This window comes from Rhinatrema bivittatum, chromosome 3 (assembly GCF_901001135.1).
Source record: "Rhinatrema bivittatum chromosome 3, aRhiBiv1.1, whole genome shotgun sequence".
NCBI classification, from domain to species: Eukaryota; Metazoa; Chordata; class Amphibia; order Gymnophiona; family Rhinatrematidae; genus Rhinatrema; species Rhinatrema bivittatum.
In genome coordinates, this window is record NC_042617.1 from 244600183 (window position 1) to 244823593 (window position 223411).

Here is a 223411-nt window from a genome sequence, read left to right on the forward strand (position 1 = left end):
CACCGCATGGATAACTTAGAAGACAATAAAACCTATTTTGTGCCTAAATGTAAACTGTTGTGATGGTGCATTATAAACGACGGTATAGAAAAGTTTTTAAATAAAATAAATAGTATAATGGATTGATTAATGTGAAACTCCAATACTACCTTAGGTAAGAACTTAGGGTGAGTGCGGAGTACGGGCCGGTCCTGCAGAAGTTTAGTGTAAGGTGGATAGGTAACTAGGGCCTGTAACTCACTAACTCTGCGAGCAGATGTTATTGCCAATAGGAATATCACTTTCCGTGTGAGAAAGTGAAGATCACAGGATTGGAGAGGCTCGAATGGTGGTTTCATGAGCCGACCTAAGACCAAATTAAGGTCCCAAGAAGGGGCCGGAGGATGCAGTGGAGGCTTGAGGTGAAGCAAGCCTTTCAGAAAACATGTTACGAGGGGTTTTACCGAAATAGGAATGTCCCCGACACCTTTATGGAAGGCAGCTACCGCACTGACATGCATTCTAATGGAGGAAGTTTTTAGACCTGACTCTGACATGTGCCAGAGATAGTCTAGAAACTTCGAGGTGGAACAGGTAAAGGGATCAAGGGATTGAGAAGAACACCATGACTTAAACCTGTTCCATTTATAGAGGTAAGACTTTCTTGTGGAAGGCTTCCGTGAAGCAATCAGGACATGGGAAACTGGCTCCGAAAGGTTAAGTGGCTGAAGAATTAACCTTTCAACATCCAGGCCGCCAGGGACAAAGCTTGAAGATTGGGGTGGCGTAGGCACTGTTGTTCTGAGTGATCAGAACAACAGTGCCTACGCCACCCCTGCGAATGGAGAGAGCCTGAAGTATTGGATACGCCAGCGAGGTGCTATCTGGATCATATATACCTACTTCCGCTCTGCCAACTCCTCTCTAACCTTGCCCTCTCCCACTATTTCTATGCGGATGACGTACAGATACTTATCCCCATCACAGATTTTCTAGCCTCCACCCTTAAAAGAAGGGAAAATGCACTTGCATCGATAAACAGCCTCCTCACCAGCCTTAACCTAGTCCTCAGTTCCTCCAAAACGGAACTCCTCATAATCTCACCACAACATTAGTAACCCCCCCCCCCCCCGAAATCACTCCTTCTCACAGCATGTATGAGACCTAGGTGTCATAATCGATAATCGCCTCAACCTCCAAAAATTTATCAGCTCAACTATGAAAGATTATTACTTTAAACTTAACACCTTAAAAAAGCTCAGACCTCTACTCCACCTTTGTGACTTCTGGACAGTACTACAAGCAACTATTCTTTCCAAAATAGACTATTGTAATTCTCTCCTACTTGGTTTACCCAAAGCCTCTATTAAACATCTACAACTTCTTCAAAACACAACAGCCAGAATACTTACCAACTCACACAAATTCGACCACATCACCCCCAATCTCAAAGACCTACATTGGCTCCCATCCACCACCGTATAACATACAAAGCACTCACCATCATACATAAAACACTCCACAACCAGAACATGCCCTGGATGAAAGACTGTATATACTTCCACACATTTAATAGACCTACCAGATCATCATATAAAAGTACCCTCCACACCCCCTCTCCAAAACAACTGCACCTCCTCTCCACCAAAGACCGTGCCATATCCATCGCTGGTCCTTGCGCCTGGAACTCCATGCCACCCGAACTCAGACTTGAGCAATGCGCACAGCAATTTAAAAAAAACCTCAAAACATGGCTATTCAAGAAAGCCTACCCTTAAACTTTTGCATCTCATCCCCCGCATCCCATTCCCTCTTCGACTATCACCAGCTAATACTTCCTGCCTACCCTTTTTTCCATCCACCTACCTCAGCTAATTGGCACAAAACTATCGAACGCCCTCTTCACCCAGACGCCGCAGCTATACGTTACGAAAGACACTGACGCATTACTTGTAAATAGTTTTCTTATGTTACATTGTTATATTCTCTGTTTTAATTTTATAACTTCTTACTTATGCCGCTTTGCTTTTACGCATACTACTTCCTCATCTCCCAGTTTTTCTGCTCCTTGTTTATTGTAACTGCTTTCACCATTTGGTCTGTCCCTTGTTTGATGTAAACCGGCATGATGTCCCTGATGAATGTCGGTAAAGAAAAGCCTTAAATAAATAAATAAATCATGCATCCCTTGTCCTGACGTAATTTCACGAGAATCTTCGAGAGAAGTGGAAGTGGAGGGAATGCATATAGGAGACCGGTTGCCCATGACAGGGAGAACGCATCTCTTGGCTGAGAGTGTTGGCTGCGAGTGAGAGAGCAAAAGTTCTCTACTTTGCGGTTTTGAGGTGACACAAAGAGGCCTATGCGAGGATGACCCCAATGTTTGAATATTGAGTCCGCTACTGTGGGGTTGAGGGACCACTCGTGCGGATGGAAAGCACAATTTAGGTTGTCCGCCAACACATTGTTCACTCCCGGCAAATAGGTGGCCCTGAGGTACATCGAGTGGGAAAGGGCCTCTGCCCCTATCTGCACAGCTTCCTGACACAGAAGGTAGGAGCCCGTCCCTCCCTGTTTGTTGATGTACCACATGGCCACCTGGTTGTCCATCTGAATCAGGATGACCTGATTGGTAAGGCGATCCTGAAACACCCTGAGAGCATATCTGATTGCTTGCAGCTCGAGAAAATTGATTTGGTGTTTGGCTTCCTCTGGAGACCAAGTTCCTTGTGTTTGTAAATCGGCCACATGGGCTCCCCAGCGGAGGTTGGAAGCATCGGTGGTGAGAATTATTTGAGGGTCTGGAGTCTGGAAGGGCAGGCCATGGAGGAGATTGATCTGATTTTTCCACCAGGCTAGAGACTGATGGAGTGAGTTGGTGATGTGGACAGTGGTTGATAGAGGTTGGACGGACTGAGTCCATTGTGACCTTAGAGTCCACTGCATGACTCTCATGGCCAAGCGGACCATTGGGGTAACCTGTACTGAGGACGCCATATGTCCCAGTAGGATGAGGAAGTGGTGTGCAGTTGTGCAGTGCTGAGACTGTAGCTGGTGTGCGAGGGAGATGAGTGAGAGCTCGCTGTCGAGGCAGAAATGTCTTTGCCTGCAAGGTGTCCAAGTCTGCCTCATGAATGATAAAGTTTGAGATGGGACTAAGCAGGATTTTGCGTAGTTGACTAGAAATCCTAGCGAAATCAGATTGTGTAAAGCAGGGGTCAGGAACCTATGGCTCAGGAGCCAGATATGGCTCTTTTGATGGCTGCATCTGGCTCGCAGACAAATCTTTAATAAAAAAGTAAAAATCTAACAAAATCCTCCACCCTCTTGATGCCTCCCAAGACCTGCCAAAAGTCCCTGGTGGTCCAGCGGGGGTCCAGGAGCAGTCCGGGAGCGATCTCCTGGACTTGGGCTGTCGGCTGCCAGTAGTCAAAATGGCACCGACGGCCCTTTGCCCTCACTATGTCACTGGGGTCGACCAATGGCGGCGGTAGCCCCTGTGACATAGTAAGGGCAAAGGGCCGTTGGCTGCCAGTAATCAAAATGGCGTCGACGGCCCTTTGCCCTTACTATGTCACAGGGGCTACCGCCGCCATTGGTCAACCCCAGTGACATAGTGAGGGCAAAGGGCCGTCGGTGCCATTTTGGCTACTGGCAGCCGACAGCCCAAGTCCAGGAGATCGCTCCCGGACCCCCGCTGGACCACCAGGGACTTTTGGCAGGTCTTGGGGGGGGGGGGGGGGGAGGTCAGGAGGGTGGGGCTTGTAGTAAATTAATTTTGGAGGTCTTGGGGGGCATCAGGAGGGTGGGGGGGTTTGTTAGATTTTTACTTTTTTATTAAAGATTTGTCTGCGAGCCCTGGACCTCCGCTGGATCACCAGGGACTTTTGGCAGGTCTTGTGGGGGGGGGGGTTAGGAGGATGGGGGGTTGCAGTAAATTAATTTGGCAGGTCTTGGGGGCGTCAGGAGAGTAGGGGGTTGTAGTAAATGAATTTGGTAGGTCTTGGGGGAGTCAGGAGGGTGGGGGGGTTGTAGGTAGTATGGCTCTCACAGAATTACATTTTAAAATATGTGGCGTTCATGGCTCTCAGCCAAAAAGGTTCCTGACCCCTGGTGTAAAGTAAGACGTAAGGACGACAGAGCAGCTTGCTGATCAACCAATCATCTAGATAGGGGTAGACGTGAACACCTTGAGTCCTGAGGAAGGCTGCTACTACTACGAGGCACTTGGTGAAGACTCATGGTGCAGATGCCAGGCCGAATGGGAGCACTTGGTATTGATAGTGCTTGGGGCCTACTAGAAATCTCAGGAACCTGCGATGAGATGGATTTATCTGCAATGCATGTGTATGCATCTTGGAGATCGAGAGAGCAGAGCAAGTCTCCTCTTTGCAGAAGAGGAAGGAGGTAACCCAAGGTTACCATCTTGAACTTTTCTCGTTGGAGGTACTTGTTGAGGGCACCTAGGTCCAGAATTGGACGAACGCCTCCCGATTTTTTGGGGATTAGAAAGTCCCGGAAATAGAATCCTAGGCCTTGTTGAGAGTAAGGTACTGGTTCTATTGCTCTGGACTGGAGGAGGAGGGAAACCTCCTGCTCCAGGAGTAGTGAGTGGTCTGATGTTGCCCACGCCTGTAGAGGTGGGGAGGCCGGTGGAATGGAGAGAAAGTTCAGGTGATAACCTTGAGAGATTATGGTGAGGACCCACTGGTCCGAGGTGATTGTGTGCCACCTGTTGTTGAAATGGCTACTCGACCTCCCACTAGTATTTGAGGCAGTGGAAACTGGCTGCTGCTCTCTATGCAGGAGTCAAAAACCAGAAGCAGGGCCTGGCTGAGGAGCTGCTTGCGGCTTTTGTTTACGAGGTTGACGAGACAGGGCTTTTTGGAAAGGTCTCATGGAATGAGTCCTAGATTGTGGTGGATAGGACTTCTTTGGACAGAAGAATGACTTTTTAGTATCCTTCCTGAAAGGCTGTTTGCAGGAATACTCAGAGGGCATCAGAGAGAGCTGGCGAAGGGTCTCATGATGGTCCATGAGGTCCGCCACCGTCCGCTGAATCTGTTCCCCAAACAGATTGTCTCCTATGCAGGGCAGATCAGATAATCTTCAGGGTGCAAGTCCGAAGACTTAAGCCAGGCCCATCTTCATGCCGAAATAGTAGTTGCAGATACTCTGGAAGTGGTGTCACAGATATCATAAGAAGATCTTATTTCATGCTTCCCTGCCTCAAAATCCTTGTGTACTAGGGTTAGAAGTTGTTCTTGGAATTGTTGAGGCAGGGACTCTGCAAAGTCCTGTATCTGCTTGAATAAGACCCTGTTGTACTGGGTCATATGCAGCTGGTAGGAGGCGATCCGAGAGATAAGCATCGATCCCAGGAAGACACGCAGGCCAATGGCATCCAGGAATTTCTGTTCCTTACCTGGGGGAAAGGAAGAGTGGGGTTTTGATCTTTTTGCCCTTTTTTGGGCAGATTCTACAACCACCGATTGGTGATCTAGCTGAGGTTTCTGGAAATTTGGGGCTGACTGGACCAAATAAGTGGTATCAGCTTTTCTGTTGACTGGAGCAACAGAACCAGGGTGTTCCCAGCTCTTTTTGAGGAGATCCAAAAGAACCTGGTGAATAGGGATGGAGGTTATTTCTTTGGGAGCATCCAGGAATTGTAACAGCTCCATCATTTGATGTCTCATCTTGTTCAGTCTGCAATTGGAAGGGAACCAATTCAGACATTTCCTTCACAAAATTTATGAAGGAAAGGTCCTCTGGAGGAGAACGCTTCCTGCTTTCAGTAGGAGAAGGTGGCCATCAGAAGTCATCGGTGTCTTGAGAAGAATCATCGATCCAGGTGTCATAGGGATCAGGACCTGCCCTTCTAGGAGTCTGAGGAGGACGGGACGATGGTATTCCTGAAGGTCCCGGTCTAGGTTCCGAAGGCATCGAGGGAAGTACTGGAGGCACCAATGAAGGTATTGAGGGCACCAGTGCAGGCGAGGGCATCGATGGATGGATCGGTGGCGCTGATGGGCGCATCGGCATAGATGGTTGAGGCATCGGAAGAGCTCCCAATGGAGGAATGCAGAATGGTGTTTCCCCTCCCAATGACAGAGTAAGCGGGGAGTGCACCGGAGCCATCAGTGACCCAGGATTCATTGGTGGAAAAGCGGCTATAAGCACTTCCATCTTCAAGAGCAGCGGTGCCAGTGCTGCCGGAATCGGATCGGTGGTCGGTTCCACAATCGGCACCAGTTTCGGTGTCGAAGGAACTTGGAGTCTGTGCATTGCCTTATCAATGGTCTCCTGAACCATCCGGTCCAGTTCTTCAAGGAGACCTGGAGCAAGCAGCCCCGGCTCCGGAAGGGAAGAAGGAGGCAGAGGCATAGCCGGAGGGACCACTGTTAAAGGCGGAGTCGTGGCTCACGATACCCATCTGGGTGAGGGTTGCCTCGGTGACCCGGTCGCAGAAAGGGTCAATGCCTTTTCTGGATGGGGCTTTTTTCGATGGCGGCTCGGACGATGGCAAGGTCGAAGATTTTCCTTCCTCGATGGTCCAAGACTTGCGGTGTCAATGCTGATGTTTCTCTCTACGCTCCCCTCGGTCCTGAGGGGGAGTAGAGGTAGTTGAAGGCCGAGAAGTCATTAATGCTGGACGGTCACCGGCCAGTGGCCGATACTGGCACAAAGTGGACGGTGCCGGTTCAGACAACGTCAATGCAATAGACAGCATCGGAGTTTGAGAACGGAAGAGAAGTTCCATTATCTCCATTCTGGACTTGCGACCTTTTGGTGTCATTAAGGCACATTTGGTGCAAGTCAGGACATCATGCTCGCACCCGAGACACATTACGCAGACTTTATGCGGATCTGTAATGGACATAGTGCGAATACAGTCTGGGCATCGACGGAACCCTGACGCCATGGCCTTTGAAAAATGTAACAATGGTATGGTCGATGGCCAGTAGGTTGCAAGGGCCAAACTTGAAGGGAATCGATCAAAACCGGGTAAAAAACTTACCGGAGTACTGCGGAGTCAAAAATTCGAAGGAGGGACCCCTGTGGGGAATGAAAGTTTTTAGTAATTCCATGAGGAAAATTCCTATCATGAATCTCTGTGGAGCTTCTTAACCCGCATGGCTACTGCTGCGTGGAAAAAAGAAGACTGAAGAGGGACCCCTGCTGGCTGCAGGTTTAGTGCCATGCTGGGCATGCCCAGTAGGTGCCAGTCAAAGTTCTATAAACTTTGAAAAAAAGTGTTCTGTGATTGGGCTCCATCCTGTGATGTCACCCATATGTGAGGACTACCATCTGCTTGTCCTGTAAGAAACAGGCCTATCATTTGACCTCCTTCCTTTGACAGATCCTTCCCTTCAGGGACAGAATTGAGGAAGATCAAATGTTGGAGGGGGAGGGGTTTGTTTACATGGGAACAATTGTGGGATGGCCAGAAATATTCTCCTTTGACACATTGCGACAACAGTATTAGGTCTCCAAACTTGATCTTTTTGCTTTTAATCAGATCCTTCATTTCTTCTCCTTCTCAAAAGTTGGACATGAGTTCAAAAAGGGCAGATCTCTTTTTGAAAATTGCTGTATGCAAGCTGATAAGCTTACTAAACCTATTTCCAAGATCCTCACCCTATTAAGTAAGAAACCCCAGGTGAAGATGGCATACCAAATCACTTAGGAATGGGATTCGGGGGGGGGGGTCCTCTTGGGACCAATGCTTTTTTGCAGTATCATCTACAATAAAACAAAATGGGTATAAAGTACTTTATAAGTGGTACTTTAAGGTTTTTCTATACCGACATTCGTTGTTGGACATCATATCGGTTTATAGGCAACATGGAGTCAGCAACAGAGCTTTACAGTGTAACCAATATAAAACAGCTTTTACAGAGTAACTATAATAACAGTTTAACAGTTTAATAGAAACAGCTAAGCAGATTATATTTGTTTAGTGCAGCAGTAACAGGTTTATAATGGGACAAGTAGGGGTTGCTAAATAATACAATAATGTACATATATATCTAAATTGACTAGTATAATTAATGTCATAATATAATTGGGTGTGTGGACTGGACAGTTCGGGTAAGGTGAAGTTTAGTATTTTCCGTGAGGAGAGCTACTGTGTGGTGAGGTGTTAAGGTAAGTGAGGGGGGCATAGAATATTGAGAGGGCAGGGAGTAGGGGTGGTATAGGATGCAGTATAGTGTCCTTGAGATCATGAGTATGCTTGTGTGAAGAGCCAAGTTTTTAGTTTTTGTTTAAATTTGTGCAGGCAGTGTTCTTGGCGTTTGTCAGCGGGCATAGAATTCCAGAGTATGGGGCTGGCAATGGATAGGGTGTGTTCCCTGGTGGCATTGTAGTGGGTGAGTCTGGGTGTGGGAATGTTTAAGGTTGCTAGGTAGCGTGAATGGGTGGGTCTGTTTGTGTTGCAGAAGGAGAAGTGCTATGGGGCCAGTTCATATCTAGGTTGTGTAAGGATTTGTGTATTATTGTGAGGGTTTTGTACTGTATGTGCTGTTGGATAGGTAACCAGTGTAGTTCTTTGAGGATTGGGGTTATGTGTTCGTTTCTGCAAGTGTTGGTGAGGATGCGTGCAACTGTGTTCTGCAGCAATTGGAGGAGGGAGATGGTGTTTTTGGAAGACCAAGGAGTAGCGAGTTGCAGAAGTCTATTTTTGTGAATATTGTGGACTGAAGTATTGTCCAGAAATCATTGAAATGTTAGAGTGGTTTCAGTTTTTTTTAGGGTTTGCAGCTTGAAGTAGCATTCCTTGAGGGTGTTAATTAATTTTTTGTGGTTCAGTTGATTGTCTATGATGACTCCTAGATTCCTTGCGTGTTCGGATGTAAGAATTGAATTTAGGGGAGGTTAAGATGTAAGAATTGAATTTAGGGGTGTGTTGTGTTGATTAGGGATGAGATGGTTGTGTGGAGGAGTTATTATTAAGGCTTCTGTTTTTGAGGTGTTGAGTGCAAGGTTGAGACTAGAGAGGAAGTTGCTGATGGCTGCAAGTGAGGCTTCCCATGTTTTGATGGCTTTAGGTAGTGAGTCTGTGATTGGGATGATTATTTGTATGTCATCTGCGTATATGTAGTGTTTGAGGCCAAGATCTGAGAGGAGGTTGCAGAGGGGCAGAAGGTAAATGTTGAACAGGGTTGAGGAAAGAGAGGAGCCTTGGGGAGGGGGGGGGGGGGGCTCCTTGTAGTAGGTTGAAAGCCTTGGATTCTTGGTTACCTATTCTGACTTTGTATTGTCTGTTTTTTTAGGTAAGAGGTGAACCAGCGGAGGGGGTTCCTGTGATACCGATTTCAGATAGCCGATCGAGTAGTACGTTGTGATTTATGGTGTCGAAGGCCGCGGATATGTCTAGAAGTGCGAGTATGAATGAGTGGCCTTTATCTAATCCTTTGAGTAGGTGGTCGGATAGTGATAAGAGGAGGGTTTCAGTGTTGAAGAATTTACGGAAACCATATTGTGAATTGGTTAGGATATTGTTGCTTTCTAGGTATTCCGTAAGCTGGAGGTTAACTATTTTTTCCATAACTTTTGATATGAAAAGTAGGTTGGAGACTGGGTGGTAGTTTGTAGGTTCATTTGGGTTTAGAATGGGTTTCTTAAGAATGGGTTTGATCACTGCTTGCTTTAAAGCCGAGGGGACTTGACCCTGGGTGAGAGATCTATTTATAATTTGGGCCAATGGATGGGATATAGTGCTGGGGATAGCGAGGAGTTTAGTGGGTATAATGTTGTATGGGTGTGAGGATGGCCTCATTTTGCTTAGACATGATTCAATTTCAGAGAGGGTGGTGTTCTCAAAGGAGTTCATGGTTGTTTGTGGTGCTAAAGTGTGGGTCTTGGGTGTGGTTGGTGATGATGAAGATGGGGTTGTGTTAAATTGTGTCATGATTTTTGCTATTTTATCATGGAAGAATTGGGCTTAACTCCAAGTACTTAACTCCTGCTAGACTCAGTAATATGTTTGTGGGATCAGATGACCAATGTTGGAAGGGCTGTGGTGCTAGGGGTACTTTCCTGCACTTATGGTGGGAATGCCCGGCAGTTGGGAATTTATGGGAAACTGTGCTGGACTTTATTTTTTCATTAGCTGGTAATCAGGTTCCTAAAGACCCCAGAAAATGTTTATTATCTATTCCAACAGCTGTAGGGTCTGTGTCCCTTCAGAGATGAGTGCAGCAAGTTGTCACAGCCATCAGATGCTAAATTGCCTTTTGGTGGCATAGGCCCACTGCCCCGTCTTTAATTGATGTGCAGTCTCTATTGGATTGGGGAAATTAATAGCCATACGTAATGACAGGGTGGCCAGCTTTGAGCAAATTTGAAAACCTTATGTACAATGGAAGTTTAAGTCACACATATGGATACCCAATCTGGGGGCAGCTTTTGAAATGGGGTAATTATGAACTGTCTCCTTCTAAAGTTCCCTGACTTATGTTTAGCTTCTGGGTCTCATCATTAGAATTTTGGCTACATGCAATTGCTGTGGTTTCTCTGGTTATATATACTGTAAATCACTTATTGAGGAATTTGTATCCTCCTTGTGATTTGCAATTATTGGCACCATCTTCTTTGGTACCTGTTTAGATATATTTTTATCTATACCTTCATTTTCCACCAAGTGTAGGGTTTAAGGGGGGAGAAGGGTCAGGGTTGGGACAAAAGGAAAAGTCAACACCAGTTAAGTTATGCTTCATTTTATTGCTGTACTTTATTGATCACCTTGTATAGTACTATTGCATTGCGATTGTATACATGATTATGTATTATGGTTTTTTTCTGTTGACCAATAAACCTTTAATTACCAAAAACAAAACTCACCAGCAGGGAATCTATAATCTGGGCTTTACCACTTGTTTCCAGTATGAGTAATAAGCATCTGAATGTCTGCCATAAACAAAATCAGTTTGATCTTGAAAAATCAACTGAGACATAAGCAACTGTAATCTATTCGCTACAACTTTTGCATAGATTTTAAAATCTTGGTTTAAAAGGGAAATTGATCTGTAGGAACCAGGGTCAGTTGGGTCCCTGCCAGGCTTGGGCAAGACCACTATCGCCGCCACCTTCATGGTGTCAGGTAATGTTTGAGTTTGCAATATAGAGTTGAACAGATCTGCCAAAGAAGGGACCACTAAATTTTGAAGAGTTCTATTAAAAAAAAAAAAAAAGAAGAGGTTAAATCATTCAGACACGGTGATTTATGGAGTTTCAACTCTTTAATGACTCGGAGTATTTCCTATTCTGAAAATGGACCACTCAACCTATCCAACTGAGACTGAGTAAGCTGAGGTAATGTCAAGTTGGTTAAACAACAGGAATTCCTTACTAAGTCAGTATGTCTGCACTATAGAGCTGTTGGTAAAAGCCCAGAAAATCTACCCAATTTGCGCAGTAGCTGTGGTGTTAAGAGCCACGTTTACCTCTGATATTACTAATGAACTTAGAATGAAATTGAGCTATTTCTATATTGAAATAATTTGTGCTTAAATGCAAACTTTTCCCCAGCAGCTCTCTGATATAAAAAGATCATTCAGAATACACTGAGCATTCTGAAACCTGATGTTCCAGGCTTCTGAATTTTCCCTATTCCATTGTGCTTTATAATACGCCATCCTCTTTTCAAGTTCCAAGACAGAGGCATATTAACTGGGGCTACAAATCCAAGTGGATCCTATACTCTGTTCAATGTCAATAGTATCCTGTGTCGGGTATATGGTTTTCCTGGATTGACACTTAAAAGGTGAATGTGTTAGAGTATGAGCTGCACTTGCAAGGATTCTTTAATGCAGGAATCAAAGCCAAACAAAACATATTTCCTCACTTATGACTGCAGGAGCAAATAACCAAAATAACCAAAGTACAAATTCCTTCCCCAGAGGCAGAGAGAGGGAGAGACCCAAAACAGCTAGCAGTCCTTTTGGTGCCTCATTAACTCAAGAGTCCACTTCAGATCCTCAAGAGACGATGTCTCAGCAACAGTACTTGCCTGCAGACTACTATTTAAGTACAGCTGTGTAACTGGGGTAGGTTTACTTAGCCGATAGGAATCTGACAGCCTAGCTCTGCCCACAGTACCTGGGAAGCTACTAAACCCTCATTTCCCCAATTCTTCAAAAGCCAGCAGAGCTCCCAACCTGTATCACACACAAGGCCAGAGATATCCCAGAATTCCACCCCCCACCCCCCCCAGTAGGGGCCTCCCAGGACCCCTTAAGGGCTACCTTCACTTTCCACCCATGGCCAGTAATTCTTTCCATCCTCTCAGCCCTCCTTTGATAAGGGGAATACAATATTTATAAACTTTAGGCAGGAAGAAAAAGAAAATAAAAACAAAGTTTAGATCACAAAGTCTCATTCCTCTTCCACCAACACCCTACATGGGTGCAAAGGTGGTCCCATTGTCCATCTAGCGCAGTTGACGCTGAGGGAGGAGGGCAGAGGGAATGTAATCTGCTAATCCTTCAGAGTCCATCTCGATGTTATTTAGCTTTACTTCACTACCATATTGGATGGATGGGTCCCGCAATGACACCATGCTGGAAGTCCATTTTGGTGTCTTTTCTTCCAGTATGGCTGGCCCCTTGTTGACAAACCTTTTTTTTTTTTACTCTCATAAAGGCTCCTCCTGCAAGGGATATATTCACAAAATCTCCTGTAATAGCCTCTTCAGGCTCCAACAGCAGTCCTTCTTGCTGGCCCTGGGATACCTCCCACAGATCTTTCTGGATGTAATGGACTATTTTGTCCAGATTAGATACGGCAAGCAGAACTGCTAGATCCAGCTTATCCATCCAGGATATTAGTGGCTTCACTATTGCTTCTACTTCTTCAATACAGGCTTTTCAAATGTGCTCCATCTGTTCCATACGCTCTCATTGTCAAACTTGGGGCACCTGTGATTGTACTGTAGAAGCAATCCTTTCCACCCCATCTCTGCCTCCACTGTTTCAAGAACAGGTCCTATCCTGTAAGTCCCCAGATATTTGAGGACTCTCACCCTCCCCAGCTGCAGCCCATCATATTGTAATCCCAATTCAGTGGCTCAACCCCCAGCATACTTTACCACTCCTCCCTACAGATTGGCTGCTCACAACCACAAACAAAAACAAAAGAAACCCTAGCTCTGCCAAGCTCTAATTGACTGAAATTTTTTTCTCTGAACTGCTAGTATCTAAAAACCCCCCCAAAAAAACAAACTCACTCTAAAAGCTGTGGGTCTCTCAAAAAGGGGCTGGCACAATCTGTCAGGGAAAAAAAGAACCACCCAGTAGCTGTACTTGCATTAATTCTTTAATGCAGGAAACCAAAGCAAAATTAAACAGATATTTCTTGGCTTATAATCAAAATAGACAAGGTATAAATTCCCTTACCCAGAAGTGGAAGGAGACACCCAAAACAGCCAGCAGTCTTTCTGGTGCTACATTAACTCAAAGTCCACTGCAAATCCTCAGGAGACATTGTGCCAGCAAAGGTACTTCCTTGCAGGCTACTATTTAAGCTATGTAACCGGGGTGGGTTAACTCATAGCCAATGGGAATCTGGCTGGGACTAGTCCTGCCCACAGTATCCGGGAAGCTACTACACCCTTGCTTCCCCCAATTCCTCATAAGTCAGCAGGGCTCCCGACACAAGGCCAAGAGTTCGAATCCCTGTAGTTCCTTACGAGATCCCAGATGAAGTTTATGCATAAAAAATTTGCATGCATTGCCACCATAGCATGCAAATTTATGCATGAAATAAATTTGCATGCACTGCCTCCATAGCATGCATATTCATTGTAGATATCTTGAAAACCTGACTGGCTGGGGTTCCCCAGGACAGGTTTGGGAACCTCTGATCTATATGCTGTATACTATCCACAAAAGAGAAACCAAGCAATGTGCTTTGTGTATACTGAACCATCAATTTCATGTGACACAAAATAGTAAAAGTTGTATCAGTCCTAGGGAAAAGAAGATTCATTGCAGGTTGTAATACCAATATAAGAATTATCCAAAAACAATGTAGTACATAAGCTTTGGAGGTCACACCACTCCCTGTCTTCAGATTCAAAGTGCAATAAACCTCCTGTTCAGGCATTGATGAAAGGATTTTTCAGATTACTTGGGGGTTCTTTTCCATACCACCTGTGTCAGAGGTTGTTCTATGGACCTCAAGTAGATTTATAGAACATAGGCCCCTAGGTCTTGTCAAGCCACAGAAAACTTGAAGCAAGTTGTGTGGTTATACTCCTCTCCTGGTTGCAGAAGGGCACTGGGAAAGTGTGGCTGTTGAAAAGACAAAAAAATAAAATTATATCTGCTTTCATCCATCTCCAAGTAAACAAGTTCATAACAGAAGTGGACAGAGCAGGAACAAAGTGTGTTTTTGAAGAAGTTTTCAAACAGCAAAAATGTAAAATGAGTGCAATTTTCTCAGAGAAAGCAGAGTTTACAATCATTAGCATTTTGCAAGATTTTTCAGCTGCCTGGGCTGTACACTATGTTCTGAGGGCTGTCATCCCATACTTGGTGGCTTGAAATCCTACAGAGCAAGGGGGGAAAACTGTATTTTTGTTGTTTGGGTTTTTTTTTTTTTTTTTTTTTAAGAGGAAGGGCCTCATTAGTGTGAAGTGTAGAAAAGAGGAGCTTGTAAATTTATTAGGAAGAAACTGAATTTAGGCCTTCTTATGTTGGTATATGAGCAACAAAGACTAATTGTTAGGATACTGTTTTGTATTTTATACATTTATCAAAAACAGTAAAATACATCACTTTCAGGTGTTTTTAGACTGAAGTGAGGTATAAATCTGAGAAATAAATAACTAAAATAGTAACCATGAGGCCTCTGAAGAGCCGCATTAGCAGACACTTTCATGAGCTGAGGGTAGGGAAGTGATAACATGAAAGGCATGATTTCACAGGGCCCAATCGGGGTTAAAAGTGGCATCCCCAAAATTATTTCTTCCTGACTCCCATAAAAAAACAAAACCCAACCTCTTGTCCTGCACTAGTATTCCCCCTCTGTCCACCCAGCACCATTCCCTCTCTGCCTCACCCCCATCCTCTTTTGCTCCTGGCATCTATTGTGGCCAGTAGCTTCTCTCTTCTTTAACATTTAAGTCCAGCCTCTCTTTACCGTCTGCGGCTTTAGCTGTAGGAGGGATAGGGGGGCTCCCGAGACCACCAGCGGCTCCAGTAACAGTGGCAGTTTCTCAAAGTCAGGATCAGTAGCAGCCGCAAAGCTCCCAGAGCTTTCTCCTACCTTTGCCAATTGACTGCTACTGCAGTGACAGTAGGGGTTCCTGACCATCAGGATCAGAGGCACTGGTGTGGTTCCCAAGTATACAGAGCCTGTAGCTGCCACAGCAATGACTCCTGGCTGTCAGGATCAGAGGCATTTCGTAATTGGTTGCTGGTTGCAGGCAGGGGAAGGGAGTGCTTGCATGGATAAGAACACAAGCTATGCCATACTAGGTCAGACCAAGGGTCCATCAAGCCCAGTATCCTGTCTCCAACAGAGGCCAGTCCAAGTCACAAGTACCTGGCAAGCACCCAAACATTATATATGTCTTACTGTAGGCTGGATGAAAGAGATCCATAGGCCAGAAGTTCTCCACCCCTGCTATAAAGCAAGTGCTCAAGGAGCCCCACTGACTTGGACTAACATAAAAATCACTGACCAATACAGTCTAAAATAAAGTCAATAACCAGAAAAAGAGAGACAAAGCAGCAAGATCCACAAATTAATTGGTGAAACACACAAGCAAAATGCATGATTTTTAACAGCCGCAGATCTCTTTAGTAATATTCAATTATAATAAAGATTGAATGCAATAATGGAACCCTGTAAAGAGCTTGCAGGGCTTCAAATCATGAATTTTCTTTCCATTGAAAAAGGTCTACGTCTTGTGCATTAATATTTTTTAGGTATTTAAATGTATTTATCAATACCTCTGTCTCCTTTCCTGTAGGGCAGGGGTAGGCAACTCTTGTCCTTGAGTGCCAGAAGCTGGTCAGGTTGTCAAGATATCCACACTGATATTCATGAGATGCATTTGCATGCAGTAAAATCTCATGCATATTCATTGTGGATATTCTGAAAACCAGACTGGTTTGCATCTCTCAAGGACCAGGGTTGCTTATCCCTGCTCTAGGGTATATACATTTAGATTCTTAAGTTGTTTCATATAGCTTTTGGTGCAGACTCTGCATCACTTTGGTTGCCTCCCTCTGAATTGCCTCTGTCCTAGCTATACCCTCTCAGAGGTATAACCTCAAGAACTGAATACAATAGTCTAGATTAAATCTCATCCATGACCTGAATAGAAGCATCACCTCTTATTTCTGTTAATTATGCCTCTCTCTATGCACGGGAGGGGGAGAAAGGAATGGAGATAAGCAGGGAGAGGAGGTGGGTCAGTAACAGAGGTCCAGGGGAAGAAACCGGAGGGCTGGGGATCAACACTGTGTTGAGAGGGAGAGAGAAGATGCCACTAACCTGCCTACTGGCAGCTGAAAGCTACATTTGGCACTAGATACATAGCTAGATATTTCAGGATTGTAAGTGTGCACCATTTTCTGGCTCTGATGCTGGGGATTGCTGCTATAAGAGCAGTAGATGGAGGTGGGGTAGTTAAGCAAGAGCCCAACATAATATAGCCAAAGAAAAGGCCAGTAATAGAAGGTAGAGATAAATTCTAGTACTGTATTGTGCAGTAGGAATGAGCTTTTGTTTGAAACTAAACAGGAAATGTCAACATTTCCTATTTTATTTCATAATGTTTACAAAACAAAACAGAAGAAAAACCAATGAAATTTTGTTGATTTACTTCAGTTTCATTTTGAAAAAGAAAAGAAAAATGTAAAAGCCCTTCAGGGAAGGCTAGAGGCTTCCTTGAGGCCTCCCAGGGCTCACCAATCAGACCCCTCCTATTCCCCCCTGCCCAAAACGTACTGGGAGCCAGGAACCACCCAAGCCCTACTTAACCCGTCTGCAGGGGTCCAAGGTCATCCACATGAAAAAGGCTCCGGGCAGGTCAGCCTTAAGACCAGTGCCATAGTGTGACATTGAAATGGTGCTGGCTGGCCTGGCACCATAGTGCAACATCCAAATGGCACTCTCTCAGGGCCAGCCGATACCATTTTCTTATATGCCTGTATATTTGTACAGCCAGAAAATGGCACCACCCAGCCCTGAGAAGACACCATTTTGATGTTTCTATGATGCTGGGCAGCCGCTGCCATTTTAACATCACATAATGGGTCTTAGGGGTGACCAGCCCAGAGCCTTTTTTGATGCAGATGATCTCACTGCAGTAGGCTCAATGGGCATCCCTCCTGTCCTCCTGGACCCTCGTGGATGGAGTAAGTGGGGGTTGGGGGTGGCACATAGGAGCTTGGGGAGGCCCAGTTTCATTTTATTTTTAAATGTTTATTTTATTTTTGCAAAGAAACAAATTAAACAAACATTAAACAAAATGATACTCGGGGAGGGACACACCTCAAAAACAAAACCAAAAACCAACCATAAAACAAAGTTTTTGAGGCTGCACACCACTACTGCTCAAGCTCTGCACAGATCCTCCTTAAAATGTAAACAGATCCTAGAATTTGAAGGTAAGCAAGGTCTCTTCTGTAAAGTTCCCAATGGAACGCTCACATACTGTCCTCCTAACTTCTCAGATATATATCATATGTTTGACTGTAGGTGCTTAGATGTCTCAGAACTACAAATGGTTACCTTGCCAGGGATAAAGAGGCCCTTGGTGTGCCTCTTTTCTGCTTTTAACAGAGATCAGAGTAACAGATAAGACAGATTACGCTGGGAGTGTGTCTCTCTTCATAAGGCTCCCTACAGTTTACTTATCCACGTAGAGCGCGGGAAGCCTACATTGCATGGGACCATCTCAGTGAAGTGGCCTGCTCCTAAGGATTTATGTCCAGTGGCGTTTGCTCAGGAAACATGCCCAAAAAGTAGCTTAGAGAGGAAAGTGATCATACATCTTCATGCTAGTAGTAAATACATAACTCAGCAATTTAAGTGACTTCTTATCAGTTTTATTTAATAGAAAAGCCTTCCAGTTCTTTGGTAAACTAAGGCACAACCTGTGGCCAACAGATAACTGTACCAAAACTTTGCCTCAGACCCTTCAGATAAGAAAAACTTACAGCTAAAGAGTTTGGCCTTCTCCTGGTTTTAACATGCTATCCCATCTAAAGCTGTAACACAATGTCAAGGGAAAAGGTTAAGACATACATTGGTAACATGCAAATCTCTTTACTCTTAAGATAAAACAACTGTAGAATTAAATTACCTTGTTGACAGCATCTGGCCAACTCTGTGTTTCAAGGCAAAAGGCAGAGTGCTTGGGGTACACAACACCCCCTTTCCCCTTGAGACCCCCATCCAGAAAGTTTGCTGTATAAAACTGGAGCCCAGGCTGTGTAGTACTTAATTCCAGCACCCGGCCACTGGGAGGATGCCAAACCCTGCAATGACAAATACCCAAATCATTAGAATTTCTGGCATAGGGGGTGGGAAGGATGTCCTGTGTTGATCAAGTATCTGGTAGACCGCTTATATTGCACTAAAATCCTGCAGTTTGCTATGATCCAGCTGCTCCTAATCTCTTTTAAATGATTTTGCTGTTTATTCAACTGATGGTGATGAGAATGGAGCTCAAACTGCTAAGAGCTCCTTGATGACTGTTCCTACTGCAAAATCTTCTCAGAAGAAATCTATGGCAGAATTTACTGCTGTTAAACATGGCACCAGTTCTGTTTCTACCTCACCTTGATCCTCACACACGCTCTCTCCTATCTCAGAATCACAACAAACCGTGGCTGTACCAGTGATTCTCTCTGCAATAAATGCAAGTAATAATTTGCTTAGCTCTCAGTTGCTTAAAATTCAGGCTGACTTGGTTGCAGTTAGAAAAGATCTCCATGGCACAGTTAATAGAACTGAAACTGCAGAGAACAGAGTTACCTTTAATAAGGCTGATCTAACTGATCTTAAAGAAAAGACTGATAGGCATTATAAAGATATACAGTGACTTATGACTAAAAATGAATGGAGGATTGCTCAAGGATAAACAATTTTCAATTTGTGGGCGTTGCAGAAGGCTCAGACTGGTATATGGAGGTCGCTGTGGAACCTGTTTGGAATTGGGGCTATTACTGAGAATTTTGTTACAGAAATTGCTCACCATTCCCCTGGTTTTCTTACTATACCAGGAAACGGGACTCATGCCATTCTCATGAAAATGTTAAATCTTACAACTTGCCATGAAGGCTAAAAATTCGATGTACAAAAATGAAAGTGTGTATTTTTTTTTTCTGGATTACAGTGTTGAGTTGGAAAATCTCTGGCAACAATTCTTCAATGTTAAAAGGAGGCTTCACTCTTGCTATGTTATACCCTGTAAGACTTTGTATCAAATGGAAGGGGAAATAATTTTCTTTTCTGAGTTGCCAATCTATATGTTCCCAATAAAAAAATTGCAATTTATTTCTGCTAATCTAATTTAGGTTTTCAAACTTTTGCTCTTAACATTTCATTGTTGGAGGTGACTAATTGCTTAGTTAATTATTCCATTGCCTGAAATACTTTTGACAGCATGGTTAAAGTTGTGTACTGTTTCAGGATATTCTCATCTGGAGAATCATCTGGAGACCATTGCATATTTATATGAAAGATTATACCCCTTACTCCCACATAGGCAACTTTTATACTCATTGGTCTGTTTTTGGCAAGTAGATTTTGGGATTGCAGCTACTTCCCTGTGACACTGCTCCAAATTATGTGGTCAGATACCACCCCACTGCATTTCGTCCTTATAGGGCTTCTTAAAGTGCATCAGAATTTAAGAAAATGGTCTCTAAATAATTCTCTTCTTCAGAAAGAAGAGTTTGTAAAGAAATTGAGACTGTTTTTTCAGACTGTTTGGAGTTAAATGATAATGAAATAGTTTCTTATGTTCTTATGTTCTTTCCAAACTCTATGGCAGGGGTGGCCAGCTCTGGTCCTCGAGAGCCACAAACAGGCCAGGTTTTCAGAATAACCACAATGAATATTCATGAAAGAGATTTGCAGGCACTGCCTCCACTGTGGATATCCTGAAAACCTGACCTATCTGTGGCTCTTGAGGACTTGTGTTGGCCATCCCTGCTCTATGGAATGCAATGAAGACTGCATTTTATAGAAAAATAATTGAAATTGGGCAAAGGCCAAGAAAGAAAAAGTCAGGCTCTTGTTCTAGTTTTGAACAGAATTGATCTCTCTTGAGCATCAACAAAGTACAAACTGAAGAAACTATTCACAAGCTGATTGTCATTTGGCATAAGATTAATTCATTATTGGTTGAGGAAACTAAAAATATAATTAAAAAATCTGATCAAGCATTTTATTCCATGGGAGATAAAATTGATAAAATGTTATTGCAAGACAGCAACATCAGTGGAGGAAACTAAATATCATACTTGAAATTAAGGATAGGGAGGAAAATTTGCATAGATCCAGAGAGAGTGAATCTCAATGGTTTTAATGATTATAAAGCCTTATAATCCTCAGAGATTGGTTATTCAGAGGAACTTTGGACCATTTTAGATGGTTTTCAGATGGAAAACGTTGATAAGGACAAGGTTGGCATAGATGCTCCAATTTCTTGTCTAGAAATGCAGTGGGCCATTAATAACTTGCCTAAGGGTAAACTGGTTGACCCTGATGGCTTTTCTATTGAGCTTTAACAAATTTGCTTCATAACTTGTTCCATTACTTACTAACATATTGAATGATGCACTGCTGCTTAGGAAATACCACACTTTTGTACAAGCCAATGTTACGATTTCACACTGGGGGGAAATATCCGTTTTGTAGATCTCATAGACCAATCTCCCCAATTAATACTGATTCTAAAATATTGCAAAGTGGCTGGAAACTATTATTTTGGGCTTGATTCATATGTATCAAACTGGGTTTCTCAAAGGTAATGGGCGGTGTGTATAGAACTTCACTCTCCTCTCTGAAATCCTTCTCCTACTTCCTTTCTTTAGACACTGAACAGGCCTTTAAATAGGGTTGAATGGGCTTATCTTTTTAGGATTTTGGAGAACTTCAATTTTGTGCTTGGTGTTTTGCAGATGATCAAACCATGGTCATCCTTAAAATCAATGCAGCGTTTTTCCATTTGTCTTTGTATTGGGTAGAGGATCCACTTTCTCTATTGAAATTTGCATTGTCCTTGGAACTTCTGGCTCAGGCAATTCAGATTAATAAAGATATTGTAGGCATACAGATTGGTGATGGTGGTGCACTTTATGCAATGATGCCTTGCTATTTGTGAGGTGGCCTTCGCTATTCTTTGTTTGTTAAGCCTTTGTAGAGAGTTTGTGCCAGGTATAAACTCAATGATTCAAAATCTGTCGATTTCCTTCAATATGCCAGATGAGTTGGTGATGGACCTACACTCTACTTTTCCTCTCAAATAATGCTGGGATAATTTTCAGTATCTGGGAGTTCATATACCTACTCAGTTAAATGCTTTGTATCAATTGAATTTCCCAGCTTTGCTGGCTCAGTTGAAAATGGACTTGACAAGGTCATAACTTGCAGGATCTCTAGAAACTATGATTAATGTTATTCAAATGAATATTGCTCCTAGACACACAAACATATTATATATTTATTTATTTATAATTTTTATATACATATATATATACATACATACACACACACATATATATATACACATACAAACTTTTTTTTTTTTAAACTATGCTTCCTTGTACAATACTAGGCTGTATGTTCGCTGATTTAAATGGGGTCCTCTCTATTTATGTCTTAAGTGGTAAAAGAGCTAGAATTGCCCTTATATTATTGGGCTGCTCATCTGAGAATGGCTATTTCTTGGTTTTCCCCATCTGTTGACCAACATTTTTTTTTTTTTTTTTTTTTTTAAAGAGGGGAAGAACCGCTTTCAAGAGATTTTGTTAGGGCCAGGACGGATTTGGTGTCTATTCCTATGTTCTCTTTCATTCAAACTGAACATTTCCTTAGTACTTATAAAGCTGAGTTTCTCAGACCACTTAAAGACTTGGAAAAATTATTCAACAAAAGATATGCAAAAAGGTTTAATATCTAAGCTGTAGTTGATTCTGTTTTCTTTAGAAGACAGCCTCATGTATAAATTTAAAGGAGGATTTTAAAAGCCTGGCACATGCACAAGTCAGGCTTACATGCCCCCACCAATTTTAACGCTTCCCAGATGCATGCGTATCAACCCTCTGTGTGCGCATCTCACTCATTTTCAAAAAGGGACATGGTAAGGCATGGGCATTTCGGGGCATGGTCTAGAGATGTTCACATAAATACTTATGCTCCCCGGCGCGCGCCCAGGTTCACTGCTACGTAAGTTTACTTCTGCTATGAAAGAGGTGTAAGTTGAAAAATAAATAAATAAATAACCCCCCCCCCCCCCAAACAAACAAAAAAAAGCCTCAGCTGTTTTGGAGGGATTTAAAGGGTCTGCAGTAACTGGGGGGAGTGCAGGCTATTAAACCAGGGGGATTGGAGGACCTAGCTTAACACCGGGCAAACTGGTGGATGAACTGGTGAAACTGGTCATGGCATGGATGCGTGCTGGTTTTAAAATACCCTGATTTATGCAGTACAAATGGGATTTATACGCCTAGGTGCATGTGCCCACTTAAAATTAGGCACCTCTGCACCCGCTCAGGCTATTTTATAAAATGCTTGCATGTGTGTGCACAAGTTCTAAAATCGCTGTGTCCCTGGGTATGTGCTCGCATGCCGCTTTGAAAATTACCATCCCTAATTGCAAGCCACCTGGGATAGGGAAATACCTATGTTATCCACTTTGATGCGGCTGGCCAGTCATGAAAGGTAGAATATACATAAAAAATGTATTTAAGAAAAAAAACACTTACATCAATATTAATAGGACTTAGATCTGGGAATGTCCCTTATAAGTGGATTCAGGTATGGAAAAATAGTTATGTCGTCTCAATTTGCACCACACACTTGGACACACAATAGAAAATTCTTTATCAATCATACCTCCTCCTGCAATATGGAATCATACACTCAGCATATGGAAAGAGACTGCAGATACTTGCTGGAGGGGATGCATGCTGAAAGTTACTTTAAATATAGGTGATAGCAGTGTTTTTCCTCCTAGAAAAAAAGGTACTGGTTCTAAAATGCAAGGCCAGCCTTGTATGGAGAATAGGATGTGACTCAAGCTAATCATGTAGGGCTCCACCCCTGCAACAGAGCCTGTGAAAAGTCAACACTGCAGATATTAACTGTTCTCAGGAACACCAATACACCTCCTACTGGACAAACAAAAGAACTGGACTGCTAAGAATCCCTACATAACTACATGCAAATGGATCATCTCACCTTACCCACACACACAGACCCTCACCAAAAACAGAATGTAGCCCCTGCCCTGATCCAGTCCAAGAGAGGGTCATGGCCAAGAGTAGGCCCCAGGAATTCATGGGGTTCCCACACAAGGTGGAATGTGCGTCTCTTTTTCAAAGCCCTTAGGTTTCTTCTCTCTGCTCATCAGCTCAGTAAAAACACATCAAAATTCCATATTGATTCCAAACTTGTAGTTCAAAATAAAAGTTCTTTACTAGCATCAATGGCAAGTAAAACAAAGTAAAAAAGTAGTGATACACCAATAACTAGTGCACCAGACAGCAAAACAAAGTCCAAAAGCACAAAATCAATTCTCAGTCTCTTAATATAAGAAATGCCATTCTGGGTCAAGAGTGTTACATGTGTGGATTTGTTACTAACATTCTCTTCTGCACAGGCTGAGGCAAATAATTCATTCAGTTTTTCTGCTTTTTTTTGTCTTCCCTGTGCACTCCTTTTATCCCTCAGTCATCTAGTGGGCCAACTGACTCCTCCACAGGTTTTTTGTTTCAAATGTACTTTCAAAAATTTTTATTATGAGTTTTTGCTTCTCTGGCAACCTTCTTCTCAAATTCTCTCTTGGTCTGTTTTACATCTAACTATACTCTTTGTCCATCTTCATTTGGGTCTGTGTTCCATTTTTTGAAAGATGCTCTTTTGGATTTAACTGCCTCTTTCACCTCACTATTAAACCATTCTAGCAGTCATTTGGTCTTCCTTCAACCTTTTTTAATGCATGTAATACCATTTTGGAAGCCAAGATAAATGTATTTTTAAACAATGTACATATCTCATGCAAACTTGTAACTTTTTTAACTGGTCTTTTTAGCTTTTTTTTCCTAACTAATGTCTCACTTTTAAAGTTATATACTACTGCAGTAGTTTAATTTATCCCTCCAGTGTTTGTCAAATTTACATTATGATTGCTATTGCTTAGTCACCCTACCACAGTAACCCCTTTCACTAGGTTGTGCATTCCATGGAGAACTAGATCTAGCTGCCGCTCTAGTGTATTCTAGGAACAAAATACTGTACACCCTGGCAGGCAAGCTCTCTGAGGCAGGAACCCTTCTCTCTTAACCCTCCCTAAGAACCTATTCAAGATGAACTTTTCCCTGGAACTCTGGAACTTCTCTCCTTTTTACACTTGGATGAGTCTCCGGCCGATTCCTTTTTCTGTTAGCAACTCTGTAGGACCATCTTCTGGAAGGCAATATATCTCTTGAACTCCTCAAAGGACATCCTGCTCACAGCACTCAGTTTCTGAATAAATCCCTTTCCTTTGAACCTTCAGACTGTTAACACTTCTCTGGAATACTCTCAGGGGTCCCCTCCAAGACCCCAAGACACTTCTTCCTTCCTTGAGAACCTGTGAACCCCAACCTTCAGTTCCATCACCTTCCCTGGACAGAAACCCCTTGTGGAGAGAAAGCCCCACTCCTGATACTTTCTATGTGGGGGGAAGGCCCCCTATCAGCACCTCCCTGCTGGAAGAGGCACTGACCACTAGCACCTTCCTGTTGAAAAGGCACACTTAACTTCCCCCTTGTATAAAATGGGTGCAAGAGTTTTATCAAACATGTGGTACCTCCCAATGGGGTATACAAAACCTTCCTACACACACATATATTTACACTTATATCACTACACAGGAGCAGGGAATCTGAAATCACTGATCCTATACTATAAAACTCCTACACTAGTAAAGAGCAGAATTTGGAGGTTCCCTCACACAGAATAAGTGACACAAATTAGAAATAGAAATATGCACTCAAAAACTAAATTGAAAATCCAAAGATGATGTAGCTTGTTACTAATTTTGGTCAGAATAATTTGGCATTGGTCAGGGGGTGGGGGGAGGAGGTAAGAGTTTCATAAAATTTCTAGTTTGGGCTGGTAGACTCATCAATGAATCTAAATGGAAACATTCACCCATCAAGCCTTGCTGTACAGGAGAGGGGTGGCCAAGAGCTACAACGAGGCCTGGTTCTCAGGATATCCACCATGAATGTACATGAGGAAGATTGAATTTATTCAAAATTTATAACCTGCATGCTGTACTAAGTTGTTCAAGGTGGGTAACAAAGTTTAAAAAATAAAATTTAGAAATTAAGACATATGATACAAGATAAAACATACCACAAGGTCATATCACAACTGTCATAGCTCATAGCGTTAGGATACTAGCTAATGATATGTGTGCCTGAGTCTGAAACCAACATGGGGACTATGACTCACCCAGAATCCTCTGCTGCCTTGGCCTGCTTGCAGTTCTGGCCATGGGAACCTTAAATGCCCTATTGACTAAGTTGGAGAAACTACAGGAGACATCTGGACAGCAGCAGGAGATGTCAAAAACTTATGATGGAACGTCATGGGGTCACCGAAAAGCAGAAGGAAAAGGTTAAAATCCTACAGGCTAATGTTTCAACTAAAGTGGCACCAGGGAAACCAGAGTCTTGGAAACCTCCCTGAGGGTGAAAACCTGACAGGACAAAGGACTAACAGAAGATTGATGTGAACATCAGGCAAGTGGGCCTCAATTTGGGAGGGGGATCAGGGTAACTTAGGTTTAATTCATCTTGTTTTGACATAAGAAACTTTGTACATGATACTCCCATGGATTCGAGCAATTTGGGGATTGAGATTGTCTGTGTTATCTATAAAAAGAAGACTTTACGAATGTACGGAGAGAAACAAAGGGTAGAACTTCTCCTGAGCTCTGGCCGGAAAGGTCCTGTCCCTCTGTTTCTCCCAAAGGTGCCTGCATTGCTTATTGATATGCAATAATAAATTTAAATTTGTTTCTACTAAATTTGGTATGGTACCTTTATGCCTGCAATAAGCACCTTAAGCATGATTTAGCACTTAACACTAATTAGACATCTTTAAAAGCAATGTTGAATGGATATGTCTTTAATGCTTTTATAAAGGATTTATCACAGGATATCACCCAGATCTGATTAGGCAACAAGCTCCAAAAAAAATAGGTCATGTGGTTGAGAAAGCACCGTCTCTTGTCATGTTCAAATGTGCCAACTTTATTGATAGATCAAAGAGATTCTTGCCTTCAGATCTCAGGGATAAAGTAGGCTTATATACTCTAAGAATTAAATTAACCAAGCAATCTGAGTTGCCATCTGTAATTTTTTGAACAGAAGCCAATTTATACAAGATTTGCCATTTCAAGGGAAGCCAGTGTAAATTAAACAAAATAGGTGTTATATGGTCACTCATTTTAGCGCCTGTTAGAATGTGTACTGCAGCATACTATGCCAGTTGAAGTGGGTTTACTGTGATACTTGGCAGGCCTGCATATATGGAACTACAATAATCCAGCCCATTTAAAATTAACACTTGAAGGTCCAAAAGTTTTGAGATTTTAATAACTGGTGTAATTTATTTTAGCATACACAGCTTTAAAAAATGAGGATTTGACTACTGCTTTTATCTGTAGTTCCAGTAAAAGACCTGATTCAACAATTATCCCTAAGTTGCACAACTATTGGCTCACCAGGATGCTGTAATCATTATATTGAAAGAAAAGAGTGTTTATCAGTGGGAATCTACTTAAAATTATTTCAGTTTTTGCAATATTTAATGATAGCTTATTGAATAAGCCAACAGTTGACGCACTGTAGACAAAGTGTTAAGTATTTGAAAGTATCTACCCAAGAGGATTAATAAGGCATAAAAAAAAAAAATTATTGGTATAGACTCTGTAGTTGATGCCGTGATGACAACATTTTGTAAATGGGGTAAGACAGATGTTAAACAGAGTTGCTGAATGGGCAGACCCCTACGATATCCCTGTGGTTACAGCATTCCAAGGTGAGCATAGGTTTCCCTAGTTGGACTTGTTGGGCCCTATCAGACAGAAATGAGGTAAACCAGCGATATACTGTCCTGGAAATCCCAGTGAGCTCAAATCTTTGCAACAAGATATTGTGGTTAACTGTGTCAAAAGTGGCAGATATGTCCAGTACAATTAGAACATATTCTGAATTGCCATCAAAATCTCTGATGATTGTGTCTAGACTGGATAACAGCAAAGTTTCAGGACTATTCATTTTTTTTGAACCGAAACTGAAATCTATCAATCACTGTATGTTGGTCTATGAATTCTGTTAACAGAGTATGGACAACAGTTTCTATTTATTATCTTTGCCAAATATGGTAGCAAAGAGATATGCCTATAATTGTGAAAAGAAGAATCAGCTGGTTTTTTTTGAGAAGTGGATGAAGAGAAGCTTGTTTCAGCTGATGAGAACGATAAAGTTAGATTTATGATGCCAGCAATGAGCTCGCTGATGTCTAGTATACATTTAATTAATGTTGTGGGATAAGGATTTAAGGGGCATGAAGAAGAATTCATCCTAGCCAGGATATGGATAGTCTCTTTATTAGAAGTTGGATCAAAGGTTTCCCATGTTGCATCAGATTGAATATCAATGGTAGGCACAGATGCCGTATTTGGGCCAAAAGTGCAGCAAACATCAGAAATTTAATTTTTGAAAAAGTTGCAAACTCATCACAATGAGAATGTTTTTAATGCCTGAACTAGGATTTGACCACATTTAACAATTCAGAAGAATTATTACCAACTGAATAAATTTTTGAGAATAGAACTGTTTCTTGGTGATATTAATCTTATTCAGATATGCTGATAATTTTTGATGATAGACTTTTTGTGGCTATAGATGGATTCTTACACCGGCGTCACAGACAATGTCGCAGTTGTTTTAGTAATCTTAAATGAGAAGTATACCAGGGTGCAAATTTAAATTGTCTAACATAGAAAACTTTTTTGGGGGTAACCTTCTCTGAAGCATCAATAACAGTAGAATTCCAAAACTTAACTGTAATCAGCATTTTTTGGTAAAGTGTACAAATTAAGCAAAAAGGCATCCTTGAATGCCTCAGTATTGATATTTTATTTATTTAAAATCTTTTGTACACCGCTTATACAAAATAGAGATCTAAGCGGTGACGTTCAGTGATCTGGCGGTTCAAACAAGGGCTGGTTGATTTTTCTGCATTAAGAAACAAACTAGGTCCAAAAGATAATGATCTGACCATGAAACCTTCTATGACCTAATTTGCACCAAGTCCTGAATAAAATAGTTGAGGTTAAAAAAATTAAATCAAGAATGTGTTCAAAATAGTGTGTGGGGATGTTAATATATTGCTCCAATCCTAGGCCAGACATTGGGAATAGAAAAGTTTTGGTTGTAGATGACATTGGAGCTTGGTGGACATGGGTGTTAAAGTCTCCAAGGATAATTGTCTGTGTTAAATCTACCTTTAATGATGTCAACAATTCTACTAACATGGAGACATTGTGATTTAAAAAGCCAGGAGGGGGCAGTAAATTAAATGAGAAATTACAACTTACCTGATAATTTCCTTTTCTTTAGGGCAGACAGATGAATCCAGAACCAGTAGGTTATGTACTTCTACCAGCAGACAGAGTCAGAGTAAGGTTGACATCACAGTATATATACCCCTGCAGTGACATCAGCCCGCCAGTATTCTCTGCAAAAGCCAACTGTGGACAGACTAACAGAAACTTGATTTATAACAGACAACCATTCCAGGACTCAGCCAACAGGAAACACTCTCAGACAAAGAATGTGTTAACACTAGTCTAGGGACTGGATTAACACTTACCAGTAATCCCTGGAACACATAGCCATGCCGGAGGACCATAGCACAATCATTCGGCAGCCAAGGGAGAGAAACTGGATTCATTTGTCTGTCCTAAAGAAAAGGAAATTATCAGGTAAGTAGTAATTTCTCATTTCTTAGTGTCTAAGACAGATGAATCCAGAACCAGTGGGATGTACCCAAGCTACTCCCAAATAGGGCGGGAGGCTGCCCACAGTCCATTCAAAACTACACATGCAAAGGCTGCATCCTCCAGGGCCTGCACATCCAAATGATAACATTTGGAAAAGGTGGGTAAGAAGGACCATGTCACAGCTTAATATACGTAGACAGGAAACAACAATCTAACTTTCACCCATGACACTGCCTGAGCCCTAGTGGAATGAGCCCTAACCTGACTAGGCAATAGCTGTTCAGCATCCACGTACGCAGCCCTGACTACCTCCTTAATTCAGCACCCATTGTAGCCTGTGAAGCCGGCTTGCCCTGTTTACTTCCACTGTGGAGGACAAACAGGCGATCCTGAGAGGTCTAGAAACTTCCAGATACCAAACAATATATCTCAACATTCAGGGTCGCAACAGGCGATACTCCTCCTCCACATCTCTCTCCTTATCCAAAGATGGCAGGGATATGGACTGATTCAAGTGAAAATCAGAGACTACTTTTGGCAAAAAGGAAGGAACAGTACGCAGCTGTATTGCCCCTGGAGTCACTAAAAGGAACAGCTCCTGGCACGACAAGGCCAACGGTTCGGATATTCTACACGCAGAACAAATCACCACAAGAAACACTGTTTTTGAGTTCAGTAACTGCAAGGAAGGTTATGCATCGGTCGAAACATAGGGCCCACTAAGAAATCCAAAACCAGATCAAGATTCTACAGGGGCACTGGTAACAGTAAGGGAAGACTAAGATGATTCATTCCTTTCAAGAAACGGGCCACATCTGGATGAGTCGACAAGGGACCACCATTCACATAACCACTGAAAAAGGCAATAACCACTACCTGTACCTTTAAGGAATTAAGGGTCAACACTTTATTCAATCCATCCTGCAAAAATTCCAAAATGTGCTGGATCTTAACCAAACGAGGAAGAACCACTCGATCTTCACATCAAGCCTCAACACTTGCCAAACCTGCAGATAGGCTAAGGAAGTGAAGAACTTTCTCACTCATAGCAAGGTGGCAATCACCGCAGTAGAATATCCACACTTCAGCAAGCAAGCCCTCTCTCAAAGGCCATAACATAAGACAAAATGGAGTCAGATCTTCACCTTGCTGCAAGAGATCCCTGTGTGCTGTAAACTGGAGGGGGAATCTACCAGGAGCCTTCGCAGAGTCGAATACCATGGTCTCCTGGGCCAATCTGGTGCCACCAGAAGCACTATCCCTCCGAACTTCTCTGCTCAATATGGGCCAAGGGGGAAAAGCATACAGTAGCTTGTCCTCCAGTCTATTCTGCACAGATTGAGATCGAATGTCGGTATATAAAAATAATAAATAAATAAATAAAATAAATAAGAGCATTGATGCCCAATGGCTTTGGATCTTTCCTGTGACTGAAGAATCAAGGAACCTTCGCTCCATGAAAAGATGTCAACAGGTCCAGAAACGGAAAGCCCCAGTGATACACTATTAGCTGAAATGCCTCATCTGACAATACCCATTCTCCTGGGTCCAGTCTCTGACTGTTGAGAAAGTCTGCTCTTACATAGCCTTGCACATTGCAGGAAAATACAGAGATCTCCTGAAGATGCACTTCTGCCCATTCCATATGTTTGTCTATTTCCTGCGACACTTGCTGGCTCTTGGTTCCTTCCTGCCGACTGACGTAGGCCACTGTTGTTGCATTGTCCGACATTATCTGGACTGCTCAACCCTACAACCTGTTGCCAAACTGCAAGCATGCCAACTGATGTTCCAGAGAGATTTCTGCACTTCAGCACCCTTGCGCCGTCAGTTCCCGACAGTGAGCTCTCTAATCCTGGAGGCTCGCATCTATCGTGAGTACTAGCCTGTCTAGTGATTTTAGGGAAACCCCCTTTCTTAGATGATCCGCTGTAGTTGAGAGCAGACCTCCATCGGTAGGTAGAGCCGAATCGAATAGTCCTAAGACTGTGGACTCCAATGAGTCAGCAGGAAGTGCTAAAGAGGACACACATGCACTACTTCTAGGGTTGTCGCCATCAATCCAAGCACCTGTAAATAGGACCACACTGTTGGGCATAGTGTGTTCATCAACCAATGCACCTGCGCCAACAACTTCTGAATACGACTCTCGGGCAGGAAAACCCTGCCCTGCTTCGTGTTGAACCAAACACCGAGGTACTCTAGTAACTGAGATGGCTGAAGAATGATCTTGGCCAGCTCCACCACCCAACTGAGCTCCTGCAGCAAGGAGATTACCTTGCCTGACACCAGGAGGCTCTCTTGGCCCAAATCAACCAGTCGTCCAAGTATGGATGTACCAGAATCCCATCCTCTCTCAACTCTGCCACCACCACCAACATAACCCTTGGAAAAAGTTCTGGGTGCAGTAGCTAGACTAAAAGGAAGCACTCAAAACTGATAATGATGTCCCAAAACCGCGAATCACAGAAAATGCTGGTGCTCTAGCCAGATCGGAATATGCAAGTTCACTGACAGATCCAAGGAGGTCTGAAACTCCCCCGACTGCATGGCCAGTATCACTGAGCACAAGGTTTCCATGCAAAAATGAGTCACCTGCAAATAACGGTTCACCTCTTTGAGATCCAGGATGGAACTAAAAGAGCCCTCCTTCTTGGGCACAACGAAATAAATGGAATATCGGTCCATATTTTCTTGAGACATGGCCACTAGAACCACAGCCCTCAGACTGAGGAGCCTTGACAATGTACATTAAACCACCTGCCTCTTCTGTGGGGAGTGTCAAGGAGACACTATGAACACATCCTGAGGAACACTGTGAAACTCCAGTGCATATCCATCTCATATCCCCTCCAAGACCCACTGGTCTGAGGTGATTTTGACCCACCTCTGATAAAAGAGAGAGAGGTAAGCCCCTATCTCCTGTTCCTGGGGGTGGGTCAGCACACCTTTATTGGGAGGCACGGGGTGCTCCACTATCTGAGCTTGCACCCCCATCTGGGCTACCTGGGATGAAAGATAGAGTCCTCTGAAAGGCCACTCCTTTGTAGGGTCGAAAATGCTTGGATTCCCTAGCATGACCTCTCATGCTAAAGGAGCATGGTGTCTGCTTCTTATTCTCTGGCAACTGAGGAACAGGGGACTAGCCCCACTTATTGACCATTTTTTCCAACTTGCTCCCAAACAAGAGCAAGGCTTTAAAGGGTAATTTCGTAAGGTTACCCTTGGAGGTCGCATCAGCTGACCAATTTCTCAGCCATAACTGATGCCCGGCCGCCTGGGCTGAGGTGCAGACTGGGCTGAGGTGCAGACCAAATTGCAGTTCACCTCTGCCATTACTGCCCTGGAATTTACACCAGATTCATTGAAGTCCTGAGAGAGAAATGAACAGGAGCAAGCCACCAGGGAACTAGAAGCTATCTGCAACATCATTGCTTCTGCTTCAAATGCTTGCTTAAGGATGGCCTCAATCCTTTTATTGTGCGCATCCTTCAAGGACGCTCATCCTTCCACGGGAATATTCCACTTGGAGACTGCACACACAAGCGCGTCCACTTTCAGAAAACACAACCACTCTTTCGCCACTGGATCCAGGGGATACAGGCCTTCCAAGACTTGTCCTTCTACAAAAGTAAAAAGTGTGCAAGAGGCGTGGTCACTGTTAAAAAATACCATCCTAGAAGCACAATCCAGATGTATTCCACACATTAAGAAAGGTGGAAAGCAGGCAAAACGATTACCGGCATGGTTAAAAGGGGAGGTGAAAGAAGCTATTTTAGCCAAAAGATCTTCATTCAAAAATTGGAAGAAGGATCCAACAGAAGAATGTTGAGATTACTTACCTGGTAATCTTGTTTTCCTTAGTGTAGACAGATGGACTCAGGACAAATGGGATAGTATCCGCGTGCTAGCAGTTGGAGACGGATCTGACGTCAGCACGGGGGCGTGTATATATCCCCACAGGAAGCGCAGCTGTTCAGTAATCTTCCTTGCAAAAGCTGTTATGGATGTGTGTACTGACGCTCAATGAAAAGTAAAGAAAAAAGTGAAAACAGGCCTCCCCTGACCGATTGACAGTGGCTGGAGACCGCCAGCCTTCCCAACCGGAAGGCGTGGATATAGGCAGAGTGTACGCTCTTAGGAAAACAAAAGTCAAAGGCTTACCTGGAATCAGTGAAAACCCATGTACACAGGCAGCTGGGCGGGATGCTGAGTCCATCTGTCTACACTAAGGAAAACAAGATTACCAGGTAAGTAATCTCAACATTTCCTGGCGTGTAGCCAGATGGACTCAGGACAAATGGGATGTACCAAAGCTTTACACCCCGCCTGGGCGGAAGGCTGCCTGAGGACCATGCAGTACCGCCCTCGCAAAAGCCGAGTCCTCCCTGGCCTGGACATCCAGACGGTAGAACCGAGAAAAGGTATGGAGGGAGGACCATGTCGCCGCTTTACAGATGTCCGCCGGTGACAGCATCCGGGATTCAGCCCAAGACGCCGCTTGGGCTCTGGTAGAATGAGCCTTAACCTGTAGAGGCGGAGCCTTCCCAGCCGCCACGTAGGCGGCTCTGACCACGTCTTTAATCCAGCGGGCAATGGTGGGCCGAGAGGCCGCTTCACCTTGCTTCTTCCCGCTGTGTAGGACGAACAGATGGTCTGTCTTCCGCAGGTCTTGAGTCATTGTCAGATACCTGGGCAGCAATCTGCCGATGTCGAGATGGCGTAATAAACGGCCTTCTTCAGATTTCTTCAAACCTACCGTGGTAGGCAAGGATATGGTTTGGTTAAGATGAAATTGTGAAACCACTTTAGGGAGAAAGGAGGGAACCGTCCGAAGATGGATAGACTCCGAAGTGATACGTAGAAAGGGATCACGGCAGGACAGCGCTTGTAGTTCAGAGACGCGGCGTGCGGAGCATACGGCCAGCAGGAATACCAACTTCAGGGTTAGAGACCGTAGAGACAAGCCCCGAAGGGGTCGGAAGGTGGATCCCGCAAGGAAATCCAGAACCAGATTAAGGTTCCATAAGGGTATAGGCCACTTTAGTGGCGGACGAATATGCTTGACGCCTTGCAGGAAACGAGAAACATCAGGGTGCTTGGTGATAGTCTTGCCACCTCTCCTGGGCCCATAGCACGATAGTGCCGCTACCTGAACCTTGATGGAGCTGAGGGAGAGACCCTTCTGAAGCCCATCCTGCAGGAAATCCAACACAATAGGAATAGTGGCGGCATGTGGACTGGTGCCATGAGAGTCGCACCATGCTTCAAAGATTCTCCAGATCCGTACGTAGGTGAGGGATGTGGAAAACTTGCGAGCCCGGAGGAGTGTATTAATCACAGGCCCCGAGTAACCCTTTTTCTTCAGTCGAGCCCTCTCAATGGCCAGACCGTAAGAGAGAACTGAGCCGGATCCTCGTGCAGAATGGGACCTTGACGTAGAAGGTCCCGGAGAGGAGGCAGGGGGAGAGGCTCCCCTGCCAGCAGGCGTCTGAGGTCCGCGTACCAGGGTCTTCTTGGCCAGTCTGGGGCCACCAGAAGAACTAGGCCCTGGTGTGACCGAATCCTGTGGATGAGGGCACCCAGTAGAGGCCACGGGGGAAAGGCATATAGAAGAGTCCCCGGAGGCCACGGCTGGACCAGAGCATCGATGCCGTGCGAGCACGGGTCGCATCTGCGGCTGAAGTATCTGGGTACCTGAGCATTGGACTTGTCTGCCAGTAAATCCATGGCCGGGATCCCCCAGTGATCGACAATCATCTGGAAAGCTGTGGGGGACAGCTGCCACTCGCCTGGATTCAGGCTTCCCCTGCTGAGGAAGTCTGCTGTGGTATTGTCCTTCCCGGCAATGTGGACGGCGGAGATGTCCCGCAGATTCGCCTCTGCCCAAACCATGAGTGGGGCGATTTCTAGAGATACCTGTCTGCTTCTGGTTCCGCCCTGACGGTTGATGTAGGCCACCGTGGTGGCGTAGAATCTAGAAGAGAAGAAAACAAAAATGAAAGTAGTCTTGGAAAGCACGCTGAACCAGCGTGCAGGCACTCCAAACTGCTTTGGAGACGGAAATTACTGAACAGCTGCGCTTCCTGTGGGGATATATACACGCCCCCGTGCTGACGTCAGATCCGTCTCCAACTGCTAGCACGCGGATACTATCCCATTTGTCCTGAGTCCATCTGGCTACACGCCAGGAAAAATAGGATAATGCATAAACGTTGGCAAGTTAAATGTAAGACATTGATAAGACAGGCTAAGAGAGAATTTGAAAAAAAGTTGGCAGTAGAGGCAAAAACTCACAGTAAAAACTTTTTAAAATATATCCGAAGCAGAAAGCCTGTGAGGGAGTCAGTTGGACCGTTAGATTATCGAGGTGTTAAAGGGGCACTTCGAGAAGATAAGGCCATCGCAGAAAGATTAAATGATTTCTTTTCTTCAGTGTTTACTGAAAAGGATGTTGGGGAGGTACCTGTACTAGAGAAAGTGTTCATGGGTAATGATTCAGATGGACTGAACCAAATCACGGTGAACCTAGAAGATGTGGTAGACCTGATTGATAAACTGAAGAGTAGTAAATCACCTGGACCAGATGGTATACACCCCAGAGTTCTGAAGGAACTAAAAAATGAAATTTCAGACCTATAGGTAAAAATTTGTAACCTATCATTAAAATCATCCATTGTACCTGAAGACTGGAGGATACCTAATGTAACCCCCATATTTAAAAAGGGCTCCAGGGGAGATCCGGGAAATTACAGACCGGTTAGCCTGACTTCAGTGCCAGGAAAAATAATGGAAAGTGTTCTAAACATCAAAATGTAAATATTGCTCTGTTCTTTCTCTCCCCTCTTCCAGTTCCAAGTTAATTTTTCCCTGTTTTATTGTAACTTTCTCACATCCTTTCTCTGATTCCCTGTATTTAAAAGTTCAAGGTTCTTATTGAGAATATTGTTTATTACGCTACGTTATGCTTTTCACACTTTGTTAATTGTAAACCGGGTTGATGTGATGCCTGTCATGAAACTCGGTATAACAAAAACAATAAATAAATAAATAAATAAAATCACAGAACATATAGAAAGACATGGTTTAATGGAACAAAGTCAGCATGGCTTTACCCAAGGCACGTCTTGCCTCACAAATCTGCTTCACTTTTTTGAAGGCGTTAATAAACATGTGGATAAAGGTGAACCGGTAGATGTAGTGTACTTGGATTTTCAGAAGGCATTTGACAAAGTTTCTCATGAGAGGCTTCCAGGAAAAGTAAAACGTCATGGGATAGGTGGCGATGTCCTTTCGTGGATTACAAACTGGCTAAAAGACAGGAAACAGAGAGTAGGATTAAATGGACAATTTTCTCAGTGGAAGGGAGTGGGCAGTGGAGTGCTTCAGGGATCTGTACTGGGACCCTTACTTTTTAATATATTTATACATGATCTGGAAAGAAATACTATGAGTGAGGTAATAAAATCTGCAGATGATACAAAATTGTTCAGAGTAGTTAAATCACAAGCAGATTGTGATAAATTGCAGGAAGACCTTGTGAGACTGGAAAATTGGGCATCCAAATGGCAGATGAAATTTAATGTGGATAAGTGCAAGGTGATGCATATAGGGAAAAATAACCCATGCTATAGTTACACAATGTTAGGTTCCATATTAGGTGCTACCACCCAAGAAAGAGATCTAGGCGTCATAGTGGATAACACATTGAAATCGTCGGTTCAGTGTGCTGCGGCAGTCAAAAAAGCAAACAGAATGTTGGGAACTATTAGAAAGGGAATGGTGAATAAAACGGAAAATGTCATAATGCCTCTGTATCGCTCCATGGTGAGACTGCACCTTGAATACTGTGTACAATTCTGGTAGCCACATCTCAAAAAAGATATAATTGCGATGGAGAAGGTACAGAGGAGGGCTACCAAAATGATAAAGGGAATGGAGCAGTTCCCCTATGAGGAAAGACTAAAGAGGTTAGGACTTTTCAGCTTGGAGAAGAGACGGCTGAGGAGGGATATGATAGAGGTGTTTAAAATCATGAGAGGTCTAGAACGGGTAGATGTGAATTGTTTTTTTACTCTTTCGGATAATAGAAAGACTAGGGGGCATTCCATGAAGTTAGCATGTGGCACATTTAAAACTAATTGGAGAAAGTTCTTTTTCACTCAACGCACAATTAAACTCTGGAATTTGTTGCCAGAGGATGAAGTTAGTGCAGTTACTATAGCTGTGTTTAAAAAAGGATTGGATAAGTTCTTGGACGAGAAGTCCATTACCTGCTATTAATTAAGTTGACTTATATAATAACCACCGCTATTACTAGCAATGGTAACATGGAATAGACTTAGTTTTTGGGTACTTGCCAGGTTCTTATGGCCTGGATTGGCCACTGTTGGAAACAGGATGCTGGGCTTGATGGATCCTTGGTCTGACCCAGTATGGCATATTCTTATGTTCTCTTTGAAATTAGCCTCCAGGGCGCCCCACTCAAGATCAATCAATTCTTGAATGGCCTGCATAGCAAGGGGGAAAAAAAAAGGCTTTTCGCAAAGAAATTAAAATAGGATTTAGCCCCAGGAACTCCCAGTATCTTTAATGTTTGGGAAATCAGAGCCGGTAACTCATCTCTATGAAAGAACCACAACATAGCCCTATATGAACATAATAACATAAGAAAATGCCATACTGGGTCAGACCAAGGGTCCATCAAGCCCAGCATCCTGTTTCCAACAGTGGCCAATCCAGGCCATAAGAACCTGGCAAGTACCCAAAAACTAAGTCTATTCCATGTAACCATTGCTAATGGCAGTGGCTATTCTCTAAGTGAACTTAATAGCAGGTAATGGACTTCTCCTACAAGAACTTATCCAATCCTTTTTTAAACACAGCTATACTAACTGCACGAACCACATTCTCTGGCAACAAATTCCAGAGTTTAATTGTGCGTTGAGTAAAAAAGAACTTTCTCCGATTAGTTTTAAATGTGCCCCATGCTAACTTCATGGAGTGTCCCCTAGTCCTTCTACTATCCGAAAGAGTAAATAACCGATTCACATCTACCCGTTCTAGACCTCTCATGATTTTAAACACCTCTATCATATCCCCCCTCAGTCGTCTCTTCTCCAAGCTGAAAAGTCCTAACCTCTTTAGTCTTTCCTCATAGGGGAGTTGTTCCATTCCCCTTATCATTTTGGTAGCCCTTCTCTGTACCTTCTCCATCGCAATTATATCTTTTTTGAGATGCGGCGACCAGAATTGTACACAGTATTCAAGGTGCGGTCTCACCATGGAGCGATACAGAGGCATTATGACATTTTCCGTTTTATTAATCATTCCTTTTCTAATAATTCCCAACATTCTGTTTGCTTTTTTGACTGCCGCAGCACACTGAACCGACGATTTCAATGTGTTATCCACTATGACACCTAGATCTCTTTCTTGGGTTGTAGCACCTAATATGGAACCCAACATCGTGTAATTATAGCATGGGTTATTTTTCCCTATATGCATCACCTTGCACTTATCCACATTAAATTTCATCTGCCATTTGGATGCCCAATTTTCCAGTCTCACAAGGTCTTCCTGCAATTTACCACAATCTGCTTGTGATTTAACTACTCTGCACAATTTTGTGTCATCTGCAAATTTGATTATCTCACTCGTCGTATTTCTTTCCAGATCATTTATAAATATATTGAACAGTAAGGGTCCCAATACAGATCCCTGAGGCACTCCACTGTCCACTCCCTTCCACTGAGAAAATTGCCCATTTAATCCTACTCTCTGTTTCCTGTCTTTTAGCCAGTTTGCAATCCACGAAAGAACATCGCCACCTATCCCATGACTTTTTACTTTCCTAGAAGCCTCTCATGAGGAACTTTGTCAAACGCCTTCTGAAAATCCAAGTATACTATATCTACCGGTTCACCTTTATCCACATGTTTATTAACTCCTTCAAAAAGTGAAGCAGATTTGTGAGGCAAGACTTGCCCTGGGTAAAGCCATGCTGAATTTGTTCCATTAAACCATGTCTTTCTATATGTTCTGTGATTTTGATGTTTAGAACACTTTCCACTATTTTTCCTGGCACTGAAGTCAGGCTAACCGGTCTGTAGTTTCCCGGATCGCCCCTGGAGCCCTTTTTAAATATTGGGGTTACATTTGCTATCCTCCAGTCTTCAGGTACAATGGATGATTTTAATGATAAGTTACAAATTTTTACTAATAGGTCTGAAATTTCATTTTTTAGTTCCTTCAGAACTCTGGGGTGTATACCATCCGGTCCAGGTGATTTACTACTCTTCAGTTTGTCAATCAGGCCTACCACATCTTCTAGGTTCACCGTGATTTGAATCAGTCCATCTGAATCATTACCCATGAAAACCTTCTCCATTACGGGTAGCTCCCCAACATCCTCTTCAGTAAACACCGAAGCAAAGAAATCATTTAATCTTTCCGCGATGGCCTTATCTTCTCTAAGTGCCCCTTTAACCCCTCGATCATCTAACGGTCCAACTGACTCCCTCACAGGCTTTCTGCTTTGGATATATTTAAAAAAGTTTTTACTGTGAGTTTTTGCCTCTACAGCCAACTTCTTTTCAAATTCTCTCTTAGCCTGTCTTATCAATGTCTTACATTTAACTTGCCAATGTTTATGCTTTATCCTATTTTCTTCTGTTGGATCCTTCTTCCAATTTTTGAATGAAGATCTTTTGGCTAAAATAGCTTCTTTCACCTCCCCTTTTAACCATGCCGGTAATCGTTTTGCCTTCTTTCCACCTTTCTTAATGTGTGGAATACATCTGGACTGTGCTTCTAGAATGGTATTTTTTAACAATGACCACGCCTCTTGGACATTTTTTACTTTTGTAGCTGCTCCTTTCAGTTTTTTTCTAACAATTTTTCTCATTTTATCAAAGTTTCCCTTTTGAAAGTTTAGCACGAGAGCCTTGGATTTGCACACTGTTCCTTTTCCAGTCATTAAATCAAATTTGATCATATTATGATCACTATTGCCAAGTGGCCCCACCACCGTTACCTCTCTCACCAAGTCCTGTGCTCCACTGAGAATTAGATCTAAAATTGCTCCCTCTCTCGTCGGTTCCTGAACCAATTGCTCCATAAAGCTATCATTTATTCCATCCAGGAACGTTATCTCTCTAGCGTGACCCGATGATACATTTACCCAGTCTATATTGGGGTAATTGAAGTCTCCCATTATTACTGCACTACCAATTTGGTTAGCTTCCCTAATTTCTCTTAGCATTTCACTGTCCATCTCACCATCTTGACCAGGTGGACGGTAGTATACCCCTATCACTGTAGTCTTCCCTGATACACAAGGGATTTCTACCCATAAAGATTCAATTTTGTATTTAGTCTCATGCAGGATGTTTATCCTGTTGGACTCTATGCCATCCCGGACATAAAGCGCCACACCTCCTCCCGACTGCTCCTCTCTGTCATTGCGATATAATTTGTACCCCGGTATAGCACTGTCCCATTGGTTATCCTCTTTCCACCATGTCTCTGAGATGCCAATTAAGTCTATGTCATCATTTACTGCTATACATTCTAATTCTCCCATCTTACTTCTTAGACTTCTGGCATTAGCATACAAACATTTCAAAGTTTGTTTTTGATTGTATTTTTATTCTGCTTTTTAATTGATAGGGATAAGTTAGAATTTTTTAGCTCAGGTGAGTTTTTAGTTACAGGCACTTGGACTACTTTTCTAATTATTGGAACCTCACTGTCGGGATGCCCTAATTCTAATGCATCATTAGTATCCTTTAAAGATACATCTCTCCGAACCATGCACTGCTGAGCGACTGTCGGCTTTCCCCTTTGTTCTAGTTTAAAAGCTGCTCTATCTCCTTTTTAAAGGTTAGTGCCAGCAGTCTGGTTCCACCCTGGTTAAGGTGGAGTCCATCCCTTCGGAAGAGACTCCCCCTTCCCCAAAAGGTTCCCCAGTTCCTTTTGGAGGAATTTCCCCATCCTCCAGGGAATAAGGATCAGCTTCATCATCCATGCCATCCGGGTCCCTATTGGGAAGACCGGCTGCCGATCTAGGTGTACTTCGGTACTTAACCACAGTGCCAGACGTGCGGGAGGTCACCATCTGCAACTCTGACCTGGCAAGATTGGTCGGGGCCGAGGATTGCGCCTGAAGTAAGGATTGCAAACCTTGAAAAAATTCCACCCAAGAAAAGGCAGAAGGATCCATGCCAAAACCAGGAGGCTCCTATCCTGTGCCCACAGAACTACCTTCCCCTGCTGATGAACAACTTAAGAGTTCCAAAGTCAAGCGCCCCTTCTGACACATCTTTACCCAGGCTCTCATCAGGCTGGGAACAACTGGGCTTAGTAAAATCATATGAAGGCAATTCTCTCTGCGCCTACAAGCAGAGCTGGCACAAGTTAGAGGGAACGCAAGCCTGAGATGCCTGAATATGACAAGCAGCACAGACAGTAAGGTGCTTAGTTTCTTAGCTATGGCACCATCAGTTTGTCAGTATGCTTAACAGGTGACTGAAAGGTGTGTCCCCAGCTGAATTTGCGCTGTGAAAAATAGGCATCCAAAATTAGTTTTGATGAGCGCCCAAAATCGGAGCACCCTCAATGTCTCCCAGATTGTGCGTACAGGAAAGCACGTGCCTAAATTAGATGCCACTACCAACTGGACACCCAAATAGGCCTCCAACTAAGTGTCCAAAAACTTGGCACACAATTGGACACACAGCCGGATGCACTCTCACGAACAGTCCTGAAGAGGGCAGTCTAACGCGCAGGAAAACGCACAAATAAGCCACTGCGACCTACCACGCGGTGCAGAGAGAAAAGCCTATGAGCGGGGCCTAGCCCAAAAGGGCTGCTCAACCTGCCAGGCTGCCCATGTCCCTTAAACTCCCTCAGAGGCGGGAACAAACATCAGATTGGCATGCCGAGCACAGAGACCGGAAGTAGGAGGAAGCCCTACAAAAAAACCCTCCTTCTCTATTCTCTGTTTTTATTTATTTTTTTAAGCTTTACCTGAGTACAGCCTGTCCTGGCTAAGTACAGAGTTGGTCTCCGGCTGTGTGGGGAGAGGACATATACAGTCACTGCCTTGCTTGGCTTCCTCCACCCGCTGCCTTTCAGCTGTTTCTACAGCTAAGTCCATGCCGGCTGAAAAACCAGCTACTGGACCAAGGCACGCATCTGAGGGACCACGGAAATCACCTCAGGAATTCTCAACTGGGGGAGGGACCATATGGTATCACTGCAGGAGAATGGGATGAATTAAAATTTCATTTTTTCTTTCTCCTTCTTCAACTAGAAGCAATCCCCAATAGGGAGTTGCACGACCACCATCTGCTGGAGATGGAAAATACTGGCAGGCTGATGTCACTGCAGGGGAATATATACTGTGATGTCAGCTTTGCTCAGTCTCCATCTGCTGATAGAGGTGCATAACCCATTGGTTCTGGATTCATCTGTCCGGATGCTAAGAAACAAAGGTTTACAAGAGTAGATGATACTAGCATATCCTCAATAGGGAAGATAGGCTCGAGATAAATTAGTACCAGCTTGAAACATCCCTTAATGATCACTAACAGTCCACCACTATGCCAAGTGGGGCATGGCAATGACAATGCCACGTAACCTGGGGAACATATTTAATAGTACAAAATCAGTGTCCAACAACCAAGTTTCTGTTAAGGACAAACAGTTTGGGGACATAGAAAGAAATCATGTATGACAGGTATCTATTGTTTCGCACACTGCACATTTAGTAATATTAGTGATAATATTCTCTTCTCCTCATACCTACCCCTTCCTCCTTCCTTTACCTACCCCATCCCCCCCTCATTTCCTTCTTTTCCCATTCAGACTTTCTTGTATTCAGAGCACGAGTTTGTATATACCTTCCTCGTTTTTCGTTTCTATTTTCATTTTCGTTATTTGAATTAAATTATTTTTAGTTATTTCCTGTTACATCCTTCTCCATATGCTAGTTGCATATACTTTTGTTTCTCAAATTGTTCTATGTATCATTGTTTCGTTCCAATGTAAACCGGGGTGAAGGCATGTGCTAAACCTCGGTATATAAAAGCTTCAAATAAATAAATAAAATAAATAAATAAAGATTTTTGATTAAATGGAACTCACAGTAATCAATGTAGAGCGGTTCCTTGAGACAGTCTTCCTACGACAGCCAACCAGGTCACCGTAGCATCCATGCCCAGTAACAATAGTTATAGGACTTACTTCAGAGGTAAAAATATCAATAAAGTTCATCTTAATACTGAATTACCAAAAGGGAAATAAAGAAACAAAAAATAAAAAAAAAGAGGAAGACAGATGTGAGACATGAATAACTAGAACTGTGAAAGAACAGGGCACAACAACAGAGCTGGTACACTCAGTGCTCATGAAGGGGGTGCACGAAGGGGTATGCTCTTTTGTGTGCGCAGCACCTCCCAGCATCACCGGGGTTCCCTATAAGGTCCCACGCAGATGATGTCAGTGGGCGGGGCCTAGAAGATCTAGACCATGGCATGGAAACAGGCTGGGCACTGAAGCACAGATGGGGCTTGAACGGAGTCCTGGGCCAATCACCAGATGGTTGCATAGGCGAGGAAGATGGGCAAGGCAGAGACTTGCAATCACTGCCTCCATTTTATGCAAATCTCTCTCATGTATATTTTATTTATTTAAAGTTTTTCTTTACCGACATTCGTCAGGGACATCATGCCAGTTTACATGGAACAAGGGTAACAAGTTAATAATCAGTTACAAAAAACAAGGGCACAGTAAACTGGGAATTGTGACAAAGTATATAACTATAGATAGGACGAATTGAATTGGAACGGTAAAGATAAATTGGAACAGTAAAGATAACTGATGATGGATATATTAGCGGGAAAATAAATACGTAAAATTATGTACATGATATGTTTCTAAATCTAAGGTAGAAAAGAGACAGGGGCTTATCAAAGTACAAGTTTTCTACAACAAAGAGCAAGTTTCCTAGGGGTTAGGAAGGGAAGATAAAGGCAAGAAGGAAAATTGGGGAGATAGAGGAGGGTGCTAGGTGAAAAACGGTAGGAGATCCTTGGGGGTTAATGTGTATAGAGGTTAGGGTAGGCTTGCTTAAATAGCCATGTTTTGAGTTTTATTTTAAATTTTTGTGCGCACTGCTCTAGTCTGAGTTTGGCTGGCATGGTGTTCCAAGCATAAGGGCCAGCAATGGATATGGCATGCTTTTTTGTGGAGGTGAGGTGTATATGTTTCGGAGAGGGAGTGTGGAGAGTGCCTTTGTATGATGATCTGGTGGGTCTACTGGATGTGTGGAAGTGTTTCGAGTCGTTCAACCATTGCATATTCTGGTTGTGGAGGGCTTTGTGTATGAGGGTGAGTGTTTTATAGGTTATACGGTGGTGGATAGGGAGCCAATGCAGATCTTTGAGTATGGGGGGTGATGTGGTCAAATTTGCGTGAATTAGTGAGTATTCTGGCCACAGCATTCTGAAGCAGTTGAAGTGGTTTAATCGTGGCCTTGGGTAAACCAAGTAGGAGGGAGTTGCAATAGCCAATAGTCAATTTTGGACAGGATAGTGGCTTGCAAGACTGTACAGAAGTCACCAAGGTGGAGGAGCGGTCTGAGTTTTTTTTTAAAGTATTGAGTTTGTAATAGCAGTCTTTCATAGTTGAGGAAATGAATTTTTGGAAGTTGAGACAATTATCTATTATGACGCCTAGATTGTTTGGAGTGAGAAGGAGATGTTTTGGGTGGATGTAATGATGGAGTGATGAGGGGGTGCAATTATGAGAAGTGCCATTTTGGAGGATTTAAGGGCTAGGTTTAGGGAGTTGAAGAGGCTGTTTCAATGGTGGTGGTGAGTCAGTAATGGGGATGAGTATCTGAACATCATCCGCATAAATGAAGTGGAGGTCAAGGTCAGCGAGGAGTTTGCAGAGGAGAAGAAGATATATATTGAAAAGAGTGGAGGACAGTGATGATCCTTGGGGAACACCTCTGTGGTGGTGAATGGGTTTAGATTCGTGGTCATAGATTTTGACTTTATAGAGTCTATTGGAGAGGTACGATCTGAACCATAGTAAGGGGGTGCCGGAAATACCAATTTCACAGAGAAGTGTTAGGAGTATGTTGTGGTTTACCGTGTCAAAGGCAGCAGAGATGTCGAGAAGAGCCAGCAGGAATGAGTGACCAGGCCTGTTTGTGACTCTTGAGGACTAGAGCTGGTCATCCCTGCTGTATGGCCTATTAAGATCTGATGAATCCTTGAAGTGGAACACCTAACCTCTAATTAAAAATGATTTGCCTTCCTTTGATTCAATCTGGTCCCCTTTTATATGTTAGGTTGAATGGAATGATCTGACACCTGCTTCCTATGACAATGTTTAGTGATTATTGTAATTTTTCATGAAATAGGACTCATGTATTTTTCTTCTATTTTTCTATGATTATTTTCCATTTTTTAAATCACAGCTGTTCTGAATTTTTGTATATGATTTTGATATGTCAGCTGTACAATGCTCAGATTATTAAAATTTTTTTTTTTTTTTTTGGGAGAGGATTCAAGATGGCTCCCTGACCAGACGCATACTCTGACGCTCCTGCTTTTCGTCTTACCTTAATTGAATTTCTTCTTTCAAATGCCTCACAAAAGAAAGGGGAAGGTGAGGGTTTATCCACGCAGGTCAGCGTGTTATTTTGGAATATGCGTCCCCCATACCATATGAAGCAACGAGCCCCGTTAGCAGATCGGGAGGAGTCGTCCCTTCTCCGCTTGGGGAGATATCGTTGACCCCCCGGAGCCACGATTACCGCCGAATGCTATCTCATCGAGTGCAGCCGGGCAAGTCGAGTCGCCGGTGAGATGCGTCACAGGAGCGACTCCTGTGGGTGGACTGCCGGGAGGCACTGCGAGTGTGGGGGGGTCACCCGATGCCTCGAACCCCCTCGAAGCTGCAGCATGGAGTGAGTACAGAAACGAGGAGATGTTGCAGAGATCGGGAACAGCAGCGGGTGGAAGAGAGGTACCGAGTGGCCTTGTAAGAGGTCCCATAGAGATTAAAAGACCGGCGGAAATCACAATGGAGTCCCTTTGGGACTTGGTTGCGGGGCTAACACTGGCATTTAATGAGCAAACCCTAAAAACGGAGGAAATCTCCCACAAAATGGACTCTATTGAAAAACAGTTACATCTGAAGGGAACAGAACAATTACAAGAATTACAGCAAGTTAAAACAGATTTAAAACAAGTGTCTGATATCAACGCCGTATGTGTGAAGGATCAGGCGATTTTAACCCGACGGTTGGAATCAGTGGAAAACTACCTCAGGCAGTTAAACCTTAGGGTTTTGAACTTCCCTAAAGTGGTGGGGGAGATACCACTACTAACTTTTAAAAGATATATGAAACAAATCTTACAGATTCCGGAGGAGCAAATTCCAGCTGTTAAAAAGATTTTGTTTCTAAGACAAGGACAGATTGGAAATTTCAATAATTTATCTGAGTACTTGGAAAGCTCTGGATTTGAGATTGCTGAAAGAACTGTACTCTTTGTTTCTCTGTTTTCAGAGTTCGATAGAGCCCTAATTATGAAACACTACTTTAAGGATATTAATACTACATATCTGGGTGGATTAATCCGTATTTTTCCTGATCTCTCCAGGGTTACACAACTACGCAGGAAATCCTTTTTAATAATGCACCCTGAAGTTATATCTTTAGGGGCAAATTTTCTTTTGCGCTATCCTGCTAGATGCGTAGTAAAGCACTCGGGGAATACTTACATATTTTATAATCCAGAGCAATTAAGGGGCTTCATAGATGCCAGGAAGGAAACCCCTATAACCTAAGAAGATCTGGTTCTAGAATTTATAAAGGAATGGGATGTTAAGGGAGTCTTGTTTAATTATTTTCTTTTTTGTACTCCTCTTTTTCCTATTTCCTCTCCCCCAATATTGCCTAGAACAAAGGGGATAAATGGATATGTTTATAAGTAGTTGTGTTATTACAATTAACAAGGTATAATAATTTTCTTTCTTGTTTATTTCTCCTGATTGAAAGCAAAGGATTCTTTGTTTATAATATGTAAAAGTGATAAATAAAAATTTAAAAAAAAAAAAAATGTTTTAATTCAAAACAAAGTTCAAACACATTTCTAGCAAAGATGGAAACTGTTCTCTCCCAAAGGAGGGAATGTTTTATGAAAAGTGAGCTTTTAATAAAAAAGGATTTCAGTAAATCTAAGTGGCTTCCTGTGGATGCTATCCTGAGCGTGAGAATGTAAAAAGAATGCTGGTACAGATCTCATCATAAGAGAAACTGTACTAGTCTAGCACTGGGTGAAACTGGAATTTCCCAGTATATGCTGGAAAGTGAATATTTAATGTGCTATCACGACAAAGCTACTGAAAAAAAAACCCATTAGAACTGAGGGTGGGGATAGATGGAAACATGTACAGCCACTTCTAAATTTTTTTTACATGTTTTTAACCTTTTTAAAATTAAGCTAAAGATAATAATGAAAATGTAAAAGTTTAAGGGCTGAACTAATGCAGAAATCCTTGGATACCAGCTGTGGCAAAGCAAGGGGTTTTATCTGTTCATGTGACTATTTGTCTGCCTTGTGAAATTTCTTTATTTTAAGAACTCCTTTTTCCCCTAATAATTTTTAGTTAACCAGCAGGTGGTATCACAACAGTACAACATTCCACAGTCATTGCAGCCTGTGCTGATAGGGAGATATCTCCTGCACCAGTACTGCTGCCTCGAGTGATCTTACACTGAAAGGCAGCTGGTACTGTGGCAGTGGGGGAATTACTGTTTCAGTGGGAAGATTCAGCTGTGTGCTGACAAGAAAATTTTATACAACACCCTTCGATTTGACTGAGAAAGGCACAGTGTTAAACTCTCTAACTAAATTAAGTGTATTAGTTAGTGTTACTCTGAAAGTTATCATTTTTCCCTGTTGTATTGCAGATATTCTAAAAAGCAAGTTTGCTTACTGTAAACGGTGTTTTCCGTGGATAGCAGGCTGAATTATTAGCCATGACAACTGGGGATGTCCCTCCAGTCCTTTAGGTGGCAGAGCTCCAAAGAGCACTGTGTGCCTGCCTCCGCATATCACCACGTGGTTCCCAGCTTGCCTCAGTCTGTTATCCAAGCTTGCAGTTTCACTGTCTGGAGACTGTCCAGGGAGGTGGGCGGGTTAGCATGGCTAATTCACCCTGCTATCCACGGAAAACACCGTTTACGGTAAGCAAACCTGCTTTTTTCCCCCGCAGATAAGCAGATTAAATTAGCCATGACAACTGGGGAGTTCCAAGCTAGGCAATTGAGCACCACATGGCGATGGAGGTGACCTGTGGTCCGATCTGGGTCAGATGGTGTGTGCTCAACCTAGCTTCCCCTTGCGGGCAGTCTCTTTTGTTGTACGCGCCTGTAGGATAGCTCATCCCGCCACCGCATCTTCAGCTGGTTCAGATAGTAGTGTAATGTGAAGGTGTGCAGAGACAACAACGTGGCAGGTGTGCCATTGAAGCTGCCATTGCTCTGACCTGGTGAGCCTTTGGTGTGACAGATAAGGTTTCCGCTCTCCTCTTGTAACGAAAACTCAATGCATTGAGAGATCCAAGATGACAGTGTTCTTTTCGTGACAGGGCGTCCTGGAGCATTCGGGTTGGAGAACAACATTTGTGAAGATCTGGAATTTGATTGGGTACGACGCTTGTAGTATGCTAGGGCACATATACAATCCAATGTATGAAATCACTTCTTTGACTCCGACTGATGTGGTTTCGGGAAAAAGATCGGCAACATGATTGTCTGATTAAGATGAAAAGCAAATACCACCATAGGAAGGAATGATGGGTGGGTCCTCAGTGTCATTTTGTCATGATAAAACTCCATGTATGGTGAATAGTGAACCAATGCCTGGGAGTTCACTGACTCTCCTTGCTGAGGAGTGCGCCACTAGAAAAAGGATCTTCCATGAGAGGTATCTGATGTGACTGCTGTCAATGGGTTCGCAGGGTGGAAGCATCAAATGCTCCAAGACCAGATTTAGATCCCACGGCACTGGCGGCTTCTTTACTAGCAGGCACAGCTGGAGAATGCCCTTCATAAATCTGGATACCAGCGGGTGACAACACTGGAGCGCCATCCTGCGGAAGGTGGTAGGCTGCGATAGCACTTACATGCACTCTAACTGATGCTGTTGCCAGTCCCACTTGATACAAGGAGTGGAGATAGTGGAGCAGACGTTCTGGGGGGGGGGGGGGCACGAGAAAGGATCCAATCCCTGCTCTGTGCACCACTTCGAGTACTTGGCACATTTAGCTTGATAGTTCATCCTGGTAGAGGGTTTCCTGAATGAGACTAGCACATCCTGAAATGGCCACGGCAGGTCCAAATATTCTCTCTACCTCCATGACTGTGCTGCCCTGGCTCTGTCCAGGGCAACTAACTAGGATTCGGCTGCTTTTGTCTCCCTCCCGGCTATGGGCGCTGCTGCTAAGTTCCATCAGTAGTGGAGGCTGCCTACGTGGGTCATCCCACGTGGGTGACCCCAGCCAGCCGTCGCTCGATGACAGATTTCTGAGACAGCCTCGTCATGGGCGGGGAACATTCTGCACTGAAAGCCATGTTCCTTGAGCTGGTAGTAGTGGAATTACCCACTGATGTGTTGGTTGTAGACCTTCTACTCCCGGGAAGTGCCACCTTCCCCCAATCTCCCAGAAGAGGTGAGCATGGGAACCTGCATCTTTGGCCCCACCGGAAGGCCTACCAATGGAAATTGTTCTAGCAGGACCGTCTGTGGATCTTCCCTGCTTGGACCGTTAACTCCCCCCTCATGTTGGTAAACCTGGGGTATTGCCCCCGACTTCGGCATTAGGGCTAGGGCTCCTAGGGCCCGCTGTTGTCTCAGGTTTCATTGCCGGGCGCGGTTCTGGGGCTGCTGTTGCTGCTCCCTGGATGGCTGATACGACTGCAGGTGAAAGGGAGGATAAGACTTGTCCCTGCGGCTTTGGGCTTGCATCTTCTGAGAAGTCTGGTAGAATCTTCTTCCAAGCTGTTGTTCTCCCCAAGACGTCAACAACTGTACTGTTACACACTGTTCCTTCAGCTGTGTCATGGTCTCTCACAGCTTGTCCCCGGACAGACTGCCCAGGAAACAGGGCAGGTCGGCCAGCTTCTCATGAACGTCCTCCCTGATGGCACTTGCCCGTAATCAGGCAATGTGTCTGGCCGCGATAGCTCCCGAGGAAATCCTCGCTGAGGTGTCAAAGGCTTCATAAACTGTACAGAGCAGGTGACGTAACCCCTCCTCCATCTCATGCAGCTGGGACGGAGGACTGCCGTCTGGTTCAGCAGCCATCACTACAGGTTTTAACAATTTCAGGCACTCATACAAATACTGAGTGATATAAAATTCATGCTGCTGGATCTTTGCATTCAGCATTGTGGCTTAGAACATACACTTGCCGAAGCTATCTGGGTACTTTCTGTCCTTTCCTGGGGGAGTGTTCGCGTGTAGCCGGGGCCTTCTGGCTCTCTTCATGGCAAACTCCACCATAATGGAGGTGTGAGGCAACTGCACCATGCTGTAGAAAGGAAAGTCGGGTATTCTGAACTTAAGATCCGTCTTGAGCGAGGTTGAGGCTCCTGAAAACGGAAGCTGCCACTTTCTGGTCATCAACTCATCCAAGACCGCATGGGATGGTAGTGCGGTCAACTCTGCTGGTGCCTCAAAGATCTTAAGAATTCTCAGGACCTCTGCTCTCGGGTCTGGTACCTTCCTGGTCTCCACCTTAAGGGTGCTTCCCACCTTTTCGACAAACTTGGAGTAAAACAAGTCCTCTGGTGGGGAAATGGGTCGAGGTTGTTCCTCCAGACAGTCTGATGGGTAACCTGTCGAGAAGTCTGGTGACGAGACCGGCAAGTCATATGGGGATGGCTCCTGAAGCTGGTCCAGAGGGGGGGAATGCACCCCTTCGGTCCATGTCGAAGGGGTGCATTCCCCCCCTCTGGACCAGCTTCCCACGGGCCGACACTCTGGAACACAATGCCAGTCGAGCTACGGCAAGAAGAATGTCTAAAAACCTTCAAATGGAAGCTTAAGACCTGGCTTTTCACTAAAGCATACACCTAAGCCCTCCATGTCCTCTGCCCAGTTGCTCTACCCTCCTCTCCTTCTGCCCCTCTCTATCTCATATCAAATACTGCCCAATATACCTTGTATTCTGCTCATAATGTATATATTTGTATATATTTTTCTTAATCGTTCTTAATATATTTGCTCTTAATATATTTGTACACATTGTTCTTAACCGTTCAGCTCTATATTCAAATCTCCCCTATACTTCCCCCTCCCTTAATTACTATCTTGTTGCCATGTTATAACTGAATACTGTTTGATGTAAAAAACGCTGCCCCTGGCGTTTGTTGTTGTTACACTGTGAACCGATGTGATATCTTTGATGAATGTCGGTATATAAAAAACTTTAAATAAATAAATAAATGTCTTCTCTGCTTGGTGGCGGTGCTATATGTGGGGCACGTGCCTCTTGACCACAGCGTTGCTCCAATGACAAAAGAAAGAGCGTTAACACCTGGGATATCTGAGACATCGCTTGGGCTGCCAGGGACCCCTGCTCCCCCGAGGCAGGTTCCCTTGGGCCCCTTCTGGGAGGTACTGCTGCCAGCAGTATGTCCAAATCCGGCCCCCTTGGGCATACTGGTTCTTGATCCACATGCGGGCGCCATTTATCTCTCTTCTCCAGAGGTTCCTGCAGCTGTGAGCCTTCTTGTCTCTGCCTTGACGCCCCTGACCGGTCCGAGAATATCTTGGACGACTAGGAGGACCCCAACGAGCCCTAAGCTGACACCAGCTCCACGGACATCCCTTCCCTTTCTGGGACAGGGGCTCCATCTCCGGATGGTGGCTGGGCTGTGGGTGACTAGCCCATTTCCGCCGCATGTGGGACCCGATAATCCGCTGGCCTCCCTGGTCTCAGAGACTTTGCACGGTGTCTTCGGTGGATGGACACCTCCACATACTCTCTTTGGCGCTTCGATTTTCCATCATAGTGGGTATGCTTCGACCCCGTGCATCATTCCGGTGTTTCTCTTTGCGTTGATGCATCGGGGCTTCGTGTCCATGCTTCGATGCGTCGAGTCTGTGAATCTGTGCACATTGAGGCGATGCATCGACCGTGACTTGCCTGGACATGGTGCCGCTTTTCCTCTGGTGCTCCCTGCATCGAGGTGGCTAGGGCGCACTTCTGCGGAGCCCTTTCATTGCCTGAGGGGCCGACTGAGCTGACTCTCTTTCTCCTTACTCTCAGGGGTTTCCTGCTGGGCCCTGGAGAGGACTGAGTGGATCCTTGAGCAGATTGGAAAGTCTGAGGTTCTGCCACTGCTGTTTCCTTAAGCCTCTGGATCTTCGCTGCTCTCTGCCCCTCTCAGGGACATGCAGCCGCAGTCCCTGCAGTTGGCCTGGTCATGGTCTGGCCCCAGGCAAACATAGCAGAGGGTATATCCATCAGTCTTTGACAATCTTGCCACAGCGGCAAACGTTTGAAACCAGAGGGTCTTGGCATCTTCACTTCTTATTTGAATCCCAGAAAGAGTTAACCAGAACATTCCAAACAATGTTGCACTGAGAGATACAGAGCTCTGCCCGCTACCTGCACGGTGGAAGAACAAGACTGAGGCAAACTGGGAACCATGTGGTGATATGCACAAGCAGGCACACAGAGCTCAACTCTGTGTGCTCTTTGGAGCTCCGCCACCTAGAGGACCAGAGGGATGTCCCCAGTTGTCATGGCTAATTCAACCTGCTTATCTGTGGGAAAACATTTTTTCTTCACTGAACATCCTGGTTAGTAATGAACTTTTTAATTTATTAGCTCAGCGTTTGTGACTGATTAGTAACCCAGTTAAGTGAATTGCTTTATGGTCAAGGTTTTTACTAAGTGGTGTGTGAATGTCTTTCTGTGAACTCTGCTATCTTAGGTTGTTGTGAGGTGGCAGTGTCCTCAGAAACCATCAGAGAATACCTTTTGGACAGGATACTTGCCCAGAGGCAAGTAGAAATCCAGTTAATGGTGTGAGGGTTAGCACAGAGTCAGGATTGACATAAGCATTAGCATGTGGCCTAGTCAGTGAGGCTTAGTCCATTAGGATAAGGATTGTCTGCTTATTCTCTGTTTTCAGCCAGTATGTAGTAAAGACTTCTGGATGATATCATGAAACAGTTATAACTTCCTACAGAAGAAAGACATTATACGCAACAGCTTCAAGGACATTTGACATGGATCATGGAGATTTAATAACCTCCTACAAAAAGATATATCCTCCAACATGCAAATGAGCTACATGACTAACTCAAGGACAATGTATTCCTGAGCAAGAGAGGTGGTCTCCCACAGACCATGACCAGGCCCCTGCCACCCCCCCTCCCTTTCACTGCCATCAATGGTCTGGTACCTACCAGCCCATCTGTACATATATTGTCTATTGCTAATTTATATTCTTCAAATGTTTCTATCAAATTTCTCCCTTTCCTTATCTTTCCTTCTGCTGTCCTCTCTCCTCCTTCATTGCTGCTCCCCCCTTCCCCATCCTGGTTTTTTGTATTTCTCTCTCTTGTTAATTTGTTACAATGTAAACCGGCATGATGTTCCGACAAATGTCTGTATATAAAAATCAACAAATAAATACATAAATAAATAAATAAAATAAATATGCCTGTTAAGACATCTCTCCCCTATTTTCTAAAGGTGATAACCAGCTATTGAAAAAACTCAGCCAAGCATGGATCAAAGAATTTACATTGCTAATTGGAAAAATAAGAGGAAACTCCAGCCTTGGACACAGCACAGCCTGTGAAAGTAACACATAGTTCAAAAGCATCAGAGAATGCAGCAGCAGCAACCAACTACTGACTGGACACCAGCATCCCGATTCCTTCACTTCTGACCATTTAGGTAGCTAGACATGGAAAGATGTTTCTATGTGGAGCTGGCTTACTGTAGATTCTAATTTTGTGCTTTGTTATATGCCAGAGTTATAATAAATATTATAGTACCACTGGCTGGTCTTTCCTGTGTCCATCTCACACATACTGCCTGCTAGTCATGTTAGTGGCTGTAATAGGTGGGAATTTCAGGACAGGGGCAGGCAAATCCTGTACAATGCTTGTTGAGACCCACTGGTGAGTGTTAGGAACAGCATGGAATTCTTATATTACAATAACATACAGCAGACTAAGTCACATATGATCTATGAGTTTCAGCTTAGCCAAACTTTAAATAATAATGGAGTAACCACTTTAATATTTAAAAACCAAAACATTTCTGCACCACATAATTTAGGCAGTTGGTAGTAAGGATGGCATGCATTGTTGATCGTTCTTTGATTTTAAAGCTTTTGAACAAAATAAGTATGGGAAGCAGGCAGGCCAACATGGTCAGTTCTTTGCAGGGTTTGTTTTCTTGCAGGAATATGGAGCTAGCGAGCCTGGCAAAGGCCTGTGCCGAGGATATTTTCATATACATGTACTATGCCCAGTAAACTCCTGACTGCCAGCAAGTGACAAACACCCAAGACATACACACTTGGAAACTTGTGAGCAGCTCCCTTGTTTTTAGCTTGTCCCTGCAGAATTCCCTGGAGTGCCTAGTGGTTAGAACAGCAGGCTGAGAACCAGGGAAGCCAGAGTTTGAATCCTACTTCTCTCATCGATGCTCTTTGTGACCTTGGGCAAGCCATATCACCCTCCATTACCTCAGGTATAATTCAGATTGTAAGTCCCCTTGGGCAGGGAAATAACTACAGTACCTGCATTCTATTTAGTCTTGAGCTTGGATTTGGAATTAAACCTAAAATCCTCCCTTCTATATTGGTTGTCAGACTTTAAAATGCCACCAGCCATCCTTTTGACTTCATTACCAATGACACACTATATTCACAGGTGGCATTAGAAACTACCTGAAGAAAAGCGGTATCTATCCTCTTAAGAGCTGCAAACATGCCACCTCAACCTTATGCCCAGCTTCCAACTTCCACCTAGTCTGATCATCTTAAATCTAATATGTGCTTTTGGTGGTCTCTTATCTTATAATGAAATTACCACTCAAAGCATCCACAAATTTTTCCTAACAATGGGTACAAATTAATCAGGAAATAATTGGACATGTCCAGCTTCGTAGTCTCCTTTGGCAACCCAGGGGAGCCTGGCTTGTAGAGCTAGGGTCCAAACCTCCTCCATCTATTCTAATTCTCTAAAATTGTGGCACCAACATGGGACTCTACTCCTGGGACAGAGGGAATATCATGCTAGCACTAGTCTTTATGTAAATAAGGCATTTCGGCCTGGCTATGAGAACCCAGCTTTTCAAATTTGGAGGCACCTGGGAATTCGGGTATGGAGACCACAGGGATTACGCTCCTTCTCGGACTTACAAGAACAGTTTGCATTACCTGCTTCGGCATCTTTTCCTTATGCACACAATTAGCCCATTTTGCCCACGCTATAATGATTGATACTCATTTGAAATTAGGCATGTTTGACTTTGAAAAGCTATGCAGGAAAGCAGATGTATCCAAGCAGGCACTCTCTGTGATATACCATCTGCTAGAGCCGCCTGTTGTGTCTAAATCAGCCTTTCAGAAAGCGATCTTCAATTAGAATGGTCACCCCGGGAAGGGAAGAGTATCTTTCAGAATTTAGGAAAAGGATACATTGCCACATCCCTGATAGAAAACTCCTATAAACTGTTATACCGATGGTATATGTACCCTCAAAAATTACATAAAATTATGCCACGAATATCAGATAAATGTTGGCGGGCTTGTGAGGTGGCAGGCACATTCTTTCATATGTGGTGGGATTGCCCCATAATACAAGAGATGTGGCAGGGGATGTTTCAGTGGCTGGGGGATATGATCCCAGGTTTAGCCACTCTTACACCGGGCCAGGCGTTATTAGTTGTAAAAATCCCAGGAATCTCGGAAGAACATAACAGATTAGTTCATTATATTTTGACGGCCATTCGTTGTAAAATAGCAAAAAACTATGGAAATCTCCTGGGGCACCAACAAAAGCAGCCATACAACTTAAGGTGGACAAAATATATTTATTGTCTAAAATCACAGCCTATCAGCACAAATGTACCCTTAAATTTGATAAGACATGGCAAGTTTAATCTTCACAGGACTCATGCTCTCCATTATTGCCAATTGTTTACACTAACCCTTAGTGATACCTTAAACTACAGATGTATAGAGATGTGAACAGGTTAATGGTTTCTCTCCATATTTTCCGACTTTACTGTTTCTAATTCAAACTATGTTGCATGAATAGGAGGTGGGGGGGGGGGGGGGCGGGCCCTAGGGATAGAAAAGTTACGGGTGATAAGGTGCTGACGAGTGACTCACCCGATCAATCCCTTTTCTGATATATTTTTTTCTTTTCTGGGGTATTCCGTTATCTTAGCTCAGATATCTGCCTTGGTATTCTGACACTGTATTATACCCTCTTTTGTCTCTTCAATACCTGTGATGTGTGTCATTCACTGTCTAATATATTCTGGTTAATAAAATCTTTATATATCAAAGCATCCACAAAGTTTAAAAAACTGTAGCTATTTTATAATAAATTTAGGATTATTTCATTTTAAAAATTGCTACAGGAATATTAAACAGCAAATGTTGATACTGTTTGAGATACAGAAGCAGACAGGCCAATGCAATATCAGTGCGCGTTAAAGGGGCACTCATGATTGAGCACCCGCCCCCTTAACGTGCGCTGATCCACCTCTCCGGGGCACCCAATGCAAATTGCAAATGGGCTGCACAGTAAAAAGGAAATGCTAGGGGAAATTGCGCGTCCCTAGCACCTCCTCGGTAATAGGTGCCCAGGAGAAGTAGCTGTCAGCCCCTTAGGAAAACAGACGCTCAATTTTAGAGCATCGATTTTCCTAACCTGTGCCGCCGACCAATTACATAGCCACAGAAGTCTTCGCACAGCTACAGAGGACACCCTATTTCTAGTCGAAGCGCGAAGCACATCATAGAGGACATAGGCCACCCCCACTTCCAACCAAGTATCCTGGCCAGGCTCCGGAGAGGTTTCCGCTGCCTTCACCTGCACGTTCTGCACCCAGCACAAACAGGCCCTCTGCATTAGACTAGTGCAGTCTTCAGTCGCTGCAGGAGACTTATACCAGGCATTACTGTTTGGATGTCAGGGCTCCAGAGGAGGGCTCCTTTGGCGAGAGTGTACTGCGTGCAGGTCTTTCAGGATCCCATCCAGGTTAGAGGGGCTTGGGTATATCCCACTTGTCTGGTCTGATCTATGGTATGAACAGGAAATGAAAATTGGTTCTTACCTGCTAATTTTTGTTCCTGGAATACCACAGATCAGTCCAGAATCCCGGCCCATTATAATGCTTTTCGAAAGACCTCTCCTGATTCTGGAGGCTCCTGGTGATGCAGACTTGAGTTGTGTGCTGCAGAATAATATTACATATAGTTCTCACTTGTTTGAGACTTAAAATTCTTTTTCTTGCCCCTACCTTCAGAGGTCAGTTTGGTTGGGAGTTTGCAACTTGTACCCCAGCTTTTTTTTTTTTTTTAAAAGAGGAAGAGACCCTGGAAGTTGGGATTAGACATCTTGACTTGGGTACAGGTCAATACTGAGGGACTGCAGGTGGCACTCTCGGATATGTTGCAGTGCCTCAAAGATTTATTCTCTGCCTCCATCTATTGGTAAGGATGCATAAACCCACTTGTCTGGACAGATCTGTGATATTCCAGGAATAAAAATGCAGGTAAGAACCAAATTTAGAATCATAAGAAAAATCCTATATTGAGAAAACTGTATGCAGTCTCAAAACATACTTTCATACGTGCACATGGAAAAGAGGATATGACTGGGGGAGAGGATTTTGCAATGTTGTACAACTAGAAGCAACAGAGCTGTGCTCCTCTTCTGGGCTCTTGTGACAACAGAGAGGGAATTATGGCATTGCTTTATTATTGTAACTATTTCCTTTGCTCTGTATGTGTGCAATACCTTTGCTTTCTCCTGGGTACATAATAAAACACTGCTATTCTGGAATCTACTGCAAGCTGACTCAGAGTGCCAGTATGAGTGTGTGCTCTGGCATAGCAGGACCTGTCCAGGACAGGGAAGAGCCTGGGGATACTTCTTTGTATCTTGGAGTGGTGCATCTCACCAGAGTAGCTGCCCAGGGGATACCAGTCTTGTGTCTAGGAGGGATGGATCTCACTAAGTGTCCTGGGAGATACTGAGCTTGGTCTCTTGCTGCAAGCACACAGTGAACCTGTAAAACAATGCCTCTAAGAGCTTGAAATCAAAGTGATTACAGGATGGTAAAACAACTTGCTCTAGGTTAGAGCATGTGTGCTGGATATGGGATCAAATCACAGCACATTGCTGCCAGCTTACCAGTATACTTGGTGGGACAATGTATATTAGCAGCATATATTTTTGGAGTCCCCCTGAAGTCTACCCAAGCATTGAAGAATCTCTAGCAAGAATATAAAGTCCATTCCTCATTTACCCAGCAGCCAACAAGGGTACAATTTCTCCCTCTCTCCTTCTGCCAAGGCAATCTGACATGTTAACTAAAAAAAAAAAAAAAAGAGAGACTACAAAGCATAACAGGCTGACAGGAAAAGCAGTCTACTTTCAGCTTTCACAGTTCGCAAACAAATCATCAAATGAAGTTTCTACCTTGCGCAGTTGCACTTTTCCTTGCAGAGATCCAAACAAAAGTTGTGGTCATAGCCGCCCAACTTCTCCATTTGTATTTCAAGTTTCACCGGATTTCTCAAGTCAAAGCATGTGTCTTGCACAAAGGCAATTTCTCCTGCAGCCAGAAATATACAGACAGCACTAACTTCCTTCTCATACAAATTAACTACTGCCTTTTCACTAATCCTACAAAAATATGGCATGCTATTCCCACAAAATGATAGCTATTACTATAGCCTCCAGTTTCCTCCAGCAGACCGGGGGTAGATTCTGTGAGAAGAATTAGATCATTCTGCAGCAGCATTTCTAAAATTCTGTGATAATTATGTGGCACATTTGCATACATTTTAATTATTCTGTATATAAAATAATGTAAATGTGTCTTGCACAATAAAAATAAAGTGGTTTTCCAACTTGCTCTGTGTCTGAATAATTAATTTTATTTTTTTAGTAGTTTTGTGTGTGTGCAGGAGGCGAGGAAGAAGAGTATCTCAGAATTGGGGGGGGGGGGGGGGGAGGAGAAGTGGAGGAGAGGAAAGTTCTGGGGTGGATACAGAGGAGTGAGAGAGAAGTGTTCCTTTCCTGATTCCAATTTATTTAAATTTGATTTATTGCCCTATCCTTTTGGCCCCAAGCAAGTTACAGTAACAGAAATATGTCAAATATGTTCACAAATATAAATAAAATCATTAAACTAGCAATCCATCACTAAACTTCCACCCACTTCCTCCCCACCCCAAAGCCATCCGCCTCCAACCTTATTGTCCCAAACCCACTGCTCAACCCCATCCATCCTACCTCCAATCCCCCCTCCCACCACCTACTCTAAAATTAGGTGGCACTTCAAGATTAATTTTAAACTGAATACTCAAATCTATACCCATGCAGCATGACTCCCTAAAAACCTGAAATGATCAGTCTCCAAAAGTTTCCACAAAAAGTCATGTGTGGTGAAACAGGAGTTTTGTATGCTGTGTGATTTTTTTTTTCTCTGTGACTGTTTTCCCCAGAGAGCTCCTTTCCTCTGTGCTAGCCTGCAGGTGGTTTTGATCTCTGCACTGTAGTTCAAACCAAAGCTTGTATGCTAATGTTGTACAACAGGGCTTCCCAAACTGTGGGTCAGTACCCCAGATGGGGTCCCAAGTGCCTCAAACAGCAACACTCTTCAGGAGTCAGCAGAAGCATTAGTACTAAAAGTCAGCGTGGGTCCCTGGAGTTAGCACACTCAGGCTCTGCAACGACACTCTTAATAGCCCTCTCTCCTCATGCCGGGCTCCTGTTAACATAGAAACCTATGCAAGGGCAGTGTCGTTGCAGAGCCTGAGTGTGCTAACTCCAAGAAACCATGCTGACTTTTAGTACTAGTGCTTCTGCCGACTCCTGAAGAGTGTTGCTATTTGAGGTACTTGTGTCCCCAACTGAAGGTTTTATGACCCATCTGGAGTCCCAATCCATTGTTTGGGAAGCCCTGTAGTACAAAGTTAACATGCAAGCTTTGGTTTGCACTGGCTCACAGCCCCCACTATGCTGACTCATTACTGATGCTGCTGCTGCTTGCAGATCACTACTGGGCTAGGGACCAGCCATGAGGGGAGGGGAGAAGAGGGATCAGTATGCATGGATTTATGGAGATTACCACTGTTCCTTTCTCCTCACCCACCACTGAACCTATCCAAGAGAAAAATGTTGCCCCTGTCAGCCTGCCCTCTTTTCCCACCTGTTGCCATCCACCTTTGGCCCAGGGCCACAGAAAAATGTTGTCGCTGACCCTGGCCAGGGAAATGTTTGGAGGAGGGGCGATTTGAAGAGAGGAATCAGATGGAGAGGGATTAGCTGTGGAGGGTGAGAAAGTGAATGAAAGAAGATTGACTGGGGATGAGAGAAGGTGTAAGGGAGACGAGGTGAGGGGAGGTGAGGTTGAGTGAGAGGGGGGATGACAGAGTATCAGTTGGGTGTTATAAGAAGGGCTTGGGGGGGGGCAGAGGATATGCTGGTGAGGTGTGAAAAGGACTGGAGGAGGTAAGAGGGCAAATAGACTGGGGAGGTAAGAGAAGTGGGGAAGGCAAGGGGATCAGCTGGAGAGGCAGAGATTGGGAGATGGGGTCCGCTGGTTAAGAAAGGAGGTCCTCTGGAGGTGGTGGAGGTTGAGAGAAAAAAATCAACTGGAGATGGTGGAGGTTGATAGGGTATCAGCAAGAGTGCAGGAGGGAATAAGTGTACTGATTGTTGGAGGGTAACCACGTCCCTGTTAATTTGTTTTGCTCATCTTCTGGGGTCATGTAAACTTTCAAGTGCTAAAATGGGGTCAACATTGACTAAATGTTTGGGAAGCTCTGCTCTAGCCCCACTATCACACAAACCCATTCCCTCTCTTCCAAACTCCCATCCCCAAGCTCCTCTATTCAAGACTCCTGTTAAAACAATCTCACCCCCATTACCCTGGATCCAGCAGTAGGATGAAGAGGGAAGCAGCTAGCAGCATGTTAGGCCATGTCCTCCAACTCTGCTGCCTGGGGCAAGACCAAAACTCCGAACTACAGCTGTGATCCCTGTGTGGTTCAAAGCTACAGTTGAGTCCCAGATGGCAGAGGATGAGAACACTGCTCTCTTTCTCTTCTTCATGCTGGATGAGCACATAGGGTGGTGGGGGGAGGGGGGGGGAGAGAAGAACGCACAACGCATTGCCAACAAGTTTTTACCTCCACCACCTGACTCAGCCCCTGGTCTTCCATGGAGATTCTGCAGTGTGTCAAATTCCACATGAAGTGGCAGATGATGCAGTCCTTCCCGCGGCTGCAGAATCGTAGGAGACTGGGGACCCTGGCTATTATTGTAATGCACAATGGCTAATTCGTTTGACCCTCACAAAACCTGATGAATATGAGAAATGGTTCATCACTCAAGAGAATGAGATGATGATCTTACTAACAGCCTTTTAATTTTTGTCCAACTTGAGCAATTCCCACAAATAATCTGTGAACCATATTAGAATTTGATGGAAACCTCGCCCTCCTACCAAATGCCAATATATAATCCTTTTAAATGGCAGATGAATTTTAATGTGGACAAATGTAAAGTAATGCATATAACCCCAACTATATGTACGCAATGTTGGGTTCCACATCTAGGAGCTACCACTCAGGAAAAGGACTTTAGAGTCATTGTGGACAATACTTTGAAATCCTCAGCATTGTGTGCAACAATGGGAAAAGCGAAAAGGCAAACCAAAGAATTATTTGGAAAGAGAGAATAAAATGGAGATCATCCTAATGCCTCCATATGGATCCATAGCAAGACTCACACTTTTGAGTACTGTGTGATAGTCTGTTCACTCCATCTCAAAAAAAGATATAGCAGAGCTAGAAAAGCTAGACAAGAGCAACAGAAATGATAAAAGGGCTAAAAGGCCTCTCTTATAAAGAATGGCTTACCAGGTTAAGGCTCTTCAGCTTGGAGAAGAGATGACAGAGAGGATATGATAGAAATGTATCCAAAGTCATGAGCGGTATGGAACAAGTAAATCAAGAATAGTCATTTATTCCTTCAAATACTAGGACTAGGGAACATTTTATTAAACTAACTGATAGCAGATCTAGAACAAATTTAAGAAAGTCTTTTTTTAGTCAACACGCAAGCTGTGGAATTTGTTGCCAGAAGATATGGTCAGGGCCAGTAATATAGCTGGGTTAAAAAACAATTGGGCATGTTTCTGGAGGAGAAGACCATTAATTATTAGCTAGGTAGGCTTGGGGGAACATGATCTTTTACTGCAGGGAGCTAGGAATGAACAGAAAGGAATGGATCCCCCCCATTAGGATCTGTTGGATACTTCTTCCATGCAACCTGGATTAACCACTGTCAGAGATGGAGGATGCAGAGCTTAATGGACCATTGGCTGACTCAGTGTGGCAGTTATATTCTCTTTTTATTTCCCTTTATCTACTTTTGATTACCATGGGTGGCCAACTGAAAGTGAAATATGGGCCAAGTCTACGCTGTTCCACCTCCATCTCCACCCCCTTTTCTTTTCCATCTCCCCTTCCCTCCCCCGGCTCCCCCCCCCCCCTCCAGTTAGCCCCCCCCCCTACCCCCCAGACCTTACATGCTTCACGATTATAGTTAAGTCCTTAAGTTAAGTTATGTTTATTAATTTCTATGCCTTTTTAATTTAATTGCTTTCTTGAAATTATCTGCTTACTAAGTTATCCTGCATTCATCTCCCTGTTTTTTTTTTTGAAAATATGTTTATTAGTTTTTAAAGTCATACAACCAAACAATAAGTGTTAGACATAATTCGTAACCTTTGTTTTCCCTTCCCCCCCACCATTCCCATCCTCCCTCCCTTCCCCTCCCTCCCTTATAGACCCAAGATACATGATCATCAGTTACGAAAGTCAGGTAAAAATAGTATAGTCCATGAGATGTCCAGCAAAAAGGAAGAAAAGAAATCAAAACTTCTGGTGATTGCTTCCTGGTGTGTTGGTATTGCAGAATCCTCTCAACCCGGTAGCCAAGGGGTCCCTAGCGACACCTATAACAGGAGCTAAATGAGCGGTGAAGCCGGACCAGATTAATGAGATATTTACAAACCTCTTTGGCATAGTATGGGATATAATCGCATGTTCCATGGAACATAAGCGTAGAATCTTCAAGAACCAGTGTTCATAACTGAGGGTTCCTGAATTTAACCAATTTGCCAAGATGATCTGTTTCCCCACCAAACCGGCTTTTTTCAAGAATAACCCCTCGGAGGGGATTAAATGCAATTGGGCCGTAGTATCCAAACCAAACAGCCATAAATTGGGGTCTAATGGTAAAGTCTTCTTTAAGAAATGAGTGCAAGCAGTGCGTACCTGACCCCAAAAACGGGCAAGTACCACGCAGTCCCAAAAGCAATGATTGTAATTACTATTTTCGTTGGCACATTTAGGGCATTGCTTGGACGAAGTAATCTGTAGTCTGGAAGCCTGGAGAGGGGTAATATAGACTTGTCAAAGAAATTTATAATGAGTCTCACGCAGTAAAACATTCTCTGAGAGTGCTGGTAATTCCATAAAGCATTTTTTTAAATCTTGAAAGGTAAGAGCAAATAGGGGCCATTCTTTCCATTTAGTATAAATACGGTCTAAATATCGGTAGTCCCCCAAACTCATGACTTCTTTATAATAATGGGATATGGTGGATTTTCTTTTCCCCACCTGTACTACATCTCTAAGCTTCTGACTCTCAGGGGTCTCTGCCAGTTGAGGTTGCAGGGCTCTGATAAAATGAGACACTTGAAGGTATACAAAGTAATCCGTGCTTAATAATGCAAAACGTTGTTGAAGGGTCGTAAATGGGAGTATGGTCCCAGAAATCTGGTCATAAAGATCATATATAAAGGTAAGTCCTTGAGCAGCCCAGCGGTGGAAGACACCCTTCCCTTTCCCAGGGGGAAATAAGTCATGTCCCGTAATGGTGATAAGGGAGGTTAGTCGACAGGGGATCCTTCCCGACTTACAAAACATTAACCAGGCCCTTCGACACGTACGTAAAAGGTCCTGCGTTTTGATATGTTGTGGGAGTAGATTAGCATCCAATTGGAGCAGAGGATTAAGGGAGGGTACCCCATACCATTCGAGAAGGTACTCATACGGTGTAAACATAGACTTAGAGAAGAACCAGTCCCTCACATGTCGAAGGCCACATGCCAAGTTATACACAACTAAATCCGGGCAGCCCAGTTCACCCCTTTCTAGTGGTTTAGTAATGAGGTCCATGGGTAGTCTAGCCCGCTTCCCCCGCCACAAAAATGCACGCAAAGCCTGGTGGAGCTTATGGAGATCTCGTTTAGTGAGCCAGACAGGCACCAATTGTAACATGTACAGCCGTTTAGGGAGCAAAATCATCTTGAAGAGTTGTATACGTCCAATTAAAGATAAGGATAGTGGTGTCCACCTGTGCAATGTAGTCAGGGAGTGAGTGAGCAAGGGATGAACATTAATCTTATACAAATCTTCCATTTTAACAGGGACTCTAATACCAAGGTATTTGAGGTGATCTGTTACCCAGCACAGGGGAAACATGCCCTGCTATGCAGTGTGAATATACCCTGTTACATCTATGGCCTCCGACTTATCTCGGTTGATCTGAAGGCCGGCGAATTGTCCAAATTGTCCCAGTAGGTCTAAGACCACTGGAAGAGATTTAAGGGGTTGTGTAACCAATACTAAAAGATCGTCGGCAAAGGCAGCAATTTTAAAAATGTGGTTTGGGCCACCAAAACCTTTCACCGCACGTTATAAAAGATTTGTGTCATCGTGGTTTTGTGAGGTTTGCTAATAATCTACCTGGTTTATTACCAAATTTGAATAAATGTTGTTCCCCTTTGTGTAAATAGCGTTGGGCTCTGGTGTCTAAGAGGGTATTCAAACGACCTAACACACTGTAAAACTCCTTTTGGTTGCAATCAGAATTGTTCTGGATCAGGTTATCTTTCGCTTTGTGAAGCTTTTGCTCTAGGTGAAGAATGCTCTTATTTAGTTGTTTATTACAAAAATGTACATAAGCTATAATCTCTCCTCAGAGCACAGCTTTCCCAGATTCCCAAAATAGCTGGGGTGTCGCTATGTGTTGATGGTTGTTCTTAGCAAAGTCATTCCATTTCTCTCGAAGGAAAGCTTGGAAATGAGCATCATCCTTGAGGAAACTTGGAAATCTCCAAATTCGTGATTTTTGTGTAGGTGTGGTAGGGGCTAATGTCAAGGATATCAGGGCTAGATCTGAAATAGCTTGAGCTTCGATAGTCTCCTCAGCTATTCCAAAGAATTTATCTTTAGAAACTAGGATATAGTCGATCCGAGACATCGTGCTATGTGACCTTGAAATGTGAGTATAGTCCCTTTCATTTGGATGCAGGGTGCGCCACACATCTAGAAAGCCTAGTTGGTGGTTGAGATATATGATTCCTTTCTTCTTCTTCCCTAAACGATGTAGTTGAGAGGATTTTTGTCAAGTGACGGATCGTGTACACAATTGAGATCTTCTAGTAGGTAAACAGTGCCTTGACCATGTATGTGTATTAAGTTACTCAAATGGACAAAAAACTCATGTAAATATTCATTGGGTGCGTAGGCATTGCAGATGGTGATGGGTGTATTATTCCATACTCCAATTAGTAAAATATAATGGTCAGTGGGGTCGGATACACTATGTGAAACTTGAAAGTTGGTAGATTTATTAATTAAGATTGCTACTCCCGCTTTCCTTTGCACCGCTGCCGCTTATACACAGGTACCCACCCATTCCCTACGAAGCTTTTTGCTCTCTATGTCTGTAAGGTGGGTTTCTTGAATGCATGCTACCTCAGCTTTTAAATGTTTTAGGTGGGCAATACGTTTTTCCGCTTTATCGGGGTTCCTAGGCCATTTACATTCCAGGATATTATTTTAGACATTGAATGGTATCAAAAAGGAAATGCATAAAGCAGATAACCTCTCTTATGGAGAGAGAAGCCCCCAGCCTGACTTCTCTCTGTATTTGCATCTTTCCAAAACAAGCAAACCACCAATCAAAGAACCATATAAGCGAATTGTCAAACGTAGAACTGTGCCAACAACAATACAGACATCTCTTAACTGAGATCATAGAATATGTGCATTTAGTATGTCCATTTTCCCCTCCCCCCCACCACCCACCCACCCCCACTCTATCTATTATCCCTGATCCCCCACAGTCTCGAAGTACAACCACCATAGGGGTAAGAGGTCACATGTTCAGTGCCCGGGCGCCCTGCTTCCACTGATGCCTAGTTGCGTCATCTTTGTATTGAGTGAGGAGAAGCACACACATAGGAACAGGTAAAAAAGTTCTATACTCATCCTTCTGAAGAGCCACAGCAGCGGGCTGATTGACTATAATCCCAAAGTCTTGTTCTCATTAACGAAAAAACTCAAACCATTCTCTTCACAGTCTGTTAATTCTTCATCTCTCACTGCTGACTCTTTTTTTTTAATATCATTTAATCTCAAACTACACAAACTTTGTATTTCCTTTACTTCTGTGCCTTGTTGGTATACCAATCCTGAACCACACACTTTATCCCTGTGGGAAAATGTTGAGTGTGTATCTTCCTCCGAAGTTGAATCACTTATTTCTAAAACAAATACCACCATCTGTCCCAGCTCTGGGTTGTCTTGCTTTTCTTTTCAAAGCCTCCTGGAACATTCTCGCCCCTGTTCTGTCCAAATTCATAAATCTTTCATTAACCAAAGGTACGGTCCCGGATTCTCTCAAACAAGCGTTATTTCTCCCATTGCTCAAAAAACAAAATCTTGATCCTACCGAACCAGCCAACTACAGACCTATCTCTAATCTGACTTTTTTCTCAAAAATCTTAGAATCTGCCATACTTTCTCAACTTACTGAACATCTTGATAAAAACCAACTATGAGATCCACATCAATATGGGTTTCGACGTTCACTCAATACTGAAATTCTCCTCTCTCTCACAGATATTCTTAGGCATGGTATAGATTCTGGACAGCAATTTCTTCTCATTTCATTAGATATCTCTTCTGCTTTCAATATGGTTGATCATGACATTTTGCTCTATAGCCTTCAAGAATTTGGCATTAAAGGTACTGTTCTCAATTAGTTTCGATCCTACCTTCTGCATCATATACAGATCATCAAATTCAATAATCAACTTTCCACTCTCTCCCTTGTCAAACTGGTGTCCCCCAGGGTTCAGCTCTGTCTTCTGTTCTATTTAACATCTATTTATCTCCCATCTGCAAAATTCTCTCCTTGTCTTTCTGTTACAAACTGTATGCTGATGACAGTTTGTTCTTCAAATTAAACCCTCCTGGACAGATACTCTACACCACGTTCAAATCTGTTTCTCTGCAATCACCTCATGACTCAAGCACAATAAATTATCTTTGAACATGTCTAAAACAGAATTCTTAGTTGTCCTTAGCCCTTATTCCTCCTTTGACAAAAAATCACTGCTCCTAAATGGTCAGTCTTTCCCTATTCAATCACATATTAAAAGTCGGTGTTATTCTAGATTTCACACTCATTTCATCCGCAACTCAAACATGTAATTTCAAAAGGTTTCTATGGACTATGCGTGCTCTCAGGTCTCAAAAAACTACTACATCCTCCAGAATTTCGAACTGTCCTTCAAGCCTCCATCTTTCCCATCCTCGACATAGGCATCCCTCAAACCTATTTTTGCTCTCTTCAGCTTTTGCTGAATGCAGTCGCACGACTCCTTGGTAATGTAAAACATTTTGTACATATTATTCCAATTTTAATTGAACTGCATTGGCTTTCTATAAATGATCGCGTTAGATACAAACTTGGCATGCTTGTACACAAACTCCTCAATGATCATAACTGTCACTGGGCCAATGCAATTCTAAAATTTTATCAAACCATTAGGCTTCTACGTTCCTCTAAGCGAGGCCTCAGAGATTCCAATCGCCCAAACATGCGAGACTTCACATTATTCATGAATGTGCCTTTTCCGTCGCAGCACCTACTTTATGGAATTCTCCACCAATAGACATCAGATTGTGTGATTCACTTAAGATGTTTCGAAAGCTGATTAAAACATTCGCATTTAATTTATTTCATTCTTATTCTTTTATTTTTTACATTTTCAGCTTTTTATTTCATTTCAACTTTATTTTTTCCATCTTATAAGTTTATTTTAGCCTAGTTTTTTATTTCTCTATTGAACCCAATTTGATAGTCTGTTTCTTTTATCAATTACCAACATGTTTTATTACTTATGTGCCAGTTTGTTTTATTATATTTTGACAGCTCATTTTAGTCTATTATTCCTTATGTTTTATAATGTTTTATTATGTTTTAGTATTTAGTTTACATTTGTTTGTCTTATCACTTTATGTATGTAACATTTTTTGTTCTCTGCCTAGGTCATTGTGTTAGGTGGGCTATAAATCCAAATAAATGTAAATGTAACATGGCATTTCAGGTTCAGAGTAAAGAATTAATATAATTACCATGTTAGCTTCCAATTATTATAGTCTTCTCAACCTGTTAGATGGCATAAAAAGGTGTTCATCAAAAACCTTACTTTGCCGTTGATTCTGCAATAAACCCAGATTGCTTAATGCTTAGCTCAGCATGTCAGATTGACCAACACCAGCCTTAAACATTCGTAAAAATGATTACTTGGATAAACCATTTCAGAGATATTTCTGCTTTCACATAATCTTTAAAAAGTAGAATCTCAAAATTGTCTTTTGCAGCATGAGGTAATTCAGCGTGATCAATTAGATTGTTTAAAAGATGTGGCCAGACCTACAGGCTGATGCAATATCGAGCACTAAGTTCAACATGCTGCTGAACGCGTGGTTGGATGCATGTTTTGGATGCATTAGACTTATGCCCAATGTAATTCCGGGATTAGCACATCCAAAACGCGCATCCAAACCAGCACATAGCTAATAGCGCTCATCACATGTAAATGCATGTTGATGAGGTTATTAGCTAGTACACCTGATGTAAAAAGTTACTGCTTGCTGGACGTGCATGTTTTTATGCTCAAAAATTAACGCCAGCCCCGGCTTTAGAAGGAACCACAGAAGCAGCATAAAAAAAAAAAAAGGTCTTTAAAGTGGTCAAGTTAACAAGAGAGATGCTCAATTTAAAAGTGTCCGTTTTCTTAACCTGAGCACAGCCAGTTTAGACATGTTTTTAGTGCATCAGTATTGCATCGGCTTATCAGTGTCAACTGATCTATACCTTGTTATAACTAAACAGTGAAACCCCAACCAGGGAATGGCGCTAACAGTGTTTAACATTTCTTGATGGTAACATGGTGGTTACTGCTCAAAAACTGGTTTTGCTCTGGTGACACCTCTGGAACAAACTCCCCTCTGACTAGCTCAAATAGTAAAAAATCTAACAATTTCTTCTCTTGCTTCATACATAAGCTATTTCTTATCTAGCTATAAATCTGTGAAATTTCAGGGGCTGGCCTTGTGGCTCTGTGGAAGACCTGAGCTTCAGTTTCTGAGCCCCATTTCTATCCCTGGGTATGGAGATGCTGAGGTGGCAGCATTCATAGCCCATAGGGGAAGGGAGTTATACCTAAAGCACAGAGACAGCCGGTATGAAGTGGTGATGGTGCCATTGCACCCCCAAAAACCCCTCTGTGTGAGGACAGGTTTGTGCAACATGAGCTTTCTTTCAGGCTGCCTTGCTGTAGGGCAATATGAAGAAATTCTTGCTGCGCATTTCACCAAGACTTTACTGTGCTAAATCACATGGACGTAGGATACCAATAAAAAATGTCCAACAATAGGACATGGGGAAGACCAGAGGGTAAGAGGGGAGAGAAGGGGGGCATGTGGAGGCTATGAGGTAAAGAAAGAGAGGGAAAAAAGTAGAGGGATAAAGAGGGATTAAGGCAGAATGGAGGACAGGAAAGCTGGGTGGGGGGCCAAGGTACAATGCAAGAGAGCGTGTGGCAACACCTATCAGCAACTACTGCAGGGGTAGGCAGCTCTGGTCCTGGAGTGCAACAACCAGGTCTGGTTTTCAGGACACCCAGAATGAATATGTATGAGGTATATTTGCATACATACAATGGAGGCAATGCATGGAAATATATCTCATGCTTATTCATTGTGGATGTCCTGAAAATCAGACCTGGTTGTTGCACTCCAGAACCAGAGTGGTCATACTAGGATGCACATGCACTGCAAGAAGTCACAGTCAGTGGCTCTTGACCAAGCACCGTCACAGCTATAGCTGGGCTAGATAGGAGAGGAGAGGGTTTACAGTGGCTTGTTAGAAGTGTTCACATCCTTGTACACTTTTCACATTCTGCTGTCTAAACAAAATGCATCCAAATAGGAGTTTGTTTCACTGAGCTACACAACATACTCTACACTTTCATTGTGATTATGAAAATGTTCCCAAAGTAATTACTGTAAGAAAAAAAAAAAAAAGTCTTCACGCTTTGTTACAGCAAACCTAAATTAGCTCTTGTTAAAAAAAACTGCCATAACAAGGCCCATAATTACCGTATTTGCTGGTGTATAGGATCACTTTTTTCCCTTCAAAATAGGGTAAAAATAAGGCGTGCATCTTATGCGTCGGTAATCGTCCGGTGGGGGGGGGGGGGGGGGGGGGGGGAGTGATGCGGTGGCGTCGGGGAGTGAGGGTGCCCTGCCCGATTGGCTGGTGCTGGGCAATCGGGGAGCGCTACCGGCGCATAGGACCTGCAGAATCGCTCCCCAATTATTTTTTTCCTTAAAAATATGTATAAAAAAGGGGGTGCTTCTTATACGTCACTGCGTTCTATGCACCAGCAAATACGGTAAATTAAATAGAGCCCACCCATGTTCAATTAGAGCAGCTGAGCTGACCTGAATGCTCCTGGAAGAAGAATCAAGCTGTTTGTTGTGTGAAGTGAATCTGAAGCAAAGGTCAAAATTTACCAAACAAGGACTGCTGAAACAACTGTGCAATAACATTATTCAAATGTGTATATTGGGGAAAGGATATAAGAAAATTTCAGTGTGTTTTAAAATTCCTTGGGGCACTGTCAGATCCATCATTGCAAAGTGGAAACAGTTTGGTACCACTAAGACACTGTGATGATCGGGCAGTCCCTCCAAAGTCAGTAGCTGTGGGTTAAGCAAACTGCTGTAAAAGGTCACCATGAGGCCTAAGATTACTTTAAAACAACTACAGAGGTCTCTGGCTGAGACTGGGGAAAATGCTGACTGTTCAACAATGTCAAGATTACTCCAGAAAGATACCATAGTCCAATATAGGTGCCCGTAACAGTCACAAAAAGGAACTGAATTAGCACAAAGTTTGAAACTTGTGAGCACGAGGTTGAGTCGTCAAGGTTTCAATACTGGCTACTGTCCATTCATAAATTTATTTATTTATTTATTTATTATTTTTATATACCGACATTCATCTCAATTGAGATATCACACCGGTTTACATTCAGGTACTGTAGGTATTTCTCTATCCCCAGAGGGCTTACAATCTAAGTTTTTGTACCTGAGGCAATGTAGGGTAAAGTGACTTGCCCAAGGTCACAAGGAGTGACAGCGGGACTTGAACCTTGGTCTCCTAGTTCATAGTCCACTGCTCTAACCACTAGGCTATTCCTCCTCCCCTCATACATCCTCATACATCTTCCTCCTCCCCTCATACATCCCCTCATCCCCTCATACATCCTCATACATCTTTTGCATACATTCCTAACTGAATTTTCTTATAAAATTTTCTGTATAAATTGGAGCGTATCTCACATTTACTTCGTGCTTAAATCCAAAATAGCTGAACAGCATTTAGACTATAACTCTTAAGGAGTTGCCTTGGGAAACTGAAATATCAACATGCAAACAGTTTGTGGGTGGATGCGATTACCCAAGGAAAGGTAGGGGAGGGCTGGGGGAGAAGAACATGCCTTTTAAAAAGTACCTGAGATGCAGTTTTGGGCCATGAAACTAAAATCACAAAAAATATAGCAAAGGGGCGGCAAGGAAGCCATATGATGTGCACACATGTGGGAGAAGGTTTTGTGGTTCGATGAGACCAAAGTGACATTTTTTTGTCTCAATTCTAAGCAATATGTATGGCATAAAAACAGCCAGCACATCATTCTGATAACACAATCCCCAGGTGGAAGAATTATGTTGGGGGGATGCTTTGCAGCATCAGGGTCAGGGAGGCTTGTGAAGATCAAGGGAAAGAGGAATGGTGAAAAGTGCAGGCAGATGCTGAAGGAAAACCTGTTCCAGTCTGCCACAGACCTAGGACTCAGGAAAAGATTCACCTTTCAGCAGGACAATGATCCTAAGTATAAAGAAAAAGCAACAGAGTGGCTCAACAAGAAGTGAATGTCCGTGAATAGCCCAAAGCCCAGACCTGAATGCATTCAAAAAATCTGCGGAAAGACTTGGAAGACTGCAGTCCATGGACAATTTCAAGTCAACTTGAAAGAACTTGAGCTCTTCTGTCCAGAAGAATAGGAAAAAACTGCTCCATTTTGCTATGCAAATTTGGTGGAAACTTATCCTACTCATGGCTGTTACTGATAGAAAAGGAATTTCTACCAAATACTTAGTTAAGGTGGGTGAAGACTTATGCAATCATGATGTTTGTTTTCTTATTCTTAATTACTTTTGGAATATTTCTATGATAGTTCTTTCACGAAGAAAGTGTGGCAAATATTCTGTATGTGACCAACCCTTCGGTTTGCCACGAGATGGCCTTAGGTCCCTTACCATCTGGACTAGGAACAGCATGGGATTTTCCATTCTCTTTCAGTCTCTCCACCGAGCTGACCATGACTGGATATTCCAGGGGCATCAGCGGAGCTAGAGGTAGAGTGTGGAGTTCAGTTTTGAGTTAGGTTTTGAGGAATAAGGAGTGTTTTTTCTTTTTCCCCAGCTGAGTTGGGCCCACTAACCCAGCTTGGTGATTTTTCTTGCGTTCAGAGGAGATCCCTTCTCAGTACAGTCCCTGACAGGGTCTGTCACCTTTTTTGTAGAGTGGTAAGGGTTTTGTAGAGTTTGCTCTAGTTTTTGATAAGCTTTTCTTATTCTGGGGAACACCCTAAGCTTTGGAAAGGAGCAAACCATCCCAATCCTAAGAGCAGGGACTGGAGACTTGTGAACAACCCCTCTACTCCCTAGAGAAAGCAAGATCAGTGACAGTGTGAGATATTTGGGATTTTTCCCCTTTTTGTTCATGTGGAGGTTTTCCCCCCCACCCCTCTGCACAATCTGGTGAAGGAGATAGAGAGCTGTGAGCTGAACTGGAACATCTGGCCCCTCTCTCCAAGAGGTCCATCAAGTTTGGGATATCAAGTCTTGGGAGATTCCCAATCGGATCTTCACGCCAAAGGGAACAGGACATAGGCTATGGGTTTCAGATGGACCTTTGGACTCAAGTAAAATCTGTTTGTGGCATGGGACCCCCATCACTAGGATTCTCCCTCTACTGGGCTACTGCAAAGATGAGTAGGCAGTGGCAAACTCCCTCCCAGGAGCTGGAGAGATGGACACCAGCACCCCAGCAGGCACCCCGTGTAAACAGTTCATCTATACAGTTTCATTTGTTGAATGTCTGTGGGACAGTGATTGACTTTTTGGAAATGATCAGTAAATATGATTTGAATACCCAGTCTGAATCCAGCCTGTCTGTTCAGGAGAAAATCACCACACCAGAAAAATACACAAAACATATAAGGGACTTGCCATCACCTGGGTCACAGAGGTTTTCCTCTTTCCCCACAGAAAGAGCCTCACTCCCTGTGGGAAGTACAGGAAGGAGGGGAAGGATGGCAAGAGCAGTCCCTACTTATAAATACTTTTACGGCTCTAGGGGAACCAACAAAACCCCAGCAAAGGGTTACATGTAGATCAGTGAAAAAAGTACTTTAATGCATTCTGATTTGTATTTTTTAGACATCAGAATGTGAACAATGTACAAGGGTGTGAAGATTTTTACAGGGCACTGTATATAAAAAGGGGGGGTGTAAATCCCATGTAGTTATGATTGAAGTCACATGGCAGCTCAATAGAGCTGTAAGCCCAAAGGAAAAGATGAAAACTCTTAAAAAAAAAAAAAAAAAAAGGATCTCTTTAAAATAGTTTCCCATTTCCTCAAAAAGCATTACAATATTATAAAGTCATTTTGATCTGAACATCTCATTCACACAAACTCCTATAAGTCACAGATGTAGGACAGGAAACCAGGCAGCCTCGAGCCAGTAGCTTTAGAAGAGCTGCAATATATTTTCCATGCATTCTTTTCTTGGTGCTTTTCGATTATCTGCAGCAGCAAACACCTGCTCGGCAACCACACTGGAAAACATGCAAGCATGCAGAAACAAGCTTCCTTGCAAAAAAAAAAAAAAAAAAAAATTATATAAAAGCTTGCAAAGTACCAAGCTGCCTGCTTTAGCAACCTTTGTCCTTTCTGTTTCCAGGAGACAAGCTAGTTGCTGAGAAAACCAAGGCACTTTCCCCTTCATGCCAAATAAGCCCCTGTGCAAATCAGTAGAACAGCAATTTGTTTCTAAATGGTTTCTCAGTATAACATACAAAACCTAGTCAATATGTATTGCTCTTTTACCTCATCAGTATCTCTGTGTATAATACACTTACAAGTAAATTTTCAAAGGCCTGCGCACTGTCCCAGCCCGCTGCCCAGACCCTGCCCCTTTGGAGAGACCCGGCACTTGTGCGCGTACTGAGGTTCACGAACATAGCCGGGCCTTACGTGTGCCGAGTGCATTTTATAATGGGCCTGGCCACGCGTGTAAACGCCGGTACATGCACAAGCCAGGACTCTCCAAAGGGGTGGGGTCTGGGCGGGGAGGCAGGCTGGGACAGCGCCATTTGACGCTGTCCTGGGAAAGTGCGCACTGGCAGCCGGCCAGCGCACGGAGATTTCTGCTGCTCCAGAGAAGCAGTAGGTAGGAAAATAAAAAATTTTAGAAAACTTAGGGTAGGTTTAGGTGGTGGGGAGGAACTTTAGATAGGGAGGTAAGGAAGTTCCTTCCCAGTACGCTCCTTAATTGGAGTGGACAGGGAGGAAATTGGGGGAAGCCTGATTGCGTCTCTGCAAGTATTTAGCGAAAATTTGCCCACATGCGTGAGCGGATTTTAAAATCTGGTGCACATGTACACTTAGCCATCAGATTTTATAACATGAGTGTGCTGGCGGGTGCATGTTCTAAAATTGGTGCATCCATGTGCGCGAGCCGGGAACCGTGCACATATGGACGGGCGTACACTGCTTTAAAATTCGATCCCTTAGGTGCAGTGGCACATGTTTCTGTGACTAATGGGGTACAAAAGCACGTAAGCTTCCCTCCCCCTGCTTGCCCACATGGGTGTGGCAGCAAAGGGGGCTGGAAGGTGACAGTGTGGCCTCCAGCCCACATGGCAGGAAGACACCAGATGAAACAAACAGTTGGATCCCTCAATTGGCCCAGGTGGGTCAGCAGAGGAAGACTGGGGCAGTGGTAGGACAGTGGGCACAGGATAGTAGGCTGAGTGAGCAAGTGCTGGGGTTGGATTGGAGGGGCAGGGGCATACAGACATTAATTTCTCTGTAAACATTTTATGGATGGTTTGCTAGATGATCAAATCATTTTTTTTTTTTTTTACATCAATACCAAAACTGAGTGGCATCCCAAAAAAGTAGCAAGATGGGCTATGGGCAAGACTGCAATTCAGAAACCAGTCAAAAAAAAAAAATTACCTGCCTCAAATAACTTCTCACCTCCCGTAACTAGTTCCTATTATTCTGAAATGATTACAGAATGGTGGTTTAAGATGTCACAATCACATGTATCATTTAAGAAAACGGAACTTTGTGAAACAAATGGCCGATTTTGGAGTATTTTCAGATTTGGGAGTGTAGCAAGAGGATAGTGGTGGCAGGAGGAAGTTTAGGAGAAGCAGAACTGCAAAGACACTCTTTCTGCCCACTAATATAGATGCTCTGTCTAAAGTGGGGGCTCTCTTACCTATAACCTAATGGAAATTATTATCTGAACAATTTTCTAAGCGCGGCAATTTTACTACTGCATTTTAGTTATGTGGCCCAGACTCTTGTGATGACTAGAAACTCGACAGTTTCCATGAATGCAACAAAGTCGATTATTGCACCAAGGCTGAGCATGTGACTTTTCATCCTCTTAATGAATTTATTTTATTTATTTAAAGGTTTTTTTATATACCGGGGCACGTTCCAAACATCACCTCGGTTTACAATGAACCATAATTTAGCAACAGGCTTTACAATCAATTTAGAAAGAACAAGCATATATCAAATGAGGTCAATGAACATAGCAATAAATCAACATATAGTACAATTGAATCCAGCCTAATCTCCTGGGAGAAACTATGTATAATTAGGTACATTCAAGCAAATGCAGTAAGAGGAGAAAGGATTGGGATGTATTTGGTGTGGGGTAAGAAAATGTATGAGAGTACATTATGTATTCAAATGATTTTTACCAGAGAGAGGTGACCTTAGAGTTAAAGTGTGTGAAGGAGAGGGGAAGGAGAGGATAGCAGTTTTGAAGATGGGAGGTCATTATGTACAGGCTTGTCTGAAAAGCCAAGTTTTTAAGATTTGTTTGAATTTCTTAGGACAGGGCTCCAGGCGCAGGTCTGTGGGCATTTTATTCCAAAAGTTGGTTCCTGCTATGGTAAATGAACGTTCTCTTATGGAAACATGTTTAATTTGTTTGAGAGCAGGAGTCTTGAGTTTGGCTTGGTGTATTGTTCTTGTAGGTCTATTTGATTTGTGGAATGTAAAATGGTCAGAGAACCATTGCATATCTTGGTTGTAGATGGATTTGTGTATGAGGGTAAGGACTTTGTATGTAATCCTGGATGCTACTGGTAGCCAGTGAAGGTATTGGAGTACAGGCGTAATGTGTTCATGGTGGTGTGCATTGGTGAGTATTCGGGCGGCTGCGTTTTGTAGCATCTGTAAAGGTTGTAGCGAATTTTTTGGCAGTCCTAGCAGGATAGAATTACAGTAGTCCAGTTTTGACAATATTGTAGCTTGTAGGACTGTTCGGAAGTCGTGTGGGTGTAGGAGAGATTTGATTCTTTTTAGAGTATGGAGTTTAAAGAAGCCGTTTTTGACAGTGGCCGCGATGAATTTTTTTTAATGAGAAATGGTTGTCTATGATAATACAGAGGCTGCGGACCTGCTGTAAGGCGAGAGGGCCAGCTTGTGGATAATTGGTAGGGTTGAGGGTGATGTTGCTTTGTGGGGAAATGATGAGTAGCTCTGTTTTGCTGGTATTTATTGCTAGAAATGCTAGGGGATTCTTTATTTCTGCAAGGGCGGTATCCCAGATTTTCAGAGGGTTGGGTAGAGAGTCCTTAATGGGGATGAGGATCTGCACATCATCTGCGTATATGAAGTGCGGGAATCAGAGTTTCATCAAGAGTCGACATAGGGGGATAAGGTAGATATTAAACAGTGTTGATGAGAGAGAGGATCCTTGAGGTACTCCTTGTAGCAGTTTTCTAGGTTTGGATTCGTGGCAGCCAATTTTTACACTGTATTTTCTCTCATTGAGATAGGATTGGAGCCAGCATAGGGCAGAGCCAGAGATCCCAATTTGAGATAGGCGGGTGATAAGGGTATTGTGGTTGACAGTGTCGAATGCAGATGATATGTCAAGCAGAGCAAGAATGTAAGAGTGTCCCGTGTCTAGGTTTATAGTATTAATTCTGAAAGTGACAAGAGCGGGGTTTCGGTACTATGGTTCTTGCGGAAACCATACTGGGATGGTAGAAGTAGTTGATGTTCATTTAGAAATTCTGTGAGTTGCTTGTTTATGATTTTCTCCATTATTTTGGACAGGAAAGGAAGGTTCGAAACTGGGCAATAGTTAGATGGTTCAGTAGGGTCCAAATCCACTTTTTTGAGGGTCGGTTTTTATTATGGCATGCTTGAGTTGAGTGGGAACCAGTCCAGAAGTGATAGATTTGTTGAGAATCTCGGAAATGGGTTTGGCAATCCTTGCAGGAAAAAAGAGAGGAGTATTTTAGTGGGCATGATATCAAAGGGGTGCATAGCTGGTTTAATCTTTTTGAGGATAGCTTCTATTTCTAGAGCAGTAGTGGTTTCAAAGTTTGTAAGGGTGGCAGAATATGGTATGTTTTGATTTGGATTGTGTATGTGAGAGCTGTGAGTGGGTGTGGTGATGTGTATGTTGGCAGTAGGTGAATTGACAGGAAGGGGGGAGGTAGTAAATCGTGCCATGAGATTATCGATTTTGTCGTGAAAGTAAGAAGCTAGTTTCTCACATTTGTTTTCGTCCTCATTATCTGAGTTAAGGTTTGTTGGCGGCGTAATAATGCTAGATACATATTGGAAGAGAGCACGTGGGTTGAATTGGTATTGATGAATCCTTGATGCGTAATAGTCTTTCTTGGCTTTGTCTGTATTTTTACGGTATTCATGTAGAAGAGAGCGGAACTTTAAAAGTAGCGCTGGGGCTTGGTTTCTACGCCATTTCTTTCCATTTTACGGAGTTCCGTTTTCATAATTCTCAGATCGGGGGTGTACCACGGTCTTTTGTCTTTCTTCTCCGTGTTGAATAGTAACATAATGGTTCAAGTATGCTACAGACCCCACGAAAGTTAAGTTATCTTGAAGCATTTCCATTGAAACCCCAATTGGGTGGGAGAGGAACAGGTTAGGTAGCTTAGTTGTCTAAGAGAATATCTTAAGGAAAAGGAGGTACTCTTGTATTGTTTTAAGCATCATTATTAAGCATCAGTTCTATGTAGGACTGTGATCAACAGAAGGCCAGACCTAGTAAGCTTCACTTAAATGTAGCTTCCACTTTGTCTCCCTCACTGAGGTGGAAGATAATATGCTTCACATTGTCTACCATAGCATAGTCAAAGTGATAATTTGTCTAACTATGGTTGTTTGTTCAATTTTCCTGGAATTTACAATGTAGAGATTTCTGGTTTCTGTTTCAAAATGGAACTGCTTCTCTGCAGTGCTTTCTTGCAGGCTGATGCACATCCTTTTTATTGACCGTTTAGAGCATAGATGTGCCAATGATTCTGTATTCAAGCAATAAGTGTAAGGTAGATTGCACAGGTCATAATGTGCACTTGGGTGACTTGTCCAGAGATATGATAACAGCGAGACATGCTGCAATTACCCATGCTGGAGATTCTATTGTTTACCAGCCTTATGGCAGGACAATGGGTCTTTTCCCTCAGTAGCATCTTTGCATATTCAGTATGTAGCTCTTTCTAGGCTTACTTTCTGGATCTGTGCTCTTTCAAGTAGTAATTGCCACTTTGCAGCAATCAAAATAATATTTTTGCTTTTAGAATTAAAGTTCTTTAAAGCAGCTTCTCTGAGAATAGTGTCACAATTCCATCACAGAATGTATTCTATTTGGCTTATGGTGTGTACCAATAGGAACCAATTAGATCCTAGGTAGGAGATGGGTATGCAAGATACACTGAAACATGTTTATTTCAAGGAGGAGGGGGGTAAAAAAAAAACAAACCTGCAGTGGAGCAGCATAAAATGTTTTCAGATATGAAAGTAACATTTTATTTGCTAGGTGGTGCACATTTTAAAAACTGCACAATGTGTGGTACAATTCTTTTGCACCTCTCAAATCTATTCTGGGGCAACTGCCAACCAACCTATGCATGGAACTTACTTTTCTTCAAGCATATAAACTTAAGCAAAAATGCCAGAGACAGAGAGAACGGGAAAAAAGGTAAAAAAAAAAAAAAAAAAAGTTATAGACTTCACAGTCTAGCGATTCCTTCTAGCTAATTGAGGAAAGGGGGCATAAGCTTAAAGTGGGGGGGAAAGTCCAATGATTAAGAATAACGGTTTTATAGTGTCCCACTTTGCCACCTTCTTCAGTTAATTAGATCTTTAAAAAAATTACATAAGCTTAATAAAAAGTACAGATGGAAAGAAAGAATCTCTCAACAGAAAATTAGTTTCACGTTGAATTGATCTCTAACCCATCACTTTTTGAACAGTTTAATAGTTTGACATTATGCCAGCTAAGCAATGACAAACTAGCAGTCTGCTCAGAGAACAAAGATGCATTGATTAGATTTCAAAGATCATTGTTACTATTCACATCTTTAATTATATAGATGTTTATGTATAAGAAAAAAGAATTGAAAAAATAGACTCTTTCAACGTGCAAAAGATGTAGAGGTCCGGGAGGCCCAAATACACAAGGGTGCGCCGTCAGGCTTGCTGATGCGTGCTCATAATAAGATATTTATTACTTGGAGGAGTAGGACCTTGCAAATTCAAAACCTGATAGTTGTAGGAACTGCCCGTTATTTGTGTCATTTTTAGTGGGAATTCTTGGCTCTCACATTGTTTTGTACTTTTAAAGATATTAAACTACCATTTCTATAGCGCCATGACCATCAAGGGGTTTTCTGAGATCAGTAAGTGTCCCCTCCAGGCATTCTATCCCAGAGTTAGAGGCGGGAAATGAGTTGGTACCACAGTCTGACAGTAGTCTGTTTCAGATTACAGTTAGGCAGGCAGGAACATACAATCAGCATTCCATAGCCTGGCACTGCCCTCATTCCACCTTGCAATGAAAGAAAAAAAAGTCAGGATGGCCCTATTTTCCCCTTTGGCTTACACAAACCTAACAGACCAGTTTCTTACTGCTGGTGTTCTGGTATCAGAAGCCAGATCTTTTGGGTCAGGAAAAATGCATTAGGATTAATATTTATTTATGCAATTTTTATATACCGTAACCCAGAACACAAGGTTCTATCTTTACGTTTTACATAATACAAAATTTTAGATAAGCAGTTAGAAAGCAGAAATAAATACAATAAAAAAATAATAAGATAGTTAAAAAATTACTTTAAAAACTAGCAAAGTATAGTTAAGAAATTAAAAGATAAAAATTGTCTGGGAAAAAGCTGTAGACTTATATAACATCCTGAGTATTAGTTCTGTATGCTTGCAAAAAACACCATGTGTTTAGATCTTTCTTGAATTTCTTGAGGTTGTCCTGCATTCTTAGTTCCAGTGGCAAACTGTTCCAAAGTTTCAGTCCTGCAACTGAAATGGCCCTCTCTTACTTCGCTCAGATGTGCCGATCTGACAGTAGGTACCGATAATAAGCCTTTATTAGATGATCTTAGGTCTCGTTGAGGTACATGCAATTTAATAGTTGTATTCAGCCAGTCTGTTTTGTCCCCATGTATGATCTTAATCATACAGAGAGTTTTAAGTTTAATTCTATATTCCAAAGGCAGCCAGTGTAGTGATTTTAAAACTGGAGTAATGTGATCACTTTTCTTGGTATTTGTCAATATCCTAGCCGCTACATTCTGAATTACCTGAAGGGGTCGTATAGTAGATTTAGGAAGTCCCAACATTGTAGAGTTGCAGTAATCAAGTCCTGAAAAAACTAACATCTGTAAAACATACCTAAAATTATACGGAGAAAGCATGGGTTTCAAACGTTTTAAAAGCCTCAATTTACTAAAACCATCTTTAACTTTTTGGGATATGTGAGCCTTAAAATTTAATTCATAATCAGGCCAAGATTTCTGGTAGTGTCTGTTAAATTAAAACAGGTTTGGTCGTCCAAGGTAATTATCTTTTTTCTTGACTAAAATTTTTCCTATTTATCAAAATTTAAAACCAGTTTCATTTGCACAAGAAGTTGACCAATAATTTTCAAATACATGTTTACCATTTCAAAGGTTGACTCAATATTACTTTCTATTGGAAATAATAACTGGATATCATCAGCATAAATATAGTAAATCAAACCTAAACCTGTTAACAAATGACAAAGAGGTAATAAATACACATTAAATAAGGTGGCTGATAAGGCCGAACCTTGTGGGACGCCTGTTAATCATATCTGATGTAGCATCTTTAATCTTAATAGTAAATGTTCTATTTTCTAAAAAAGATTTGAACCATTTTAAAGTAGTGTCTTCTAAACCAATATCATAACGTCTCTGAAGGAGGATGTTGTGATCGACTGTGTCGAAAGCTGCCAAAAGATCTAACAGTACAAGTACAAAGCTTTGACCTCTATCAAAGCCTCTAAGGACCAAGTCTGTCAAAGATAATAATAATGTCTCAGTACTGAATAATTTGCAGAATCCATGCTGAGTTGAGTACAGAATCTCATTGTTTTCCAGATGCTCACTTAATTGTCTATTTACCACTTTCTCAATTAGTTTCAATAAAAAAGATAAATTAGAAATAGGTCTATAGTTGTTTAAAACAGAAGGATCTAAATCTGATTTTTTTTAAATTGGTTTTACAACTGCATTTTTTAAAGAGGTAGGCATAATTCCTTCAGCGAGGGATTGGTTAACAATGTCCAATAAGATTGAACTAATTGCTTCAATACATTGTTTGAGTGTTATTGTATTTATTGTATCCAAGGGGTGATTGGCAGGATTCATATTTTTTAACAAATTATCAATTTCAATTTTTGTTGTCTGTTCAAAATGTGACCAATGTGCTAATTCCCTTTTTGGCATATTAATATTTTGGGTAGGAGTCTGATCTAAGGTCTTAATCAAATTATCAACTTTAGTTTTGAAGAATAAAGCTACTTCATCACAACGTGATTCTGGTAAAGCTTCACATCTAAAAGGGTCATTTGTGAGTTTAGATAAGATATCAAAAAGAGTTTTAGGATTATTGGCGAATCTTTGAATTTTGGCATTATAGTATTGTTTTTTAGTATTATTTATCATTTTTTTTATAATAAGCCAAATAGACTCGATAATTAGTTAAGTCTAATATAGATTGGAGTTATAAATTGGTCCAGGTTTTCTAAGGTTAATCAAGACTGGGATCTTTTTTATTTGATAAGTTTGATCTGATTCGGAGCTGGTATCCATTTCGTGATTTTGTATCCTTGGGGCTGCACGAAGGGGCTCACAAAGGGGCATGCCCCTTTGTCGCGCCCCTTCGGCACACGATGCCTGGGGTTCCCTGCGCCGCTCAAATAACCCCCTCGACGCCCTTTTGATGATGTTGGTGGGCGGAGTCCTTTCTCGCGGGGGGGAAACCGAGCGGCGCGATGTACCTAGGAACCGGAGGGGCAGCTGGAGTAGTAGGCAATCAGACGGTAAGGAGCCTCGATGTTACAGAGGCAGGCTGGCAGAGGAAACACCAGGAGAGAAGTCTCTCTTCCGTTCCCTGCGCCGCTCAAATAACCCCCTCGACGCCCTTTTGAAGACGTTGGTGGGTGGAGTCCTTTCTCGTGGGGGGAAACCGAGCGGCGCGATGTACCTGGGAACCGGAGGGGCAGCTATCATTAGACCAGCACCTGCAGGTAGCAAAAGTCTAACAGAACAGACAGCATCTCAGTTCTATAATTTACCCTGACAGTACCTCCTCCTCTCCCACACTAGTATCAATTGAGGGGCATACTAGTCAGAAATGAATTATACAAAACACAGGCTGTCAAGAAAGAAAACATTTGCTATGCTATTGTGCTGTAAATAAATATACATGACTACCCAAAGATTTAAAGTTACCTACCAGTAGGAATCATAGTGTCATTTACAGGTAAATAGGCCTCAGCTAAAATGGAAACTTCATGATCATAAATGTCCTTTGAGCCCTGCCAAAAACAACAAAAGATATTAAGATATTTAAAATAAGTTGCAATTCATATACCTATAACTCAGAAAACCTTTCCGGTTCCATCATATATTCCATCAAATGATTGGAAATTCACTTTTCCATATAAGTACAAATACAGATAGTATAAAAAACCCCCCAAAAAACAAATACCGTACTTTATTACCCAAGAATGAAGTTGCTCATTGAATTCTGCTTTTAACTTTACACAGATTCTCACACAACCCACACACTGTGAAAGTGGATGGTGTTCAAGGATTAGCTAAACACTAGATTTACTCTACAAAAGCAATATTTATGATTAATATTTGCTGTGTTTAGCAAAATGATAAAGGGGATGGAACAGCTCCCCTATGAGGAAAGGCTGAAGAGGTTAGGGCTGTTCAGCTTGGAGAAAAGATGGAGCTGGGTTCAAAAAAGGTTTGGATAGAGGAGGAAGTGACGTCACGCTCCATGCACGCAGCCTAAACCTTAGGCTCCGTGCCCCGCGGTCCCTGCAAAGCCGGCGAATAGCGATGGGAGCCTCGAAAAAATCAAAATAATTAGCTTACCGGCAATCGGAAGTTGTGCTGCAGCTTATTATAATGACGGCCAAGAAAAAAATACCGGACCTGCGGCGCTTCTCATATCTGCAGGAGCCGGAGGAGGAAGCTACCAAAATGGCATCTGCGGTGGAGGTAGAGGAAACGGAGGGGGCTGTGCACGCGGCGCGGGAACGGGACTGTGACTGCCCTTCTAGGGCTGAGATGCGCGGGTGGTTTGTGGAACTGCGGCAAGACTTAAAAAATTACAAAATGGAGGTCACTGAGATGATTGCAGATCTCAGAGAGGAGACTGCAGAGCAGGGAGGCGCCTGGAAGAGCTGGATGTGCGTTTGGATACACAGGGGGAGAGCTGGCTGCAACTCAAGAAAGATCAGGAAAATTTACAGCTACAATCCCAAGCCCTGGTGGACAAACTAGAGGACATAGAAAATAGAAGTCGACGCTCGAACATCCGCATACGGGGAGTGCCGGAGACGGAGGATTATAGTGACTGCATGGCTGTTGTGGAGCGGCTCTCCAATTTCTTTTTGGATCAGGATGCCACGACCAGCAAGGAAGAAAGACCTACGGTGCAGATAGACAGAGCGCATAGATCGCTGGGGCCTAAGCTGGCTAACAGACCTCGGGATATAGTGGTCTGCTATCATCAATTTGCACAGAAGGATCGAATCTTCATGATTGCCAGGAAGCAGCGCTCGTGGCAATGGGAGGACCACGAGATCGGGGTCTTTGCGGATTTGGCGGCACTGACGCTGAAGAAGAGACAGGAGTTTCGCTTGCGTCACTACTAAGCTTATAGCAGCTAATGTACGGTTATCGCTGGCTTTTTCCTGGGGGCATTTCCTTTCAACTACAGGAGGTTGACCCATAGAGCTCTTACTGTCTCTGAAGCGGCAGGGATCCTGAGAGGACAACGGCATGCCGGTAGATTTGCCAGCTACGGAGGTTCGTACAGCGCATCCTGTGAAGCCAGCTACCTACCTGCCTACCCGGTGGCAGAGGGTCCAGAACGGGAAGAGGATGGGTTGCAGCGAAGCTCCGCGGGACGAGATCGGATAGAGCCGCCAGCTGAAGCTTCTCCGGAGTGAAGAAGGATTGCAGTTGGACACTTCAAGATCGGTTTTGTTATGAACTGTCGTTGGATTTCTACAATGAAACTTTCTTGTTATAAAGGTTCCCGGTTCCGTTCTAAAGTTCAGGGTTGGAACTGCTAGCTGGCATTTAATGTGACATTTTGATATTCGACCGCAGGGGTGGAGGTGGGGGTGACTATGCTTCCTCCTGATTTAATTCTGGGATGAGGGCTTTATCCCTGGCAACTGGAGATGGGGGGGGGGGGGGGGGGGGGGGGAGGGGAAAATGTCTTTACACACATTGCTTCTTTGTTGTGGGGGGCAGGGGGGCTTGCAGGGGCCTGTGTTCTAGCAGCACAGCACACTGTCGCAGGATCTACGTCTTTGGAGGCTTGATTTTTGGGGCTTTAAAGTGGTATCCTATCTTCATGAATGGCTCGAAAGGTTGGAGAGGGCGATCAGAGCCACTTGGACTGTGCAGTCCGGGTATGGGACGGAGAGGTGGGTGTATAGATGGCGACGCTTAAGTTTCTATCCCTGAATGTAAAGGGACTTAACACACCCCGCAAGAGACAGCTCCTATTTAAGGAATTAGGGCGCCTCCACACAGATGTGATATTCTTACAGGAGACACATCTGAGAAAACACCATCAGCGATTGCTAAAGTCCAACAAATATCCACATCAATATTGGGCGGCGGCTACCCCCACTCTGAAATACACAGGGGTAGGAATCCTGTTACACAAGGACGTGCCTTTCGAATTTCTCCTATCTAGGTCGGACCCAGAGGGGAGATACGTTGTGGTTAAGGTACGAGTGGGTGAGGAAATATTTTCCTTAGTTTCGATTTATGGACCCACGGTGCATAAAGATACCTTTTATACTGACCTGAATGAAACCCTATCCGCTGTTTTGGAAGGCCAGACGGTGATAGGAGGGGATTTTAATATCACGGTGAATCCTAGATTGGACACGTCTAAGGGCCAGAGTACAGATCCCAAATCGGCTAGAATAGCATTGAAAACCTTCATTAAGGATCAGGGGCTGGTGGATATATGGAGGCATAGAAATCCAACTGATAGAAACTACACCTTTTATTCGGCACCTCACGAGAGCTACTCCAGATTGGATATGATTCTGAGTTCTAGAGCCACCTATAATAGGGTGGATGGGGCAGACATAGAACCTATAGTGTGGTCGGATCATGCCCCCATCTGGGTATCCATCCGCCTATGCGATGAGGATAAGAGTCATAGATTCTGGAGGTTTAACGATTCCATCCTTCATGATGAGCAGTTTGTTTCCCAAATCCAAGATGAGATAGGGGATTACTTAACTATTAATGACAATGGGGAGGTGAATGCGATCACTGTCTGGGAATGCTTGAAGGCGGTCCTTAGGGGGTGTTTTATAGCACGGGCGGCTTTCCTCAAGAAAAAGAGGGAACAAACACGTGCTACACTCATTCTCCAACTTAAAGGGATGGAACGACTCCATAAGGGTCCGGGTCCTCGACGGGTGTCTTATTCACAGATTGCCACCCTTAAGAGTCAAATAGCAGCTATCGACAATGCGACCCTGGCTCATCAATTGGAGCTTCTGCAACAAAAATATTTTGAAGGGGGAAATAAGGCGGGGAGGCTGTTAGCTCATGCACTCAAGAAGAGACAGGCTCAATCGATCATAACTAAGGTCAAGATGGAGAATGGTTCCATGGTAGGGGACAACAAAGCTATTCGACAACGGTTTTTACAATTCTATGCTGAACTCTATGCACAGGATGATACTATCAATTCAGAGGGCATTTTGGGGTATCTGGCCTCGGTTCCTTTACCGGAATTAACGGCTGCACAACAATTTATACTGGATAAGGAGGTCTCCGAGATTGAAATTTTAGCCGCTATTAAAGCTTTAAAATTAGGGAAATCACCGGGACTTGACGGTTATTCGGGGTGCTTTTATAAGGTTTTCGCACAACAATTGGCGCCAATCTTGGTCAATTATTACAAGGCGTTGCGGCATGAGGGGGTTCTTTCCTCGGCAGCTAACACTGCGGGGATTACAGTGCTACTTAAGCCAGGGCGAGATCCCACACTTTGTAGTTCCTACCGCCCAATTTCTTTAATTAATTTGGATCTCAAAATATTGGCTAAAATCCTGGCCATCAGACTGAACGGTTTTATAGCAGACTTGATCCATCCCGATCAGGCGGGATTTATCCCAGGGAGGCAGACCAGTGATAATATCCAAAAGATCATGGATGCTATATGGTGGGTGAAAAAGCAGGGCTCTGCAGCTCTGGCGTTATCTGTCGACGCAGAGAAAGCTTTTGACAGGGTCCACTGGCCCTATCTTTTTTCTGTACTGCGGAAAATGAAATTTGGGGAACCTTTTCTGCGGTGGATAGAGCAATTTTATACGCAGCCTTGTGCTCGTATTAAAGTTAATGGCGGCTATACGGCTGCTTTCTCAGTAAGGAGAGGTACGCGACAGGGCTGTCCGCTGTCCCCCCTATTATTTGCTATTTTCCTTGAACCGTTGGCTATTAAGATACGGGGTACCGCTCATATTAAAGGGGTAGATGTGGGCCAGCTATCAGCCAAAATGTCTCTCTATGCTGACTATATTCTGTTCACTATCACCGACCCGGAGTCATCACTACCTCCTTTGATTGATGAGATGGAAGCCTTTGGACGGGTATCAGGTTTTCGGATGAATTGGGACAAATCCGAGATTCTGAATATTAATGTTGAGCCCTCATTAGCGACCAAGCTCCGCAGACAGTATAAATTCAAGTGGGCACAACAAAAAATAAAATACTTGGGTATATATTTAAGTGTAGACATGAATATGTTTCAATTAAATTATGAGGCGTTATGGGCTCGAATATCTCTTGATCTGGAGGAGTGGAACAGATATCGGATTTCATGGCTGGGACGCATTGCGGCAGTCAAGATGATGGCGTTACCTAGGCTATTGTACTTATTCCAATCTCTACCTATTCCAGTACCGAAACAGTTTCTCCTTAAATGGTAAAATCGGATCTTGAAATATATATGGGGAGGTCGGAGACCGAGGGTTGCAAGGTCAACCCTATATCGGTTTAGGGGACAAGGAGGGTTGGGAGTTCCCCATCTGGAACGATATTATTAGCGGCTAAGTTTAAACTGATTGTAGACTGGCATAGAACACAAGAAATAAAACCTTGGATACAACTTAGTCAGCAACTCTTAGCTGATATTCCCCTTACTAGCTTTATATGGCAACCATCCACCACATGGCGGCTGCGCCCGGGAGAGGTGTTACCGCCCTCCATGAGACTTCAATTGCAGGTATGGGAAGCTAATCGACACTTATTAGTGGGTACCAAGGCTTATCACCAGAGAACCTATTTATATGCCCATAGTACATTCCCAGCTGGATTTACCAATCCAGCATTTAGGGAGTGGAGACAGAAGGGAATACTTACTTGGAGTTCCTTATGGGGTGGAAGGGCTTTTTTATCCTTCTCAGAGTTGCAGACTAACTTTGGTTTACCATCGGAGGGTATCTTTCCATACCTACAATTGCGCCACTTCGCACTAACTCATATGTTACAGGCTGTGTTTCTCCAAGGTAAATCAGCTTTTGAAGAATTGTGTGTACAAGCGGACAACGCTCCGCATTTGATGTCTCAGATTTATTCCTTATTGGGTACTCAGCCGTTCAGCAAAACAAAACAAATGCTGGCTTGGGAAACTGATCTCCAATACCCACTTACGCAGAAGGAATGGGAAGGGATTTTTGGGAGATTAGGTAAGGGGTTAATAGCGGCCTCCATGAGGGAAAATGCTGTTAAGTTATTATATCGCTGGCACTATTGTCCGGTACAATTACATAAGATGAAACGTCTAACCTCTGATATATGTTGGAGAGGGTGCCAGCAGAGGGGTGATTACTTGCACATGTGGTGGACCTGTCCGAGGATTGTCGATTACTGGCGAGAAGTTGAGGAGTGGCTAGGGAAGATTTTCTCGGTGCCGATACGATTGACCCCGGGCCAAGCGCTTTTGGGGCAGGAGGCGTGGATACTGGGTGGTTATGACAATCGCCTGCTCTCCTTCATTTTAACTGCAGCTAGATTACATCTTGCACAATTGTGGAGGGCGGAGCACCTTCCCACGCTTCGGGGTGTACAAGACAAACTACAAAAAATATATACCCTAGCTGAAATTACGGCGTTTATACACAAAACATATGGGACATTCTTACGAATATGGCGTAACTACAGGCAGTGGCAATTATCTACCTAGAATACCCTAGTACGGGTGGCTATCTAGACATTGGCTCAACAGAGAACTTTATGGGTCACAACGACGGAGTGGTGTGGGGATAGGGGGGATTTCATAGTAAGGGGGGGGGGCACGGAGGTGGGGGGAGGGGAGGGAACAGATCAGTAAAGAGAAGCATAGCTGGTGTTAAAAAGTTTTATTGATTGTTTACTTTAGCGTACAACTTACAAAAGTCTGAATTGTATGTATGATTACACCTACTGTTGTCATTTTCAAAGTATTGCTCTGTTAATACATCATATATACAATAAAAATTTAAATTAAAAAAAAAAAAAAGGTTTGGATAAGTTCTAGGAGGAGAAGTCCATTAACTGCTATTAATCAAGTTAACTTAGGGAATAGCCACTGCTATTAATTGCATCAGTAGCATGGGATCTTCTTAGTGTTTGGGTAATTGCCAGGTTCTTGTGGCCTGGTTTGGCCTCTGTTGGAAACAGGATGCTGGGCTTGATGGACTCTTGTTCTGACCCAGCATGGCAATTTCTTATGTTCTTCAATTGCTCTCATCAAGTCTGGCTAAGTACCTTTACATGGTTACCTCACTGTTTAACATCCATACCAAATCTCAGCAAAGCGACCACTATTATTGACACACAAAAGGAAGGAAAAGAAAAAAAAAAATCACACTGGCAGCACATTGCTCAAGATAAATTGCTCACCCTTAGCTTCAGCTCTAGGGCTAATGATAGTGGTAACGATAGTGCAGACCCTTCAAATGAAGACAATACCCCTGGTATACCTAAGTCACACTGATACTTTTACACATTTTTCTTAGAATAAAATCCAAGAAAAAGCTGCAAAAACCAATTGACCAAAATTTAAAGTTTTTTTTAACAACAAAAATTACAAATAAAATAGATGCAAATAACATTTTATAAAATTAAAGACTGATTCAGAAAAAGAAAGACAGAGGAAATTTGGAGAGAAGCACTCTGTGACCAGCTCTACAATCTGTGGGATTTATCTCACTGAGTTATCAGGGCTTCTACCCATGCATGCCCCCACACAGGAGATTTCTCCCCTGCCTTTGTGCTGGGTCACCTGTCATTGATGTGGCTATGCCCCGCCCCACCCCCCACTGATGTCACCAGCGTGGGGTTGAAGAGCCAGCACCCAACTGCTGCCTGGATCCATCTGTGATCAGCTCTACTTCTTAGGGACTTAGCCTGCTGGGTCATCGGGACTTTAACCCATGCTTGTCCCCTCCAATGCAAGAGATTCCTTCTCTGCCGGCTTCCCTGTCATCAATGTGGCTATGCCTTGCCGCCTGCTGGGCAAGAGAAGAGCCGGCACCCAACACTGGAGGCATCATGCGCAAGAAGCAGCACAAAAACCTATCATGTAACTACTGTATGGGTTATTTTTCCCTATATGCCACACCTTGCACTTGTCCACATTAAATTTCATCTGCCATTTGGATGCCAAATCTTTCAGTCTCGCAAGGTCCTCCTGCAATTTATCACAATCCGCTTGTGATTTAACTACTCTGAATAATTTTGTATCATCTGCAAATTTGATTACCTCACTTGTCGTATTCCTTTCCAGATCATTTATAAATATATTGAAAAGCACGGGTCCCAGTACAGATCCCTGAGGCGTTCCACTGCCCACCCCCCTCCAATAAGAAAATTGACCATTTAATTCTACTCTCTGTTTGTCTTTTAACCAGTTTGTAATCCACGAAAAGGCATTGCCACCTATCCCATGACTTTTTACTTCTTCTAGAAGAAGCCTCTCATGAGGAACTTTGTCAAATGCCTTCTAAAAATCCAAATACACCACATCTACCGGTTCACCTTTAACTACATGTTTATTAACCCTTCAAAAAAGTGAAGCAGATTTGTGAGGCAAGACTTGCCTTGGGTAAAGCCATGATGACTTTGTTCCATTAAACCATGTCTTTCTATATGTTCTGTGATTTTGATCTTATGACACTTTCCACTATTTTTCCTGGCACTGAAGTCAGGCTAACTGGTCTGCAGTTTCCTGGATCGCCTCTGGAGCCCTTTTTAAATATTGGGGTTACATTAGCCACCCTCCAGTCTTCAGGTATAATGGATGATTTTAATGATAGGTTACACATTTTTACTAATAGATCTGAAATTTCATTTTTTCTTCCCTTCAGATCCCTGGGGTGTATACCATCCTGTCCAGGTGATTTACTACTCTTCAGTTTGTCAATCAGGCCTACCACATCTTCTAGGTTCACCGTAATTTGGTTCAGTCCATCTGAATCATTACCCATGAAAACCTTCTCCGGAATGGGTATCTCCCCGACATCCTCTTCAGTCAACACCGAAGCAAAGAAATAGTTTAATCTTTCCACGATGGCCTTATCTTCTCTAAGTGTCCCTTTAACCCCTCGATCATCTAATGGTCCAACTGACTCCCTCACAGGCTTTCTGCTTCGGATATATTTTTAAAAGTTTTTACTGTGAGTTTTTGCCTCTGTGACCAACTTCTTTTCAAATTCTCTCTTAGCCTGTTTTATCAATGTCTTGCCAATGCTTCTATTCTATTTTCTTCTGATGGTTCCTTCTTCCAATTTTTGATTGAAGATCTTTTGGCTAAAATAGCCTCTTTCACCTCACTTTTTAGCCATGCTGGCAATCGTTTGACCTTCCTTCCACCTTTTTTTTTTTTTTTTTAAACAAGGTCCACACCTATTGCACACTCAACCTTTTTGTCTGTACCTTTCAGTTTTTTTTGTTTTGTTTTTTTTGTTGTTTTTTTTAAACTATTTTTCTCATTTATCAAAGTTTCCCTTTTGAAAGTTTAGTGCTAGAGCTTTGGATTTACTTATTGTCCCCTTTCCAGTCATTAATTCAAATTTGAACATATTATGATCATTATTGCCAAGCAACTGCACCACGTTTACCTCTCTCACCAAATCCTGCGCTCCACTGAGAATTATATCTAAAATTGCTCTCTCTCTCATTGGTTCCTAAACCAACTGCTCCATAAAACTGTCATTTATCCCATCCAGAAAATGTATCTCTCTAGCATGTTTTGATGTTTCACTTACTCAGTCAATATTGGGTTATTTGAAATATCCCATTATTACTGCACTACCTATTTGGTCAGCTTCCCTAATTTCTCTTAGTATTTCACTGTCTGTCTCACCCTCTTGGCCAGGTGGATGGTAGTATAGTCTTATCACTAAACTCTTCCCCAACACATAATGGATTTCTACCCATAAAGATTTGATTGAGCATTTAGTCTCATGGACTCTATACCATCCCAGACATAAAGCGCCACCCCACCACTAAGATGCTCCTCTCTGTCATTGCGATATAATTTGTTCCCTGGCATAGCATTATACCATTGGTTATCCTCTTTCCACCATGTCTCTAAGATGCCAATTAAGTCCATGTAATCATTCACTGCTATACACTCTAATTCTTCCATCTTACTTCTTATCCATCTGGAATTAGCATACAATCATTTCAAAGTGCATTTTTTGTTTGAATTAACATTCTGCTTTTCAGTTGACAGGGATAAATTGGAAGGTGAGTTTTTAATTATAGGCACTTGGACTACTTTTCTTATTATTGGACCCTCTCTGTAGGGATGCCCTAACTCTAATGCTTCATTAGTATCCTTCGAAGATACCTCCCTCCGAACCATGCACTGCTGAACCACTGTCAGCTTTCCCCTTTGATTTAATTTAAAAGCTGCTCTATCTCCTTTTTAAAGGTTAGTGCCAGCAGCCTTGTTCCACTCTGCTTAAGGTGGAGTCTATCCCTTTAGAAAAAAACTCCCCTTTCCCCAAAAGGTTCCTTCCTTGCACCATCCACACACAGACTCCAGAGCTCTGCCTGCCTCTGGGGACCTGCGCGTGGAACAGGGAGCATTTCAGAGGATGCTACCCTGGATATTCTGGATTCCAGCTTTCTAAGAGCCTAAATTTGCCATTTCAGATCATTTTCTGCTGTACCAGGTTGATGCTCTCCAATCATGAGACCTTCCTCCTCCTCCAAGGGAAACTAGAGTTGGGACTTGGCTACTATGTCCCGGAAGGCCTCATCTATATATGTCTGCCTCAGCTCCTCCAGTTCTGCCACTCTAGCTTCCAGAGATTGGACTCGTTCTCTGAGAGACAGAAGCTCTTTGCACCAGGTGTACACGTACAGCAAAGTTGCTTACCTGTAACAGGTGTTCTCCTAGGACAGCAGGATGTTAGTCCTCACTTATGGATGACATCATCAGATGGAGCCTGGCATGGAAAACTTCTGTCAAAGTTTCTAGAAACGTTGACTGGCACACTGAGCATACCCAGCATGCCACTATCCACATGGGGGTCTATCTTCAGACTCGAAAGTAGATTACAAAAAAATAAAACAAACTAGGAGAACCCAACTCCATGGAGTGGTGGGCAGGTTTCCTGAGCACTATCATCCTGCTGTCCTAGGAGAACACCTGTTATAGGTAATCAATTTCACTTTTTCCTAGGACAAGCAGGATGGTAGTCCGCACATATGGGTGAATCCCTACCTACACACTGGCCCCAAAAACCAATGAGACCAACAGACTCCAAACGATGGTGCAGAAAAGAGGGATTCAGTTTTGTAAGGAACCTTTTGGGGAAGGGGGAGACTTTTCAAAAAAATATGGGTTCCACCTTAACCAGAGTGGAACCAGGCTGCTGGCACCAACTTTTAAAAAAAAGATAGAGCAGCTTTTAACCTACAACAAGGGGGAAAGCCAACAGTCACTCAGCAGTGCATGGTTTGGAGGAATGTATCCTTGAAGGATACTAATGAAACAGGAGAATTGGAACCTCTCTGTTGGGATGCCCTATTAAAAGCAAACATAGTCCATGTGCCTATATGTAAAAAAAAAAAAAATTACCTGAGCTAAAGATTTCCAAATTATCCCTAACAACTGAAAAGCAGGTTGTTAATACAAACAAAAAGCAAACTTTGAAATGTCTGTATGCCAATGCCAGAAGTCAAAGAAGTAAATGAGATTGACATAATTGGCATCTCAGAGACCTGATGGAAGGAGGATAACCAATGGGACAATGCTATATCACGGTATAAATTATATCACAATGATAGGGAGGATAAACTTGGTGGGGATGTGGCACTTTATGTTCGGGAGGTTATAGTGTCCAACAGGATAAAGATCATACAAGAGACTAAATGCTCAGTAGAATCTATATGGGTAGAAATCCCATATGTGTTGGGTAAGAATATAGTGGTAGCAGTATACTACCGTCCACCTAGACAAAATGGTCAGATGGATTATGAAATGCTAAGATAAATCAGGGAAGCTAACCAATTTGGCAGTCCAATAATAATGGGAGACTTCAATTACCCAAATATTGACTGGGTAAATGTAACATCAGGACATGCTAGAGATATAAAGTTCCTGGATGAAATAAACGACTGCTTCATGGTGCAATTGGTTCAGAACCAAACGAGAGAGGGAGCTACCGTATTTTTCACTCCATAAGACGCACTTTTTGTGCGTCTTATGGAGTGCGTCTTATGAAGAAATTTTCTTTCTTCTTTTCTCCTTCTGAAAGCTAAGCAATTCCCAGTAGGGAGATGCATGACCACTATCTACTGGAGATGGAGAATACTGGCGGACCAATGTCACTGCAGGAGTATATATACTGTGATGTCAGCTTTACTCCATCTCCATCTGCTGGTAGAAGTGCATAACCCACTTGTTCCGGATCCACCTGTCTAAATGCTAAGAAAGCCAATATTCAAGAGCTATCTGGCTAACTTGGCCGCGATATTCAGTGGTATAGCCATGCTGCTGAATATGATCTGCTATCTTATAGTTAAGCTAGCTAAGTTTACCTAACTAACTATAGAACAGCCAAATAGCTATCCTCGACAAGGCTGAATATCAGCATTTATCCAGTTAGCCGGATAAGTAGCTCTGCCCCGGAACACCCCTCTATCACCCCCTTAGTTATCTGACTTTCTGGAAAAACAGATGACTAAGTGGCAGCTGCTGGAGCGTGGTGGAATATTCAGACAGAGCCATCGAGCTAGCTAAGATAGAACATAACTTGCTAAGTAGTGCTAAAATATCAGCCTCTTAAACTCTTACCTAAGTTTTTGTGCAGGAAGGTTGCACATTGACAGGAAGAAAATGGAACAGAGCTGATGTTTGCATTTACAGCTCTGTTTGGACCACTATGCTGTATCTTTAAGCAAAAAAAAAAAAAAAAAAAGTGTTTTTAACCAAAATAAATAACCCTCCAAAAGCAATGAATGACTGAATGAGATGAGATGAAAGCATTTAACAATCTTACCTGGCCTGCCAGATTGAAATAAGAATGATTTGTCAGATTGATGGGTGTCGTCTTATCAGTTTGTGCCCTGTAGTTTATGCTCAGCACCCCCTCATCCAGCGAATATGTCACCCAAACTTTCAGCTTGCCGGGGTATCCTTCCTCACCATCTGGGCTTATCCTAAAGAACCGCACGCCGTTTGGCAGCACCTCAGGATTCCAAAGCACCTGCAACACAATTCTGTTGAAAACTGGTCATTTCTACCCACCTTCCATATCCCTTTGAAAAACATGCAAAAAATCAATGATCAAAACACAGCTGCCAAAAAAAAAAGTCCCAACTAGTGTGATTGGCTGAAGTACAGGTGTGCTGTGAATAAAGCCAGATAAGAACAGCTGAGGCACAACTGCAGTCATTTTCTTTATTTCTCCTGGCCTGCAAAATATTCTCCTACAATTGGGGAGGGGGTGGGGAAGGGGAAAAGGGGAAGAGGGAATATGGGAACAGCATTTATGTGCTACTGCTTCCTCTTCTGCTGTTTTTCCTATTCAATTAAAACCCCTATAGTCTTGTGAGACCTCCTGGCCCTGTGCAATGTCCAAGGAGACAGAAGCCCAGAGGCCACAAGGCAAGTTGAGGCCTGAGTAGGCCACAAGACAAGGAGCAAGATAACAGAAGGCCCAAAGGCCACAAGGCATGGAGCAAGGTAAGTGTGGCCAGGTCAAAGAGCCAAAGGTGACTCCATGAAGAGGCATCTAGGTTCTGGCAAGGCAGGGTTAAATGGGGCTGGAGCTTGGGTATGGTGCAAGCAGCAAGGAGGAGCTTGGCAAGGCTGGAGAGGGGAGGCTTGCTGAGGGACCTTGGTGAAAAGGAGGCTGCACCACAAGCTGAGTCAGGTGGCCAGTGAGGAGGTGGCTCTGGTAGCTACCGTGTTTCCCCGAATATAAGACAGCGTCTTACTTTCTTTTTACCCCCAAAAGTCCCACTATGTCTTACTTTCAGGGTATGTCTTATATTGGAAAAAAAACCTGAGTGTTCAAAAAAAAATTATTTTTAAATACCTGTCGGAGGGCCGCGTGGGTCCAGGCGGCTGGCGGCGGGAGCCGGGTGGTCGCGTGTTAAATCTAGGCCGCGGGCGGGTGGGCGCTTGTTCCAGGCGGCGGCGGCGGGTGGACGCGCGTTAGTTCGAGATGGCCGGCGGGTGGTCGCGTGTTAAATCTAGGCCGGGTCGCACAGGCGCGCATTCATTCACTGCCGGTGGGGGCTGCCGAGGCAGCCCCCACCGGCAGTGAATGAATGCGCGCACAGGCCCACAGCGCCTGTGCGACCCCTGCAATTCGACGCTGGGGGCTGCCGGTGGGGGCTGCGGCAGTGAATGAATTCATTCATCCAGGCGGAGGAGCCGGCTGCTTTCGCCTGCCGCTGCCGGCTGCTTTCGGCGCTCAAGGCAGTCACATGCCGTGACACGGCATGTGACACGGCATGTGACTGCCTTGAGCGCCGAAAGCAGCCGGCAGCGGCAGCCGAAAGCAGCCGGCAGCGGCGAAAGCAGCCGGCTCCTCCGCCTGGATGAATGAATTCATTCACTGCCGCAGCCCCCACCGGCAGCCCCCAGCGCCGAATCGCAGGGGTCGCACAGGCGCTGTGGGCCTGTGCGTGCATTCATTCACTGCCGGTGGGGGCTGCCGAGGCAGCCCCCATCGGCAGTGAATGAATGCGCGCCTGTGCGACCCGGCCTAGATTTAACACGCGACCACCCGCCGGCCGTCTCGAACTAACGCGCGTCCACCCGCCGCCGCCGCCTGGAACAAGCGCCCACCCGCCCGCGGCCTAGATTTAACACGCGACCACCCGGCTCCCGCCGCCAGCCGCCTGGACCCACGCGGCCCTCCGACAGGTATTTAAAAATAATTTTTTTTTGAAATGACAGGTACGTCTTACTTTCGGGGGATGTGTTACATTAGCCGACCCCCCTAAAATTCCCACTACGTCTTACTATCAGGGGTGTCTTACTATCGGGGAAACACGGTAGTAACAGAGCTCACTGGAGGCCTCTGCTGATGGGGAGGTATCATAGCAGACAGGATCAGGGTCACGGTGAGCCTGCACGGCAGGTGAAACCGTGACAAAGCAAGAGCGTTTTAGGGTCCTTGACAGCTATGGCTCTTGAAATCTCAAAGAACTTACTGAATCACAGCATCCCACATTTTACCCACTTCTGGTTATTCCCACCAGATGTGATAGAAAGAGCCCTCATCACCACACCCCCACCAGTGGGTAAATTCTATGCAGTCATGCTGATGTCAGGTACCACCTATACAACACCTTATATCCTTTCTCCACTATCTGCGAAGATATTTAATTTTTTATTTTTTTTTTGGCGAGGAAGCATTGTTCCAATTCACCTACTCCAATGGCTCACCCAAATTTCTCTCCCAAGCCCCATATAAGCTGGCTTAAATTTTAAGTCTGCATTCAGCAGGGCATACATTTTTGAGATGGACCTCATAAGCTTATCTACATGATCACAAAAACCTTCAAACTTGTCTGGCCTTTCTGAGTTCCACCCCTATTCTATTCTGACTGAAATAATGTACCAGTTGGACGTAAGGGAACCGATCTGAATATTATACCCTGGAGGATGAAAATGTATACCCTGGAAGAGAGGAAGAGCAGGGGTGATATGATACAGACCTTCAGATACTTGAAAGGTTTTAATGATCCATGGTCATCAACAAACCTTTTCCATTGGAAACAATTTAATAGAACTAGGGGTCACGATTTGAAACTCCAGGGAGGAAGACTTAGAACCAATGTCAGTGTCACGCTTCCTCTCGTGAGGATACACCCAGGTTCGCTTTTGTAGGGTCCCGTCTCAAAGGCGATTGTTTCCTAAGCACTTGAAAACTCAATGGAAACATTTATAGATTTCTTTTTACAAGTCCCAGGCGGGATATGAACTGGTTCCCATCTGCTTGGAAGGCCAATGCCTTCCCCACTGAACCACTTTATACTGCTGGGCTAGTCAATGATTGGACATATCATGAATTTTTTTCATGATTTGAAGCTACCAGAACTGAGCATGCATGCACGGGAGCTGTAAGAAACGCCTATCCAAGAAGCAGAGCTACAGGGGCTATTTGGAAACAAACTATTAAAAGCCCCTGGCCCTATTACTATTGGGATACCTCACCCTTGCTCCATTAAAGGACATGTTTAATGCTGCTCGACAAAGGGGACACTTTGATGGAGGCTATAATCTCGCCACCATAATTTTGTTCCCCAAGCCAGGGAAAGACTCCACCTTAACCTGTTATCAGCATATTTCTCTCCTTAATCAAGACATTAAATTGTTGGTGGCAGTTTTGGCCCAAAGGGTAAACTCAGTAATAGCAGAGGTGGTAGCCCCAGAAAAAACAGGCTTTATTAAGGGACGGCTTTCTAACTCCAATCTTTTAAAATCTCTGATGGTATCACTTACTTCATCATTGGGTAACCCTAATGACCTTCTCATCAGCCTTGATGCTGAAAAGCCTTCAATCGTGTGGAGTGGCCGTATCTGTTTAGGATACTTGAACATTTTAATTTGAGGAGGTTATGCAATCTTGGGTTAAACTGTTATGCCAGTCACCCCAGGCCCATTACTGGTGAACAGGATGCTATTGGAGACTTTTATTTGGGGTGGGGCACTAGACAAAGCTACTCCTTATCCCCCCTTACTATTTGTTCTTGCACTAAAACCTTTAGCGAATAAACTGCGGGCCCTTGGTACTTTTCAGGGATTAAGGATTAAAACCAAAATAGTCAAGGTCAGTCTCTTTTGTGGATGTTATGCTTCTTTATGTGGGAAATCCAACTGAAAGTTTAGGAATATTATCAATGCTGTTGATCCATATAGGTTATTTTGCGGGATTCAGATTAATTATGGAAAACCAGTGGCATTTCCGCTATCTTCCACTTTGCAATCTTGCCGGAAAGGCCCTTTTCCGTTCATGTGGGTGGTCCTATTTCAGATATTTGGGGATTCAGGTGGTGCATACAGTAGAGGAGCTTTATGCTCTGAATACTGAGTCTACTCTATGGAATGTTCAAGCCTTATTGGCATGTTGGAAAGCCCTTCCACTTTCCATACTCCGTAGATGTGCCCTGATTAAGAAAGTAGTTCTCCCTAAGTTTCCTTTATCCCATTCTATTATTTCTCAGATAACAGAAGGACCAGGGGGCACTCCATGAAGTTAGCAAGTAGCTCATTTAAAACAAATTGAAGAAAATTATTTTTCACTCAGCGCATAGTTAAGGTCTGGAATTCATTGCCGGAGGATATGGTTACAAATGTAACAAGTGTAACTGGGTTTAAAAAAGGTTTGGATAAGTTCCTAGAGGATAAATCCATAAACTATAAGGGTAATTAATAAGCATTAGTAGCTTGTGCTCTATCTAATGTTTGGGTGCTTGCGAGGTACTTGTGACTTGGAAACAGGATACTGGGCTTGATGGACCCTTGGTCTGACCAAGTATGGCATATTTTATGTTCCTTGTAAATGCTCCCATTGTGGCTTAAAGCTTTGACTATTCAGCTATACTGCTTTATGGTGAGCTCTTTTATATGGCATAATAGAAGAGCGCAGTTGGGCTTTGACGTACTACAATTAGATTGGAAGTTTGGTGGGGTTGCTCTCCCAGATTTACGGCTTTATAATGCTGCCTGTTTCCTCTGCCATTTGCAGGAATGTGTATTCCAGCGACCTAAATTCAATGTGGAGGGCTTAATGACCGATTGGGCTGCCCCCTATTCTTTAATAAATCTAGTCCATTTAAGCCCTGGTAAATTAGCTTCTTTAAATGTTTCAGCCTTTTGGCTCAAAGCCTGGTTCTGGTGGCGGGGATGATGGCTCGCAGTGTATCTCTCACCCTTTTTGATATTGACTGGTAACCAGATTTTTTATCCAGCCTAAGTGGCCCTATCTTTTAGGGATGGGTTTCAAGGGGGATTCGTAATCCGGTCCATTTGGTTGACTCTGATTCTCCCTCTTTGCACTCCTTTGAACAGTTGCGGGAGGATCAAGATATACTGAATTAACACGTTTTTGCTTATCTACAAGCTCGGCATTATTGTCCTGGTATCTCTAAGAACAATATCTCCTCTATTCAATCCACGAATGATGAAGAGAGTTTTTTTGGAGACTCTGCCCAAAGTTAACAAAATAGCTATATGGTCGAGACACCTCACCTCAGTTCTACCTACTCTCTATATGATCCGCTTAGCTAAAAAATGGAGTGTGGATTTGGGTGTTAACGTTTCCTTGGATTTCTTATCCCATGCTTTTCTCGTGATTTCTAGACACTTGCTGCCACTATGAGGGAAATCCAGCTTAAATTCTTCATAGAACATATATTACCCGGGTATGGGGTGTCCTGATGAAATTATGGGATTCTGACAAATGTTTGAAGCATAAAAGGCCCCAGGAGTCTTCTGTCATATGTTCACGGGTTGCTGTAAACTCCAGCCTTTTTTGGGGCCAGATTGTGGATTACCTAGATAAGCTGTTGGGATGTTTCAATCACTTGGTCAGGGCTTTGTCTATTTCTGTTTTTTAGATAAAGGATGCCCGATACCTCAAGGGGGGAGGAAATTTCCTGCTGTCGCCACTCTTTTTGCAAAAAAGGCTATCTTAATATGTTGGAAAATGGAGGTGGCACCCTCATTTGCTCAGTGGAAAGAATTGTTGCTTCAAATGACAGCTGGAATCATTACGAAAAGGGATGTAGCTGACCAGAGGTCATTTATTTTCTTGAGGGGATATTTTCCCCCTCTGGAATAAAGTGCTTCTGGCTCAATGATTTTACATCTGGGCTTGGGTAAATTTTAGTGCTCTATCATATTGTGAGCTGTACTCGGTGGGAATGTAATTGTATGGTCTTATGACTGAGTGTGTTTGTGTGAGTGAGGGTGATTGCAGAGATAGTCCACTTATGATGGACTGGGGATAATGTTGAAAAGTTGGGTCATATTGTTTGCATTGTTTACTTGATGGATTGTCATACTTGTTTCTTTTTCTACTATTGAATCTGATCTTGCATTCAATGACCTAATAAAGATGAATTTAAAATTTTTTTTATCGGTTTTTATTATGGATACACAAATTATACCATGTCCTGAACTGTGGAAGGGCAGGTTATACATTTTTAAAATAAAATAAAAAAAAGAACAAACTAAAAATTAAGACCCAAATAGGATACAATAGAACCAAGGAAAAAACAGACAAGTTGATATTTTGAAGAATCTTAGCACATCTAATTGATTAAAATAAAAGAAACATGACCCTTCAAAAAAAGTGCATTTTCCCATGCTTCCATTTACCTTATCAAACCCGTTTATTCCTCCATGTATGCTATTGGGGCCATTGTTAATTGCCAATTGATATTCTTTTCCTTCCACGATAAATTTCCCTTTGGCAATTCTGTTAGCAACTCGCCCAATTAAAGCTCCAAAATAGGATGTTTGTTGAGATAACCTGCCAAAATCAATAATACTAATTCAAAATTTAAAGTGCTATATTTTGACCTGTAAGTAAATAAGACTTGTTACAGTAATGCAGTTCAGATAGTCATTGTAGGCTCTAAAACCTGTTAACTGGACAGAAAGTTTAACAAGATAAACAATCCTTTTCAATGCTGCCATCCAATCAAATGCACTTCATTTTCCTTTTAATTAAAGTGGCAACAAATATTCTGAAAGCTGAAATAAGGTTAAAATTGTTCTTATCTGTTAATATGCTTTCCTTGAGTCCTGCTAGACCAATCATTATACTTGGGATTATCCCATACCTCAACTGCCGGAGACAGAGAGAATCCACCCCTTTTTCTATGACCTCATTCAGGCCCTTGCCAGTAGTTGCCTGCCAAAATAGATGGCCAAGGACCCCCATTTCTTTTTGCCCTCTATTACTTTTTTTCTCTTAATTATCCTTGAAGTCATTCTCTTTCTCAGAAAGGAAGGAGAAGGAAGAGCACAGAGGGAGGGAGGGGGTGAGATACTTTGGGTGTCTGTTTATGGCCTCTGTATTCCTGGGTGAGGCCTGGACTGCTCTTAGCAGGACTCAAAGAAAGAAAATTATCAAGTAAGAAAAATTCTACCTTCTTTTTCACCTGCTAAACCAGTTCATTTTACTTGGGAGATACAAACGCTTACACCCCCCCCCCCAAGGGTGGGTGAAAAACAGGGTTGCCTTAAGAACCCTGGACCCAAAGGCTGTACCTTCCTTCGCCTGTATGTCTAGACTATAGTGTTTGGAAAATGAGAGCAGGGTTGACCATGTGACAACCCTGCAGATTTCTCCTGGGGAAAACAATGCTGCTTCAGCCCAGGAAGACACCTGCGCTCTCGTAAAGACAACCTGAAGCACTCCTGTCGCTTGTCTGCCTTTGAGTATATATGCCAAAGAAGTAGCCTCTTGATCCATCTCATTTCGTGGTGTTGGAAATGGCTTCTCCTTTCATGATCCACCAAACTGCACAAATAATAAATCTTTTCTGGTACACATCAAGTAGGTGAAGGCTGTCACTTTTCCCCCATGTTCCTTCCTCTTGAATGCTGGCAGACACACCACCTGATTCAGATGGAATGGAGATACTACTTTTGGAAGGAATGAGGGTAATGGTTTGAAAGTGACCGAGTGAGGCAAGATCACCAAGTAGGCTTCTGTGAGACTGAGTGGTGATCCCTCAGGCCTGGAGAGACAAATGCAGTCTGACTCCAGCCATTATTAAACGCACATATCTTTATTAAGACTTCACAATCACACAACAGTAGACTGTCTTCCCTTCAGAACAGTGTACTCAATACTCACAGTTCAGTACTGCTTCCCTCATTACTCACAGTTCAGCTTCAGCACAGCTCAGTGTTTGCACAGTTTTACTTACAGGAGCTGCCTTCCTCCTGGAGACCAGGGCCTGGTTTAACTATCCCACCTGGATCCCAGCTCTTATGTTTCCCCTGCTGGGACCCACCCATACAGCTCTCTCTCTCTCAAGGAGAATTAAAACTGGACTAGGCATCCTGGCTCTTCTGCACCAGCCTTAAGGGGAAAAATAGGGGTACTGCCTCACATATCCCTTTCCCCTCAGCTTGGAACCCATCAGTCTGAGCATCTTTACTCCCCCTGGATTCCATCTAGTGAGTGCCTCATCTCCCCAGTCCCTCTTCTCTGGCTACCCACCAGTTAGGCTTGTGGTTAACGTTCTGGAGTTATGGTCATAGGGTCATGCTCAACCCCATCTCCCAGGATAACACCTTAGACTGCCCTATCACCACCTAATGTACCGCCTGCACCCCCAGTCCTTTACTGGCTCTGTGTTCAAACCCATCCCCGAAAAATCTTTTGGATTCGCTATGGGGTTTCCATCGGTGATTACTCTGGTATCCCCTCAATGCTCGATGGCCACTCGCCCACACCGGTCATTGGCTCCTCTGCAGCGCCTCTCACTTGGCACTTCATCTCTTGCTTGCCTTTCTGTGCCCTCACTGGGCTTCTCATGGAAGCTGTTTCTAGATGACCAGTAGTGTTTGGGCACTCTACAGGGTCTTCGTCAGGACTTCCTGTAGCATCGACTTCCAACTTCTCAATACTGCCCCCCTCCTGGGGGGTCTGTGTCACTCTCTCCAGGACTCTCTGTGACCCCTCTCTCAAGGTTCTTCACTGCCCCCTTCTCTGAGCTTCTCACAGGAGTAGTCTCTGGACTCTTGATAGTGTTTGGGCACCCTACAGGGTCTCTCAGGACCACCTGTAGCACCAAACTCAGTCTGTTGCCACCACATAGTCAGTTCGCTGGACCCCTCTGCCAGCGCCACTCATCCAGTTCCTCCATGAGCTGTTGATACTCCTTGTCCAGCCAGTCTAGGCATTCACTCTCTTGCCTGGCCTGGACTCTTGGGAGTGGATTCCATATTCGATTACCCTGGCTGGCCTTTCCAGCTACCCAATTCTTCAAGCCTCAGTCCTCCCTCTGACCCGGCTCTTGGAACTGCGGAATTCCTACTACACAGAAATACATGCTGTTCTTTCCTTCCAACCCTCTGGCTGCTGCAGTATCCTGACTGCTCCTCTCCAGGTTTTCTTGTGACTGCACACCTCAAACTGCAGAGTGTCTTGCTTGCTGGAAAATGGCCCTGCCCTGTTCCTATTCACTGCACTCACAGCTCACTCTGGCAGCTTTACCAGGATCACACCCTGCTCAGCACAGCCTTGCTGCAGCAGTGTTCCTTCCTCTTTTCTTTTCCAAAGCAAATAAAAGGTAAAAAATAATAATAATAATAAAGCCTGCATAAATAGCAATAACTTAATCACTTTTAAATCCCTATCTACCTCCCAGCAGAGCTTCTCTCTTTAGCTAGTTCAAACCTATTGCTTTCTGGCTGTCCCTGCAACCAGGCCCACTTACAGTTTCCTCTCTACCTGAAACCTTTTTTTCCCTTCAGTGCAGCTTCTTAACCACCACGCTCTGGGTCCCCCTGTGCTCTGTACTTTGTTTTATAGCCACAGGCACGCTGTGTTCAGTACTTCGTTTAGAATCACAGGTCATCTTCACAACTCTGTACTCCAAACAGACACTTTGCTTCTCTCTTCTGCAAAATGTTTGACCTCCAAATGGCTTCTGGCAGGCCACAAATACAGCACACTTTCTTTGGAGGCTGGGTTTTCCTTTGTAAGTTTAGAGAAAAGATTCCATGCATGACACCCACAATGTGGGCCGCGAATGGTGATCCCCCAGGCCTGCAGACACAAATACAGTCTGACTCTAGCTTTTCTTAAACACTTATCTTTATTACAGTTTCACAATCACACAACAGTAGATTGTCTTCTCTTCCGAACAGTGTACTCAATTACTCACAGTTTAATACTGCTTCCCTCAGTACTCACAGTTCAGCTTTTCCACAGCTCAGTGTTTGGACAGTTTTACTTTACAGGAGCTGCCTTCCTCCTGGAGATCCAGGCCTGATCTGAATATCACTCACCTGGATCCCAGCTCTTATTCTTCCCCTGTGGGCCCACCCATAGAGCTCTTTCTCTCAAGGGGAATTAAGATGGACCAGGAATTCTGCTGGTCTCACATCGGTTTAAGGGGGAAAATAGGGGCACTGCTTCACAGGTTCCTACATGCGAGGGCCTGCAACACCCAAAATATACCTTGCAGGAATAGATTGCTTACAAAAAGTAGCTTTTAACATAAGATCCTTGATGGATGCTTGCCTCAAGAGTTCGAAGGATGCTCCCACTAAGGCTTTGAAGACAGGTTAAGATTCCACTGAGGAAAATTGGGTGAAGGGTGACTGGATTCACTTCACCCTATTGCAGAAAATGCATCACATCTAGGTGTGTGGCTACTTGTGCCCCTTTAATACAGCCCCACAGTGGGATATGGATGCTACCTGCACCCTCAATAAATTGAGTACTAAAGCCTATATCTATACCTTTGTGTCCTCCTTCCATGGAGAAATTCCATTCTTCCTGCCATAAGCCTCCAATAACCTCCAGACTCTGATTTAGGTTAGCGAGGTTGAGTTTTTCCCCAAACTCTCAGCATGGTTGCCACTACAGCTTGAGTACCCCCGACTTCACAACCATGCCCTTTCAAAAGCCAGGATCTAAGACAGAATGGAGATGGGTCTTCCGTTTTAGATTGGATCCTGCTGAAGCAGATCCTGATATTTGAGAACTGCAGTAGGACACCCAACAGGAGCCTTATCAGGTCTGCATACCATGGCCTCCTTGGCCAATCCAGAGTTACCAATATCACCTCTGAGGGACGAGCATCTATTCTCTTTATAACCTTGCCTATCAGGGGGCAAGGTGGGAATGTATACAAGAGCCTGCTCTTCAGCCAAAGCTGGATTAGGGCATCTATTCCCGCTGAAGCCTGCCTCTTTCACTGCATAAAAATCCTGTCCACCTGATGATGGCTTGGATCACCATTAAGTCCACTTTGGGTGACCCCCATCACTCACTACTCTCTGTAATACTTCCTGGTTGAGCTCCCATTTTCCTGGGACCAGCTTGATCCTGCTGAGATAGTCTGTTTGTGCATTTTTCTGTTCCTGCAATGTGAGATGCTGACAAATAGAGCAGGTTCTCCTTTGCCCCACTGTATATCCTGCTACTTCCTCCATAAGCCTAGGCTGCACATGCCCTCTTGCTTTTTATTTATTTTAATTTTTTTTATGTTCGCCAATGTCATGGCACTGTCCAAAAGCAGGCCCAAATTTAGGCGTAGCCAACTGCATCTGGTGTCAAATTTTAAGAGACACCAGAGTATTGCCTTGCTCCCAGCTTCTATCCGGATCTGCATCTGAGCTGTTGAGTAGCAACATTTAAAAAAAATAGAAATGTAGCACAAAGCCTCAAATCTCGTTCATGCTCTTAAGGCTTTGTGGTGCCCTGCCCCTTACATGGGTTTCCATAGTAAACAAAGTCTATGTGGGTAGAGGGGGCCCTGCATTATCTCTCTTTTTTAAAGTATTGCTGCTACATCTGGAGCTGGCATGGAGGAGTGCCGTGGTTCAGAGGTAAGGGGGAGAACCAGAAAGGAGAGGAAATAGGGGCATTTTGGGATCCCTTGCCCTCTCTCCTTCGCATCCCATGTACGTCTATCTAATGACTTTGCTGTGGTGTGAGACTGGCGTCAATAACCCCTGTCCCTTGCTTATGTGCATCAAATATATAAATTCGGCCCTGTCCAAAAAGGACTCTTACTGCCTTCACCCCTATCTTTAGTATGAAGGCATGGCATGCCCATCTTATGGCTCTTAGCTCTAATCTGTTTATTGGCCAAACAGCTTCCTCCCTTGGGCCAGATGGCTCTGACAATATGCTTCCCAAACAACTATGCTGGCATCTGTGATTTAGCATTATCCAGTCACGGGTTTCCTTTGTTGAGACTGATGGGATTCAGCCATTAGTCCAGATTCTCTTCTGCTGCCCGGTGCTGTAGGCGCCAGTTGTAGTTCTGACAGGCTGGCAACCAGCGAGCCAATTGTGACTGTTTTAGCGGGTGCATAAACAGTCCCCTGGGCCAGGGCACATCTATGGTGTCCGTCATTAGCCCCAGCAGTTGGAAGTAGTCCAATATCCTGGGTGAATTTAGGATGCATAACACCCTTACCTGCTCTATAATCTTGGCAACCCTATTGAGGGAAGGGAGTGTGTCCCTGCCACCTGTGTCTAACAGAGTGCCTAGGAACTAACAATTGAGAAGGTTCCAAATTGATTTTTGTACTATTCAGCACCAAGTCCAATCTCTCTAGACGCCGGGCCACCGTGGCTGAAGCCTGCTTGTTCTCCTGGGTGAATTGAGCTCAGATGAGAATCGTCAAGCAGGGAGGAACACATATTCCTTGCTTAGGCAAGGCTGCCGCAACAACCACTATGACCTGGTAAAGATCATGCGGACTGTTGCAAGCCCAAAGGGTAAGGCATGAAACTGAATATGGTGGCCTAAAACACAAAAACAAAGGAGCCTTTAAAAGAAAGGTCTAATGGGAATGGGAAGGTGGGCCTCTGCCAAGTCCAATGACACTAGAATTCTCCTTTCCTTACAGCTTCCATGACAGAGCGGAGGGGCTCCATTCTGAAATGTGATACTCTCATGTACTTTATTTGTGCTTGTGACCCTTTTAAATCTAGGATGGGCCAGAAGATACTGTCCCTTCTTTGGAATTACAAAATAAAAGGATAAGGCCCTTTGGCTCCTTTCCTGGGGCAGGACTGGAACTGTTGTGTCGCCCTAGACCAACATCTAAATTTCAAACCCCACATCAACACTCTCCTAAAGGGGGGTTTCTTTAAACTCAACATTCTTAAAAAGCTTAAACCCCTCCTGCATACTCAAGACTTCCGCCTAGTACTCCAGACCACCCTCCTATCTAAACTGGATTACTGTAACTCCCTTCTCCTGGGCCTTCCCGCATCCACCATAATACCCCTACAAATCCTGCAGAACGCCATGGCCAGAATTTTAACCAACACACATAAAAGGGACCATATCACCCCTGTGCTAAAGGACCTGCACTGGCTGCCCATACACTTCCGTATTCAATACAAAACCCTCACCATTCTACACAACATGCTGTACAAACACAATCACAACTGGCTTGAGGAAATGCTGCGTTTCCGCACTTCCAGCCGCCCATCCAGAACCTCCCTAGCAGGTACCCTTCATTGCCCAACACTCAAAACCGCACACCATACCATCACAAGGCAAAGGGCATTCTCCATCGCTGGCCCTACCCTCTGGAATTCTCTACCCACCAATCTACGTCTAGAGCCTTCCCTCCGTAATTTCAAAAAAGGAATCAAAACATGGCTTTTCAAACAGGCCTACCCTGATTCGAATCAAACCTAGTCTAACCCTTACCTTCCTCACTCCCTCAGTCAATCATCCGCCCCTCCTTACACGTTATCCCTCCTCAGCCCCCGGCCTTCCTTCCCGCCTAGTATTCGAACACCACGTCCACATAAGACAGTATATAGTGTATGATTGCTTTTACTTATCCATGGCTACTTTGTAATATTAAGATTGTATATATTGTAATTTTGTTTATACTCATTTCTGGTCTTTTGTAATCACTTATAGCAGCTATGTTCCCCACTTCTTATCATATAATTGTTCCTCTAATTTCCATCGCCAGCTCTTTTTCCCTCTTTACTTTCCCTCTCTCCCTTTCTAGCCTTCTCCCCCTCCCTGTTCATTGTAATTTCTCCAACTTTATTGTTACTTGTAAACCGGCATGATGTTCCACACGAATGTTGGTGTATAAAACCTTATAAATAAAATAAATAATAAATTAAAAATAATTGCTTCCAAATTCCACAATTTTTGAAGGGTCGCCTTTACTAACATTTTTTTTGACTTGCGACATGTAGACAGAAATCATAAATACACTTTGCACTGAGGCAGCACACTCTAGTGTGTACTCCCTCGAAATTATGTCCTGGATCCCTTGGTCCTGAATTATCTGGGCCCACTCCCCATAATACTGCACCAGATGAACCCTTACTGGTATTACCAGTGGAAGGGCTCGAATGATATTTTGGGGAGCATCCGCTACCTACAACTGCGTCTAGGCCTCTTGAAAGGACTCAGATTTGCTTCTTGCGGAGTATGCGGTTGCTAAACCTGATATCTTCCCTTTGTGTTGGTACCTGAAATGTTCCACCTAGGACTCTGCGTGCTTGAGTAGCCTTTGCCCTCTGGAAGGCTTTGGGATTTGGTTTCGCCCAAGTCCCGTACCAATTTTTTCCAAATCTTCCCCAAACACGAGTCCGCTTTTAAAGGGGAGCTTGCATATATTTGCGAAGCTAAGTCCACCACCCAGCTGCTCAGCCAAAGCAATCACCTAGATACCATCCTGGAGGCAACTGATCTAGAGGTTAATCTAGCCTAATCATGCCTTACATTGCAACTGCTGACTCTAGACATGCAGTTTCCTGACACTCTGGCACCTGGAATCCAGCATAAAACTATTTGAGCCACATAGCTCCTGCAGATTGAGACCTGGACTGCCAAGGCCCCTGCAGAGATGAACTGCTATCTTCCTGCCCTGAGGGTCTTTTAGCGCTATACATCCCTCTACAAGGATGATAGTTCTCCGGGCCACTGCTGACACCTGTGTGTCCATCTCAGAGATTTGCAATAATCTACTCTTCTCCTCCATAGGAAGGGGATATAGTTTCCCCATAACCCTCCCTCCTTTAAAGTGCTCCCTGAGCGGACTCCCATTCCACCAGTACCATCTGCCTTAGGCCTTTGTTGAAGGAAAAGATCCTTGACTGTTTCCTTATACTCTGTAGCATGAGGTTACCATCTGCCATATCGTCCACCTTGGTGCTTGAGATTCTCAAGGCCTTCTGGATACTGGCGATGGGGTATACAAGCTCCTCATTTTGAAACTGCTTCACTATTGAAGCAATTTCTTCCTCTGACAAGCACTTCCCTTCCTCCTGTAAGCTCAGGGGTGCTCTCGGTCCTGATTCGTCCACCAAACATCTTTCTTCCCTAGAATCCAGGGTGGAAATTATGACCGGAGAGGCTTTCAATCTTTTTTTATTTTTAACTTTATATTTATTGAATTTAAAAATATTATCAGACAATCTTGTAATAGAAAAAGCCAAGCTCTCTCAACTACAATAAAAGAAAAAGAAAAAAAATAGCATCAAGAAATATATAAATAAATCAGTCCACAATATATCTATCTCCTTTAAGAAAAAACTTAAAACTTGGTTATTCAAGCTTGCCTTTCCAGAACCATCTTGTTAGCTTAAAGCCTTCTCTACATCTCTTACTACAATTCTCTGTTTATTTCTCTCCCTTATATGGTTTGATCTGTTATTAATCTTAGTCTTTTTCATTTATTCTGGTTCCCTCTGAAGAGACCCTTAGTCACTCTTTTGACTTTCCCTTTTATTTTATTTATTTATTTATTTTTATTATTTTATTTTATTTATTTTATGTTATTATTTTATTCTATTTCATTCCATTTATGTCTTCCGCTTTTCCCCACTCCTTTTTATACATACCTGCTCCCTAACTAAGCCTAGTACAAGAACAACAAATTTTGAATTATACATTTACTGGACTTTTATCACTTATGACCTTCATTACTATGTAATCCAATCCAATTCTTATCTACCTTGATTACTATGTAATTTAAATTGTATATTTAGTTTTTCTTCTCATTGACTATTACTTAAAGTTGCTTAATGTTCATTGTTCCATGTAAGGCCATCTGGCAAGATTTTGTTCTTTGTAAACCGGTTTTGATTTGCATCTAATGTAGGAAGATCGGTATAAAAAAACAAAAAATAAATAAATAAAGGGAGGAGAAAAAAATGGGAGAAAAAAGAAAACAAACCAAAAAAGGGCAACAGTTTGGACATTACATAAAATCCTTCACAACCAGAATATGCGCTGGTTAAAATGACTCTATACTTTTTCACACGGCTAACAGACCTACTAGATCCTCTTATAAAGACACCCTATACACTCCCTCAACTAAGCACCACAAAAGATCATGCCATCTCCACTGCAGGCCCTTAAATCTGGAACTCCATGCCTCCCGACCTCCAACAAGAACAATGCATACAGAAATTTAAGAAAAAACTTAAAACTTGGTTATTTAAACAAGCCTACCCTTAATCCTCCTATCACACCCACATCTCTTATTTCGCACTCCCCTCATGCTAGCCCTATCCAATTAACTTCCCCCCCCTCCACTGCTCTTCCTCAATCCATTGTTTCTCATCCTTTCCAACTGGTCATTTAATCATCTCTTTGGTCTAATTAAGATATTGAAATACCTTTAATGCCTCAAATACCTTTCTCCAATATCCTTGATTTATGTAACTCATCTTATCCTTTGATCACTATCCCACGTTTATTCCTATGTATTATGATTTCATATGTTCTGCTTTAAATTGCTCTAGGCAATATTTTATAATTTGTTTCAGCTTTTCCTAATGTTCAATTTAGTTTTTAATTACCCTTATTGACTTAGGCCCTTGTTTCAAATTCCCTTGTTCTATGTAATTTTTGTTTTTGTTAATACTGTTCGATGTAAACCGGCATGATGTACCTATGAATGTCGGTAGATAAAAAACCTTAAATCAATAAATGACTCTCAACCATTGCCATCCTTTGCCGTAGAACCTAAACCAAGTTTCTTCATGTCTAGAAAGGTATACAATTGTTCAGAGGCAAAGAAAACAAAATTAACATGAGCATATATAACAAAACATTTATAGGAGTAGTGCAAAAGAAAAGATGCTCCTAGAGACCTAGTCTCCTGCCTCAGAAAAACTTCTTCCTTCTCTCCTGAATAGATTTAACCAGGTGTCACTATTCTGCCTGCTACACAGCCCCCCACCCCCCACCCCACCTGCCAGCAGAGGTCATAAGCGAGCCTTGCTCACAGCTGCTCCCTTGCTGATCACATGATGTGGCAGTCCCAGACCTATTTAGCCTAGCCTTTCCATGCACTCCTTGCCTCTTCACCTCAATTCCTTGACCTGGCCATCCTTGTTTTCTTACTCTGCCTTGCCCTGTGGCCTCTCGAGCTTTCCTGTTCCACTTTGCAGCCTTTGAGCCTTCTAGGTTCACCTAGACCAGCCTTGTGCCCTGTTTAGTTCTTATTTACTGTTGCTTGTTCTAGTCCTTGCTCCTGCCCAGTCCTTACCCTTGTCCAATCCCTGTCTTCAGCCCAGGCTTGGTCTTGTATCGTCCAGCCTGTGTCTCCAGCCCTGCTTGTATCCAGCACTTGCCTGCCTCCTTGAACTGGCCTTGTCTCCAGCCCTAACCTGGTCCTTGGTTCCAGCTCCCAGCCCTACTTCTAGACCTAGCTTGTCCGATTCCAGACAAGTTCTGCCAGCCACCAGAACCCAAAAGCTCAACCCAAAAGGGAGTGGCTGGTACAGGCAGAAAATGCAGTCTGGCCTTGCTTCAGAGTCTGGCCCTGATCCTGTAGGGGCAAAATCCCTGATCCCAGCCTGCCTGACCATAAATTTCTCAGTAGCTTTCTGAAAATATAAACTAAAATATTGTCCAAATATTGCCTAAACACAAAAGAAACAAGCAAAGTGACTCTGTTGGACTCCATGTGAACAATATTCTCCAAACATTCATTCAATCACATTCAAGGCATCCCTAGCTGGAACTTCCTGTAAATCTCCACTAATGTTGAGATTACTTACCTGATAATCTTGTTTTCCTTAGTGTAGACAGATGGACTCAGAACAAGTGGGTACAGTGTGCTCGTGCTAGCAGTTGGAGACGGATCTGACGTCAGCACGGGTACATATACCCCCACAGGAAGTGAAGCACTTCAGTAATCTTCCTTGCAAAAGCTGTTATGGATATATGTGTACTGACGATCAATGAAATAGTGAAACAGGATTCCCCTGACCGATTGATATTAGCTGGAGACCGCCAGCATTCCCAACCGGCAGGCGTCAACACCTGGCAAAGGGGACGCTCTTATGTAAGCAAAGGACATGGCCTACCTTGAATCGGTGAAACCCATGTATACTGGCAGCTGGGCGGGATGCTGAGTCCATCTGTCTACACTAAGGAAAACGAGATTATCAGGTAAGTAATCTCAACATTTCCTAGCGTGTAGCCAGATGGACTCAGAACAAGTGGGATGTACAAAAGCTTCACTCCCGGACTGGGCGGGAGGCTGCCTGAGGACTGCGTAAGACCACCCTCGCAAATGCTGTGTCCTCCCTGGCCTGGACATCCAGATGGTAGAACCTGGAGAAGGTATGGAGGGAGGACCATGTCGCCGCTTTACATATTTCTGCAGGCGACAGCATCCTAGATTCAGCCCAAGATGCTGCTTGGGCTCTGGTCGAATGAGCCTTGACTTGTAGAGGTGGTGCCTTCCCGGCCTCTACGTAGGCCGCTCTGATAACTTCTTTAATCCAGCGGGCGATGGTGGGCCGAGAGGCCGCTTCTCCTTGTTTCTTCCTGCTGTGAAGGACGAACAGATGGTCCGTCTTTCGTAGGGCTTCTGTCATTTCCAGATATCTGGGCAGTAATCTGCCGATGTCGAGATGGCGTAGAGTAAACGCCCTTCTTCTGATGTCTTCAAACCTGCCGTGGTTGGCAAGGCTATGGTTTGGTTGAGGTGAAATTGTGAGACTACCTTCGGCAAGAAGGATGGAACCGTGCGAAGATGGATAGCCTCTGGAGTGATCCTAAGGAAGGGCTCACGGCAGGACAGTGCTTGTAGCTCTGAAATACAGCGTGCTGAACATACGGCCAGCAAGAACACCATCTTCAAAGTTAGTGAACGGAGAGACAGGCCCCGAAGGGGTCTGAAGGTGGATCCCGCGAAGAAATCCAAAACTATGTTGAGGTTCCACAGAGGCACTGGCCACTTCAGTGGTGGACGAGTATGCTTGACTCCTCTCAGGAAGCGAGAAACATCTGGGAGCGTGGCAATGGTCTTGCCATCCCTCCTGGGACCGTAGCAAGTCAGCGCAGCCACCTGAACCTTGATGGAGCTGAGGGAGAGACCCTTCTGAAGACCATCCTGCAGGAAATCCAAAACGATAGGGATTGTGGTCGTATGTGGATTGGTGCCATGAGTATCGCACCAGGCTTCAAATACTCTCCAGATCCTTACGTAGGTGAGGGATGTGGAAAACTTGCGAGCTCGGAGGAGTGTATCTATCACCGGCTCCGAGTAACCTCTTTTCTTCAGCCTAGCCCTCTCAATGGCCAGACCGTAAGAGAGAATTGAGCTGGATCCTCGTGGAGGATGGGACCTTGACGTAGGTGGTCCCGGAGAGGAGGCAGGGGAAGAGGCTCCCCTGCCAGCAGTCTTCTCATGTCCGCGTACCAGGGTCTTCTTGGCCAATCTGGTGCCACTAGAAGAACTAGGCCCCGGTGCTTCTGAATCTTGTGGATAAGGGTGCCCAGCAGGGGCCATGGAGGAAAGGCGTATAGCAGGGCCCCTGGAGGCCATGGCTGAACTAGGGCGTCGATCCCGTGAGAGAACGGATCTCGCTTGCGGCTGAAGTATCTGGGTACTTGAGCATTGGACCTCTCCGCTAGTAGGTCCATGTCCGGAATCCCCCAGTGATCCACAATCATCTGGAAGGCTGTGGGTGACAGCTGCCATTCCCCCGGATTTAGGCTTTCTCTGCTGAGGAAGTCTGCCGCGGTGTTGTCCCTTCCGGCAATGTGGACGGTGGAGATGTCCTGAAGATTCGCCTCTGCCCAAGCCATCAGCGGGGCTATCTCTAGGGACACCTGTCTGCTTCTGGTTCCGCCCTGACGGTTGATGTATGCCACCGTGGTGGCATTGTCGGACATCACTCTGACTGCCCTGTTCCGCAGTCTGTGAGCAAATTGCAGGCAGGCTAACCGGACTGCCCGTGCCTCTAGGCGGTTGATGTTCCACCCTGCTTCTTCTCTGTTCCATCGCCCTTGGGCGGTGAGTTCTTCGCAGTGTGCTCCCCATCCGCTCAGGCTGGCATCTGTGGTGAGCAGAATCCACGTGGGGGAGGACATCTTCGACCCCCTGCTCGTGTGGTTGGACTGCAACCACCACCGTAACTGGGTCCGCACTCTGGCTGGTAGAGGTAGATGCACGGAGTAATTCCGGAAGCGGGGGCTCCAGCGAGAGAGCAGGGAGCTTTGTAGAGGTCTCATATGGGCCCTTGCCCAGGGTACCACTTCCAGGGTGGATGCCATGAGGCCGAGAACCTGCAGATAATCCCAAGCTATGGGCCGGTTGGCTCCCATCAAGGACCGGAGACGCGTCTGAAGTATTAACCTTCTCTTGGTGGTGAGACTGACTTTGTCTGCCTGGGTGTCGAACTGGACTCCCAGGTATTCCAGTGATTGGGAAGGCTGTAGGCAACTCTTGTTTAGGTTGACTACCCATCCCAGGCTTTCCAGAAGGGCGATCACTCTGTTGGTTGCCCGATGGCTCTCCTCTCGTGATTTCGCCCTGATCAGCCAATCGTCTAGGTAGGGATGGACCAGGATTCCTTCCCGTCTGAGCGCCGCTGCTACCACTACGATCACCTTGGTGAAGGTCCGCAGCGCCATGGCTAGCCCAAAGGGCAAAGCCCGGAATTGGAAGTGGCGTCCCAGAACCTTGAAGCGTAGGTAGCGCTGATGATCCGAATGGATCGGGATATGCAGGTAGGCTTCTGACAAGTCTAAGGCCATGAGGAATTCTCCTGGCTGTACTGCGGTCTTGACCGAGCGCAGAGTTTCCATGCGAAACCTCGGGACCCTTAAGTATCGGTTGACTGACTTGAGGTCCAGTACGGGCCGGAAAGTGCCCTCTTTCTTGGGTACCATGAAATAAATGGAATAATGTCCAGAATCCATTTCCCATGCAGGTACTGGGATTATGGCTTTCAAGGACAGGAGCCTCGCCAGGGTAGCTTCCAATGCTGCCTTCTTGTGGATTGGACATGGAGATTCCACAAACCTGTCCGGAGGAAGATGATGGAAGTCCAGATAATACCCCTCTCGGATAATGGCGAGGACCCACTGGTCCGACATAATCTCAACCCATCTGGGGTAGAAGAGGGTTAACCTGCCCCCTATGGCTCCATCCCCCAGATGGATCGGCTGATTCTCATTGGGAGGCGCGGCCGGGCCCTGAACCCGAGCCGGCTCCCCTCTTATGCTGCTTGGTCCGAAAGGACTGGTTCCTGGCCTGAGGACGAGGCGCCTGGTAGCGACCCCTATAGAGAATGAAGTGTTGAGAGCTTCTGCCTCTGGAAGGCCTCGGAAAGGCACGCTGGTTCCTCTTGAACCTATCTTCCGGCAGGCGAGGTATTGGAGAGGCACCCCATGTGCTGGCCAATTTATCAAGGTCGCTGCCAAACAGGAAAGAACCCCTAAAGGGCATTCTGGTGAGGCGTGTCTTCAAAGGAGCATTGGCTGACCAATTCCGTATCTAGAGCTGCCTCCTGGCAGCTACAGAAGATGAGATCCCCCTTGGCTGTTGTACAGACTAGGTCGGATGCCGCATCCGTGAGGAACGAGAGAGCGGACTCCATGTCCGCTGCTGGAGCATTGTTCCTGACCTGTGACAAACAGGAACGCGTCACCACTGTGCAGCAGGTTGCGATTCGTAAAGACAGAGCTGCCACCTCAAAGGTCTGTTTCAGGATGGCGTCCAGTCGCCGGTCATGAGGTTCCTTGAGGGCCGCCCCCCCCCCCTCAACTGGAATGGTAGTGCGCTTGACCACCGCGCTAACCAAGGCGTCCACCTGAGGGCATGCCAGCATCTCCTTGATTGCCGGATCCAGGGGGTACATGCCCAGCAGGGTCCGACCCCCTTTGAATGAGGCCGCTGGTGCAGCCCATTCGAGATCTATCAGTTGCTGTGCGGCTTGCAAGAAGGGAAAATGGCGGGTTGTAGGACGAAGACCTTCCAGCAGAGGGTTCTGTGTAGATGGCACCGTAGTGCTGGGGCCTGTAATAGCCAACTCCGCCAGGCACTGAGATACCAGGTCGGAGAGATCTTCCTTGGGAAAGAACCGCCTCATGGTTCGATATGGCTCAATCCCCGTGGGAAGTTCCCCCTCCTCGGAGGGTTCAGACTCGTCCTCCGAAACATCAGGGTCCGCCCGAACCGGACTGCCCGGAGGCGGGTGTTCTTACCCACGATAAGGGCGCGAAGGTCCAGGGGCAGGATCCGCTGGAGCAGCAACAGCAGCAGCAGGGCCTGGATGGGAAGCTGATTGCATCTGTACAAAGGCATGGATCCCCTTAAAGAGATCCACCCAGGAAATGGAAGCGGTCTCTAGTCGTCGGGGTACCAGGTCCCCCGGGATCCCAGGTTGTTCGAGACTGCCCGCTAGATCCGGGGTGGCCCCTGGGGAACTGTCAGCAAACCTCGGTTGAGACTGGTCCTGGCCCAAGGCTCCCACTGCCTCCTCACATTGGGCACAAAGGGAGTCTGGCTCCTCGCTGTGTGTGGCCCTAAGCTGGCATGCGGATCAGAGGCCAAGAGCTTTCACGCCGGAAACAGGAGGCGCCGCCGCCGGGGACGCCGGGGCGTTTGAATGTTCCATTGCGCGCTGAAGAATATGCGCTCAATACAATATGCGCTCAATACAATATGCGGTCAGCAATATACGCTCAATACAATAGGCGCTCAATAATATGCGGTCAACAATATACGCTTAATACAATATGCGCTCGACAATATGCGGTCAACAATATACGCTTAATACAATATGCGCTCGACAATATGCGGTCAGTAATATACGCTCAATAATATGCGGTCAGTAATATACGCTAAATGATATACAATATACGCTCAATAAGAAGCGGTCAGCAAATATGCGCTCAATACGATAAAGGCGCCTATCATGGGCGCTCAATACCTTAACAAGGCCGACAAAATGGCGACCTCCGCGGCGTGCCGCATACAGGCAACACTGCCGATCCTCGTACCTCGGAGACCAAAAGTAAGAGATGTACGCCTTACCTGGATCCTTGGCGCTTCCCGGCTGGAACCCGGGCGGTCTCCGGCTGCGGGGGGAGAGGGGAAATACCTTCACCGCCGCGCTTGAGGAAATGCACCCGCTGCCTCTAGGTCCACGCCGGGACCGAGGCGCCTCTCAGCCTGCCCAAGCCTCGCTCGGGGGCTGAGTCCCTGCTGCGATTCGGCCACCGGACCGAGGCCGAAACCTCCGAGGGATCGCGGAAATCACCCCGGGAAACTCAACTGGGGGTGGGACCCGAGGGTATCACCGCAGGAGTGCGGGGCTCGTTGTTCAGTAGAAGTTTAGCAAGTAGAAAGTAGACTGGAAACACGCTCAGCGAGTGTGCAGGCTCTCCAAACTGCTTTGGAGACGGAAATTACTGAAGAGCTTCACTTCCTGTGGGGGTATATGTACCCGTGCTGACGTCAGATCCGTCTCCAACTGCTAGCACGAGCACACTATACCCACTTGTTCTGAGTCCATCTGGCTACACGCTAGGAAAATGATGAATGCCTCTTCACTGGAAGATAATATATTCTATTTAGAGGAGGAATATCATCTGCAGGCACTGACTGAATGTACATTAAATATCTTTCAAGGATTTTGAAAGAGAAAGAGCAGCAGGCTTAGGAAAGTAGATTTAGTTGCCAAGCCTGATTCTCAATCTGCTCCATATGCCTATGAAATGCCATCTTTTCTCTAAGCACGGTAGAGTTCAACGGTTTGATCTCTAACTTCTTTATCAAGCTCATTTATTCTCTCTCATTTCCTTAATATTTGCTTTTTGTTTCCCAGCCAGAGCCCAGAGCTTTAATAGAATCATGCAAACAATATCCTTAAAAGCATTTATAGGAGGTGTCCAACTTAGCCAATACAGTTCAGAGTCTAAGTTACTATGAGGGGGCTTCAGAAAAGGAGGAAGAGACTTGTATACTGGAACTCTCCTGGTGACCCATAGCTACAATATCCACAAAATGATCTTCCCTCTGCAACTCCACATTTGCAAAACTGCACTGATACCAAGAAAGCAACGTTCTCCAACTGCATCCTCTTAACTCCCCACTGCTTAGCTTTCAGTGTCATCAGAATGCAACAATGAAGCTGTGGGATCTGAATGCTGAACTCTCAAAAACGGTGGCAGAGAATCTAGAGAAGAGTGTGAAACCTCTTCTGCCAAGGAAAGCTCTCCCATGCTAGTCTTAGCAATGGATTCTCCACCACAAAGCCCAAAGCTACTTCCAGGAAAAAAAAAACCCCCCACAAACATTCAACTTCTGCTACACAAGTGGCATCAAAGTCACATCAGAATATACACACAGACCTTCCTTTTTTTTGTTTTGGAGGCATCATTAAAATAAATAAAAAAAAAATAAAAAAAAATCAGGAAACGCAACACTATGGAAGGTAAGAAATTTACAAGGAAAATAGCAGGATAGGGGGGGGTCTACCCAGAATCACACCACCATCTTGACTCCTTTGAAGCTTTCAACCTTAAATGCTTCCCATAAATGGTTTTTGGGTCCTACTTGTGCCCTCCAAAGACCCAAGATCTCCGGGTCTGAGATCTGCCATGAGGCCAGGTCTCTGTATAGCGTTGAAGGCTTGGCACATTATTAGTACAAACTCTGGAGTATAAACATCTGATGGGCTTCTAGCAGGGTCTGGCCCAAGGCCCTGTTCCAGGTCCATTGTTCTGTTGCCTAGGCCTTCCTCAGGGTTCCCTTCCAATAGGTAACCCCTTGGACTTGGCTGTCCTGAGGGCAGCACTTCCTCCTCCCCTAAGCCTCCCAGCCTCGGGTAGGGGTTCCCGCTGATGCTTTCCAAGGAAAATAGGTTTGGGTCATCACAGGTTAGATAGAAGAAGCCAGGTACATTGTCTACCTTCTTGACACCACATGAATACCTGCATCCTCTGAGCATTACTGCCCCAAAGCCGTTCTCTTTTCCCCATGTTTTTGAGGGGTTTTTTGCAGCATGCTGCAGCACCCACACAGTTCTGCAGGCCTGCTCCTTTCCTGCCAGGGTGGCTCACAACTACTGTGGCTTCCTCTCTCTCCCGATTTCCCTTCTTTAATTACTCATCACCTTTGGTTAATTGACACAGGGGCTGTGGATCGCGGCTGCAGTGCTTGTGATGACCTCACTGTCTGCCACAATTCACTGCTTTGATCTCTCCCCCATGCTGGTTTTCTATTTTTTTTTTTTGAAAGAAAAAGAATCTTTAGTCAGTGGTACAGCAGCCAAATGCCAAAGTGTCTGCAGTGGGAGCTGGACAAAGAGAGTGCTAAAGAGAGGGAGAGGAGAGAGAAGAACATCAAGCCCTAGAAAAAAAAAAAGCAACTTTTTTTTATTTGTTTAGGCCCAGGTCCATCTGTTTCATCTACTTCTGAGGGAATGGGGTCCTCCTAGGGGGGAAATCCTCAGTCCCACAGGAGCAGGGATCCACTCCTAGGTGCCTGCAACTAGGGGGAGACCACCTGGAAGGAAGCTGCAATGGTGAAAATTTCCTCTCAGAGTATTTGCCCCAGATGTCTTATGGACTCTTCCAGACCAGGGACACACCCAAACTCCAGGAGAACTCTAAACAGTCAATCTACACTTGTCTGCAGGTGTAGTAAACAGACATCTGGCAAGGGCTTATGACTACTCCCCCTTTATGGCCAGAGTGCGGTCATGCAAAAAGGGATGGGCTTTCTGTCTCTAGCAGCTGAGGAACAGGATAATCCCAAGTATAATGGACTGGTCTAGCAGGTGAAAAGGAATGCAGTATATCTTTCCACATTGCACTTATAAAAAGAGCAATTCAATAAAGCTTCCTCTATTTTCTCCAAGGCAAAACTGCTTACTTTGATTCAATTTGTATTTTACATTAAATCTCTCTATAATGAAAAACAGAATTGCAAATACACAACAAATCAATGGCAGTGGTGTAGCAAGGGGAGGGGGCTAAGGCCTCTGGGCGCAAAGCTGTAGGGGGGCAAAGGATCCCATGCCAGCAAAGAAGAAAAGACTCTACGGCCTCCAGGTGGGGGGTGCCTATGCCGCCCAGCGTCAAAGGAGGCCTGCAACCACCTGGGGAGTCCATCCCGCCCAGCAACAGGAGGCGGCCCGCGGCTGCCAGGGGTGCCTATCCAGCCCAGTGGCAGCCCGCGACCTAACTGAAGTTGAGGAAGAGGGAAGGGAGCCAGCCTGTGTGTGTGGAAGACAGGGATAGAGCCAGTGTGCGTGTGCCTAAGAGAGAGTGAGCCAGTGTGTGTGTGTGAGCCGAAGAGAGAGTGAGCCAGTGTGTGTGTGTGAACCTGAGAGAGAGGGAGCCAGCCAGCTTTTGTGTGTCTGTGAGCATAGGTGAATTTTGAAAGACTGTTTGTGTGTGTCAGAGTGAGCATGAGGATGAATGTGGGCGTATATGAGGTAGGAGAAAGTTTGTGCACATCCCTTTCCCGCCCACTACTCTGACAATCTCAGCTTGATCGGAAGTCAAATGTTCCCAGGTATGGAGAGTGAGTGATTTTTTTTTTAATCACTATTGATTTTAATCAATCAGGTGTTATTTGATGTGTGTGCGGTTTTGAAATACTGTATTAGTATTTGGGAAATTTAAAGAAATATGTAAGTTTTTAATTATTGGATGTTATTCTGTTCATCTGCTGTTTGGAAATATTAATTCTTATTAGTATGGTTTCACTATGATGATTGATGATTTATATTTCTTGATTTTATTGTTTGATGTTTTCTGAGGAAGGATAATGCTTTAGTTTTTCCATACATGCACTACATACGAAGTCTGACTTGTTGCAGTTTCCAATTCAGCTTATATCTGTACTTTTCCATTTATATTTTATGGTCACTTTATTCTATATTTGGCAAGGGTTTGTCTGTGCTCTGCATTTGTGATTAAGGTTATGTATTCTGCTAAATGTGCCATTTCTACGTAGGGATCTTTAGAAGCTTGGTTTGTTCTGTTTTCCTGATAGAAGGGATATTGGTGTTTTAGGGCCTGGTGTAATGTTTGCAGGGTCACCTTTTCATAGGGTGGTAATCAAGTGCTGGCAGTTCATGCTGTTTTGGAATGGGGGGTTTATTATATTGTAATTTAGCTTGCTCATAGCTTTCTGAGGACCAAGCCCACACCCAAAATGCATTAACAATAAGGGTCTTTTTAGCTTTTATAGAGGGTTTTCTGGTTGACACCACAGCAGTAAATATAATATACCTGCTGTTGTGATATTTTTATTTCAAAAGACTGTACTTTCAGTGTCCTCTCTCATGTAAACTCTTGTTATAAATGCATAATTTGAAATTGTGTGTGTAGAGAGCCATGGAGAGAAGAAGGCTGGGCAGAAAGCTATAAGATTCACTTAAGGTGCCTAATACCATTGCACTGGCCCCGATTAGAAAAAGAATACAAATAAAATGTAAAAAAAACCCCACAAAAACAGAATGAGAAAGGGTCAGCAATGTACTTGTTCGCCCAGGGCTGCAAAAAAGTTAGCACCATGTGGTGACGTGCTAGCTGGGTTCCCAACCTTCCCCAGTGAAAAGAGATCCCACACAGTTGTGCTATGCGGTGATGTGATGGTGGGGAAGAAAGGGGGGGGGTGCATGGGAGACAACACAAATCCATTGTCCCCCCCCAGGCACCGGAGACCCTTGCTATGCCTCTGAGCAATGTGATGGAGGGTAATCCTGAAGCCACTCCAGAAAAGGGACTCTCATCAGAATTCTGACAGCTGACGCACAGCAATCTTATACTATGGAGTCTTATTTATATTCCTATTAAGAAAGGGGCACTATTCAGAGAATAAATGTTCATTTTAAAACATATAATACAAAAACTGTACATACTCTGTTGAATTAATCTATATATTAAAGCACAACATTTTTATAACTTTCCAAACACCACAAGCATGCACCCTGAAGATTTTTTATTTTATTTTATTTATTTTTTACATCTCAGCTGTATAGGAAACCCCAATGCAACAGCTGGACTCAGGATGCCGAGCATACTGGAGAGTCCAGCAAAATAATGAACACTGGGAGGACATGTAACAATAAAGCATAAATTTGAAAACAATACACTTTCTAGATACCAAACTAAAACCACTTTCGATACTGGAATCCTTTGCTTATAAAAGTATTTCTTAATTCTATAGCCATCTTGAATGTGGCAGATATTTTCTTTAGTTTATGGTAGAGGAATTTAGGACAATTAGCTTGTATAACCTATAAGAAAACTGTAGCTCTACTCTTGTAAAAAGAGTAAGAGGAGCTTTGCCTTCCAAAAGGTGACTGGAGCTCAATTTTAGCACTTTACTTTAAATACCACACCTTCATAACGAAAGGGTCTGTTATCATATCGTTGGGGCATCATGTTAATCCTAGGTTACATTCATTATTACTTCCATAAGCATCTACGGATCCTTGATGATCTACCACTCAAGTACTAACTAGGCCCAGTTCTGCTCCGCTCTTATACGTTCACAACCCAAATAGAAAGACAACATGAATACCTGCCTTAATCAGTGAGCAAGAAACCACCTTTGAGAGAACCAAGATTGTCGCAGGGTCCAGTTTCATTTGGACGAGGCTGTCCCTTCCCCTGATTAATAGCTCAGACGGCTATGTTAGAGTTTTCAGGATGTTTTAAGGGACTCTGCTGATCTTGCTGGAGATTCAGACACATTAGATGGGATCGCAAATGCTGAAAATATTAGATAATATGGCCAAAAACTGAATGCAGTCACATCAGCTTCAGGCATAATGCATCTGATAGGCAGATGCAATAAGGTACGTCCAGCCAAGCAAACGATTTTACTCATGGTTGAGCATGTGTTACACCCACCGGCTGCGGCAACCCACAGCCGGCACAACTCACCCCATGCCTCACTCTTCTCCCAGCTCCCGGTACACTCGCAGCCACAAATAGCCGCTGCGCTCCACCACAGCCCTGGGACTTCACATGGCGGCCGGGACGCTGCCGACCTGCGTTCCGACTTGGGCCCGCCCTAGGCGTGTGCATGTGCCACCAGACCTCCTTTTAAAGGGCCAATGGCGGGAACTCCAGGGCCGTCCTCAGGTAATGACATCAGACCCTTGGGCTATTTAAGAACAGCCTCTCTCCCCTACTAACTGACTTGGCAACAAGTTCCCTAATTCCTGCTTCGGTGATTCCTGCCTTAGCGTTCTGACTTGCTGTTCCTGCTCCACGGGGCCCTGCTTCAGCACTCTTGCCCCCACAAGATCCTGCTTCAGCCCTCCCGCTCCACGGGATCCTGCTTCAGCGCTGAAATCTGTTCTAGCATACCAGCCTACACTCGTCTCTTGGCCTCCGGACTACAGCCCGCAACATTGCGACCCCGGATCTGGCCCTCTTGAGCTTCTGGGCCTTAAACCGAACTGTACTCCTTCCTCTGGGTCACCTAGACCTCGGACCGGAATTGACCACCACTTCTTGCCGCCTGCCCTCAACCTTGGACCGGACCTGACCTCCATTGTTCCATCTGCCTCTTCTGGCTGTTCCCCAGGACCAGCCACAAAGAGGCCCGCCTAAGACCAGCCAGCCTGGCACCCAAGGGCTCAACCTGCGGGGAACGTGGGCTAATACTGGTGAAGTTCCTGGCCGGCCTCGCCTCCTGACGGTGGGGACCCCTACAGGTGGCTCCAACAGCACCTCGGGCCAAGGGTCCACATTCCCTAACAGATTGCCAAGTCCATGGACCCGGCGGAGGCTTCCACATTACAGGCCATTCTGGGCCTGGCCCAAAATATCCTGAACAGAAGGTACTGGAAACCCTTGCAACGGCAGTGGAAAACCTCAGCACTCGCCTCGATTCCACCGTTGCAGTAAGTCAGCCACCCTCAACTCCTTTATTTATCTAATTTAGTTGTTAATTATTTTTATTTTTCTCTAATTTTTTATGTTTAGTTTTGTAAACTGTTTTGGTGAGCGATTTCGCTTTTGAAAGACGGTATAGAAATGTTTTTAAATAAAATAAATTTAAAAAACCTCCTAGCTTCTCGGTTCCCATGCCAACGTCGCGGACAACTGTCCCGCTTCCGGAGCTCCCACGCTTTTCTGGAAATCCTCAAATATGGCGAGGCTTTTTAAACCAATGCAACATGCACTTCTGCCTCCAGCCAGCCTTCTTCCCAGACGAGATGAAGACCACTTACATCCTTTCCCTCCTGGATGGGAAGGCCCTGGCCTGAGCCTCACCCCTGTGGGAGCACACGGACCCCATCTTTCGGGACCTGCCCGGCTTCCTGGCCCTCTTCCACTCCGTCTTTGATGACCCGAGCCGGCAGTCAGCTTCAGGATCCGCGCTTCTTCACCTACGTCAGGGCTCCCAATCCCTTGTGGACTACGTCATTGAATTCCGGACCCCGGCCTCTGAACTGCACTGGGGTCCAGACTGTTCCGATCCATCTTCCTCGAGGGCTTGGGTGCCCAGATAAAATATGAACTCGCGACCCGCAAATTGCCCACCTCGCTGGACTCACTCATCAATCTCGCCAGGTGCATCGACTGGCAGCTTCAGGAGCGTTCCCGTGAGTTGCAGTCTTCAAAGAAACCAGCCATGGCCTCCCAATGCTTCCAACGCTCCCCCTCACCCAAGTTGGACCAGGTCTCACCAGCCACGACCGGAGAAAAACCCATGCAAATGGGCCGGAGCAAGGTTACTCCTGAAGAATGCCTCCGACGCTGGCAGTCCAGCCTCTGTCTATACTGTGGCAGGTCGGGCCATGCCCTGGCAGCCTGTCCTGTGCGTCTGGTAAACTCCCGGGCCTAGGTTCGGTGGGAGGGCTGCTCCTAGGCCTGACTTCTCCAACTCCTCCACTAACCCTTCTGGTGAAGGTCACTGTGGGAGCTCGGGAGTTACACACCCTGGCCCTTGTAGATTCAGGAGCCAGGGGCAACTTCATCTTAAGGCAACTGACAGAACATCTCCGGATTCCCACCATCTGCTCCCAAGTGCCTCTGCTCCTCTCGTCTATCCAGGGTGAACCCCTGCTGAGAAGGGTCTCCCACACCATGGCTCCACTCCACCTTCGCACGGGGTCTCTGCAGGTGGAGTCGATCACTTTCCATGTCTTTGACAAGGCTATACACCCGGTAGTCCTAGACCTGCCCTGGCTGCAATGGCATTCTCCCCAGTTCGACTGGGTCACTCTGCAACTCTCATGATGGGGACCCTCCTGCCACTTCACCTGCCTGGAGGTCATCACGCCTCAACCCTGCCTCACTACCTCCTCCTGGGTCTACCACCACAGTATGCCGCCTTTGCAGACATGTTTTCTAAAAAGGCCGCAGATACCCTGCCGCCTCATCACTCCTAGGACTGCGCCATCAACCTCCTACCTAACACCAAGCCCCCCCAAGGCAAAATCTATCTGCTGTCGCTCGCGGAGACCCAGGCGATGACTGGATACATCTGCGAGAACCTGGCCAAGGGCTTCATCCATCCCTCCACCTCCTCTGCCGGACGGGGTTTTTCTTCATGGGAAAGAAGGACGGGATGTTTCACCCCTGCATTGACTATTGCGGTCTGAACGCTATCACCCAGAAGGACCATTACCCCCTGCCACTCATCGCGGAGCTCTTTGACTGGCTCCAAGGAGCCTAAATATTTTCCAAGTTGGATTTCAGAAGAGCATATAACCTGGTCCACATCCGAGAGGGTGATGAACGGAAGACAGCTTTTAATACCAGGGACGGAAGGCCTCTAATGCCTCAGCTGTCTTCCACAACTTAATGAACGAGGTGTTCCGGGACATGTTATACCAATGTATGCAGTGTATCTCGATGACATCTTGGTATTCTCTAAGGATCTTCAAACCCATCGCCGTGATGTCTCCCGCGTCCTCCAGCGTCTCCGAGAGAACCAGCTGTTCGCTACGTTAGAGAAATGTTCCTTTGAGAAGGAGCCGACCCTTTCCTGGACTACCTCGTGTACAGCTAGGGCTTCCGGATGGACCTGGAGAAACTTAAAAGCATTCAGGACTGGCCTCAACCTACTGGCCTTCGGCTCCCTGCAAAGATTTCTCAGCTTTGCTAATTACTATGGATCCTTATCTATCACTATTCCACCCTGGCAGCCCCCATCACGGCCCTAACCTGCAAGGGGACGAACCCTTCACAGTGGCTGCCTGAGGCCGTCACCGTGTTCCAGAACCTCAAGGCTGCCTTCCTCTGCATACCCTGTCTCCGGCATCCTGATCCTCAGTGCCCATTCATAGTGAAAGTGGATGCTTTCGCCAAGGGAGATGGAGTAGTCTTGAGCCAGTACTCCGCCAATAACACTCTCCATCCTTGCTCCTTCTCCAGATGATTTTCCCCAGCAGAGCGGAACTACGCCATAAGTGATAAAGAACTTCTAGCCATCAAGCTGGTGTTTGAGGAGTGGTGTCCTTGGCTAGAAGGGGCCCAGCATCAAACCACCGTGCACACTGACCACAAGAACCTTGAGTATCTGCATCGGGCCCAACGCCTCAACCACTGCCAGGCTCACTGGGCCCTTTTCTTCACGCAGTTTGACTTCATCCTGCGCTACCGGCCCACCAACAAGAATCTCTGGGCAGACGCCCTTTCTAGATCCTTTAACCCGGATGAAGCACCGGACCCGCAGTGACATCATCGACCATGCCAGGGTCTTGCTGGTCACCACCTTCCTGGTCCCTCCAGGGAAGACAGTGATCCCGCACAGACTGTACAAGAAGGTTCTGTTTTGGGACCACGACTCCCTTGTTGCGGGTCACCCTGGACAGTCTCGGACCCTTGCCACCTCCAGCGTTTTTACTGGTGGCCCAATATGAAGAGAGACATGTAGGCCTACGTAGAGTCCTGCCCTACCTGCACCTGCCACAAACCTCTGGTTGGACGCCCCTGGGGATTGTTGCAACCTCTACCAATCTCTAGCGAGCCTTGGACCCACATCGCAACAGACTTCATTGTCAACCTCCCGCCTTCTGGCGGTAACACCACCATCTGGGTAATAGTGGATCAGTTCTCAAAAATGGCCCACTTTGTCGCTCTACCTGGCCTCCCATCGGCCCCTCAACTAGCCCAGCTCTGTCCGCCATGTTTTTCAGCTCCATGGGCTGCCTAAGCACATTCTGTCTGACTGAGGAGTCCAGTTCACCACCCAGTACTGGAGGTCTCTCTGCAAAAAATTTAACATCGCCCTGGACTTTACCTCCGCTTACTGTCCCCAGGCCAATGGGCAGGCAGAGAGGACCACCTGGACCCGCAAGCAATTCCTCCACGTCTACGTGAACAACAGGCAAAATGACTGGGTAGAATTGCTCCCCTGGGCGGAATTCACCCTTAACTCACACATCTGTCGTCAGCCACCAGCTCCTCACCCTTTCAAGTGGTCTACGGGCGACATCCACTTCCTCTGCTACCACTATCCCTGTCGGTGATATCACCAGCGGCACAACTGACCGCCCAAGAACTACACTGGCTCTGGGATCTCACGCAGCAACTGCTACATAAGGCAGCACGATGACCTAAAAAAATTCTCTGACGCCCATCACTGAGCAAGCCCACAGTTCGAACCTGGCGACAAGGTTTGGCTCAGCACATGGTATATCTGCCAAAAACTACTCTTGGCGCACTTCGCACCGCGGTACATCGGGCCCTTCCTGGTGCTCTGCCGCCTGGGGCCAGTCAACTTACAAGCTCCGCTTACCGCCCTCATTAAGGATCCACAACTCCTTCCACATTTCCCTGTTGAAAGCCCTGGTATTGTCCTGGCCTTAAAGGAAACCACCTGAGCCACAAACACTCTCAACAGAAGCAAACGTCAAATATCAAGTACACAACATTTGGATGTGTGAAAACGTGGGTGAAGATGGGAATATCTGCTCCCGAGAGGGCTTCAGTCCGGAGGAAAATAGCTGGGAGCCAACTTCCAATATTTTGGACAAGAACCTCATCGCACAATTCCATGCCGCCCATCCTCAAAACCCAAAACCCCCTGGGAGGGGGCCTAGAAGGGGAGGGGGGAGTTACTGTTACATCCACCGGCTGCGGCAACCCGCAGCCAGCACAACTCACCCCATGCCTCACTCTTCTTCAAGCTCCTGGTACTCTCGCGGCTGAAGCTAGCCGCTGCGCTCCACTGCAGCCCCAGGACTCCACGTGGAGGCTGGAATGCCACCAACCTGCGCTCTGACTTGGCCCCTCCCTAGGCACACGTGCCGCCAGTCCTCCTTTTAAAGGGCCAATGGCAGGAAATCCAGGGCCGTCCACAGGTGATGACATCAGACCCCCGAGCTATTTAAGGACGGCCTCTCTCCCCTACTAACAAACTTGGCAACGAGTTCCCTGGTTCCTGCTTCAGTGATTCCTGCCTTAGTGTTCCTGACTTGCTGTTCCTGCTCCACGGGATCCTGCTTCAGCGCTCTTGCCTCCACAGGGCCCTGCTTCAGCACTCCTGCCCCAGGGCTCCCGCTCCACGGGGTCCTGCTTCAGGGCTCCCGCTCCACGGGGTCCTGCTTCAGGGCTCCCGCTCCACGGGGTCCTGCTTCAGGGCTCCTTCTGCGCTGAACTCTGTTCCAGCACACCAGCCTACGCTCGTCTTTCGCCCTCCAGACTACAGCCCGCAAACTGCGGCCCCAGATCTGGCCCTCTTGGGCGCTTGGGCCTTGAACCGAACTATACTCCTTCCTCTGGGTCACCTAGACTTCGGACCAGAATGGACCACCACCTTCTTGCTGCCTGCCCTTGACTTCGGACTGGACCTGGCCTCCATTTGTTCCACCTGCCTCTTCTGGCCGCTCCACTGGAACCAGCCACGCAGAGGCCCGCCTATGACCAGCCGGCCCAGGCACCCAAGGGCTCAACCTGCAGGGAACATGGACTGGTACTGGTGAAGTTCCTGTTGGCTTCTGCTTCCAGGCCGGCCTCACCTCCCCTCCCGACAGTGGGGACCTGTGGGGCTCACTCCCTACAGGTGGCGCCAACACCACCTTGGGCCAGGGGTCCACATTCCCTGTGTACCATGCACTTAATAGCTGCCTATACAGCAAGGAGATTAATGTGCCTAAAATGCAAATTCTAACAAGCACGTACTAGATAGCACCTGTGCATGTAAATTCCATGTAAAAACATTAGGTATTACTGTCCAATAGAGGAAAGTGCATCCAAACGCTGGGCGCCCAATGAACATTTTTTTTTACACAGGGAATTTAACTCCAGCTCTGAAGGTGGAGTAAAGTTAACTCACAGTCAAGGGCTCATAAAACATGCAAAATTTGGCCCTTTCTGTTGCGATAAATGTGTCCTCATCCTTAGTATTAACCTGACTGAATTTACCATTTCTCCGGTTTCCCTAATCAAGTCAATATATATACTTTACAGAAAAGAATGTTTTTCCCCCCTTGTTTTCTTGTAACTAAATTTAATAAGTGCTGGTTTAAAAATGTTTTAAAAAATGAAGGACATTTATAGCATGAGGAACAAGTAGCCACAGACTAAGGGCCTGATCTACTAACGCTTTGTCTCACAGCACAGCCTGCAGGCTCCCAACATCACATGGAGGTGAAAACATAGTTTTAAAAATGATTTTCCATCATTAAAATTAGCAAACCTATAAACTTCAGCATTATAACCTAAAACAAGTGCACTTATTATGAACGCACAATTTAGACGCCCGTTAAAATAAAGCGCCAGATGCAATAAACGCCTTTGATCGTCAGAAATGTACATTTCTCCCTCAGCAGGCCCTTTTTTTTTTTTTTTTTTAAATGCCACTCTGATTTCATTCTCATTTGAATATTGCACTTGGCACAGAGGGGATGTGGCTGATTGCGTATTAGTAAAACGAGTGCTCAATATGAGTGCCTGTTTTTTTTTCGCACATCTTATTGCATCAGCCTGTCTATTAGGAGTGCTTCAGTCAAACATCCACCTACCTTCTTAAAACAAATGGTGTTAGGAAAAGTCCCAATTCAATTTGGAGCAGGAGTGGTGGTAGACAACTTAGAGGATAAACAGACAAATGGAAACAAAAATAGGGAGGGAGGACATTGGTCCTTCATTGGTCACACTGGGTAATGAGGCAATTAAAGTTAAGAAAGTCGCCCGTAATTTGGGAATTCAAATGGACACAAATTTATCCTTATCACATCATGTCTCAAATCTGGTAAAAAATTCATTTTTCAAGCTGCACACCTTAAAAAGATTAAAACCCTTACTTTTTAAAAACGATTTTCAAACTGTGCTTCAGTCTCTTCTGTTTTCTGGTTTAGACTATTGTAACAGTTTGTTCCTGGGTCTTCCAGACTCTGCGATCAAACCATTGCAGCAAATACAGAACTCAGCGGCCCGTCTTTTAGTAGGACTACCTCTGAGACATCACATCTCTCCTATTCTGTATAAGCTCCATTGGCTCCCGATTAAATTCCGAGTAAAATATAAGGTTCTTTCTATAATTCATTCATTAATTTATGATCAATATTCTACATGGCTTTGTACATCTTTACGATTGTACAAACCAATGAGACATCTCAGATCATTATCGCAACATTTGCTTGATGTCCCCACAGTCAGATTAGCAAGACTTAATATGACTAGGGAAAGGGCCTTTTCAGTGGCAGGGCCGCTGTTGTGGAATTCTCTCCCTAACATCATAAGGCAAATCTCCAGTCATAATGAATTTAAGAAGGCAGTAAAAACTTATCTATTTAAGATTGCATATGGTCACCTTGAAAATTGAATATCCCACCTTACAAGCCATGTACTCTGCAGTTATTGACTGTTTGATTATACACTTATTAGGAACCTGGATTGTATAAATTAAAGTTTTAGGCTCACTTATTTCCTTTCTCTCTTTATCTGTTTTTGTAAAAAATTAGTATATTTATTTTATGAGTAGGGATTTTGATGGTTTATTGTATTTTTTCTTTCTGTGCTTCTCTTTAACTTTTTGCTGATTAGATTGATTTTATTTTTTTAATTTTTATTTAATTTTATTTAAATTATCTTTTTGTTAATTTGATCTATATAATTGATACTTGTAAACCGCCTTGATCAAACTTGTTTGAATAGACGGTATAGAAATATTTTTAAATAAATAAATAAATAAATAAACAACTTACAAGAAACTAAGCAGGGCAGCTAGAAATCTAGAACGTGATTCTCAATTCAAGTTCCTGCTTGAGGTGGAGGGAGATGGGGCTCAGCTGAACCAAGGGCAAGGAAAGAAGGAAGGGTGGACATGTTAGATGCAATACCTTCTAATCACCTTTGAATTTATTAATATTTGTCTGCTCGTCACAAAAGTTCAATGTGGATTACAAAAAGCAAGTTTGCTTACTGTAAACGGTGTTTTCCATAGATAGCATGGCTAATTCATCCTGCGATCTGGGTAACGTCACTGACTGTGCCCTCTTGCGGATATTGTCTTCTCTAAGTCAAAGTTTTGATTTATTGTGCCTGTGCGGCACTTCCCGCACGAAGCGCAAGACTGGTCTCTTCAGTTAGTGATAAAGCTAGAAGGCAGCGCTCTAATTAGAAAAAGGTGTAGATAGAGAAACATGTCCAGAGAGGGGGAAGGTATGCATGGCTAATTCATCCTGCTATCTACGGAAAACACCGTTTATGGTAAGCAAACTTGTTTTTTCTGTTGTTAAGCAGGCTGAATTAGCCATGCTATCTAGGAGTCCCAAGCTTAAGGGAAAAAATGTTATCGTATGAAACAGAGGAGACAACCCCATTGTTCTTATGTTAACAGAACTAGTTTAGTTTACTCTATTATTTTTTCCTACTCCCACATGAACATGGTTTTCTGATTAAGCTCACTAGATAATACTGCTTGTCTCAAAAAACTATCTACAGCTATTAGTTGGTCCAGACAGTAATATGCAGTGAAGGTGTGGACTGATAACCAAGTAGTGGCTTTACAGATGTCCTCTATAAGTACATTTTGTAGATGTGCAATGGAGGAAGCTGTGGCTCGCAGTTCATGAGCAGAAACTGTACTTGATACCTGTTCTGAACTGTGACAGAATTAAATAAAATTTGTTATTCAGTTTGACATTGTTCTTTTGGAGACTGCTACTCCTAGTGAGTTGGGGTTGAAAGAGACGAATAATTGCGAGGATTGCCGATGAGGCCGAGTCCTTTGTTTATAATAAGCTAAAGCTAGTTTACAATCCAAGGAATGGAGTAGAGATTCCCTTTTACTTTTGTGTGGTTTGGAAAAGAAGATGGGTAGTGAAATGTCCTGATTGATGTGAAAGGCTGAAACCACTTTAGGGAAGAATCTGGGATGAGTTCTGAGTACTACCTTGTCGTGATAAAACTTCAAGTAGGGAGAGAAGTGAACTAACTTCTCTCCCTACTCCCCACTCACTCATTGGGCCAAGGTAATTGCTATGAGAAAGACCACTTTCCAAGTGAGATATTTCAAAAGGTACAGATTGCAGAGGTTCGAAGGGAGTCTTCCTTAGAGCTGATAAGACCACGTTCAAATCCCAGGGCACCGGAGGTTTGCAGATTGGAGGACAAAGATTAAAAAGAGTCCTCTCATGAAATGAGAAACCAAGAGGTGAGAAGCCACTGAAGAGTTTCTCTCTCTTGTGATAAGCAGCTATAGCACTTAGGTGGAATCAGATGATGAGGTCGCTAAGCCCGACTTGGAAAGATGGAGCAAGAAATTGAGGATATCTTTGGGTGCTGAAGAGAAGGGGCTGTCTCGAACTTGACACCACTCAGCATATCTCTTCCATTTGAAGGAATAGTTATGTCTGATCAATGGATTTTTCACTGCTATGATAATTCTCTGAATATCTATTGAAAGAATTAAACCTTGTAAGATCTCGTATTCAACATCTAGGCCAGGGGTCAGGAACCTTTTTGACTGAGAGAGCCATAAACGCCACATATTTTAAAATGTAATTCCATGAGAGCCATACAATATGTTTAAAACTAAATACAAGTAAATGTGTGCATTTTATGTAAGATCACACTTTTAAAGTACAATAAGTCTCTGAAAATATTACACCAGGCCTTAAGACACCAATACATCTCCTATTAGGAAAACGGACCAAGTCAGACTGCTGTAGAGTCCTACACAGAAACTACACGCCAGCAGAAAACCTCACCTGAATCACGTGCTGTCCCTCACCTAACATAGAATAAAGAGACCAAAACGCATAACAAGAAGCATGCAGAAAAAACTAAATTGGAAACTGCAACAAGCCAGAGTCTCTGTATGCAGTGTAACAAAGGAAAAAAGAAACATCACCCATCCTTATAAAACAAATCAAGAAATATAAAATCAGCAGTAAAACTGTACTAACAAAAAGAACATATTTCGAAACAGCTGATGAGTGGAATATCCAATAATTAAAAACTCATATAAAACATTTCCAGATACCAACAAAATATTTCAAAATAGCAGACACAAAGACCCAGTAATGAAAAATAATAAGGATACAAAAATTGTTTTGCTCTGCATACCTGGGAACGTTTGATATCCAGGTGTCCTGAGATTGTTCTGAATTAGCAGGAGGTGGGGTGGTTTGCTCGCTCATTCACTCTCTCTCACCCCCACCCCGGGAACTCGCGGCAGCAGCAGCCTCCTCCCAACGCTAACCTCTTCATTTTCAGCCCTCGCGGAGGCGGAGTCCCATCGGCAGCCCAACGCTAACCTCTTCATTTTCAGCCCTCGCGGAGGCGGAGTCCCATCGGCCGCGGTTGAAGCTCTTCATTTTCCTCCGAGCTGCGCTGCAGTCTTCTTTTCTTCGGGCCGATGCCGAGCGCACTAGCGTGGCCTCTTCTTGCCGCGCAGGCACCCGATACTCTCCACTTCCTCTTCCGGGCCGCGGGGGGGGGGGGGGGGGGGGCGGGAAGAAGAGAGCAAGCTGGTGCCGCTGACTCCAGCTGTCCTGCTGCGTTCCGCCCGGGCTGACAGCATTTTAAGCCCGGGCGGAGGAGGACCGGGGAGCAGCTGGGTCAGCGGGAAAGTGTGGCGACTGTCTGCGAGCCAGATGCAGCCCTGAAAAGAGCCATATCTGGCTCGCGAGCCATGGGTTCCTGACCCCTGATCTAGGCCATCAGATGGAAGGAAGAGTGTAGTGGCTGAAGAAGGGAGCCCTCCTCCTGGGTCAAGGGATCTAGGTCTTGACTGAGATCTAATGGATCACTTTTGGAGTATTGTACCAGATAAGCAAACCAGGTTGTCTTGGCCATGCAGGAGCTATGAGAATCATGTGAGCTTTGTCCCGTATCATCTTCTGAACTGTTCGTGAGATAAGAGGAATTGGAGGAAATGCATACAGGAGACCCCGTGTCCACAACATTAGGAAGGCATCTTGTGTCCTTATGAATGGGCATAGATGAACAGAGCAGAACTGAGGTACTTTTCAATTTTGTTCTGTGGCAAAGAGATCTATACAAGGTCGACCTCACCACAGAAATATCATATTTGCTGTAGAAGGGTTGAGCGACCATTCGAGAGGATGAAATACTCTGCTTAGATGGTTGGCTAGTGTATTCGCTATCCCTGGTAAGTATGTGGCTCTCAAGGTTATCGTGTTGTTGAGGGCCCATCCCAAATCCAAACTGCCTCCCTGCAAAGGATCCAGGATCTGGATCCACCTTGCTTGTTCACATAAAACATGGCTACTTGATTGTCCATATGAATCATGAGGGCTTGACCTCATAGCAGAAGTGTAAAAACCATTATCGTATATCTCAAGGCTCTGAGTTCTAGGAGGTTTATCTGGTAAGCTAGCTCATTTTGTGACCACTGACCTTGAGATTTGTAATGGAGTAGATGCGCTCCCCAACCTTGCGTGGAAGTGAGGACTAGGGTGGGTCTCTAAGAGGTGCCCCCAGGTCCAGTACTTCCGGATCCAACCACCAACACATGCTGCATGGAGCTTGATAAAGTTTCTATGGTGGCCACTGGTTGACGATACTGTGTCCATTGTGACTTCAAATCCCACTGAAGGCATGGCATGTGTAGGCAAGCGTGAGATACTACATGGATGGTTGCCACCATGTGTCCCAATAGTGCCAGTATTTCGCGGGCAGTGACTCTTGATCTGAGGAGTACATCTGTACATAAATGATGAATTTGCTCGATCCTCTCCTGGGGAAGGAAGGCTCGAGATTGGATAGAGTCTATTCTGGCCCCTATGAACTGCAGTATCTGAGTCAGTTTGAGTACCGACTTCTCGTAGTTGATGAGGAATCCTACAGACTCCAGACACGAGATTGTAGATGCTGATGTAGAGATATTTGGGTTGGTGGAAACTATCAGCCAATCATCCAGATAAGGAAACAAGCGGGTCCCCCTGATGCGAGCCACAGCACAGCCAGTCATTTGGTAAACACTCTGGGAGCCAAGGATGGACCAAAGGTTAGAACCCTGTATTGGTAGTGCTTGGAATTCACTTGGAAGACAGGAACCACCAACAGGAGGGGTGTAGGCATCTTTGAGGCCCAATGAACACATCCAATTGTTCTCTTGAATGAACAGGAGTACTAGCTTGAGGGAGGTCATCTTGAATTTCTCTTTCCAAAAAATATTTGTTTAGGGAGCATAAATCCAGAATAGGACGGAAACCCCCTGAGCGTTTGGGGATGAGGAAGTATTGGGAGTAGTATTCCATGCTGATCTGGTGCACCAATTGAATGGCCTGTTGATGGAGAAGGGCATGGATCTCCTGTTCCAGAAGAAGTCACTGAGAAGCATCTTTCAATTGGGCTGTATGATGTGGAAGAGGAGGTTGAGAGAGGAAATTTAAATGATAACCCTTGCTGACAATTCAAAGAACCCACTGATCTAAAGTGATGTGGTTCCACTGTGAGGCAAAGGCTGTTATCCTTCCCTCTACTGGAAGATGAGGTTGTGGATGGGCATCTCACAAAAAATGGTGGGAGTTTTTGGGGAGAAGACTGGGAGGGATTTTGTTGTTTCTTGTCCCTTGGACGTCTCCTAGGTGAAGCTGGTTGAGTTTGTGAATATGGCTGCTGAAAAGACTGAAACTGCTGTAATCTGTAAAGTGGAAATATTTGTATGGTTTTCGCTGGTTGTAATACGATTTTCTATATTGCTGAAAGAAACATCTCGTTGTCGCCTGGGAATCTGAAAATGCCAACAGAAATTGTACTGCCACATTCTGTTCTTTCAACTGGGCCACCTTATCCTTAAAGTTTTTCACCGAACAAGTTATCACCCAAACAGGGAAGATTGGCTAGCTTGTCATGCACGTCCTCCCTGATATAACTAGAATGGAGCCAGGCTGTCCACTGAGCAGCTATAGCAGTTGTTGAAGTCTGGAAAGATGTTTCAAAGGACTCATACAACGCCCTCAGCAAATGGCATAGACCCTCCTGCATATCGTAGAATGGTTGAGGAGTAATTTGCTGGCCTGATTTGGTACACAGAAACAGCTTTACTAATTACAAGGTTTCATACAGATACTGCAACATGTAAAATTGGTGCTGATGTATTCTTGAAGTCAACATGGGACTCTGGAAAGTTTTCTTGGCATATTCATCTAGAATTCTATACTCTTTCACAAGAGGAATAGATGCATGGAGTCTAGACTTCTTTGCCCATGTCATCCCTGACTCAACTACTACTGATGTATGAGGTAGTTGAACAACGCCTTATGTGGCTGACTTTTGTAGTCTGAATTTTAAATCCAGTTTTCTGGAAACAGGAAACATAAAAATATAGAAATGACGACAGAAAGTGACCAATCGGCCCATCCAGTCTGCCCAGCAAGCTCCCACACTTATTTTCCCATACTTATCCGTTTCACCGACCACCAAGTTCAGGGCCCTTGTTGGTAACTGTTTGATTCAAATTTCCTGCCAGCCCCTGCCATTGATGCAGAGAGTAATTTTGAAGTTGCATCAAAGGTGAGCATAAGGCTTAATAGTTAAGGGTAGTAACCGCTGCATCAAGCAAGTTACCACGATGCTTGTTTACCCAGACTGCACACATCAATGCCTTGTTGGATGTTGTCTGAATGTAAATCCTCTTTTCCACAATAAGAATTGAGTGAGGGGACTCCCACATCTTAGTTAATACTGTATGCAGCAACGTATGTGATGGCAGAGCCGTTGGTTCAGCTGGAACATCCAGAATTTTTAGTATGCCAAACACTTTCTCTCGAGGGTCAGGAATTTTATGGACTTCTACTTCTAGTACGTGGCCCAACTTTTCCACGAATCTTGAATGAGATCCTCAGGAGGAGAGATCTGGAGGTTCCTCTGGCATGTCGGATAGAATCCTCATTGAGCTGTCCAGGGAAAGGTCCGGCGGAGAGACATGGTGATTGGCTAAAGGGGAATGATGCCCTATATCAGGCTGTTCCCTCTGGAGGTGGTAATGGTTGCTCTCTCGGAGAGGAAGGAGAACATGATGGATCTGCATCTCCCCCCTGAACCTGGGGGATGCAGAGGAGAAGACTGTGGTTGTAAAGATGAAAACAGGTTTTTAATGATGGAGGAGATCTAGTCCATGGCTTGCTGTGAGCAAATGGCCTGTGGATCTGTAGTAGGTTTTGCATGGTGCCCCTCCTGAGGGGAACAGGAACGCCTTTTCCGAGGTTGTACCTTTGCAGGTAAAATGTCTGTGGGTGGTTGAAGTTGCCAGGATCCACATTCCAGATCAGGAGGTCTAACTCTAGGCAAGAGCTCCCTTTAAAGTATGAAATGCTGTAGGTGTGAGCAGGAAGATAAGTCAGAGTACACCGAACGGTTGTCCTGTGATGAGGCTGATCAGGAACTAATCGAAACAGGGTTGGGAAGCGATACCCAAGGGGGTTGTGATAATATATTCTGAAAGGGGTCCACAGGCTGGGATGGAGATCTGTGCTTATGTCAATGTGAACTTAGAACTGGTGTAGTTTCGGCTCTTTCCACTGCATCCTTCATTTTTTTTTTTTTTTTTAATCAACACCTGTGTCGATGACAGCTTCGCATGCGTCAAAGCTGAACTGTGTTTAGGATGATGCGTCTGTGTCGATGCGCAGTCAGACGCGGCACAGTATGCTCCGATGCTTCATCCCTCGACTTGTGCGCCATGGCCCGCGCCGATGTGTTGTGCATCGAGACCAGAGTCGATGAGTCATGCCGAAGCGTCATGCATCAAGGCCATAATGGCGTGCTTCTTCTCAGCTGCCTTTTCAGACACCTTCGATGTATCTTTGCGTCGATCTTCTGACGGTGCCAATGCATCCGCTTCGAGTCGTTTTGTGGGCCAGTGCCCTGGTCCGGATTTGGGTTTCTTAGGTGCCTCAGCGACCTGAGGCCTTGAAGACGCTGGGTGTTTCTTTCCCTTAGGTTCAGCAGAGAAGGCCCTCCTGGAATGTGACATTCCAGTGGAAACACAGAGGAGAGGATCACCTTGCTGGTGGCTGAAAGGAATCAGTAAATTTTTGCTTGGGACATTGTCTTTTTTAAAAAGTATTGGGGCAAAGTTAACTATTTGGGAATATTATTTAGTGTGTTTGTGCCTTTAATAGTCAGAAAGGCAGTGAATAAACAAGTTAGACTGTTTGTATTTTTAGTCAGTCAATAAGGTAGCAGTAGGTAGTGTGTTTATTTTTAAAAGTCTGCAGAACTGAGTGTTCTCCAGACTTTTACAGAGCTGAGTGTTTTTATTTAATACTGAGTACTTGTATTGAAAAAAAAAAAAAAACCAACAAAAAAAAACCCCACAAAAAGTAGCCAGCAGCTAGAAATAAGCTAGGAGCAGTATATACCAAAGTAAAAAAGTTGAATAGCTCAGCTCAGTTACTCACCTTGGAAAGGTGTTGAGGTAGTGCGATTGGGTTTGAATAGGGAACAACATTTGTTAATCAAGGGAGCAGTGAGTCACTCAGGCTGACTAACTGAAGTTAGACTGTTTGTATTTCCCAACCCTCCCACCCCTCGCCCATCCCTTAATTTATAGGCAGGTACCACTCTCACAAAAAAAAAATCAACAAAAACTTTGAGAATTCGATCAGACCCCGGTAGGCCACTACCAGACACATAGTGAATTCACTAATACATTTAAAGGAAGTTAGACACATTCCTACTCCCATAGCAACCTAAAACTTAACTAGGAACTGATCAAAATTGAGATGAAGGCAGCAGTCCAGCAGCAAGAGGGGGGCTTCCCAGTCTTTTGCATCGAGTGTCACATGTACGGTTTTTTACCCACCGGTGAGAAGTTGTACATGTGCACGCGATGCAAAGAGCTCCTGGCTCTCAGAGAACGAGTCCGATCTCTGGAGGCTAGAGTGGCAGACCTGGAGGAGCTGAGGCAGACAGAGAGGTATATAGATGAGACCTTCAGGGACATAGTAGTCAAGTCCCAACTTCAGACTGGCAGCCCTGGTGCTGCCTTGGAGGAAGAAGGTCTCATGATGGGAGAGCACCAACCAGGTGTAGCAGGAAAGGATCCTGTAGCAAGGACCTGCTCTCTAGCTGATGCATTATCCTTTCGCACTGAGGATATCTCCCCAAGGCCTACTGCCCAGGAGGGAAGGGTTAGGTCGGCCGTCATAGTTGGTGATTCGATTATTAGGAATGTAGATAGCTGGGTGGCTGGTGGGCGTGAGGATCGCCTGGTAACATGCCTACCTGGTGCGAAGGTGACGGACCTCATGCGTCACCTAGATAGGATTTTAGACAGTGCTGGGGAGGAGCCGGCTGTCGTGGTACATGTTGGCACCAACGACATAGGAAAATGTGGGAGGGAAGTTCTGGAAGCCAAATTTAGGCTCTTAGGTAGAAAGATTAAATCCAGAACCTCCAGGGTAGCATTCTCTGAAATGCTCCCTGTTCCACATGCAGGTCACCAGAGGCAGGCAGAGCTCTGGAGTCTCAATGCGTGGATGAGACGATGGTGCAAGGAAGAGGGATTCAGTTTTGTTAGGAACTGGGGAACCTTTTGGGGAAGGGGGAGTCTCTTCCGAAGGGATGGGCTCCACCTTAACCAGGGTGGAACCAGACTGCTGGCGCTAACCTTTAAAAAGGAGATAGAACAGCTTTTAAACTAGAACAAAGGGGAAAGCCGGCAGTCGCTCAGCAGCGCATGGTTTGGAGAGAGGTATCTTTAAAGGATACTAATGATGCATTAGAATTAGGGCATCCCGACAGTGAGGTTCCAATAATTAGAAGAGTAGTCCAAGTGCCTGTAACTAAAAACTCACCTGAGCTAAAAAATTCTAACTTATCCCTATCAATTAAAAAGCAGAATGAAAATACAAACAAAAAACAAACTTTGAAATGTTTGTATGCTAATGCCAGAAGTCTAAGAAGTAAGATGGGAGAATTAGAATGTATAGCAGTAAATGATGACATAGACTTAATTGGCATCTCAGAGACATGGTGGAAAGAGGATAACCAATGGGACAGTGCTATACCGGGGTACAAATTATATCGCAATGACAGAGAGGAGCACTCGGGAGGAGGTGTGGCACTTTATGTCCGGGATGGCATAGAGTCCAACAGGATAAACATCCTGCATGAGACTAAATACAAAATTGAATCTTTATGGGTAGAAATCCCTTGTGTGTCGGGGAAGACTATAGTGATAGGGGTATACTACCGTCCACCTGGTCAAGATGGAGAGATGGACAGTGAAATGCTAAGAGAAATTAGGGAAGCTAACCAAATTGGTAGTGCAGTAATAATGGGAGACTTCAATTACCCCAATATAGATTGGGTAAATGTATCATCTGGTCACGCTAGAGAGATAACGTTCCTGGATGGAATAAATGATAGTTTTATGGAACAATTGGTTCAGGAACTGACGAGAGAGGGAGCAATTTTAGATCTAATTCTCAGTGGAGCACAGGACTTGGTGAGAGAGGTAACGGTGGTGGGGCCGCTTGGCAATAGTGATCATAATATGATCAAATTTGATTTAATGACTGGAAAAGGAACAGTGTGCAAATCCAAGGCTCTCGTGCTAAACTTTCAAAAGGGAAACTTTGATAAAATGAGAAAAATTAGAAAAAAACTGAAAGGAGCAGCTCAAAAGTAAAAAATGTCCAAGAGGCGTGGTCAGTTAAAAAATACCATTCTAGAAGCACAGTCCAGATGTATTCCACACATTAAGAAAGGTGGAAAGAAGGCAAAACGATTACCAGCATGGTTAAAAGGGGAGGTGAAAGAAGCTATTTTAGCCAAAAGATCTTCATTCAAAACTTGGAAGAAGGATCCAACAGAAGAAAATAGGGTAAAGCATAAACATTGGCAAGTTAAATGTAAGACATTGATAAGACAGGCTAAGAGAGAATTTGAAAAGAAGTTGGCTGTAGAGGCAAAAACTCACAGCAAAAACTTTTTAAAATATATCCGAAGCAGAAAGCCTGTGAGGGAGTCAGTTGGACCGTTAGATGATCGAGGGGACCGTTAGATGATCGAGGGGTTAAAGGGGCACTTAGAGAAGATAAGGCCATTGCGGAAAGATTAAATGATTTCTTTGCTTCGGTGTTTACTGAAGAGGATGTTGGGGAGGTACCCGTAATGGAGAAGGTTTTCATGGGTAATGATTCAGATGGACTGAATCAAATCACGGTGAACCTAGAAGATGTGGTAGGCCTGATTGACAAACTGAAGAGTAGTAAATCACCTGGACCGGATGGTATACACCCCAGAGTTCTGAAGGAACTAAAAAATGAAATTTCAGACCTATTAGTAAAAATTTGTAACTTATCATTAAAATCATCCATTGCACCTGAAGACTGGAGGAGAGCAAATGTAACCCCAATATTTAAAAAGGGCTCCAGGGGCGATCCGGGAAACTACAGACCGGTTAGCCTGACTTCAGTGCCAGGAAAAATAGTGGAAAGTGTTCTAAACATCAAAATCACAGAACATATAGAAAGACATGGTTTAATGGAACAAAGTCAGCATGGCTTTACCCAGGGCAAGTCTTGACTCACAAATCTGCTTCACTTTTTTGAAGGAGTTAATAAACATGTGGATAAAGGTGAACCGGTAGATATAGTATACTTGGATTTTCAGAAGGCGTTTGACAAAGTTCCTCATGAGAGGCTTGTAGGAAAAGTAAAAAGTCATGGGATAGGTGGCGATGTCCTTTCGTGGATTGCAAACTGGCTAAAAGACAGGAAACAGAGAGTAGGATTGAATGGGCAATTTTCTCAGTGGAAGGGAGTGGACAGTGGAGTGCCTCAGGGATCTGTATTAGGACCCTTACTTTTCAATATATTTATAAATGATCTGGAAAGAAATACGACGAGTGAGATAATCAAATTTGCAGATGACACAAAATTGTTCAGAGTAGTTAAATCACAAGCAGATTGTGATAAATTGCAGGAAGACCTTGTGAGACTGGAAATTGGGCATCCAAATGGCAGATGAAATTTAATGTGGATAAGTGCAAGGTGATGCATATAGGGAAAAATAACCCATGCTATAATTACACAATGTTGGGTTCCATATTAGGTGCTACAACCCAAGAAAGAGATCTAGGTGTCATAGTGGATAACACATTGAAATCGTCGGTACAGTGTGCTGCGGCAGTCAAAAAAGCAAACAGAATGTTGGGAATTATTAGAAAGGGAATGGTGAATAAAACAGAAAATGTCATAATGCCTCTGTATTGCTCCATGGTGAGACCACACCTTGAATACTGTGTACAATTCTGGTCGCCGCATCTCAAAAAAGATATAATTGCGATGGAGAAGGTACAGAGAAGGGCTACCAAAATGATAAGGGGAATGGAACAACTCTCCTATGAGGAAAGACTAAAGAGGTTAGGACTTTTCAGCTTGGAGAAGAGACGACTGAGGGGGGATATGATAGAGGTGTTTAAAATCATGAGAGGTCTAGAACGGGTAGATGTGAATCTGTTATTTACTCTTTTGGATAGTAGAAAGACTAGGGGGCACTCCATGAAGTTAGCATGGGGCACATTTAAAACTAATCTGAGAAAGTTCTTTTTTACTCAACGCACAATTAGACTCTGGAATTTGTTGCCAGAGAATGTGGTTCGTGCAGTTAATATAGCTGTGTTTAAAAAAGGATTGGATAAGTTCTTGGAGGAGAAGTCCATTACCTGCTATTAAGTTCACTTAGAGAATAGCCACTGCCATTAGCAATGGTTACATGGAATAGACTTAGTTTTTGGGTGCTTGCCAGGTTCTTATGGCCTGGATTGGCCACTGTTGGGAACTGGATGCTGAGCTTGATGGACCCTTGGTCTGACCCAATATGGCATTTTCTTATGTTCTTATGGTCACCTCATGGGAAGCAGATTTTGGCCCTGGGGACGAATGCACAGAGCTCCTGGATGAGGGGGCATAACCACCTAAGCCCACAAGGTGCCTTTTTGGTCCCGAAGACTGGCAATCTTCGCTGCTCTCTGTCTCCTGTGGCCGCTGCTAGCGAGGAGGAACCAGAAGCTGGAGTCCTTGTAAGAAGGTGAGGGGGCTGTGCTGCGGGTCTGCCGCGGACGGCACACGTAACATTTTAAAGGCTTTTATGTTTGTAATAAGTTGAATTGCATTTGGCAATGAGTTTCACAATATGGGAACTGCCACGGAAAAGGCACGTGTACAGGTTAGGTCTAGCCTTGCTGTTTTGATGTTTGATACCTGTAGATAGTTTTTATCAAGAGAGCGTAAGTGGCACAGAGGCTGGTAAAGATGCAAGGAGGAACAAAAACCACACAGTTGATGTATTATGAATCAGATTGTGAATGATGGATAAAATTTTATAATGAACATGTTGATGTATTGGTAACCAGTGGAGGTGTTTAAGACCAGAGTAATATGATCTTTTCAGCTTGTGTTGGATAATAAGCAAGCTGCAGTGTTCTGAACCAGTTGGAGAGGATGTAATGTGTTGTCAGGGAGACCTAAATAAGTGAGTTGCAGTAGTCTAAACCGGTCAGTATTAAAGCTTGTAGAACAGAACAGAAGTCGTTTGGATACAAGGGTTTTAATTTTTTTTTTAACAGATGTATTTTATAAAAATAATTTTTTGTTACTGATGAAATATTGGTAGTCATGGATAGGTTGGAATCTAGAATAACACAGATTACGTGCCTGTCTGGTAATTGGGATGGTGATTTTGTCAAATGTAAATTCTGAAGGGGGAGAATGTGATGAATTGGGAATAGTGGATAAGTATATAATTTCAGGTTTTGCAGAACTGAGAGAGAGTCAATTGCGTGACAATCACGTTTTTATTGATTTTAGGTAAAGGTTAAGTAGATATATTTTGAATATTATACCGAGACCAGAGAGGAGATGACAGAGGTAACAGATAAATGTTAAATAAAATAGCAGAGAAAGCTGACCTAGAGGAACACAGTGTTATTGATCATGCTGCCAGGGGGGGCAGAGTTAGCAATCTGTTATTGATCACCTCCTCCAGAGGGGAGGAGTAAGTAATCTGATCAATGCTGCTCCCTCAAGGGGAGGAGCTAGGAATCTGTAATACTTCGTAGGCAGGGCCAATGATCTGTTGTGGGTTGGCTCCCACAGTGTAGCAGTCTGTATGATACTGCTCTAGTAGTGTAAGGAATAAACACTTAGTGGAAATTGGTGAATCCTTGGGCCGATGGCAGATGACAGCACCCCCAGGAGGATATCCTGAGAGGGACCACCGGCTAGGCTGGAGTATGGAGACAATCACACATAGTTCTTTATTAGACAGGAAGTAGAACCACCAGAGGTGGCAGTAGTGAGTTGATATGCCCGGCAGGGCTGAAGTCCCTCAGATACTGGAACTGTGATCTCTGGGTTGCTGAGCTGTAGAGAGAGACTATAGGTAGCGAGTAGACAGGGTATGCTGGATACATAACCAGTAGTAGATGATACACTCACAATTGTAGATATCTGAATTGGCTTCTATGCAACAGAGTCTTCAGTATATTCAGGAACAGGAGCTGTAGGTGAGTACTGGTTCCTATATGCAGTCTGGAATAATATCTATGTATGAGATGGCTTCTGGAATAGAAGAAAGTCTTTGGAGAGTTTTAGGAACATAGGCCCTCATGGAGCGAGTACCGGTTCCTATCTGTAATCTATAATAGTAAGGTACCAGATATAGGTATGCCATAGATAGAAGAGAGTCTATGAAAGGTTTTAGGAACATGGGCCCTCGTGGAGTGCGTACCGGTTCCTATCTGCAATAGTAACTCACGATCTCTGTACCTGCGATAACATCTTAGACAGAAGGGAGTCTTCAGAGATTAGGAACATAGGCCCTCGTGGAGTGAGTACAGATTCCTATCTGTAATAGAACTCACAGTGTTCACGTCTGCGATCGCTTCCAGGCAGTAAGGAGTCTTCTGAGCATTCAGGGACATAGGCCCTCGAGGAGCAAGTACCGGATCCCATCTAGCAGTCTGAAATCAAGAAGAGCGAGCAGGGCCGCCGAGGAGTGGGTACCCTTTGGTAAGTTTGTGGAGGCAGAGCAGCAGAGAAGTTTCCTCCTTGCTAACTCGATTCGAAGTAGCAAACAAAGACCTGTTAAGTTGGAAGCGGATGACGTCACAATGGGGGGACGCCCCCGAGGTTCGCGCCCTTGCTGGTACAAACTCTGGAGCGCGCGTGCCTTTACGTCATCAGGAACATGGCGGATCCGCAGCGTCAGGCCAGCCCGGGGAATCCGGGGAGAAGCGGTGAGGAGAAGCCACGGCAGCATCTGTCCGTCAGAGCTGAAGGGAGTCGCCACAAAGGTAGAGAGGGTGGAGCGAGGGCGAGAACAGGCAGGAACGCAACACCGAGACAGTATAATACCAGTTGGAATGCTAGTGTCCAAGATTAACTTGTGATCTCTGAATTAAAAATGAATGTATGCAGTGCAATGATGGAAAAATAGAACCATCATTCCTCATAAAACATCAAACAATAAAATCAAGAAACAAATCAATAGTAGTAAAGCTATACTAATAAAGAGAATAAGTATTTCAAAACAGCTGACAAAGAATATCCAGTAATTAACAATTCATATAAAAAAATTTCCCAACCACCAATAAAATATTTCAAAAGACATCAAATAACACCCAATAATTAAAACTAAGGTTTAAAATTTTTTTTTAAAAAAAGTCCCTGCTCTCCATACTTGGAACCTTTGATTTCCAGATGCCCCGAGATGGTGAAGGTGGAGAAAAAGAAGAAGATTGTTGCTCACAAACACTCTCCTCTCTCTCACTCACACACACATGCTTCTCCCGCTACTTGCTAATCTTTATCTACAATTGCATTCTAATTAGTCAGTACTCTAAAGATGCTGAATTAATTTCTTTTGATTTTAATCTGATAGCTAAATTATTTTGATAGTTGCTGGGTTAAGAATGATTAAAACAATCTGCATAGCTTATCAGTAAAAGTTAATCTGGCAAGGAATAAGATCTACCCAGCTGTGCCTGACAACATCCTGTGTGTATAATTATTTCACAACAGAGCCCTCTACAATAGCTTATTAAAGTAACAGTATCTCCTCCTACCCATGGCAAATCTCAAACCTAACGCATGAAGGAGGCTAGGAGGTGACAGCATATAATTTATATATACATACACACACATAAAAAGAAAAAAAAGACCTGATAAATGTGTATAAGTAGAGTTATGGGTAAGGAATTAACTAAGCTATGAAAAAAATGGCAGAGCGAGAAATGAGCATCACATGCTTCCTCTCAGTAACTTCTGTGACTATTACTGAGGTGCTGAGCCACAGCCTGGCTGCAGCTGCAAAAAATCCTAACTTATAAATAGAAAAAGGTTCATATACACAGCTGCAATCTATACCCAGAACAGAAGATTTTAAAAGAATCATTTCAACATAGCCCATGAAAGTGTCCTATTATGCTGAAATACATAAGCAACTCTATAGTCCTGACAGTACATGATCTTTGAGTCATATTAGGGGCCTCTGCTCTGTGAGATTCATCCCATAGAAGCTAACTGGGTCTTAGAAGTAACTTTTTCATTTCATCCACAGCATCTACAATATATGAAATCTATAGCAGCACTATACACCCATGGCTGACACTTCACTGGCTAGGAGGAAATTCTGCTTTACTTAAGCACATAAGACATACCATACTGGGTCAGACCAAGGGTCCATCAAGCCCAGCATCCTGTTACCAATAGTGGCCATCCAAGTCACAAGTACTTGGCAAGTACCTAAACATAAAATAGATCCCAAGCTTCTTTTCTTTATTGATTAATAGCAGTTTATGGACTTCTCCTCTAGGAACGTATCCAAACCTTTTTTAAACACAATTACACTAACTGCCATAACCACATCCTCTGGCAATGAATTCCAGAGCTTAATTATGCGTCGAGTGAAAAAGAATTTTCTCAAATTTGTTTTAAATGAGCTACTTGCTAACTTCATGGAGTGCCCTCTAGTCCTTTTATTGTCTGAGAGAGTAAATAACCGATTTACATTTACCTGTTCAAGTCCTTTCATGATTTTGTAGACCTCTATAATATCCCCCCTCAGTCATCTCTTCTCTAAGATGAACAGACCTAATCTGTTTAGCCTTTCCTCAGAGGAGCCGTTCCATCCCCTTTATCCAGTGCAACTATCATTTTTGAGATACGGCAACCAGAATTGCACACGGTATTCAAGGTGCAGTCTCACCATGGAGCGATTCAGAGGCATTATGACATTTTCCGTTTTATTCACCATTCCCTTCCTAATAATTCCTAACATTCTATTTGCTTATTTGACTGCCACAGCACACTGAGCAAATGAAGTCAAATTGTTAGAAAAAAACTGAAAGGAGCAGCTACAAAAGTAAAAAATGTCCAAGAGGCGTGGTCATTGTTAAAAAAATACCATTCTAGAAGCACAGTCCAGATGTATTCCACACATTAAGAAAGGTGGAAAGAAGGCAAAACTATTACCGGCATGGTTAAAGGGGAGGTGAAAGAAGCTATTTTAGCCAAAAGATCTTCATTCAAAAATTGGAAGAAGGATCCAACAGAAGAAAATAGGATATCAGAATAGATAGTGGATTCAAATGTTTCCTTAATGAATTCCTCCCTTTCAGTTATTGTTAATGAGAATAAAGTTGCTATACAGGAACATGGGAAGAAATTGAGGGATGTAGAAATATCTGTGGGAAATGTTAATTTAGAATTACAAAATGTTAAGATAATGGAAAATTTACATACATCAGATAATGTAATGATACATAATGAGTTGGAGAACTTAGAGAACTTGTTTAGGGTTAGAAATCTTCGTTTTGTGAATTTCCCCATTACTAGATTGTTAGCACCATATGAGATGTTTCAAAAATATCTGAGGGACGTCTTAGCATGTGAAGAAATCCCTTTAGTATCTAAGATCTATTATTTTCCAACCCCAATTAGTGGAGTTAATGGGAGAGAGGTGGATAACACCTTGGGTGTCTCCCCTTTCTTGGAAGAATCCATTGATTTAATATCTAATAGAGCAACATTATTTGTTTCATTTGTCTTAGAAAGGGACAAAGAATTCATATTAGAAAAATTCTTTAAAAATAAAGATATTCTATTCTGTGGGCAGAAGGTTTTTATATTCCCTGATGTATCTAAGCCTACCCAGGCTAGAAGGAAGCAATTTTTGCTCCTGAAAAATAAAACCTTGGAAATAGGTGCAACTTTTTATCTGAAATATCCGAGCAAGTGTTTTATAAATTTTCAGGGGAAAAAATATATGTTTACAGAACCTTCTCACCTCCAAACTTTTTTGAGGGATAAACGTGAGACAAATTTGGGTACACCTGATCCAGCAATAGTACAGTCTAATAATATAGATTTGACAACCCCCTCTCCTTGAAGTTAATATTCGATATAAAGATATATATAGTATCAGGCCTCCAACATTATAGTTTTCTCTGTGAAAGATGGGATTTGGTTTATAATGTATGTAAATTGTTATTGCTTTCTACATTGAATTGCCTATGTAATGCACAGAAATGTGATATTGGTTTATAATTGAGAAATATCTAATAAAGAGTAAATTTAAAAAAAAAAAAAAAGAAGAAAATAGGATAAAGCATAAACATTGGCAAGTTAAATGTAAGACATTGATAAGACAGGCTAAGAGAGAATTTGAAAAGAAGTTGGCTGTAGAGGCAAAAACTCACAGTAAAAACTTTTTAAAATATATCCGAAGCAGAAAGCCTGTGAGGGAGTCAGTTGGACCGTTAGATGATCGAGGGGTTAAAGGGGCACTTAGAGAAGATAAGGCCATCGCGGAAAGATTAAATGATTTCTTTGCTTCGGTGTTTACTGAAGAGGATGTTGGGGAGGTATCCGTAATGGAGAAGGTTTTCATGGGTAATAATTCAAATGGACTGAATCAAATCATTGTGAACCTAGAAGATGTGGTAGGCCTGATTGACAAACTGAAGAGTAGTAAATCACCTGGACCGGATGGTATACACCCCAGAGTTCTGAAGGAACTAAAAAATGAAATTTCAGACCTGTTAGTAAAAATTTGTAACTTATCATTAAAATCATCCATTGTACCTGAAGACTGGAGGATAGCAAATGTAACCCCAATATTTAAAAAGGGCTCCAGGGGCGATCCGGGAAACTACAGACCGGTTAGCCTGACTTCAGTGCCAGGAAAAATAGTGGAAAGTGTTCTAAACATCAAAATCACAGAACATATAGAAAGACATGGTTTAATGGAACAAAGTCAGCATGGCTTTACCCAGGGCAAGTCTTGCCTCACAAATCTGCTTCACCTTTTTGAAGGAGTTAATAAGCATGTGGATAAAGGTGAACCGGTAGATATAGTATACTTGGATTTTCAGAAGGCGTTTGACAAAGTTCCTCATGAGAGGCTTCTAGGAAAAGTAAAAAGTCATGGGATAGGTGGCGATGTCCTTTCGTGGATTGCAAACTGGCTAAAAGACAGGAAACAGAGAGTAGGATTGAATGGGCAATTTTCTCAGTGGAAGGGAGTGGACAGTGGAGTGCCTCAGGGATCTGTATTGGGACCCTTACTTTTCAATATGTTTATAAATGATCTGGAAAGAAATACGACGAGTGAGATAATCAAATTTGCAGATGACACAAAATTGTTCAGAGTAGTTAAATCACAAGCAGATTGTGATAAATTGCAGGAAGACCTTGTGAGACTGGAAAATTGGGCATCCAAATGGCAGATGAAATTTAATGTGGATAAGTGCAAGGTGATGCATATAGGGAAAAATAACCCATGCTATAATTACACAATGTTGGGTTCCATATTAGGTGCTACAACCCAAGAAAGAGATCTAGGTGTCATAGTGGATAACACATTGAAATCGTCGGTGCAGTGTGCTGCGGCAGTCAAAAAAGCAAACAGAATGTTGGGATTTATTAGAAAAGGAATGATGAATAAAACGGAAAATGTCATAATGCCTCTGTATCGCTCCATGGTGAGACCGCACCTTGAATACTGTGTACAATTCTGGTCGCCGCATCTCAAAAAAGATATAATTGCGATGGAGAAGGTACAGAGAAGGGCTACCAAAATGATAAGGGGAATGGAACAACTCCCCTATGAGGAAAGACTAAAGAGGTTAGGACTTTTCAGCTTGGAGAAGAGACGACTGAGGGGGGATATGATAGAGGTGTTTAAAATCATGAGAGGTCTAGAACGGGTAGATGTGAATCGGTTATTTACTCTTTCGGTTAGTAGAAAGACTAGGGGGCACTCCATGAAGTTAGCATGGGGCACATTTAAAACTAATCGGAGAAAGTTCTTTTTTACTCAACGCACAATTAAACCCTGGAATTTGTTGGCAGAGGATGTGGTTAGTGCAGTTAGTATAGCTGTGTTTAAAAAAGGATTGGATAAGTTCTTGGAGGAGAAGTCCATTACCTGCTATTAAGTTCACTTAGAGAATAGCCACTGCCATTAGCAATGGTTACATGGAATAGACTTAGTTTTTGGGTACTTGCCAGGTTCTTATGGCCTGGATTGGCCACTGTTGGAAACAGGATGCTGGGCTTGATGGACCCTTGGTCTGACCCAGTATGGCATTTTCTTATGTTCTTATCCACTAGGACGCCTAGATCTCTTTGATGGGTAGTAACTCCTAATATAGAGCCTAACCATGTAACTAAAGCAAGGATTATTTCTCCCTATATGCATCACCTTGCACTTGTCCACATTAAATTTTATCTGCCATTTGGAAGCCCAATCTTCAAGCCTCACAAGCAGGGCCGGTGGAAGCACTAAACGAACTAGGCCTGGGCCTAGGGCGCCAAGTAATTGGGGGCGCCACGAGCAGTTGTATCCCGAGGGAAGCCAATGTCCCCGAGTGCAGGGAGACTCATGCGGCCGCCGGTGGACCTCATCCCACTGGCGGCTGAGCACTGACACATAGCAGGCAGATCGGCAGGGCCGTGGTGGAGCTCATGTCACCACGGCCCGAAGAAAAAAGTCACGTTTAAACATGCAGGTGCTCCTCCTCCTTCCTGACTGCGCAGCCCCAGAAGAAAACATTGCCAGAGCCGCGCGGGCAGGAAGGAGGAGGAGCATCAGCACATGCAGAAGAGGAGCAGCGCTTATGGGCCGCCGCGAATCCCAAGTCGCAGAAGCCCGAGAAGAGGAAGAGGCCCAGTAGCAGGGCCGCCGCGGATCCCACATTGCGGCGGGCAGCTCAAGATCAGGGCCGCTGCAGAGCCCATCCTGCAGCGACCCATGAAGAGGAGGCCCAGAGGTGAGAGAGATGCTGAGGGTCTGTAGTGTGTGTATGTGTGCGTGTATGAGATGAGTTGAGAGATTGTATGTGAGAGTGAGTTGAGAGACTGTGTGTGGGAGTGAGGACCTGAATGTTTGCAGAGACAGCATGTGAGGAGCCTCTGTGTGTGTGAGAGATAGCATGTGTGTGTGAGAGATAGCATCTGATTTAAAGCCCAGAGGGGCTTTAAATCAGAGGAAGACCAGCGCCGCGCGCCTAAGGAGCGCGACAAAGGGGCCTGCCCCTTTGTCTCGCCCCTTCGTTTCAGCCCCGAGGAGGCCCGAGCCATACCTGCGGTAGAGTCCTACCTACAACAAAGGTAGCAACTAGAAAAGGTACGGAGCTAACCGTTTCAGCCGTATGGAATAAAAGTACCACTCAACCAATGCCATCCATTCCAGTCTCCACAGCGTCGTAACAAACATCTACAACAAGACTCTCCACCCCTTCAGGACGCCAGTCAGGTTAGACACTCGCTGAGCACTCACATACAACCTCTCCACCAACGCACCCGGACCTCGATCCATCCCCCTTCCCACCTGCATTTTTCCAGCATTCACCCAGCCTCACCTGCAAGCTTCCAGCATTCATCCAGTCTCATCTGCAAGCTTCCAGCATTCACCCAGCCTCACCTGCAAGCTTCCAGCATTCATCCAGCCTCACCTGCAAGCTTCCAGCATTCATCCAGTCTCATCTGCAAGCTTCCAGCATTCACCCAGCCTCTCCTGCAAGCTTCCAGCATTCATCCAGTCTCATCTGCAAGCTTCCAGCATTCACCCAGCCTCTCCTGCAAGCTTCCAGCATTCACCCAGCCTCTCCTGCAAGCTTCCAGCATTCATCCAGTCTCATCTGCAAGCTTCCTGCATTCACCCTGCCTCATCTGCAAGCTTCCTGCATTCACCCTGCCTCACCTGCAAGCTTCCTGCATTCACCCTGCCTCACCTGCAAGCTCCCAGCATTCATCCAGCCTCACCTGCAAGCTCCCAGCATTCACCCAGCCTCACCTGCAAGCTTCCAGCATTCACCCAGCCTCTCCTGCAAGCTTCCAGCATTCACCCAGCCTCTCCTGCAAGCTTCCAGCATTCATCCAGTCTCATCTGCAAGCTTCCAGCATTCATCCAGCCTCGCCTGCAATTTTCCTTCAGTCATCCAGCCTCGCCTGCAAGCTTCTAGCACTCTTCATGACCTCCTGCAAGCTTCTAGCACTCTTCATGACCTCCTGCAAGCTTCTAGCACTCATACAGCCTCTCCTGCAAGCCTCTAGCATTCATCAAACCTGCACAGACAAGCCTCCAACTTTCACATAGCCCCCCTCATTATCCTTCTAACCTCGCAACATAGTTCTTACAAATGGCCCCTTTTTTCACAATTCCAATTCTCCAACATAATACACCACCTAAAAGAATTTCTTTCCGTCATGCCCAACAACACAACCTTAAATCCCTCTCTTCAATTTTGATCACTCCTACCACGCAACTGCTAGGCCTCACCCTTTTCTCTTTAAGCCTTTTCAATGCTCAATCTCTAACGAAAAAGTCTGTAATCTTAAACGACTACCTCATCGACGTGAAACCGGAGATATGTGCAATCACTGAAACGTGGTTAAAACCATCAGACACAGCAATAATTAATCAATTACCTACAGAGGCTTACGACTTCTTCTCGCTACCTCGTCATAAAAAAAAGGGAGGAGGTATTCTTTTAGCAACTAAAAAGGACCTCAGATTCTCTCTACAGCAATCCAATTCCAATTCAAAACTTGAATTCGGCTTTTTCACCTCAGACAAGCTCCAAATCCTTCTCGTATATGCTCCCCCAGGACTCCTGGAATCAGATGCTTCACCCCTGATCGAATTAACCTCTTCCCTCATCAACTTTGACTCGCCAGCTATCATTCTAGGTGATTTCAACATGCACGTAGATAACCCTACCCTATCACCTAACTGTGAAACACTACTCACAGCCTTCTCAGCGCTAGGCTTCACTCAATTAGTTAACAAACCTACCCACAAAGCCGGCCACACGTTAGACCTGATCTTCGTTAACGCTGCAATCAAGCCCGTATCTATCCCAGATTGCACAAAGGTCCCGTGGTCAGATCACTACCTCATAACAACTTCATTCTCTATAAAAGATACTAGCCCGGCTTGCATTCCTTCGCCCTCTTTCACATACAGGAAAACTTGCTCCCCAGAAGACCTCAATAATCACCTATCACCACAACTCCACCAACTGGACCTTACAGATCCGAACTCAGCACTTCGATCATGGAATACAATCACCGAAACTATAGCTAACAAGCTATGCCCTTCAATTACAAAAAAACCACACCAGAATTCCTCCAAAAGACAGCCCTGGTTCTCCTCAGAACTAAGAAAGCTCAAACTCCAACTAAGACAAAATGAGGCTAAATGGCGCAAAAACCCAGGAACCAACACCCTTTCAATCTACAAATCATCTCTGCATCAATACAAATCAAGCACCTTAAGATCCAAGAGGGACTATTACGCCTCGAAGATACACGACCTTGTATTCGATGCCAAAGCCCTCTTCAGCTATGTAGCCAACCTCACACAAGTAAACCAACCAGAGATTGCACATGACCAAGCTCAATCGAAAGCGGAAGAATTAGCTCTATTCTTCAGCAACAAAATCAACACTCTTCTATCTCAGCTCCCCACTAACCCCACTGTTCCACTAACCATTCCTCAACCCTCAATCAACCTCACTCAGTTAGAAGAACTTGATACAACTTCATCCATGGAGATCCAAGCAATTCTAAGGAAAATGAAACCTTCTTCCCACCCTTCAGACCACATCCCAGCCAAACTACTACTATCAATTCCAGATTCTATCTCCAAAACCCTGGCAGATATCATAAATTGCTCCCTCACACAAGGACTCTACCCTGACAACCTCAAACTAGCCTCACTCAAACCCCTTCTCAAAAAACCAAATCTTGACCCAAACGATCCTAACAACTTTAGACCGATAGCCAACCTCCCCTTCATAGCCAAGATAATGGAAAAATTGGTAAACTCACGACTCTCAAACTACCTTGAAGACAATAACCTACTATTCCCATCACAATACGGATTCCGTAAAACCTTAAGCACGGAAGCCCTCCTCATCTCTATGACCGACCACATCATCCTAGGCTTAGACAAAGGACAATCCTTCCTTCTGATCCTACTCGACCTTTCGTCTGCATTTGACACGGTCAATCACTCTCTTCTCATCAACCAACTAACAGCCATAGGTATCTCTGGCACTGCCCTATCTTGGTTTAGAACCTTCCTCAGCAACAGAGGATATAAGGTTAAGATTCATAATAAAGAATCCTCTCTTCACCCCGCGTCAGTAGGAGTCCCTCAGGGCTCATCCCTGTCTCCTACCTTGTTTAACATTTATCTGTTACCCTTATGTGAACTCCTCACTAACCTCAATCTCAAACACTTCCTCTACGCCGACGATATTCAGGTCCTGATCCCCATCAAGGAGTCACTCGCAAAAACACTGTCTCACTGGGAAACCTGCCTCCAAAATATCAAACAGCTTCTCACAAGTCTCAACCTGATACTAAATTCATCAAAAACGGAACTTCTAATCATCACACCAGAAAACAGCTCCCTCACACACACTCATCCAACCTTACCAAACACTACACAAGTGAGAGACCTAGGAGTTCTAATTGACAATCACCTAAACCTGAAAGCGAACATCAACAAAACCACCAGAGACTGCTTTTATAAGCTCCAAGTGCTGAAAAGAATACAACCTCTCTTCCACACTCATGACTTTAGAACGATTCTACAATCAATCATTTTCGCAAAGCTGGACTATTGTAACACCATCATGCTTGGTCTCCCTTCATCACACACCAAACCATTGCAAATGGTCCAAAATGCCTCCGCCCGTATACTCACTAACACCAGGAGAAGAGAACACATAACACCTATCCTGATGGGCCTCCACTGGCTGCCTATCCACTTCAGAATAATCTACAAGGCCATTCTCACCATTTTCAAAAACATCCATCAATTAGCCCCAATCGATCTCCATATCCCCCTCCGATTACACTACTCAACAAGACCGACAAGAGATGCTTACAAAGGATCACTTCAAGTACCTCCAGCCAAAACTACCAGACACATCACGCTTAGAGATCGGGCCTTCTCCGCAGCTGGTCCAACTTTATGGAACTCCATTCCCCCGGATCTTAGAATGGAACCCAGCATCTCAACATTCAAGAAAAGACTCAAGACGTGGCTGTTCACGCAGGCCTTTGCTAACTCCAACATTACTTAACTCCCTTCAATCAACATACTTCGCTAGTAATAGCATTAATAGCCACCCCTTATAATGTTATTATATATATTTATAATTATCTGATCTTCATTTTCCTTCTTACTCCAAGTTATTGATTCCCTGTTACATGTAACTGCTTTTCTGCACTATTGTTCAAACTGTAAAGTTTATTTTAATTGCACCCCTGTTTCTTGTGAACCAGCATGATGGGACTATCGTCTTGAATGTTGGTATATAAAAAAACTTAAATAAATAAAATAAATATGTGCTTGAGCAAGACAGCATGTGGGAGTGAGAGAGAGCCTGTGTGTGTGAGACTCAGATAGCATATGCTAGTGAGAGACTGTGTGTATGAATGATTGTATGAGAGAGATCATGTGACAGTGAGAGCCTGTGTGTGTGTGTGAGAGAGAGAGAAAGCATGTGAGAATGAGAACTTGACTGTGTGTTTGAGGGAAGAAGATGGAGAGAAAAGAAATAGAAAAAAAGGCAACATAAAAAGAATTGGCAAAAAAATAAGAAAGGGAAGGTGGAAAAAAAAAAAGCTTGTGACCAACCAATTAGAAAACTAAGATCAGACAGCAAAGCTAAAAAAAAAATAAATAAATTACCTTTTACTGATTGGCACATGTAATCTCCGGGAATGTGCAAGAGTAGCACTTTCTCTATGCAGATCTCACAATGTACGAGATCAGCATGGAGGAAGTGGAAGCCCACGGGGCCTGCAGAGAGGAGGCAGCAGAATGCTGCTACTGGCACTGAAGCCCAATTGACGCCTCCCCAATAGCCATGCGGTAGCAGTGACAGTGGCAGCAAAGGAATGAGAGAGGTTCTGAGGTTACTGGCAAAAGAAAGAGAGGGGGGTCTGCCTTTAGTGTGTGCATGTGTATGAATGGGACTCTGCCTGGGGGTGTATGTGTGATTGAATTCATTGCCGACTGGATCAATGCTGATACCCCCGCCATTATCCTTGGAGACTTTAATCTCCATGTAGACTCCCTATCCCACTCTTCGTCTTGTGAAGCCTTCATCAAATCCCTCCACGCTATAGGATTCCAACAAATTATTGCATCTCCCACCCATAAAGCAGGGCATACCCTGGATTTGATGTTCATTAATTCTGATGTCCTCGCTACCACCACCCCTACCTGCACTCCAGTTCCCTGGTCCGACCACTATCTAAAAGAAGGCCTTCTCTCCATCAACGCCTCCTCCCCACGCAACACCGCCCAAAGCACTACTATTATATCCAGAAAATCCTGCCCCAGCGACGATCTAGCTGCTGCATTATTGACCGCCCTTCCCAACCTAGTCTGTTCTGACCCTGACTCAGTGCTAGCATCCTGGACTACCCTTACGGAGGACATCGCCAACAAACTCTGCCCTACCTCCAAACATGTCATATACACCACCTCCAAACACGCCAACCCATGATACACACCCGAGTTAAAAACCCTAAAAAATAAACTCAGACAAAAAGAGAGGCAATGGCGTAAGGACCCCACCGCCCAGCACGCTGCCATCTACAAAACTGTCCTACACTCTTACAGACTTACAATACTAAAACACAAACGAGATTTCTACGCTAAGAAAATCCATGATTACAGATTCAACCCCAAGGCACTCTTCTTACGTCTCAAGCCTCACCAAATCTATCCCTCCCACTATACCTGACTGACGCAGCCGCTAAATGTGAAGAACTCACTACCCACTTCCAGAGCAAAATAACTAACCTCCTCTCTAGATTCCCTTCCTCCTCTAGCCCTCCCCCTCCTCGCACCTTGCCTCCTCCCACGACTGTCCTCGACTATACCTCCTCCAAAGAAATTGAAACTATTCTCAGAAAACTCAAACCTGCCTCACATCCCAATGACACCATCCCCCCCAAAGCCCTTCTGGCTGTCCCTAATTCCATAGCCAGAGCCATAGCAGACATCATAAACTGTTCTCTCGCTCATGGGACTGTCCCAGACACACTCAAACATGAAGCCATCCCTAGATCCAAAAGACCCCTCCAATTTCCACCCCATCTCTAACCTCCCATTTATCTCCAAGCTAATGGAAAGAGTGGTTAACACACAACTCACGGACTACCCTGAAAACCACTCGATCCTCCATGACTCACAATTCGGCTTTCGGAAACATTTCAACACCGAATCGCTACTTCTCACCCTTTCCGACCACCTTCTTATAGGAATGGGCCAAGGCCACAGTTATCTCCTCGCCCTCCTTGACATCTCGGCGGCTTTCAATACCATCTGCCATAATCACCTCTTAACCCGTCTAGAAAGCATTGGCATCTCAGGCCTAGCCCTTGCTTGGTTTAAATCCTACCTCTCGAATAGAAAATTCTCAGTTAAAATTGGTAATGCCATATCTGCCCCCCATCCCCTACAACAAGGAGTCCCACAAGGTTCTTCACTTTCATCCACCCTCTCTAACATCTACCTCACCCCACTTTGCCACCTCCTCTCCCAACTTAAACTTAAGTTCTACCTTTACCCTGATGATGTCCAGATCATCATACCTATCCACAACACTATCTCCGACGCTTTGAAGCACTGGGAAAACTGCTTAGCATCTATCAACTCCCTACTCACCAACCTCCACCTTGCACTCAACACTAACAAAACCGAACTCCTACTTATCTCCCCCCATTCTCCCCCCTCCTCCCCCTTAGCCAATGACCTCAAACTCAATATTACCACAGCCCATCCCTTCATAAGGGATCTTGGAGTTCTCCTCGATCAACAGCTAAGCATGAAAAACTATGTTAACTCCATACTTAAAGAAGGCTTCTTTAAACTTAATGTCCTCAAAAAACTTAAGCCATTATTATACACCCAAGACTTCCGACAGTGCTCCAAGCCACTATTGCTTCCAAATTGGACTACTGTAACGCACTCTTCCTAGGGCTTCCCTACTCCACGATAAAACCGCTACAAATGTTACAAAACACGGTTGCTAGGATCATCTCTAACACCCGTAAATCCGATCACATCACCCCTATCCTCAGAGACCTCTCTGGCTCCCCATCCCCTCCCGAATTCACAAAACCTTGACCATTGTACACAAATCCATACACACTCACAACTCCAAATGGCTAGATATTCCATTTAACACCCACCACTCCTCCCGGCCCACTAGAACCGCCTACCAAGGCACCCTCTCTGTACCCCCACTCAAAATAGCCCACCTTTCTACCACACGCGACCGAGCCATCTCTATTGCTGGCCCTTCCCTCTGGAACACCCTGCCTACAAACCTACGCCTAGAACCATGCATCTTCAAGTTCAAAAAGAAGTTAAAAACATGGTTATTCAAACAAGCCTATCCGGATTAACCTCCCCCCTCCCACCCTCATCATGCCCCTACATAGAACCAACACACCTCTCTTCGTCCCTCACCCCTCCATAATGATTGCACTTTTGAACTCTCACATAAGCAATCCTATCCTTTCCTTACATTAAGGACTCCCGTTGTTCCTTGCTACCAAGGACTCCCTGTTCACTAGTTGTTAAGTTACTTGTCTACTCTGCTCTTGTGTGACTCCCCCTCCCAGCTGTAACTCCCTGTTTACATTTGAACAGCAGATAGAAATTACATGTTAACAGTTATGATGTCCCCACTAATACCGGTATATAAAAGTCTTTAAATAAATAAAATAAATAAATGCATGGGTGCCTGCCTGGGGGTCTGTGTGTATGAGAATGAATGTGCGCATGCCTGGGGGATGAGGCGGGAGTGGTGTGAAAATGAATGGGAGCGTGCGTGTGTGAATGACTGGGAGCTTGCCTGGGTGTGTGTGTGTTTGTGTGTATGTGAGGGAGCCAGTGAGTGTGTATGAGAAAATCCAGGGGAGTAAGAGTTTGTGGTGGGGGGGGGGCTGTGGAGGGGGAGAGAGTGTCTTAGAGCCTGAGAGTGTGTCAGTGTCTGTAAGAGAGAGGTTATGGTGGATATATAAGAGCATGAATGTGTATGTATGTGACAGTGTATGTGTGAGAGAGAGAGGATAACCTCCTAATTCTCGACAATATCAGGTGACTGGAAATTAAGAGCTCCCACGGAAGGGGACAGCAAGGGCTTTTTAAAAATCCTTATAGTTTTAATTATTGAATGTTATTTGATATATGTGCTGTTTTGAAATATTTTATTGGTGTTTGGGAAATTGTAAAAAATGTATATGATTTTAATTAATAGAAATTCTATTTATCAGTAGTTTTAAAATATTATTTTATTATGGTTTTATTATTAACACTGATGCTTTATGTTTCTTGATTTTATTTGTTTTATGAGGAATGGTGGTTCTGTTTTTCCATTGTTAATACACAGAGTCTGACTACTCGGAGTTTCCATTTCAGTTTTTGTCTAATTTGTGCTCCTTTATTTTGTATGGGTCTGTCTCTGCTCTGTGTGTGTGACCATGATGAGAGATTCTGCTAGCATGTAGTGTCTGTATAGGGATCTATAGCAATCGGGTTTGTTTTGTTTCCTCAGTAGGTGGTGTATTGGTATTCTAGGACCCAGTGTAATATTTACCCTTGCTTTTTCACAGGTAGGGTTATTGTTGTTTGAGTCCTTGGTGTTATTACTGTTATGTTACGATGGGATTGCAGTATTTATTTAAATTCCTTTTCTATACCGTCATTAAGTTATTTACCATCATAATGGTTTACAGGCTGGCACAAATAGGCAAAACAAATGTTAGTATTTTAAGAGAGGTGCCAATAGATAACCGGTAACATAATTTCATACAATATCTATTTGAATCATGTCATATAATGTCCATTGAATACATGTCTTGTAGTTAGCTTACATGTGATTTGTTCTTGTACTTTCAGGTTAAATCTTTTATCAGTGAGAGTTTAAAAATAGTTGCCAGTGGCAAGTGTAACTAGTTGTTTGGTGCTGATTTGTAACGCCAGCTTTTCCTTACTTTCTCTGTTCTCTTTGTAAAAGGCCTGTTTGAAAAGCCATGTTTTCAGACTTATTTTGAATAGTTTGAAATTTCCCTGTAATCTTACTTCCAGGGGGATAGTATTCCATAAGATGGGTCCAGCCAGTGACGGTGCTCGCTCTCTCACCTGGGTTAGCCGTGCTGTTTTAACCGACGGGATGGTTAGGAGGGCTTTGTTTGCTGATCTGAGATTTCTATGTGGTACATGTACCTGTAGCGCTGTGTTGAGCCATTCTGCTTTTTCATCATGAATCAGTTTGTGTATGGTGCAGAGTGCTTTAAAAACTGTACTCTTTGTTCTATCGGTAACCAGTGCAGTTCAGCTAGTGTGTCAGTGATGTGGTTCTTTTCCTTTTACCTGTGAGAATTCTTGCTGCGGAGTTCTGCAAAATTTGTAGTGGTCTTATTGTCGTATAGGGTAATCCAAGTAGCAGCACGTTGCAGTAATCAGTGCTTGCGAATATTAGTGCTTATAGTACTGTGCGGAAGTTTGATGTTGTCAATAATGGTTTGAGTTTCCTTAGGACCATTAGTTTGGCATATCCTTCTTTAACTTTCAGTACTATGTGGTGTTTAAAATTTAGTTCTGTATCTATTAGTATGCCAAGATTACGCACGTTTTCTTTAATTCCACTTTTAAGTTGTTTTTGAGTGTTACTGGTGTTTGAATTATGTTTAGGTTTCTCCTTTCTAAGTGTAGGAATTCAGTTGTGTCGATATTTGTCACCAGTTCCATTTGGTTTAGCAACTGTTTGATTATGTCAAGATAAATAATGGCTAGGTTTAACGTTTTTTCTAATGTGTCATCAATGGGTAATATAAGTTGAATGTCATCAGCGTAAAAGTAGTGGATGATCCCAAGACCAGCAAGTAGATTTTGAGTGTCTTTTTTGCGGGATTTTGTGTTAGTTCACAATGTGCCTGGCAGTGGAAGGTGTTTGTGCTGCTGTTACTGTGAGGTGACACCAGAATTTGAAAATATCTTTTAGTATGATGAGCTGTAAGGGAAACATCCATTGTTTGGGGGAATTTCAGTGGATGCACAGAGTTACAGAACTGGAGGTGCAGGATTTATATTGACATTCTGTCCCTTCCTATATATTCCAGACTTCACTCTCATAGCCATATAGAATTAGTTGAATGAGGCTATCAAATAATTTTATAGTAGTTTTACTAGAAGGGTGAAACTGGCCAGATTTTTAAAATTACGCAGAAGACTCTTTGGACTTTAACAACACTTTTTTTTTGTAACCAATTTTAAAGCAGGATCCATGCTATAGAGGAGAGTGTGATGAAGAAATGTAATTTTGGCTCCCCCCCACCCCCCAAAAAAAAATTCTTCTGTCTAGAGATGCCACTGATTTTCTGTGACCTTAAGCATTAGTACAAGAAGGATTAAGGGGGGGGGAATGCTGGAGAGGCACACAAATGCATTAGCCCCTGGGCACCGGAGACCCTTGGTACGCCACTAGGTGAGAACCATATGGGAGTCGCAAGCAGCGGCAAAGAGGAGTGGAGATTTGGCGGGCCGCGAGCAGTGCCTAACCTGCTCACGACCCAGAAAACCACCAGTCAGTGGGTGTGATCGAGAACGATGTAGGAGTCAGGGCGAGACCGGGGGGGGTGGGGGGGCGGCGCAAGGGAGAAGGCTCGCCTAGGGCACCTAATCCCCTTGCACCAGCCCTGCTCATAAGGTCCTCCTGCAGTTTATCACAATCCACTTAGATTTCACTACTCTGAATAATTTTGTGTCATCCACAAATCTGATCACCTCACTCGTCATATTCCTTTCCAGATCATTTATAAATATACTAAAAAGCACCGGTCCAAGTACAGATCCCTGAGGCACTCCACTGTGAAAACAGACCATTTAATCCTACTCTGTTTCCTGTATTTTAACCAATTTATAATCCACAAAAGGACATTGCTTCTTAACTCATGACTTTATAGTTTTCTTAGAATCCTCCCAAGAGGAACTTTTTTCGAACGCCTTCTGGAAATCCAAATACACCACATCTACCGGTTCACCTTTGTCCAAGTTTATTCACCCTTTCAAAAAAAATGTAGGAAATTTGTGAGGCAAGACTTCCCTTGGGTGTGATTTTATTCTTTATAACATTTTCCACGTTTTTTCCCAGCACTGAAGTCAGGCTCACCGGTCTATAGTTTTCTGGATCGCCCCTGGAGCCCTTTTTAAATATCGAGGTTACACTGGCTAACTTCCAGTCTTCAATTATAATGGATGTTTTTAATGATAGGTTACACATTATTTGTAATAGGTCTGAAATTTCATTTTTTAGTTCTTTCAGAACTTTGGGGTGTATATCATCCAGTCCAGGTGATTTATTACTCTTCAGTTTGTCAATCTGGCCTATCACTCAGGCTCACTGTGATTTGATTCAGTTCATTTGAATAGTCACCCTTGAAAATTGTCTCCAGAATAGGTATCTCCCCAACATCCTCTTCAGTAAACACAGAGTAAAGAATTTGTTTAAGTCTTTCCGCGATGGCCTTATCTTCCCTTAAGTGCCCCTTTAACCCCCTATCATCTAACGGTCCAACTGACTCCCTTGCAGGTGTTCTGCTTCGGATATATAGTTTAAAAAGTTTTTATTATGAGTTTTTGCCTCTATGGCCAACTTCTTTTTATAGTCTCTCTTAGCCTATCTTATCAATGTCTTACATTTAACTTGCCAGTGTTTACACTTTGTCTTATTTTCTTCTGAAGGCTCCTTCTTCCAATTCTTGAATAAAGATATTTTGACTAAAATAGCCTCTTTCACCTCACTTTTTAACCATGCTGGCAATCGTTTGACCTTCCTTCAACCTTTCTTAACGAGTGGAATACATCTGGACTGCGCTTCTAAGAATTATTATTATTTTTTTTTTTTTTTAACAATGCCCATGCCTGTTGCACACTTTTTAGCTGCAGCTTTCAGTTTTTTGTTTTTTTTTAAATATTTTTCTCATTTTATCAAAGTTTCCCTTTTGAAAGATTAGTGCTAGAACCATGGATTTACTTACTGTCCCCCTTCCAGTCATTAATTCAAATTTGATCATATTATAATTACTATTGCCAAGCGTTCCCACCACCATTACCTCTCTCACCAAATCCTGCACATCACTGAGAATTTGATCTAAAATTGCTCCCTCTCTCGTCAATTCCCAAACCAATTGCTGCATAAAACTGTCATTTATTCCATCCAGGAACTTTCTCTCTCTAGCATTTCCTGTTGTCACATTTACCCAGTCAATATTGGGGTAATTGAAATCTCCCATTATTACTGCACTATCAATTTGATTAGCTTCCCTATTTTCTCTTACCATTTCACTGTCTGTCTTGTCATTTTGGCCTGGTGGACGGTAGTGTACACCTATCCCTATGCTCTTCCCCAACACACAGGGGATTTCTACCCATAAAGATTCAATTGTACAGTGTCTCTTGCAGGATCTTTATCCTGTTGGACTCTATGCCATCCTGCCACCAAGATGCTCCTCTCTGTCATTGCGATATAATTTGTACCCTGGTAGAGCACTGTCCCACTGGTTATCCTCCTTCCACCATGTCTCTGAGATGCCAATTAAGTCTATGTCATCATTCACTGCTATATATTCTAATTCTCCCATCTTACTTCTTAGACTTCTGGCATTAGCATACAGGCATTTCAAAGTGTGTTTTTTGTTTGTATTAACATTCTTATTTTCAGTTAATAGGGATAATTTGGAATCTTATAGCTCAGGTGATTCTTTACTTATAGGCACATGTACTTTCTTATTATTGAAACCTCTCTGTTAGGGTGCCCTAACTCTAATATTTTATTAGTATCCTTCAAAGATACTTCCCTCTGAACCATGAGCTGCTGAGCAACTGTCGGCTTTCCCCTTTGTTCTAGTTTAAAAGCTGCTTTGTCTCCTTTTTAAATGTTAGTGCCAGCAGCCCTGTTCCACCCTGGTTAAGGTGGAGGCCATCCCTTTGGAAAAGTCTCCCCCTTCCCCAAAAGGGACCCCAGTTCCTTACAAAACTAAATCCCTCTTCCTTGCACCATAGTCTCTGCCTGCCTCTGGGGACCTGCGCATGGAACAGGGAGCATTTCAGAGAATGCTACCCTGGAGGTTCTGTATTTCAGCTTTTTACCTAGGAGCCTAAATTTGGCTTCCTCCACCTCCCTCCCAAACACAATCTAGGTTCTACCGGGCTCCTGCTTCAAACAACATGCATGATGATCTGGCTTTTTATTGAAAACAGAATCCCTCCCCTGCACATTAAGTATGTTTTCTGTACCATTTCTTGCAGAAACTGAAAGATTAAACACCAGATTAAAGAGATTATAAGATGTTTTCGAACAGTGAAGGTTTTGTAAATCATTTCCTGCTCTTGAAAATCAACAACTTCACCTTGTGCAACTTTTAACAGTTCCCGTGTGAAAGTCAATACTCTTATGTCTCAAAAGGATGACTAGTTTTTAACACTATGAACTCATGACTCCATTTAGAGAAACATTTTAACCCCTGAAGGCTGTCCACTAAAGTATGGATGAGCAACTCCAGCCTGAGTGCTACAAACAAGTGTTAGAACCCACGGTCCCCAGCTACTCCCTCCCAGCAGTCTGATTTACCAGCATCCCACTGCCATTACATGCACACAAATGCACCTACAGCATGGACCCAGCTCTGGACAACATAGGCACTTGTCCAAGTATGCACATAATGTACACACCAAGGTGGGAAGCGGCAGGAGTTGCCCTTGGATGATGTCATCAGCCTCTAGGCATTTAAACCCACTCTGCTCTGAACTCCTTGCCTCGGCAACAGGTCTCCTGAGAGATCTGCTCCTCACTGTATGTTGCTTCCCCCTGCGTTATCTACCCACGTTCCTGTTCACTTGCGTTCCTACTTCCATGTTCTGTTCTGTCCTCTCTGCCCAGTATTGGTACTCTCTAAGATTGTTTGCCCCTGTCCTCACCCTGTCTCCCTTGGTCTGACTTCCTGGGTTGATCTCAGCTTGTCCTCTGAACCTCCTGAGTGTTGCGGCTCACGGCCGAGGCAACCCCTGACAAGACTCCCATACCGGCTCCGCTGGCTCGGCACGGCATGCTCCGTGCCAGGCCTCCCACAGCCTGCCGCATGGCCACCAACGCCGTCCTGCTCTCCCCGACAGGGATTCCCCCTAGATGTACGCGTGGGAAAGCTCCACCACTTAAAGGGGCAGTGGCACGAAAGCCAGCCTGGCCCCGGAGGACAATGTCATCGAAGAGGGGTATTTAAACCCCACAGCTGCTATGGAGAATTGCCTTTGCAACGGGTCGTCTCTGCTGAGTCCTTTGTTGCTGTCCTGCTCCGTGCCTTGGTCCTGGTCCTGCTCCTGTATCCAGTCCTCTGCTTGTCTGCTGCCCGTCCTGACCTTTGGCCTGTATCTTCGTTCCGCATCTACGCTGCCTGCCCCGGATCTTCTGCCTGGACTCCATTCCACTTCTTCGTGGAGTTCGCTTCCTGTCTCGCTGGGTGAACGCTCTAAGTACCCGCTCCTCGGGGGCTCTCCCACGTTCATAGGCTATCCACTCCTTGGAGGGCTGTCCTGCCTGATCCCTTGGAACCATTCCGCATGAGTTCTTCTCTTCACCAGTGCCACCTCCCGGAGACGCATTCCATTGAGGGCTGTCCCTCGGCAGTCATCACCTCTCGCTCCGGCTCAAGGGTCCACAACCATAACAGTTTGCAAAGGCCATGGACCCGGTGGACCTGTCTGGCCTCCAGGCTATTCCGAGCCTGGCTCAACAACTACTGCAGCAGCAGCAGCAATGCCTGGAGACCTTGTCCGCCACAGTACAGCGTCTGGCAACTCACCTGGATTCCGCCTCTGGACCCAGGGCTGCCACCCCTCCCCCGGCGGTTCCAGGGGGAGGGGTGGCAGCCCTGGGTGACCCATCTGCCTGCTCCACCCTCGATTTGCCGGAAAATCCAAGCAGTGCCGAGGATTCCTGAATCACTGCTTCATAAGATTCTCCTTGCAGGAACAACAGTTTCCGACGGACCGGGTGGAGACGTCTTTCATCCTCTCCTTACTGGATGGTAAAGCCATGGCCTGGGCCTCTCCACTTTGGGAGCGCAGAGACTCCATTCTGAGAGACCTGCCTCGGTTTGTCCGGACATTCTGCCAGGTATTTGACGAGCCGGGTCGCCAGTCTACTGCCACCTCTGATCTGCTCAACCTCCGCCAAGGCACAAGTACGCTAGCAGACTTCGCAGTAGAATTCCGCACTTTGGCATCTGAACTGGGATGGTGTGAGGACAGCCTACGTGGTATTTTCCTGGAAGGGTTGTCTCCTCACATTAAAGATGAGTTAGCCGCTCGGGAGCTTCCAGATGATCTTGAGGCGCTCATTGAATTGACAGGTCAGATCGATCAGCAATTACAGCAACGCGCTAAGGAATCAAGACCAGCCCAAATCACGGTTCCCCTGGCTCCTTCCTTCTCTCGCCCAGTGGTCACCTCAACAGCTTCTGAAGCTTCATCAGAATGTAGGGAGGAGCCTATGCAGTTAGGCCGGAGCCACCTGACTGCTGAGGAAAAAACAGCGCCGAAGGGGGCTTGGATTGTGTCTCTGCTGCGGTAGCAAGGGACATCTGTTGGCTCAATGTCCTGAACGTTCGGGAAACTCCCAGGACTAGGTGTCATTGGGGAGCTGACCCTAGGCAGCATCAACCCTGCTCCTCAATGTATTATCCCTGTCACGCTCCAGTTCTCTGAAGGATCCTTCACGACCCTGGCCTTTATCGACTCCAGGGTTGGGGGGAACTTCATCTTAGCAGAATTGGTCCACCAGCTTCAACTTTCAGTGTTTCCTCGCAGTCCACCCTTGCTCATCTCATCCATCCAAGGGGAACCACTCCCTGGGTCAGGTTACCTCCTGCACAGCTCCAGTGACCCTCCATACTGGAATTCTCCACAAAGAGGAGATATCCTTCTTTATCCTAGAAAAGGCTGTCTGCCCAGTCATGCTGGGCCTCCCTTGGTTACAGAAACACTCGCCTACTATTGACTGGAGAACTCTTCAAATCACGGCTTGGGGTCCCGAATGTTTTGCATCCTGCCTGCATCAGAAGCTGCAACCGCAGGTTCAACTTGCCACAACTACCCTTCACCTACCTCCACAGTACGCCGATTTTTCAGACGTATTTTCCAAGGAGGAGGCGGAGACCCTTCCAGCGCATCACCCCTTCGACTGCGCCATTGATCTGCTACCTCAGGGGTGGGCAATTCCGGTCCTCGAGGGCTGCAAACCAGTCGAGTTTTCAGGATAACCCTAATGAATATGCATGAGAGAGACCTGCATACACACTGCCTCAGTTGTATGCAAATCTATTTCATGCATATTCATTAGGGGTATCCTGAAAACCCGACTGGTTTGCAGCCCTCGAGGACCGGACTTGCCCACCCCTGTGCTACCTGATACGGTTCCACCCTAAGAACGGTTATATCCGCTGTCCTTGCCAGAGACTCAAGCCATGTCTAAATATGTAAAAGAATCTGGACCGGGGGTTCATTCACCCTTCTTCATCTTCACCTGGTGCCGGGTTCTACTTTGTATCCAAAAAGGATGGATCATTAAGACCCTGCATAGATTACTGGGGGCTCAACGCCATCACCTGCAAGGATAGATATTCTCTCCCTTTGATTCCTGAGCTCTTGGACCGCCTCCACAGAGCCAGAGTATTCACTAAGTTAGACTTGCGTGGCGCTTACAACTTGGTCTGGATCAAGCCAGGGGACAAATGAAGACCGTGTTTAACGTGCACGACGGTCATTACGAGTATCTTGTGATGCCATTCAGACTGTGTAATGCGCCCGCAGTCTTTCAGAATTTAATGAACAAAATATTTCGGGACATGCTACATAAGGGAGTGATTGTCTACCTTGACAACGTCCTAATCTACTCCAAGGATCTAGCCACCCACCGCTCTGATGTCTGCCAGGTTGTCCAACGCCTCAGAGAAAACCGTTTATTTGTGAAACCAGAGAAGTGCCTTTTTGAACAACAGTCACAACTCTTCTTGGGCTTTATTGTCTCCACCACCGGCTTCCAAAACGACCCAGATAAACTAGTCAGCATCCGGAAGTGGCCGCAACCGGTGGGCCTTCGCTCATTACAACTCTTTCTTGGTTTCGCCAACTTTTACAGGAACTTCATTCCATGCTACTCTCATATCGTAGCCCCAATTACGGCTCTGACTAAGAAAGGTGCAGACCCCAGGCACTGGCCTGGTGAGGCTGTTCGAGCATTCGAGGAACTCAAAGCTGCATTTCTACAAGAACCCTGTCTCCATCACCCAGACCCAACGTGGCCATTCATTGTGGAAGTGGATGCCTCTGACATCGTGGTGGGGGCAGTCCTTAGTCAGCATTCTGACCAAGGGAGTCTACTTCCCTGTTCCTATTTCTCTTGCAAGTTTTTGTCAGCAGAGAAAAATTATGGAATTGGCGATAAGGAGTTGCTGGCAATAAAGATGGCTCTTGGGGAATGGAGGTAGTGGCTGGAGGAGGCACAACACACCATCATGGTCTACACTGACCACAAAAACTTGGAGTATCTCAGCACAGCGATTAAACCCACGCCAAGCCCACTGGTCCCTGTTCTTTAGCCGTTTTAATTTCATACTTCGCTACCGCCCTGCGACGAAAAATGCCCGAGCAGACGCTCTCTCCAGACTGTATGAGTCTAAGGACTCATAAGATCTTCCTAGCTATATCCTGGATCCAGCTAAAGTTCTATTAGCTGTCACAGATACTGTGCTGCCAGGGAGGACAGTGGTCCCACTCCGTCTTCATGCCAAAAATGTTATCTTGGGCCCACAACTCCCTCACTGCGGGGCATCCAGGGAGGGTGCGAACCTTAGAACTGTTGTCCCGCTACTACTGGTGGCCTCACATGACGCAAGATGTTCGTGCCTACGTCAGCTCTTGCCCAACCTACGCCCAGCAAAAACCACTACCCAGCCGACCTTGGGGCTTCCTTCAACCTCTGCCACCACCACGAGAACCTTGGACTCATATATCCACGAATTTTGTGGTAGATCTGCCCATGTCCTCAGGGAACCAAGTAAAATGGGTCATGGTCGACAGGCTCTCTAAAATGGGGCACTTCATCTCGCTGCCCAAGCTGCCATCAGCCCCTGAGCTGGCGTGTCTGTTCACCCTACATGTGTTCTGGCTACATGGTCTCCCACTGCACATAACGTCGGTCTAGGGCCCTCAGTTCACAGCTAAATATTGGGGGGCACTATGTAAAACGTTCTGAGTACAGTTGGAATCACCACAGCCTTCCATCCCCAGGGGAAAGGACAAGCAGAATGCGTCAACAGGGGCTTGAAGATGTTCATCCGCTCATTTGTGAACTGTCGCCAAGACGATTGGACTACACTCCTGCCATGGGCAGAATTCTCACATAATTCCCACGTTCACTCCGCTACCAGAAATTCTCTGTTCCAAATTGTATATGGCAAGCTTCCGAGACCACCACTTCCATTGCCACTTTCTGTTGCCTCTCCGGCGGCTCAACTGACGACCGAACAGCTATATGACCTATGGGAATCTACTAACTCCAACTTACTTCAAAGTTGCCAACTCTGCCAAGCAGATGGTGGATAAACACGACCGTCTCCACTGTTCAACACAGGAGACCGTGTGTGGCTCAGTACCTGCCACATTCACCTGAGGGTCCCTTCCATGAGGCTTGCTCCCAGGTACATCGGACCCTTTTTAATTAGCGAATGCCTGGGACCTGTAACCTATTGCTTACGGCTTCCCACAAGCCTCCGGATACATAATTCCTTCCTTGCATCACTATTAAAGCAGTTAGTACTTTCTCCTTTCCATGCTGCTCCATCTAAACCAATTGACGTAGAGTCTGAGGATGACCCTACCTATCAGGTTCGGGAGATCCTTGATGTCCGCCGACACTGTAAACACTGGGAATATTTGGATTGCCTGGGAGGGCTTTGGTGCTGAAGAAAACTCATGGGAACCATCATCCAACATTCTCAATAAAACTTTGCTTCAGCACTTTCATCAACACACCCTGGCAAGCCTGGCCCTTCTCGGAGGAGGCATAAGGGAGGAGGGGTACTGTTGCAGCTTGCGGCTGCGGCAACCCCCGACGGGACTCCTCTACCGGCTCTGCTGGCTTGGCACGGCATGCTCCACGGCAGGCCTCCCATAGCCTGCCACATGGCCACTGACGCCATCCTGCTCTCCCCGACGGGGCTTCCCCCTAGACGTGTGTGCAGGAAAGCTCCGCCCCTTAAAAGGGCAGTGGCGCGAAAGCCAGCCCAGACTCGGAGGATGATGTCATCGAGGAGGAGTATTTAAACCCCACAGCTGCTATGGAGAATTGCTTTTGCAAAAGCAAGTTTGCTTATCGTAAACGGTGTTTCCGTAGATAGCAGGATGAATTAGCCATGCTGTCATGGGAAATGTCCATCAGGCCCGGGAGGCAGAGCTTCACAAGTGATGTCAGAGCTTTGCTTTGAGGCTGCGTGTGGTTTCCCGCACTGGATAACGCTTTATTACAGACTGAGGAGAGTCTGTAATAAAGCAAGTGTGGTTGTGAGATGTAAGGTCGACTGGACAGGGAGGTGGGTGGGTCAGCATGGCTAATTCATCCTATCTACGGAAACACCGTTTACGGTAAGCAAACTTGCTTTTTCCCCCCCTCAATAGCAGGGCTGAATTAGCCATGCTGTCATGGGAGTCCTAAGCTCCCCATCACGCTGGAATAGTAAGTATGTCTCTAGAGTGAGTGAAGTGTGATGGTTACATGGAATAGACTTAGTTTTTGGGTACTTTCCAGGTTCTTATGGCCTGGATTGGCCACTGTTGGAAACAGGATGCTGGGCTTGACGGACCCTTGGTCTGACCCAGTATGGCATTTTCTTATGTTCTTATGTTCTTAAGTGCCAGTCGACTTAGAAGTATCTGTAGCAAATGCCTGTAAAAGGGAACGTCCCAATTTGGCATCGTTCGTTGTTTGCTGATCTAAGCATTAATGGGCTGTGAAGGTATGAAAGGAGGCCCAGGTGGCCGTTTTACAAATGTCCAATGGTGGAACCTGCCGGAGGTGAGCTAGAGAGGCAGCCATTGCTCGTGTTTGATGCGCCGTGGGGCGTGTAGACAACTTTTCTTGTTTCTTTTCGCAGCAAAATTGTATGCATTGAGTGATCCAACTAGATATAGTCCGTTTCGCCTCTGGAAGACCCGGAGCATTCGGGTTGAAGGAAACAAAAAGAGTTGAGATGGTCTTGTAGGTGACTGGGTTCGCTGTTTGTAGTATGCTAATGCTCGTTTGCAGTCCAATGTGTGAAGGAGTTTTTCTCTCTCAGTCGCATGAGGTTCTGGGCAGAACGTCGGTAATTTGATGGATTGATTAAGGTGGAATGGAGAGGCCACCTTTGGAAGAAAGGAAGGATGCATACGCAACAGTACTTTGTGGTGGTAAAATTGGAGGTACGGGCTGTAGTGTACCAGTGCCTGTAGTTCACTGACTCGACGAGCTGATGTGATGGCGATCAGGAAGACTACCTTCCATGTGAGATACTTGACGTGAGCCGAATCTAGTGGTTCAAAACGGTGACTTCATCAGTTGCTCCAAAACCAAATTTAGCTTCCAAGGAACCGGAGGTTTAGAAATCGGATGGCGAAGGTGTGAGAGGCCCCGGAGGAAACGGGAAACCATTGGGTGGAGAGAAATGGGCTGTCCGTCCTGTTGCCTGTGGAAGGCAGCAATAGCACTCAGGTGGACGTGAACAGATGCCGTGGCCAGCCCCGCCCAGTATAAGGTATGAAGGTAATAAAGTAGACGTGTCGGGGGACACAATCGGATTCACACCAGGTCGCGTAGCGTTTCCATTTGAATTGATAGTTACGGCCGTGTAGATGGTTTCTGTGATGCAAGGATCACCTTCCTGAACTGTGAGGGAGAGTCCCTGCTCTGAGAGGAGGAGCCGTTCAACCTCCAAGCTGTTAGGTGTAGGGAAGAATGCAGTGGAGGAAGTAGGGTGCCGTGTTCTTGTGAGAGAAGATCTGCACGAGGCGGCAATCGAAACAGCGGTTCCGTGGACAACTGGAGGAGATATGTGTACCACAGTTGTCGGGGCCATGCCGGTGCTATCAGTATAAGCTGCGTCGCGTCCAGCATTCATTTTTGCAACGTGCGTGTGATCAGTGGAATGGGAGGGAAGGCGTACATTAACGGTTCTGTCCATGGTATGAGGAACGCATCCTGGGCTTGGCGCAGTGGGCTGGGCCACACTGAGCAAAAACGAGTCACCTTCCTGTTGTATTCGGTGGCGAAAAGGTCGATTGTCAGTCGCCCCCATTTGAGGAATATGGTTTCCGCCACTTCTGGCTGAAGGGCCCACTCGTGTGGATGAAACACGCGACTCAACCTGTCTGCTCGAGTGTTGGCAATCCCTGGAATGTACGTGGCTTGCAAATGAATGGAGTGACTGCATGCCCAAGTCCAGATGGTGAGGGCTTCTCGGCACAGGGCCCAGGATCCTGACCCCCCTTATTTGTTGATGTAAAACATGGCCACTTGGTTGTCTGTGTAAACCATGACCCTGTGACCTTGAAGATGGGGTAGAAAGGTGCGTAGAGCATAACGTTTTGCCCGTAGCTCTAGGAGATTGATTTGGAAGGATTGCTCCTGTTGAGTCCATAGACCTTGGGTCTGAAAGCGATCAAGGTGAGCCCCCCATCCTTTGCGAGAGGCGTCCGTGGTGAGGACTGCATTGTGCGGTAGGAGTGTGAAAGGTGCCCCTCTTGTCAGGGTGCACCCTCTTAACCAGTCGAGTTCTGAGGTCATGGCTTTTGTTAGCGAGACCTTCCAGGTGAGTGGTTGCGGATGTTGTTTCCACTGGCATTTTAGGTTCCACTGCAGGGTCCGCATGTGTAGGCGCGTGTATGAGACTGCATGGATGGAGGCCGCCATGTGACCCAGAGCCATCAAGACTTGGCGGGTGGAGGGAGCCCAGGTCGCCTGTAAGTGGCGGAAGATTTGGCGCATGGTTTGTCTTCTGTCGTGTGGAAGGAAGACTGTTTTTTGTAGTGTCCAGTAAGGCCCCTATGAATTGAATTACTTGCGTGAGTTGCAGTTGGGATTTTTGGTAGTTGACCATCAGACCCAAGTGATTGAGACAATTGATTGTGTCGTGGAGATGTTGTTGTAGGGTAGTGGGATTGGACGCTACCAGTAGCCAATCGTCCAGGTAGGGAAATATGATGATCCCCCGTTGATGGAGGAACGCCACCACCACTGCCATGCACTTGGTGAACACTCTGGGTGCTGTCGAGAGTCCAAAGGGAAGTACTTTGCATTGAAAGTGCCGGCTGTTGACTTGAAAAGAGAGGTATTGCCAGGAGGAAGGATGCATTGGAATATGAGTGTATGCATCCTTGAGATCTATGGATCACATCCAGGCTTTGTGTTGGATTAGAGGCAATATGGATTTGAGGGATACCATCTTGAATTTTTCCTTGATTATAAATTTGTTGAGGTCCCGGAGGTCCAAGATTGGGTGGAGGTCCCCGGATTTCTTGGGAATTAGGATATATGGGGAGTAAAAGCCCGTATTCTGAGAGGACGAGGGGAGGTGGCGGATCGCTCGTTGTTGTAATAAGGCAGTCACTTCCTCGTCCAGTCGGGCAGGGTTGGATCGGGTTAGGTTCCCCTGATTGGTAACTGAGGGAGGGGTGGGAGGCTCCGGAACAGAATTCGGTACCCCCGGCGTACCACGTCCAGGACCCATTGGTCTGATGTGATGGACTCCCATTGTTGGAGGTGGGATGTGATTCCTCCTGCAAATACCTGTGGTGATGGTGGCATAGGCATCTCTAAAAAGACTGACACTGTTTGTTAGAGGATTGCGGTTGTTGGTTCTGAGGCCGCTGTGGGTGCGGCCAGCCACGCCGGTTTTGGTTCTGCGTGGTTTGCTGACATGATGGAGGCTGGTACGGTGGCGGACGGTAGGACGCATAAGGACGGAACGCCCTACATTGGAAAGGTTGTCATTTACACAGAGCATAGAACCTACGTGAAGAAGCATAAAAAAGTGTGGCGTGGTGAGTGACTGCACCGCCGATTGCTCCTTGAGCTGAGCCACCGTTTCCTGTAACTTGGAGCCGAACAAATTGTCTCCCTAGCAGGGCAGGTGGCCAATTTATCATGGACATCATCCCTTATGGAACTAGCTCTGAGCCATGCTAGTCTCCGTGCCGCAATTGCGTTCGCTGAGACTCTGGAAGAAGTTTCAAATCCTTTGTAGATGGTACGTAGTAAGTGTCTGATGGTCTTTTCAATGTCTTGTAGTGGATGGGAGTCACGAAGAGACTGTGGATCGTCTTTGAGGCGTTGCACGCACTCGAACATGTATTGCACCAAATAGAACTGGTGGTGGTTAATCCGGGCGCCAAGCATGGACGCCTGATAGGCGCGATTAGCAAACTCGTCCAGAGCGCGAAGGTCTTTAGCCGGGGGTGAAGCGGAATGTAGTTTAGCTTTCTTCACTTTCCCCATTGTGGACTCCACAACCAAGGACGCATGTGGCAGTTGAGGGGTTGTGTAGTATGGAGATTTTTGCATTTTATATTTTAAATCAATCTTCCGGGACACTGCCGGGAGTGTGAAGAGGGTGTCCCAAGGTTTTTCGAGGACCGAATCCAAAACGGCATGCGATGGCAGAGCAGTGGGTTCAACTGGGAGGTCGAAGATTTTTAACAAATCCAGAGTGTCGGCTCTGAGGTTCAGAACCTTTTGAATGGGAAGGTTGAGGACTTTCCCAATAATTTCGGATATGTGAGGTCCTCCGGTGGGGAATAAGGCTCTGCTGGGTCCTCCGCCAGGTCGAGTGGATACCCCGTGGAGGAGTCTGGAGAAGTATTATGAAACTCCGGAGAAACCAGTCCAGGCAGGGCCTCCTTTGGCTGAGACACTGGAATGGGATCTGGTAGCACAGCCGGAAGTGAAGGAGATCGGTATCGTATCGCTGATGAGTGTACCGATGGCTGAGGGGACGCCGCCTCACTGGGAGGGTTGGAGGCAGGCAATTGGAAGGACGCCTGCATAACCTCAAAAAAGCCGGACAGCGCCAGGGAAAGGTTAACAAATGCATCCTTCGTCTGCGGAGGCTTAGCGGGTTTGACCTGTGGGTAGAGATTTGACAGGAACCACCGCTAAGAAGATGTCGGCATCTGGGCTCCTACCGGGAGAACGAGGAGTACGGGTTTCGTCGGGTAACCATTGTTTTTTTGGATATTGGTTCCTGCAAGGAACCGGCTTCCAAGCGGTAATGAGAGGCCAAGGATAAGTCGGAATACACTCGGACTGAAGAGGAAGAGGATGATGGAGAGTGAGAGTGAGAGGAGAGTGTTGGAGCTCCCTCTCCTTCTGAAGCTGAAAAAGCAGGTGCAAACAGCTCCAGAGGCATGCCCCCGCTTCTGTGGAAGGGACTGTGTTCGTTCAGCAGTCCGCTTCTCCGGTGGCTGAGGAGGCCGCGAGTGCGGCCTAGGAGGCTTGAGGTCGGCTCAGTCGTTGATCGATGGGACATATGCGAAGACTTTTGGGAGGAAAGACCTGTGTGGCCGGTTGCCTCCTTTGTTCGACTGCGCCGAGTGATGCTGCGTGGTCAGCTCGCCCGGCGTTTCCTCTTCTTCGGCGACGAATCTTGCATCGACTGTGAGTGCATCGAGGCCGGCGCCGTCCGTGGAGCCACCTCGTGGCAGCACATCGCCTCGATCAAGTGGGGCGCCGGGTGCCATGGCGACGCTGCCTTCCGGGCGCGGATGGGATCGGGACCCCGACGCTTCCGATGCAGCGTGGGCTCGATGCCTGGAACGGACCGGATCGCAGCCTCGAAGCAAGTCAGCCTTATTTTTTTTTTCTTCTTCTCCAGGCTCGACCTCAGTCGTGGGTTCGACAGATGACGCTCGACCATTTGGTGGAGGTGTAGGAGCGGCAGGTCCCAGGGCGGTGCGTACGAACCTCCTCGGGCTGCTTTTAGAGCCTTCATCTTTTCAGCGCGTCACCTCCGGACTCTAGGGGACATCCGTCCACAGTGATGACAGGACTGCAACGGGTGGTCTAGGCCCAGACACAGATAGCAGCATTCGTGGCCGTTGGTAATTGACATTACCTTTCCACATTTGCAGGGCTTGAAGCCTGATGGTTGGGGACTTTCCTTCCTGCCGCGGTCCGACATTAGGGACTAATCTCCAGTTTTTTCTTCTGTTTTAAAGCTGTGATGCTGTGGAGGTCTGAAGCTCCGCGTGCGATCCCACGTGTGGAAAAAGACTGAGGAGAGTCGTTTTCCAGCGCGGGAAACCACGCGCAGCCTCAGAGCAAAGCTCCGACATCACTTGTGAAGCTCCGCCTCCCGGGCCTGATGGACAGTTCCCATGACAGCATGGCTAATTCAGCCCTGCTATCGACGGGAAACGGGTCGTTTCTGCTGAGTCCTTGGTTGCTGTCCTGCACCTGCATCCAGTCTTCGGCTTGATTCTTCAGTTCGACCTCGGCTTGCCTTCTCACCTCTGCTTGTCTGCTGCCCATCCTGACCTTTGGCCTGTATCTTCGTTCCGCATCTATGGTAAACAGTGGAGTGCCTCAGGGTTCTGAGGAGGAGCAGCCTAGTGATTAGAGCAGTGGGCTACAGGCCAGGGAAATCAGTGTTCAAATCCCACTGTCACTCCTTATGACCTTGGGCAATTTACTTTTCATTTTCTTATGTTCTTATGCACATGCATGCAAAGCAGCTCATTACCGTTTTTGTAATATTTAGTGTAATATAGTGCATGCTACCTGCTATTAAGTTCACTTAGAGAATAGCCACTGCCATTAGCAATGGTAACATGGAATAGACTTAGTTTTTGGGTGCTTACCAGGTTCTTATGGCCTGGATTGGCCACTGTTGGAAACAGGATGCTGGGCTTGATGGACCCTTGGTCTGACCCAGTATGGCATTTTCTTATGTTCTTACGCTGCCTGCCCCGGATCTCTGCCTGGACTCCATTCCGCCTCTTCGTGGAGTTCGGTTCCTGTCTCACTGGGTGAACGCTCTGAGTACCCGCTCCTCGGGGGCTCTCCGGTCCTCGGAGGGCCGTCCTGCCTGATCCCTTGGAACCATTCCGCGTGAGTTCTTCTCTTCAACAGCGCCACCTCCCGGAGACTAGATCCATTGAAGGCTGTCCCTCGGCGGTCATCACCTCTCTCTCCGGCTCAAGCGTCCACAACCATAACACTGAGTGCCTCCTGGACTTGACCCTTTGCTTTGTACCCGACCTACGTCTGTCTGCTTGCTGCCTGCCCTGACCTCGGGCCTGTCTACTGAATCTTCCTGTCTGCCTCCTGCCTCAACTATCGCCTGTATCCGGACTCTCTCTTGCTGTTACTCCAGGGACCCTCTTAAGACCTGCCAGCTGTCAGAACCCAAGTGCTCAACCTGCAAAGGAGACGGCTGGTATAGGTGAAGTTCCAGCTAGTTCCACTCGGGGTACATCCGCCAGCTGTCTGTGTGGGCCACACAGGCTTGCTCATCTGGCCACGCCAACCCAGCCCAAGGGTCCACTTTCTTAACAAGTCTGGTTTTCAGGATATTCGCACTCAACAAATATATTAGAATACAGCTGGTCTAAGACCCTCAGCTTTCATATTTTGATTATCCTGCAGTCCAGATCCATTTGATCTGGCCTGTTCTGAAAAGGGAGTAGGATAAACAGAGGTTCCCCCATGGCTAGATGATGGAAATGAAGAACAGAGGCAACCTATGGTAACTTTTGGCAAAACATTTCTGCATGGGAGTAACCTGCACAGAGAGCCAGATACAACTAGAAAGTGGTGCATTTAAGGGATCCACCTGGGCATATCTTACAGTAAAGGAGGAGAGAGGCCACAGGTGAAGCTCAACCCGCCGGAGGCTAAAAATGAGAAGCCTGTGTTCCCTTTTGTGTGCACGCATGCGCCTGCCCGCAACTTTTTCCTCCCCCCAAGCAGGAAGGTTAGTGGGCCATGGTGGAGCTCATCCCAGCATGGCCTGCTGACAACAGGAGGCCATGTGTGTATGTGTATGTGAGTGAGAACCTGTATATGCACGAGTGTGTATATTTATGTGCCTGTGAGAACCTGTGTGTCACATATAGACTCTCAAAGACACACACAACGTATCTGGGAGGGAATGAAAGTATGAGAAAAGAAAATTTGTGCAGCCCTTCCTCCCCCAATCCACAACAATCTCAGGATGACTGGAAATCAAAAGATCCCAGGTATGGCGAGATTTTTTAATCCTTTTTAGTTTTAATTATTGGGGGTAATTTGATGTTCTGCTCTTTTGAAATTTTTTAATTTTGGGGGGTAAATAGAACATTTTTTAATTATTGAATTTTTTATTCATCAGATGTTTTATTTAAATTTTTTTGTATACTGCTTATTCACGCATAGAGGTCTAGATGGTTTACAAGCACAAAACATACATAATATGGTAAATAAAAACAAATCTTTAAAAACAGAGAAAATAGCAGATAAAATTGAAAATAAAATAGGATTATAGATACAATCAAATTGAGTATAAAATTAAATAAAAACATTAACTAAACGGGCAGCAGAACGGATGAAGAGAGTGGTTGTGAAGACATTATTCTAGGTTATTAAGTTGAAAGGCAATACAGCATAAATTAGTTTTTTCTTGAATTCTTTTGGCTTGGTTGTAAGTCTTAATGTGGTTGCAATGGAGTTCCAGAGCAGGGGACCCGCAGAGAAAAAGCACATTTTCTGGTAATTTCTAATTTGGCAATTTTGACCGTTGGGACCTCAAGAAGATATTTATCGATTGATCTTAAGTGCTGCGTGCCCCATCAGCATCCAGCCCACGCAAGGGCCTGCTCACCTCGCTAGCTCCTCTGCAGGTCACGGGTCAGCCTCCCCAGCAGCAGCCCCAAGCTCCTCCAGGCCTCAGCATCCCGCAGCGGCGGTTGCCAGGCCTTCCACTGCGCACCAGTCCTCACACCGGAGTTCGGTGTCCCCAGTGGCGTTGGCCACGCCCCTACACACGAGTGGACCAGCCGGCCTCTTGTAGGGCCAGGGGCGGGTCCTAGCTCCGCAGCACGCACCCTGATTGATCGAATGATATAAGGAAGTCCCTGCCTGCACTTCTTTGCCTTGGCAATCGGGTCGGCACTGTATGTGTACTAGTTTGCCTCCGTGTTCATAGTCTTGTTCCAGCGTCCTACTGTTCTGTCTCCCCAGGTAGTACCCTTGGACTGTCTCTCTGGTACTGACCTCGGCCTGCTCCTTGACCATTCTTGTCCTCTGCCTGGAACCTGACCTCTGCCTGCCTTGTGACCTCATCTGACCTCCGAAACCTGACACCTGCCTCATTGGCTACTCCTCGGACTGATCCTCGGATTCTGACCTCGGCTACCATTGACCACGTCTCCTGATTCTGGCTCTGTCCCTTGCCTTGTCATCACCTACGCTGTTCTGGTCTTCCTTGCTCCTCCAGACCTACAGCCTAGAGTCCGACCGCGCTCCCTTGCTGTCCGTGGGCACGCCTCTCTACTACCTCTCCAGGAGACCCTGTGAGGCTACCTAAGTCCAAGCGGCCCGGGTCCCTATGGACTCCACCCAGGGGGACCACGGGCTTCCAGTGGTGAAGCTCATCCTAGCCTCTATCTCCTCCAGTGCTCCACCCCATGGGGGCAGGTGCTTCCTGGTCCCTACCAGGGAGCTGTTCTCCACTGCTCCAGGACAAGGGTCCACCTCCAAGCGCAACATTAAGTGATGCTGAGGCAGGTAAAGACATAATGAGGTGCATAACCAAATGGAAGATGGATTATGGATTAAGTTGAAAATTAGTGTTAGAATTTTATAGTGAATACGTTGCTTGATTGGTAGCCAATGGAGATTAAGAAGAACAGGGAAAATATGTTCTTTCATTTTAGTATTTGTTAAGAGACAAGCTGCAGAATTTTGTATAAGCTGAAGTGGATGGATTGTTGATTCAAGAAGGCCAATATATAGAGAACTGCAATAGTCTAGACCTGAAAGAATGAGAGCTTGAAGCACAGTTCTGAAATCTGCTGGAAAGAGAAGAGGTTTAAGACTTTTCAGAAGGTTCAGTTTGTAAAATGAGGTTTTTACTAGTTTAGATATGTTGTCTGACATGGATAGCTTAGAATCTACAATGATGCCTACATTTTTGCAGATTTTGCGTAGCAACGCAATGGGGCCTTCCCCGGTTCCCTTCCAGTCCGCTTTAATTAAAGGAGCCGACTGGGAGGGAACTTCCCTAACCTCCTGCCTAACCTTCCTTCCCTGTCCCCTTTTCTCCCCACCTCCTAAACCTAACCTACCTTACACCATTTTTTTAAATTTTCTTACTTACTGCTCTCCTCAGGAGCCAAAGTAAGTTTACACGCGCCAGCCGTGCTTCCCCGGGACAGCAGCTAATGGCTGCTCTCCCAGCCAGCCTCCATCCCACCCCCGTCCTGCCTCTCCCTGTCCAGACCATGCCCCCCGGCCCGCCCCTTTTTTAGAGCCTGGCACTTGTGCGCGTATTGCCACTTATGCACGTGGCTGGGCCCTTTTGAAAATGCGTGCGCGCAGGGGCCCAGCCCCAAGGGTAAGTGGCGATTTTTATGCACGCTGGGCTTTTAAAATCCAGCCTTAAGATTGTAAGCCCTCTGGGGATAGGGAAATATCTACAGTACCTAAATGTAATCTGTTTTGAAGTGCCTGAAAATCAGAATATAAATTTGTTATAGTCCCACTCCAAAGAAATAAGGTCCTTGAGTGATCTATGCAGTGAAAGATTTATTTGCTTCCAGGAACTAGTCATAATAGAATTCTCAGTAGAACTAGGACTCTTCTCTGCTTTTTCTTTAGCAATATTTAGTATTCGAAAGGACTGAGAAATTAAAGAAAGCAGCTTCTCCTTGTGAAACAAAGGAATGACATCTGAGCCATCTTCTTTCTCAAGCAGCCATTGCCCTTCCCTCTAACTCACCTTCACTACCATTGTCCCTCAAAGCTACAAGATCCACCATCCAACTTAGAGATCTCTCTTCCTGCATATCCTCATCCTCTTCCATCCCAACCGTCCTGTATTCAGAACCTGGGGAGGCACTGCAGAAGAACCACCAGCAGCTGAATTCTGCCCCGTGCAGAAAGCTTGATGCAAACACTTCAAAACCTTCACACAGATTGAAGACCAGGCAGCGGGAGGAGCTGACGCTTTAATAGCAGCAGCAAAAACAGATCCAGGACGACACAGCTGCCACTTCCTGCACTGCGGGGAAAACAAAGAGGGAGGCCATGGCTCCAACATGGCCTCTGTTGCTGCAGCAGCAAGCCCACCGGCAGAAGAGTCACAGCCATCGACCCTGCTGAGGTTGCCACCCCAGGCAGTCAAATCCATTTGCCGCTCGCTCTCCTTCTCCTCCCCATGTGCCCGACGCAGTCAAGAGCTTCTACTACCCGCAATGCAAAGTGTGGTTTTATCCCATACTCGGAGGAAGCTGCCATTCTCCTTCCCTGCTCCCTTCAGCCTCGAATGTAACAGGCACGAAAGAAGAAGAATCCCAGCTACTCATCCTAGAGCTGCTGGCACCTGCTCCACTGAAGTTCTCTTATTAGTCCTCATCTCTTTCACCTTTTTCTCTCTCTTTTTTTTTTTTTATAATTTGGAAGGAGGTTAAAAAAAGGTTCAGGCTAAAAAAATAAAAAGGAAAAAGGAAAAATCTTTTTTTTTTAAATCCTGGGGAGAAGAATCTGTAGAAAAAGAGCATCCACAGGGGGTGGGGATGGACAAAACACAGCCCCAAATCCAATTAGCCTTATTTGTGAATATGGAAGCCACCTAGTCTGGAACTATGCTCAATAGAAGGAGGGAGTACAAAACTTTCACTTCAGGAGCTCCCCAATTTCAATTAAAAGCCTTCTTCACCTAGCCTAATCAGGCCTCAGCACATAGCATGGAATGCTTGCCTACCATCTGCTGGAGACAGGTCAGCATGGGTGCAAAGAAGTGAGGTCAGCAAACCTGTTAGTTCCTCTCCATCTGCTGGTTGGTAAACATAACCCACATGTCAGGACTGGTCTGGCTGGATGAAGAGGAAGAGCGAGGGTATGCGCAAAAGTGAACATGTGAGAGTGCGAGTATGAGAGAGTAGAAAGTTTGCGAACACCACTCCCCCCCCATCCACGAAAATCTCAGGGTGACTGGAAATCAAACGTTCCCAGATTCTTTTTTTTGCATTTATATTCTACCTTTTGAGACACTTAAAGTGGATTTCATTCAGGTACTGTAGGCATGGAAAGCAGGGAAATATTTTCTTATTAGTTTTCATTATGGGATATTATTCAATGTACTTGCTGTTTTAAAATATTTTATTGGTTGTTGAGACCTTTTTTCAAATTTTTATTTTATTTGTTGGATGTTATTCCATTTGTCATTTTTTGACATTCTTATTAGTATGGTTTTATAATTATTGATGTTATTTCTTGAGCAATAGTGATGTTTGTTTTTTCATTGCTGAATTGCATATAGAGTCTGGGTTGTTGCAATTTTCAGTTAGCTTTTGTTTGCAAATTTCTAGTTATATTTTATGGTCACTCCATTGCTTCAAAAAGGCACATTTTGGGGGACCTTGTCTAAAAAATGTGCCTTTTTGAAGCAATGGAGTTGCCGCCAATAAAAAGTTAAATTTATCACAACGTTGAAGTTGTCTTGGGACTCACTGAAATCTGTTGCATTTCCTTATTTGTTGTTACTGCTTGTTCTATTTTCCTATCAGGAACTATACTGGTGTTTTGGGACCTGGTATATTATTTGCAGTGTTGCCTTTTTATAAGATTGCTGGTGGTTAGTGCTGTATTGGTAGGGGAGGTTTACTATATGGTAATTCAGTTTGCTCCTGTTTTTCTAACAGCAAGCACACATCCAACGTACAATAGGCCTAACATATGGATTCTATTTCTTTTTTGCATGGTTTTCTGGTTGGCATCACAGCAGTGCATGTAAATGTAATAAACATGCTGCTGTAAGTGATATATTTTATCTCAGAAAATTGTACTTTTAAAATGTACCTCCTCCTCCTCAGTCCTCCCCAAACAATTAAAATTCATCTGGATACCTAATACTCTGCTCTGGCCTTGCCCCCAAGACCTTCACCAGAATAATATACTGCTCCCTTCCTACCTCCCTTATCTTCCCATTTTTACTGTGCTCTACCTCTCAGACCCTCCAGTTTTACTGCCCCCAACCCCCAGCAATCCTTCCAAGTTTAGTGCAACCCCTCACTTCATCTGGCTGGACCTATGGGCCTGCCCTATGGACCTATTATCAGTTAGTAGCAGACAGAGGCAGCGAGAGTCAGCATGGGACCAGTGAGCCAGTGCTTGCTCACAGGCCCTTTCATGGCTCCATCCCCTCCTTGCACAGGCTTCCACCTAGCAAGGAAACCCACATAGGGCATGAGAGATACAGAGGAGCTACTCTTGCGGAAGAGAGGTCTGTTTAGTCCTGGTTTTGTCCCATTACAATGACTTACAAAGGTATTTGACCCCCTAAAACAATCAGATTTCTGTGGATTACAAATGACACACAGATTGTTCCAGACAGTATATTTACTGCAAACCAGTATGCTCTTAAAAGTAAATTTTATGAGTCACAATTCATTATTTCTCTGTATTTTTTGTAAAATAAAATTAAACACGGAAAAATACTGCTTGCATAAGTATTCAACTCCTCGGACTAGTACTTGGTAGGTAGAACCACATTTTGCTGCAATAACAGCTTTAAGTCTGTTGGGATAAGTTTCTACCAACTTTGCACATTGTTGGGAGTGAATTTTCCCATTCTGCCTGCATATTTGCTCCAGGTTGGTTGGATGATGCTTATGGACTGCAATTTTCAAATAGTGCCACAGATTCTTGATTGAATTGAAATCTGGACTTTGACTTGGCCATTGTTGAACATTCATCTTTTTGTGTTTCAACCACTTCTGTGTTGCTTTGGTATTGTGTTTGGGATCATTGTTCTGCTGAAAGGAAACCTTTCTCCCAAGTTTTAGTTTTTCAGCAAACTGAAGCAGGTTGTCTTGCAGTCTCTCTCTGTATGTATGTTGCACCATCCTTCAGTTTTAGCAAGATGCCCAGTCCCCACTGAGGAAAAGCATCTCTGCAACATGATGCTGCCACCCCCATACTTTACTGCTGAGATGGTGTTTACTGAGGAATGGGCAGTGTTAGGTTTGTGCCACACATTGCATTTTGAATGTTGGCCAAAAAGCTCCATTTTTGCCTCATCTGACCAGAAACCCACATCTCACATTTTAGCTGGGTCACTGATGCTTTCTGGCAAACTCCAGACATGCTTTGATGTGGTTTTTCTTCAGTAATGGTTTCTTTCTAGCCACTCTCCCATGCAGGCCAGTTGTATGCAAAGCTCTTGATATTGTTTACTGGTGCACCTCCACTCCAGTCTCAGCCACTAAACACTATAGCTCCTTCAAAGTGATTGTTGGCCTCTCTGTGACTTCCCTCACAAGTCTCCTTCTTGCTCTGATGCTGAATTTTGAGGGACGGCCTTGTATAGGCAGTGTCTGAGTGGTATGATGGAGCGTCCATTTCCTCACAATTGATCCACCAATGCTCAATGGAATATCCAAGCACTTGGATATTATTTTGTAGCCTTTTCCTATCTTATGCATGTCTATAACTTTATCTTTAATTTCCTTAGAATGCTCTTTTTCACAACTTTCCTTCAGATTCATATAGTCTGACCAATGGTACTAGAATTAGAGGGTCTTTTATCCAGAAAAGCTGAACTTTTTAATGATTCACAGGTAGAGGCCAATTGTAGGCCAATTGTTAGTTCAATATATTTAATCTGTGAAAACTTGGAACTTCCACAGCACAGAGGCTGAATACTTATGCAACAAGCATTTTTCGGTTTTTAATTTTATTTTACAAAAAAATGCAGAGAAATAATGAATTGTGGCTTTGAAAATTTACTTTAAAGGGCATACTGGTTTGCAATAAACATTCTGTCTGGAACAATTTGTGTAAGTGTCACACAAATCTGCTGACTTTTTAAGAGGTCAAATACTTTTGCAAGCCACTATATATGCATGAGTTTTGTAATTTTGATTAGCTTAGGGAAACCAATAGGAAAACCCAAAGTACAAAGCCATCCATGCAATGGGTCAAACCAAGACTGAATCAGCTTGCTCAGTTGATATGGGCTGAGGTTGTACCCCTACACAAAATGCATAACTTCTAGGCCGATGCAATATTGGTGCATGTTAAAAGGGCGCTCATGATTGAACACCCACTCCTTTAACATGCGCCAATCCACCTTTCCCGTGTGCCCAATTTAATATTTAAATTGGGTGCTGTGGTAAAAAAGGAGGCGCTAGGGGAAATTGTGCACCCCTAGTGCCTCCTCGACAGCGGGCACCCAGGAGAGGAGGCTATCAGCCGGAAAGGAAAATAGACGCTCAATTTTATGAGTGTCCATTTCCTAACCTGATTAGTGATTAGACAAGAATTAAACAATATCATTGTGTTAGGCGATTTTAATAGTCATGTAAATGTCTCTCCATGCTATAAATCCTGTGAAGGTTTCCTCTCAGCTATGAGTTCCTTAGGCTAGGAATAGAAAGTCATTGGCCCCACCCACAATAAAGGTCATACATTAGGATTTCATTTCCTTGAGTGAGAAAATGACATGACAAATTTATTAGATCAATTGCAGGAGCTCCCGATTAGTGATCATTTTATGTTAAGTTTTTCTTTTATCGGGTCTCAATTTAAAAATACTAGCAAATGTACTTTTAGAAGAAGTTGTTACGATATTGAGGAATTTCAGGAACAATGGACTCCCCATATTGTTATGTACAAAGTAACGATATAGCAGACTCTGTCACACTGGCAAGACTCCCTATTATCAATCTTAAATAATATTTCTCCCTTTAAAGAGCTAACTTCTTCCAGACTTAATAAAGCGCCCTGGTTCACACCTGACCTTAGGCAATTAAAATCCGACCTGCACAGAAAAAGAGTGCCTACAGTGCAAATCAAAGAGCAACAATGATTTAATGGTATATAAATCAACTTTGAAAAAATATTGCAGTTCTGTGATGTGCTCCGAAAAATTTTATTTCTAAATTGATTCAGAAGCAGGTAACAACTCCAAGGAGCTATTTCATTTGGTTTCTAAATTTATTAAATGGGAACAATAATAAGCTTTACAACCACATCATTCATCCCTGTGAAAATTTATCTCCAGATGATTTTGCAAGTCATTATGCTAAGACATCAAATTTAAATGCCAGATTTTCCTCCCTCTCATTTCCAAGTGATTTGCAAAATACTGACTTATGTTTTTCTGTCTGGTTGGACTTTGACCAGGTTAGTTCAACTGCTGTTCTGCAGATTGTCAAAAAGATGAAGCCCTCCACCTGTCCTTTATATCCATGATTGATGATATTAGTATCCCTTTAGCATCTTTAATAAATCAGTCTTAATACAGCCACCTTACCCCCCCCCCCATTCTTAATAGAGCAAAAGTTCATCCACTTATTAGGAAACCACACGCTAATAGCCAATCAAGTTAATTTCTTACTAAAACAATCGAATCCGCAGCCTTCAAACAAATACAACTCTATACTGATGAGAATGCGATTCTTGATAATTATTAATGTGGTTTTAGACTAAAATTCAGTACTGAAATCTTAAGATCTAATTTAGACTTTGTGATCAAAGTATTGATAGTAGGGCAAGTTTTCTTCTGGTCCTTTTAGACCTGTCTTCTGCCATCTGACACCCTGAACCATAAAATCCTCTGTACTAGATTAATGCAAATTGGACTTAGAGAGAGAGTCTTACAGTGATTTACTTCCTATATTTCTGATACATTATTCCAAGTAAGATTTGATAACACTACCTTGTGCTGGGATCCCTCTTGATACAGTGGTACCCCCAGGGCTCATCTTTTTCTGACATATAATCTTAGACCATTATGTAAATTGCTCTCTGCCCTCAGTCTTCATTATCATCTATATGCAGTTGACATTCAGTTTTTGATCCCTTGTCTAAATGATATAAAAGTACCTTAGAATTACTTAACATCTATCTCACTACTATTTCAACGTGGTTAGCCCATAACCACCTATCGCTTCATGTGGGGAAAACAGATCATACTGCTGAGTAGGCGATCAAATTTAAATTTTCATAGCAAATTTAGTTTTCAAGGTATAGAGATTCCCATCTCTCATGAAATTAGAAACCTTGGAGTACTATTTGATTCAAACCTTTCATTTGCGCCACATATCAAGTTCTTGGTTAAGCTTTCATTTTGGAAACTGAAGGTGTTAAGACATTTAAAACCATATTTAGATTTTTATAATTTTTGTTTGGTTTTACAAGTTTTAAATCTTTTCAAATTTGGATTATTGCTATTCTTTATTACTAGGGTTTCCTAAATACATACTGCGATCCTTGCAAATGATACAGAATTCTGCTGCAAGAATCCTAACAGGCTCTTCAAAATTTGAATACATCTCTCTAGTGTTAAAATCCCAATATTGACTTTCGAGTGAATATAAAATTCAATATAAAAGTTTTAAACTTTACACAATGGGTTAGATTTTAAAGATCCAGCAACGCACATAAAGCCCTGGGGGCTGGGCCAGAGGCCTCTGGCACAGCTGCCATTTGTTGCTGTGTTAGAGGATCGTGAACCGGCGTAGGCAGACACAACAGGTAAAATAATTTTTGGGGGGGGGGGGGGGGGGGGGGGGGATTAGGACAGGGATAGAGGGCGGGTTGGTTAGGGGAAGGGAGGTTAGGGTAGAGGGTTGGGAAGTTTCCTCCCAGGCCGTTCTGAAATCTGAGCGGCCTGGGAGGGAACTGGGGAAGGCTGCGGGCGTCAGCACACGCAGGGTGTGCACCCCCTTGCGCACGCCGACCCCCCAATTTTATAACATGTGCGCATGTTATAAAATCAGGCGTCCATGTGCACACACCGGGTAGTGCGCTCACATGGACGCCGCACGCAACTTTATAAAATCTACCCCAATGCTTTAAGTCATGACACTCCTGTCTGTATTAAAATTCTTCTAAAGATCTATCGTCCAATTATAAATCTGAACTCAGAGGGGCAATGCTTTTTGGATATTCCAAATCACAAAATTAATTAATTAGTTTAGTAGACTCACGGGATAAATTATTATCCGTCGCTGGTGCAGAGATGTAGAACAAATCACCTCGATCATTTCAAAGGCAGGCATATCCTAAATCTTTTAAAAAACTGCTCAAAACACTTATTACAGATTGCATTTTTTTAATATATGATTGTCAGGAATACTTATCAGCTGTATGAGCAAATATAGAATAATTTATTTTTTTATCCTTATTTTAATTTATTTTGTCAATTTTATCTTTTATTTTTATTGTATTGTATTGAATTGAAATTTTAATATGTAGAAATTGTATGTCTTTCTGTTATATTATTATGCATGTTATTAAATTGTAAGCTGCTCAGAATTTTAGATGAAGCGGCATATACTGTATTTTCCGGCGTATAAGACGACTTTTTAACCCAAGAAAATCTTCTCAAAAGTCGGGGGTCGTCTTATACGCCGGGTATCGTCATATAGGGCACACCTGCTCTCTGACCAGTTTCTCTCAATCACACACATGCTCTCAATCAAATGCATTCTCTCACTTACACACAGGCTGGCTGGCTGGCTGCTTTTCTCTCTCTCACTCACTTCCTCTCCCCCGCCCCCCCAAGCACAAATAGTAGCTGCAGCCCCCGCAGGCCAAGAAAGAAGAATCCCATCGGCCGCGGGAGGCTCATGGTGCTGTCTCCTTTCCCTATTATCAGCTGCTTCGATTGCTCGGGGGCCGATGCTGCTGTCGCCGCTGCTATTTTTTCATGCGGCACGGCTTTCTCCTTCCCACGCACCGCACTGCCGTTGCCGCTGGGCTATCAGCACATTCAAGCCCAGCGGGAACGGCAGCGGTGCAAAAAAAAAAAAAAAAAAAAAGCTGTGGCATCCGCGGCTGGCCTTTTCTTCTTCCCGCCCCCCCCCCCCCTTTGAACCGGAACAGGAAGTGATGCGCGGGAAGAAAGAGCCGTGCCGCGTGAAAAAATAGCAGCGGCGACAGCAGCATCGGCCCCCGAGCAGTCGAAGGAGCTGGTAATCGGGAAAAGAGACAGCAGCATGAGCCTCCCGCGGCCGATGGTTTCTTCTTTCTTGGCCTGCGGGAGCTGGAGGAGGAGGCTGCTGCAGCTACTATTTGTGCTCGGGGGGGGGGGGGGGGGAGAGTGGAAGTGAGTGAGAGAGAGAGAGAGAGAAGCAGCCAGCCTGTGTGTAAGTGAGAGAATGCATTTGATTGAGAGCATGTGTGTGATTGAGAGAAACTGGTCAGCGAGCTCATGTGTGTGTATATGTGAGAGACAATGAAAGTGACTGCTCAGAGAGATGACTGATTTGTATGTGAGTGTGAGAGAGAGAAAAAGCATGGAAGTGAGAAATCTGGGTATGTGAGAAAGCATGGGAGTAAGAAGCCTGATTATGTGAGAGAGAGCATGGGATTGGGAGGGCTGTGTGTGTGTGCGTGCATGAGAGAGAAACTGGTTGATAAGGTGACGGTGTGTGTGAGAGAAAGAGACTGGTGTGTGTGAATGTGAGAGAAAGAATGTGATTCAGGGAATGAGAAGCCTGTGCACGTGGAGAACAAGCATGGAAATGAGAGAGAGACTGGTGTGTATGTGTGTGTGTGAGACAGAGAAAGTGATTATGAGAATGAGAAGCCCGTATATGTACTGTAAGCAGAACACGGGAGTGGGAAGCCTGTGTGTGTGTATGGCATGAGAGAAACTGTTCAGGAAGGTGTCTGGTGTGTGTGTCAAAGACTGTTTGGGAAATGATTGGTGTGTGTGAGAGACAAACTGGTCATGGGGACATGACTGGTATGGTGTGTGTGTGTGAGAGACATGGGCCCTAAGGAAGAGGACCATGAGTATAGAGCTTAGCTTCTACTGCTGCTTCTGGTGTGTGCTACGGCCTGCATGGAAGAGGAGTAGGAGAGCTGCTGGAGGGGTAAGTAAAGGTGGCTTTTAAAGTTTTTTTTTCTTGATTGACTGCCATTTTAATTATTTAATATTATGTGATGTGTCTGCTTTTTTGAAATATTTTATTGGTGTTTGGAGAATGTTTAATAGTTTTTATGAGTTTTTAATTGTTGGATGTTATTCTGTTCATAGCTGTTTTGAAACATTTATTCTGCTTATTAGTATAGTTTTACAATTATTTCTGTGTGGGGATCTATAGCTGCTTGCTAGTTCTGTTTTCCTAATAAGAGGTGTATTGGTTTTTAGGGCCTGATATACGGTATTTGTAGTGTTGCCTTTTCATAGATAGGGTTGCTCCTGTTTGAGTGTAAAATTATTTTTTTTCTTAAAAATATGTATAAAAAAGGGGGGGTCGTCTTATACGCCCAGTCGTCTTATACGCCGGAAAATACGGTACATTTTTATAAATAAATTCTATTTTGGTTCCTCCAACTTAATACCTGCAAAACGTAATGCCTGCCCAGAGCAAACATTAATTCTTGAGGAGCCCAAAAAAATTAAGGAAAAGCAGAAAATACTGCCTTCCTGTACCTTTTTTCGGTTCCTCTGGGCAGGCATTAATGTTTGCGGGTTAAAACGTACACATTAAGTGCACTTTTTTTTTTCTTTTTGCATCGGGGGAAATAGGTAATAGCCTCATGATCGGAGAGCACCAACCTGGTGCAGCAGGAAAGGATCCTGTACCAAGGACCTGCTCTCCAGGTGGTGCACAGAGGATGTGTCTCCAAGGCCTACTGCCCAGGAGGGAAGGGTTAGGTCGGCTGTCATAGTTGGTGATTTGATTATTAGGAATGTAGACAGCCGCATGGCTAGTGGGCGTGGGCATCGCCTGGTAACATGCCTACCTGGTGCGAAGGTGGCGGACCTCACACGTCACCTAGATAGGATTTTAGACAGTGCTGGGGAGGAGCCGGCTTTCGTGGTACATGAGGGCACCAACGTCATAGGAAAATGTGGGAGGGAGGTTCTGGAAGCCAAATTTAGGCTCTTAGGTAGAAAATCCAAAACCTCCAAGGTAGCATTCTTTGAAATGCTCCCTGTTCCACGCGTGCAAGTCCCCAGAGGCAGGCAGAGCTCCGGAGTCTCAATGCGTGGATGAGTCAATGGTGCAAGGAAGAGGGATTCAGTTTTGTAAAAAAACTGGGGAAACTTTTGGGGAAGAGGGAGTCTTTTTCGAAGAGATGGGCTCTACCTTAACCAGGGTGGAACCAGGCTGCTGGCACTAATCTTTAAAAAGGAGATAGAGCAGCTTTTAAACTAGAACAAAGGGGAAAGCCGACAGTCGCTCAGCAGCGCATGGTTCGGAGGGAGACATCTTCAAAGGATACTAATGATGCATTAGAATAGGGCATCCCGACAGTGAGGTTCTAATAATAAGAAAAGTAGTCCAAGTGCCTGTAACTAAAAACTCACCTGAGCTAAAAAATTCTAACTTATCCCTATCAATTAAAAAGCAGAATGAAAATACAAACAAAAAACAAACTTTGAAATGTTTGTATGCTAATGCCAGAAGTCTAAGAAGTAAGATGTGAGAATTAGATCGCATAGCAGTGAATGATGACAGACTTAATTGGCATCTCAGAGACATGGTGGAAGGAGGATAACCAATGGGACAGTGCTATACCGGGGTACAAATTATACCGCAATGGCAGAGAGAAGCACCCGGGAGGCAGTGTAGCGCTTTATATCCGGGATGGCATAGAGTCCAGCAGGATAAACATCCTGCATGAGACTAAATGCACAACTGAATCTTTATGGGTAGAAATCCCTTGTGTGCTGGGGAAGACTATATGAAAGGGGTATACTAACGTCCACCTGGTCAAGATGGTGAAACGGACAGTGAAACGCTAAGAGAAATTAGGGAAGCTAACCAAATTGGTAGTGCAGTAATAATGGGAGACTTCAATTACCCCAATATTGACTGGGTAAATGTATCATCGCGACATGCTAAAGAGATAAAATTCCTGGATGGAATAAATGACAAGTTTTATGGAGCAATTGGTTCAGGAACAGACAAGAGAGGGAGCAAATTTAAATCTAATTCTCAGTGAAGCACAGGATTTGGTGAGAGAGGTAACGGTGGTGGGGCCACTTGGCAATAGTGATCAAAATATGATCAAATCTGAATTAATGACTGGAAGGGGGACAGTAAGCAAATCCATGGCTCTTGTACTAAACTTTCAAAAGCGAAACTTTGATAAAATGAGAAAAAAAACAGAAAAAAAACTGAAAGGAGCAGCTACAAAGGTAAAAGTGTGCAAAAGGTATGGTCATTGTATTCCACACATTAAGAAAGGTGGAAGAAAGGCAAAATGATAACAGCATAGTTAAAAGGGGAGGAGAAAGAAGCTATTTTAGCCAAAAGATCTTCATTCAAAAATTGGAAGAAGGATCGTACAGAAGAAAATAGGATAATGAATAAGCATTGGCAACTTTAAAGTAAGACATTGATAAGACAGGCTAAGAGAGAATTTGAAAAGAAGTTAGCCATAGAGGCAAAAACTCACAGTAAAAACTTTTTAAAATATATCCGAAGCAGAAAGCCTGTGACGGAGTTAGCTGGACCCTTAGATGATTGAGGGGTTAAAGGGGCACTTAGAGAAGATAAGGCCATCTCGGAAAGATTAAATTATTTTTTTGCTTTGGTTTTTACTGAAGAAGATGTTGGGGAAATACCCATACCAGAAAAGGTTTTCATGGGTAATGATTCAGATGGATTGAACCAACTCACGGTGAACCTAGAAGATGTGGTAGGCTGATTGACAAACTGAAGAGTAGTAAATCACCTGGAACGGATGGCATACACCCCAGGGTTCTGAAGGAACTAAAAAAATGAAATTTCAGACCTATTAGCAAAAATTTGTAACCTATCATTAAAATCATCCATTGTACCTGAAGATTGGAGGGTGGCTAATATAGCCCCAATATTTTAAAAGGGCTCCAGGAGAGATCCGGGAAACTACAGACCAGTTAGCTTGCCTTCAGTGCCAGGAAATATAGTGGAAAGTGTTCTAAATATCAAAATCACAGAACATATAGAAAGACAAGGTTTAATAGAACAAAGTCAGCATAGCTTTACCCAAGGCAAGTCTTCCTCACAAATCTGCTTCACTTTTTTGAAGGAGTTAATAAACATGTATATAAAGGTGAACCGGTAGATGATGTGTATTTGGATTTTCAAAAGGCGTTTGACAAAGTTCCTCATGAGAGGCTTCTAGGAAAAGTAAAAAGTCATGGGATAGGTGGCGATGTCCTTTCGTGGATTACAAACTGGCTAAAAGACAGGAAACAGGATTAAACAGACAATTTTCTCAGTGGAAGGGAGTGGCAGTGGAGTGCATCAGAGATCTGTAGTGGGACCCGTACTTTTCAATATATTTATTAATGATCTGGAAAGAAATACGAAGAGTGAGGTAATCAAATTTGCAGATGATACAAAATTGTTCAGAGTAGTTAGAACACAGGCAGATTGTGAACAATTGCAGGAGGACCAATGTTAGGGTCCATAGTAGGAGGTACCACCCAAGAAAGATCTAGGTGTCATAGTGGATAACACGTTGAAATCGTCGGTTCAGTGTGCTGCAGCAGTCAAAAAAGCAAAACAGAATGTTGGGAATTATTAGAAAGGGAATGGTGAATAAAACGGAAAATGTCATAATGCCTCTGTATCACTCCATGGTGAGACCGCACCTTGAATACTGTGTAAAATTCTGGTTGCCGCATCTCAAAAAAGATATAGTTGCAATGGAGAAGGTACAGAGAAGGGTGACCAAAATGATAAAGGGAATGGAACACCTCCCCTATGAGGAAAGACTAAAGAGGTTAGGACTTTTCAGCTTAGAGAAAAGTCAGCTAAAGGAGGATATGATAGAGGTGTTTAAAATTAGGAGAAGTCTAGAATGGGTAAATGTGAATCGGTTATTTACTCTTTCGGATAATAGAAAGTCTAGGGGGCACTCCATGAAGTTAGCATGTGGCACATTTAAAACTAATCGGAGAAAGTTCTTTTTAACTGAACGCACAATTAAACTCGAATGTGTTGCCAGGGGATATGGTTAGTGCAGTTAGTGTAGCTGTGATTAAAAAAAGATTGGATATTAATTGTAACAACCACTGGATATGTTTTTGGAGGAGAAGTCCATAACCTGCTATTAATTAAGTTGACTTAGAAAATAGCTACTGCTATTACTAGCAACAGTAACATGGAATAGACTTAGGCCTGGATTCTCTAAGGATGCAGACCTTAGAGAATCCAGCGGTAACAGAGTGGGGTGGGGGGCAAAGCGGGGGGTGGTCCTGCGATAGCCAGCAGCGATGTGTCCGCAGCATCGGCCCGGTGCCGCCCCGACTCCTCCTCTTCATGGGCCAACTCCACCCCGAGCTAGCTATCGCACACGAAAAGGGACTTTTCACATGCGATAGCGTTAGAGAATGACCCCCATAGTTTTTGGGTACTTGCCAGGTTCTTATGGCCTGGATTGGCCACTGTTGGAAACAGGATGCTGGGCTTGATGGACCCTTCGTCTGACCCAGTATAGCATGTTCTTATGAACATGAATTTACATGTGATGAGCGCTATTAACTACACGCTCGATTGGACAGGTGTTTTGGAGGCTCTAACCCACATTTTGCTTCAGGGGTTATGGATGTGTGTCTAAAATGAGCCAGCGCACAGCATTGCATCAGCCTGTTTGTTACAAAGGATCACAAGTTAGCCAGGCGCATACCACATACAGGACTGAAAAACAGCAAAACACTCTCAGCATATATCTATACTATTTTAAGAAAATATTTAATGTGTGGCACTCTAAATATATAATTGTATAACACAAAACAGAACCAAATCACTGTCTTCTGAAGGGTGTGAAGACTCAACCAAACCAGAAAAACTCACCTTCTAAACCATCGAACCCCAGCACAATATCGGCGACTCTGCCATTCCTGTCGGGGGTTTTCAGAGCACTAATGATACAGCCCAAGGACAGGACTTCCACACTCACTGAAGACGACTGCAGCCGGAACCTTTCCACTGGCTCCCCAGCTCCTGGCAGAGCACCAAACACTTCTCTCTGCACCAAAGTCATAGTGTAAAGGCCTCACCTGCAAAGAAAAAAAAAAGAGAAAGCACGTCACTACCAGGGTAACGCTAAATCGGAGTCCGACCCCCACCCCTGTACACCACACCTGAGAAGCTTCCAACCCCTCCTTTCCCACGCCACGTCTTACCTGAGAGTCGAGAGGACAGAAACGTCATCCGCAGAGCGCGGAAAGTGTTTTGTCAGAGACGTGCGCCCGTGCTGGAACTGCCTGAAACAGGAAGAGCTCGGTGGTCTCGTGTGGAGATGAAGCTTTAGGCTAAGCCAGAGCAGATCTGAGTGACCCTAGGGGCTCGTCTAATGTGACTCCCGCCCGCCTGCACCTCTGACCTCGTTTCTCCGTATTCCCCCCTTCTCCCAGCGGCTCACATTTTTTAATCTCGCTCTGAGCGAGGTGGAGTTTGGTTTTTTTGTGTGTTTTACGATGTTCGGTAGCTTGTTTTAGGCGAGAGCGGCAATTACAGCAGTGACACACTTTATTTTTTTGTAATTAAATGTACCTCTAAAGTGGCAGTGTATACTGGACTTTTTTTTTTTTTTTGATAGTTCAGTTGGCTAGTAAACCCGACAAAATACTCGTGATTCTAGTTTTTGTTATGTATTTATTTTCTGAGTCGATATTAACGAGTGGCATTTTTTTAAATCTACTTGGCATGGCATTGTTTTTTAAATTAAGGTGCTGCTGACCTGGTCCTTATCAAAACCTCATACTGATACTTGTGAAGCATGATTGTAGAAGAAACGAAAACATAAATATTGGACTGAGATCGACTCATCCTTTCTACCATTAAGGCCTCTTAGTGTCCATTCCATGCAGCATGCTTGAAGTTTGCCATTGTTTTAGCAGTTCTAACCTCAACTGAGTCTGTTCTAGTGTCCATCACAGCAGCAGTGAAAACGTATTTTCTCACATTTCTTTTGATGATCTCTCTTTTTAGCTACGTATGATTACCCCTTATCCTTTAATTTCTCACACTATGGAAAATGCTACCTGTTTGATACTTTATGGATGCCAGCTAACTATTGGGCCGATACAGTACAGTGCGCTCCAACAGAGCGCACTGTTAACCGTCATTGGATGCGCGTTTTCAATGCGCTAGCGTTACCCCTTATTCAGTAAGGGGCCGAAAACGCGCATCCAATCCCCCAAACCTAATAGCGCCCACAACATGCAAATGCATGTTGATGGCCCTATTATTCCCGTGCGATTCAGAAAACAAAATGTGCAGCCAAGCCACACATCTTGCTTTCAGAAATTAGCGCCTACCCAAAGGTAGGCGCTAATTTCTTCGGGCACTGGGAAAGTGCACAGAAAAGCAGTAAAAACTGCTTTTCTGTGCACCCTCTGACTTAATATCATGGCGATATTAAGTCGGAGGTCCCGAAGGGTAAAAAAGAAAAAAACAATTTTGAAGTCAGCCCGTGGCTGTCGGGTCGAAAACCGGACGCTCAGTTTTGCCAGCGTCCGGTTTCTGAGCCCGTGGCTGTCAGCGGGCTCGAGAACCGACGCCGGCAAAATTGAGCATCGGCTGTCAAACCCACTGACAGCCGCCGCTCCGGTCCAAAAGGAGGCGCTAGGAACACGATAGTGTCCCTAGTGCCTCCTTTTGCCTGTTTTTATCGCCGGGCCTCATTTAAATACAGAATCGCCCGCTCTCCCGTGTTTTTACTGTATCGGCCCCTAAGCGAAAGCTTGTATATTTCCATGTCTTCTAGAAAGTGTTTTCTTCCATTTGTATTTCTATGTATGGATCATAGTGTACACTGTGTACCATTTTGAGGGCCCTCCCTTGAAATGTCTACCTTGTTAATGTCCTTTTGTAGTTGTGGTTTCCAGAGCTGAAAAAAATACTCAAGGTGGGGTCTTAGAAGCTTGTATAGAAGTAATATTTACTCCCTCTTCCTACAAGTGATCCCTTGCTTTGGGGCCAATGTAATAAGGTACGCTGAAGCTGCCGCGGCTTTGTGCGTGCTCTATGCGTGTTAGTATGGGTGTTTCCCCCGCAAAGCTCAATATGGGTATGTAATAAGGGTTTTGTGCATGGGAAAACATGTACAAGCACACTTACAGACTTTGTTTTTCTGTTACACTGTATGCTAATGGCATGCAAAGGAGGCAATTATCTATTTACAGGTAATGCAGAGAGCCCTGCTAGCAGGTGTTATGGGTTCATACTGTGCGCACTGTATCCTGCCCAGAGGCTCTGATATGGGGGGGGGGGGGAAATAATCTCACTGAAGTTTACACTGGGACTACCTGAGGGGCTTATCCCATATAAATACACACAATTACTGTGCTTATACCTGGGGGCTTAAACCCAGGAGTCTATCCTCTACACAAATAGCCACACACAATTACTGGGGTTATACCTGGGGGCTTGAACCCAGGAGCTAATTCCCAACACAAAGAGCCACACACAAACTTGATTCAGTACATCACGGTTCCAGGTAAGAAAGTAAGTTTATTTGAGCAACTGGAGGATAGAACAAATAAAAAGAAGTAATGGTAGATAATAACAATTGCTACATATAGAAAGCTTATATGTTTCCAAAGGATCAGCCTGTGCTCTCACATCCAGTGCTCTCCCCCCTCTCTATGTCTCTCCTTATACACTACACATGCTTGTGGAAGCAGCAATATTCCCTCCCTCTGAGTTCTTACCAAATTTCAGGCACAGCTGTGGGGCCTTCACACTCTCTCTCAGGTTTCACAGCCTCTCAGGTTTCACGGCCTCCCCACGGCCCTCCTTCTGTCCCCCCCATCTCGCCCCTTCCTTCTTCTTTCCCCCCCCTCCTCTCTTGTTCTCCCCCCCCCTGCTCTCCACCCCCCCCTCCCTTCCTAGTATTCTTATATCCCTTTTCTCTCAGTCTCCCCATTTTGTACATATGTATATAATTGCAAATCTTGTTTATTATTTAATGCAATTTCTCCCATGTTTTCTTACCCCCTTATTCCCGCGTTAACATGTTTTATTTGTTCTATGTAAAGCGCCATGCATGGCGTCTGTTTGCTTTACACTGTGAACCGATGTGATATCCTGGATGAATGTCGGTATATAAAAATTTTTAAATAAATAAATGTTATTTGCTAGCTTTCTTATCATAGACTTAGTGGAATAACTAAATAAACAGACTCTTGCCTGTTTGTAAACATTTCACAGTGCAAGACAGTAAATAGGAGTACAGAAAGGTTGACCTGTGGCCTTCAAACTAGTCTGTGTCTCGGTGAAAACTATCCATATGGCCTATCCTCTATATACATCCTCAGCAAAAGTAACAAAAAATGACTCCAACATATTCCACCCCTGGATTCAAAGGATTCACACTGACACCTGCTGGATGAAAAGTCTTGATCCCCCTGTTCAATGTAATGCATCCTTGTGCAAAGTTTATTGTTTAAATGTAAACCGAGGTGATTTGTAACTTGTTTACAAGAATATCGGTATAGAAAAATGCCAAATAAATAAATGAAAAGTTTCCTAATCTATAGTTATATTGATGTCAGCATTAATCAGAACAATGTGTATTACTTGTTGGATATATACATGCATTAAACACTGGTCCCCTTAGGACTAGCAAATATAAATGAGCAGGGCTACTACCATATTTGCAAGAAAACCTAAATACATTAACTTATTGCTCCCTCTGTGTAATTGTTCAGAATACCTTTATCAAGAATACCTAAGCCCCATTTAAGCTGCATGGCCCTGGAGTTTAACTGACACAGAGATCTGCCCAATTTAAAACATTAGCAAGGCTTGCCTCTGGCCTGCCAAGAGTGTCCACAGCAATTGGTCTCAGTGTCTTCTATCATCTGTTGCAATCTCCATGCTGGGTGATGTGTGTGGTTGGCTTCTCTGACTTCTGAGGTACACCCAGCTCCTCAGGATATATAGACCATCTTTTACTGATTATCCAGTATCAGGCCTACTGCGCTCAGTATAGCCTGCATCCACATGTTCAGTTATTTTGGTGCCTCTCCCCCCCCCCTCCCCCCTCGATGAAGTATTCTCAAGTCTTTGCTCAATGGCCTCTCCCACTGGCAGCATTTGACCTGCTAATCTTATCTTTTAGGTATCTGGAACAGTTAAACTCAGGTGTGGTACATACTCCCCCACCCCCTGGTGGTGCAAAAAACAAAAAAATTTCCTGTTTCAAAAATCTATTCTAGTTCTTTCTACAAAAAAAATTACTATCTGGGTGTCAGATTGATGTACAGATAGCATATTCTGCTGAACCATTAACACAGAGAACAACAACTAGGGAGCAATAGAACTGCACCAAAATAGTAGCATCTGCAAGTAACAATATGACTAGGTATTAGCTAAGGGGTAGATTTTATAAAGTTGCGCACACGCGTACTTTTGTTCGCGCACCAGGCACGAACAAGAGTACGCGGGATTTCAATAGATCTGCGAGTAGCCGCGCATATCCATTAAAATCCCTCCGGCCTCCCCCCACCTTCCCCTCCCTTCCCCTACCTAACCACCCCCCGACCCTATCTACACCCCCCCCCACCTTTGTTGTGAAAGTTACGCCTGCTTGAGGCAGGCGTAACTTGCGCGCGCCGGGCCGGCTGCCGGCGCGCCATGTTACGGTCCGGGGGCTGGTCCGGAGGGCGCGGTTACGCCCCCAGGCTGGAACCATGCCCACAGCCCCGCCCCCAGATGACACGCCGGCCGCGCCACGCCCCCTGACACGCCCCACGCTGTCACGCCACGCCCCCCCCCAGGAAAGCCCCGGGACTTACGCGCGTCCTGGGGCTCGGTGCGTGCAGGGGGGGTTTGGGGTAGGTTTTCGGGGGTTACGCGCATAACCCTCTGAAAATCTACCCCTAAGTGTATCATAAAAATCTTTCATCATGATTTCAAAGTGATATAGATATATATATTGCTTCATAAAACAAATAAAAACCGTGTCTAAATAAGGTCACTCCCATGGACTCAGGACATTTTAAGCACTTCAGTCCATAAAATGAAGGCTTCAAGATATCTTCTGTGGCAAAGGGTGGGATGCTTTCAAGTTATGAGGTCAATGGCAAATGTGTATAATGTGTATAATTCTAGCAGCACAACACTCTGGAAGCTGTCTCAAAGTACAGCCTCTGTATTCTCATCACTAATTCAGATGTTTGTGCTTATGGATTAATACCTGATATGAGATAAATAAAAAGTGAAATTAAATAAATAAGCTCTAGAATAAACATCAATAACTTCTTGTATGTAATAATCCCTATACACACTGTTCATATGGATATCCAATATTGTTTTGTCATAGTTCAAAGAAGCAGCTACATAATATCTAATCCCCACTTTCCTATAAAGTAACACACAATATTCAGACAAAAACAACCCAGATATTCATTCATGCATTCAAACTGTACATATAAAATCATGACACATAATGTAAACCCCAAAAAGGGGAAGGAGAAAACAAAAATTGTACAAAAAAACCCCCCAGTATGGAAAAAAAAAAACACCCTACAGTACCTCCTTGCCTGCAAGTTCATGCATTGTGACTGAATTTAAACAAAAGTTAATGGGAAAAGGAGAAAAAAAATTAAATTATCATCCCTTAGCATATTATACCCTAGAACATTATTTAAAACATTTTGCCTATAATCCTTCAGCAGTGTCTATTTCACTTATATTAATTCAGAAATTATTGTTTATTCATTGCACTTTTCTATAGTTAGTAAACTCTGTCTTCATCTGTACACAATGTAACATGTACAACATATAATGACACAAACAGAACATAATGACAGAGAACTACAAACAGTAAATGATTATTGAACATTAGAGCTCAAAAAGTAGGCTGTAAGGGAAACTGCAGAATCAGCGGCAGGACTGACATTCGGCCCGGAGAAAAGATAACCTGACCATCCATCCTTGAGTCTGGATATTGTTTAGACTGGGACTGCTGGCAAGGATAGTGAGTAATCCTGTCCCACATACACACAGATTAATTTGGCACGCACACTTGTTTACATTAGGCTATAAAAGACAAACAGCTATGGCTGAAAAACGAGAGAGTTCCTTTGCAGAAATGCAAAGTGATGTTTTTCCTTTGCTGGCATGCAAAGTGATGTTTGTCCTTTGTAGACGTACAAAGTGACGGGACCCCTTTTTCACCTGTGATGCGCTCTCTCCTTGCCAGGCTGATGATTAAAAGGATGTAGTGAGTATTGGCCGAAATACAGTGCATGCATACAGATGTATATGCTTAGCAATATTTTTAATGCTTAGAACTGTTATTTTTAGTGCTTAGAACTGTATATGCTTAGAACTGTATATTTTAATGCTTAGAACTGTATATTTTAGTGCTTAGAACTGTATACCTTTAACACTTAGAATTGTTAAGATTGTATATCAATAAACATATTATTTTACTTTTACCTTATTCTCGCTTACCTCATTCCTTACATAGGCCTTTTAAAAGCAACAACAACAAAAAATTCTTTGGATCCAGAATTAAGCAAAAAAAAAAATCAGAATTTTTAAAGCAGATCTGTTCAAAAAAACAAAACAAAACATAATCTAGGAGAGAAAAAAAAATCTCAGGTTTTGCACTTTATCCCATAGAGCAACCTTTATTCCTGTCAATCTGTAAAAAAAAACTCACATAGAAAGAAAGGTTAATTTTAATCTTTTTAATCATTTTACAAAGAAATAACTAGCTATAAGCAACAGAGCTACACAATTAAAGTAGAAAGCCACTATTTTGATTAACTTACACACAAATAAATCTCACACTTTTCTAACTACAAGAGTTTGATTGCTTAATCACAGGAACCAGAATTGTTTACATTTCTTCAAACTTGGGGCTTCATTTTATAAAGTATCGCAGGCCTGCGAAACTTTAGAAGATGAGGGGCGGGCCTGCGCTAGCCGGCAGCGATCGCACCGTCGCGGTGCGATCGCTGCCAGTTTCGCACCCAATAGCACCACCATAGGAGGTGTAGCTATTGGGAGCGAAATAGACAGCGAAAAGGCACTTACCTTTTCGCTGTCCGCGGCGTCGGCACAGAGTTGGCCCCGGTGACGCCCTGACTCTTCCTCTTCCAGGGCCGACTCCGCCCCAACTCCGCCCCCATCCTGGTATTGCACGGGATAAGGGACTTTTCACGTGGAGCGGCTTGGAAAATGAGGCCCTTGGTCATGAGAGAAAGAAAAACATTTACAACAAGGCAGATCTCTCCCTGCTTTTACAAAATCTTTTTGCTAAAACAATAGCTGCACAATTAAAATACTGCAAACTATAAATTAGGTGTTAGGACAATCAAAGCTAGCCATATATTCTGCAAGTTTACAAAACTCGAGGAAGAATCTAGGTTATCAGCTGAGGCCAGACACCCCAGTTTTTATTGGGTGTGCCATATAGAGAGTAGAAGGAATAGGGTCAGCCACCCCCAACTTAATCTGCAGGCCTGCTGGGAGGGGGAGGTAAATACTGACTGTGAAATCCAGGGTTTGTAACAATTTTTTGCTGTATGTCCTTTTCTCCATCATCGATAAATTTCATGAAACTTCTAAGTGCAGGCCTTTTGGTTAACATCCTGTCATGGATGCATGCAGTGGTGACATTCTCACTCCCCCTGTCTTCTGGATCATTTGCTCCCCTGTCTGCAGTGGTCTTTATATCACCACCTTTTTCATTCTCATAATTAGAGGGAGATTTGGGTTGAGGTTGATAGTGTTCTCAAAGAATTTCAAATTCTTCATCTTTATCAAGTAACTATTTATTTAAACAGGTAATTTCAGACTTTAAAGCCTCATTCTGGGTACTAGCAATTTTTAGCTTCTCAATTAAATCAGCTTCATGCTACTCATAGCGTTGTCTCTTTTCTCCAACTGGGCAGAAGATAACTTCTGCATTAATTTATTACAGTTTTCTTCTTTTAATTTATCTGTCAAGATCTTAAGGTGTTGTGACCAAGCACTTGTAATATCTAACAGTAACCATATTAAGGCTGTGCTCTGCTTATTCTTATTTTTGGGCATTGTGGTATGGATATACTCAGAAATTTTATTTTCTACATCATCCAAAGAATTTAAGTCTGCTGCGATATTAGGACCCTATGGATTCTTATTTATTTATTTAAATTTATTTATTTAAAATTTTTATAGACCGACATTCATCAGGGATATCACATCGGTTCACATTGTAACGCAAACAGACGCCTGGGGAGGCGTTTTACATCGAACAGAGTTATATCAACAATTTATAACAAATTAACAAAAGAACAATTGAGGGGGGGGGGTAAGAGGGGGAATATAAAGAGGGAAAGTAACATTGAATGTTAAATGTTAAGAATAGGCTTTACTAATATATATAAAATAAAATATTATAACAGTATATACATATCCAATATGAGGCGGTGACATATTAAATAAATTTGAGTATAGTTTGAGAGGAGAGGGGGGTAGAGGAACCTAGGGGGGGGGGGGGAGAGGGAAGGAGGGTAGAATGTGTAGGGATTAAATGAAACGTAGGGGTAGAGAGATGGGGTGGGGGGGAGGGGAAAGAAGCGAGGGTGGAGTGAAGTGGAAGGTGGGGAAAAAGGGAATTGAGGAAGAAGGGAAAATAAGCGAACTGAACAGTAAGGAGAGAGAGGAGAGGGTGGGAAAAGAGAATGGAGAGAAAGATTGAGAAATTAGGTGTAGGCTTTAGTAAAGAGCCAAGTCTTCAGCTTCCATTTAAAGGTTTTTGAGCATTCTTCTTGCCGTAATTCAACTGGCATTGTGTTCCAAAGGGTCGGCCCGGCGATCGAGAGCGCTCGGGCTCTCGTGGAGGTAAGTTTATAGAGTTTGGGAGCGGGGGTAGGATTCTTGTGGATTCTTTCCACAAGCTGCTGCAATCTCCAAAAGGTACTTTCTTTTCGTTTCTGCTTTTAATTCTACCTTACTATCCTTTTGATTCTTAACAAATGACACCTGTTTCCACATAATGCTAGAGTTAAATACACACACAGAATATCCTGTTTTCCGCAGATTACAAGAAAAATTCTTAACACAAACTAGACGGTTCCAAAATAAACAAATCTGCCTTCACATTAAAAGATCAAGAAATACTCAAGCACAAATTAAAGGCTCATATAAACCTGTCACCTGGAATCCAGCATCCTCATTGCCAATTTTGTTATGAGTTCAGACCATGCACACTGGTATCCTGCCCAGGGGTTCTGACCTGGAGGGCTAATCTCACTGAGGTTTAAACTAGGGGTATCTAAGGGGCTTATCCCAATATAAATACAATTACTGGGATTATATCTGGGCGGTTGAACCCAGGAATTTATCCCCTACACCAGAGCTTTCCAAACTTTTCATGTTGGTGACACACTTTTTAGACAAACATAATTTCGGGACACAGTAATTCAGTCTACTAGCAAACCAGAGGTTAAAGGTTAAACGAACGAAATGTATTTCGACAATGTATGTATGTTTCCTTAAATATATACATAATAAAATGTTTCACGACACAACCTATCTTGTGAAAACCTTTCATTTATATTAAAAATATATAATATTCCAAGATTAATGTTATTGTTATAATTTATGAATAACAATAATAAAACAAAGTTATTGTGTTATTCAATTTACCTCTTTAATGAGATATATGAGCTTGATGGGATGAACACAGCTTTTGAATATTTGGTGTTAATAAAGTCCAAAGGGTCTTCTGCGTAATTTTAAAAAGCTGGCCAGTTTCACACTATAAAATTGATAGCCTCATTCAACTAATTCTATATGGCTATGAGAGAGTGAAGTCTGGAATTTATAGGAAGGGACAGAATGTCAATATAAATCCTGCACCTCCAGTTCTGTAACTCTGTGCATCCACTGAAATTCCCCCAAACAATGGAGCTTGAATGTTTCCCTTACAGCTCATCATACTGAAAGATATTTTCAAATGCTGGTGTCACCTCACAGTAACAGCAGCACAAACACCTTCCACTGCCAGGCACATTGTGAACTAAAATAAAACCTCGTAAAAAAGACACTCAAAATCTATACTGCAATCCCATTGTAACATAACAGTATTAACACCAAGGACTCAAACAACAATAACCCTACCTGTGAAAAAGCAAGGGTAAATATTACACTGGGTCCTAGAATACCAATACACCACCTACTGAGGAAACAAAACAAACCAGATTGCTATAGATCCCTATGCTAGCAGAATCTCTCATAATGGTCACACACACAGAGCAGAGACAGACCCTCACCAAATACAGAATAAAGGAGCACAAATTAGACAAAAACTGAAATGGAAACCCCAAGAAGCCAGACTCTGTGTATTAACAATGGAAAAATAGAACCACCATTCCTCATAAAACAAATACAATCAAGAAACAAAGCATCAGTTATAATAGTAAAACCATACTAATAAAAGAATATTTTAAAACTACTGATAAATAGAATTTCTATTAATTAAAATCATACATTTTTTACAATTTCCCAAATACCAATAAAATATTTCAAAACAGCACAATAATTAAAACTAATAAGGATTTTAAAAAGCCCCTGCTGTCCATACGTGGGAGCTCTTGATTTCCAGTCACCCTGATATTGTCCAGGATTAGGAGGTTATCCTCTCTCATACAGACTCACATGTCCATTCTCTCTCACACATACACTGTCACATACATACACATTCATGCTTTTATACCCACCATAACCTCTCGCTCTCACAGACACTGACACACTCTCAGGCTCTAAGACACTCTCTCCCCCTCCACACACACACCCCCACACAGTCATTCTCACACACTGAAACTGACCCCCAGGCAGGCTCCCATTCATTTTCACACCACTCCCTCACCATCCCCCAGGCATGCACACATTCATTCTCACACACACAGACCCCCAGGCAGGCACCAATTCATTCTCACACACACACATATACTACACACTGGCCGGCACCTATTCTCACAAATACAAACCCCAGGAAGACACCCATACATTCTCATACACAGACACACCCTCAGGCAGGCACCCATGCATTCACACACATACACCCCTAGGCAAACTCCCATTCATACACATGCACACTAAAGGCAGACCCCCTCTCTTTCTTTTGCCAGCAACCTCAGAGCCTCTCTCATTCCTCTGCTGCCACTGTCACTGATGCCGCATGGCTATTGGGGAGGCGCTGATTGCTGCTATTGGCACTGAAGCCCATTCTGCTGCCTCCTCTGTGCAGGCCCCGTGGGTTTCCACTTCCTCCATGTTGATCTCGTACATTGTGAGATCCGCATAGAGAAAGTGCTACTCTTGCACATTACCAAAGATTACATGTGCCAATCAGTAAAAAGTAATTTATTTCTTTTTTTTTTACCTTTGCTGTCTGAACTTAGTTTTCTAATCGGTTGGTCACAGGCTTTTTTGTTCCACCTCCCCTTTCTTATTTTTTTGCCAATTCCTTTCATATTGTCTTTTTTTCTATTTCTTTTCTCTCCATCTGTCTTCTTCCCTCAAACATTGTCAGGTTCTCATTCTCATATGCTTTCTCTCTCTCTCTCTCACACACACACAGGCTCTCACTCTCACATGCTCTCTCTCATACAATCATTCATACAGTCTCTCTCTTGCAAATGCTGTCTGACACTCACACACCCAGGCTCTCTCTCACTCCCTCATGCTGTCTTGCTCAAGCACAGGCTCTCACTATCACATGCTGTCTCTCGCACACTCATACAGGTTCTCACATGCTGTCTCTGCAAACATTCAGGTCCTCACTCCCACACCCAATCTCTCAATGCACCTCATACACGCAACCCAATCTCTCAACGCACCTCATACACGCAACCCAATCTCTCAACACACCTCATACACGCAATCCAATCTCTCAACGCACCTCATACATGCACACACTCTATGGGCCCTCAGCCTCTCTCTTACCTCTGGGCCTCCTCTTCACGGGTCGCTGCAGGACGGGCTCTGCAGCGGCCCTGATCTTTTCGAACCGATCCGCGGTGGGGGCCTTCTCCTCTTCTCACACGCTGTAACGACGCTGCTCCTCTTCTGCACGTGGCTGATGCTCCTCCCCCTTTCTGCCCGTGCGGCTCCGGCAACATTTTCCTTCCGGGGCCGCGTGGGCAGGAAGGAGGCGGAGCATCTGCACGTTTCGACGTGACCTTGTTCTTCAGGCCGTGGTGAGGTGAGCTCCACCACGGCCATGCCGATCTTCCTTCTGTGTGTCCGCGGCACACAGCACAGCGATTCTTTACTGCTCAGCCGCCAGTGGGATGAGGTCCACCGGCAGCCGCATTGGCTCCCACTTGCCCAGGGGTCAGGAACCTTTTTGGCTGAGAGAGCCATAAACGCCACATATTTTAAAATGTAATTCCATGAGAGCCATACAATATGTTTAAAACTAAATACAAGTAAATGTGTGCATTTTATGTAAGATCACACTTTTAAAGTACAATAAGTCTCTGAAAATATTACACCAGGCCTTAAGACACCAACACATCTCCTATTAGGAAAACGGACCAAGTCAGGCTGCTATAGAGTCCTACACAGAAACTACACGCCAGCAGAAAACCTCACCTGAATCACGTGCTGACCCTCACCTAACATAGAATAAAGAGACCAAAACGCATAACAAGAAGCATGCAGAAAAAACTGAATTGGAAACTGCAACAAGCCAGAGTCTCTGTATGCAGTGTAACAAAGGAAAAAAGAAACATCACCCATCCTTATAAAACAAATCAAAAAATATAAAATCATCAGCAGTAAAACTGTACTAACAAAAAGAACATATTTCGAAACAGCTGATGAGTGGAATATCCAATAATTAAAAACTCATATAAAACATTTCCAGATACCAACAAAATATTTCAAAATAGCAGACACAAAGACCCAGTAATGAAAAATAATAAGGATACAAACATTTTTTTGCTCTGCATACCTGGGAACGTTTGATATCCAGGTGTCCTGAGATTGTTCTGAATTAGCAGGAGGCGGGGTGGTTTGCTTGGAACTTTCTCCTCTCTCAGTCACATACCAGCGCTCTCTCTCACACTGGCTCTCAATGACACACCTATACACACATGCTCTCAGTACTCACATATACACATGTTTTTTCTCTCTCACTTAAATAGGCTCTTAATTACACATTTACACACATGCTGTCTATCTTTTCACGCTTACACACACACACAGGCTTTCAATCACACACATACATGCTGTCTTTTTCTCTCACACACACAGACTCTCATTCACATGCTTACAAACATGTCCTCTCTTTCTCTCATTTACACACAGGCTCTCAATCACATACTCACATGCTCCCTCACCTAAATCAGCTCTCAATCACACACAGGCACACATGGTCTCTCTCTCTCATTTAAACACAGGCTCTTAATCATACACATACACCCCTAGGCAAATGAGCGAGCAAACATAGCTTGCTCGCTCATTCACTCTCTCTCCCCCACCCCCACCCCGGGAACTCGCGGCAGCAGCAGCCTCCTCCCAACGCTAACCTCTTCATTTTCAGCCCTCGCGGAGGCGGAGTCCCATCAGCCGCGGTTGAAGCTCTTCATTTTCCTCCGAGCCGCGCTGCAGTCTTCTTTTCTTCGGGCCGATGCCGAGCGCACTAGCGTGGCCTCTTCTTGCCGCGCACTCACCCGATACTCTCCACTTCCTCTTCCGGGGGGGGGGGGGGGAGCGGCAAGAAGAGAGCAGGCTGGTGCCGCTGACTCCAGCTGTCCTGCCGCGTTCCGCCTGGGCAGAGGAGGACCGGGGAGCAGCTGGGTCAGCGGGAAAGTGTGGCGATACTTGTCTGCGAGCCAGATGCAGCCCCCAAAAGAGCCATAGGTTCCCGGCCCCTGCACTTGCCAGTGTGTCACGTGCACCGGGCTTGCGCGACACACCGGCACACCTCAGGCGACACAGTAAAGTGTCGCGACACACACTTTGGAAAGCTCTGCCCTACACAAATAGCCACATGCAATTACTGGGATTATTCCTGGGGGGCTTAAACCGAGGAACTTACCCCTTACACAAATAGCCAAACGCAATTACTGGGATTATATCTGGGGGCTTGAACCCAGGAGCTAATTTCCAACACAAAGAGCCATAGACAAATTTTGATTCAGTACATCACAGTTCTAGGTAAGAAAGTAAGTTTATTTGAGCAATGGGAGGATAGAAGAAATAAAAAGAAGTAATGGTAGATAATAACAAGTGCTACATATAGAAAGCTTACATGTTTCCAAAGGCCTGTTCTCTCATGTCCAGCGCTCTCTCCCCTCTCTCTCTTGTCTCTTCTTATACACTACAAATGCTTGTGGAAGCAGCGATGTTCCCTCCCTCTGAGTTCTTATCAAATTTCAGGCACAGCTTTGTGGCCTTCACTCTCTTTCTCAGGCTTTAGTATAAGTTAATTGCTAGCTTTCTCATCAAAGACTTAAGCCTGGATTTTCAAAGGCCTGCGCATAAAATCTGGGTTTATGTGCGTGGCCGGGCCTTGTGCGCACAACGCACATTTTAAAACAGGCCCAGCCACACACATAAACCTTGGAATGCACACATGTGCTGGGCTTCTGCAAGGGGGCAGGCTGGGGGGTGGGGTCTGTGCGTGGAGGGGTGGGCTAGGACAGTGCCATTCTAAGCTGTCCTGCGAAAGCATGCGCCGGCAGCCAGCCAGCCAGCCAATCCAATGTAGCTGATAAGTGAAAAGACGAAGGAGATCGGTGTAAAAAGAATCGTTTATTGAAGCTTGCCCGACTCTGGCCGAGTTTCGCTCTCTCAAGAGCTGCCTCAGGGGCTACTAAGGGCAAAATTTTTTTAAAAAATGAAAATCAAGATACACATATATATAACACATTAACATGAATGTATGTAAATACATAAAAGTTTGTTACATACATAAAATGAAATGAAACTGAATAGTGTGCACATAATTTTACAACATACAGAGATGAATTAAAATAATGTGAATGAAATGCACAAACATAAACATGTAAATTCAAGGAACCGCATCAATCAAACAATTTTTTATGTGAACAAATTCTATACAAAAAATAAAATAAAATATATGCCTAATTTATTTGAATCAGTAATTAAAGATATAATTCAAATGTGTGTATTTCATGGCACAGGACATAGATGTACTATGAAATTTTGGTGATAAATGACATATATACTTCTTAGCACAAAGGACATAGATACACAATGGAAGTTGAACCTGGTCGCAATATGCAAAAAGAAAAAAATACCATTTTATATATATATCTCGGTTTCTTTGATTTGAAAAATTCAGTGGAAGGTCATCACAGATTGTTAGTAACCACTCTAAACAGAGCAACTTGGTGTTAAAATCTATCATATATATCAAATGAAAAGTAAAAAAGAGCAAATGGTCCTTAAAAGAATAAAAAGTGAAACACATCAAAAAAGAGAACCAAGGTAAACAATCAGGGTTGGATCATAAAAAAAAAAAATAAAATATATATATATATATATATTATTATTAAACAAGGGAGTTAAAAAGTGAAAAATAAAATAAATAAAAAATGGAGATAAATAAAAAATAAATTGAAATGAGTAAAATACAGTGCTCTACAACTATATCAACAACATAGATATTGCCTGCGAGGTAGTGCGCATGCATCAAAACCTTCATCTATGTCACTTCGCCGGGTAGCGCGAACAAATCTACTCCCTCACGTACCTTCTAAAATCTACCCCATATGTTTTCAGTACATTTTGCACTTTAATCTCCAGTGAATCATACAGGCAGACTAAGCTGCCTTTGTTAAGCTCCATACTGACCGTTATTTAAGAGAACAGATTTTACATAAAAAACATTTTTTTCAGGCTTGAACTTATTAATAATTGCGCCTGTTTGCCAGCATGTGATTTCGAATAGATATAATATGATATGCAGGATCGACTGTATCAACAGCACTGAGGTAATCAACCATTATAATATAGCTCATTTATATTCATTTTTGAAGTGACATAGATGAAGGTTTTGATGCATGCGCACTATCTCGCAGGCAATATCTATGTTGTTGATATAGTTGTAGAGCACTGTATTTTACTCATTTCAATTTATTTTTTACTTTTTATCTCCATTTATTATTTATTTTATTTTTCACTTTTTAACTCCATTGTTTAAAAATATATATTTTTTAATTTTTTATGATCCAACCCAGATTGTTTACCTTGGTTCTCTTTTTTTTGATGTGTTTCACTTTTTATTCTTTAAGAACCATTTGCTCTTTTTTTACTTTTCGTTTGATATATATGATAGATTTTAACACCAAGTTGCTCTGTTTAGAGTGGTTACTAACAATCTGTGATGACCTTCCACTGAATCTTTCAAAATCGAAGAAACTGAGATATATATATATAAAAAAGGTATTTTTTTTCTTTTTGCATATTGCAACCAGGTTCAACTTCCATTGTGTATCTATGTCCTTTGTGATATTTGTAAAAAATCACCGAAGCTACTGATTTCCAAATGATCCCTAACAACTGAAAAGTAGGTTGTTAATACAAACAAAAAACACACTTTGAAATGTCTGTATGCCAATGCCAGAAGTCTAAGAAGTAAGATGGGAGAGTTAGAGTGTATAGCAGTAAATGAGATTGACATAATTGGCATCACAGAGACTTGGTGGAAGGAGGATAACCAATGGGACAGTGCTATATCAGGGTACAAATTATATCACAATGATAGGGAGGATCAAATTGGTGGGGGTGTGGCACTTTATGTTCAGGAGGGTATAGAGTCCAACATGATAAAGATCATACAAGAGACTAAATGCTCAGTAGAATCTATATGGGTAGAAATTCCATGTGTGTTGGGTAAGAGTATAGTGATAGGAGTATACTACCGTCCACCTGGACAAAATGGTCAGACAGATGATGAAATGCTAAGAGAAATCAGGGAAGCTAACCAATTTGGCAGTGCAATAATAATGGGAGATTTCAATTATCCCAATATTGACTGGGTAAATGTAACATCAGGACTTGCTAGAGACATAAAGTTCCTGGATGTAATAAATGACTGCTTCATGGAGCAATTGGTTCAGGAACCTACAAGAGAGGGAGCTATTTTAGATTTAATTCTTAGTAGAGTGCAGGATTTGGTGAGAGAGGTAATTCATAACATAATCAAATTTAAACTAATAACTGGAAGGGGGATAATAAGTAAATCTACAGCTCTAACACTAAACTTTCAAAAGGGAAACTTTGATAAAATGAGGAAAATAGAACAAAACTGAAAGGTGTAGCTGCAAAGGTTAAAAGTGTTCAAAAGGCATAGACATTGTTTAAAAATACAATCCTAGAGGTGCAGTCTAGATGTATTCCACGCATTTAGAAAGGTGGAAGGAAGGCAAAACGATTACCATCATGGTTAAAAGGTGAGGTGAAAGAGGCTATTTTAGAAAAAAAAAATCCTTCAAAAATTGGAAGAAGGAGCCATCTGAAGCAAATAGGATAAAACATAAGCATTGCCAAGTTAAGTGTAAAACATTAACAAGACAGACGAAGAGAGAATTTTAAATGAAGTTGGCAATAGAGGCAAAAACGCATAATAAAAACTTTAAAAAATATATCCAAAGCAAGAAACCTGTGAGGGAGTCGATTAGACCATTAGATGACGGAGGGGCTCTTAGGGAAAATAAGGCCATTGCAGAAAGACTAAGGGCCTCATTTTCCAATATCGCAGGCGGTACCGCATTGGTACCGCCTGCGATAAAAGACGGGGGCGTTCCCATGCAAATAGGTGTTGTATCGTGCATCGGGAAAATTTCGCCGCTCGCGACGTTTTCGCGTGCGGCGAAACGGTTTTGCGGTTCGCGAAGAAAAGTCCAAAATATTATCGCGGTACGCGCATGTTTCGCGGGACGCGAAACAAAGTGAAACCAAGTACCGTGTCCCGCGATAATGTGTCTGGTATAAAAGCCCACTTCCTGCCCCTCCTCCTTTGAGGGTTTGGAAGGAGTTGTGGAGAGAGGTAGGTGCTGGAGGTGTAGAGTTTGGTAGGAGTTTATAGATTTGATTACTGAGTGCGGTGTCCTGTGTAATTTTTGTCATTTGTTTCCCTTTACCTGTGTCTTTTGTAATCTGTGTTGGAGTGCAAGTGTGTCAGTCTACTGTTTGTCTATCTGTGTGGAGGAGGAGGAGGAGGAGTGTGGTGTTGGTGGCGGTGAGGAGGAGGAGGAGGAGGAGGAGGAGGATGTGGTGTTGGTGGAGGTGAGGAGGAGGAGTGTGGTGTTGGTGGCGGTGAGGAGGAGGAGGAGGAGGAGTGTGGTGTTGGTGGAGGTGAGGAGGAGGAGTGTGGTGTTGGTGGCGGTGAGGAGGAGGAGGAGGATGGAGCGTGAGAGGAGTGGTAGGAGAGGAGAGAAGAGGGGAGTTGAGAGTAGGGGGAGGGGGAGGGGGATGGAGAGGGGGAGGGAGAGGGGGAGGGAGGAGGAGGAAGCGGGACCTAGTGGTAGGGGAATGAGGAGTAGGAGCAGGGACAGGGGTAGTGGGAGAGATAGGCAGGAGGGAAGTGATAGGAGGGAGGGGGAGGGGGATGGGGTGAGGCAGGAGAGCATGGTGGGAAGAGGTAGGGCTAGACAGGCAGGGCAGAGGTGAAGGGAGCAGGAAGTGCAGGGTCAGGTGGGGGGGGAGGAAGGGAGTGGGGAACCTGGGGGGCGGAGAGAGAGCATAGGGAGGAGACCCCTCCGGAAGTGGCACCCCAACCAGGCAGCCAGGCCAGGGTCAGGCAGCGTGCCATTCGGTTCAGCGCAGAGGACAATGACCGGCTGATAGAGGGGGTCCTGCGTCATTATGCGCGCCTTTTTGGGAACCTGTCTGTGAGGACCACCAAGGCAGCGAAGGCAGAGATCTGGTCCAGCATAGCTGGGGACATACAGAGGCAGAGTGACATCTGTCGGACCGGGGAGCAGGTGGCCCACCGCTACCGAGACATAAAGGCCCAGATCAAGACAAAGATTGCAGACAGGAACCAGTACCTGAGGGACTCAGGAGGAAGGTCCCCATGCCCCATCAGGTTCACCAACATGGAGCGGCAACTGATGCAGCGTCTGGGACCAGATGTCTTTGAGGGTTTGGATCCCAGCCTGGATACTTCCCATCTCGAAGATGGTAAGTTGCCCTCTGGGGCCCCCCCCCCCTCTCCCTGTCCTGTGAAAGGTTGTAACACAATGTTTAGTGCAGGTTTCAGTTTCTGTTACCCATGTGCTCAGCAGAATAGTAGTGGCCCCCCTCCCCCAGTCAGCAAGGGGCAGGCAGCAGGGTGCAAGGCATGCTGGCAACCGCTCACTATCTCAGTTAGGGCCTGGCCTGTGCACAGGCCCTAACTGAGACAGTGAGCTGGGCCCCCCTCCCCCAGTCAGCAAGGGGCAGGCAGCAGGGTGCAAGGCATGCTGGCAACAGCTCACTGTCTCAGTTAGGGCCTGGCCTCAGCCCTCAGCCCCAGCACCCATGCCATGAGGAACATGTCAAGGGACCCAACTGTACTGTATACACAGAATGACATGTAGGTTTACCATTAGCTGTCCCTGTTTGACGTTACACTAATATAACAGAAAAGCTGTGTTACTGATGCAGTATATCCTCTTTCTCCCCAATCTCCCCACAGAGCCATCTGGTCCCAGGCAGCAGCCCTCTGATGCCAGCTGGGAGGGCCCAAGCACCAGCAGAGACCCACCGGGGACACGCCGCCCACCAATGCTGACCAGGCCCATTCAAATGGATGCCACGACACAGTGGTCGGATTCAGAGGAGGAGGAAGAGGCGCGGCCCACCGGAGCAGCCACAGGCAGCCCCCTAACCCTGACCCAAACCCTGGAGGACTTTGGGTGGGGGCCCTCCCCCACCCATGTGTCCCCCCCGCTGTTTGAGGAAACACCGCCCAGTAGGTCCACACCGGTCATGTCGCCAAGCAGCTCTGCACCATTGGATGTGGCAGCAATGCCAATCCCACATCCCCCAGCACCACAAGCACCTCCAGCAGCACCACCCCCACAACCATACTGGGAACCCCTGCCAAGCAGACACGAGGAACAGGTAAGGAGGGAAAACCGTGCCCTCAGGAGAGCGATCAGACAGCTCAGCCGTGACCTCCAGCTCCAGACTGCAGCCACCACACAGGCAGGGAATAGCATAGCTGCAGCTATTGGCACCCTAAACACTATCCTACTGCAAATCCTCCAGCGGCTGCCAGAGCAGCAGGTGGCCTCCTCATCCACCACATCCACACAGCAGCCAAGTCCCTCAGGGTCCCGAGGCCGCAGGGGCCGTCCCCCGAAGAACCCCCCACCTCCCACCGGACCATCAAAACGTGGAAAGGGACCCTGAGGGGGCCAACAGTTCCCACAAACCGGGTGGCGCTGTTGCTCCCACCCATTACTGGGATGGCCACCCCACAGAGGGGCAGTGTCATCGAGATGGAAGAGGATGTCCCGCTGGCTGCTCCCCACAGAGGGGCAGTGCCGTCGAGATGGAAAAGGATGTCCCGCTGGCTGCTCCCCACAGAGGGGCAGTGCCGTCGAGATGGAAGAGGATGTCCCGCTGGCTGCTCCCCACAGAGGGGCAGTGCCGTCGAGATGGAAGAGGATGTCCCGCTGGCTGCTCCCCACAGAGGGGCAGTGCCGTCGAGATGGAAGAGGATGTCCCGCTGGCTGCTCCCCACAGAGGGGCAGTGCCGTCGAGATGGAGGGGGAAGCACCATGCAAAGCTCCTCCTACCCACCTGCTCACCTGGCTCACCGGCATCCGCTGTGCCACTCTGCTCTCTGCCACCTTCTGTGTCAAGGGCTGCAAAGTCTGGCAGTGTGAGAAATTCACTTTTGTATCTTTCACTGAAAACTTGCATTTCTCCTCAGAAATGTACAAATCCATTGAAAACATGGTTCTAACACTGAAAGAAACACATTTCAGCATGAGAAATTCACTTTTGTATCTTTCACTCAAAACTTGCATTTCTCCTCAGAAATGTACAAAACCATTGAAAACTTGGTTCTAACAGTGAAAGAAACACATTTCAGCATGAGAAATCACTTTTGTATCTTTCACTCAAAACTTGCATTTTCTCCTCAGAAATGTACAAAACCATTGAAAACATGGTTCTAACAGTGAAAGAAACACATTTCAGCATGAGAAAATCACTTTTGCATGTTTCACTCAAAACTTGCATTTTCACTTCAGAAATGTACAAAACCATTGAAAACATGGTTCTAACACTGAAAGAAACACATTTCAGCATGAGAACATCACTTTTGCATGTTTCACTCAAAACTTGCATTTCCTCCTCAGAAATGTACAAAACCATTGAAAACTTGGTTCTAACACTGAAAGGAACACATTTCAGCATGAGAACATCACTTTTGCATGTTTCCCTCAAAACTTGCATTTTCTCCTCAGAAATGTAGAAAACCATTGAAAACTTGGTTCTAACAGTGAAAGAAACACATTTCAGCATGAGAAATTCACTTTTGTATCTTTCACTCAAAACTTGCATTTCTTCCTAAGAAATGTACAATTCCATTGAAAACATGGTTCTAACACTGAAAGAAACACATTTCAGCATGAGAACATCACTTTTGCATGTTTCACTCAAAACTTGCATTTCCTCCTCAGAAATGTACAAAACCATGGAAAACTTGGTTCTAACAGTGAAAGAAACACATTTCAGCATGAGAAATTCACTGAAAACTTGCATTTCTTCCTAAGAAATGTACAATTCCATTGAAAACATGGTTCTAACACTGAAAGAAACACATTTCAGCATGAGAAATTCACTTTTGTATCTTTCACTGAAAACTTGCATTTCCTCCTCAGAAATGTACAAAACCATTGAAAACTTGGTTCTAACAGTGAAAGAAACACATTTCAGCATGAGAAATTCACTTTTGCATGTTTCACTCAAAACTTGCATTTCCTCCTCAGAAATGTACAAAACCATTGAAAACTTGGTTCTAACAGTGAAAGAAACACATTTCTGCATGAGAAAATCACTTTTGCATGTTTCACTCAAAACTTGCATTTTCTCCTCAGAAATGTAGAAAACCATTGAAAACTTGGTTCTAACAGTGAAAGAAACACATTTCAGCATGAGAAATTCACTTTTGTATCTTTCACTCAAAACTTGCATTTTCTCCTCAGAAATGTACAAAACCATTGAAAACATGGTTCTAACAGTGAAAGAAACAGATTTTCAGCATGAGAAAATCACTTTTGCATGTTTCACTCAAAACTTGCATTTCCACTTCAGAAATGTACAAAACCATTGAAAACATGGTTCTAACACTGAAAGAAACACATTTCAGCATGAGAACATCACTTTTGCATGTTTCACTCAAAACTTGCATTTCCTCCTCAGAAATGTACAAAACCATTGAAAACTTGGTTCTAACAGTGAAAGAAACACATTTCAGCATGAGAAATTCACTTTTGTATCTTTCACTGAAAACTTGCATTTCTTCCTAAGAAATGTACAATTCCATTGAAAACATGGTTCTAACACTGAAAGAAACACATTTCAGCATGAGAAATTCACTTTTGTATCTTTCACTCAAAACTTGCATTTCCTCCTCAGAAATGTACAAAACCATTGAAAACTTGGTTCTAACAGTGAAAGAAACACATTTCAGCATGAGAAATTCACTTTTGTATCTTTCACTCAAAACTTGCATTTTCTCCTCAGAAATGTACAAAACCATTGAAAACATGGTTCTAACAGTGAAAGAAACACATTTCAGCATGAGAAAATCACTTTTGCATGTTTCACTCAAAACTTGCATTTTCACTTCAGAAATGTACAAAACCATTGAAAACATGGTTCTAACACTGAAAGAAACACATTTCAGCATGAGAACATCACTTTTGCATGTTTCACTCAAAACTTGCATTTCCTCCTCAGAAATGTACAAAACCATTGAAAACTTGGTTCTAACACTGAAAGAAACACATTTCAGCATGAGAACATCACTTTTGCATGTTTCCCTCAAAACTTGCATTTTCTCCTCAGAAATGTAGAAAACCATTGAAAACTTGGTTCTAACAGTGAAAGAAACACATTTCAGCATGAGAAATTCACTTTTGTATCTTTCACTGAAAACTTGCATTTCTTCCTAAGAAATGTACAATTCCATTGAAAACATGGTTCTAACACTGAAAGAAACACATTTCAGCATGAGAACATCACTTTTGCATGTTTCACTCAAAACTTGCATTTCCTCCTCAGAAATGTACAAAACCATTGAAAACTTGGTTCTAACAGTGAAAGAAACACATTTCAGCATGAGAAATTCACTTTTGTATCTTTCACTGAAAACTTGCATTTCTTCCTAAGAAATGTACAATTCCATTGAAAACATGGTTCTAACACTGAAAGAAACACATTTCAGCATGAGAAATTCACTTTTGTATCTTTCACTGAAAACTTGCATTTCCTCCTCAGAAATGTACAAAACCATTGAAAACTTGGTTCTAACAGTGAAAGAAACACATTTCAGCATGAGAAATTCACTTTTGCATGTTTCACTCAAAACTTGCATTTCCTCCTCAGAAATGTACAAAACCATTGAAAACTTGGTTCTAACAGTGAAAGAAACACATTTCAGCATGAGAAAATCACTTTTGCATGTTTCACTCAAAACTTGCATTTTCTCCTCAGAAATGTACAAAACCATTGAAAACTTGGTTCTAACAGTGAAAGAAACACATTTCAGCATGAGAAATTCACTTTTGTATCTTTCACTCAAAACTTGCATTTTCTCCTCAGAAATGTACAAAACCATTGAAAACATGGTTCTAACAGTGAAAGAAACACATTTCAGCATGAGAAAATCACTTTTGCATGTTTCACTCAAAACTTGCATTTTCACTTCAGAAATGTACAAAACCATTGAAAACATGGTTCTAACACTGAAAGAAACACATTTCAGCATGAGAATATCACTTTTGCATGTTTCACTCAAAACTTGCATTTCCTCCTCAGAAATGTACAAAACCATTGAAAACTTGGTTCTAACAGTGAAAGAAACACATTTCAGCATGAGAAATTCACTTTTGTATCTTTCACTGAAAACTTGCATTTCTTCCTAAGAAATGTACAATTCCATTGAAAACATGGTTCTAACACTGAAAGAAACACATTTCAGCATGAGAAATTCACTTTTGTATCTTTCACTCAAAACTTGCATTTTCTCCTCAGAAATGTACAAAACCATTGAAAACATGGTTCTAACAGTGAAAGAAACACATTTCAGCATGAGAAAATCACTTTTGCATGTTTCACTCAAAACTTGCATTTTCACTTCAGAAATGTACAAAACCATTGAAAACATGGTTCTAACACTGAAAGAAACACATTTCAGCATGAGAAATTCACTTTTGTATCTTTCACTGAAAACTTGCATTTCTTCCTAAGAAATGTACAATTCCATTGAAAACATGGTTCTAACACTGAAAGAAACACATTTCAGCATGAGAAATTCACTTTTGTATCTTTCACTGAAAACTTGCATTTCTCCTCAGAAATGTACAAAACCATTGAAAACATGGTTCTAACACTGAAAGAAACACATTTCAGCATGAGAACATCACTTTTGCATGTTTCACTCAAAACTTGCATTTCCTCCTCAGAAATGTACAAAACCATTGAAAACTTGGTTCTAACAGTGAAAGAAACACATTTCAGCATGAGAAAATCACTTTTGCATGTTTCACTCAAAACTTGCATTTCCTCCTCAGAAATGTACAAAACCATTGAAA

At 44.2% G+C, this 223411-nt stretch overlaps 2 protein-coding genes across 2 annotated transcripts in view; one reads left to right on the forward strand and one right to left on the reverse strand.

Moving 5' to 3' along the window:
• Positions 1–10684: 10684 nt before the first annotated feature.
• GALM (galactose mutarotase) lies at positions 10685–198784 on the reverse strand. Its single transcript, XM_029594392.1, is given in 9 exon segments — positions 10685–14273; positions 18302–18476; positions 59014–59149; positions 84112–84193; positions 96437–96643; positions 102778–102914; positions 102917–102931; positions 198459–198664; positions 198749–198784. Coding segments are annotated over 8 exon segments (1020 nt in total). The 5' UTR covers positions 198649–198664; positions 198749–198784; the 3' UTR covers positions 10685–14195.
• Positions 198785–217693: 18909 nt separating this feature from the next.
• Positions 217694–223411, forward strand: part of LOC115088544 (mediator of RNA polymerase II transcription subunit 23-like) — a 91254-nt gene continuing 85536 nt past the window's right edge. The window contains exon 1 of the mRNA XM_029596804.1: positions 217694–217778. Coding sequence (XP_029452664.1) covers positions 217694–217778 — 85 coding nt within the window. The remainder of the gene's footprint in view (positions 217779–223411) is intronic.